The 288,358-nt window shown below is 44.1% G+C and overlaps 1 protein-coding gene and 1 pseudogene across 1 annotated transcript; both read left to right on the top strand.

Annotated features, from left to right (window-relative positions):
• Positions 1-76,346: 76,346 nt before the first annotated feature.
• On the top strand, positions 76,347-196,452 carry LOC147683350 (uncharacterized). Its single transcript, XM_086944825.1, has 3 exons — positions 76,347-76,592; positions 156,413-156,560; positions 194,792-196,452. The coding sequence occupies exons 2-3, from the start codon at positions 156,418-156,420 to the stop codon at positions 195,108-195,110; spliced, it is 462 nt and encodes a 153-aa protein (XP_086800951.1). The 5' UTR covers positions 76,347-76,592; positions 156,413-156,417; the 3' UTR covers positions 195,111-196,452.
• LOC147683351 (DBIRD complex subunit ZNF326 pseudogene) lies at positions 147,169-148,214 on the top strand (annotated as a pseudogene).
• Positions 196,453-288,358: the final 91,906 nt, after the last annotated feature.

Below are 288,358 nucleotides of genomic sequence, written 5' to 3'. Positions count from 1 at the left end.
ATTGGCCAAGCTGAGAGATCTAAACATGACCTGGTTCCTTTCATTCAGACCTATATGGCAGAACTGTATCTTACCGGTACTTCGATGTATGCTATGCGGAGATGAGTGCGTGTTGGACATCTGTCTTTCACTTCCATCAGCAGTACCAATGGACGTCGATACTTTGCTTAGTCCGATAACGGCTCACGCATTGTGTTGTCCCCAGCGGCTACCAATCCTGATGACGGCATTCGTTGAGACTCCTGTACTATGACTAGGTGGTAACAGTGGAGCGAGTGACAAAAGCAGCATCACCCAGGTACGACCTTCTGTGAGCATTGCTGATCCCGACTATGATGACAGCAATCATTCTCACACCTGCCAAGTTACAGGAATATCGAATTTGGTTGAACTGTCACCTGATTTTGTAGACCAATTCTTTGAGAGCCTGTCTGATATGATGTTCTCACCCGAACAGAAACAATAACTTTGAAGAAACATTCCGACACACAGCGTTCCCATGAACTCTGAATTCGGCCTTCAGTTTTGAACAACAAAAACTGCTAAAAGCGTTGGAACTCTATTTCCCCGTTCAAGCATTAATTCTTTTGAATTGGACATTTTTGAATATTGACCCTTTTTTGGCACGAACAATTCTTTGCTTCAGGTAAAAACTATTCTTATAGAACAGAAGCTTCACACTTCTAATTTCTAAACACATCTAGAGACATAACAACCTTACATCAGCCTCTAGCACATTTATTGCAATGCATTTATATGTGATGATTTATCTCGCCCTTCTTCTGTTTCAGAGATATTTCATGTGTAATTCTTTTTGCATAATCGTTCATTGATTTCATATGCAATAATTTTTGAATGATTTCTATGCTTCAAAAAAAGTACAGTACCTAAATTTCACGTATTACAATATACGCCTATTTCGAATGCATTTATGTATTTTGGGGTGGGCAATGTTACACATGCATCCTATTGCTCTAGTTTTAGTAATTTGATGGACATGAACCCGTGGAGTGGATGTTGCGTGTTTATCTAGGTTCCTGATCGATACTGTGACCTTATGCCCCTATTCGGCTATAAATCCATTTATTCCCTATATTGGCATAACCGTTCAAGTGCGATATTCAGAAAGTCATCTCTGGCCTCACACGAACAGAGCCACATTCCAGAATAGTTCTCTGCCACTTCCTTTGCAACCAATTAGTGCAATGACAGAGCAGAAGTCACTATCTGATATTCCTAGATTAACACTCCGAGATCTTCAACAAGATAAAAACTCAGCAAACCTGGAAATCCCCGCTTGCTGTGTTTTGATTAGTAATGGAACTCTAATGAGCAACTGATAGCTATCACTTCCTAGTGACATCTTTAATTGACGTCTTATGTCCAGCAAACTTATGTCAAACCAGGCACCTGTCAGGTATAAATATTACCAGCGTTGCCTTAAACAATTGCTGGTGTCCCATTGCTGTTGAATGCTGTATGCAGTATGCAGTACGCTGATGCTGCTGCTGCCCCGTTGCTGTTGGTGAAGCTACTGATACCATTATCGCTGCTTAAGCGCAAACGATGGTGTGGTGAGCTTAGGAGCTGAACAGCCGTCCCTCTGCGAAGAGCCCAGCAGATGCCAAGCTGCCCGCGGACGCTGTCCCCCCTCCTCCTCCTCCTCGACGCGCTGAAGAGAGACGCTGCCTTTCTCCTGCAGAGAAATCCAGCTCCAGCGTTTCTAGTCTGCCCTCGCGGGTGACTGGGATACCGTGTTTCCCCTGAAGGAGATACCAGGCCTCCATCATTCTATTCAGAGGTATGGTGTTGACTAAACCCTTAGTGGGAATTCTTGAAGCAAACCTTGGCAAAACCAACTTAAACTGAAGCTACTTACTTACTCCCCTCCCAAGTATTAGGCTTAGGTCAGGTACACTGGGGTAGGCGTAGTTAGAAGCACCAGTTGAGTATTTTAGCCTAATGTATATATGACTGTATATACGTTTTATTACTTTTAAACCATTGTATGGCTAAGAAACCATATCAATGCTTTTACAGTATTATCTTGCAATACTTATCTTACTGTACGTACTTTTTATAATAACAAGTCTTGCAATTGTGGCAATACATTTCTCTTGTACGAGAAGAAAGACTGTTCAATAAATGTTAACCCTTTATTGACAAACGCCCGTCTCTCTATTCTCTACATATCGTGAAAGTAAACTGCACTAACCTGACTGAGTCAAATAACTGTCTATTGTTTCACACGACCCTAGAGATTGACTCTTAATCTGAGGAGCAAAGTTGTCATGTTGCACGGTTGTTGGAAAGCTGAATCCCTTCTTGTCTGTGCCAGGGAAGCTGATCACTTCCTATGCAGAGAAGAAAGTTTCCAGTGACCTCTGAGCTAGTTGGTAACAAACCCAATTAAGTTTAGCATAGTCAGTAGAGGCCTGGAAGATCCGCACTTCTACGTCGATACTACTGTTTATGTTATTCCAATGCGCAGGGCCTAGTGGGAAACTAGGAACTACACTACAAACTTTTGGCAAGAAAGAAGGGTGGGTCCTTAAACCACCTTGTCCAGATGAACAGAAAGGAAAGGAGGTTTAGAAGAATAATCTTGGAGCACACACACTTTTCTGGCAGAGGTGATAGCAACCAGGAAAGCAGCCTTTAAGGTGAGAAAACTTGAAGGACATTTGTGCAGCGGCTTAAAGGCAGCGCACATCAGATAAGTCAACACAAGATTCAAGTCACACTGAAGCATTTTAAAGGGGACCCGAGGGAACGTGTGTATATTGCCCTTCAAAAAACGACTAACAACAGGAGACTTGAAAAGAGAAGGCTGATCTGGAAGCCGTAAAAAGGCGGAAATGGCCGAGAGATAGCCTTTGATAGTGGCCAGAGCAGAGCCCTGCTGGGCCAGAGAAAAGAGGGACAGAAGAACTTCAGAAAGAGGGGCAGAAAGGGGATACACAGCCTCCGCTGTGCACCATGCCACAAATTTGTTCCACCTGCAGGTGTATACCGTTTTAGTGGAGGAACGCCTGGCTGCCAAAATGACATCACAGACTTCGGGAGGAAGATCGAAAGCCGTCAACTGTCGTCGCTCAATCTCCACGCATGGAGGTGGAGGCTGGACAGTTTTGGGTGTATGACTGTCCCCCGCGGCTGCAACAGTAGATCCTCCCAAGAGGCAGTCGGATCGGGGGATCGGTCGACATGCTGAGTAGCTCAGGATAGCAGTATCTTTGTGCCCAATCTTCAGCCACACGGATGACTTGGGCCCGGTTGCATTGAATCTTCTTCAGCACTCTGGGCAGAAGTGGTATAGGCGAAAAGGCGTACAATAGACTGCAACTCCATTCGTGATGAAAGCATCGCCTAGTGAGTGCCGCCTTGGAAATTCAAACGCACAGAACTGAAGACATTGTGCGTTCTCTTCGGTGGCGAATAGATCTAACCAAGTGTCTCCCCACTGCTGAAAGAGACCTTGTGCCACGTCTGAGTTCAAATGCCATTCGTGATCCATCAAGCACCGGCGGCTGAGTTTGTCCGCCCTGGCATTCAGAGAACCTGCCAGGTGTTGAACCACCAAGGTAATGCCTTGATGTTCCAGCCACATGCAGAGATGCTGAGTCTCCTGGCATAGGGTCCAGGATCCCACCCTGTCCTGTTTGTTGCAATACCTCATAGAGGTGGTGTTGTCCGTGAACACCTGTACCACACTTTCACGGACAGAGGTAAAGAATGTCTTCAGTGCAAGTCGGATCGCCCGCAGCTCCAAAAGGTTGATATGGAGCCGGGACTACGCCAGAGAACAGAGGCCTCTGATCTCTGCCTCTCCCAAGTGGCCTCCCCTTCCCTGGAGGGACGCATCTGTCACCACTGTGTGCTCCGGTTGGGGAAGGGAGAGGGACCTGCTATTGACCCAATCGCGATTTGTGAGCCACCACTGCAAGTGCCGTGCAGTGCCCTCCGAGATCTGGACATGATCGGACAGGTTGCACTGATGCTGCACCACTGGGACTTCAGGTCCCACTGCAGAGCCCGAATATGCCATCTGGCATGTTGCACTAACAGGATGCAGGAGGCCATCAGGCCCAGGAGCCGGAGGGTCATCCTGACTGAAACCCGGGATAGAGGCAGAAAGATCAGAATCATAGCCTGAATATCCCGGACTCGCAGCTCGGGAGGATAGACCCGAAACTGCATCGAATCCAGAACCGCTCCGATGAAGGGGAGCTACTGAGAGGGACTCAGGTGCGACTTCAGCATTTTGATGGAGAACCCCAGCAAATGCAGGAGGTCGGCCGTAGTCTGAAGGTGGGTGACAACTGCTTGGGGCGAGCGCGCCTTCAACAACCAGTTGTCGAGGTAGGGGAAGTCTGACACCCCTGACCTGCGCAGGTGAGCTGCGATCACCGCCATCACTTTCGTGAACACCCGAAGGGTGCTGGTAAGGCCGAAGGGGAGGACGGCAAACTGAAAATGCTCCTGGCATACCGTGAACTGCAGGTAACGCCGGTGGGTCGGCAGGACGGGGATGTGAAAATATGCGTCCTGCAAGTCCAATGCTACCATCCAGTCTCCAGGGTCAAGGGCAGCCAAGACCTGAGCCAGAGTCAACATCTTGAACTTCTCCTTCTGGAGGAAGCAATTGATGTTCTTGAGGTCTAAGATGGGGCGAAAGCCTCCTTTGTCCTACTTGGGGACCAGAAAGTAGTGGGAATAACAACCACGTCCGGAACGTGCTTGATGGCCCCCTTGGCCAAGAGAACCATAACTTTCTGTTCGAGAAGCTCAAAGTGATCCCCTGACATGTGGTGGAACTGAGGTGGCATGGCTGGAGACTCGAAGGGGAGGGAGTAACCCCTCCAGACGAGTTGCAGCACCAATCTGTCGGAAATGGCAGAACGCCAATGGGGAACGTGATGCCGAATCCTGCCACCCACTGGCGTGGGGAGTGCCTCGAAGCTCAGACTAGGAAGGCTTTGAGGCGGACGTCGCGGGAGCGGAGGTGGACTGACCCTCACTCCAGTCCCCGAAGCCACCTCGGCAGCCTCCACGGCCACACCGAGTTTGGTTCTGCACAGGCTTTTGACTGAACGAGCAGGCAGCGGCGCCCCTTCCATGGCCACAAAAGGAATGAAAAGTAGATGTGGCCAGGCGTGAGGCGGAAAGGCCCAAGGTCTTGGCCATAGCGCCAGAGTCCTTAAAACGCTCAAGCGCACTGTCGGCCTTATCAGCAAACAGGCGAGTGCCATCAAAGGGCATGTCCATGAGTGAGCTCTGGACGTCCAGGGAGAACCCGGTAGACCTCAACCAGCCCTACCGAGGGAGTCCGCGGTGTCTAAGCCGCAATGAATGGCAAACTGAGCCGCGTCCTTACCTCGGCCACAGCCTGGGACAACACAGCCTGGACCTCCTCCCGGCATTGAGGTAACACCTGAGTAACGGTATCCCACACTGCGTGGGAGTAGCGGCCCAACAGACATGTGGTGTTTACCGACCGCAGCCCCAGGCAGGCCGAAGACTCTCAGATGTGGGGTGAGTGGTAAGAAAGGCAGGGTCACCCGGCGCCGGGCGGTGACGCCTGGCAACGTTCTTATCCACAGGTGCCCCAGTAGCTGGCTGCGACCAAGTGCCAAACAAGACATCAGTGAGGGCGTCATTAAAAGGCCGTAGTGGCTCCGATGAAGTGGACGCAGAATGGAGCACCTCAGTGAGGAGATTAGTCTTGAGGGTCACCGTGGGGAGATCAAGGTTAAGAACCTCAGCTGCCCGACGGAGCACCACCGTGTACAAGGCACCTTCCTCCATAGTGGGCGGGGGAGAGGCAATCCCCGGATCAGGGGAGATGTCAAGACCACCAGCCTCCTTCAAGTCAACCACCCAGTCCTGTTCAGAGTCACACTGACGAGCAAGAGGGTCTTCGGACCCATCCCAGTCACCCTCCACCTCCGCTGTGTGTGGCACAGACGCGGCGGCAGGGCAGGGATCGGGAAAGGAACAAGCAGAGCCAGGAACAAAACAGGCAATGGCGTCGGCCGGGGCCGAAATGGTGCCGTGTCCCAGTTTGGATCCCAGGCGGGGACAAAACCGTCCAGGAACCGGGGCATAGACGGAACCAACGGCATCCACTGCAGTGCCGCAGGCGGAGCCAAGGGTGGTGCTGGGGCCGGAGCCGGCTGCTTGGGACCTCGTGGTGCCGTGGGCGGAGCCAGCGGCGCAGGATCTTGTGCGGCGCCGGGGCCGGTGCCGCTGATGGTGCCTGAGCTTTTTCCGTCTGAGCAGTCAATGGACCAGTAGGATCTTGATATGGGACCGCGTGTCCCAAAGGCGCACCGGGGGGAGTCCAAGGCCTGAACAGGTGGTCCATGGCAGCTAGGAAACTCTTGCACCTGTGCAGGAGTCGCCAACGGACCCGGGTGAGGCCGGTAGCCGCAGGACTCCCAGGCTCCAATGGAGCTGCAGTGGCGGAACCCCTGTCCCCCTCGTCCGCATTCAAGGACTGACGGGAGGACGTCAGAGAGCGACAACACTTCTTCGACTTCTTTTTGTGTCGTCGCTTACCCCAATCCAAAGGTGAAGACTTGGAGCCCGAGGAGCGGTGATGGTGGCCCCTCGAGCGCTCCAGAGAATGGCCCCTGGACCTCGAACGGCGCTGGGACGAATGCAGAACTTCAAGCAGCTTTCGGCACCCCTCCCTCAAGGCCTTTTGGGGCCATGGCCCAACAGTCCAGACAGGACCAGGAGTCGTGGTCGCGCTTCAGGCAGTAGAGGCAGACGTCGTGGGGGTCCGCCACCGACATATTGCGACGGTAGTCCCCGCAGGACTTAAAACCAGGCATCCCTACTCGCACCAGAGAAGACAAACAAGAGACAAAAGGTCCCAAAAGGATAGTCAAAAAATGACTAAGGTAGGTGCTCTAACCGGATCTGCGCTTACTGGCGCGAAAAAGAAAGAACTAACGTCAGCGCGCATGGGTGGCGCCTAAATAGTCTCCGTGATGTCATCTCAGCGCTTACGACGCCAGTGATGGACGCGGAGCCGTATGAAGCCACCTACTGACGCACAGAGGTACTGCTAGCAAAACTTTCCGGATCCAGTCTGACGCCTGGGGATATTCTAAGATGAGGAATCTATCACTAACGTGTCTCTTTCAGATCTTATTTTTGCATGCATTCAACTGAGGCAATTAACTGTCATCCGGTAGGTAATTGTTTTCATCCCAGATGAAAAGCCTACCTTAGCTTTGGCCAGGTCTTCATTAAAGAAGATTATTAGCTGTGTCTCGTCAGAATAAAATATTATCTCAAATTCATAGGCTTTAATGATGTTTGCAAGGGGAGTCACGTAGATGATAAAAATAAAAAGTGTGAGGCTAAAACAGGAGCCACATGGCACCCCTTTGCGGAGTAACATGTAAGAAAACCCTCAAACCATTGTAACACTAAGCTGGATTCCAGTCTCCTGAAGCCTTTGTATCAGCTTGGGATGAGACACAGTATCAAATGCTGAGGATAAATCCAGCAGCACAAGAATGAATGGAATGGTGGCATCAAGGGAGCATCTAATGTTGTCAGTATAGGCCAGCAAGGCTGTCTCTGTGCTGTGGAAAGGCCTAATCCCCAATAGTGACGGGTCCGGAATCTTGTTGACCTCAAGATCATCTTTAAGTTTCTTATTTATTAGACCTTCCAACAGCGTGCCCAGTAAACGAAACAGTGAAATCAGTTGATAGTTAGTTAAATTAATAGATGACAGGTTCACTTTCTTTTGGATTGGCCTAACCTGAGCCGCTTCCCAAACTGAAGGGATCTTCCCTGTATTGGTAGATAGATTGAATAAAGAGCGTATGGGAGGGAGAAGCTGATGAGACAGGATATCAGAGATCCTGGGAAGACACATTTCCAAAGGAGATCCTGATTTAGCTGTGGCAAGTGATTTCTGGATTAACTCAGGTGAGAAATTGCTAAACTTGCCTAGTTTGTAGTACAATTAGAGGGAGGTAAATTGAGATGAATCTCCTCGCAGGCCTGGTTGGAAGAGCCAGGGAAGTTGTGTTAAATTGCTTCGTTTGTATCTTCAAAGTTTTTAGAAAGGGAATCGCATATTACTTGTGACTGCCAGCGCTGCCCCGTCATAGTGCTTTTTTTCATATGCCTGGCAACACAGACAATAGGAGGGTTGGAGGTGGGAGGGAAGAAGCAACATGGACAACGGAAGGGTGAAAGGTTAGAAGGAACACAGACAATGAAAGCTATGACAGGGCCACACTGGCCGCACGTAATAGCGTTTCTTTTCTTAAGGTGGTTACGAGGAAGCAGGGGCGGCCTTAGGCATGTGCAAGCTGTGCACCTGCACAGGGCCACCAAACCCCAGGGGCGATCACGCAAATATATATCCTTAATATAATAATCCTCTGAGGATGGATACATATTTGCGTGGCGGCCCCTGGCAGGGATTTGGCGTCCTCCGGCTCTGTTCCACTTCCAAACACCCTGAACCCCCCCCCCCCCCCCCCCCCCTTCACTGGCCTCCGCGCTCCGCCCCGCCCGGACCCCCTCTTCCAGGGCCCCATACCTATGCTCCCTGCCCAGGGCCGCCATGAGCCTAGAGCCGCCCCTGGGTGAAGCACAGACAATGGAAGTGTGAAAGGTGGGACAGAAGAAGCAAAATGACAAAGGGATGGTAAAAGGTGGGAGGGAAGAAGAAACACTGACAAGGGGGGTTGGGCTAGAATAAGCAACACAGACGTAAAGGGGGTAATAGAACACTCATCCATCTCTACTAGCAGATGTCTCATTGGATGGCAGGTGCCGGAGGCACTGATTACAGTATTCTCTCTAGTAGGTCTAATATAAGTCATAGCTGCAGGCGGGGGGATTTGTTGGAACTCTGACAGCACAAACAGGTTTATATAGCCTCCTCATCAAAGGGAAATCAACACACTAGAGAGGCCACAGGCTTAAGATTTAATGACGTGCCAGAGTTGTTCAGTTTTATATCAAGTGCCAAACCTGGACTTGCTTAGTACCTAGTGAGCGTAAGGCCTACACAAATAAACTTGTGATGTTGTTAAGGTAAATCATTACACAGTCCTGTGAGTTTTTGTGATCTCTCATGAAAAACAAGTGGGACATTATCTGCTAATTGGTGCTACCTTCTACCGTGCATCATGGGGCATTCATGATGGTACTACTGTCACAACAAGTCTTTTGTGATATAATTGCGTGAACCCTCTAGTAGAACTAACTATATTTCATATTAGAACATTAGAATGTTGGGAGCTCCATTGCAGACAATGGAGTGCTCCCTGCTTCTACGGGCCGGTAAAGGCCCGCAGAGCAACATTCCAATGTTCTTCAAAGGCTTCTCGTAGCTCTAGGGGATTTATATCCCCTCAAGCTTCGAGAACCCTTTGTTTAATTTGTTAGAACATTCTGCCCTCTAGTGGCAGAATGTTCTAATAGCCTTATAGCCCTTCGTAGCAGGGCTATACGGCTATTAAAGTCCTGCTGTCTCATTAAACTTGGACTGCCGTCAGCAACGGGTCTCGTTACCCCCCTTCAGTTCAGAGGAGCGGAGAGTGGGACAAGGAGTACCTCAGGGCTCGGCCATCAGCCCTATACTCTTTAATGTCTACCTCCGCCCCCTAGTCCAGCTCATCAAAACCTTCGGTATCTCCGCATTTAATTATGCGGATGATACCCAGCTGGTCTTTTCTCTGGAGGGACAGGATGCAGTCTCACTGGAGACTTTTCACCGGTGCATGCAGGCGACAGCGGAATGGCTCCGGTTGAACTCGCTACAGTTCAACGGAACAAAGACGGAGGTCTTATACTGTTCCGCGGATCGGGTTCCTCGCGATCTTCCAGTGGACTTTTGGCCTCCGTCCTTCTCAGAGACAGTGTCTGCGGCACAATCAGCGCGCAATTTGGGCGTCACTTTTGGGCCCAACCTGCAGCTGGATCTACATGTGAATAAGATCTCCTCAACATGTATGATGTTGATCCGCATGTTGCGTAAGGTCCTTCCTCTCCTCCCTGTGCAAGCCAGACCAGAAGTAGTGCGTTGTACCATCCTAAGTCGACTTGACTATTGTAACGCACTACTTCTGGAGGCCCCGGTAACACTTCTGGGCAAGTTGCAAAGGGTGCAAAATATTGCTGCTAAACTCGCCCTTTCTCGCCCCTACCACAGCTCTTCGACGGCAGCATTGCGAGAACTCCACTGGCTGCCAGTTCATCTACGAGTGCGCTACAAAGCAGCGTGTATTGTGTTTAGGGCTGTTCATGATTTGGGCCCCATTCCTTTGCGGCGAATGTTTGCCTGGTATTGTCCAGCTAGAGCTTTACGCTCCTCGTCATCCAGGCTACTGGTAGTCCCGCGATTCCAGAGAGCGAGGATGGGGGGCCGCTCCTTTAGAGTAGCGGCATCCAAACTCTGGAACTATCTGCCTATATCCTTGAGAAGCCTTGGAGATCTCTTATCCTTCAGAAAGGCTCTAAAAACTTATTTTTTTCCCAGGATAGGCTGAGCTACTGCTTTCTCTCTGAGTACGGGTCAAAGCGCCAGGATGCCCTTTGTGGTGACAGGTTGCGCTATACAAGTATGCCACAATACAATTAAAGTCCCTCACCTTCGGCTCGGGCCTTTAACCATTCAGCGGGCCTTTAATAGCCGGTATAGCCCGCTACAGCGGGCTATAAGGCTATATTAGAACATTGGAATGTTGGGAGCTCCATTGCAGACAATGGAGTGCTCCCTGCTTCTACTGGCCGATAAAGGCCCGCAGAGCAAATGCCAATGTTCTACAAAGGCTTCTCGAAGCTCGAGGGGATTTATATCCCCTCGAACTTCGAGAACCCTTTGTTTAATTTGTTAGAACATTCTGCCCTCTAGTGGCAGAATGTTCTAATAGCCTTATAGCCCTTCGTAGCAGGGCTATACCGGCTATTAAAGTCCCGCTGTCTCGTTAAAGTCCCTCGCCTTCGGCTCGGGCCTTTAACGATTCAGCGGGCCTTTAATAGCCGGTATAACCGCTACGGCGGGCTATAAGGCTATATTAGAACATTGGAATGTTGAGAGCTCTATTGAAAACAATGGAGTGCTCCGGGCTTATAATGGCTGGTATAAGCCTGAAGCTATAACATTCCAATGTTTCTTTATTCACAGCTCTGGCTGTGAACAAAGGCTTCAGGGAGCCTGAGGGGATTCCAATACCCTCACGCTCCCATAAGGCTTTGTTCTTTTTTGTTAGAATATTCTGCCCTCTAGTGGCAGAATATTCTAAAAGCCTTATAGCCCTTCGTAGCTGGGCTATACTGGCTATTAAAGTCCCTCTGCCCTGTTAAAGGCCCAAGCCGAGGGCCTTTAATATAGCCTTAGAGAGCTATACCGGCTATTAAAGGCCCTCACTAGCGTTAACAGCCCAGAGCACTCCATTGTTTTCAATGGAGCTCCCAACATTCCAATGTTCTAATAGCCGGTATAGCCCTCTACAGCAGGCTATAAGGCTATATTAGAGTACTGAAATGTTGAGAGTTCCATTGAAGACAATGGAGTGGCTCAATAATTGTCAGTATAAGCCTTCTGATCTAAAATTCCAATGTTTGTTTTCTGTTTCTCCATTTTTAATTTAGAAAATTCTACTAGTGGTGGGACAAATGTTCCTAACGACTTCTAGCTTGTTATTAAAGGCCCTCTCCATTGTTATGGACCCTCTGCTGTGGCTCGAGCCTACAACTTGGTTTTAGGGCCTTTAACAACTTGTATAGCCCTCTTCAGGCTGTAAAGCTGTAATAAATTAACTTTAGGGCCCTGTTATACCACCAGTCAACTGTATCCCTAATTCACAAAACACTTCATCAAGAAAACAATGATTCCCACATTATAGGCAGTCTGTATTGGGGTGCTATGTTGAATTCGTCCTGGTGTGGATACATACCTTCCTATATTTTAACTTGTTGCAGTGTTCCATCGGCCTTGGAACATACCCCTAAATTGGCAGGGTATGCCCAGACACGGGTCCCTTGCTCACTTTGCCACTGGATTCAAGCTAGCCTGGCTGATGAGGGGTGTTACCCCAGAACCGGTCCCAGAAAGCTTGTTTCCACTCCAGGGTAGACCTGGCTTGGCAGTTTGGGCTGGACTATTCCCATGAAGAATAGGATCAAGACTGATTTGCATATGGGTAGGTCTGAACTGAGATGGCTAAGTGAGCTAAAGAATGATGATGGATTTAACCCAGATCTGTGACTGGGGGTGAGTGTCTGAAAAGTTTCAGTGTCCGTTCATCATCTCCTTGTGTTTGTTTTGTTTGCCTGAAGTTGGCAGGGTATACCCAGACGTGGGTCCTAGCTAACCTTGCCACTAGATTCAAGCTAGCCTGGCTGATGAGGAGTGTTAGCCCGAAACTGCTCCCAGGATGCTTCTTTCCGGTCCAGGGAAGACCTAGCTTGGCAGTTAAGGCTGGACCATTCATATGAGGAATAGGGTCAAGACTGATTTGCATATGGCTGGGTCTGAACTGAGGTGGTGAAGTGAGCTAAAGAACAATGATGGATTCAACCCAGATCTGTGACTGGGGGTGGGTGTCTGAAAAGTTTCAGCATTCCGTCCATCATCTCCTTGTGTAAACTAGGAACATACCATCAGACCACCATGACCAATGATGGTGACATACAACATTTCTGTGGTTTCTTCTGTCATCCAGACTCTGAGTTCACATGGCAGCTTAAAAGGAGATCCAATACAAGCAGACGTTCAAGGTTCTTCCAACAGTGGAGTGGGCACCAATACTCAACCAGAGAGCACCATACCAGAGGCTGAATTTAAGGAGTCCAGACACTTCTTTACATATTTCTTACATAATGCAGCTTCCAAGAAATTCATAATGAAACAAATGCCCAACACTACTTTGAGCAATCCTTATAGGCTTCCTCTAGGAAATCAAATAATTTCTGTTGTGACGATTTCACTTGAAATATATTCTGATGTGTGTTCTGCTACCTATCCTTCATCTCTCACACAGAGTTGTGCAGCTGCAAGAGCAAGGATTATACTGTAGAAAAGCAAGCGTGGTTTTTAATCTGATATCATGTGTTGTATACTAATTAGTGCATGGGCCTCTTGAGATATGTATTGCTGCGGGTCACATTTTGTCATAACCAACACTTTTTTTAGACACTTTGGGACTTATTTATAAGCCTGTAGTGCCGCCGGTGCGTCACTTTTTGTGACGCTCTGGTGGCGCAGGAGCCTGCTCCATATTTACCAGGCAGCAGTAAGCCAGTCAGCCAGTCAAATACTTTATTCGATAAATAAATATCATAAAAAGACATAGTACAATACCACAAATAATTACACAGAAAAAACAACATAGACAGAAACTTCATTATGGGAGTGTAAATATTATACAATATAAATATGTCTAAAAATATGATAAAAAGATACAAGGGCTTTTGTCCTATAATAAAATCATGGAATAAAAATTCATAGGATATCGACAGGGATAGGTGTGACCTTGGCAATCTTCTTCCTTATCCGGGTAGCAGCAACTAGAAAACTAGCAACATGAAACATTATTCGTGGGGAGTTTAATTGTTGTAAATACAGAAGGGCTGGCCTAACCTGTATAAAACCCACCTCCCTCAGAATTGGGAACAAGAATTTCTATCTTATTTCGCGATAGTATTCGCAGAACATAATAAAATGTAGGGTGTCCTGGTTCGAGAAATCATCACATTGACAAGGATCAGCCCGCTCTGGGTGACACCAATTTTTAAAACAACCGAGAGAAAAATGAATCAGATTAACACAAAATCTTGTTAGAAGGTGCTGATGAAAGGGGGGATTAACTATGGTGAGGTAAGGTTCAGGGCCTGGGGAGCTAATTAGGGCATAATTAGTTCTGACGGTTGGTTTCAACAACTCTGCCTCCTCCCGCTCTAGAGAGAGTAAGTCCATCATAGCGTTTTTGGTCAATCGATGTCCTTCCTCACTATAGAATCTGGAGACGAAAAGAGTTCAGGACATCCCAACTTGTGAAAACCCGATTTTATATAGGTCAACCAAGCCACTTTTTTGCCGTAATGTTGCCTTGTAAACATCACTCCCTTAAATGCAGTTTTCTGCATTAAAGGGGCGTGCAATGTGTATTACTGGGGGCATTCCTAGCAACATTCATGGCTTTTTGACACTGCCCCAGATTACATAAAATTCTAACTCTGCGGCAATGCCAAAAATGTACGCCTCCCCAGTGGAGGCGTAAGGGAGGAACAACAAGGAGAAATATCTTTATTTCTCCTTGTTTTTCCTTTTTTCTATATGTGCTGCATTCCTACTTTTTATTTTGCCGTAGGGCAGTGCAGCAGGAAGGCCTGCGGTGCTGCCCTACAGCAAAAAGTCATTAATGAGGCCATTTATTTTTCGCTTGTTGAAGGAAATCCAGGGTAATTACAACATCAAATTGTAACAAGTTAGATGTACCATCAAATAAATAAATTTATACCAGCGCATTAAATAAGACATAATGATTAAAAACATGATTCAACATATTGTACACACTTATCATCAAGCTCAAATCAGCAGTGATATCGATCCCTTCGTCTGTTGTGCCATTCGAGGACGAAAGTCCTTCCAGTTGAGCACGAGCTGGACATCTGGCATGATGGTCACAGGAATCAATCGGGTGCGGTCTCTTTTAACTTAAGTTTTAAATAGTAGCCAAATTCAGTCAAACCTATCATTAAGTAGCTCCAGCAGAAGTTCTGTTGCATAACCAATTCACTTTTTAACAGTGTGATAGTCGCATGGATGTCATTTAGGGGTTGCCAGGGGTCACAGCTGCACTGGTACTCATGCCCTATGCTACCTCTAGCACTGCCTTTGTGACCTCCGGCCTCAGAGGTGCCAATTTCGGTTCCAGTAACACAGGAGCTTCACTCTCTCTGTTTTCTGTCAACTTTTATCACATTATAGTGAATAAATCAAATATATTATTCCTCAATAGTGTAAATAAAAGTATAATAAGCTGGAATATGCCCTTCCATGGCAGCTGCGATAAGTAAAAAATTATTTTAAATGTATGCAGTGTGCATGTTTGCAGGTGAGAGTGTGCTTATGTACGAGAGAGTGTACATGTGTGATTGTGTATGTGTGTGTGTGTGTGTGTGTGTAAGTATCAGGTGGCGGCTCCACAGCAATGGCGGAGGAGCACAGGCAGTGGGGTCACTGTCTGTCTCAGAGCCAGCAAATGCAAAATAAAAAGATGGCCAAGGCATGGGAGGGGGAGGAGGAGTACTACGTGCACTCCATTCCCTAAGCGCTCATGTGTGTTTGGCCAGCTGTCTCAGGCTGACCAAAATACACATGGGCACGTACGTTTCTCCAGGAGAAATTTAAACAACTCCATGGCCTGAGCAGAGTGTCTTTCTAGACCGCTTAGGCCAATCCCAGAGCTGCTCTGCGCACAGAGATTGGATCGGAGTCTGTCCCAGGGGCTGCTGAGACCCAGGAAGAGGAGAGGTGGCGCAACGCAGTGCTGATTGGCCCCCTACAGAATATGGTGAGGGCCCCTAAGGCTCCCAGATATTTATGGACTTTTGGTGAGTGGGGTCCCTAAAGGGCATACCCCCTGCTAAAGCCCTCACAAGACTCGCATATCCTGGGTGACCATGCAGGGCCATTTTACCTGAAGAGGACGATAGACTCAACTGTGCAAATCCTATATCTAAAAATATTGTTGTATTTAACGCCTTTGGCATGATGGAAAGAGGGCGATTGGGGGATGAAGATATGTCTTTTAATTCCCATGAATTAACTGCTAGCTCGTCAGAAAGTTGTAGGGGACTGTGTGCGTCATACCAAAATATAAAAAACTGATGGACTCATTTACAGCGAAATGATGCAGCATGACTCCACAAGCCATTTTGCTGCACCAAGCTGCGTCATTTCAAAAGCACAGGGATGCGTCACATTTAGAACTATATAGAAAAATAGGACTCATCCCTGTACTTTCCCCAGTGCTGAAGCGCAATTAGCTGCCATGCGCCAGCACCTATGCACTATGGTGCAAGGGTGCCTGTGTTGAAGGAATGATTGTTTTTATGCAGGAAGGGACTCCTTTGTGTAGAAAAACAAACATTGATGGTGTTTTCCTCTTTCTGTGTGTGCTGCGGAATGCACCACGCATAGAAAAAGGAAAAAACGAGGAGATATAAAAGTATTTCTCCTAGTTGCGCCTCCTTACGCCTCCCCTTGGGAGGGGGAGGATTCTGAAACATTCACAGGTTTACGAAATATTGCAGATCTGGGATTGCGGTAGAATCCATGGGTGTTCCACAGCAGCACCCAGGGCCAGGGCCGGCTTTAATACTGGTGCCGCCTGGTGCAATGCCACAATCTTTGTTGGTGCTCCCAACAAGGTTTTGTATGTTGAATTTATGCAGGTAAACAATGGCCTGATGTCGTGTTTATAATGAATTTTCGGATTTGTGCCACTCTGGGCATATACTTTGATTTAAAACGTAGCATTTCAATCATTAAAAGAAGAAAAGTATTTGGACAAGAGGCAGGCAGCTTACAGGTGTGGCAAGAGTTGCAGACAGTGCAGGAGAGGCAATAGATGAACACTGCTGAATCCAGGAGGCGCACACAGATGCAAGGCACGGTGTGACTCACACACACACACACACACACAGACACCCAGGTACGTGCTGCTTGAACAAATTGTTGCTTCAGAAGGCTCAAAAAGACAGAAAGTAGAAGAAGGCCCCTATGAATCGACCCATTTCCCCCTAGACACTGAAGGGGTAAAAAAATGTGGCACATTACGCCCTGATAGCACTGAATCAATCTAGATTTGGAAGCATGGAATAACACTGAAAAGTGTTGCCTATTGTTCTGCCACTAGTTCGCATACAAAAGAACATGCTTAAGTGACCCCCAAATAAATTATGGGAAATCACATGTCATGTTGTTTGCAGCAGTGAAAATACCGATGTTCGGATGGGCACGAGAATAGCAAATAGAAGGACATAACTCATGTCCTCAAGGTGCCACTATTTTCTTGACAGGTTAGGGGAATCATAATTAAAAAACACACACCCAAAATACGTTGTTGAGCTCCCTGTGCAGATAAAGGTAAAGCTATTCCATGTCAATTCTGATGAGCTTTTAATGACCTGGATTGCTTTGTGAAGGGCAATAGCAAAACTTCCTTCCAAGTTCTGAATTATTCTGAAGTAGCACGCCCACTAAAAACCAGGGCTATTGAAGGGTCTCCTTCCAGTAGGCTGACAGAGAAGAAGCAGCCAACGTGCTTATATATTTGTAAAGAGGCACAAAACAAAAGCCAGCCCCCCTTCCTTCCCTGCTCCAAACCATCCACGCTGACCTTTTGGGTGACCGCGAGTTCCGGGAAGAGAAGAGAAGACTGGACTGGCCGTTGCGGGCACCGGGCATACAACGGTGCGCCGCACGGGTGGGGGGGGCCGGTTTTGGGCCCCTGGGGGTCGTTTTTGTAACAAAATCGGCTGAAAACCAGCCCTGGCAAAGAGCTCGGTCGCACCCCCCACCCCCCCCCGGCCCAAGGGGAGGGGCGGGGGGGGGGTGGACGAGCTCTTTGCCAGGGCCGGTTTTGGTTCCCAGTCCGGCCCTGGCAAAGGGCATGCCTGGGCGCTTCTACGGATTAGTGGGTGTCTGGCTGCTAAGAGGAAATCTGGAGGAGTGGCGGGCTGGCTCATGAGGTCGAAGGGCGCTTTCTGCACACGATGTGGCAGCAGTACTGCAGGCTGCACGTTCTGCAGCTGAATTTGGCCTCGGTAGGTCACACCTCTTGGCAGAGTCCAACCATTCGTTACCATGTGAGCACCGCTGCTCGTTTTTTATTTTTTTATTTCCATAACAACGTGGATGTGAGACAGTCAGTGGTGCTCATTTGGGGCATAGCGCTAATGCGCTCCCCTCAGTTTGGCACCCGTGAAGTGGGACCGGTTGCATTGCATTGCTCTAAAGCCGGCCCTCCTCATGGCCTGGCTCTTCCATGGAAAGTGATGCGTGAAAAGGGGCCGTATTTACAAAGCCATGAAAAGCCACGCAGGGTTGCTTTGCTTGGCCTTATAAATATGGGTCAGCACACTGTGCCGCTGTTGTGTCAAAAAAGTGATGCACCGGCAGCGCAAGGGGCTTGCAAACAGGGCCCTCTTAATCCTAAAGGCTCTTTGCTGCAGGGCTCCTACACTGGGTACAAGGTATGGCAGAAAGACATACCATGTGGTCAATGCCCAACAAGCTGAGTCTGGTAAACTAGGTTTAAACATGCTGAAATGGGCAAAACAAACAAATGCAAAAACATTGTTTATCACAATGTTCTCTCTTACCCGCTTACCCGTGGCGCGAATTCCGCTGCGGTTCAGTGGTTTGAAAGAGTGGGCGGGGCCGCGTCGGCCAACAGACGTGCACAGCAGTACCGAGGTAGTGCTTGCGACGGCCAAAACTCTTCTGATACTAGTGAGAAGTGTTATAATAATAATTAAAAATCAGGCCTTGATATTATTATTAAATTCTTTTATATGCTTCTAAATAGTAGGAAAAGTATTCGAAGCGGGAGCAGATACAATATGAATCTTAAGGGAAGGGAAATTTTCATTGAGCTGTAGAGTTCAGTACTTGAAGTGTCAATTGTATAAAGTTAGATGCAAAAAGTAAAAGGAATTGAATATGTTAACAAAGGGTTTGCTTTACAAAATGGACATTTTTACATACTTCTACATAAACTTGAACATGTTAATCCAAACGTACAGAGGAACATGGGTACTCCATTAAATGGCAATAATGATTCTTCCTACAGCAACTTCCATAAAAGACTACCCCATCCACTAATTGTAATAATATTAGAGATCACATGAAGGCCATAATAAGCAGTTCTTTAATCTTGTACGAAATTGTATAATAGATGAAAATGAAAAGTGCAGCAATGTCGCAGTGCTCAATGTAGTGAAAAGGTGCTGTACAAAAAAAGCTGGAATAATTCAGCATTCTGACTACTCAGATATTTTTTTACTTCAGTTGAACTTAGTGAGTTTTCTTGCTTTTTCGACATGTTCTCATACACAATATCTGCACTATTGTTGGATTATGTACCATCATTATTTACTTTTATCTTTCAATGATCTCGGATGCTTCTAATGTGTTTCATGGTTCTAAGGATGAGTCTTGGTCAAACTTCAACATTTTTATCGGTCGGTTTCATGGAGGCCCCATTTGCAGTGCCTATTTCGAGCCAGTGGTTGCCAGTGGGGGACATCAGCACTCATTTTTTCGGGACCAACACTTTCCTTTTCTCATCTAACATTTCCCTGAACCAAGAGAGGGAAAAACAAACAAAGTGGAAAGAAGGAGGGAGAGAAGGACTGAGAAAGCACCTTAAAGGGAGAAAGCAGTAAGATGCAAAAGTGAGATAAAAGGTCAGGGAGTGCCTAGCTGTGGATTAAAAAGTCTTGAAGTGGACTCAATCTTGGACTTAAGCATGCTGACATTTAGTTGTGCTGGCCGCGAGCTTCTGAGCCGAACTTTAGGCCCCGGCACTCATTATTTTACAAATCAAGTACTGCCAGTTTGAAACTACAGTGTTTTTCACCGATTAGGATTTCCGGTCTGGCCACCAGGACTCTGGGGGCATATTTACAAGGAGCTGGTACCACCGCTGCACCACTATTTTGACATAGCAGTGCACTTCTTGCTCCATATTTACAAAGTGATGCATTAGGCATACTACGTCGTTTTCTCTGTCCTGTATCGTTTTTCTCCTTCGCTACAACCTGTTGCATCAGGTTCCATTATTTATATGCAGGGTAGGCGTTCCCCAGTAAAATCCCACATAGAAAAAACACATCCATATTTACACGTTTTTGGCAAAATGACGCATCGTTGGAAATTGATGTGCTGAGTCCAAAATGCAACAAAATCCTTGCACATCAGCAGCACAGGCGTAAAAAATATGCAGCAGCATTGATACATAAGCAGAACACACCCAGAGCACTTTGCTAAGCTCCACTATGCCATGGAGCCACTCATCCTACAGCTAGGAGCAGAGAGAAGATGATGACGACCCACACCCCCACCTCCACCACTACCACAGAGGCAGCATAGGAGAAGGGAGCAGACATACTGGCAGAGGAATACCCTTATTGACCTTAGGGAGGAGGAGGTCATCGCCTATTAGAGGCTCATGAGGCAGTCCATTGTCCAGCATCTGCACCAAAGTGCACCAACGCTCCAGACAACACCCCAGAGGTGCACCAACATCCTTCTGCAGGCCAAGCCAGTGTCAGTACTCCACATGCTGGTGTCTGGCTCATTCCAAACCACCACAACCAGAGTGGCGAGAATATCTCAGCCATCCTTTTATGCATTCCTCCCCTCCATCCTCGATGCCATGATAAGCTTCACACCCCAGTACTTCCTGTTCCCCAACACACAGCAGAACAGCAGAAACAACGGGAAAACAAGCAGGGCTTCTATGCTATTGCTGGATTTCCACATTTGTCGGGGGCAATGGACTGTACTCATGTGCAACTGGTGATTTCTGCTGCTACATCCCACCTGTACCGCAATTGGAAGCACACATATTCAATCAACATGCATGGAATAGTAGACCATGTGGGAATGTTCGTCAATGTGCTGGCAAAGTACCCTGGGAGTACTCGAGTACTCATGATGCATAAATCTTTAGACATCATCAAGTGCTTCCAGAATGGGACATAAGGGAATGGCTTACTGGTTGATAAGTACATTGGAAGCACATGACTGACCTCATGACAGTTAAAAATGTAGGATAAAATTTGGGTTGGGTTAATGAGACAGTGGATACATAGCAGGTGTGGGCCTCATACTTACACCACACTACATGGCACATGTGCTACCCAAACCTGCAAGTCACACATGTGAAGACCTGGTAAGCGACTGTGGGTCCCATTCACAAGAGTCCTGCACTGCTGGAACTCCAAGTTCCATGATGCTCTGGTGGCGCAGGTCTCCCTGTCATATCCATGAGGCAAAGCAAAGTCACCCTGCATGCCTTTGCATGGTCTCATAGATATGGAGTAAGGCAAGGCAGTGGAACGTGCTGTGTTGCCTTACTCTACATCAAGGATGTGTTCCATGGGTCTTGCAGTACCTTTTCTCACCCAACACCAATGAGTTTTGACACAAATTCCCATATTTTCAGGGATATGTAAACCTGGGAATGTGTCAAAACTTTGTGCCTCCCCATGGGGTGCGTAATGAGGAGAAATATTTTTATCCCTCATGGTTATTACCTGTTTCTAAGTGTGCTACATTCTGCAGAACACATAGAAATTTGAAAAAGCCTCCAATGATTGATTTTGGTGCAGGAAGGTGACCCTTGCTGCATAAAAACCATTGAGGCAACAACACAATTTGTGATTCATGCCAATAGCAAACATACATCTTCTTGGAATAAATTAGACTTAATTTGGCTACCCAAGCTGGCCTTGTGATCACCAAAATAAAGACAAAGATTTGATGAGTGCGTTCCACGACATGATATGGTGGTTGGAGGTTATCAGTCTATCAAACCTGTTGGTTTGCACACATCAACATGCGTCGTATATGTCTTGCCACATCCATTGCACATCTAGACAGTCAATGTGTCCGCCTGGATGCCACATACACTGCAGACTGGCTGGACCAGCCAGCATATGTCAATCCATGAGTGGGTAATGTATCCATCACATATCCTAGGATAGGATTGGAGCTAGATATGGGCCCATGTGCCACAGGCTGGTGTCGCTAGTGGCTCACTACTTGGGGATCTCAGGAGGCGGAAGCTTCTAAACCATATCTATGAGGCCTCAAGCCCTGTGTGGCTTATCATGGCCTCATAGCTATGGAGTAAATCAAGGCACCTCAATAGGCTTGGCTGGTGAACTCTGTGCCATTAGGACATTACTGGGGTATTGCGTGGGGTGGTCGTCACTCACTGCACCCGCATGCAAAAGGAAACTCTAATGACTTTAAATTACAGGCGGGTTGCCGCATACACAGTGAAACATGGAGCGGCTTTAAAGCAACTGCTCTGTTTCACACGTGCATGCACTGCCCCAGGCCATTGCAAGTTGCGGGTTGCCCTGGTGGCAGCACATTCAATGTAATATGGCACACTTTCTCTTTTAGCGCACATTGCACACTCTAAGTTGCGCCGTGGTGCAAATGGGGATAGTTCACACTATGTGTAAAGGGTCCTAGTAATGCAACAAGTAACACATATGTGCACTGTCAATATACATATGCAATACATCCCAGGTTTACAAGCATGTCAGCCAAGAAAATATTATCAAGAAAAGGGACCACTGGGAGTGTTTACCTTCATTGCACCTATCAATACACTTTACCACATACGATGGGCTAGTTGCATCAATGAAAAAAGTACACATTGGTCCAAAGCGTGATGGATTGCACCCAGACCCTCTTTCATAAGTCAGCCCTCAAAGTCAAAGCCTCAGTACCAATGCATTTTGCATTGCCATGTGTCGTGGTCAACTTGCCCATTGGCTGCTTCCCTAGCAATGTGTCTGCAATCAACAAATCTTTATTAGGAAACATAGCGCTATAGTAGTCAATGTGACACAATAGTAGTAAACATGACACAATAGCAGTCAACGTGACACTAAGTTAGTAAATCTGACACTATAGTAGTCAACGTAACACTATAGTAGTAAGTGTGACTCTATAGTAGTCAACGTGACTCTAGAGTAGTAAACGTGACACTATGGTAGTCAACATGACACTATAGTAGCAAACGTGACTCTTGAGTAGGAAAGGTGACACTCTGGTAGGAAAGGTGATGCATTTGTAGGAAACGTGACACATTTGCGGAAAAAGTCCTGCTTTACCTGAAAATGTGATGTTTGAGTAGGAAAGGTGACACTCTGGTAGGAAAAGTGACGCATTTGTAGGAAAGGTAACTTTTTGTGGGAAAAGTCCCGCTATACCAGAAAACGTGACACTTGAGTAGGAAAGGAGAGAATCAGATAGGAAAGGTGACCCATTTGTAGGAAACATAACGCTATTGTAGGAAAAGTCCAGTTACCCGAAAACACTGCTCTGGGCATTATGATGTGTTGTATGTAACTTGCGCTTTGGCTACTTCCCGAATTATGTGTTAGAAAGAAATAACACTTTAGTAGGAAACATGAAGCATAGGTCAGAAACATGATGCATCCACCCAGAAAATTATGCAATGGCTCAACGATGCTGCAAACCAGGAAGTATGAAATTCCTTTCACTTTGACTTACAGTCGTTTTATTTGTGCTGGCTGGTGAAGGAGTTTGTTGTTTGCTGGAGAGTTTGGTGCTCTTTCTTGGTCTTGTTTGTGTCTGTGCTGTCCCTGTTGTGTCCCCAAACTGTAATTTTTGTTTTATCATTGTAATTTGTGTTGTTTTGTGTAGTGTATTTGTTGGGTGTTTGTCCAAATAGGGGTTTATAGTTATAGGGGTATTCGGGAAGGGATAGTCTTTTTGTTTTGGGTTTAGGGTGGTGTGACGGGGTGGGCTCTTCCCGGGGCACAGCTTCCTCCAATCAGCACTGGTGGTCCGTCACCCCGCTTTCACCTATCCCCTTCTCTCAGCAGCCTGAAACCCGTCCTCAAGAGCGTGGGAAGTAGAAGACCCGGACTCGTGCTGGTGGAGCAAAGACTGGACGGACCCCTTTAAGTGGGAGTATCCAACTACTGATGACACACCCTCCGTATGCGGCACGACGTCAAAAGAACGTCAGACCCAGGAAGGGACGGACAGCGTTTCCCAGGAGGAGGAGGTCGGAGTATGCTACAAGGAGACCAAAGACATCGCGCAGCAGACTAGAAGGGACTCGGCGAAGCCAGGAGGCCAACGTTCCTACGAGCCGCCCCACCACGTTCCCACGGGAGGAGTGTGGCTCCATCAGGTACGGGGCAAAGTGGTGGGCTGGGTTGGGCGTATGCGAAAGCCTAACGAGTGACCTGCACAGTGACAGCTGCGCGTTAAGAGAACTCCCTGTACCTATCATGAGCACTCCTCATGTCAGTTAGCTAGTACACTGTGCACCAAGGTTTCCCCCACTCCGCTGCCCTTTTTCCTAGCCCCAAAAGCCATATTCTAATATCGTCCTTTCTCTGTTCTTTTTCTTGGACTGTCCCGGATCGGCGTGAGACCCGGCCGGCTGAGCCTGAACGCTGGACTCCTCGAGAAAATCACCCCTCGACCCAGCAGCTTCTACTAGAGAAAGACTTGCCAGCAGAAGGCGTAAATCCTATATAAAAATAAAACCTTCACTTAAAACTTTCCTAAGAGTTTCTGACTCCATATCTTCTACTCCGTCCCCTCCACCCTCTCCCAACCTAGGACAAGTGGTGTCAGAAGTGGGATTATCATCACAATCCCTCTGCGAAAAAGAGATGGAGACCCTGATTCAGCACATGATCAAAAGTCAGGAAAAGCTCGAGTGGGCGGTGGAACAACAGATGACTTCGTCTCACGAAGACAGAGAAATGTTTAAAACCACAATTGCGGCCCACATTGAAAGTATGAAGCACGTGCCGCCTCCCCCAAGGTTTGTCACCGGAGAAACTCGCACCCATATTCCACACCCTTCGGGTATTGCGTTGCAAAAGTATGTAAGGGGTGAGGATCCCGATGCCTTTATGATGAACTTCGAGAAAGCCGCTAGAGCCTTGGGCTGGCCCGAAGAAAAATGGCCATTTTTTCTTGCACCCCTCCACACGGGAGAAGCCCAAGCGGCTTATCAAGCGGCCAATCCTTTAGGGAACGCCCCATATGCAACTATCAAAGACGTTATTTTGGTCCATTTAGGATTGGATCAGGAGGCCTATAGAGTGCGCTTCCGGAAAGAGAGAGGGACCCCCGGGGAGAACCCCAAACTCTCTTCTTTCGTCTGAAAATGATGGCAGATAAATGGTTAAAGCCAGAGGCATGTACCAAGGAGGAGATCTTGAATAAAATATACCTGGAACAGTTCATGGACTCCCTCCCCTATGCTTCCCAGAGGTAGCTACGGCAGCATTCCGGGTTAGATATTGGACAGGCCATTGAGATGGCCGCTACATTTGCCAGGGCCCAACCCAGGAATCCCTCCTGGGACAGTGAAAAAAACAGCAAACCGACACCGCTTCTGAAAGGGGAGAAGAAGGCTAAACAGAGTGGGGAAAATCCGCATCCAAAAGCCCCCGGAGGCTTCTCTCTGCTGGGAAGAGCACCGCAATGCTTTGAGTGTGGGGACTGGGGCCACAGCGCGCGGATGTGCCCCCGCAAACGTCCCCCGGAGGAGCCTATGGAAGTGTGGTATCTACCCAAAACAGTGCTATACTCATCTGAAATGGGTGCATCATTTTATGTAAGTATGGGGATGAATGGCAATAAGATAAAAGCTCTCCTAGATTCCGGGTGCAAACAATCTGTAGTACAGGAACGTTTGGTTCTCCCTAGTCAGTTTCTTCCCCAAACCAATGTGCACATACGGTGCGTCCATGGGGACGTCAAGCCTTACCCCTTAGCCTCGATCACCCTGCATATCCCCGACAAAGGGTCGAGTACAGTCAGAGTAGGAGTAGTAGCTACTCTCCCTGAAGATATGATCCTGGGGGTAGATAACCCGGAGTTTTTGTCCTTGTTTAGGGATAAATTGAGGCAGCCCCATCAAGCAGAGAAGGGAGCCATTCCGGCATACATATCCCCTGAACGAAGGATCGTAGTTTCAAGTTCGCCCAAAGCGAGGACAGGTCCTTGTACAGTGCTTGGGAGATGGCCCATAGAACCCAGGGAGACACCACCCCTACTTATCCTCGATTTCTTATCAAACGGGATTTGCTATACAGGGTAGCACAAGAAGGAAGTGAACCCCAACTACTAGTACCCACCCCTTTTAGGGAGCAGGTGCTTTTCTTTGCACACACGCACCTCACGGCAGGACACGCAGGGAAGGAAAAAACCACCAAAAGCATCTTAAGGCATTTCTTCTGGCCTGAAATTTATAAGGAGGTGCAAGAATACTGTGCACGATGCGATATATGTCAAAGACGAAACACTCACAGTCCTATGGGAGCCCCATAACACCCAATGCCCATTATAGGTACTCCCTTTGAACGGGTGGGTATGGATCTAATAGGACCCCTGCCGAAATCATCCAGAGGAAATCTATACGCTCTTGTAATTGGAGACTATGCGACCAGGTTCATTGAAGCCTTCCCTTTGAGAGCCCCCACCACTACCGCCATAGCAGGGAAATTTGTTGAACGGTTTTCAAGAGTCGGATTTCCTAAAGAAGTTCTAACTGATCAAGGGACCCCATTTACTTCCAGATTGATGAGAGAGGTATGCAAGTCTCTGGGCGTTAAACACCTGAAAACATCCGTGTACCACCCCCAAACGGATGGGTTGGTGGAAAGGTACAATCAGACTCTAAAGACCACCTTGAAAAAAATGTTGACCTCAGAGGGACAGGATTGGGATCGACTACTTCCATTGGCCCTCCATGTGTTGAGAACACAGAAACAGAGTAGTCTCGGTTGCTCGTCCTTCGAGCTCCTGTATGGGCGTCTACCAAGATCTCTCATGGAGATGACTAAGGACCTGTGGGAAAACGAAGAAACAGAAGAACAGAAGTCCGTACTGGAATACACCATGCAACTACGGACAAAATTGGGTAAACTGAGGGATCTGGCTTACTCTAACTTAGAAGGCAGCGAAAACCGACAAAAGAAAAACTATGACAAAGATAAGAGACTACGACGTCTCAGTGTGGGCAAGTGGGCTCTTGTGCTTCTACCGAATCTAGGAGGGAAACGGAAGACCGAGTGGCAAGGACCATTCCAGGTGGTGGAAACCATAGGCGACACTACTTACCGACTACGCCTATCCCCCACGAAGACACAATGTTACCATATTAATCTCTTAAAAGAGTGGATAGGTCCTCCACCTAAAGGAACCCATTTGGCAGTCCCCTCAGCTGGTGAGGTCCCTTCCACGGTGGAACAATTAGTGGTAAACCCCAACCTGACAGAACAACGTAAGCAAGACCTGGAGAAGTTAGTACATTCCTTTGCAGCCGTCTTTTTGGACCTACCCGGGAAGACGGACTTAATCGAGCATCACATAGAGACTCCCCCAGGCCAAGTGGTTAAACAAAGACCATACCGTATCCCTGCGGCTAGGAGAGCAGCCGTAAAAAAGGAAGTGCAAGATATGATGTCCCTGGGAGTCATCAGACCCTCGAAAAGTAACTGGTCTTCACCAATTGTTATGATTCCAAAACCTGATGGTTCCAAACGCTTTTGTATGGATTTTAGGGCATTAAATGCCATATCTACGTTTGACACATACCCTATACCGCGGGTTGATGAACTAATAGAGAAGATAGGGGATGCCCAGTTCATCACGACCATAGACCTCACAAAAGGATACTAGCAGGTGCCCCTAAGGGAGGAGGACAGAAAGAAAACGGCCTTTGTGACAGATGACAGACTCTACGAATTTACTGTACTTCCCTTCGGACTCCACGGGGCGCATGCTACGTTCCAAAGATTTATGAACCTGATTCTACAACCCTATCTGGCTTTTATTTCAGCCTATCTGGACGAAATTGTAATATACAGTCGCACTTGGGAAGAACATCTACATCATATTAGACTCATTCTATCAGCTCTCCGTACAGCAGGGCTGCACATCAACTAAAAAAAATCTAGAGCTGCCTTTACCTGTGTAAACTATCCGGGATATGTGTTGGGGAATGGCACTATTGCTCCTCAAAGCGAAAAGGTGAAAGCTATAGCAGAAGTTCGATTTCCGGAAAACAAAAGAGACCTACATGCATTCTTAGGTCTCATTGGATACTACAGATGTTTTATCCCCAGATTCGCGGAAGAAGCCGCACCCCTGACAGATCTACTGCGGAAAGACGTGAAACCCAGAGATCTCCATCAGCCCTCTTCTGATGCGATAAAAGCCTTCAATTCCCTAAAAAACCACATGACAACTGCCCCTGTTTTGATGTCCCCAGATTTTGAGAAACCTTTCATACTGGCCACAGATGCCTCCACTGTCGGCATAGGCGCAGCCTTGTCCCAGACAGGCCCAGATGGACTAGAACATCCAGTGCTATATTGAAGTCGAAAGCTCTTCCCTAGAGAGGTCAGGTATTCCACGATAGAGAGGGAGGGGTTAGCTATTAAATGGGCCATAGAAAAACTAAACTATTATCTTGAGGGGAGGCCATTCATCCTTCATACCGATCATGCCCCATTGAAGTGGATGCAACAGAATAGCAGTAAGAATCCCAGGGTTCTTCGGTGGCTCCTGGCCCTCCAACCATACGCCTTTACGGTATGCCACAAAAAGGGGTCTGAGAATGGGAATGCAGACTTTCTATCCAGAGTATTCCCTCTCCCCGAATGGGGGAACCCAGGGGGGAGGTGTGTGACGGGGTGGGCTCTTCCCGGGGCACAGCTTCCTCCGATCAGCACTGGTGGTCCGTCACCCCGCTTTCACCTATCCCCTTCTCTCAGCAGCCTGAAACCCGTCCTCAAGATGCGTGGGAAGTAGAAGACCCGGACTCGTGCTGGCCGAGCAAAGACTGGACGGACCCCTTTAAGTGGGAGTATCCAACTACTGATGACACACCCTCCGTATGTGGCACGACGTCAAAAGAACGTCAGACCCAGGAAGGGACGGACAGCGTTTCCCAGGAGGAGGAGGTCGGAGTATGCTACACGGAGACCGAAGACATCGCGCAGCAGACTAGAAGGGACTCGAGGCCAACGTTCCTACGAGCCCCCCCGCCACGTTCCCACGGGAGGAGCGTGGCTCCATCAGGTACGGGGCAAAGTGGCGGGCTGAGTTGGGCGTATGCGAAAGCCTAACGAGTGACCTGCACGGTGACAGCTGCGCGTTAAGAGAACTCTCTGTACCTATCACGAGCACTCCTCACGTCAGTTAGCTAGTACACTGTGCACCAAGGTTTCCCTCACTCCCGGCCCTTTTTCCTAGCCCCAAAAGCCGTATTCTAATATCGTCCTTTCTCTGTTCTTTTTCTTAGACTGTCCCGGATCGGCGAGAGACCCGGCCGGCTGAGCCTGAACGCTGGACTCCTCGAGAAGATCACCCCTCGACCCAGCAGCTTCTACCAGAGAAAGACTTGCCAGCAGAAGGCGTAAATCCTATATAAAAATACAACCTTCACTTAAAACTTTCCTAAGAGTTTCTGACTCCATATCTTCTACTCCGTCCCCTCCACCCTCTCCCAGCCTAGGACAGGTGGCTTTTGGGGTTACGGATATGTTGGGCAGGGGCAGGGCCAAGAGCCTGACAGAGGAAGAGTTTGGGGGCCTGCTCTGGCTGATATACAGGTACCTGCCCAACATGATTGTCTGTGGAAGCCGGGTCAACCAGGTATACCCAACCTCAGAGAGGCATCAGCATTGAGAGAAGGTGCGCTTTCAGCTATTGCACCTCTTCAATGTCCAGCGAAACGTTCATTAACTCAAGCACAGGTGGGCTGATGTCATCAGCCAGGAGCAAGATCTTCTGGACCACCTGGGGATTGAAGTTGGTGGGGATACCGGTAAGTCCCTATATAAGATGAACTTGTAGTTGTGTGGCTTTTGCACAATACTTTGGGCCTCATTTACAAAGAATTGGTGTAGGGCCGCGCCGCAAGTCATTTTGCTGCACTGCCCTACGCCAATTCGAAAGGGCAGGAATGCGCAATATTTAAGAGACATGGTACATTCCTGTCCTTTCAGCCAGCGCTGATGCGCAATTTGTAGCTGCTCAACAACGCAGACACCCTTACATCATGGTGCAAGGATGTATGTTTTGTTGACATTCTTGTTATTGTGCAGGAAGGGGCAACTTCCTGCACCTAAACAATCACGAGAGGCATTTTTCTTGTTCCATGTGTCCTGGAAAGTGGAAAAAACAAGGAGAAATGTTTGCATTACATGTTCTGGGGAGATGTACATTTTTGGCGCTGCCCCAGGTGTATATGATGTTGTAAATTTGGGGCAGTCTCAACTTCCATAGGTGATGAATGGGAACACCAACAGCAACACCCATGAACACCTCCTTGACGTAGAGTAAAGCAAGGCCACGCTTTGCACTGTCTTGCCTTACTCCATATCTATTAGGAGATGCAAAGCAATGCAGGGTGGCTTTGCGTTGCTTCATCAATATGATTGAGAGGCCTACGCCACCAAATCATCAGAAAAAGTAATGCTCTGGTGGCGCAGGCTTCTTGTAAATGAGGGCCTTCGAATGGCTTTCATTCCAGAAGGCCTAGATATGTATATAGGTTACTATGGTATGATACTGGATAACTTCAGTACATACACTGACCGTGCCACAGGGGTCTGTTCACAGAGGCATCACATTAGCCAAACCCTACCATACAGTGCAGGGGAGGCCCATTGGTGATGTCCATCCAGCACTGTTAAGGGAGTATTGTCACATGGCCTGGTAGGTCATTACTGACTGTGGAGAACACCCGCCATGTATGTTGCAAGGGATCACACTCACTAGTCATCAAGCAAAGGTTGGACAGGGTGTTTGGTTCCACCCCCAAATGGTCAGACATATGTCTATGTGTAAAAAAATTGAAATCATTCATTTCTGAGCCTGTATGGGCCTTGATTGATCATTCTTAATTTACAGTGCACTGGTCACATGTAAGGAGCCAAGTGAAGTAGACAAACCAGAATTGGTACTGTGCGATGTGTGTACCAATGTAAAGAACACCTATTGACCTGAGAAGGTCCCAGCATTGTTATACTATGCAGAGTGTGGTCCCTCAAATAGGAGTGTTCACGTAGCCATTAATGCCTGGCACCCTTGCACCATGTTGCAAGCTAGGCTGGTCTTGTACCTTTTCTGCACTCTGTGCACCTCATATGTGATGTGCTTGCTATCATCTGAATACTCTGCAACATGACTTACATATCTCCATCGTGAGGGTGTTTCAACTGTGCCTCGTGCTACAAGTCCAATGTACAGAGAATACTAGGCATTTGTGATGTCAATGTACAGTGCTTCATATGTACACAGTGTACATGTTCAGCATTCACAGATCAATGTACCATGTTTTTGTCTTGGGAGTGGACCAGACCCATACACCCGGTGTGAGGTGGTGACCTTCCAAGATCCCATGCTACTAGTAAGTGTCACCTGATTTTTTCTGTGCTATGTAAGAAGTGTGTGTGTTTGCTTAAATGGTTTGCAGTGAGATGCGCAAGAGTTTTTATCCATATGTGGACAAAGCTGTAGCTCACATGTGGATTCACAACAGAAGTAGGACAAAGTTGTATGTGTAATTGACCATACCAAATTGCTATGTGGAATCATTTCCAATGTATGCAGGCCCACATGATGGATGCATCTTAATATTCTGAGCAACTGTTGTTGCAGCTATGGTGTGGATGCTCTGGCACATGGACCATCACCTGCCCCAAAACCAACTGATGGTCATTGGTTCTAATGTCTTTCACCCATACTATGGACAGAAAGTGCCAACATGTTAGCTGAAATATGTGACACAAATGTTCCATGGAATAGGCTTTGATTTCCTGGACACAGCATGTTTGCCCAAGTCCAAATTTGAGTAGGACAAAGGTGTAGTTGGGGTGTAACACATATCTCAAACCATAATTCAAAATGTAAACAGCACATTGATTGCTGACATGTGCACAGTGGACATTTTACCAACATATGTGTCCTCCTATTGTGTGTTCACATCTTACCATGCACATGCCAGCAGAGTACCGGCCTCCACCCTACCAACAATGCTACAATCTAAATGAGTGAAGGCATGTCAGACAGTTATGTCACTCAAACAGCAAATTGTTTTGTGATCCATACATGTACCTGTAGTACAGGGTCTACCCAAAGTTTGGACCCCAATAGGCTTGGCCAACCATATGAGCAGGCTCAGCATACCAAAACATGATTCCATCCTAGTACAGAGGCTGCATATGTATTTGTGAGGTGGCATAGTTAACATGTCTCATTCATGATAGCATAACCAGTGGGCAAGTTATGTAGCACCATTTGCTGCAGTGAGTCCATAAGTCTATTGTCCATGACAATGACTATCTTGGGTTCACCCCTAAGCCCACCTTGGTCATGATATGTGGCAACAGTCATCAATAGGCTGCACAAGTGGCATGTCCATCCAAATATGTGACATCTATGGAATAAATCATTACCAAACGTCACAAGAAGCATGTACTGTTCCTAAAGCTACAATACTAAAGTACTCAGGCCTTGGCCTTGTAGGCATATGAAATGGCAGTGTCTGGACTAATAAAGGTTGACCAATGTGCATATTAAGACAGATTCTACACAATTATATTGAGTACACGTGGAACAGTACTAATAGTCCATCTAGGTAATCCCTTTGGGATAGTAATGTAGCACACAAGAGGATATAATCTATGGCCTATCACCTTTGTGCAATTAGAAATGTGTGGCATGGACACATATTGTGCCTCAGCAATGCTTCACTATTATGGCACATGCACAGGATCACACACATTGCAGTATAGATTGGCACTGTGCCAGGTAGTTGAGACATAGAGTGTGGCTACCTCCCTCCAAATCAACAGATCTGTTTGACACTTCTCCAGGGGGCCACATGGACATACCTGGAGCACTTTACCCTAGACCACTTAATGGAAACCTACCTATGGCACGTGGCCATTCACATATCCAAGATTGTGCCCATAAATGTCCTGCAAAAATTGTTACCTAGATGCACATCAACTATTACTTAATCCATGTGATGAGTGTAATGTATGTGTCTTGTAAAGCGCACTTCTGCCCTGAGGCGTCGCGGCGCTGTAGACCGCTGGGGAACCCGTCCCGGCTATCCCTGTGAGATGGTCCCAACTGGGTATCTCCAAGGTGAAACCAGGCATCCTCGGCGAATGTGGGGGGGCCGTTGTAGAGATGAGGCAAGCTAATGCCCAGAGTTGCCGAGTGTGATCCCTGGTTAGAGTAGGCACCGAGGCGAGAATTATCGAGTCCGCTGACCCTGGTCCACGACCCTGCCGCGTCGGGAAATGAACCCTGGTCCCAGGCTGTTCTCTGCTTCCGAGGTACTGCCACATCAGGCACGTGGCCAAGGGCTTCCAGATGATTGGGAGGCAGTACATGAAAGCAAGGGGAGCAGAGACCCGGAAGTCACCCCCTCGGGCCCAGACAGCACAGGACAGGACAAGCACCAGCCCTGAATGCCCATCTCACATGCATCTGATCCTAGTGTGGTAGCAGGACCCTCCACAGCCCCGCAAGCAGTGGCACCACAGGTGACCCCTACTTCGGCTCAGCCTACGGAGTTTGAGAGGCAAGACCTAAGGACAATGCAGACATAAACTTGAGGCTGATAGAGCTTAAACTTCAGATGGTATTACTGTTGCAGATGGTGAAAAAATGCAGCAATTAGTGGACAAAATTGCTGAGCAAATTTAGGTTCTTCCTCCAACATTCTGCCCCTACCAAGTTATTTTTTTATAACTCATAGTGTATGTAGTTATAACATAGGTTAGGATAGGTTTTAGATTAGTGATAGGGTAGGGATGTTTTGGTGTTTTTATAGATTTTTATACTTATGTGTTGTTAGGTGGGGATATGGGTGGGTGGGTTACTAAGTGAATGAGGGTTAATGTTTAGTATGTGTATTAAACAAATATATATAAAAAATACTTTTTTAGGTTTTAATCTTTAGGTAGTTTGTGTATAGGTGTAGTTTTTGTTTTTCTCATTTGCAAATGTGTATTAAGGGGGTGAGGATTCATGTTTAACCTGTCTGTTGTGGTATAAGTGTATAGAAGTATACGTTAAGTTTAGGTAGGTTGGGTTAGTATTAAGTTAGGATAGTGTAGTTGATTTAGCATAGGTTATTGCAGGCATAGTTTAGGTAGGAATAGTTAGTGCAGTTTAGTTAGTTTAGAATATTACTTTTTAATGGTGATTTAAGTAAAAAATCGTTGCCACTTTCACACCTGCTTGCTCATTCACTCACTGGCAGTTGTCATATATGCTTTCTTTGGGCAGAGCACACGCTGTAGGATTGCTTGGCCGTATTTGTATACATGTGTAACTAGGTGAGCACCAAAGGAGTGGATCCTGACAAGTTTTCAATAGAGTCACTTATGGGATCTACAAACATAGATGAGCAATGTAAGTGGCCATCTTACTGTGAATAGATAGAAAGGTCAAGCCAGGTAATTGCCTACTGTACTGTTGCACTTTGTGTCAATCATACAACATAGATGTGAGGGATGGCAACCATTGTCATTCATCATGGATTATTTGGCTGTGAGGATTTACCTACCAGGGAGTCCTCGCCTGCCAATTCACTGCCTGGACATTCTGCTGCTGGAGTTCCTTGCCTCTGCAGGACCTGGTAAAAGAAAGAAAGAAAGAAATTTGAAACAGACTGACACTGTAATAAAAGGGGCCTGTCTCTTTAAACAGGATTACTGAGCCAACCAATGGGAAGAGGTTGGCCCAAAGAAGAATGAAACATCAAAATCGGAAGAGGAGAGAAAGGATGTGGACACAAAACTCTCATAGGATGAAACTGAGTTAGAGAAGGGAAGAAATGCCAGTAACACCCTTGATGAGTGGACAGCGTGCCAAACCCATAGGAGGATCGTATCGGAAGCCACCGAGCCAGAGGCTGTGTCAGACATGGTCGAGAGGATGCCTAGTCAGGTCCTGAGGAATGGTGGATATCCCCGAAGGATGTTGACTAGCCACTGCAACTCTGGAGCGTTGCAGCAGAGCGGGCAAGTGCCTGGGGCCAAAGTCTTTTAGAGCGGGGAGGGATTGCCAGTTAGATATGGGGCACGATTGGTGAAGGGCATATGCACAGTTCACCTTGTTTCTAAATGAAAGCATTAATTAAAATAAACTGCACCGCATGCATATAAATGCCAGCAAAATATCTAACCATAAACGACTACAAGTCCCATAAGACTTTAAGGCAGACTAAACACAAGGGATATTATTATGAAAACCACCCTGAATAGAACTTCTCTTAATAGTCCCAAAACAAGGGGCATATATTATTTCCTTTTCTTTTTTTCGCTCCCTTTATTTTCCTTTGGGACACTCTTTGTTTCAATTACAGGGAAAATATACAGAGACATAACTAACCTTGTACTTACTGAGTAACAAAGACAACACCAATAATCTTTGGTTGTCGTCACTGAAACCCTGCCTCTTTTCCTATCTAATCACCAGAGGTGTGGCTGACGGAGACTTCTAGGCATTATTATTGTACCCATTACTTACTGAAGAGAACGGAAAGTTCCGTTGGAAAAGATATTGTTTTCAAATGCATCAATTCCAAAACTACAAAAGAGCAACGGAATTACCGAACATAAGCACCTCACTTGATACCGTTGGCCTACTAATAGCCAGGTTTGTGCACACATCTCAGCACCCATTGCTCTTGTGCCACTCTTCACAGATTCCAAAAGTATACTTTTCAAAGAGCAGTGCACGTGAACAGAAAACCTTTGAGTCTTTTTACAGTTTCTTTTAATCCTTTAGTATCATTTCAAGTTATGCATTTCTCTAAAAAAAAGCAGCCAAAGCGGTTCGTTCCAATTGGCAAACGGCCACAAGAAATTCTTCAGGACTGCAGATAAAGTAACACAAAACATATATATATATAAGACATACAGAACCATAACATTTTGACAGACTACATATATACACTTTATTACAATGTAATACACAACACCAAAAAACAACATAATTGCAAAAACGTATTAATACATGAAAATTATCACAAACAAAACTTAGTAATATCACACACAAATCACATATTTAAGATTATTTGCATATAGGCTACTAGACAATTGGGGTCTGGGGGAGCATTAAAAACAAACATTATGTCACCTTTTGGTTATATTCCCTGTCTCCGATATCACATTTATAGTTATTACCTCATTATTATAAATTAAATCTTTGTGGTATAGTGTCTAATCTCTGCGCACACAGCATGATTATTTAAACATGACAGAGCACAGACCAAAGATTTAATGGACCATACAATGGAGCAACAAAAGGAGGATACAGGAAAAGGACAGACAATTAAAGTCTTCATCTTTTGAATTTGCTTAAATTATAATTGCAATGGTTGCTTACAATCCTGTTTTGATAATGTCAATGTTTATCAAAAGAGGCAAGGTCTAAAACAATTAATATAATACCATAATTTAATATACATTTGATAAAATTCATACGCCTAACATGCAAAAAAAGTATTTTTTTTATATAGATGAGAGCGAATTAATTTAAACATATCACATTATCATTCATTAGCCAACCTACCCTTAGAGATAGATAAAGGGGGCTTTAATCAGACATCTCTGGTATAGGCCATAATGAATCCCAAAAAATAAATAATAATAATAATAATAGGCTTTACTTAACATAAATTCCATAAGTCAACTCCGCTTTAAATAATGGTGAGCGGCACTCGATTGAACAACTCATATTAATTTCATTAACCACCAAAATTGTTATATTCAGCGAGGGGAACTAAACTTTTAATACACCACTCGGATTAAGTCTTAGAATAAGCTTACCAAATACCATGATCCATTTGGTATAATAGGAGAATCAGCCACACCAAAGTCATATCAGTGGGATGGTACCCCTAATCGTTATTGAATCACGTTGAATGCGCACCGCCTACAAAAAAAACACAAAGTGAACCCATGGGTCACACAAGTCTCATTTCACAATGGTATAGTATAAAATGTAGGGAGACACCCTTTATTGAGAAAAGGGAATGGGTTAGTAATCAACAGATAACAAGAGTTCCCTTTTCCTAGTTGTAAATGACAGATTAGACCAATTACATAGTCTTTCTGTTCAGTCGTATTTTAGGCTAGCCTACAGAGTATAATCAAGTTGGGGTCCCACACCACAAAGTAACAAATTTACAAGGATATCGTCAGTATAGATAATTAGCTTTTCCCACAGGGATATTGATAATTTTGAACAATTTCTAATCTACATCAATAGTGAACAAAACATATTAAAAAAAGATTATGCAGTTTTTGTATATGTATGAGGTTTATTGAAGAAAAAAACTCGTTTTTACATTCATTAGCATTCCATAAAAATAATTTATCACATACAATTTATAAAATCATGATATTAAATTTTCTTCATTTAAAAATAATTTATTTAAGAAAAAGCACAAAACTGTCAACGTGGCGTTTCGGTGAAAGAGTTGATCACCTTCTTTAGGACAATGCTTTCAAAGGTTTAAAAACAATTAAATTCAATCAGTTTCTTGTTTCAATTCAATTGTATTGGTCTTAAATTGTAGTCCCGGAACCTTCCTGGGGCACCACCTGTTCAGTGATATTGTTTACCTCTGGGGTCGGACTTTATATATATCCTCTCCTCCTAATATGTTAAACTCCTTTTCTTGTGGATAGTTGTTGATAAATCTAGTCAACTGAATTATAATGAGCTCAGATAGTATAGGTCATTAGTATCTTCTATTCAGCAGCTCACACACATATTCCTTTTTACTTTTCAATGGGTTCTTAAAGGCGCTCAAAATCTTTCCGCCTACAATCTTTTTGAAATCTTTTTGCAAAAACAGTTGTGGTCCAGGGTTAGATTTACTTAGAGTTATATGCTGATGTAGACCTCTTTATTTGTGGCTCAGTTGCAGCCACGACACAGGACAGTTGTGGAAGCGGTGTTCAGAGCCTAACAAAGAATTTCCTGAAAATATAAAATCAGGCTAACCAAAGATGCAGATCAACCACAAATAAAGAGGTCTACATCAGCATATAACTCTAAGTAAATCTAACCCTGGACCACAACTGTTTTTGCAAAAAGATTTCAAAACGAATGTAGGAGGAAAGATTTTGAGCGCCTTTAAGAACCCATTGAAAAGTAAAAAGGAATATGTGTGTGAGCTGCTGAATAGAAGATACTATAAATCTATACTATCTGAGATCATTATAATTCAGTTGACTAGATTTATCAACAACTATCCACAAGAAAAGGAGTTTAACATATTAGGAGGAGAGGATATATATAAAGTCCGACCCCAGAGGTAAACAATATCACTGAACAGGTGGTACCCCAGGAAGGTTCCAGGACTACAATTTAAGACCAATACAATCGAATTGAAACAAGAAACTGATTGAATATAATTGTTTTTAAACCTTAGAAAGCATTGTCCTGAAGAAGGTGATCAACTCTTTCACCGAAACGCCGCGTCAACAGTTTTGTGGTTTTTCTTAAATAAATTATTTTTAAATGAAGAAATTCAATATCATGATTTTATAAATTGTATGTGATAAATTGTTTTTATGGAATGTTAATGAATGTAAACACTAGTTTTTTTCTACAAAAAACTTCACATATATACAAAAATTGCATAATCTTTTTTTAATATGTTTTGTTCACTATTGGTGTAGATTAGAAATTGTTCCAAATTATCAATATCCCTGTGGGGAAAGCTAATTATCTATACTGACGATATCCTTGTAAATGTGTTACTTTGTGGTGTGGGACCCCAGCTTGATTATACTCTGTAGGCTAGCGTAAAATACGACTGGACAGAAAGACTATGTAATTGGTCTAATCTTTCATTTACAACTAGGAAAAGGGAACTCTTGTTATTTGTTCATTTCACAATGGACCATATGTTCAACTTTTACTCACATCAAAAGAGAGGACACATGTACCCGTATTCCTAACTTATAGAGGCAAATCCATTCTCCACTCATACAAAGTATATCACAAGGGATTATTTATGTTTCTCGTAGTTTGTCTGGAAAACCGCCAGATTTCACTCACACAAAAAAGGGAGGACTTATATACTTATACTCCCAACCTGTATGGGCAATTATCGATATCTAAAATACTTTGGATAAAAAGACACCATTGAGAAACCACCTAAGCCTCCTCACATTTACCTCCGGCCCAGCCTCTTAAAAGCACCAAGTTGGGTCACACACTGATGCAGATCTCTTACATACTCACCCTTGCATCGTTTGCTTGTCACAGCGGTGTTGCTAGCTGGCTAGTAGTCATGGATATGCTCACCACCAGTGCTGTGACTTCATTCAACATTAACATTGACTGCATGCTATTTGTTTCACTTTATGCTTGTGACCTTGAGTAACTTCTTGTTAGTCTTTGTACACATAGGGTCAACCAAAAATATTTCCCTCTGCCTGTGTAGCTTTGTGCTTGGCTCAATGGCACACATGTCTCTTTGTATAGTAGTTGGTGTCTTTGGCTCCCAAAATCCACCATGTTGTACTTACTACATCCACAAACATACAACACACATGTTGAACTCAGTGCATTTATTTACATGTGCAAAATTTATTAGGATCTCAGGCACAGTTCTTTAAAAAACAACCTCAACAGCTTGTGTGAGCTATTGGATGTCCAGATAGACTCCATGGGGGTTACACTGCATGGGACAAGTGGAGGAGAGGAGTGTTTAAGTGATGAAGAGGATGATCAAATTGCCAATAGAGAAGAAAGGCCACATGGACAGTCCACAAATGGGTGAGTTCAACAGGTGGAACAGCAAATTGAGGACAGTACCAGTGGGAAGTACTCTGGCATGGTCATTAGCACTAGGCAAAGGAGAAATTGGCAATTTATCACAGAGAAATGCTACCGGGCAGATTTACGTTGGGAAGAGCTGAAGTCCACATCTTCGACTCTGAAGTGTTTAGTGCTTCACATGAGGGGGGTGTTCTAGGTTAAGGAGGCACACCCACATCATGGGGTGAAGATGTGGAGCCCCGGTGCACAGTAGCATAATTTTTCTGTGCCAACACATGAGGGAGCGGTGCCTTGAAAAGGGCCTGCTGGTTTGACTACACAGCACTAATGTCACAGTAGTAGGCACCCATAGTTGCGCTGTGTGTGTCCTGCTTCTGCTCCCTGGACTCCAGAATGTTGAGGATGGCCCCCAGTTGTTTGGTCAGCTCGCTGGTGTCACTTTGGCAGGGCAATTGTTCATGCATTTGCCTTATGACATCATCAATGTCATCCAGGGACTGTTTGAGTTCACAGAGCGGAGGGTAGGTGCCTCTTATAGCAGTAAAGGTGTTCTTATTAGGACTGAGACACCTACGGACTGCCTCTAGGGTGCTGGCCACAATTTCCATCCCCACTCGCACCACATCTACCATCTACCACTGGACTCCTATTACACAACATTGGAATTCATTTTTGGGGTCCTCAGATTCCAGGCCCGGGGGTGGGCTGGTAGGTGGTGACTGTTGTGTGATTGGTGGATCCTCTAGAGACCCTGCAATGGTGTTGGCCCTTCCCACAATCAGAGATGGTGTTTCACAAGTCACTAGATCTACCATTCCTGGACATACAGGAAGAGGTCAGGTCCAGATCTGCCAAGGCGATTTCTAGTCTTTTTCAAGATGAAGATTCTGTTTTAACATAATAACACCTTCTATCTAAACCCCAGGGTGAATGCATTTAGCGTGGCCAGTATTCTGCCCACTGCAGGTGATGTTAGCCTGGTCATGAATTAGTTATGATCCTGCCATCTAACTTTCAAACTCTATACTACGGCACTCTGTCTTGTTGTGCTGTCTTGCATGCACATTGTGCATTCATGTGGGCAATGGTTGATTTTGAAACAGATGCCCAGCACAACTCTACACACTGACCAACCTTGCTACACTGCAGGAATGTATGAGGGCATGCACTTACCATGTGTTTCATATTTGTGAATACTCATTTGGTTTGATTGGATACACATTTGGCTTAATCTTTGTTGACATTGGGCCTGTGTACCAAATCTGAGGTGATGGGTCCTGTCACACTAGGTAGGTTGGTAGCACTGACATTCACCACAGTTGATAATTGCCAGCGTTGGGTATCTGCATAGTATGATACATCCTGTGACTCAGGAATGCTCACGTTTACATGTACATGCCTCCTATGCCACTCCTCATTTTGTGCCAGTGTCTCTACTTAATGCCACATAGTATTGTAAACCAGATCATACATTGACTCTCATGTGCCTACAATCCTATCAATATTTGTGACCATTTCCAATGGACTGACATGGCTGGCTATTTCTGAGGGATGTGGGTCAAGTTGTACTCCACATGGCGGTAGTGCTGGAATTCGTGACACTTATCTACCCAGGTTTGCAACATAACTGGGCACATCCAGACAAGGGTCCAGTTAATGTTGGTTAGGTGAGTGTAACCTTCCCTAAGGCATGAGTCAGACCATTTCTGTATATGCTTGGGAGTGTATTCCTGGGTGAGTTTGTAGATTCTAAAGGCTTAGCGGTCCTGAGTTTCAAGAATGGCTAGTTTCTTTAGGATTCTATGGATCTGTGAGATCTAAAAGAATTGTTTGTGATTGATCGCTTATTGGGGTTTAGGAAGTTATAAAATTCCTGATTTGTTCGATCAAACGTTGTTTGTATAAGGGAAAAAGGGATGGGATTGGTTCTATCAATTACATCTTTGATGTACAAGACATTGAGTGATGACCAGGATTGCCAGTGAATGGTTTTACTGTCAATTTTATTAGTGGATTGTGCCCGAGTGATGGGTAGTAAGAATGTTTGAGTTTAACCATGAACTTGTTATCTACATGCTTTACTAATAGTATTGTGCCTTTTTTATGTATATTTGCAGTGTAGGGGCTTGAAATTCAAATAGTGGCTAGTTGGGCGAAAGGGAGAAAGAGAATTCTCTCAATGCCTTCCCATATGGGCAGGGGAGCAGTGGGTTAGGTTGAAATCAATGTATGGCCTGTTTGAAAATAACAGTCATTTGAAGATTGCTGAAGTTCGGAAGACATTCTCTGCTTTTCTCTTTGTCTAGTCATAAGAACTTACTTCAGATTCAGGGTTTTCTGCTATTCCAGATGAACTTGATAATGTTTTTGTTGAGAAGTTTAAAGAAGGTGTCAGTGAGTTGCAGAGAGAACATGCTGATTATGAAATTTACCTGTGGAGCTATTAGCATTCTGGTGCTTTCTTATCTACCCAGCAAGTCATGTGCTTAGATGACCATGTCTCAATGAGTTCTTGTATTTTTTTTGAGGATCGTGTTTTCGATGTGTGTATGTGACTCGGAGAATTACTTACCTAGATGAAGGCCCAGGTATTTAAGGTGATAGTTTTGCTATTTAAGGTTGCTGTCTCCAAGAATTGCAGGGGTGCATAAATGATTGAGAGGGAAAACCTCTGTATAGTCTTTATTTAATGAGTAGCCCGATACTTGAGGAAAGGTGCTAATCAGGTTAAGGATTTCAAGGATGGCTGATTCTGCCTCCTCAGAGATGATGAGGACATTGTCCGCATATGCTCCTACCTTTTGGTTTGAGAGGCTAAATGGGATATATTTGATGATGGAGTTATGTCTTAGTTCGGAGTGGAGGGGTTCTATAGCTAAGAAAAAGAATAATGGGGAAAGGGTAAAAGGGCCATATTTGCCTTGTACCTCAGGACAGTTTGAATTTATCAGTGATGGAAACATTTACTCTAATTCTGGCAGAACGGTTGTTGTATAATACGAAAACTATCTGAAGGAGGGGCGTAGGTTGACATTGCAGATTACTACTCTTAGAAAGGGCCTGGACACCTTGTCAAATGCCTTTTCAGCATCTAAGGCCATGGCCATTGCAGGAGAAGTCTTTTCTAGGACATGCTCAAATAGCCTGATGTTGTCAGTGGCTGGTCTTCACTTTAGGAAGCCAGTTTGGGAGGGAAGTATTATTGATGGGACTAGTTGTTCCAACCTGTTGGCTAACGTCTTTGCATATAATTAACAATCTACTTTGAATAGTGATATAGGTCTGTAGTTTTTTGTGTCCAAAGGGTCTTTACTGTCTTTGTGGATGACTGTTATTATTGCTTCTGTGAAATTTGGACGACAGTTGTGCCTTTGGAGGCATAAGAATCAAAAATTCTATTTAGGTGGGGCAAGAGTAGAGGTCAAACCCTTTTGTAGAAGAGGCTTATGAAGCCATCCGCAAAAACAACAGTTGATGGACAGAATGCAGAACAATGTCATGCATTCAACCCAGTACAGAGATCTGGGCCTAAATCCATCGTTTTTTTGCTCACCATGCGATTCCAGTTTGAACCCAGCCATATGCAAATCTGTCTTGACTCTGTGCCCTCTGGGAACAGTCCAGCCCGAACTGCCAAGCCAGGTCCTCCCTGGACTGGAAACAAGCATCCTAGGACCGGGCAGCCCTCATCAGGTTAAAAGAAAAACCACTGACTGGACAACATTTCTTGAGTATTGTTGTGCGTGCCAGCAAGTTAAGATTGATGGCCCACACCACCCCCTGGAGTTTTAGACTGCTCTGCTTCACGACCCTGAGAGAGTTAAGTGATGCAAAGGGGTTCTTAGTTCCCAGTAAAGAAACAGTTGTGGACCTATTTTTTGGGAATGGCTTACAACCTTTACAACTAATAAGCCAATTTCTTACATCTGTCTATTTATGCAAAACTATCTATTTATACAACCCTCTCTGTCGGTCTTTGTAAGCCTCACTATTTATCAATCTCTTCAGCGCTCCCTATCTAGATGTAATCAAGATTTACAAAAATATTACAAAAAAAGCACTAGCAAAGGCAAGAGGTTGGCAGGCTAACTAAGGAACTAATGGATTTTTTTAGGTCTTGTATTAGCCAAGACTTTTTGATTTTACTAAAATTATATGTATAAAATAGTTACTTTTAGAAGATTTCAGCCAGACATTATCCATTAGTCTGTTCTTGTGTCATTCCCATTTTTCTTCCCCCTTCTCCAGTAGGCATCACAGGGCAATGCTTCATCCACATCAACCATTGGCTTGGTTCTCTGTAAGTTGCTGCATGCTGCCTTTTCACAAGGAGCACACTCCCAGTCAGAGCAGTTCCCTTAAGTGCCAGAGACTACTATGGTAATGTGGTTTTTTTTAAGATTGATGAGGGCCTGGTAACCTCTGCAACAATAAAGTTTTGCGAAAACCATGACAAAACAAAACTAGAATTGAAAAAACTAAATGGATGGCAGCCAGCAGCAGATCTTTTGGCTTTGCTATTTCTTGTTTATTATTGTTATTTCTATAAGTATCGTTATTATTTCCTGTTTTTAACAATGTTATTGAACCAGCAATCATTAGGTCTCGCCTAGGCAGCGCACATGCGCTGCCTCTCTGAGACATCAAAATCTGTATGTTATGTGAAACCACGCCTATTGCTCGGTAATTTCTCCTGCCGTTTGCCATTTGTTTAACGTTGGCATGGCTCCTGTTATCTGGCTTTTTACTGGCTATTGATCCAATGCTGACTTTCGTTTAGTCCGGAAGCAGCAGTGCCTAACTACTGTTTTTGTCCACTTTTCCTTTATTATTTGTGTTTGAGGGGAACTTTCTTTTACATACTTACCTCGATAGATAATGAGCACGGAGCTTGTCAAGAGCGCCGCGCTGTTTATCATACATATTCAGCACGGCCCTCGTCATGAGCGCCGCGCTGTTAATTGTTTATTTGTTTGTTTTCTCCACCCCTACGCCAGGCTGAAATAGCTCCTTGTTTTTGTTCCAACATTTGACTTTTAGCAATCCCTCTTTACCTTGTTGATTTCCTACCCTTTAGCCGTCTCCACTTCCTGCCTCTCACCTGCTTCGTTCCATGCTGTCTCACTTACCCGGTCACCTCTTCTTTCCATTATCCTGCTCACTAAAGGTCTAATATTATGCACTGTTAACTACAGCGCCGCTTGGAAAAAGACAGCTTGCCCCCCCCCCCACTGTCTGTCCACTGACCCAGAAACCGCACACACCAATTTCAAGAGATCAAGAGATCTTTCAACTACCTCTGATAAAAACATGTTCCATTTCAGAAACCAAAAGCGGTCCTTTCCCAGAGCTGGGCCTGGTGCTGCGGCTGTTATATAAACCTCAGCGACTAAAAACAAACTTGTCTGGGGTCGGGTTATTTTTCGCTGTGCTGCTTGACTGCCCTCCACCCAAACCGGCACGATCTTGCCAGACGCCATTGAGATAAAATCCAGCCGCAAACTCAATTTTTAATCATGAACGTACGAGTGGCTGCCAGAACTGAAATGTTCGGTCCTATGCAAGAGAGTTGTGGGAAAGAGCCCTGCGTAGTGATGGAAAGCTTTCTCGCTCTGTTTATTTATTCAAAGAGCAAGTACTTGCTATCCATCTTAAATATATTATTTTATAAAGATGGATGGAGTCGTTGGAAAAGCCGAAGTTTTAGTTCTGAAAAAAAAAAGGTTGTTTTGGATAAAGCTCATATTTTTTTACATCACCACCCCAATACAGTTGCTTGCTTAACACAACAAAAATTAGTGCTAAGCTCAAATGCTTTTAAAATGGTAAGTACATTGATGATGTATTTTGCGCTGAGCCCGCACAACATTTTAGTAAATGAAAACCTCGGTTTCATCCTCATATTCCACGAACCCTAAATAAATCCGCCTCCCCTGTTGACTGGAATCTGACGCCCTTCCAATTTCCTCAACATTTACAGTGTTCAGCCTTATACATGTTCGATGAATAATCGCCTTCTGTCAATTTCAAATGTACCCGTTTTCTCCTAGCAATGTGCTGGGCCACTGGGGAGCCTTATGCACTTGGACCAGGGTTGCCTATATTAACTCCGTTTCCATGATCATTTTTTACCATCATACTATTTATCTCCTGCCTAGTTTTCCTGCTGCACATGAAACCTCTCCCATTACACCTTGCATTAATATTTTTCAAAAGGACGGTGGCACAGTCCAGTCTTGCTAGTCAATGCTGGAGAGGTTGCTTATATGCCTGCTCTCTTCTATGGCTGTTCATGTATCGGCTCATTAATTTTCATCCTTTCTGACTGTCTTCCTGGCTGTATTTGTTGGACGGGAGGAGCTCTTGTTATAAAGTAACCAGGTACAGTGCTGTCATATGGTTACTACGTTTCTATATATTGTGTTAAGTTAGCATGTGCTTATTAAATGTTTAAACGCCATATTTTCTTTCTGCTTCGGTTTGCACACGACACCTAATTGTTATGGTAGCTTTCAACCTAGACGAAAGATGTGATTTATTTGAGAATAATATGTTATTGCCCTGGTATCAGTCGTGCTTGGTACACTTGGTACAACTGTCTGCACACCGAGAACTGCACACTCTAAGAATAACCTAACACAAGGTTGCTGAAGGCCTGATCCTCGCACCACGTTAGTCATAACACAAATAATGTTGCTGCCAACATTGGGCTCTACGTGGGTTTAAGATAGAGTTACAGGGAATGAAACGACACACTTGATGCTTGGCATGCAGAGAGCAGGTAGCTGTTGATGTGATCTCCTCCTACTGAGAACTAGAGGTATGGGGCCGCCCTGCTAAGAACCCAAACGAGACCTTCTTAGATATAAAATAATATGCTAATTAGGGTGCGCGAAATATAGGTGATACAGAATTCTATAGATCTTTGCATCATAACATGCTATCACCTTTTGCTTATTATGGATTAGTGACTATGCTGCTAACTCTGATTTTTATAATATGTATGTTGATATTATACAAGATACTGCGTTTGAGAATGCTGCATTGAAAAATAAGCATTTCAAACTTGCACGTGTGTTCTTTGCCTCCCAGTTTCGGTTTGTAATGATTATATAACGAAAGAGTGTTCATGTGTTCCACGATACCTGAGGTATTCTAAGTTCATGTTCTGGATTGTCTAAGTCATTGGGAAGTTATTACTACCGATGAGACACTGTAGCTAGCTTGGTAAGGGGATTTCTGAAACACAGGTGAGTTTTGGGTCACCCTAACTCACCCAGGTTCTAGATCTCTGTGCACAGTTCTGTGGGAGAACGGAAACCCTGCTACATGGCGCCCATACGTTGATTGGCCTTATTTCATGACACTCGAGTAGTATATCATTCAAATCTTAACGCCTTCATTCCCGTTTCCGGAAAACGGCAGTGTCGGGAAACCTACCTATTTTTGAAATAGGTCTTTTCAAGCTTGAATCTATCTGTAAACGGTTTCTTTGAATTACTACCCAGTTGTGCTACAAAGTAATCTTTGTGTTTTCACTTTCCTGTGCTGACATGGCACAAGCCGTGGACATCCCGCAGCATAGTCGCATTGCGGTGCGTGACCATTTGCGGATGTATGATGTTCCAGTGGAAGGCTTGGCTGTCTTTCTGGTGGTGAGTGCGGAACATGCTTACCCGTACGAACTGTTTTATTCGTGGGTGACATTTCCGCCAATGGACGCTAATTCTGGTGTGTTCCACTCCTACACTGCTTCGGCTGTACCGGTTGCGTATGCTGTGTACAGAGCACTGGAGGTACCTATTGACGCTTGGCAGCATGGAGTTTAGTTTGGTGGCGCCCTACCACACGCTTTAACCGCTCCGAGGTTAGGTCCTTTGTCCATTACGGGCACACCTTGGCCCGCTTTGGCTGGATTTACTCCTCACCCTCAATGCGCCACTTTAACGTGGCTGATCTGCGGCGGCTTCATGAAGTCGCGGTGGAAGTGATTAGAGCGCGTGTTCATTACACTAGCCGTAATGTTCAGGACGCGGCCCCTAGGGGCGCACAGCTTCGTGCAGAACATGCTGGTCTGAAAATCAATCCGGTCATGGTAAACTCCGTGATGGGTAAAAAGCCCCAGGAAAAGGAAGATTTTCCGTTCTGGCTTGCTGAGAAATTCGGCCAGCTGGAAGCTGTGTTTCCCAATACGAGTCCGGGTGATAAACACCGGATTCTTACACTAAGTTTGCCGAAAGATTTTGCTCCTGAACTTGTTGACTGTGAGACCTGGGGCAAGACTTTTGCAGCGGTCTATTCGAGGTGCTATGGCTCCCCGTCTGTGACCAATCTGGGTGGGGTCCTTAAACGTGTTCAAGACGAACACGGACCAGAGTCGGCTGTTGAATTGGGTATGCGCCTGTGTGGCTCCTTTGATGTGGTTTGCGATCTGATCCTTGCGAATGTCAAGGGGGATGCAGTGAACTTTCAGGTTGCTAACGCTTTGGCGTTGGTTCCCGAGGCCGAACGACCCCGACGGTTGGCAAGGATTATTGTGGCTGCTTACAAAATGGTTGGCCGCAATGCGAAGGGGCTTAAGGCTTTTCCTGATAAAGAGAAGAAGCAGCCCCAGGGTCAGACATCGGAAACTAGTGGTCAACAAAAGTCCAAGAAACAAAATTGGCCTAAAAAGCAGAATCAGGGTAAGCAACAACAACAACAAACACAGGTTTCTGCTCCTGCGTCTCCGTTGCCTGCGCAGTCGGATCGTGTTTATGATTTGCGCGACCGCGCGATGATTAAATCGCCTGAGAGGTTTCAGGCTTCTGATTAACGCTCTCCTCGTTCCTTTCAGGACTCATCGGCTCCGTCAACCGGTGGTGGAGGGGGCGGCAGGGGCCGGGGTGGCCAGCAAGGATGTGGTCAACCCCGCCCACGTACTGGTGGAGATCAGCAGGAAGGCTCTACGCCCAAGAGACCACAGTTTGCTACGAAGAAAGTCGCCGCCCTGACAGCGCATCGTTATGCCCCAGATAGTGAGAACGCGGCTTCGGAATCTGACGTGGGCTCTGACCTTGCTGGACAGCGCAGCAGAGATTACCATAGTGAGAGAGGCCCTCCGTCCACTGTTGAAGGTGACAGCGACTGAAACTTATGTTGTGATTGAAACTGCTGATACGCATGTTGCTCCCCCTGAACGTCTTTTTGAAATTGTCCTGTTAATTGAAGGTGACATGCAGCGAACTGTAAAAGGGGTATTTTGGGAAAATCTCTCGTCTACGTATGACATTTTGTTTTCGGAGGCTGACTGGCCCCCACCTTTTGTTCTCGCAGCTCCGCGAGGGGAGGAGGTAATCCTACCCAGTTTCGCGCACACTGTACCGAGAGTGGAAGCGCTGCATTTTGCAGAAGAGTGGGCTCTGGCGCTTGCGCCGGCTGTGTACCGCAATCAGTGTGGCTGGGATAAATTGTCACCGAGTCACGAGATTCCTTTGCGGTCTCAGCCACAGCCTCAGCCACAATACCCTATACGGCGTGAAGCCAAAGCTTTGGTCGCTGCTATCCTTGAACAATTGGAATATCAAGGTGTAATTGAAACGTGTGTGTCACCGATGAATAACCCCCTTTTTACTGTAAACAAGCCGGACGGTTCATATCGTTTGGTTTTGGATTATAGGCATTTAAACTCGCATTGCCGTAACTGTGCAGTACAGAATACTCATGGCTCTGCTTTAGTGAATAGTCTTGAGCGTAAACGGTTCAAAACCACGCTTGACATTTCCAATGGTTTTTATGCTCATAGATTAGACGGTCTAAGTTCCCAATGGACCAGTTTTACATGCGGCGGTGTGCAAAAAATGTTTAAACGACTCCCAATGGGCTACAAGAACAGTCCTGGAGTATTCTCCGCCCGCATTGTGTCTCTTCTGGAGAGCTTCGACCCAGTTGCTTGTTCGTATGTGGATGACATTTATCTCACAGACGACGTTCTTTGGGAGCATCTGTGTCGAGTAAATAGCATAATTTGTAACTTTGCTGACATAGGTTACAAGTTTAACTTTGCAAAGTCGCACATTGCAGAGTACACAGTGTTGTTTCTAGGTTACGAGCTTAACAACGAAGGGAAGGGTTTAGCACCCCACTTCCTGGAGAAATGCGCACAATTGCGCTCTCCGACAACACTGAAAAAATTACAATCTCTTCTGGGCTTTCTGAATTTCGGAAGGACATACATTCCGGAATATGCCCAGCGTATCAAGCCTTTGTATGCTTTGATACAACCATCTTTTTCCAAATCATGCTGGCTGCCTGAGCATTCGGCCATTCTGCAGTCTTTGCAGGCTGATTTGCTCGCTTCTGAATACTTACAGACTCGTGATAACCGGACCAACCTGGTGATAAGGATTATCCCTGGGGCGGTGGGTTTCACATACCTGACTTTTAATGAAGGAGATACAGTACCTATTGCTTACAAGTCACACTTGTACACTTCGGCTGAACTGCGATTTTCCACTGTAGAAAAAATTTTAACGGCTGTACAGATGGCGATTCTTAAGGAACGTGCCCTGTCACAAGGAAAACGCATGTTGGTTGTTACCCCGTGTCCTGCCTTAGAGGCGGTCATGAAAGCCAGTGTACCTAATTCCAAAGCTTTGCACCCTCGGTGGATTCAATGGGCAGCATCCTTGACGTCCCAGGATGTCACGTTTATTTTTTACGCCACTTTGCGGTCGCAGGAGTATTTACAGTATGAATTTGTTCATCCTGCTCCATTAGCAATGCGGCCGTTGGAGGATTTCCATTGCATCATTTACACTGATGGTTCGGCGCAGGTTGAGCATGGCTCTAAACATGCCTACGTTTCCGCTTGCGCCATTGTGGTCGGTGCCATGGTGAACGATGAGTTCAGGTCCAGTGTCGTGCACACGCAGACACTTGGGGACAGCACCGCACAATTAGCAGAGCTTCGTGTTCTGATGCTTGCATTAGAGTACGCAGATCCTAGTGTGACGACTTTGATCGTAAGTGACTCTTACTACTGTGTCCAGTCTTACAATGAAAACTTGTTCTTTTGGATTCAGAATGAATTTCGTGACTCCAAAGGTAGCACAATAAAACACAAGACGATCTGGGTTCGAGTGGCGGAACTTAAAGAGAAGCTGCCACTTGTCTTTGTGATTCATACTCTCGGTCATCAGTGCGTGGGGGTCCACGCTGTTGGCAATTCGCTTGCTGATGAAGCAGCGAAGTCAGCAGTATCGAAATACTTAGTTGCAGCAGTCACGAGGTCCAAAAGCAAAATAGATGATGACATCTTGGCAGCTGTTGCTGCCACAGAGAAGGGAAGTAAATATCCTGCGGGGTTCCCTTCTAAATACACATACCACTTAAGTCCTGATAAGGTTCCTTATGTGAAAATCCCTGAAGTTGGCGAACGTCTAGTTCCCAACTCGGATCGCAGGGCTGCTTTGATTACAGCGGCTCATGAAGGTGTGGCGTCTGCGCATGCGGGCGTCTCGGCCACTGTAACTCAGCTACAACAGAGGTTCTGGTGGCGGGGACTGTACAAACAGACTCGCGACTATGTTCTTCAATGTGACATTTGCCAGCAGATTAAACCTTCAACTGCTGCGCGTCCGCCTCAGACACAGTTGTATATCTCGAATAAACCACTTGGATGCGTTTATTTGGATCACTGCGGTCCATTTTCTTCTGATACTGCGTATAAGTACATCTTAGTAGCAGTTGATTCATGCACACGCTTTGTGTGGGTATGGCCACATCGGAGCGCTGATTCACGTACTGTCATTAAGGATTTGCGAGTCTTTGTGGGGATTTTTGCCTGTGGTACTTTCCATTCGGATCAGGGTCCGGCTTTCGCCTCTAAGGCGTATAAGGATGCTATGGTTTCGATGGGGGTCCAAGTCAAGTTTTCGAGCCCCTACAGACCCGAGGGTAATAGTGTAGTTGAACGAATGAACCGCGACTTAAAGGAATCTTTGACAGCTCGAGTTATAGGCACTGGCAGAAACTGGTTAGCCCACCTCATGGGCGTGCAGCGTGCGCTTAATAATCTCCCTAGAAGGTCTCTGGGTGGGCGGACCCCATACGAAATGCTCTTTGGTATCAAGATGTATGTACCTGACCTCGATGGGCTAGACAGCAAGGCCCAGGCCACGGCCTTTGACGTAGATGAACATTGCAATGTTTTACAGAATCTACAAAAGACCAGAGACAGTCTTGCAAAGGAACATTTGCCCTCCACATCGGATGATGCGCTGCAGTTCCCGGTAGTTGGCTGGCTACCCCAAGTTGGAGAACTGGTTCGAGAGAAGATCGATAACAAGAAAGAGTTTGGTCCCTCATATCGAACACCGGTTCGAGTTCTTGGAGTGAAGGGCACAAGAACAGTAATTTTACCACCACTTCCAGGTCGTAAGGAAAACAGATTTATTTCTATTGACAATGTCAAGACACACAGGGTGGCCGATTCTTCATAGCATGACACCGGCTGTATCCTGTCCTTCCATGGTGAGGCACTCTGTGCTAGCAATAACATCTGGCGCAGAACCGGAGGTGTCCCTCGAGATGCCTGCCATATCCAGTCCTTTATTAAATACTATTCCTGTTACTGACCTTGATGAGCTGAACTACACTTATCCTGATTTATCGATGCCTGATTTACAGACCCGTTTGGCCGACCAGTCCAGATTCTCTTTTGACTCTGTTTCGGAACCATCAAAGAAACCCTCAAACATTGCAAGATATGCCACGTTGTTTAAAAAACATTTTTTAATTCCCCCTTGGACATACATTTGGTTGATCCTATTTTCATTTTATCTTTTTATGTCAATTGGTTTTGTGTTTTATTTTTTTCGCCTGATTGATGGTCACTACGTTAAAGAAAGAACAGGAATTCGGTACCTTAATGGAACATTGGCCCCTCTTTCCTCTTCACATTCAGCGCACAGACTGAAACGAAACTTAAATACAGTTAACATTACTGCTTGGCCTGTCCTTGATGGGATTGTGTGGGATGCGGTTAGGTTTCAGATACATGGGCCTACTGAAGTGATTAATGTTCCAAATGTGCTTAGAGTAAACATGGGAGATGTAATTAAACAGAATATACGTTCTGATGATTGGGATATTCAGGCCGTAGAAGCATTATTCTCTTTTTTTTTTTTTAGTTCAAAGAAAAATTTATTAAGATAACTGAATAATGGCAACATAATATACAAAGAGAAAACAACAGGAATAGCATGAATATTAACTGAGAGCATTGTAAAAAGTGTGATGAAATAAAATGAGGGGAGGGATAAAAAAGAAAGGGAGGATAGGGAAGAGAAAAAAGAAAGGGAGATAGCAGTGAGGCTAAAACTTTAAAAAGTACAATCATTAAAACTACGTAACATTAGAGGCAATGCACAGATATGCAGATAAATAATCATTAATGAATAAGAAGGAACAAAAGGTTATTCAAGGGGGTTTCGAAACTTCTTGTTGAACTGGGGATAGGTGAAAGGAGCGCTTGGCACATGCATCTAGGTAAAGGGTAACGGGGAGCCATAATGCAAGCCTTTTCGGAGCCAGGGAAGTGGGATAAACAAATGCAGTATCTAGTCTGTGGTTGTAACATACATTAAACCACCAAGCTTTAAAAGTAATGCCCTTTGAATCTTTCCAATTAACAGTAATTTGCTGGAACGCAACAGCCAATAATAAATCAACAATATGAACATTTGCATCAGCATCAATCCAAGAAGAGGAAAGTGAACCAAGGAAAATGTCAGTGATAGAAAAGGGGATGGAGGTATGGAAGATAGAATTGATTTGATTCCAGACTTTAGTCCAGAAAGCATGCGTAGGAGGACATGTGAAAAGCATGTGAAAGAGTGTGGCATTGGGGTTAGAGCAAGACCAACAAAGGTCTGAGGTCAGGGGAAAACGTTTGTGGAGGAGAGATGGCGTGTAAAGAAGGCGGTTGTAGAGGAAAAAAAGGGTTTGCGTGAGAGAGGCTGCCCTGGAAGATTTGCGAAGTTTGGTCCATATTTTGTCCCACAGGGATGTGGGCCACGAGACACCGAGATCAGATTCCCATTGCTCCTCAACTTTGGATTTAGGCCTAGGTGATGGAGGATCGTAAAAGGAATGGTATATGGAGGAAGCTGATGGGTTAGAGCGTAGTTGAGTGTGCAGCGAAGAGACGGGAGTGATAGAGGGCGTAGTCGAATTAGAGGTAGAGAGAGAGTCATAGGCAGACATAACTGCATTTTTGAGTAGGGTGTATTTATGAACAAAGGAGGCAGGGAGAGAGAAGAGTTGACGAAGAGTTGGAAAAGGGGTGAAGGTAGATCCAGTGAAAAGTTGGGAGACCCAGATTAAACCACGCTGCCGCCAAGTTTTCCAGTAAAAGGGTTTCAATTTAATAAGAATGCTATTATTATACCAAATCGTGGTGGCGAGAAGTTCTGTAGTTGAAGACGGAGGAGCCGGAGTAAGGGCTAAAAAGAAGCATTATTCTCTGATTTGAAGTATTATGCTGCCTTCGATGCTGAGGATCTGTATACAGATTCTATTAATTATTGTGATTTGTTTTGTTTTCAACACTATGGTAATCATTTTTTACATAAGACAAATTCCAGGAGGGTTGCTGTAAATTATACACAATGGGAACATTGCCCTGCTCCATTCGGTGGCAGTTCCAATACGTTTCTGAAAAAATACACCTATTTTACAGACTTTAATCAATCTAATCCCGAGTCATTTTATTTTAAATTGACACAAAATTCCATGTCCAAAGTTAAACTTACCGATACAAAATTGCTGTATTCGAAGTCCTTTCTAGACAACTTGGCTGTAGATGGCTACGAGTTTTGGAAAGGAACCATTGACCTTAAATCGGTTTGGGGTACCAAAGAATGGCAGGTACAAGGCACTGAGGCTCTGCACCGTGCATGTCTCATCCCGAATCACATGTTATTTTTAAATTCAACCATTTTCCAAACAACATGCTTTGGATTGGCTACTTCTAAAAAATTAAATACACCGACCATCCCAGATTTAAAGGAATATACAGGTTGGGGTAATTTTACTGATTTGTCCATTCATGAGTTGCAAACTCTTTTACACAATTCGTCCTTTAACATTTCCAGTTTGGATTCCAAGGGTTGGCTGATGTGGCATAGGAGTGCTGATTCTTGCCAACGCCGTTTTCTGGGTTTGGCTGAGGGGTTCACTGAAGTCAGACTCGATCCCCGTTTTGAAGAAGACTATACTGTCACGACTTATTCTGTAGGGAAGCTGTGTCAGAATTGGTTACAACATTCCACATTGGCTGCAGTTAAACTACATCTGTCTCTATTAAATGATAATGTGGATTTGAACGATTTTATAAAAGGCCCAGCTAAAGGTAGATCTAAACGATGGCTGTATGCGATTTACAATGACATTTGGAAAGTTACCCAGGTTGAGGCTGCTAAACGCTTGAGAGCTATTGATCAAGCAAATTTAGAAAAGGTGCTTGCAGTCGTTGATAACAGTATTAACACGCTTTCTTCCCGAATTTACACGTTGAACAATATTGTGTCTTCTATTGTTGACATTGTACATGATGAAGTGTCCGTGTTATATCATGGTCAAAATCAATTACGTTCTGTGATGCAGTTTGCTTGGACACTTCAGACTCTTAAGTCTGGTCGAGTGCCTTGGAATTTTATGAACATCTCATCACTATTTGCCCCATTTAATCTGACTGAAAAACAGCGCATGCTATCAATGAGAGATGCAACATTTTCTATGTTACACATTGAAAAATTAGAATCCTTGCCATTTTCTGTGGCTGAGGTGACCGCTGCTACATGGCTTATCCATGGTGTTATTACCTTACCCTTTGCTTTGTATAAATTTACAAATTGTATGAAATATATAGCCATTGGGCGATATGAACCATTAGGCAGTGCTTTCCTCCATGAGACATGGTCTTTACCATACACTTACAGATGCCTAAAAGAGGGAAATGAAGTGAATCTGAATGGTGAAGAATGTACACAGTCGCCTGACCGCTCACTAATATGCAGACACATCCAGTTGCATGGTTCTTGTAATCAGGACAAACCTAATTTGGCCTGTGTTTTGAAAGGGACACCAGTTCCTGCAATAGTTCCCACGTTCACTTTGTTGTCCAACGGAAGTTATTTACTTTTAAATAACGAATTTTGTTGTGGGTTAGAGGCTGGTATCGCTTATGTGGTTACCGTGTCAGAAAGGGTGGTTTGCTGCAAGAATGTGTTATATCCACCCACGCATGGGAATTCAGATGTTTTAATTTGGCCAAGAATACCAACCTTGAGAGCTGAGTTCAATGGTTTAGGCCGTATAAGAGCCCTATTGTCTCAAAAGCAGGTGGCCCTGAGCTCTGCCCGCGAAACTTATGTCCTTCACATAGCAAACACACGCACAGAAGTACAGGCACTTTTAAGTACTGATTTGCCGTTTCATTTTTGCGAGCTGGTTCATCAAATCTTCAATGCCTCCTCCACAACGAGCCTGGCTCATTTTTTTTAAATGGTTAGCAGTGGTCTCGTGACTACATTTGAAAAAGTATTTGGTATTATCCCTGCGTTCTTTCATTCTATATTCGCTAGCCTGTTTGGCGGATTTCCTGTTTTGCTGGCTTTGGCTGCAGGCGTTCTGGTGATATTTTACTTTATAAAACATGGATGCCCATCCTGCGCAAGGAAACGCTCAGCCTCTACTGATGCAGTTTCGCAACCGGATGCTTGAATACTATGGCTCCTTGCCGCTTGCGACTTTAAGCACGGCTTTTGGATTATCCTTCAGATTTTCCTATTTCACATGTGTCCAGCCCGTGTTTCATTGCCTGAGCTGTGATTTCGACTGGGCCATTGATTTGTGTCTCTGTTTACCGACTTCTCCTGACGTCAACTTTGATCAGCTGATGAACCCCGTAGTGGCTCACGAGCTGGTCTGTTCTGGCGAAAGGGTTATGGCTGTGGCAGCGATGCATGGACTAATGGGTCAGTGGGACATATTTGCAGCGGCGCATGACTTTCTGGCACAGAGCGTTCTCGAGAACCCACTGAGTTGTCCTCTGATGTTGCTAGAGGAATCGGTGTTGGAGGAGCACGTATGTTCTTTCCCATTGCTTAATTGGATGGCTGAACTGTTTTCGGATGATGACAGTGATTTCATGTTGGAGGCTGTAGCCACCTATTTTGCATATTCATTCAACCATGAGTGACTTTGAAGACTTCCATTATTATGGCACGTGACTTTTTAGTAATTCTGAATGGTGCCAAATTTCAATACGAACATTCGCTTTTTTCATATGTTCTGGGCCTATTAACTAAGAGTAGGCCTTAAGTTCGACTTTTTATATTTTGTGTGGCCACTATAGGCATTCATACATAAATTTTGTTTTTAAATTTTACATACATTTGCATACATTTAGCTTGGCTCAATATCATTGAACTCTGCTTTCATGTCTTGCCTCTCATAGAGTATTGGCTTATATTTTTCTTTTTAACCGTCCTCGGATCATTGGGGGGGTGTCATATGGTTACTACGTTTCTATATATTGTGTTAAGTTAGCATGTGCTTATTAAATGTTTAAACGCCATATTTTCTTTCTGCTTCGGTTTGCACACGACACCTAATTGTTATGGTAGCTTTCAACCTAGACGAAAGATGTGATTTATTTGAGAATAATATGTTATTGCCCTGGTATCAGTCGTGCTTGGTACACTTGGTACAACTGTCTGCACACCGAGAACTGCACACTCTAAGAATAACCTAACACAAGGTTGCTGAAGGCCTGATCCTCGCACCACGTTAGTCATAACACAAATAATGTTGCTGCCAACATTGGGCTCTACGTGGGTTTAAGATAGAGTTACAGGGAATGAAACGACACACTTGATGCTTGGCATGCAGAGAGCTGGTAGCTGTTGATGTGATCTCTTCCTACTGAGAACTAGAGGTATGGGGCCGCCCTGCTAAGAACCCAAACGAGACCTTCTTAGATATAAAATAATATGCTAATTAGGGTGCGCGAAATATAGGTGATACAGAATTCTATAGATCTTTGCATCATAACATGCTATCACCTTTTGCTTATTATGGATTAGTGACTATGCTGCTAACTCTGATTTTTATAATATGTATGTTGATATTATACAAGATACTGCGTTTGAGAATGCTGCATTGAAAAATAAACATTTCAAACTTGCACGTGTGTTCTTTGCCTCCCAGTTTCGGTTTGTAATGATTATATAACGAAAGAGTGTTCATGAGTTCCACGATACCTGAGGTATTCTAAGTTCATGTTCTGGATTGTCTTAGTCATTGGGAAGTTATTACTACCGATGAGACACTGTAGCTAGCTTGGTAAGGGGATTTCTGAAACACAGGTGAGTTTTGGGTCACCCTAACTCACCCAGGTTCTAGATCTCTGTGCACAGTTCTGTGGGAGAACGGAAACCCTGCTACAGTGCAAGGAATTACATTGCTCCAGCAAAATAGATTTTTGTTCCAGCTCATGTGCTACCCCTGCACCAAAAACACATTTTTAAAACGTTTTTTCAGTAATGTGACTGCATGTGGCGACCCTGAAACGAATTACTCTTTGTTGAGGGTGAGTCAAAGTTAATAAGGAACAGAATGAGTGAAGTTGACAGGAAAAGGTAAAGTGAGAGACAATGAGTGAATGAATGAAAAGTGAGAAAGAGAAGCTGTGTATAAAGGCTTAGCACTAAATATGGATTGCCACTTTTTTCCACTAATAGAAATATGCAAACTTCACAGCTTCACAACTTTGTGAAGTTGGAAAATTCATACATTTTGCGCAACTTAGTCATAGGAATATTTCCTCTAAAACGAAGTTTTAGATGAAGAATTTCCCTGTTCCCTAATTAATAACGACTCCAAAATATATTCAAAATTGTTAGCAAGTAGATTGGCACCCATAATCCATAAAATTATTTCCGTTAGGCAGCATGGGTTAGTCCCAGGGAGATCAACCACGGACCATGTCCAGCGGGTGATCACTGTCTTCGACATGGCAGATGTAGCAGGAGACCCTATGGGCTTAATATTGCTGGATGCAGAAAAAGCATTTGATAGGGTCTCCTGGCAGTATCTATGGTCGGCCATGTCGAGGAGCGGGATTGGGGACCAATTCATTCAAGCTGTTCGGAAAATGTACGCTACACCCGAAGCAGTGGTTATGGTAAATGGGGACACCTCTGATACCATTAAAGTGACGAGAGGTACAAGGCAGGGATGTCCCTGCTCTCCCCTACTCTTCGCCATATTTATTGATCCATTTATCGCAAAGCTGGAAATGAACCAAACAATACAACCCATCAAGACATCCAATGGCAAAACTAAAACCCTAGCTTTCGCAGATGACATTGCGATTGTTACGGCTGATCCCAATTTAACAATCAAGGAAATGAAGGAAGAAGCGAAGAGGTTCGGGGAGATCTCTGGGTATAAACTGAACCAAACAAAAACCCAGATTGTAATCAATAACAAGATTAACTTTGCCGATGGAAGAGTTGTGGACAATGCATCATATCTTGGTGTAAATATCACCTCCGACCTAAATAAGTTAGTGACCCTGAATTTGGACCCACTAGTGAAACAAACAAAAAAAGATTTAACTAGGTTACATAATCTACACTTAACAATCATTGGAAGGTGTAACCTAATTAAAATGGTTTTCTTCCCCAAATTTTTGTACTTCTTCCGTGCAATTTGTCTCAATTTTGATTCCTCGCTTTTCAAGGAAATAAACAACGTTTTTTCTCGCTTTATATGGGGATACGGGAAAACACGAAGAGCCCATAGATTTATTACACATTCAAGGGAAAGAGGTGGTTTTGCCCTGCCTAACTTCAAACTGTATTGGTGGGCTACAACTATTAAATACAGTCGTCTACTTCTAACACCAAGGAAAGATTCTAATTCCATTTGTTCAGTACCAACTCCACAGGAACTTATTCTCGGCAATAAGGCCAATAACCATCTATGGAAATTACCATACGATTGCCATCTCAAAAAAGAGCGTTTTAAAACACTCAAGGGTATTTATACTGTTTGGAACCAGGTTCGAAAACTTTTGGGGATTGGTAGGTTTTCCTATTATACAACGTTAGAGAATAACACTAATCTTCCAGGAATTTTTACGGATTTAGTTATGAGGCGATGGGTTCGATGCGGAATTTCACAGTTCAGCTCATTATATGATTCTATGGGTTTTTGTTCCTTTGAATCCCTAAAAACCAAATATGGGTTAGACTCCCACGACTTTTTCAAATATCTGCAGATCAGGGATTTCATCTTAAAAAAGGGGGGTGGCAGCGGTTGTTTTAAGAAAACTCTAGTAATCGATACTGTGGTTAGATCAGAAATGGTTAAAATTGGAGATATCTATAAAGACTTAACTGCAGCTTTACCAGATGATGTGGATAAACATGCATGTAAATGGCAAAACAAAATAGCTATTACAGAGGAACTTGCTCGTAAAGCATTAGAATTGTCCAGCTCTATATTAATGTCCACCAAGCTACAAGCCCAATTCTACAAAACCTTTTTCCAACTCTATTACACCCCTAAAAAGATATCCAAATGGTGCGAGGGTAAAAGTACACTTTGCCCTAGATGTGCTATGCCCAAGGCTGATTTGATACATATGCTGGCCACATGTCACACATTAGATACGATTAAACGAGAAATCTCTATTCTCCTATCTGGAATTTTTAGAGACTAATATAGAGATTACTACAGCAGAAATAGTAATAGGGGTGGATAGGGCTACTAGACCTAGCGCCATACAGGGACTCATATTTATCTCGATGGCCGTACTAAGAATTTGTTTGACATCAGCCTGGTTGGATCAATATCCACCTACATTTCAACAATGGCGGACGCGCTTTTTAGCTGCATACAACCTCGAAATAGCTATTTATAGTCGGAAGGGCTTTAAGAAGAAAAAAAAGGGATTAGAAATCTGGGAGCCGGTCAGACTATGGGCAGGGAGACCAGACTAGCAATGAAACCTCGAATTAGTAATGACTGTAATTACTAAAATGGAGAAGTCCTTTGATCTTCTTGTTTCTTCTGCGGTTCTTTTTTTTGTTGGTTTTTTTTTTGTTGTTTTTTCTTTTTCTTCTCTCTTCTTATTTTTCGGTTTTGTGTAGCCTTATTCGATATTATCTTATTTGTGACAATACCAAGATGTTGCTTTTGCAATTGTAGAAAGTTGCCTGTATCGGGGGGGGGACTCAGGGGTGGGGAGGGTGGGACAATATAACCTCTGTAAAAACTCAATAAAGAGAATAAAAAAAAAAAAGAAAAGTGAGAAAGAGAAGCTGTGTATAAAGGCTTAGCACTAAATATGGATTGCCACTTTTTTCCACTAATAGAATTATGCAAACTTCACAGCTTCACAACTTTGTGAAGTTGGAAAATTCATACATTTTGCGCAACTTAGTCATAGGAATATTTCCTCTAAAACAAAGTTTTAGATGAAGAATTTCCCTGTTATTTTTTATTGCAAATTTTCTTCGAAAAGATTTGTGGGGGTTTCTCCTGAACATTTTGTTGAATATTAAAAAAAAAAAATTTAAACCACCAAGTTCACAATGTTTAATGAAAGATTTCACAAAGTGGCTGAAAGCAAAGTTACTCATCTTTGAATACCCCAGCATTAAACCATTGTGCAAGAACAAAACTTACTGCATAGCTGATACAACAAACACAAGCAAGTGTTCACCTTTTTAGGTCTCATCTAGGCAGTGCGCATGCGCTGTCTCTTCGAGACATCAAGTAATGAGTAGTGAGCTATTGACATTGCAAATAACAATGCCTTTTATTTTTGTTTTTAAAACAAAAATAAAACGCATTGTCATTTAAAATGGCAATAGCTTAAACTTGCAAAAATGTGAGACCTATCACATTGCAAATGCTTGTTTTTAATTTCCATTCACTACTGAACAGTATTGTTTCTGTCATGCGGCTCTGCTTGCAGCAGCGCTTCCAGCCCCGCCGCAGCCTCCTGCGCACGCCCCACTTGCTGACTCTTGGCGGCTGGCGAAGGTGGCGCTTGAGGTCTTTAAAAAGGGGGTTCCGCAAGGGGAACCACTTCGCGGTCCGCCATGAACCCCTGCTAAGCCTCCCTCGCTACCCCCTTTGCCCTCTCTTACCTGTATTTTCTTGTTCCCGTTGGAGAGCAGGGACAGTCTTGCAGTCTCCTCCCATCGTCCTCCGAATCAGTGCTTCCGGGTCACTGCTCCTCTTCCGGGGATTGGTTGCTGTATCAGTGCCTTCCTCCCGGACAGCCCTGTAATTTTTCAGCGGGTTGCCTTTCCTACCTGAAAATAAATGTAATTAAATTACATTAAATTGGGTATTTATAAAGCGCGCAGATACTCACAGAGAGTGTCCAGCGCTAAATTCCAAAAAAACAGGAAACAGAAAAAGGCCCTCCCCGAAACCAGGTGTTATTGTTGGAACAGCCCCATTTTAGCCTGTTTCCTAAAAGACAGCAGGTCCCCTGAGCCAGTCTAAGGTATGGGGGTAATTCATTCAATAGACGAGCAGCTTGTACCTGAAATGACCTTCCTCCTATCTGAGATCTAGTGATCTTGGGAATCACCATGAGGGATTGTTTAGAGGATCTAAGGACCCATTGAGGCTGGTAACCTTGGATCCTATTTCTCAGGTAAACCGCACCCGTATCATGGAAGGCACGATAAGCGAGCACTAGGGCCTTAAACTGGACCCTCTTTCTCACCAGGAGCCAGTGCAACGCCTTCAGGTGAGGTGACATACGTGTTCTGGGGTTTACCATAAGGATAGCTCTGGCTGCAGCGTTCTGTACAACCTGCAGCCGGTTGAGCAAATACTCTGGAAGCCCCAGATACAAGATGTTTACGTAATCCAATCTAGATGTAATTAAGGCTTGCGCTACGATCTTATGGGCTTCCACCGGGAGGAGGGAAAGAAAGATTTTTACCATTCTTATCAAGCCGAAGCAAGTACCAGTGACCGCTTGAATTTGGGCCTTCATCGCTAGACTAGAGTCTAACTTGACTCCCAAGTTTTTAACCGTGCTGACTGAAGCGTAAGGAGGGGACATGTCGCCGGGCCACCATGAATTCCAATCCGCACAAGGGGTGCAGCCGAAAAAATTTTGGGGGATTTTTCTGGATTACACTTAAGCTGGTTATATTGCATCCAAGCAAAAACCAGTGTTAAGCATTTATTGATCTCCCTTCCACAAAAACTCGAACCTTTGTCGCACGTGAATAAGAGTTGAGTATTGTCGGCGTAGGAAATAATCTTTGCCCCATGCAGTTCTGCCAGACGAGCAAGAGGGGCCATATAAATATTAAAGAGAGTGGGGCTCAAAATAGAGCCTTGCGGGACCCCCACTTGCATTGAAGGGATGGCAGCTGTAAATGGCGGAGACCAAATTTCCTGTTGCCGCTCCATTAGGAAGGAAGCAAACTAATTGTACATCATTCCCCTGACACCACACTCTGCTAACCTGAGCAAAAGCCGGTCATGGGGCACGGTGTCAAAAGCTGCGGATAGATCCAGCAGTATTAAGACGGCACTGACCCCTTTATCCATCTGAGCTATAATGGTTTCTGAAACCTTCAATAGGGCCGTTTCTGTGCTTAGAGTAATTCTAAAGTCCGGCTGGCTGTCGTGAAGCACATGGTTTCCTTCTATATAGGCTGTTAACACAGAGTTAAAGTACTTCTCCAGGACCTTAGAAAAGAAGGGTAGCAGGGAGATGGGCCTATAGTTGAATGTGACCGCAGGATCCGCTGTAGGTTTTTTCAGGAGGGGGATGATTTTTGCCTTTTTCCAGCAGCTAGGTACCGTTCCATGTCCAAAAGACAAGTTAAGAACTGAATTGACTGCAGGGTTTAAAGGTTCCGCAATCTTTTTCAGGATACTTGGTGGGCAGGGGTCAGAAGGGGAGCCCGACTTCAGAGTTACCATGATTTTGCTAGGGAAATAGGGGGAAATTGGGAAAGTGCGCAACTAGCCCCCAAGGACAGGGCACTCCATGTCTCATCAGTTTTGGTTATGCCCGTAAGGGCAAATGACTGTTAAATCAGATTGATTTTGTCGTTGAAGAAACCGGCCATCTGATGAACCCAACTGGAGGTGGACGTGAAAGCCTTGCTTACAGCACTGGGAGTTGAGAAATCTTTAACAATTTTAAATATTTCTTTGTTTTTGTTAGCGGCCCCTTTTATTTTTATGGTAAAAAAAATTTATTTTCAACCCGCACATCGTTAAAATAAGTTTTCAAAGCTTGTGTCAAGACTGGCAGTAGCGCAAGAACATAAACGCCACTAACCTTCTTTCTTGGCCCAGCGGAGACGATGTCAGATGCTAGATCCTTTACTCCCCTCTCACACGGCCCCCAACAGAGAAATGATATACCTCTGTCTGACTTCGTGCAAAGAAGGGAAAAAAGGAGAGAAGAAGCGTAGGAGGAGAACGTGGATGTGGTTTTTCTTATCTTCGTTACTCTCTGAGAGGGACTGGGTCTAAGGGACAGTTCTGTAACACCTTCACTGGTATCTGAAAGGTGAACAAACACACAATTACCCTTCAGGTCTATAAAATGCTTCACTCTACTATCAATTGGGATTATGACTTCACTCACCACAATTTCTCTAATACAGGACTTCAATAGAAGGTTAACACGAGATCCCTTCCTCTTCAAAGTGTCCTTTAACAAATAGGATTTAGTCCCAAAGTTTTAGACGTTCAACTCCTCTGACGATTTAACTTAACGGAACTTAAACAAAAAAGATAAACAAAATATACTGCGGATCTCTTCTCTCCTATGGTTGTTATGTGCACAACTTGGACTTCATTTCCCATAAGGCAGTTCAATAGTAAAGGACTATCCGACTTGGAACTTGAATACTGCTTCAAACACACTCGGACTCTAATCAGGAATCTACCTTGCGCAGCCGCGCCTGATCCCTAGTCCTCTGCAAACTATCAGCCTGTAAGTTGCACGCGTAACTATATAGACGCGCACAAAAACAAAGACTGTATTACTCACGTGTCCTTTTAACGCAGAAACGCGCTAAACGAAACTCCGCGGCTACACTAACAGGCACCACGCCTTCAAGTGTCCCGGCAAACAAATCTGGAAAGAAAAGGAGGCGAGCCCGCACTTATTCTTGGCAAAACAAAAGTCAGTTTGGAGATCTCCGTTTCTCCACTAGGCGCAAAACTAAGGTTCTCTCCTACACGCTGATTCTTCTCGCTGGAATCCGGCGGGGAACACCATCCGCCACTCCTCTGACTCGAACTGCAGGAACAATTGACAAGCACCTTTCTCAGGGACAGGAGGGGCTTAGTACAAACGAGTCTCCCCCATGGCAGTCTGGGAGTTGTAGTTGTTTGTAACATACCCGTTTTTCTCACATAGCTGGAAGGCAACCCCTTCATCCTCGTGATCGCCACAGAACCCCCTCTCGAGGACAGCCGTCCCGGCGGTCGACCAGGCTTACCAGGATACAGGTCGTGAAAACGAGCAACCAACTCAGGGCAATGGAGATTACCCACAGGCTCCCAGGTCCGCTCCTCAGGGCCATACCCTTTCCACTCAACCAAGTATTGAATCCGCCCCCGCACCATACGGGAGTCGAGGATAGACTGAACCTCATACTCCTCCTGTCCATCCACATCAACTGGAAGGGGTCTATCCGACAACCTAGTACTCGCAGGACAAGGCTGGAGCAGAGAAACATGAAAGACGGGATGAATCCTCCATGAATCAGGGAGCGTCAACCGTACAACCACAGGGTTAATGATTCTCTCAATGCTATAAGGCCCCACATATCTAGGCTTCAACTTGTTCTCCCCTTTCAGACGTAGGTGTTTTGTGGAAAGCCACACCCTATCCCCCACTGCATACACGGGAGCAGAAGACCGTCTACTATCAGCATAACGCTTCTGAGAAGTCTGAGCGTCAACCAAACTGTGTCGCGCCTCAACTAACACTGCCCTAAGATGTGCATGGTGTTCGTGTATGCTGGGCACCGGGGAGTGAACAGGAACCTCAAAAGGTAGTGCATTAGGGTGATAGCCAAAAAGACAAAAAAAAGGTGAACAGCCCAACGTGGAATGAATGGCATTGTTGTAAGCAAATTCAGCCATCCATATCAAAGTAGTCCACTCAGTATTGTTTTGCAAGGCAAAGCAGCGAAGGTATTGCTCCAACGTCTGATTCAGGCGTTCCGTTTTGCCGTCAGTCTGGGGGTGATAGGACGAAGAGAGTCGAGCATCAACATCCATGGTCTTACAGAGGGCCTTCCAGAAGCGAGAGGTAAATTGAGTACCTCTATCGGTGATGAGTACACAAGGTATCCCATGGGCACGAACGATGTGTTGCAAGAACACTTGCGCCAATTCCACAGATGTAGGCAGGCCTTTCAGAGGAATGAAGTGTCCCATCTTCGTTAAATGGTCTACGACCACTAAGATCACGGTTTTCTCCTCACAGGGTGGCATTTCAACAATGAAGTCCATTGACACGGTATGCCAAGGTTTTGGCGGAATAGGGAGAGGTCTAAGAAGGCCAACAGGTTTGACATGAATGGCCTTCCCTTGAATGCAAACAGCACAATTCATTATATAGTGTCTCACGGTTTCTCTCAATTTTGGCCACCAAAAGTTACGTTCCACACCTGCAATAGTCTTGTAGATTCCCAAATGACCACCCAATGGCGAATCATGGATCCAGTATAACACCTTCCGTTGCAAGGCTTCGGTAGGGACATAGATGGCTAATCCCTGATAGACAAGATCATCCTTTTCCGTTCGATGGTCAGGATCCTCTTGCAACCATTCCTGTACATCCATATCAGCAAGAGCCACTCGAACATCATCCAGGAATTCTGGTGTAGACACCAAGGCGATCAAAGGGGATGGATGGTTGGATTCTCGGAGGATAAGTGGAGGTTCGTCTTCATTCTCGGTACTCTGCTCTGCCGTTTCCCCAATCCGAGAGAGGGCATCAGCTTTACCATTTTGAGGCCCCGGTTTATACTTAATAACAAAATCAAAGTCCAAAAAGAACAGAGTCCACCTCAATTGCCTGGGAGTAAGGGCCTTGGCTGTTTTCAGAAACAACAGGTTTCGGTGATCGGTGTAGATTTCAACCGTGTGCATGGCTCCCAGCAGATAATGACGCCATTCCTCACAGGCCCTTTTGATTGCAAGGAGTTCCTTATCCGTGACAGAATAATTTATCTCGCAAGGTGTAAGTTTTCTTGAGTAATAGGCCACGGGATGCAACTGTCCTGTTTCAGGGTGGCGTTGAGATAGTATTCCACCAATAGCATACAGGGAGGCATCAGTTTCCAAGACAAAAGGTATCTATGGATCAGGGTGGCGTAGGATAGGAGCCTGTGTAAACTGTTCTTTGAGATATTGAAATGACCTTTCTGCTGCAGGGGTCCAACCAAACACAGTGTTCTTTCTCAGCAGACTTGATATGGGCTGAATGATCTTGGAGAAGTCCTTTATGAACCGGCGGTAATAGTTGGCAAAACCAAGGAAACTCTGCACTGCCTTAACGTTCTTGGGTGTACTCCATCCTATAATAGCCTCCACTTTACTGGAATCCATTTGGAAACCTTGGGCCGAGATGATATAACCAAGGAAGGATACTTCCTTCACGTGAAAAAGACATTTCTCAAGTTTGGCATACAAGGAATGCTGACGTAATCTTTGAAGCACTGTTTTCACATGATCCACATGTTCATGGAGCGTAGATGAATAGATTAAAATGTCATCTATGTACACGATGCAGAATGTCTCCAGACACCCACGTAGTACCTCATCCATGAAGTACTGGAAGGCGGCAGGGGCGTTACAGAGCCCGAACGGCATCACAAGGTACTCGAACAATCCAAATTTTGTTCTAAACGCGGTTTTCCACTCATCCCCGCTCTGTACTCGAACCAGATGGTACGCCCCTCTGAGATCGAGTTTAGTGAAGAATCGGGCTCCTTTCAGTTGATCCAAAAGTACAGGTATAAGAGGTAGTGGGTAACGATTTTTTACCGTCATTCTATTAATGGCCCTGTAATCGATGCAGGGCCTCAATTCCTCGCAATCCTTCTTGGGAATAAAAAACATCGGCGAGGAAGCAGGCGATGTAGAATGACGGATGAACCCCGTAGCCAGATTTTCATCGAGGTAATTCCGCAAATACACTGTTTCTTTTTCAGTGAGGGCGTAGACTCGGCTACAAGGAATATCAGCACCTGGAATGAGGTCGATCCTACAATCGTATACACGATGTGGAGGCAGATCGGTGGCCTTTTGTTTATCAAACAAGGAACTGAACTCCTGGTATTCGTCAGGGAGAGCGGTGGCACAACAGTATGGTCCGATAGAACATCCAGAAGCCAGGCAGACTGAAGGCGTAGCTTGTTGTTCTTCAGTATTAGACAAATCCTGTCTACAATTGGCCTTACAAAACGCAGAAGATAAGGTAATCGTACGTGCTGCCCAACTGACTTGAGGATCGTGAAGTGTCAACCACGGCATCCCCAATATGAGACTGAACTGGGGCGCATCTATCAAGTCAAATTGTATCATCTCCTGGTGGTTTCAATTCGTCTGCATCAACAATGCTTGAGTGTGATAAGATACTGGGCCAGATGACAAGACTGTTCCATCCACTGCTTTGACCAGCTCCGGTTTATCCTTTTTCTCACATATTATCCCAATTTTCAGGGCGTATTCCTGGTCAATGTAGTTACCCGTGGCTCCTGAATCTAGCAGAGCATCTATTTCCATGGCGTCGCAGGAATTGACCCATAAAGTTACCTTTAGATTCATGTGGGCCACTGCAGGATGCAAATCTGTCAAGACTGGCAGTAGCGCAAGAACATAAACGCCACTAACCTTCTTTCTTGGCCCAGCGGAGACGATGTCAGATGCTAGATCCTTTACTCCCCTCTCACACGGCCCCCAACAGAGAAATGATATACCTCTGTCTGACTTCGTGCAAAGAAGGGAAAAAGGAGAGAAGAAGCGTAGGAGGAGAACTTGGATGTGGTTTTTCTTATCTTCGTTACTCTCTGAGAGGGACTGGGTCTAAGGGACAGTTCTGTAACACCTTCACTGGTATCTGAAAGGTGAACAAACACACAATTACCCTTCAGGTCTATGAAATGCTTCACTCTACTATCAATTGGGATTATGACTTCACTCACCACAATTTCTCTAATACAGGACTTCAATGGAAGGTTAACACGAGATCCCTTCCTCTTCAAAGTGTCCTTTAACAAATAGGATTTAGTCCCAAAGTCTTAGACGTTCAACTCCTCTGACGATTTAACTTAACGGAACTTAAACAAAAAAGATAAACAAAATATACTGCGGATCTCTTCTCTCCTATGGTTGTTATGTGCACAACTTGGACTTCATTTCCCATAAGGCAGTTCAATAGTAAAGGACTATCCGACTTGGAACTTGAATACTGCTTCAAACACACTCGGACTCTAATCAGGAATCTACCTTGCGCAGCCGCGCCTGATCCCTAGTCCTCTGCAAACTATCAGCCTGTAAGTTGCACGCGTAACTATATAGACGCGCACAAAAACAAAGACTGTATTACTCACGTGTCCTTTTAACGCAGAAACGCGGTAAACGAAACTCCGCGGCTACACTAACAGGCACCACGCCTTCAAGTGTCCCGGCAAACAAATCTGAAAAGAAAAGGAGGCGAGCCCGCACTCCTTCTTGGCAAAACAAAAGTCAGTTTGGAGATCTCCGTTTCTCCACCAGGCGCAAAACTAAGGTTCTCTCCTACACGCTGATTCTTCTCGCTGGAATCCGGCGGGGAACACTATCCGCCACTCCTCTGACTCGAACTGCAGGAACAATTGACAAGCACCTTTCTCAGGGACAGGAGGGGCTTAGTACAAACGAGTCTCCCCCATGGCAGTCTGGGAGTTGTAGTTGTTTGTAACATACCCGTTTTTCTCACATAGCTGGAAGGCAACCCCTTCATCCTCGTAATCGCCACAGCTTGCTTATATATGGCTTTATCATTAGAGTCGAACTTGGTTCGCCAGACTCTCTCTAAGGGTTTGCAGGCACTCCTGCTTTAGCTGAGAGTCTTTGTAAACCACGGCCAGAGGCGCGGTCACTTGTGGCTTTATACGTTGAAAAGGGCGCCAACATCACAACCTGTTCTATAAGCCATTGCTCAAGACCAGGGGCATCAATTTCTGGGTTTCAACTGAAGGGTATCGGGTGCTTACCCAAAGCTCTCTCCAGGCTATCAGAGGTAACTTGATTAAAGGGTCTAAAGGTAACAGAACGGAGCTTATCTCTAGGTTGAGCTTGGGATAAGGACCTAGGGATTTAAAAACTCAAGAGAAAGTGATCCAACCATACCAGTGGTTGAGGAGCATCAGTTTCCATACTGATGCTGGAAAATAATTGATCCAATGTGTGGCCCTTTTCATTTGTGGGAAGGTGAATGTAAGGTGACAATCTGAAGATCGCTAAAGATTCCAGCAGCCGGATTGCCTCGGGGTCACAGGAATTATCCAAATGGATATTAAAATCTCCTAACAAAAGACAGTGCCTGTATTTAACTGAAATGGGGGAAATGGCTTGAGTGAGTGAGTGACTCAATAAACTTGCCTTCCTGACCTGGCGGCCTATAAACCAAAATGCCCAAAATAGGTTGATGATCCGAGATAGTGATCAAAAAAATGAGGCTTTCTGCCTTGACAATATCCTGAGCAGGGAGAAGAGAGCAGTACAGTGAGGATTTAAAAATTATGCCAACTCCACCGCCTCTTCCTCCAGGCCGATCCTTCCTTAAGATCTGGTAACTCGGTGGGATAGCCCCTGCTATCGTAGGGTTTGAGCCGTCATTCAGCCAGGTTTCAGTTGCAAACATAACATCAGGGTCGGACTCAGATAATACGTCGTGCAATTGGACTTCATGTTTTTTATAGAGCGGGTGTTCAGAAGAAAAAATGTCAGTGGGTTATTATTAGGGCTCCCGGTTTTTCATTTTTACGGATTTTTACATATAAATACAGACGGAAACCTATATTTCCTTTGTCTGTATTTATATTTAGAAACAGAAAAATACTAGAAAATGTTGCCACACTGCCCTGCTCAAATCCAGCTACGCCCCCTTCCTGCTTCTGGAAATTCCTTCCCGGGCGCGCACCAGAGTACTTCACAGGTCTTTTGAAAGACCATTTACTTGTTAACGAGGCTTTATTGTTGTTTCACCCCATGCCGTATCCTCCCCCAACGACCCTGACTCCTCCTGTCCCAGGCCCCATACAGTGCACCTTGTAAGCACTTCAATTCACAGTGCTGCAGCAGAAGAAGAATGAATAAGCAAAGATCAAAACTTGTGATTAATCAAGCCCCCCGTCAGGCTGGCCGCCCCACAGGCTTTCCTTGTGTGCACTTCAGCATATGAAAGAAAACAACATGATCCGGCGATCAGTATCCAAACAGGGTACTGGCTGCAGCACGTGGACACATGTGCATGCATGCAACACATATGAGCCTCCGTGCACACGCAGTGCACACACGCAGACACCCATAACCCCCACCCCTCCCCCACTTCAACACCTCTTGTCCCCTCCCCCGCATCCTTTGCTAGGACATTTTCCCAGCCACCGTGGCGTTGTAATTACAGTCTGCACTGCTCAATCGTCCCTCCCCACTCCCCCTAAGTGCGGCCCTCTCCACGAGAACCCAGGGACCGCAGCAACCCGACCCCCCAAACCAGATCCGGTGACACAAGAACCTGAAAGGGAAAGGGGCGGCGCCGTAAAACACCAATCACGATAATTAAGGGGTGGAGGTGGGTGTGGGGGGGAGAAGAAAGGCGCTGAGCCCCCGCAAGGACCGGCGGGGTGGGTGGGCTCAGAGGTGGGAGGAAACTGCCAAGCCACAACAAATCGCTAGTGTAAGTGAGCGCATGTGTGCATTGTCAATTTAAATAAATGTGGAAAAATACTAGTTGTAGGGTCGTCTTCTACTTGTGGCAAAAATAAATGTGGATAAATACAGAAAAAATGCTCCAAAAATAAATATGGATAAATACAGACGGAAATGGCAATAAAAAAATACCATAAAACAGGGAGCCCTAGTTATTATCCCATAAGCCAGAGTCAGGAACTGAACCCTTGCTCGCCTTGATAGCGCTTCCATCCCTCTGTTTGCTGACAAGAGGGTCCGCTACCCAGTTGCGCACATTGCATATCAGTGGGGTCTCAGTCATACTATTGATACCTTTATAACAGCATTTTTGTGCCTGATCCCCGATATCAAGGATCTCTGATTTGCTGTAAACAACAGAATTCCCCAGTAGAGGCAGGTAACTGGCAGCATTTCCGGCTCCGGACTCCTCCGGGATACTGACGGGCACCGACGGGCTTGCCATAGGCGCGCCCGCTGCGCACGTATGCTGCGTGCATGCTGCGCGCTCGCGCAGCGTCTCGTTTTCTATTGGGAAACATATGCGACACCACACCAGACAGACTAGTGGATTCTACTCCTTTCCCCTTTCCTTGTTTTGTTTCCCCCTCTTCCCCACCTTCCCCTCTTTGGCTTTGACTTTGTTGGGCGAAAGAGGTGGGTGAGGGAAGCTGGGCCCCAGCATCTGTTCCTTACACTTTGCCCCTGGGGAAAAATCAGGTGGGCCTCACAGTTTCGGGATTATTGAAGTGCTGACATATAATGTATACATCTTCTCAGCGGCACATCTCAGCCTCTCACATCTTAGATGAGCCAAGGTTCCCTTCCTAGAAGCACACACCACAATGCGAGGCCTGCAGCCATAGTTGCCCATACTTTTTACATTTAACAAAAACTGTTCCCCTACTTCTTGTTAAAAGATAACTGTCTAGGAACAGGTAATTCTGACAGTTGAGATGCCTCATTGGAAGGGTAAGGGAGGAAGTCTCCTGGGTTGTGAAGTCGAGGGAGGGGCAGATTACTAGACAAGAAACCATCCTTCTTGCCAGGGTGTCTGCTGCCTGAAAGAAATTTAAATGTGTGTATTTGGATAATCTGAAAATGTAAAGGCTGCTTTGACGCCGGTATTGGCTTTAATTGATCACGGTTCACTTGAAGCTTCCTGTTGACAAACATGTCTTCTTTTTTAGAGATATTGTAAGGCTGTTATCAGCTAATCTGTGGAGTGTGTCTTTTATGGAAGCCATACAAATGGTTGCACTAGGTACAGGCTGCCCAATATTGACATCTGTTTACTTTTTTATCTTATACCTAAATCTTTTCATGTAGTGTGTTGCAGCCTATCTTAAACTGTGCGCAATGAAGTTAAAAATAATGACTTACAGTGCTTCTTGTCACAGGTCGAGACCTTGTAGGACCAAAAATAATTATTGATTCAGTGGGGAATTCCCCACTGAACCAATAATTATTTAATTTGGTGGCTCTTTGGTTACACATACAGACATTTGCAGTGATCACTAACATAAAGTAAACTTTCCAACTGATTAGTTTAAGTTTTATTTATTTTTTAAATAAAAATATTTTTATATGATTTGGTAAAATCGTAAAAGGGTGAAACATACCACTATGTGGTAAACAACAACATATAGAATAAAACATGCCCCCGTGTGCAGGGCAGCATTGCACAAATGTACATGATGAGTGAAAACAGGGAGAGTGCTTTTAAATATGCAAGAAGAATATAAACAGGAGTAGCACTTTATAAGGCAATGGCCCTCATTAGAAGATTGGGGTCAGTAAATGACTGTTATAACAAGGATGCAGCACGCGTTAGGACTTGTGTTTGATTAAAAGTGTCTGTCCCCCCGCCTCAAATAAAATGCTTGCAGTATCTTAGAATAAAAGGGAAGAGAGAGGAGAGTAGGCTGTAAAGTGCATCAAGGAAGATCTGGGTCTGGCTGCAAAGTGTCCATATGTCCCAGTTCCTGTTTTGCTGTTGCCTTTTTTCGAGCTCTTGAGCTACAAATGTAAGTAATGTTACAGTTATCAGAAAAGTTGTATCGAAGACCCACTGTAGCATGTTATCACAGCCGCCCTGCAGGTCCTGACTTGTGTTTCTCTTAGAGTTGGCCTCAGGAAGATCTTCCTTAGATTGTGTAAGGCCGGGCAAATACATAATAGGTGTAATAGCGACTCTTCTCCCTTGTCACTGAGGTGACTATCCAGAGATGGCCAAGTCCGTAACCACTTTGGGGTAAGGTCTTTGATCGGAAACCACCCCAATTGCAGTTAGCCTAGTTTCCGCTTATAGTGATCCCTGAAGCATTCTTGTAAATAGGATTGTTGTTTCAGTTGTTTAAATGCTGGCATCGCAATCCACAAGCGGTACAAAAGGGGGTGGTGATGGACGGAGCATTTGAATCAATCAAACTCTCACACCCAGTCAAAAGATCTGGGTTTAATCCATCACAGTTCTTTAGCCCACTCTGCCACCCCAGTTCAGACATGGCTATATGCAAATCAGTCTGACCCTGTGCCTTCTGGGAACAGTCCAGCCCGAACTGCCAAGCCATGTCTTCCCTGGACCGAAAACAAGCTTCCGAGGACCGGTTTCTGGCATTCCAGCCGTCTTCAGCCCGGCTTGCTTGAATCCAGTGGCAAAGTGAGCAAGGGACTCACGTCTGAGTATACCCTGCCACACTTATGGCGGCCAAAAGCGGTACAAAAGGGGGTGGTGATGGACGGAGCATTTGAATCAATCAAACTCTCACACCCAGTCAAAAGATCTGGGTTTAATCCATCACCGTTCTTTAGCTGTCTTCAGCCCGGCTTGCTTGAATCCAGTGGCAAAGTGAGCAATCTAGGCATGACTTTTGCCAGCCACTAATGTTTTGTCTATTTGCAACGATGCTTGTTTGATGGCTTTGTTAGTAATTTGTTTAAAAGCAAAGTATGACATTGGTGAATGCCAAGCTTCTTCCAGGTTTAGCGATAGAAGCACTTGTCTAAGAGTCTTACATGTGGAATTGGTTTGCCTAGCCTGTTTTTCGACCTCTTCCCAACAGTGATGGGCTAGCGTGTTGTCTTCAGCATTCGCCAGTAATATTTGTCCAGGACCCCTTGTCTGGCCTGTATCTGGTTTGTTAATCCATATTTCAGGCGTATTTGTGCTTGGGAAATATGGCGCGGAATTAAGAACAGTTTTTTACACAATCTCGATTGGGCAAGATTTAGCATTTTAGAGTCCTTGGTGTCCATCATTTCCAAGCGATATGTGATAGAGGGCAGAAATGTTGCTGCTACAACCTTTAGTAAGTGACTGGTTGAGCTTCCACTTCGTTTTTTTGTATAGTTTTGAAAGCGAATTGTAGTTGTTTTGAATTTGTTTTCCTGAGGTCTAAATTACGTTTATAGTTTAATTGGCGATCTAGTAGGACGCCCGAGTTTTTATATTCATCCACCTGGTTTAGAGTACAAGAATGTATCCTCCAAACAAATTTTGTGTATTATTTAATTTAAGGTGTGCATTATTTTTTATACAATTACCTGAGAGTGAAAGACCAACAAAATAGCGACAGAATCTTTTTTTCTTTTTAGGATTACCTATGACCATGCCCTCACGTTCAATGGCCCCACCCTCTCCCCAACCCACTCAGGATCAAAGTTTCCAATCGCTTTATTAATGCCTTCGAACACTGCCAGCAACACAGTATGTTTGGTGGTCAGGTCTGGTGACTCAGTAGACTAATGCATCCACTGCAGGGGCCTGTTTGACCTCATGGTCACAGATTCAAATACCAGTAGGTCCATTCAGCCTTTCATCCATCTGTCGTCGATAAAATGAGAACCATCGAATTGGGTAACAATAAACATCTGTTATTCAGCGCTAAGATACCTACGGGTGAACGTGCGTTTTACAAATACACGTTATGTTTATTTGCGACATGTCACACGGGGTTCTTTCTCCCAGCACTAAGAATGCTGGGAGCAGTAAGCCCATACTGATACTTTGAAAATAAAACAACAGATCCCAGTATGAATAGGGCTATTGGCTGAAAAGAAAGGACTGCCTGAACGTTTCCCTTGTGACGCAGATCCACTTACAGCTATTGTCCAGTTTGTGTAGTGGGCTGTGGGTATTTTTCAGTCTTATGGAAATGGTTTACTGTAAGGTGGGGCATGCAATGCATGATGTCACACTTAACCAGTCCTGGCTTTTCAATTGCCACGTCTTTTCATTCTGGAACTTGAGTTTTCCCCATTACAAAAAGTGCCATAACAACACAACTTTTAAAGTGCACTTTTAAAGTATCCACTAAAAGTAAGTAAAGATTGAGCTTTTTTAGTTAAGGAGTTTGTTTTTTAATTTTTTAATTACATTGCAGGCCCTTCTTTAGTGGGCAGGCTCAGGATATATAATTTAACAATCAAGGAGACTTTACACGATATGTCGGCAGTGTTGCAGTACACGAAGGTAGGAAACCATGATAGCACATTTCTATCGCCATGAAACAAAGCAAACTGCTTGCCAAACACCGGTTGGCTCCTTCAAATTATGGTGGAGTTTGTCTGCGAAATAATTTAATCCGGAAATTCATAAGAAATCAGCAAATGAGCGCGCTGCCCCCGCTCCGGCCTTCCCATACAACGGAAGCCAGCCCAGGAGTCAATCAGGCAGCATTAGCCGGCATTATTAAATATGGAATCTGGAGCCAGGAGGCTAACGCGGTTACCGAGGTCCGGGGGACAGTTGGGTTGAGACTGAGCAGAACACCGGCCAAACGATGATTGATAAAACGCCGCACCGCAAAAGGGCGTTATTAGGGTGCGTGTCCGCCATGCTTGTTGCTGCCCGGACACATTCCACCTTCCAGCCGGGGCGCGAGCTTTGTCTTCGGTTTCTGCTTCCTACGCGGTTATCTATTCGGTAAGTCGACAAAGCATGCTTTAATACTCTTTAGGTTCACGTTTTCTTGACAGGCAGGGCGGCATTTAAGGCAAAACAAATAGTTTGTCCACGACACACCAGTATGGGTGCACCAAATTGTTTGCAACAGGGGCAAGATCCAGTTCAAGGTTGTTTCTTACCAATCCAATGCCTTCTGGGAGATGTAGTCGTAGAATATTCCAGGAGGTCTAACGTTTTAGTACTTGTAGATTATTTTGGGTGGTAGAAGGTAAAATTCAAAAAGAAAATCGTGATTGAAAATGGACTGTGGTTTTCTGAGACATCTCGAATGGTAACTTTACCCAGGCTTAAGTACAAACCACCTTGCACAGTTCATGCTTCGAGCTACTATGAATGATGAAGTCCCACAACTTATTTAAAAAAAATATCTGATAGACCCTCTTCAAACTCTTTTTTTATTTTCAATAATCCTTCCACATTATTTTCTCTTTTTAACGCAACCCTTACGCTTTACATTATAATTACTTGCCACTTTGGCATTTTGTTTTTATTTCCCGAATTTTTGGAATAATTGTTTTTCCTCAGAAGATTATGAATATGGACACCGATTTACAAAAGTTTTCGGGTTAGCGTTACTTTCGCAACACTAACCCAACGCTAAACCTTTTTTGGAATTAACAAAACAACACTAATTGGTATTTGCGTTGGTTTGTATGGAAAAGTAACACAAACCAGTGCGAAATGCTGCTTTGCATTACTTTGCTCTCAAGGGGGCATTATTGTACAAGGGCGTTCCCATGCAACCACCCATGCTTTTTGACACTACACAAACCAGTGCGAAATGCTGCTTTGCATTACTTTGCTCTCAAGGGGGCATTATTGTACAAGGGCGTTCCCATGCTTTTTGACACTAAACCCTATCTACTAACATTAGTAGACTGGGGTTAGCGCCAAAATTAACACAGCTGAAAGCAGGTGCTTAAAGGAGACATGTTTTTCATTTCTCCTTGCTTTTCTGTATTTGAATGTGTGCTGCACTGTAGAGCACAGATACAAAGTAGGAAAACGTTTTAAATTTGTCTAGCCATATTATTTTGTACAGGAAGGGTACCCTTCCTGCGCACAACCTATGGTAGACTCAGACATGCATCCTGGTACTATGGCACTAAGGTGTGTGCCTGGCCCACGGCTCCTGAAATCAGCGCCGGCGCTAGGGAGAGTGGAGGAAAGTGCTGTTGTAATTAACAAAGTGCCATATCTCTGTAGCTATAACGCTCTCCTGCTCCCTCCCCGTCACGCAACGCAGCACAGCATTTTTGGCTGCTGCGTTTCATGACTCCTTTGAGAATATAGGCCTAGTTGTTTAGAGGAGAAAGGCCTTGCTCAAAAGACTACAGGAGTTCCTGAAAAAAGTTTTTGGTATCACAGTGTGGGGTTATCTCGTTTCTTTGGCCGGTGGAGGAGTCCTAGCAGGGTCGGACTGGCATATAGAGTAATCTTCCAGGGCCAGAAGGGCTAGTCTGATAGAGCAGTGTGTGGGCCTGATTTTTAGCTGTTTGGTGGCTTGTTTTATGGTTCAGTCACGGTTGATTTTACTGTTTATTTCCCCAATATTATAATAAGCATGGCATGAAGAAAGCACAAAGACTGCAGTCCCATGTCTTGCAAAACACCTGTGTCTTTACAAGTTTAAAACTGCTCCGTTTTGCAATCATAGGCCGCTTTTTTTTATCTATCTAATTTGCTAATCTTTAATTTTGGGGCCTTGAAATATTTTCTGTCTCAGTCTAACCCAGAGTCCTAGCCAACTAATGGCACTGCAGGAACCAAGGTAAAACAGGAGTATTCGTGAACTTTCAGAATTCAACTACTAACGCAGCAGTTTCCTGCAAACAATGTTCTCTGCTGCCTGCCATTCACGTAAGACAGGGCAAGCCCCTCAAAATCTCCCTATCAACCCATCAGGCTGCTATTGTTTATCAGCTTATGAGAGAGACGGTCTAAAATTCCTGTATAAAACCTTTTCTGATTTCCTTGTTACAGGCAACTTGTGACATCTCTAGTCACCTGTAAGAAAGAAGTGACATAGCTGCTCAAAGGTAATAACTTATTACAGGTGAGTTCTGACACCTGAGAGCCAGCTGCTGAGGGGAAAGGCAGGTCACAGAGCATAATTAAAGCTGCAGTTTCAAAAACTAAACATGGCGTTTCCTACTTCTGCTCTTCGTTTTCAGGTGAGCAGAGGTAAGCAGAAAAGACATATTTATGGCATCATGTTTTGTCTTTCATCTACTGAATTATAGGAAAGATAGAATCTATCTGCATGGCTCTACAGGTCATAAACTACAGAATTTTGTTTAATCTTACATATATTAAACTGATTCTAATATCTTTTTACAATAAATATCTAAGTGGTTTTTGGTTAGTTTAATTGTGTACTAAAGTTTATAAATGTATTCTTCATGTTTATAGACATTCCATCTCTTTCATATGAAAGATCACCTCATCAAGTATTTAAACTGTTTGTGGGAAGAGTAATGGGGTGAGACTGTATTTTAAGGAATAAACTACCCCCGCCATAAACTACCCCCGCCATACATTATCAGCTCACCTATATGGTCACAAAACTTCTCAGGTGACTTGCAAAATCCTCATAATGTATAACAAGGGATACTTTCAATCTCTGTATACAATTCAGGCTCCTAATTACGTGTTACAGTTGAGCTGTAACATCTCTAGTTACCTGTAATAACAAAATAACTTAGCGAACGGTAATAATCTGTTTCAGTTGAGTTGTGATGACGTAATGCCTCTTAAAGATCTAGCAGTGAGGTGAATGGAAGGTCACAGAGCCTCATTACAGCTCCAGTTTAAACAACTTGAAAACTAGCTTCTCTTTTTTCTAATATGCTTTTTCTAGAAAGGAAAAGTGATCAGCAGAAATTAGATCTTTATATCAAGATATTAGGGATAAAGTACCCCTTGATGTACATTATAAGGATATTACAAGCCACCGAGGAGTTCCATAACCTTATAGAAAAACTCGGTTGTTGTAAGGTTATGGAAATCTGAGGTGGCTTACAAGTTTCTTATCGTGTATGCCAGGGGGTTCTTTATTCCATTATAAATACATGGTAACACCTTCACTTTTCCCGCAAACCACTTAAAACCTTGATGCGTAGCCCTTCCATAAGGAAGAGTGAGCATGTTTGCAAACATGAAGAATACAAATGAAACCTCTAGTGAAAAATTAGACACATCATTGCAACAGATATGAGAAACAGTTCATTACAAGTAAGTGAAAAAAGCTGCAGTAGCTCGGAATGTGTAGAAATGTGCAGAAAGATTCTATTCTAGCTTTTCTCTATCTGAGGAGTACAAAAATAAACATTGTCTCTCTGCTTGTCATTGTAAGCTATTAAAATAGAGCAAAAGAAAGAAAAGCGACGTTCCGTTTTCTTGTTGCTTTAAACCGCTGCTTCAATTATACTCCCTGACCTGACCTGTTTTACACCTCGGCTGCTGCCTCTGGCAACATGCATTGCGACATCTGAACTCGCCTGCAATAACTTATTACAGTTGAGTTCTGGCGTCTTTTCTTTATAATCGTCGACTGCGTGCGTCACAAGTTGCCGATTTATAAAGAAATTAGAGGCCTGAGTTTATACAGGGATTGCAGATTCCCATGTATTATGTTTAATGTTTGCATGCTTTGGGTTATATCAGGATCTCGCTGCATGTTTCTACACATTTTGAGCTACATCAATTCTTTAATCTAACAATAAAGGGATTCTAATATCTTTCTAAAAAGTTGCATACTGTTTTGGGTCTGTTTAATTTTGCTTTACACATTTTGCTTTCATCCTTCATTTCTGCAACCATGCTGTCTATGTCATAGGACAGAACAACACACAAAGGATTTCAGAGGTTTGTTAGAAGGCTGAATGGTGTAACGGTTGAGGTATGAAAGAATAAAATATCCTCTGCCATGTATTAAAAGAATATTGCATATCTCAATGGAGTTCCATGACCTTAAAATCGCAACTCTGTCTTTGGCCACATTACTCCATATGGTCACAGATAGAAATAAGAGAGTAGGTTAAATAGACTTTTTAATCTATACATCTGGACCTACAATCCTGCGTTACATTTATCAGAACAAGTGCATTTTTAACAACACTAATAAATTCATGGAAGTATAATTTAAGCTCTGAAAGGCAGGTGATTCCACAATTGTGGTGCAAACATTGAGAAACCTACTTCTTTTCTCCTTACACATATGTCAATTGGAGCTTCCTGAGCACAATGTAAGAAGGGTATTATGTTAATCAGTATTCATATTAGGTCATGTACTACCCCCTGATATGTTTACAGACGCCAGTTGTCATGCGCGTAAATATGGATACAGCTGATACCTCTGGCTTGCCATTTGGTATCTCCACCACAGCCCTTGCTTCATCTTGGTTGAAGGTCATGATGACAGCCGCAGGACTCAAAGAGCCATGTTTATGTTCCGTGGTTTCCACTCCTTGCCATCCACTAAGCCTTCATCAGGATGTAGACCGCTTCTGAGGGCTAAGAGCCAGTCAAAGGATCAACATTCCAGGGGGAAGTAGCACCAGCCAGATAGGCCATTGTCCTTCTCAAAACTTCATGTGTGATTGTCTGAGGCCTACCCCCCTCTGCACCCGCACAGCAAGTCCTCCTTAAGGATGGCTGCACAAGGTGGGGTAGGCGTGTGCGCGGCGAAAGACACAAAATACATGGTAAAGACAATATTACTAAGTTGCAAGACAGCTGTTCAGATGTTAAAATTACCACTTTGTTCTGATAATAGTTGCAATTGTATCTTTTCTAGTTAGTTTGCTGGGGTATTTCTGGCAGCTATTCTGTTGTTCTCTTTTATAGGATGGGGTTAAGAGATTGTATTGGTGGAAGTCATGCATGCCGAGGATCTTTAAGGTAGCGTTAACCCTCAATGGCAGCCCAGCGTTAAGAAGAAATCCCTTATTTAAGAGCAGTATACAATTAAACTGCATCCATCCTAAAACCTTCATCCCAATGCAAGAACAAGCTGTTGTCGTCTCCCTATTTAAATGCATTTGTTTTGTTGTCTAAGAAGGCTGAACTGCCGATGTGGGCCACAGAGATGCTTACCTTAAGAGATCTGTGCAGCATAGTGTAGTGTAGTTCCTATATTCCCAATAGGCTCTGCGCATTGGAATAATATATCCTATAGATGTCACGACCTCAACATCATCTCCTACGTCGACGACACCCAGCTCATCCTCTCCCTCACCAAGGACCCACACACCGCCAAAACAAACCTCCACAAGGGAATGAAGGCTATTGCCAACTGGATGAGGAGCAGCCGTCTGAAACTGAACTCGGACAAGATGGAGGTCTTCATCCTCTGACCCACCCCCTCAGCCTGGGAAGGCCCCTGGTGGCCGACCACACTGGGGCCAGCACCGACACCCACCGACCATGCACGCAACCTAGGATTCATCCTCAACTCTTCCCTCTCTGTCTAAGCAGGTCAATGCTGTCTCCTCCTCCTGCTACAACACCCTCCGCACGCTCCGCAGGATCTACAAGTGGATCCCGACCGAAACAAGAAGAACAGCGACACAGGCCCTCGTCAGCAGCAGACTGGACTACGGCAACACGCTCTATGCAGGAATCCCAGCCAAACACCTACGACGACTACAATGCATATAAAATGCCTCCGCCCGACTAATCGTCAATGTCCCCCCGCCGCAGTCACATCACCCCCCACCTGAGAGACCTACATTGGCTCCCCGTCGACTAGAGGATCACCTTCAAGCTCCTCACCCACGCACACAAAGCACTCCACAAAGCCGGACCAGCCTACCTGAACAGCAGACTCAGCTTCTACACCCTCACCCGCCAGCTCCGCACCGCCAGCCTCGCCCTCGCCGCTGTCCCCCGCATCCAATGAACGACCTCCGGCGGCAGATCCTTCTCCTATCTCGCCGCCAAGACCTGGAGCACCCTCCCCACCCACCTACGGCAAACCCAATCCCTACTCGCCTTCAGAAGACTCCTTAAGACCTGGCTCTTCGAGCAGTAGCGGCACCCCCCTCGCCTCAGTGCCTTGAGACCCTCAAGGGTGAGTAGCACGCTTTACAAGTACTTTGATTGATTGATGTGACGTAGGACTTATGTCTACTAGGTCTCTATCCAATATATTAGACTTAATTGTGAGTGCCAGCTAGCTCAGAGGTCACTAGAAACTTTCTCAAATTCACAAGAAGGAATTAGTTTCTGACAACCGCATAAACATGACAACTTTGTTTCCCCAAGATAAAACTTATCTTCAGAGTCGTGGAAACAATAGATAGATATTTTACTCAGTCATTCGTGCATGCTTCGTTTCACCAGAGGTGCAGAGAAATAGAGAGACGGACGTTTTTCAATAAAAGGCATTTATTGAGCAGTCTTCTTTCTCATGCAAAAGAAACTGCTACAATCGTAATACTGGTAGCAAAGTATAATCCGTGCAGTAAGAAGAGTATTATGAAATACTGTAAAAGCATTGTATGGCTCCTAGACCATAGATAAATACATACATAAATAACAAAGACTAAAAAGTACTCTACTGGTGCTTCTAAAATATGCCTACCCCGATGTCCCTAACCTAAGTCTAGTACGAGGGAAGAAGTAAGTGTGGTGTAGCATAAGTTTAGTATTATTTTTGCCAAGAATCTAACCAAGATCTCTCTTCGGCTATAATCAGCTCCGTACCTTGGTTTTAGAATGAAGGAGGTCGGTCTCAGGACTCAATTTCCCAACACCCCGCAAGGGGAGCTTGGAAACACTGGAGCTGGATTTCTCAGCAAGAGAAAAGACAGCGTCTCTCTCAGTGCGTCCTTCGGCACTTGCTGTAGCAGGATGCGTCGGGCAAGTAGATGGTCGAACTGCTCCAAACCACTGTGTGTTTGCTATGGCAAGTGTGGACATATTTATACCTTGAAGGTGCCAAGTTTGACGTGAAGGTGGACATAATAACGTCATCAAAGAGTCTCAGTTTTTTGAAAATTCCATGAGTTCTTGGATAAATCAATATTCAAGCAAGGGGAAGTCCCTAAGTGCTGACGCAGAGTTTTCCAAGAAATCGTTGTGGATTTTCGGAACTAGTGGAAGTAGCCATGCCGTATTTGGACTGCATGGGCTATGTCTAAATATGGGTATGATTTCTATGCCTATATAAGAACATGGTGATTTATACCTATATAAGGGCATGAATCAGGAAAATTACTCTAGGTTCCTAAAATGCTATACAACACCCACTCCACTTTATTATGTTTGACATTACTTAATTTAAGCACTAAAACATATCTAAAGCATGTGTTTACAATCCCACCCAAAAATACATGAAAATGCCTTTTAAATGGTTGCACACGAAAATGAGCATTAATACTGTATGCAGATAAAAGCAATGATTTCATTGTAAGCATAAAATATGATATTGGCAATGCTAACTGAATGAATCATAAATAATTACATTCATAAAATGTCTCTAAATACAGAAGAAAACGGTCGAGACCATCCCATAGCAGAATATATAAGCTGTTTTGGTTTGTAGATGAGGTAAATATTGTTTCTAGGAAGTATTCAAAGAATTCTTGTTCTTTATGAAGAGTTCTATTTTAAGCAGATTGCTTTGTGCCAAAGTTCATTTTTGGAAAAAAGTCAAATCAAATTGTAGAAAAATAGAGTTCCAAAGCTAGAAGTTTTTGTTTTGAAAAACGAAGGTCGAATTCAAAGCTGATATAAAGCTGTGTGCTAATTTCCAAAGTTATTTTTGGTGTCAGGAGAAAACATTAAATCGTCTGAGCTGGCAAAGAAATAGTCTACCACAGTAGGTGAAAGTTGAACCACTTCATTAAGTAGATCAATCGTACACAGATGGGACGCTTCGCCGTCCGCGTCAGTCGCATTAGCAATGTTCGCAGTAGATGGTACCTGTGGGCCTGTTGGTCTACGTATCTCACCCTCCACTGGAATTGCTGGTGAGACCTTAATGAATGCCGTCATCAGGATTGGTAGCCGTTGGGGGCAACACAATGCACGAGCTGTTACCAAACCAAGCAAAGTGTCAACATCCGTTGGCTGAGCTGATGGAAGTGTTAGACAGATATCCAACACGCATTCCTCTCCACATAGCAGGCATCGTAAAAAAGGTAAGATGCAATCTTGCCAGATTGATCTGAACGATAGGAACCACGTGGTATTCAGATCTCTCAAATGAGCCGAGCCCAGCCAAGAATCTGTGTTATGCGTTCACGATACTGCCTTGCCAGTAGAGTGTTCTCCATGGTAATCTGGGTATCGCTGGTGACTGGACTTGCCATAACGGAGCAGAAGGAACAAAAATAGTATCCCTGCTACGAGTCCCAAAATGAGGCAGGCTGCTGAACACAGAGTGCACGAAGTTAGGAAAAATGTCTAGGACTGCTTCAAAGGGTGCTAACAATCCCGAAAAAATCATCTTAAATACATGTACAAGACAACTGGTATAAGACATGTTTAAGATACGACCTAACATTTCTGAGAAATGTATGGGGCAGTTTGTTGATAATAGGGCATGTATCTCTGCAGAGGACCTTGCAACTTGCAGATCATACGTCTCTCTGGACAAGGTCAGTGGCACCGTTTTTTGTAAAAGAATGACTTTCATTCTGCTTAAAGTATCAATTCACATAGAAGAGGTGTTCAGTGAAGGCCATAGTGGCGACTCCCCGTCTATCTTAGTTTTCGGAAATGATGCTTTCATACAGCAAGTGACCCTAGCTGACACACTAACAAGATAGGCTATTCCTGACATCATTCCACAACAGCTGTGATCATTCAACATTATGTAGCTCCCATTGGAAAGCTGCCTAAAAATCGGATCTATCACTGCTGCCGGCACACCCTGCAGGTGGCATGATAAGTTGTTTGAAGAACCATCGCAGGCTCCATGCAAATTAAGGCCCTGACAGAAGTGTACCGCTCAGTGTGGTTTTGCAATTTTTACCACTAAGAAATACCTCCTTTTTCTCCACTCCAACATTTGTGTGTGTATGGTAAATCCCAGGTCGACTTTATGTACTCTGTACCCAACCTTTCATACAGGCCTGCTGGTATGTGTTTTAAGTAATATGAAACTGGAAAATCATTACTGGTATCGTGATGGTGCCATGTATTATCCATTCAATGGCTGGTTTCTCAGAAACAGTTCATGGTAACCTTTCCAGTTTTTCTATGCTCAGCACGGTATAGTCTGCTCCCCTCTTTGCCAAAGAGATTTGTTTATCTGTAAGGTTAAATCCAGTAAACAATGACATGGTGTTGATTAGACTCCAAGGCGCATAGCCTGAACGAAGGTTTTGTAACGTCCAGCCTAGCAGCATTATAGAACGCAATTGAGACTGTCCATGTTGTAACATGAGCAAGTCTTGTTCCGTTATGTCTATGGTAGATGATACAATGCTGTCCAAAGAATAAATTCTGGATGACAGAGTTGTTAACCCCTTGTCAACTACAGAGAGTGCTTTCTCTAAATTAATACGATCAATTTCTCGTATTCGTTCTGCAGTTTCCATTTGCGTGACTTTCCATGCTTCATTATAAGCAACGTATATACCGGCGTACATGAAATGTTTGACGTTGTTTGCGAGGTCCTAGTAAGAATTCTCTCAAATCAATGCCATCTTTAAGTAAAGTGAAGTGTTATTTTATATCTGGGAGTGCGGATTTTTGTAGCCACTCAAGGCACAGTTTTCCTACACTGTAAGTTGTTACTGTCCCTGGATGTTGTCTCTGGACATATCTTGGATCTGGCCTAGTTACTGTAAACCCTTGTGTCTTGTTCAGTAATCTATCTTGACAGTTATTCGTGTCTGTGGGCCAGATTAACCATTTTTTCCAATCCGGATTACTTCTGTTTTGTTGTAAAATGTAGTTTACGTCTACCTCCTCATCTGAAGTTCTATTACTATCAGGTGCGGGTTTAGGTATGGACGGTTTGTTGAAGTCTTTTATCTTAGCCAGGCCAAGACAAGATGTCTGTTGAACAGTTTCATTTAAAAACAGAATTTGTTCTCGGATGATGCAGGCTCTAAATAAGGCTTCTAAACCTTGCACCTGCCAGTCTTTTGTGCCCCAGACAGTTTTTGTCTCAATGTTTTCCTTCCAAAAGTCAAAATCTAATGTGGACAATTGAGCATAAAAGGCCGCAGAATAAATTTGCTTAGTATTAGTCAACATACTTTTCATGCCTTTAATATTTTTGAAGTAAAATGTTTCTGGATTTGTGACATTAAAGCCTGAGAAGTATGGACATTTTTCATAAAATGTTTTAGAGCTACCTTTTGGTGGTGTTGGACAATGTTCCCATTGATTATAAGTTGAAACATTTCTAGGGTTTGTAGATTTGTGCAAAAAATGATGACCAAAATGATTAAAACAAAACATTTCTTCATAATTTGATGAACCTTTTAAGTATTCATGTTTTGCAAATTTTGCTGACATATCAAATCTGTCATCATGTTATTAACAGTCTCAAAGTCCCAATCATCAGAAAATGTACTGGGTGAAACAAAATCACTCAAGGGAACCTTAAATTGGCGTAGAATCTTCAGCAGCTCAACAGGGCCATAAATGTCATAATCAGTTCTGTCCCATGCTATACCACCAGGTAGAGGAACAGCTATGATGTTTACTGATGACAGATCTTTGTTCACAATGAGATGGTTTGTGTGGCTTCAGGTGCAAGTTGATGATCTTTTTTGCTGTGTCCGTTTTACTATATTTTCCATCTATCAGCTTTCCCAAACTTAAAACCAGAATGAGCCATAGTAGGAGAAAAAGTACACCTAACACAATCCAAAATTTAACCCATGGTGAAACCAGATATGTATTTTCAAGCTGGTGAAAAAGTTCTTTTACTTGTTCCTTGAAAGTTTTATTTGCTGGCGTTGTTTCGGGCTCACTAGGATCCTCGGAAAACGTATCCAAGTTGATGAAATAGCCAGAGGCAGTTCTGTCAATTGTTGGTATTGCATCCGGATTATTTGAAATCGTTGGAGCTGCTTATTCCTTTGACATATTAGTATAGTCAGATGCTACATCATTGTAGACAGGAGTGTCTTGACGAACTGTTATTTGGGTTTCAAGAGGCACAATTTCCATGGCTTTGTTGCACAGTCCTTCTTTTCGCACTGCAGAATCTTCAAAGGTGATGAGTCTTTCAGTTTGAACCTCTTGGATAGTAGCAAGATTTGGTTGTCTGCTACTTCTTTGGAGTGCACTGGGCCTACTACTTATTATCGGCCACATGGTGTGGTTTTACCAGGTCAATTGATACAGACTGGTTCTCCTTTCTTCTAGCAAGGGGCGGCAGTAACACTGTTCTTGATCTGTGGACTGCTAGTACAGGTACTGGTTTTCTGTAAGAAGGCCCAAATTCCTTCTTATCCGCTATTTTCTCTCTGACCAGATCCCCAATCTTTGGAATCCAGACAGGTCTTTCTTCAGTGGTCGTTGGCTTCTGTATGGAGTTGCTTAAACTTATTCTTGTTTCATTTAAGTCCTGTAAAACAGCAAAGGGTTTTTGTTCTCCCACTGAAGTATGACGATCAAGGTCTTCGGCCATCATTCTAGTACTAAAAATGATTTCATATGGAGTGATTCCACCCAGAGGATTTCTTGGCAGATTGTTAAAACTACGTTGGACACTTATTAGATGTTTGACCCACCCGTCACCCGAGCCTAATACCCTAGCTGTTATAGATTGCTTTGTCAAATTTTTTTCTTTCCACTACAGAATTTCCCTCTGGATGGAATGGACTCGAAAACCGCAATGCAACGCCCAAGCTGGCCATGGCCTTCTTGTAAGCTCGAGAGCTAAACACAGGACCCTGGTCAGAATGTAGTGTGCCGATTGCGTATGTGCAGATAAAGACTAGCAAATCTTTTATAACAGTTCGAGCATCAGCCGAGCGCTGAGGCCACATCCAACTGTCCTAATAGTCGTGGGACCGATTTTGTCCATAGGAACGTCTGAGCGTGGATAGTCTAATGCTATCTAACAATGGTGTCTGTACTGGGCTGGCTACACTGTAGTCAGGAATCTGGCGGCGCTCTAAGCTGTGATCTCTGTAGCAGACACCGCAGTTAAATCCTAATTCGTAAATGTGGGTGCTCATCCCTGGCCACCAGTACATCTCTTTTAATTCTAGTAGAGATTTTGAGATCCCTTGATGTGTCAGACCCTCTCCCATATGTGCTTCTTGAATCAAAGCACCTCTCTGAATTCTGTTTGGAATTACCCTATCCCCTACTCCAGGGATTCGAGCAAAAGGAACGGAGTTGGCATCAATTATGTATGTATATTCGAGTGGATAGTTTAGAGGTAACTCTGCACCGCTACCTTTGCTCGTGGCATTGAAAGCTAGCAATGTTTTGCCGTCTTTCTGTTTTTGAACGAGTGATTGCTGCTACGGAAGCCGTTTACGCAGCTGCCTTCGCAGCTTCATCAGCCAATGAATTCCCTGCAACGTGAACGCCATCACGCTGATGACTCAGTATATGGATCACATGAGTATTTTGTAGTTCTTTCTGTAATAGAACTACTTGCTCCCAAAACAATTTATGCTAGATTAAGCCACCTTTTGCGTCTTTGAAACCGTTTTGAACTCAGTTCTGCAAGTATTCATTGTAGGACTGGACGCAGTAATACGAATCGCACACTATGAGTGTGGGGAATTCGCAATCAGTATTTTAAGCTCCATCTTGAAAGCCTGTAGTTCAGCTCGCTGAGCTGTACAGTCTCAGAGATTGAGTTTTTGTGACCATAGGTCTGAATTTACCATTGCTCCAGCAACCTCTAACAATCGTGCACGCAGCACTATAAGCTTGTTTACCCCCAATTGTGGGCTGTGCTGATCCATCTGTATAAATTATACATCCGTAATGTTCTAGAGGCAGAATTTCAGTGGGCAGATGACATTCTTGTTCGTATTGGAGAAATTCTTGTGTCTTCAAGTAAGGGTCAAAAACGTATTCAACGTCTGTTCCAGCAAAAGAATTAACCCATTGTGTCCATCTTGGATGTAAAGCTCTTGCATTCGGAATGCTCACTTTTGTCACTGCCTCGAAGGCAGGTACAGGAGAAACGACCTTTGTGTTTACCCAGTGTGAGGGCTCTTTTGCTACTGCAGTTTGAACCGCTGTCCGAAATTTTTTCTGTTGAAGTGAATTTCATTTCAGCTTGTGTGTACAAGTGTGATTTATAAGCTATTGGTACCTAATAACCTTCATTAAAGGTTAGGTATGTGAATCCGCATCTCCCTGGGATGATTCGGATTACAAGGTTGCTTTCGTTTACGCGTGTCTGTAAATGTGTTGTTGCTAACATGTCTGTTTGCACTGAACGTAAAATTTCTGGTTGTTTTTGAGTCCAATTTCTTTGTTTGAAATCAGGTTTGATTAATTCGTAGAGGTTTAACCCTTTCTGCGTAGTTTAGTATGTAAATTCTTCCAAAATTCAGGAATCCTAGAATTGACTGCAAGTTTTTCAGCATTTTTGGATGTTGGAGCAGCGCACACTTTTCTAAAAAGTTGGCTGCCAGGCTCTTGCCTTCACTTGAAAGTTCGTATCCTAAAAATAGGACATTGAGGTGGGCAATTCTTGATTTCTTAAAATTGAATTTGTACCCTTCAGAGGCGAAGCCAAGTATTATGGTATTCACCCTGTTCAAGTGCCTGTCCAAATCATCGTCTGTAAGATAGATGTCATCGACGTAAGATAATGCCTGGTCATCAAACGTTTGTAGTAACCCTGTTACTCTGGCTGAAAATAACCCTGGAGTGTTCTTGAATCCCTGTGGGAGACGACAGAAGTGACGCTGTTGAGAAATCGGTCAAGTACCTGATTTCAGGTGCAATATTTTGACAGAAGAAACAGTTTGAAATATCTAATGTTGTTTTACATTTTTTGCGCGCAATGTTATTCATCAATGCTGCACTGTATGCATTTTGTACTGCAAAGGTTTTGCAACAATAATTTAAATGTCTGTAGTCTAAAACTAGACAATATGTATTGTCTGGTTTGGAGACAGGAAACAAAGGATTGTTCATGAACGAGGTGCATGTTTCAATCGCCCCTTGGTATTCAAGTTGATCTAGGATCTCCCTGACCTGTTTTTTAGCTTCTTGCTTAACTGGATACTGCCTCTGAGCAGTAGGTGTATTTTTTTTAACTGAATTATATGGTGAAGAGAATCCTCATCCCATCCCACATGATTTTTATATAAAGCTGGAGCCTGTGCTACAGCCCATTATCTGGCATAGGTGTATTTTTTATGAATAGGAATATGATTTGAGAAGGCTGGCATAATAATGTCTTCGCCATGTGGGCACTCCCTGACAAAGTCAGGTGGCCAGTCCTTATTCAGCTAGAAGAATGGCATAACCCTTTGATAGCTTCTCCCAAAAGAGTGCTTTTATTTTTCTAGTTATGTCCCCCTCTATCTGGAGTGTTACTTCATATAACTTATGGGGTACACTAACCCTGGTATCGGCAGTTTCAACCCGAATATATTTATTCAGGTCCACTGTCTCCAGATGATCCTTCCGGATCTTGCGAGCTAGGGTAACATCTGCTGTGCTGTCCAGCATTGTCTGGGCCCACTCCCCGTTCTTGAGTTGTTCTCAAGATCCTCGGCATGTCTGATTTTTAGACTTGCTACCTATCTTTTTGGTGAATTGAGTTTTCTTATTTTTTGGAACGTGTTGATCGTCTCTGGACTTCACGCGTTCTTCCTTGTGTTCTGATCATCCTTTTCTTTCGGATTTGTGCGAGGAAGTCTGAAAGTTACAAGAGGAACATGTATCAGTATCTTGATATCTATCAGGTTTTCTCAAATTATCCCTGCTTCTGATGTTATACCTCTTTTCAGAGGGCTCCTACTGAGATCTTCCTCTTGATTGAGAACACTTCTCTTCAGGAAGTGTCTGTCTAGTATTTTCCCACTTCTTTTTAGGAGTAGTGAGTGTGTTTTTAATAAAAACTTTTTCAGGATTTTCTGTCATTTCTGGCTTTCCTGGTTTCCCTCTCAAACTATCTCTACCTAGTTCTTCATAGGATTTTTCTATTATTCTGGCTAGTTCATATGGTTGCTCGGTTACATGAAGTTCTTTTAGTTTTTGGCGGATTGCCACGGATGCTGCTTCACCTTTAATATTAGCTAATATTATAGCTGAGACCTGTTTGAAATCATTCAGTAACTTTATACTGAGATTTAAAGCAGGTTCTGCCACATATTCATTTTGGATTGTATAATTAGATTTTAAGTAATTTTTTATTACAATTTGGATACAAATGCACATTTGGTTATTTTATTGTTGTGTTTTTTCCATAATTTGCATATTTTTCTTTTATTGTACCATCTATGTGTAGTTCAATAATGTTGATTGCCTAGGATTGTTACTTTTTATACATTTATTTCCCTGTCCTAGGAATCATTTTATTCATGGTTCAGGGGGTCCTTGTTTTTTTCAATTGATTGTTTTGAAACATCATCACAGGGACAGGGGAGTAGATCGCAAGACGATTCATTAATCTCGGGGAAGGTAACTAGTCTAAATACTATACCCAATCGAAACTGGGTTACCAGCATACGGTCAAAGCGTCCCCTTAGTTGGAATAGGTGGAGCTCAATACCCGGGCCTGTTTGCATCAGATAGTTAGCCATAACAGATTGTTTCCCTCTCTCTGTAGACCATCTTTTGTCTTCCAGGTATATCATATATTCCTTTTTTAGTTGTTTCCTGGAGACTGAATTCAGGCTTTAACGGTCTTCCTTTGATGTCCAATCCCACTGGCGACAGCCCTGATATGGCTCAGCCAAGGGATGCGCGCAGCCCTCTCCATTTTCATGCAATCCATGATGACAGTACGATTTAAATATCGCCTCGTCTGTCACCCAGAGCTTATGCCACAAAAAAAGTGGATAAGTCCTTATAATATCCTCTATATAGGACAGACCCAGCTCACAAAGGCAGAAATAATTGGCTATAGAGCTAGGTATTGCCAGTAGGCATTTTAAGAAGGCGTTCTCGCATTGCGGTAAGCTTTTAACATTGGCTACACCTCAAATGCCGGCCCCATATACTGCTGTGGAGATGCATTTAGCTTTATGAATGGATAACAGCTCTGGAATTGGCTTATTGCCTTGTTTGCCAGCAAAACTAGCTCCCCCCAGTTGGTCTCAACATCATTTGCTTTCTGGGCTGTATTGCAGTCCCTCATCTACCTGTGCTCGCAAAAACTATTCCCAAATATGAGAAGCTGTTCACACACTCTATTTTCTATTTATTAATACAAACCCTGCATTTTTTTTTAAAAGACTCCTTCCCTCATGTCGTACTGAAAGTTTTTTAATATTCGCCCTAAGACCCCTTTCCTGCATATATTCGACGAACTAAGTAGTAGATCTATTGTGCTTATTTTCTTTTTAAAACCTGTCTGGAGATTTGATAGCATTTCATTATCATTTTCACCCTTGGAGATTATCAAGTAGGCAGGAGGCAAAAGTGTTTCTAACAGGCTGATATGCTCTAGTTACCCTGATCAATCCTCTGGTTTTATATAAGCATAGGAATTATTTCTGCCTCCTCCTAGGTATGTGTTATTTCAGCTTCAGTCAAACTAGCATTAGATTGGGTATTAATGTATGGAGCCCATTTATACAGTTCCCTAAGAAAATATTCTCCTGGTACTTTACCTGGGCCTGGCACCTGCCTTAGAAGCATAATTGCTTGAACAGTGTCCCTTAATTGAATACTAAGTGGCTCCTCATTAGGCCTCGGAGTTCACAGAGCTTAACTCTGTGAAACTCGCCAAAGTGCCGGAAAAACACTGCCGCGATCTGTGGAGTTCCCCCAGTGGCAGAGCCTGTTAAGCCGCGCTGCTTGCACTGATTTTTAGAACCAGGAGTTTATCCTGTGCTGTAAAATCAGTGTGAACTGAACTACGCTTCGGGCCAGAGGGCGCTGCTGCTTTCGACTGCTCGAGTAAACATTCCAATCGAGAGGCAACTTCCTCAACGCGAGCAGCAAGGTCGCAACCTGCCGCAACTTCCAGCATTGAGAAACTCACCGGAAGGAGTCTAGCGCACAATTTTTTCCTGTTAGCGCTCACCAAGTTAAAGTTGGTGAACAGCTTGAGAGAAAAAGCTCTGCTCTGCATCACTTCACGGAGTTTTCCGAATTCCAAAGTCTGTGCGGAGTGGGCTAACCCTGCTAGCGGAGTGGAATTCTTCACCCACCCCTACTCCTCAGCTCCAGAGTGTACTATGTTGAGTAAACCAATAATAATGTTAGTCATGGTTATTCGAGTATAGTTTGGTAAAATGGTCTATCTGGAGTTGAGACTGTATAAAAAGCTACATTTGTACACTTTGACAACTGCTGTGTGCTACAATATGCAGTAACCTTTTGCAGTCATTACCTATTGCTGCTTTCAACAGCTCCTGCAAATTTTGAACTTCCCACTGATTTTTAGGTGTGTCTTGAATTTGTATATACCATATCTCCATCTAACATTATCTCTATTCTTAGAGTTGATTGCTGATAAGAGTGAGCCATTAACTTCCTTACACCTTTTGTTAAACCAAGGTTTTTTTTGTTTATACAGTTGGCAGTTATCCATTCACTATAAATAATATTTCAGATAGCAAAGACGTTGGCATGTATAAGCTTGATTGCTTAGTACTAACATGTGCCATTTGCTCAAGTTTGAGCTAACATCTATGGCGGGTGCTCACTGAAATCCACTTTACAGCTTGTTTTTTATTTATTAAAGCCTGCTCCCTCCTAGCCGTATTAGTCATGGGGGATCTACATGTGTTATAATGCCATTCATAATTAAACGAAGGGCATTATGATCCCTACCTGTACGATCGACAACCGTCACCTCAATTGGATCTTTCCACAACCGTAAGACTAACATTATATAGTCAATCCGACTAGCTTGATTAGGTCTATTAAAAGTTGTATCGGAGTGAGTATGGCGACCACGTTAGTGCATTCAAATGTTTTGCAGAAGATCAATTTTTGATAGGCTAGAGACCAAGTTTAGGAATGTTCCAAAGCTCATCATTTGTCGCTCAAAATGAAACCTCAGCAGTGATAAGGGGTTCATACGTTCTGTTGAAATCCCCTACTGCAATCAAAGATCAATTTATATTCAAAGATTCCATATGGGTCTCAAAATGGTGCAGTGTTTTAGATACTCTATTTCCACCTAGTAGTGCGATTATGTGTGTTATAGATATCGTATAACTGACCCATCAATAAAATCATGGTTATGCCTAGGATGTTAGTCAAGTGAATCATTACTTCTCTGCTTACTCTTACAATTTAAGGTTGTTTTGACCCATGCAGACGTCCCATTTCCTTAGCAGATGCACATTACATTGTAATTTGTGAACCCAGATCGAAAAACAGGTGTGATAGACCGGGTCTCCCGGAACATACTGATGTCAAACTGCTCTACATTGTCACACAATTCTGGGTCAGCCCATTCGGTAAAGTTCCATGATAACATATTTAACGCCTTTTCCGAATTTACCACTGATCAGGCATCATTGCACCTGGGTATTACTAATTAATGTAGAGTCATTGACATATCTAGTTTTCACTGGTCAGTTGACCTCCTCAAAAATAGCTTAATTATTTACTTCTAGATTTGCAACCCTATTTAGAGATCTATTTAGATTTACAGATGAACCTTTCTCCTTTCCATCGTCCAGTCAGTCTGTCTCAACATGGTAAGTGAGAACTTTGTCCGCTTTCAGAGGCTGATTAAAACAGATAGTTTTCAGTGACATTTCTTGAAACCTTCCCTGAGTACAACTATATTTAAATTGGAAAAAGAAGGACGAAAAATCATTGCCTTTGAAATTTTTTAACAAATCACCAATTAGCAGTGACAAACACTTCTGGATTGATTTGTTAATCTCCATCTTCTTTGGTGGTTTGAGGAAGTTTGGCAGTGTCAATTACGAACATGGTCAAGCGCTTGGCATTGGAAGTATAAGAACATCTGTGTGCTATCCTCATGACAGTGGAACCTGGTGTTCATTGAGGACTAATCCCATCTGCGGTTCTTCACCCAGTCCAAGATGGGCTTACATCATTAAATATAGTCCTAGGGTTTCACAAGGGTGCATATTGACTGTGCCGCTCAGCTTTCCAAGGGAATTGAGGCTCCCATGTGACTTAGTAGTCAACAGCTTGGTTCTCGTAATCATGACATGGGGTGTGTCATTCGCATTCACACTTTTGCCCTTCCCCCTTATGCCTTCTGGTTCGATCTGTTTGAAGTGCACATTGAAATTATTTTTCTTAGGGACGGGACAAGCATGCCTGGCAGGGTTTGCGAATACTAATGTTAAAGCCATCTGCATCCTTTGTTTGCACTGTTAAATTATCAACGTAAGAAAACAAAATATTTGAGTACCTTAGGGCTAGATGTACGAAGATGGTATTTTTGCATTTAAATCGCTATTTAGAAAATGCTAAATGATATGTACTAAATTTGCGATTTCCTAATAGCGATTCCTACAAAGTAGGAATCGCTATTAGGGAATCGTAAAAATGAAATGCCATTGCATTCCTACCTATGGGTAAAATAGGAAATAGTTAGCATTTCTTAAATTGCAATTTCCTATGGAAATCCAAACCAAAGGGTGCTTCTGGTCTTTAGGCCCTCCTGGAGGCACCCTGAAATGCATTGTGCACATGTAAGTACACATATGCTCAAAGGGCATATGTGCCCTTCATGTCATATTAAAAAACGCATTTCTTTTCAGTTTTATTGTTTTATTGCAAGGAAATACAGCAATACATGATAGACAAAATAACACAATGTGTTCAGAAAAATACATAACAGATTTTAACAATTAAAGAAAGAAGAATGAGTCATACAGTAAAATAAATTAAATTATATCCACTCGGCAATTGGTGCCCAAACTTTATCCCCCATGGCTCTTTTTTTAACCCCCTTTAACTTATATATAGCAGATTCAATGTTGTACATAAATAATAATTTTTCCCGCCACATAAAAAACGTGGGGGGATCCGGACTAATCCATTCCTTAGTGATACAAGATCTAGCTGCAGCCATACAGAGAAAAAGAAAGTAGGAAATTTGGTCTTGGCCTAACAACAGTATGATCTATACCAAGTAATAACAATTCAGGAGTTATCTTAATCTCGCATTTCAAAATAATGGATAAAAAAGTTTCAATATGTTGGTACAGCATTGAAAGTTTAGGACAAAAATAAAACATGTGCAATTCATCAGCTGCGTATAGCCCACACCGACTGCAGGTCGTACCTGCCGTCGTGCTCCACTTAACAATTTTGCTTGGAGAGTAATAAAGATTATGGATACACATAAAATGTTGGGATTTCATCATCCCGGTTATAAGACAATCTGCAGCCATTTTAATCGACAATAAAGTATCAACATCAGGTATACCTAAACTGTTAGCCCATTTCAACTGACATTGACCTAATTCATCCCCGTATTCCTGCATTAAACTTAAATAAATAATTCCTATACGGGGTTTTTTTTGCAAGAGCTCTAACAATGGAGTTTTAACTGGAGGAATTAAAGGATGGTTCTGCAGGAAGCTACGGAGTTGAAGAAATTTAAAAAAATCATTTCTTCCCACAGAAAAATTATTCATTAGATCCTGAAATGAAACAATTTGATCATTATAGAATAGATCACCCAGATACTTTATTCCTTTCTGCTGCCATCTATACATGGTTAAATCGTGGAAAATATCTGGTAATAGAGCCTTTGAAATAAGGGGAGTGTAAAAATTTAATTTCCTTAGTTTTATATGTTTTCGAACTTTTTGCCAGACTCCAAAAGCTGACTTCAGTATCTTAAATTTAGTTTTCTTGTAATAACTGGGCTCAACCATCCTCAAAAAGCTGCCCTTAACTTCCTCACCCATGATCATTTGATAAATTGATGGAGTCTGGCAATCAAGCAGTTCCACTCTATCTCCCATAATTAGGGGGCCAATATATTGCAAAGCGGCAGCAAAATAATAGAAAAGAAAATAAGGAACATTCCAACCACCACATTCATTACTAAGTATCATTTTCTTAGCAGCTTTTCTATGGCGTTTATAGCCCCATAGAAATCGAAAAATAGTGCTCTCTAAATTTCTAAAGAAAAGCATTTGAAAATCTAATGGTATTGTGCGAAACAAATATAATACTTTTGGCAAAATCAGCATTTTTAAAATGTTAAGTCTGCCAAAAAGAGATAAGTGTAGGTGATCCAAGCGCTGCAGTGAAGTATTAATTTGAGTTACTATGGGGTTTAAGTTACGTTCTGGTATCTTCTCTATTGGTAATGACATTTTGATTCCTAAGTATGTAACTTCTGGAGTAATAGAAATGTTTACAGGTGGAATTTCTCCTGAGCAAAAAATTTGTGTTTTTTCCAGATTGAGTTTATAGCCGGAAAAAAACCCAAACTGTTTGGCTATCTCATCAATAGTAGGTAGAGCCGTTTGGACGTCCGTAGTGGTAATCACTATATCATCGGTGTACGCTAAAACTCGGTAATTAATATTAGCTAAGTGTATGGGTTTAATATTTGGTTCCAAAAAAAAGCGATTAATTAGAGGGTCAATATAAAAAGCAAAAAGTAACGGAGAACAGGGGATCCCTGTCGGGTGCCCCTAGTAATTAATAAAGGTGAGGATATTTGCCCATTAATACGAATATACGCTCTCGGGGAAATATACAAAGTTTTTAGAGCTTTTATAATGCCTTGGCCTAGTCCCTTCCTGGACAAGATTTCCCAAAGGTAGCCCCAAGCAACCCGGTCAAAAGCTTTCTCAGCATCTAGAAATACAAGTCCAATATTAGACCGAGTTGCTTGAGACCAATCCAAGAAAGAAATCACACGCCGAATGTGATCGGCAGTGTCTCTAGCGGGAATAAAGCCATGTTGGTAAATGGAGACTAGAGGGGAAATAATATTGGATAGTCGTAACGCTAAAATTTTAAAAAAGATTTTGCTATCTGAATTTATGAGTGATATAGGGCGGAGAGATGAGGGTAATAACGGAGGCTTGCCTTTTTTGAGAAACACCGTGATTATGGAATCATGCCATGATTGAGGGGCGTTACCTTGCTGAGCATTCAGAAATAGATCCAATAATTCTAATTTTAGAACATTCCTAAAGTATTTGTAAAATTCTAAAGGAATGGCATCAGGACCTGCAGCTTTTCCTGAAGCTAGCGACATTAAAGAGAGTTCAATTTCCTCCCACGTAAATGGTGAGTCTAGTTTCTCCTTCTCTTCATTAGATAAGGTCGTATTCAAAACTGAGTCAACAAATTGAGTAATCTGATCTGAGCAATCAGGACGATCATCGTCAGCATACAACTTGGAATAAAAATCACTAAATACTTTAAGAATATCTTCTAATTTGCTAACAGTAGTTCCTGTCTGATTATTTATTTTATTAATACTAGCAAAAGCCGCTTTTTGTCTCGCCCTCTTTGCCAGGAGTTTACCAGAATTTTCTCCAACTTCGTAAACCTCTGTCCTGAAGGCAGAGACTTGTTGAGCAAACTTTGTGGCAAATCGTTGATGTATCTTGACTTTCAGAGTTGTTAACTTCTTTATAATACTTTCAGTAGGTAATCCTTGGTTTCATGCTTGCATAAGTTGAACCTCTAAAGATCTAAGATTTTTAATTTCAGAGCTTTCTTGCAGTCTAGCTTCCTTTTGTTTACTTATTGAGTAGCTCAATGTTTCACCCCGGACCCCACATTTTAAAGCATCCCAGACTATTTCAGGGGAAGCAGTACCTTTATTGTTTGAAAAAAAAATCTGGAATCCAAGTGTTCATATGATCAATGTAAGATAAGTCAAACAATAGTTTACGGTCAAAAGACCATGGTCGAGGGGTATTAGAAGTATTCAATTCAAACTTGAACATTAAAGGATTATGATCTGAGATAATTTTTGGAAGAACCCCATATTCCACTTGAGCTAAGTCATTATATAAACCCTTAAATACAAAAAAGTAATCTAATCTAAAAAATCTTTGATGCGGAGCAGAAAAAAAAGTTTATCCAGACATCCCTGCCCTTTTCTCATGCCCTACATCAGAAAGTCTATATTCTTGGATGATCCCTTTAAGTGCTGCAAATACCTTCTTCTTCCTACCCTTATATGGGATACTGCTATAAATGTCGAATGTTTCTTCCAAATGTAGATTAAAATCTCTGCATAATATAATATTGGATGACCATTGAGCTAATTCTACACTTAGATGATTAAGAGTGGTAGGATCATCCATTATAGATGCATATAGTAAAAATCAATCCTCCATATTTAAGTTCAGCAATCACCCAAACTCCAGATGAATCTTCTTTAACTTTTTTTATTTCCCCCATTCCATGTCTCTTAAGAATTGCAACCCCTTTTATTGTAGAGTTCTGCCGAGAGCACCCTACCACTTCCAATCCGAGATCCCTTAGCCACCCACTGTTGGACCAGGAGATGTGAGTCTCCTGTATACAGACTAGATCCACCCGCATAGTTTTTAGCACCTGAGCCGTTATGCCCCTTTTTTCTTTTATCATTTAAACCAAACATTAATGGAACATATCGACAATATAGCCATTGTGTATTTTTTTTAAAGTAAGCTCGCCTAATCAAGAGTACATTAACAAAAATTCCCAAAATTCGGCACCTGCCGTAAGTGGATCTTGAACACAAAATACACACATCTTCCAGCTGTATGTCCTTGCACCCCAAAAGAAAGAATTCTTCCCACCCACAACCCACCCCACTCTTCCCCCCCACCCCTCCCTTTCCCCAACACCCCCCCACCAGAAGCGTAAGAGCTAGTGCCCTCATTGATGGTAAGTGAGTATGGGCTGTAGGTTCCGCCAGGGCCAGTCCAACCTGAAAAAAAAGAATTGAATGCGTCTGGCAGAAAAAAAAGAAATAGTAACATCAAACACTGCTAGGGGGACGGCCCACTAAATCTAAATACAATTGTTAACCTTAGCATTAATCCTATAAAGCATTATTGCATTATTATTACATGATTTCTAGGAATTGTTGAGCTTTGATGTCTGAAACAAAGAATAAAGTTCTTCCCTTATGCACAACTTTAAGCTTAGCTGGGTTTAATAAGAAGGTTTGCCCCCCCTTAGCTTGCATTGGTGCCATTAGCTGTTTAGGTCTCCAGCGTTGTTGAACTGTTGCAGAACAGAAATCTGGTCTAACAAAAAATTCATGCCCCAGACCTTTTCTAGTTTTGGATGGCCTAGCCAGATCATATAGAATCTCCCGGAGAAGATAATTCTGCAAACATATAAGAATAGCTCTTGGATTTTTATTCCTCCCCTCCTGATCAAGTTTTTGGTTAAAAGGAAAGCGTTGAGCTCTTATAATTTCTTTATCCCAGTCCCATCCTTTAAGATCCTGAAAGGCATCTGAAAACATCTCTACGTCAAACCGTCGAACATCCTTCCCTTCTGATTTTTCCGCAACTCCCAAAACACGTAAGTTGTTACGACGTGCACGATTTTCTAAATCAGTTAATTTCCAGTCGACATCTTGTCTAGTACTATCCAAGTCTTTGATTGAGTTTTTTTGTAGAGTTAGCTCATCCTCTACCGCAGATATGCGCGTTTCAGTCTCTTGTACTCTCAGATTGGTATCCGTACTAGACTTCGCCAAACGCCGAACAACATTCTGGAGCTTACGTACGGCCCCTTGAGTCCGAAGGCCCTCAGCTTTAGTTTCCTCTCTATGCGTCATAATCATACGATACATTGACGTCTGTAGCTTATATATGGATTTTAGTGTAACCTCCTCAGCTTCGTCTAGTAACTCAGAAGATTCAGGATCGATTTCAATATTCGCACCAGCCCCTTCCCATTGAGGTCGACTCATGGCATCTAAATTTTCATTAGTTTTAGCCTCTATGACCTTGCGAACAGTATTTGGGACTCCTTCATTTGTTAGGAAATCAGATCCAAGCATATCTTCTTCTGACATTTGGTTACAATCATCCGCCCAGTCTTTTTCAAGAAGATGCCCCTCGCTTAAAAGCTCTTCATCAAGGTCTCCTTCCGATGCTATTGATACATCAGACATTGAAAAAAATTGGCCCCCTGACTCTATAGACTCTGCATCTTGTTGTTCATTCAACCTGGGCGAGACTCTAACTCCCTCTACAGCAAGGCAAAGTTCAGATAATGCATCATCATTCGCTCCCCCTCTTACTCCAACTCCTTCCTCATCTAGAGCTAAAACATCAGGAGATTTGGCTAATTGATTTGCATCAGTTTTTTTAGAATTAGCACGCGGTAAAACCTTAGAGGGGGTTAGATCATTTATGATACTTTTGTTAGAATTATTTGTAGTCTTTTTTTTTTAAATAGATCAGGTATAGTGGGCTCTTTAGTAATACCATTTGGTTGAGAATTGCGATTTTCTGGATCTGTTACTATTGCTGTTGATGTTTTCTCAGCAACTCCTGAGGTGGTATTTGGAACATTAGCCAAATTAGTAGTGTTTTTTTTTTGTTACTCTGCCTTTAGGAGCCATAGTTGAATTCTCAGTTAATATTGTGCTTTCAATTCTGTCTAATCAGTTATTACCTGCTGCTGAAAAGTTAGCACACCACAATGTAGCAAGTCTGGAAAAAATATGTCCGCTCACCACTCGATTTTTCTGCAACTCCGAGCGGGGCAGAGACTCAGGAAACTGCTACAATGTTGCAGCAATATCTTCAAAGAGCTTTCCAATTCAGCTCCCTGGTCTTAGCCTCGCGGTTCCTGCCGCTTTCTCCAACCAGGACGCTTTGAATCGCGCCCTCACACTCCACTCAGTGACTGGTCCAAACACCGTAGAAACACCACAGAAACACGAGTGAGACCCAGCTGGGACGCCGTGGTCTTAGCCTCGCAGCCCCCGCCGCCTTCTCCGGCCTTCTTCAGCAAAGACGCCTTAACTCGCGTCCTCATGCTCGTCAAAACAAACGTTCCCTGAACTGCGGAAAGTCAGCAAAACTGCAACACTGTTGCAGCAATACCCATAACAGTAACTTTTGAAAAGCTTCCCGCTGCAGTGCAGTACAGTATAGTTAGTTTCTCCAACAAGGACGCCTTGAATCGCGGTCCACGCACCACGGAGGCACAGATTGAGTGCAGCTGAAAACACCGCCGCGATCCCGCCTAAGTCAGAGCAGGAGAAAGCGGGCAGCCGTGGTGAATTTCCAACAGCGGGTCTGATAAAAGCCGGTCTCTTTCTCGCAAGCACCACAGCTCAGAGCTCGGAAAGTCTTACAAGTCACAAACGTCGATGCAGCGATCAGAATATCCTGCGGTTTACTCCACCACAACAGCGCCGGACAAACCAGGTCGGTTCGGCTAACGGACGGAAACAACGCAGCACCTCACACGGCTGCAGTAGCGGCCGCCATCTTGCTTCAGTCAGCAAAAAACGCATTTTTAAATGTATTTTTAAATTTTGCACATGGTAATAGCATTGCCTAAATGCCAATTTGCGCTTTTATTTTCATCAGATTTTTTGCTGGAAAAGAACATTTTTTATGTTTTCTTTAGAGGCATAAGTTGTTCCTGAATGTAAGTGATTATGGGGTATATTTATTAAATGTTCACACAATACAATGCAGGAAGCCACCTTGCTGCTCTGCGTGAAAGGGAGAGGGCAGTAATGCACGCATTGAACATTATTCAGCACATTCCTGCTTTCTCCCTGCACTGGCACACAGACTGCTGCCTAGCACCAATGCAGGCACCTTTGGACTATGGTGCAAAGGTACTTGTGTTGTAGGCAGGATTGTTTGTGTGCAGGACGGGACTCCTTCATGCACAGACACAATCCTCAGAAGCATTTTCCTCTTTCCATGTATGCTGCAGAAAGCAGCACACGTAGAAATAGGAAAAGCAAAGTTATGTCTCCTCATTATGCCTCCCCTGGGGAGAGGTAGCATTTTGTCACATTTCCAGAAATGATAAATCTGGGAATCTGTAAAAATGCATGGGTGGATCCACTGAAACACCCACGATCCACCCATGTAACGCCTCCCTTGGGCAGAGTAATGCAAGGCAGCGACCCAGCCATGTACAAATCAGTCTTGATCCTGCTCAATTTGGAATAGTCCAACTCAAACTGCCAGGCCATGCCCTCCCTGAACCGAAACACAAGCAACTCAAAACTGTTTTTGCCCAAGTTAGGACTCCTCATTCAAGTATAGCTTGGTTCTAGTGGAAAGATGAGCACTGGTCCCACTTATGGGATACCCATTGCACTTCGGACTGCAACAGAAACTGTCCAGTCCTGCCTTGATTAGGGCTTAACAGTTGGGTATACCTTGGTTCCAGCGACACAGTGAGCATGGGAACCACATCTGGGAATAGCTGTCATACTTACAGCATTAGCTGCTGGGCAAAATCAGGGCAAAACCTGTCCTAGTTTGCTTGTGTTCCAATTTAGTAAAGACCTGGCCTGGCAGTTCCGGCTGAACTGTTTCTATTGGAGCAAGATCAAGACTGATTTGCATGTGGCTGGGTCCCAACTGAGGTGGCATGGTGAGCAGAAATGATGGGCTGGAGTGCAGCCTAAGAGTTTACCAGAGGCTGAGATTAATTCAAGCATCTGATCCATCCCCTTGTTGCAGTTGCTGCCCTAAATGCGACAGTATGGGCGAATGTGGGTCCCATGCTCACTGTGCCACTGGAGTCAAACACCCAACTGAAGAGCCCTAATCGGCACAAAACCAGTCTTGGGTTGCTTGTGTTCCAGTCAGGGTGGACCTGGATTGGCCGTTTGTGCTGGACTATTGCTACTGGAGCACGATCAAGACTGATCTGCATACGGTTGGGTCCATACTAAGCTGGCAAGGTGGGCGAAAAGGGATGGACTGGAGTTCGGCTCTGAATCATTGCCAGAGGCTGAGATTATTTTAAGCATTCCTTCCATCACCGTGTTGCAGTTTTTTAATTTTTTGAGGCACCTGTAATTTTAAAGACCTTGTGTTTTAAGTTATGTTGATATTTTTATTTTGAAAATTCACAGAATATATACTAGCCTCTGTGCTCTTTTTCCTTTTTTATTTAAAAAGAGTTTGTAAAAGTGTGTATTCTCTCACAGAATTTTTTCTTTGTATCGTGTATTACTCTTGAATGTTCAGGTAGTAATCAGTAGCTAGCTTAAAGAAAAAGTATCTTTGATTATTTTATTTGTATAAAGTCAACGTGTTTATTATATTTTAAATGCAATTATGTGTGCTTACCCTTTTCAGTGTGTCGGTGGCACTGTGGTGCAGAAACAACTTGGGTTGATTAATCACAGTAGTCTCATCATGACTGTTTGTAGCTTTCCTCATTGTCGAATTGCAGTGGTGGCTGGAATGTAAGGAGGCTGGTTTGGTGGGGGGCCCAAATACAACGAAGTAAAAAAAAAATCATCCCACTTACCTTCCTTGCTCAGATATTCTCTCCAGATAGGCAGACAGGCTCCAAGAAACTGCAGTAATCAAACTGGCAATGCTCTCATGCTGCATGAGAGCCACGCCAGGGTTGGAGGGAATGGCCTCTCCCACTTCTCCCAAGGGCACTGGAGCCCTATGCTGTCTCTAACGTAGCTGTCTTAGAGGTTTAAAATACAAATGTCTGTCTGGCCTTCACAAGATGTCCAGCCAAAAAGACATGCATGCTTTAAACTTATAGTGCCTTGCCTATCCCTGCTTTCTGCTGCTGCCTGACGGGCAATAAAATGGTAATTATATTTTATTATCATTTTATTTTTCCATCTCTGGGGCAATTTTTTTAGTGGGGCGACACACCTCCGCCTTAACAGAGGAGCTGCCCCTGTCGAATTGCTTGATATTGATCAAGTGGTAGATATCTATTGACTTTAAAATATTAGACGCAGGCAAAACTGAGGTCCTGTTGATATTCCCTAGTTCTGCTCTGTGGGAGACAATCATTTGGCCCTCTCTGTGGGCAAATGTCTCTCACTTATAAAATCTGTCCAAACTGAGAAATATACATTGATCACAACCTGAAACATACGGTGCAAAAGTATCTAGCACATGCTTTTTTCAATAAAGTGCTCAGAAGACATCTTCCCTTCATTAGGCTTCCTTTGCACATCTCCGTGGATAATGCTCTCATCCATGGGCATCTGGACTCTGTGAATTCCATTTATCTGGCTGCACCAGAAAAGTGATTTCATCATCATCATCAACATCAAAAGACTATATTCGATTATAATTCTGATAATCAAATATATACATACAGAAACACAGACAATAAAATTGTACAAAAACACATGGGCCCAGATGTACGAAACCATTTAGCATTTCTTAACGGGCCAAATCTTTATTTTGGGACGTTAAAAGAAATGCTAAATGGTCTTTTCAGTCGTCTAAATGGCCAAAAACGGTCGTAATTTGTGATTTCTACCCAGTAGAAATCGCAAATGGTGACCACGATTTAGGAATCGCAAATAAGGATTACCTATCTGGACATGTACAAAGCATTTCCTGAATGCGAATTGGGCATTTAGGAAATGCAATTACCATTGACGTCAAGTCAATGGTAACCATGTGCAAAATAAAAGATTGCATTAAAAATGCATTTTTTTTAATTGAAACCTGAAGCGCACATTTGCCCCTAGGGCATATGTGCACTAGGAAATTCGGGGGGGTGTACAGGGGGGCCATAAGGCTTGGGTATGCATTTCTTAAAGTGCGATTTCCTATTAGGAAATCGCAATTTAGGAAATGCTAACCACAACCTACATCTCCCATAGGCGGGAATGCAATGGCATTTCCTAGTTGCGATTCCGTAATAGCAATTTCTAATCTGTGGGAATTACTATTAGGGATTCGCAAAAACGTTGTACATATACTTTGCGTTTCTTAAATGGAGATTCCTACAGAGCCGCTATTTAGGAAATGCAAACGGGAATCTCAGTACATCTGGTCCCTTGTTACATATAGACTATTAATGCATAGCTACGGCACTGCACAAAACGTTTTAAAACGGAGCCTACTGACGAATAGCCCTCATCATCGCTCAATAAGTGTAAAAAAACGAAAAGCTGACATACAACTTCTAAAATGTCAAAATGAAGCATAGAATACATAGAATCCACAAAAAATGTAAAATTCAGCAATGTCTGTTCTGAAACACCTTCACACGGCAGTTAAGAATATTGTCTGGTGCATATTGGCCCAAAGGGAAGCCCAACAAGGTTCGAATTTTGCATGGTCGGAACCAAAATATAGAGCACGCTCTCAGTAACCAAATATTGCGCAAGAGATAAAGCTCAGTATATAGTGGGGTCTTTAGCCCAAAATATCACCTGCAGCTGGTCTTGCTGAGTTCATTGTGGTCACGGTCAGAACATTTTAAAGCTAGAAAAGTTCTCTTGGCCCAAGTTTTGTCCTTCTTGTGTATGGAGGTGGGGTGGTCAAAGAAGTCCTTTAAGGATGCAGGGCTACTTTACATAAGATAACCAAGGGATGTTGGACCAATGATTACTTTTCAAACAATCTCTGATAACTTTGTGGTTAAATGAGGGCCGAGCGTTGGACCAAATAGATAGCCTAAGCAACAATGGGGTTAACATGACAAAGACCCCAATATATCAAAATCCCTGCTCCTCATGGCACATATAATTAGAGATACTGGGTAGAATGGAGAGTAGGCCTCAATAAAATCAGTTTGTAGTGCCATGAGGCCAGATGTAGGAACCCCGTTACCGGTCGGTAACGGACGAAATTACTGAATTTCGGCCGTTACCGACCGCTATTAGGCATTTGGGATGTAGGTGGCTACATTTCAGATTCGGTAATTTACCGAATCGGTATTTAAGAATTCAGTAAAGTACCAAATTCTTGAATACCGATTCGGTAAATTACCGAATCTGAAATGTAGGAAGCACTCAAGTGAGTGCTTTTCACCTGTAAGGATTCGTTATTTACCACCAACTACAAGTTGGTGGTAAATAACGAAAACCGTAAAAAAAAAAGCAATTTTTTGCTTTTTATTCAGTGCCATGTGGCAGACATACATGCCCTTAGGGCATGTATGTGTGCCACATGTGCACCCATGCACTATTCAGGGGTGCAACAGGGTGTCAATGTCACACCCTGCCACCCTTGAAAGGGTTCCCCCTATTACCGATTCGGTATTTACCGAATCGGTAATTCCCATTCATTCCTATAGGCCTCTAGGCCCATAGGAATGAATGGGAATTACTGAATCGGTATTTACAGATTCGGTAAATACCGATTTCTTAATTACCGAATCTTACAGATTCGGTAATTTTTACCGAAAAATTATCTACATCCCATTTACCTATTCTTAAATACTGAATCAGTAAAAATTGGTATTTAAAATAGGAAAATTGAGATTACCTACATCTGGCCCCATATTCCTACACCATAGGTGGCAATGGGCTGGCATGTGTTTTGTAGATGTTAAAGAAGGGCATCAAGAGTTTCCCTCCCAGTGACAGAATAAGATAAAATAGCACCCCTACAGATTGTGATAGTTTTTTACACCAAATTAATAATGTGCCAACGTTGGGCAAAATCGAAAGTAATTCCTAAGTAGGGGCAGCTACATACCACCATTATCTTGTTCTTCCCATTTAAGATGGGGTTCATGGGAGTGTTTTTTCCCGCGTGCTATAATCTGTGGCTTGGGATAATTAATGACCCGGTCCAGATTGGAAATGAAAGAATCAAATGCAGATACCAGTTTCCCTACACTAGTGGGGTGCATGCCCATAGGACAGCATCATCAATGTACCACAGCGTAGAGATAGCAAGGGAATTAATAATTCGTACGCCGAGACCCTGCCCCACTAATACTATGCTTGTGATGTTCATCTATAAAATGTACAGTAAAACTGCCAGGATACAACCCTGGCAAACTCCACGTTATAAACTAAAGTAGTTGGTACATTCGTCAAAGGGTCTGCAAATTTATAAGCATTCCCAGGAGTTTGTCTTGAAAGCTGCAGCAAGTGTGGGTTTGTAGGCATACTTCTCAGATGTTCACGTGGCTCTCCCATGTGGATCCTATTCCTCCTGTTAAGAGCAATCCATAGCATAGAGCTAAACTCCAGAAGGATCCCTTGTGCAAAGACACATTTGTTTTCTCTACAGGAAATATATTTTTGCCTATATAATAACCACTTCACATACACCCTCATTAAATATGGGGGGTGGTCGTTCTCTTTCTCACCCTGGAATGGGCTTTATGCCGGCTGGCTCCAGTAAAAAGCCTTCTGTTTCTAGTATCTAGGATCAAAAGGGAGGTATTTTGGAATGCCCACAAACATAAATGTGAAGGTTTTCCCAAATTTGCAAGAACAGCCACACGTTGGAATACCCATTTTTCCACAACTTTAAGTGAGATTTGTGGTTGCAGAGAAATTAAAATTGTCACAGATCTTTGCACACTCTTTGTTTGCCAAGAATCTCTTTGTGAATTTCTTGGCAGTCATAAGTAAGGTAAATTTGGTCATAAATTTTAATGTATCTTTCTGGATATGACATTTAATTTCTGGTAGAAGAGAAGTTCATTTTTTTTAAGTTAAGCTGTGGAATGCACTAAAACCTTTAGAATACCATTTGACTCTATAGTTAGATTTTTTATGTTTAAAATATTTTACTGAATAAGAATTACAAGTGGTCCATTTTGAACATTTAATATAAATTGGATGCAACAAGAATTATAATGTTACTTCAATCATAGAAAATAAATGAAAACAAGATGCCAATATCCATAAGAAGCAGAAAATTATGTATGTATTCGAAGGTGACTGCCAACAGAATAAACAGGCTTTGGCAATAATTTAAAATGTGGTGTGAGACCAATTAGCCAATATACAATGTTTAATTAGTGCACCTAAAAAACAGCTATAGAGTCTGGTAGTTTTCTTTGTCAGAAGCATAAGAAAAACTAAATCAGTTGCATAAAGGTCGGCTTGCATGGTATGAACACATCTGGGGGTAAGTAAAGCTAAATTCCCTTTAGGGAAATAGATCTATCTTTAACCAACAATCAATCTGGCTGCCACACACAAATCACGTATTACTCCCACCACACTCAATTGTCCACCATATAAACGATTGGACCATATAAAACAAGGAATAAAACAGGTCAAATAAAAATAAATGCATTCATTTATTCGTCATTTAAAAAAAAGATTGAGTTTCAGCGTAAAACACCTCCCATATACAATACATCTTATTGATACTAAAGCAAGAAAAATTGAACATCAATCAATAATACATCATAAAGGGAAGAGAGGAAAAACAAATTAGACAAATACACTATGTCTTCAATTCTTCCACATCCGTCATGTAACCATATTTGGGGCACAGAATCAGTGGTTCAATAATTAGTACTCTAAAACATGCCTTTTTGCTGACGGATTGCGTATTTATGTTTAAGCGTCAACGCGTTTCGATGTTCGAAATTATACTTCCATCTGTATCAAGACAATATTGTATACTCTCTATAATAATTTAAAATGATTTGTAGAGGCACCTTTAAATCCAAGGAGGGACACCTTCCATTTTGTAGTTTTTAAATGGTGCCAATTGTCTGGTTAAAATACATTTAAAGCCCAGAACATTCCCAATATGATTAATTTAAGCAGGTTTTCTATCTCAGATACTTGTTAGTTTCCCCGTAAACAGGAGCACCGCTGGTTAAATGCTATTAGGCCTGCTTGATTCCTGCCAGTTTCACACGTCCATTCTGTTAAATCGGAGGTTGTGTACTTTTATCCTCCCACATACTTTTAGGGGTAGAACTATTCCGAAATGCTGTGCAGTCACACGTGGGTCTTGTCTGATTAAATCCAGCGTCTCATCTGAGGGTGACATGAGAGCAAAAAAATTAAAGAGGGCAAAAGGGATAGTGGAAGTGGACCTACATGGTTTTGTAATATAATGCACTGCTAAATAATAAAGATAAAAAGAGTACAATATTAAAGCAATTAAATGTTTTTCTCAATAAATAATTTAAATATCTTGTTCGAGATATAGATAGATAGATATATATATATATAGATATAGATATAGATATAGATATAGATATAGATAGATATAGATATAGATATATATATATATATATATATATATATATATATATATATATATATATACATATATATATATATATATATATATATATATATATATATATTACCTACTGGCTGTCGCCAGTAGGTATATATAGTTAGGATTATTTCTCTATGGAACTTTTGAAAATTCTATGTCTAATAACTTTGGCGTTTGTGGACGGAATTGGCTGAAATTTTCAGGAAAATGGCACATTTTGTTTCTGAGCAGCCCCTGAAAATTTGGGGGGGGGTCGTCAAGGGGGGGCCGAGAAAAAAGGGGGGTCCCAAAACACGTTTTTCCCATTCATTTTTCCATAGGGCGGTTGGCCTCACTTTTAGCTCGAACGGCTGAATGGATTTGCACGAAACTTGGCAAAATTGTAGGGACTGTTAGCCCGATGTGCCTTTGCTAGGTCTCAATATATGTGCTCCAGTGGATTTTGAGAAATTAACGTTCAAAACAAGATATATATCTGTAACAGCGCTCCGGGCTGCGCTCCGGTCCGCTTACTTTTCGCGAAACGGAACTTTGCGATGCGAAGCTGATTGGCTTTCCGGTGTCTGTCAACATTCTAAACAGTCCGGAGCGGCCGCCATCTTATCTCTCGGTAGGATCGAGAGAGAAGAAAAGGTGAAAAATGAAGGGGGAATTTAATGAAAGGGGGCAAGGTATACCCCTCTTGACCCCCTAGGAATGATGTTGGGGTTATTAAAGGGTCCCGTGGGGAAAATAAAAAAAATTGATTTTTCACGGTAGAAGCGCTTCCCGGGCCGCGAATTGGGCCGCAAACTGGTAGCGAAACGGAAATTCGCCATTTTGTGTTTCGTTTTAATTAAATTACTAGGTATAAGGGGGTGCGGGAGACGTATCCTAATCCCTTATGTTTTCTGAGGGTGGCTGAGGAGGCTCATATATGTTGATATATGTCTTCCAGCGGCTGTGCGTGCGCCATCTTATCTCCCGGTAGGATCGAGAGAGAAGAAGAGGTGGAAAACGAAGGGGGAATTTAATGAAAGGGGGCAAGGTAGACCCCTCTTGACCCCCTAGGAATGATGTTGGGGTTATTAAAGGGTCCCGTGGGGGGAAAAAAAAAATTTGATTTTTCACGGTAGAAGCGCTTCCCGGGCCGCGAACTGGGCCGCAAACTGGTAGCGAAACGGGAATTCGCCATTTTGTGTTTCGTTTTAATTAAATTACTAGGTATAAGGGGGTGCGGGAGACGTATCCTGATCCCTTATGTTTTCTGAGGGTGGCTGAGGAGGCTCATATATGTTGATACATGTCTTCTAGCGGCTGTGCGTGAGCTTTTTTTTTTTTTTTTGCTGCGTGACGTCTGTTAACGTTCGATTCGATGGAAATCAGGAAGTGTTGACCGCCAATTTGTCAGTGCGATAAAATATTTTGTTATAAATGAATCCTTATTGATAAACATTGTCTGCGCCATCTTGCCTTTTTTCCAATGCCACAATTTTGTCGTGCACGGCAGCCATTTTAGATGCCTTGACCAGACCCACTCTCTGCACGCCGTCGATTCTCAGCACGGCTCCCCACCCTCGCAAGCATCTCCCCCACGCACTGGTCACCCCCGCTCTCTCTCTCTCATGCATGGGCCATAAACTTCCCCCATCTGCGCTGCTCTTCCCTGAGAATCGCACCCTGTGCCCGCCCGACACCTCCCTTTCACCCTATTCACTACCGCACCCTCCGACACTCCTCTTCCTCTGTGTCCGATTGTCCAGGCCGGTCCCAGGCTATCACCTAGCCCTGCGGATGTAGTTTATGGCCCCAGCTGTAGAGAATCCAGACATGCCAACCCTCCTGATTCAGGCGTGAGACTACCGATTTCAGTGCTAGTCTCCCGCCTCCCGATTCCTGCAAGCAAAAACCCGATTCCTCGGGGGTTTCAGCTGACAGGGCTTGGTATTGTGTTACGTGCTAATTCTTCCAGGAAACGTCAGAGGGCCGATGCAGGGGCTCTAGAAGGGGTGATAAACCATTTAAGCCTCATTAACAAGCGCATGGTCTTTTAAAGATCTGTGAAGTACTCGGGGCGGCGGTGTGTGTGTGCCCTCTTTCAGGAGCGGGTGGGGGGGGGGGGCACTGCCAGCAACTTGCCAGGCCAGGCAGTGTTCAACACTTGCATCACCCTTTCTCTGCCTGCTATTGCGCTCCATGCTTCGGAAAGGTAAGAAAAAGAACGTGCATTTGAGTTTGAAATGTCCGATCCTGTAGCAGTACACTTGCAAAGTCCACACATGACAATAACCCGATTCAAGGCCCCATTCACCCGATTTTTTAAAAATATATAGCACTCCAACAAAGTAGGATTATAAAACTTTATTAACTTATAAATATATCGAACGCAACAAAAACTGTAAATACATTTAAACATTTTTTGGCAAAAAGAAGCAACAATGGTCAGTAGCTGTCTTTTGTGCGAATAGTCCCAAGGCAGCACAACGTGCTGAGTTCTGGACGGCACCCAGGTGATGTCACCTGGGTGCCGCACTGGTTTTTGGTTTCCTACAATGCAGCTCAGAAAAACAGCGTGGGGCGTCCCGGGTGGTGCGGGGGGAGGCCTCCTCAGTAGCGGTCTGTTGTGCGAATAGTCCCAAGGCAGCAGAACGCGCTGAGATGTGGATGGCACCCAGGTGATGTCCAGTAAACTGCCGCACTGGTTTTGGTATCCTACAATGCTGCTCCGAAAAACGGCGTGGGGCGCCCCGGGGGGGCGTGGGGGAGGCGGCGTGAACGGGCCTCCCCAGGTGGCGGCCATCCAGCTGAGTTGCGCCCGCTCTTGCGGCTACAGCGTCTCGCTCACCATGTAGTTGAGTTGCGCCCACTCTTGCAGTGCAGCGATAGGCGGCTGCCACAGGACTCTTAAAATGGCGGACGGCTCTTCGGATTTGGGCCTGGTCCACTAAAATGGCGCTGGGACACCTTGGAACTCGGACGCTTGCCTGCTAGGGCTTGGGCTCCATTCTCGAAAGCGTCCCCTCAGCCCTGAAGAATCTACAAAAGTCTTGGGGGCCCTCGACTCCTGCAGGCTTCCGGTGGGGAGCGGCTGCCATGATTGCTCGCGGAATGACCACGACGGAGCCACGAGATGGTGGTGCTCTCATGCTGACGCCAGCTTCAGTCTGAATCATCCAGAAACAAGGTGGGGCTTTCATCGTTTGGGGAAAAAAAAATGTTCTAAACCAATGAAAAGTGTTATTTTTAGGTCATATGACCAAGCCTTCCATCATTAGGAAACCAAAAGTAAAATGAACCAATGAAAAGTTTTATAAACAAGTCACATGACCTGTTATGCGGCATAGGGCTACAAAAAGCGTAGAAAATCCGTTGGCATGTGAGGCGGCGTCAGTAGCGGACCGATGTGCGAATAGGCCGAAGGCAGCACAACGCGCCGAGATCCGGATGGCACCGAGTTGGTGTCCAGCAAGTTGCTGCACTGGTGTGGCTATCCTACAATGCTGCGCCGAAAGTCGGCGTGGGGCGCCCCGTTGGCCTGTAAGGTCGCGTCAGTCAGTGGGGGCTGTGCGTCTCCCCCAAGATGGAGGCTCCTCGGCTGCAGTGGGGCGCCCCTTAGCGTTTCACTCGCCGTCCAACTGAGTTGCGTCCGCACTTGCGGCTACAGTAGGCCGAAGGCAGCACAACGCGCCGAGATCCGGATGGCACCGAGGTGGTGTCCAGCAAGTTGCCGCACTGGTGTGGCCATCCTACAATGCTGCGCCGAAAGACGGCGTGTCCAGCTGAGTTGCGGTCACTCTTGCGGTACAGTGACTCGAACGCGCCGAGATCCGGATGGCACCGAGGTGGTGTCCAGCAAATTGCCGCACTGGTGTGGCCATCCTACAATGCTGCGCCGAAAGTCGGCGTGGGGTGCCCCGTTGGCTTATGAGGTGATGTCAGTAGTGGACCGATGTGTGAATAGGTGGGAACCAGCACAAGGCGCCAAGATCCGGATGGCAAGTCCTGGATGTTGAGTGCCATAGTTGAGAGTTCTGAGCAGTGTTTGTAACACTGTCTGAAGCTTATTTGCACCTGCTGCAGCTTCATTATTGCCCTGGTGTGGCCAAAGATCGCCCATGACATAGGCGGCCGGCTCCCGAGGTCCGGCGGAACTTTTTTCCTTTTCTTTTCTGCATCTTGTCCCATAATCCGTTTGACCTGAAGACACGACCAGGTCCCTGAATGTGTGCAGGGGGACGTTATTGATTGAATCAAAATGGCGGCTTCACACAAAGCTGACTCAAGCGTTGCTGTTGATGCTATACAGACAAAAATTGGTTTTCAGTTTGTACATTCTTCAGGATTTTTTTTTCCATCCAAGGCTGATTGAGAGTTTGTAGAACAATGGCTTCAGATTTTCAACATACTACTCTTCAACATTCTTCCTAAATGTAACAATGTGAGACTCACTAGGAGAACGGCTGTTTATCTTTCCTTTCAAAATGCTGCCAACAATATTTTCTGAATGGAAGACACCATCTTGTAGCATAAAGGGCCGAAAGGGGTTCTGGTCTGGCCGATGGTTGGTGGAGACATTTTGACTATATCTTGCACCTGCCCGGCCTCGCCCAAAATGGCGCCGGTATAAATGGGACTCGTAACTCCTTGTTGTGTACTGGTTGAACAACCTTGATATCACGAGATATGAATGCAGTTTTGATACTCATGGCGGGTGGGGACGAGAATTGATTGAATATTTCGACATCCCTATTGATATTAAGTTCTGATGTGTTATTGATTACTGTACTATTGAAAGTTCGAATTAACGTCACCCATGGTACTTGCCCGCAAATGTATATCTAGATAATTTTATTGAAAGTGGCCCTGTCGTATTTTAATTACAAAATGTTCGTCCACCGATTCCGCAACTGTTAGACACCTTAGTTCTTGCAACCTAATGGCCCGCTCGTTACGTTCCTCTACAGTGTAAATGTCTCCTCATCATATACGATTTCAGTTTGCTCCGTGGCCGGCCCACGTGGTTATAGGCCCGTATTTGTATACTGACATTTTGACAATAAAGGTTTTTAAAACAAAACATGGTAGTAGTATTTACATTGGTAAAGTTTTTACTTTTAGTCACTGTTTTCGAATCAGTAAAAGGCAAGTGAAATAAAGCAGTCCAATTACATGACGGATAAAAGGTATAATACGTAGGAACGCAGTAAAGATAAATGGTCAAGGGCAGTTGTATTTTCCACTCCTGCAACATAAAGTGATCGATAAGAATCTGATAATCAGGCGTATCGGCGACTAAGACAGCAGGCCGAGCCTCTTTTACTCAACGGCTCCGTCATGGGACGAAGAAACGCCCTTTTTCTCGAAAAAGGAATATATTTTACTTGCAGGACAGTTGTAAATTTTCCGGGAAAGTACATTAGCCTGGAACATTATAACATATATGTTTAAAAAAAAATAATGTTCGAAACCAATAAAAAGCGTAATTTTTAGGTCATATGACCAAGCTTTTCATCATTAAAATAACAAAAGTAAAATGAACCAATGAAAAGTTTTATTAACAAGTCACATGACCGGTTATGCTTACGTTACGCGCTGCGCGCCGCGCCCCGGATCACTTCCGGGTGCGCTAACGCGGCGTGTCATATAACGCATTACGCGACAACGTAGGTCAAGAATATAGTCAAAATGTCTCCACCAACCAGCGTTCGGAACACAACCCCTTTCAGCAGTCCAAAAAGTTCTGTTAAATGACAATAGAGGGGACAGGCAACAAGAACCATCAGTCAAAGAGGGGAGGGCAAGTTCTTCTCTACCGGGTCATGTTGGGGCGCTACCGGAACTGATCGAATTGGTAGTCTACAGTGTTTCTGGATGTTTCAGACTGAAGCTGGCGTCAGCATGAGACCACTACCATCTCGTAGCTCCGTCGTGGCCATTCCACGAGCAATCATGGCAGCCGCTCCCCACCAGAAGCCTGCGGGAGTCAGGGGCCCCCAAGACTTTTGTAGAATCTTCACGGCTGAGGGGACGCTTTCGAGAATGGGACTCAAGCCCTATCAGGGAAGCGTCCGGGTTCCAAGGTGTCCCAGGGCCATTTTAGTGGACCACGCTCAAATCTGAAGAGCCGGCCGCCATTTTGAGAGTCCTGTGGCAGTCGCCTATCGTTGCATCGCAAGAGCGGGAGCAACTCAACTACATGGTGAGCGAGACGCTGTAGTCGCAAGAGCGGGCGGTAAACAGCTGAATGGCGGAAGAGGCACAGTGTAGCAAAAGCGGGCGGAATGGCAACTAAAACGGTAAAGGGGCGCCCCACTACAGCGTGTCTTCAGGTCAAACGGATTGTGGGACAAGGTCCAGAATAGAAGAGTCATCAAAAGGCAAAAAGTTCCGCCGGACCCCGGGAGCCGGCCGCCTATGTCGGGGGCGATCTCAGGCTACACCAGTGCTATAAGACTTGGGGAGGGGGTCGGAGCCAAGCGTCTTCTCCGAGTCCGTGCCATCACACCGCCCCTCGGGGGCCTCCGTCAAGCGGTTTAGGGAGGTACCATATCACATTGTTTTCAAATGCAGTCAGGTCCACAAACGACCCTCACTTACTTTGAGAATAGTGAAGCTGCAGTAGGTGCAAATAAGCTTCAGACAGTGTTACAAGCGCTGCTCAGAACTCTGAACTATGACACCCAACATCCAGAACTTATGCCATTTGAGAATGGCAGTGACATCGAAGCAACTCAGGGACCAAAACCATTAACGTACTTTCACGTATGAAAATCTTACTTGGGGAGGGGGCAGGAGCCAAGCGCCCCCTCCCAGTCCGCGCCAACTCACCGTATGTTTAAAATCTGAAGCCATCGTTCTACAAACTCAACCAACCTTGGATGGAAAAATCTAGAAGAATGTACAAACTGAAAACCAGTTTTGGTCTGCATAGCATCAGCAGCAACGCTTGCTATCAGAGTGCATGAGTTTCATGCTCGATCGATTGAGCTAGCCGGATCGGGCAACAAAAAGTATAAAATAGTTATGTAAATAGTTATATAATAAAATGTTTTACCCTGTTACTTTGCTGGTGTGTTGTATATATTTATAATATTTGCATAGAATTTATCGTTATTTTGGGCGGGGTGGGTGGCGGAGCCGAGCTGTCTTGCAGCCATCATGGTGTCGAGCTCAGTTCATCTCACTATTTTCGTATTTCTCATGAAGGGTTGTTCCTAATGTTTCTATTTTAGCAAGGTCAAAAAGAGATCCAATTAGTGGCCTACTGATTTTGCTTGATTCCTTTTGTTTTTTTAAACAATTTTTTACTATCTGCAAAAACTAAACAGAGTATTGCAACTCTGTGCTTGTTTGTAAATAGAGAATGAACCAAAGAGAACCAATTCCAAAACAATAAATGCTTGGATAACAATCAATCAAATGTAGAGGGAAGCAGGCACGACGGATTACAACGGGGGCAAAGGCCTGTGTTACCTACTCTTCACTATTTGCAAAGAGAGAATACTCCTAAAAGAAAAGAGGAGGGGGGGGGGCAGCGTTAAAAGCACATCAGCGTGCATAAATAAGAAAATGTTTTTACCTACCACGTACTTGACATTTGACAGCTTTTGATATTTGCTATTAAAAAACCAATGAAATTCACTGAAAAAACCATAGGTTATAGACCATATATAGTTAGGAATTTGCATTTAAAAAACCTTATTTTACTCACACAAAACCATTGAAATTCCATATATAGTTAGTTGCACTAACTATATATCGCGCTCCCGCAATCCACTGCTGATGATGTCACATATTACATCATTCATGACATGGTCAGTGACATCACTGATGACATCACTGATGACAACATCCAGTGACTGTATGTTTCTGTAAAGTTAAAATATGTCTTACATATTGAAGAATGAGTGGATGTATAAGTGTCTGGATGAAGGATTTAGTAGGTGCATGACTGACTGTATGAGTGAGTGATTAAATGTGTCTCACTGAGTGCATGGGTTAGTGACTAAACTGTCTGAATTTGTGCATCATTATGTCTGTTGTTCTGTAAACTGTTGCATGTGTTGATAAGTAGCTATATGAGTAACTATATGGGTTATTGATTGGTTGCCCAAGTATTTGTATGGGAGACTGAGTGTGTGTGTGGGTGGCTGGGAGGTGTATGACTCTGTGCATAGATGTGTGAGCAGTTGATTCACTAGATGTATGGTTTCCAAAGTGCATGTGGAAACAGCTGTATGGGCGGTTGACTGTGTGCAGGAGTGTATTGGTGAGTGAATGGATATCTCAGTGCTACATGTCAAAGTAAGTACATATGTAAAACACAGTACATGTGAGAGTTGACATATATAAATAACTGTGCATAAGAGCCAGGGAATGTGTGAGTGGCTGTATGGATCATTGTGAACTTGTATCAGGGATTGTATAAGAGAGTAAATATGTGTTAGTATATGTTTGAATAAGTAAAGTTTGTATAACTGTATAGTTGAGGAAATGGAGGTGTGATTGATTCTTTGCATGACTGACTAGGTGTGTGAGTAACTCCATGGATGAGTGACAGTCTGTGAGTGTCTGTTTACACTGATTGTATCTAAGGTTATATTAGAGTCTGAAGAGGTTCATCGTATTATCACATGAATGATATCATCAGTGATGTGATCAGTAATGTCAAATGAGATGTCATCAGTGATGTCATCAGTGATGTCATTTGAGATGTCATCAGTGATGTCATCAGTGATGTCACTGACCATGTCATGAATGATGTAATATGTGACATCATCAGCAGTGGATTGCGGGTGCGCGATATATAGTTAGTGCAACTAACTATATATGGAATTTCAATGGTTTTGTGTGAGTAAAATAAGGTTTTTTAAATGCAAATTCCTAACTATATATGGTCTATAACCTATGGTTTTTTCAGTGAATATATATATCTATCTATCTATATATATATATATATATATATATATATATATATATATATGTATATATATATGTATATATTTTTTTTTTTTTTTGCATGTTACAAGATGGCGCCCAAAATACTGTGGTAGAAATGTCCCTCTTCTATGTCAATAGAGTGTGTAATTAACCAATGGCTTTAAAATGGTGATTTTAACGAGACACTAACGTTACACTGACGAAGCCTGTGAAGGCGAAACGCGTCTGTAAGGGGTGAGGGGGGTTTTGGTGATAAAATTCTTGAAAGCGGATACCAGTGTGCCAGCCTTTCTTTTTTCTGAAAACTACATGGATGCAGAAAACGTGCAGCAATAATAAAGCGTCTCATCAGCGCTGGCGTCTTTGGCACCCGGGGAGCAGTGGAGCGACGGCGGTGATCCAAAACCGTGCCTCAAACTAATATGACCGTTGGCCCCGAGGAGAAATAAGCGGAGAATTGTAAACACATCGGAACGAAGTGCAGCGGCTTACAGGCTGAACTTCACACGCAAGCGGGAACAAACGGGTTTGCCGATCGAAGACGGGGACGCGCCAGCGGCTGCTGACGATTACCAAGAACGAGCGGCGAGCCTGGTGAGTGAACGCCGATCTGAATGTCTGACATATTCGCTTAGCCTCATCCCAGAAGGCTCCGTAAAACAGTCCACCAAACCCCGAACTGCAGTGACTCAGTCACCACCCCTTTGTAAAAAAACATATTCTAACAGTATAACAGTGCGAGTGCAATATGTCCAACGAAGATGGTATCTCAGGAGAAAGGGAGTCAGCTGCAAATTTCATGTTTAGAAGCGCCGCCACTAGGCAAACACAGCCAAGCAAAACAACTACAACTGCTCCAGGAAGTGCGCCGAAAATGCTATTCTCGAAACTAGAAAAAATACAAGAAAGAGAAATTTGAAAGTGGTGGGAAGCCACCTCACTGGAGAGATATATTGACTGTGGGAGGATACCTAGAGGACTGCGAATTTACACCGTTCCATCGTATGAAAATCCTGACCCTGCACTACTCAAAGACTGGGCAGAGTACATGGCGGAGTCAGCAAAAGGAATGGTGAGGATATTAATAAAATATGCATGGAGCGACAGAGACAAATGTCTCAAAGATATAACAGATATTGAAGAACAAATATCAAAAGAGAAAGACTCCAAAGAAAAAGAAGAACTGAGAGATACCATGAACAAAAGGATTAAGAACTACGAACTGACCATCCGAAAACGCAAACAATCTAAATTCCTTAGAGACGAGCAAGACTACCTCACAGGGAGAATCTTAACATTCGCCAAGAAATTTGATGCCACAAGAAAGCGCATGGCACAGACGAATGTGAAACCAACTGAGGATGAAACTGAGGAGTCTGAAGTCTCAGAGGGTGAACAATTGGAAAGCAACACAGAGAGAAATGTGGCGACTGAAGATCCTTTTTTCGACGAGTTTGAGGTAATCAAAGAGACCCGTCTCTGCCCCCAACAGAGAAACCATCCACCGGCACCTCAACAAAAACAAAGAGGAGGACGCGGAGGGGCAAGAGGAGCAAAAGGTGGGGGCCAACAAGCGACAGCATCCCCAAGGGTCACCAGGAGTGGGCTGAATCGCAGAAGGTAATGGACGAGCAAGACAATAACGTCATAAACCTTTCAAAAAGAGCACTAACGGATGACAAGACCACCATCCTAAAGAAGGGTTTAAGCTTCTGCCCGGCCAGCGACTATGATCCTGTAAAAACACGGATTGACCTATTTAAATATACTAGGAAACTTAAATTTAAGAAAATCTTTCTCCAAAAGTCAGACAACGAGAACACAATACATAACCTTGCAGTTTCCACTGAAGATTTAAATGAAACTCTAACAGGTGAAGAACTAGCGGTTGTTATGCTGACACCAACCCAAGAACTAATGTCGAATCTCATCACTGGGGAGACCCAATCACAAAGTAACATCGAACAAAAACGTGATCCAAGTCAATGGAAAAATAAATCAAAAAAACTACCTATTTCCAGTTTTGACGCAATAGATCTCTTCAATGAAGCAGTCCTGGAAGATTTAGACAAAATTGCATCTGGTACAAAAAATAAGATAAATCTAAAGTCATCAAATATAACAAAGAGAGAGTGGCAAGCCATTAGATCGCTAAAGAAGGACACTACAATTGAAATCAAACCTTCTGATAAAGGAGGGAACATTGTCATCTTTGACCGGGAACATTACCTAGCGGAGGCCCACAGACAGCTTAAAGACAGAGAATGTTACACTCCAATACAAAGAACTGAGTATAACAGAAGCATTTTGGCTTTTCATAACATGTTGGACAATTGGCAAAAAGAGGGCATGTTAACAATGGATAAATACCTCTTTTTGAAATGTGAAGCACCAGTACTACCAACGTTTTACCACCTACCAAAGGTGCATAAACATGCAACCAAGCCTCCGGGACGCCCAATAGTGTCCTCTATAGCGATCCTCCTCGAGAACACTTCCAGATTTGTCGACTCTTACCTGGCCCCATTTGTCAAAAACCTTCCATCGTATCTAAAGGATACTCAAGACTTTCTTAACATCATGGACAATGTTACGTGGGACTCGGAAATGCTATTAATTACCTAAGAAGTGGTAAATTTATACACTTGCATAAACCACGAGCAAGGTTTATATGCTGTAAAATGGTTCTTGGACCAAAAACCACAACATTTCAGAAGTCATAATGCCATGATTTTGTCCATGATTAGATTTTGTTTGTTCAACAACATTTTTTTATTTGATGGGATTTTATACTTCGATGGGCTCGTGCTTCTCCCCCAGCTACGCGAATTTATTCGTGGGCTGGTGGGAGAAGCACGAGGCATGGAGTGACTCCAATCAGAAATGGACTGAAAAAATACTCATGTGGACTAGGTACATTGACGACCTATTTATAATCTGGCAAGGTGATCGTCAATCAGCAGAAGAGTACATTCCCACACTAAACAACAACATGCTCAATCTAAAATTTACCAGCACTATAAGCACCAGCAGTATTAACTACTTAGACCTAGAAATATTTGTGTATAATAACATCCTTCACACTCGCCTGTATAGAAAACCCACAGCAGGTAATGCGGTCTTGCATGCCAAGTCCTATCATCCCAAGAGTCTTGTTAAAAATGTACCCTGCGGCGAATTTTTACGCCTAAAGAGAAATTGTTCTCTTGAACAAGACTATAAGCATGCAGCAATGGAAGCAAATGTTAGATTCGAGCGCAGGGGTTATAATGTCAACACCCTTAAACAGGCCAGTGCCAAAGCCTCTAAAACAAACAGGAGGGATCTCCTGGTTCCGAAACCTAAAATAGAGGCCCCTGATGAAGTCTGTATGATTACAGAATTCAGTACCAAATCAGGTGAAATAGTTAACATCTTTCAAAAACACTGGCACATACTCACTGCTGATAAAGTCCTCAAAAAGGATCTGCCAAGAAAACCACTAATAACTTATAAAAGATGCCCCTCTCTGGCAGATCATTTGGTCCACAGCCATTTTAAATCTCTGGCAAAACCCATCAAAATATCACAGTCAGTAGGTTTCTTTCCTTGTCTTAAATGTAAGGCATGTAAATTCAGCCACAAAATATCAGAATACCCAAATCGCACAGGCGATAACAAACCCAATGTAAAAATTAAGCAGTTGCTTAATTGTAACTCGGAGTACACTGTGTATTGTCTCACCTGTCCTTGCAAGCTGCGATACATCGGCAGCACCATCAAACCTGTTAAACTTAGAATTCTCGAACATATGCGGGCTATTACCAATAACGATAAATCATATCCAGTAGCCCGCCACTTTGCACAAGAACATCAGAGCAAGTGGGAGAAACTAAGTTTCTATTCTATAGATCAGGCCCCTAAACTAGAACGAGGAGGGGACAGAGACAAGTCTCTACGGATTCTAGAGTCCAAGCACATTATTGGCCTTAAAACCATTACTCCTTGGGGGTTAAATAACAACGAAGAACTCTGGGTTCATTTGTAAATAGCTGAACAATCGGGGAACTACAGTAGACCATGAAACTGAACATTAGAACATCTCTACTTCCCCAATTATCAATCATGCCTGTCATGTCTTTTCTGTCTTGCACTGCGTACAATTTGCCCATTCAGGGCTAAATAACCATGAACTAGAAATGAGTTCATGTAAATACCTCATTTGTTCACTTATTCTTTCATACTGTGAATATGTAGATGATCAAAAATATGAAATGTGTAATAACGTTATCTGTTTTTAATGAGCACAATGCACTTTCACGATATCACCTTTATATAGCCGTTGTACTAATGGTATTTGCATGTTACAAGATGGCGCCCAAAATACTGTGGTAGAAATGTCCCTCTTCTATGTCAATAGAGTGTGTAATTAACCAATGGCTTTAAAATGGTGATTTTAACGAGACACTAACGTTACACTGACGAAGCCTGTGAAGGCGAAACGCGTCTGTAAGGGGTGAGGGGGGTTTTGGTGATTAAATTCTTGAAAGCGGATACCAGTGTGCCAGCCTTTTTTTTTTTTTCTGAAAACTACATGGATGCAGAAAACGTGCAGCAATATATATATATTCACTGAAAAAACCATAGGTTATAGACCATATATAGTTAGGAATTAGCATTTACAAAACCTTATTTTACTCACACAAAACCATTGAAATTTCATATATAGTTAGTTGCACTAACTATATATCGCGCACCCGCAATCCACTGCTGATCATGTCACATATTACATCATTCATGACATGGTCAGTGACATCACTGATGACATCACTGATGACATCTCAAATGACATCACTGATGACATCACTGATGACAACATCCAGTGACTGTATGTTTCTGAAAAATCAAAATATGCTTTACATATTGAAGAATGAGTGGATGTATAAGTGTCTGGATGAAGGATTTAGTAGGTGCATGACTGACTGTATGAGTGAGTGATTAAATGTGTCTCACTGAGTGCATGGGTTAGTGACTAAACTGTCTTAATTTGTGCATCATTATATCTGTTGTTCTGTAAACTGCTGCTTATGTTGATCAGTAGCTTTATGATTAAGTATATTGGTTAATGATAGGTTGCCCAAGTATTTGTATGAGAGAGTGAGTGTGTGTGTGGGTGGCTGTGAGGTGTGTGACTCTGTGCATAGATGTGTGAGCAGTTGATCCACTAGATGTATGGGTTCAAAAGTGCATGTGGAAACATCTGTATGGGCAGTTGACTGTGTGCATGAGTGTATTGGTGAGTGAATGGATATCTCAGTGCTACATGTCAAAGTAAGTACATATGTAAAACACAGTATATGTGAGAGTTGACATATATAAATAACTGTGCATAAGAGCCAGTGAATGTGTGAGTGGCTGTATGGATCATTGAAAACTTGTATCAGGGATTGTATAAGAGAGTAAATATGTGTTAGTATATGTTTGAATAAGTAAGGTGTGTATAACTGTATAGTTGAGGGAATGGAGGTGTAATTGATTCTTTGCATGACTGACTAGGTGTATGCGTAACTCCATAGATGAGTGACAGTCTGTGAGCGTCTATTTACGCTGAGTGTATCTAAGATTATATTACAGTCTGAAGAAGTTCACCGTATTATCACATGAATGATGTTATCAATGATGTGATCAGTAATGGCAAATGAGATGTCATCAGTGATGTCATCAGTAAGCATGGGCGAATTTTGCGATTCTCGCGTTCGCGAATTTTGCGGATTTGCGAACTCGCAATCCGCAAAATCTGCGAATTCTCGCGGATTTTTTTTTTGTGTTCGCACGGGTTTCTGCCAGTTCGCGAGGGTTTTGTACAATTTCGCAAACGCAAACTTACCTGTCGGGTCGCAAGTTTTGCGAACTTGTTGTTTCTACGTGTCCAGCCTGTTTGGGACACTCTTCTTCATCACTGCCACTCTCTGTCACCACTGCCACTCTCTGACTACTCATGCCACCCTCTGGCCCACCCATGCCACCCTCTGTTTCATCACAGCACCCTCTGGTTGTCCAGTCAGTGTACATTATTGTGGCAAAGCAAAGCACACCTTCCCTGCCTCAAGTGACCTGAATTAATTTGGGGCTGATTAATGTGTCACAGAATATTTTTTTAGCTGGCACCTGCTTCCTTAGTGCTTCCTGATTAGTGATCTTTTGCACTTGCTAAGTGCTTTCATTGTTGTTAAATTAGTTACAACACCTGCCCTGCCCCAACTGACAATAATGAATTAGGGGCTGATTAATGGATTTGAACTTCCAGCCTGGCTCCTGCTTGTCTCCCTTAGCTGTAATTCAGGACCTTTGTGGCATATGTGTAACTATTCTGAGGTTCAGAGCAGGGTCACATAATAGTTGCAACTGGCAACTGAACTCTGGAGGGGCCCCTCAGGAAGCACTACAGGAAATGGCTACTAATGATGAGCCTGAACTTTTGAACCTGGTAAGTAGTTTCAGTTTTGCTAAGATCGTATTTCTGCAATTTAGCGCTTATTCGCGGGGCGCGAAGTTGTACTGGGAAGCCGCGAACTCACGCGAACAGTGCGAGCAAGCCATAAAATCCACTGCTCGCGGATTTGCGGATTTTGCGGGAGATTCGCGAATCTCGCGGATTGCGAATTTACCGAAAATCCGCGAGCGAAACGGATTTTCCGCCCATGCTTAGTCATCAGTGATGTCACTGACCATGTCATGAATGATGTAATATGTGACATGATCAGCAGTGGATTGCGGGTGCGCGATATATAGTTAGTGCAACTAACTATATATGAAATTTCAATGGTTTTGTGTGAGTGAAATAAGGTTTTGTAAATGCTAATTCCTAACTATATATGGTCTATAACCTATGGTTTTTTCAGTGAATATATATATATATATATATATATATATATATATATATATATATATATATATATATATATATATATCGGTCGCCAGTAGGTAGGTATTTTTAGGATCTAGTTTACAAAGGAAGAGCGTTTTTTCCATTTGCCAATAACTTTGGCGTCGTTTGACAAAGCCTTGCAATATTTTAAAAACTAATTTGCCACTTACTTTATCTGTCATCTTGAAAGTTTTAGGGTGATCCCTCAAGTGAGGGCTGAGAAAAGGGAGCGGGGTAAAAACAAATGTGGCAGACAATTAGTTGTTGGTCCAGCGAAGTGTCTTTTTGTAATTTGGTGTAAATCCTTTCAGTAGTTGCAGAGTTATTAAAAGGAATTGTCATTGTATATGTAGGGATGCTGAGGATCTGCGACCCCTTCTGATCTCATTCTGAGATCTGATTGGCTGCCAGCACTTCAAACCAGAAAGTGTTGACAGCCATCTTTGGAGTCGTCTTGAGCCGAGTCAGAGGAAAAAAAGTTTAAAAGAAAGAAAAGTGGGCAGGGTAGGAATACCCTGACCCCCTAAGCCTCTTGGGGGTAGCGCACAGGGACCCAGCAGGACCAAATAAAGTTTTTCGGCAGGAGTCATGCTTGGTCTGCTGCTCCTGCCAAAGTTCTTTTAAAAACAGAAGCACAGTACCTAGCACTTCTGTAATCCTGAGGCCCCGGTGGCCTGGTCCCGGGAAATGATGAGGTATTAAAAAGAAGTGGGGGTGCTCAGGCCACCTCCTCTGGCCTTTGAAAGCTCTCCCTGGGACCCCTCCCTGAGGCACTGTTTTTAATTTATGTGGGGGTTGCCCATGCGGCAACCCCCTACACCCAGGAGACCACCACATCCCCAGGCCAAATCTGAAATGAATATGGGGCATTAAAAATAAATTGTACGCGGGTGAGCCCGCTGGACCCTTGCACCCTGGGGATCACTACCTCCCAAGTTCTAAATATAACATTAATGCGGGGACCATCACCTCCCCAGGGCTAGATCGATGTAATATGTGAGGTCATAAACAGGGCATTGTGGGGCCGCAAGTTATAGTTAGCTTAGGTAACTATAACTGCTGAATTTCCATGGCATTGTACGAGCAGGGCCGGCTCTAGGGCGGTGTGATTGGTGCCACCGCACCGGGTGCTGGCTTGGGGTGGGAGTGCCCTGTTTGCAAGTATATTTTCATTTTAAAAGCATCTGCTGCCGGCGTTCCTTGCTTCCAGCAATTTTCAGCCATCAATAAAAACATCAAGATAACTCCAGTGATTAATGTTCTTGCTGGAGAGAGATCGTAGGTTTGTCTAGTGGAAGTTTTAACTCATCGTAAGGTACTGCAGTGGGTTAATATGCCTATTGCAAAGAAAGGGTACTATGCAGATCACAAAGTACATATGATGTAAACAGGTCAGTAAGTTACTGCTTGTGCCCCAGGGATCCTTTATTACTTGCAGTTTATAAGTTAGAATCCTAATATTGCACAGTGAGCTATTAACTGTCATCAAAGAGCTCATGCACACTACAAGATTTGTATTAGCGCTAGATGTCTTTTAGCCCTGTGTTCATTATCCTAAACTTGCAAAAAGGGTTCATTTGGAGAGAAGAAATCAATGTTTATTATTAAAAAAAACCCTAGCAATGATGTTATAAATTCTGAATTTGTGCTTTTCCAGACCAAGGACTCTTAAAGACTACCAGTATACCTACCAGTATAGATGACATGGGACTCCTACACCTTGTAGTCCTCTGTCATATGTAACATTTCCTATACACAGATTTTCACACATATGATTGTCTCTGTGTCAATGTGTGTGAGGTTTAAAGTGCTCCGACACCCTACACTAGGATGAGTGGCGCTTTAAAACTAAGTGTTTCTGAGAGAGAGTGGTTATAGAGACTTGAAGAGCACTGTTAAATGGTGGTAGAGAGGGAATCTGTGGTAAATGTGGTCATTGGCGGGCGCCAACAAATATTGTCACACAGGGTGCCTCCAGTGCCCTGTGTACAAGTGAAATCTGAACTTAACTATAACTTTCCTGTAACCTTTGGCTTTGTCAATATGATATATATATATTAGATCACTGCATTTCTATGGTTTTGTGTGGGTAAAAAGTGAACCTAACTATAGCGTCCTTGTAACCTTTGTTTTTTCAGTGAATTTGTATGGGTTTTTTTACGTAAACTAATATATAATTATATTTGCTGGTACCGGTACTCGTGAATCCACATCCCTTGATCTAAAGTTCTATTCTTTAATAACTACAAAACTACTGAACACGTTAAAACTAAATTACAAAAAGGGTTCTTTCTGGACCAAGACCTAGCTTTCTTCCAAAATTTGATGTTAATCTGTTCAGCAGTTCGACCTGTGGCCATGTGTAAAAACTGAAAATTCCCATAGACATTGCATAGGGAAAAATTGTTTGGGACACCTCTTTTTCTTGACCCCCCTTGAGAAATCACCAGAAACTTCCTGTGCCAAACTAGGCAAAGTAGGGCACTTTTTGGGGAAAATTTTGTGTAGATTTATCAACAGCGCCAAAGTTATTAGCAAAAAAAAGCTTAATCTATAGGAAAGGTTGGTCCTAAGTATAACTATTTACTGGCATATATATTCACTGAAAAAAATAAAGGTTAAAGTAACGTTATATTACGGTGAATATGTCAGTGACAACATTAACTTTAATTAAAACACACTAACTAAAAAACACACAGAAGTCTACCAGTTATAGTTAGCTCTCTGCTAACTAAACTATAACCTGCGCCCCTGCCAGCGAATTAGCCAAAAGGAAATAAAGCTCCCTGGCCCAATCAGAATGTTCTCATTTTGAATTGGCGTTCCCGCAAGTCTCTTGAGCCTCTTGCACGCCCAACCATCCAGAAATACAAATATTTTTTACCCTAAATTTCTAAACCACTATTGAACGGATTGACACCAAATCAAAAAAGCACAATCTGCAGACTAAAATGTAGCTTCCTGCCAAATTTGTTGTAATTCTGTTCAGCAGTTTTTCCTGTAGCCCTGCCTAAAGAAGTCTATGGAAAACGCATTAGGGTTTTGCATTTTGGGACACATTTTAACCTCTTAGGTGCTGCGCCTATTCCAACGGCCGACGGCACCACTACCTCAGGAGTGCTGCCGTCGGCCATTGGACGTTCGAACCTCACCTGCGCAATGGAACGTTCAGCACTAGAGCTGGACGTTCCATAGCTGCTAAGAGGCTAATTAAATGTAATAGTGTCTTGAATGGTGTTGGAAAACCATGTTCCAAAATATTTATTTTTTGTACTATTCCAAACTAAATTATAGTCTTTAGACACATTTTTAAAACAATACTTTTGTAGGGGAAGTACTTCAGACTTAGTAATATACAATTTGTACCCTGATACTCTAGTACTCAGAGCATCTTCCTCAAAGAAAACATGTAACAATAAGGAAGGTTACTAATATATATGAAAATGTCTTCTGTATTTGTAGACTATTTTATTTCAGGAAATCCAAACTGAAATCCTTTAATATTTGGGTTTTTCTGAAATTTAGCCAAGATCTGCATTTAAGTTTAAGGAATGCTAAATAGAAGGCGAGCGAAAAGATGGTCTTGAATAGCAGCCCTTATATTATCAAAGTAAGGTGTTTCAATGCTTGAAATGGAGCCTTGAGGGATATACATGATCTAGATAAAACATTTAGACATTTTGGTCCAATATATGCCATTTTAAGGCCTTTTGTTTAAAACTTCAATCTAAGTAATCAAATGATGTCTCAGCACTTACAGCAAGTTCTGAACATTGTTAGATGACAATCCAATCTTAGTAAACTCTGACTGTTAATTTCTAACTAACTTCAAGATAGAAGATTCCAGTCTCGTAGCCTGAATATTTGCAAATATCTTACAGCTGTTAGTGACTTAGGGATTAAAAAAATCATTGCTTTTAAAAATTAGATTCAGGCCAAACCCATTTTCTGAAATTGATCATAAAATTCACATAAATTAGGTGCTGTAGTGCTCGAGAAATGAGAATAGAAGTCAGAAGAACTTGAAAGACCTAAGTGCTTTACCTTTTTTACATAATGCTATTGCAATAAGAGCAATTTCCAATAAAGGAGAGACCAAGGGATTGATCAAACTTTCAGGAAAGATATTTGAAATATTTTATAATGTCCTCAGTTGTATGAATTAACTCTACATTATATAAATCTTTGGAGAATCATAAACCATTTGCAATATCAGAATGAACAACTATGACTTTGCAATATTCATTGAGTATTGATTGAATAAATTATCTTACTTTCTTTATCTTCGGATCATTGGCTTCAATTTTACCCATTATATTTCTTCTTCTAACATACGTAGCTTAACCTTTAAACATAAATTCACAGGCTTTCTCATTAGTATGTTTATTAAAGTCTATATTGGCCTTTCTTATCGAGATGCTGGATTTTCACTTGCTGCCTTTCCTAGAAGGAACTAGGTCAAAATCGGATATCATTTGTGCATAACTGAAACAAAAATGACACCAATGTCAGAATGCAATACAGTTAATGTTTCTTGATTGAGATTCCTGCACTGGAGGATTTAAATAAAAATTTGAATTGGTCTGGATTGTAAACCTTCCACTATCAGAGAGAATTCTTTGAGTAACTGAGTTTTCAATCACGTTTGCACCTTATTGGGATGCATTTATGTATAGACCTATTATCCAAAAAGGGGATAAATATCTGATTGCAATCCCCACAACTATCCAGCTGTCATGTGATTATTGTAATAAGCAGTGGCGGCTTGCACAGGTAACACAGTGGGGTGGGGTGTGGGGTAGTGGGGTGGTGGGGTTCGACATACTACGGGAAAGATTAAAGTAAAAAAATAAATAAAACCACATACCTTGCGCTTGCCGCATCACCGAGTCTGCAATGCGCCAAGCGCAAGGTAAGTGGTTTGATTAATTTATTTCTTTACTGATACCCTTTCCACCATATGTCAAACTCCACTACCCCTCCTGGCCCGCACTGCCCTGCCCCGCCTCACCGTCCCACAGCGTTACCTGTGTGAGAGGCCACTAGTAGAATGTTATCGCTAATATCATCATAATAATCTTTATTTCGGCTTAAAGCCATAAAAGAACAAATAAACATACATACAGAATAAAAAAACATAACATTTAAATTGGACAATTGGCATTGAAGGGGTCACTGATATAATTCCGGTAAGCTAAATTAGAGTTTTTTTGGGCCATAAAAATAGATAAAGGAATCTCATTTACTTTTGATTTTACAAAATACAATCTTCCTTCTGGATCAATACCTTGGAAAATACCATAAACTTTTAAATACTTTTGTAATAGAATAACAATAGCATTTTTATTACTTAGAGAATGAGAAGCAAAAACCTCCCCAACCAAATGTTCTTAATTTACTAGAATCAGAGCATGAATGCTGTATTTATGCCGAACACAAACATTCATAAATTGAAAACACAACAAAAGAGAAATCCCAAACGAATTTAGAAATAGTTAACCAAACCAACAAAAATCCACTCGGTATAACCAGAATTAGGATTTTTTTTAAACTTTAAGATCAATTCCACTTAAAAAATCAAAGCAAACACAAGGAAATGATGGACGTAGTTCTAAAACTTTTCAGACACTCTTCCCCCAGTCACAGATCTGGGTTGAATCCATGATCATTCTTTAGCTCACATTGCCACCTCAGTTCAGACCCAGCTATATGCAAATCAATCTTGACCCTGTGCTTCATGGGAACAGTCCAGCCCGAGCTGCCAAGCCAAGTCTTCCCTGAACCAGAAACAAGCCTCCTGGGGCCAATTTCTGGGTAACACCCTTCATCAGCCAGGCTAGCTTGAGTCCAGTGGCAAAGTGAGCAAGGCACCCAAGTCTGGGCATACCCTGATAACTTAGTGCGAACAAAGCAAACACAAGGAGATGATGGACGGAGCGCTGAACCTTAAAAAATCAAAGCACCAATGGCAGACATCTAGCTGCGGGAGACTGGGACGCAGTCAAAATGTATGGTCAACCACGATGGAGAACGGTTTGGATACACAAAGTGGATTGGGTCCGGTCTCAGTTTACCATCGGACATAAAAGAAATTAAAAGAAAAACTGCCTGAGATGATAAAGTTCAGCCGGGCAAGGCAGCTGGTGGAGTCTGCTGTGAAGATTCCTTAATTTGGACTTAAGGCCATATTTATCATTTTTTCATGCAATGCTGTAAGTAATCTCATCTAGGTTTTGCGATGCCCTTGCATTACATTGCATGGTGCAAAGGCGATGCAAAACTTTGATAAATGCCCCTTAGTCTTTAGAAGTCAAATCTCTAGTGGGATGAAGCTGCGGGTTGTAGCCAATGAGGGTGCCAAGAGGCTGGATAACCTTTCTGCGAGGAGCCACTGAACAGGTTGAACTTCTGAGGAAAAGAATATAGTGGGAGCTGCTACAAAGTCAGGCCATCCAGTAATGTACCTTGGGCTGATCAACAAGCAGGTAGATCCCGGTCTCTTCCCTGTTCTCGGACCACTTTTGGGCCAAAAAAGTCTAAATCTCAAGTTTTGGATGTGGGTTGTCTTGTCACCATTTATACCACTTCCAAATGTCCAGGGGAGTGAAGAAGCACCACTTGGAGGGCCAGAACTCACTCTGGTAGGGTCCAAGAGTGAGTTCAAGATGGTTGGAACCTTTTCCATCCCTGAGGCTTTGATTAGGAGGCCAGCCAACTAGCCCTTGGGGAAACGCAAGAAGTCCTGGGTTCAATGAGAAGTACAGGGCATAAGGAGACCTCGGGCCGACCTCAGGGGGCTTAGGGCATTCTTCAGACATCCTTCTCGATTCAGCATAGAAGTCTCCTGAAGTACACAGCACGCCATAGTAACATACAGTCCTCTCAGCGTCCTTCCCTAGGTTCGGAAAGTGACCTGAAGAGTGGGTCTGAGAGTCACCTTTTTATACCAGGTGCTTACTTTGAAGTGTGTGAAACGTCTGGAGGTTTTCTCCCACAAAAGTGATAGTAATTTCCTGCCACCATACACTGGCTCCAGCCTGGCTAAAGGCTCAAACAGCTGGTGTGAAGTCCTTTGTGTGAGAGCGGGGCACAGCCTATTGAGGTGCAAGTGGGGCTGTGTACAACTCCGCCTACTCATCCTGCCTGAGATGGCCCATACAGGCACACCTAATACCCTTATTGTGTGTCTGTTTGGGAGGAATATACAAAGGCCAACTGCCACTCACACCAAGTCAAGTGACCCAGGAACAGGCTGTGGGCACCAAATGGTTAGGTTGCAAAAAATGCCAACCTTCTAAAAGAAAGGATGAATGCAACCGTCTTGCACTCAGTAAACTCAATAATCATACATTGAACCATTAAACAATTTAAAGGTAAAGAGAGCAGTTGCCTGCATCGGGAAAGAGGCTCTGCTAGCCTTTGTCAATACAAGTGAGGAATATGCCAGATAATTTCCTGGCAAGCCCAGTGCACTGCTTCAAGTCACTCAAGATGAGTGTACTACATAAGTTATTCAATTCAATTCTGTTATTAGTGCATTTATAGTCCTTTATAGTCCTGATACAAGTTTAAACAAACATGAATCTTCAAAAGACACAAAAACTGGAGAGTTTCAAGTTGAGTTTCTTTATGTTCAATTCAACAAAAACTGGATAACTGTTGCATTTCACATAGTCCAGATTTCATGTTCCAAAACAATTCACTGAATGTACAGCTTTAACAATACCAATGCATTTCGGGCAGAAAACAGTCGCCCTTCATCAGGGGATCTAGGAAAATGACACAGTATATACATAGTGTAAATTAATATGAGCAGGAGCAGCAGACATATGAATGAGTGAATGAATGAATGAATGTTGGATTTATAGAGCGCGTGGTTACCCGGAGGCGTCCCAGCGCTGTACCACTGGGGAACCCGTCCTGGCTTTTCCCTGTGAGATGGTCCCTTTACTGGGCATCCCCGAGGTGAAGCCAGGCTTCCCCGGCGGTGATGGGGCCGGAGTGGAGATTAAGCAAGCTATTGCCCAGAGTTGCAGCGTGGGACCCCATGGTTAGAGAGGCACTGAGGCGAGATTTATCGAGCCCGCTGACATTGGTCCTGCACCCCGCCGCGTCGGGAATTGAACTCTGGTCCCGGGCCGACTTCTGCCTCCGGGTCTGCCGCCTCTAACCGTTAAGCCACACTTCTCCACTGACATATGGTCACAATTTTCGCTAGCTAAAGAGATTTAGTCGATCTAAGGCCATGCTCATGAACAGAATAAGAAAAAGAATGAAATGAAAATGTCCAACCTGCATTAGCTGCATAAACTTGGAGGTTAATTTAAAAGAGGAACTAAATCAATAAGTGTGAAAAGGAGTGAAAGAAGACTAGAAGAGTGATGGAACGCTTCACGTCGTGTCATGCAGGTGAACGTGCTATAATTCTTAGTGAGTGATTTGTGACAAAGCTGTGCGTGTAACTACATTTTCAGTGCCTCATACCGTTTGGAGCGATGGCGTTCAGTTACAGTAATACGAGCGAAGGTTTCACGAAGACAACTGCTAGGAGAATAAAAAGTGCTGTTAACAATGCTCTGTACTGAGTTTAATAGATTGGTGAAAGTCGTAGTAACCGACGTGTGGACTTACCAACAGCTGTCAGTATAAGAACGTGTTCATTATCAGCGCGGAGTGGTCTAAAAAAAATGCAAAACAAGGAATCCGCAGCAGCACAAAATCAGAAAGAAAAAATCGCGGGGGGTGAAAAACAAATGGGGAGGTGAACAGACTTACCGATGTAGCGTGATCAAAGGTGCTCTCAATAATGGAAACCAGTAGTGTGCCGTACCGGTGCGGTAAGATCATAAAAACTTCTAAAAGAGCCATTTTGAAAAAGGAGACTTAAAATCCGACTTTACCATCAAACAGTGTTTTCAATTACAATTCCTCAGGTACCAAACATTATTTCCTACCTACTCTAGTCAACAGTTCACACTTATTAAATGTGTTAAGTGTGCACAAGCACTTTAGCACTAGTTAGTACTGGTAAAGTGCACGGAGTGCTATGGCCAGCAAAAATGAATTTCATAAAAGTAGCCGGGTTGAAGGCAAAACATTTGAGGGAAGCCCACCCTAAGGCTGACCAGTCTAACAATATTTATTTGTACATGTACACATAGATATAGGTGTACATTGTAAAATATGACTTTACCATTAAACCGTGCTTTAAATACCAATACGTCCGGTACCAAGCATGAGTTTCCTACATAATCACCATTCAAAAGTTAGCACTTTTACTGTAATAAGGTAATCCAATGTTATCTTATGTTATCTTACGGGAGAGAGAGGAAGGCCTCACAGTAATGAGAAATGTATGAGTTTTCACTACCAGGACAAGTAAAACTTACAATTGCAAGTTGAAACTGTTTAAATACAGTGCACCCTGCTCTATGGGCTGTTTAGGGCCTACCTTAAGGGTGCCTTATATGTAGGCTTGCTAATAGCATTTAATTTGAAGGCCCTGGTTTTACAGTATACCATTTTACTGGTGACTCATAAGTAAATTAGATATGTCGATCAGGTGTGAACCAATTTTACCATGTTCTAGGAAGTGAACACAAGCACTTTGACACTGGTTAGCAATAGTAAATGCACAGAGTCAGAAGGCTATCAAAAACGAATTCAGAAAAATAGGAGGGGTGAAAGCAAAAGGATGGAGGGAGACCACCATAGGGCTTACAGGTTGATCACGTGCCCCCCGTCCAGCTGAAAGTGGGGAGACCTATCCAACCTCCATGGAGTTTTCATCATTATTGTTGAAGAACCTGGTCAAACCATCAGTAATGGTGTTCTGAACACGGACAGGTGTGGGGAGATGAATCTCCTCAACTATTTGAGATTTTGACCCCTCATTTGCATGAGCATTTGAGGAACCTGTGGTCCATCTGAACCCAGAAGTGAGTCCCAAACCGGGACTCAGCTTCGTCAGTGCCCAGACCACTGCAAAGGAGTTTTTTTCAATATTGATTGATTGTTAACCGTTCGTTTTTTTAATGTATTTTTTAAAATCATTACAGTAAAAAGCTAAAATTGGAACCCAATCCCCCTTACTCATCCACCCATTCCACCCCCCTTCCGGTGCCTCCTGTGAGATTAAAACCCCTGTTCCGATAGGCAATCTTGTGTTACAGGGACCTTTCAGCTTTTAATCCGGGAAGTTAATTTTAATGCAGCAATGTTCCAGTCAGAGCACTTAAAGTAGCGGGCGAGGTCTTCTTTGCCCATTGGTGTTACGGAAACACCTTGTTGGCATGTTGATCTGACAATCTGGTAAATAAATGTTGTCGCTCTTGCAAGGTGGTGTGTTTTTATTTCCGAGAAGCACCTGTCTGATGCCTCCTTGCAAGTTCTGATGCCAAGGGTTTTTAGAATGGGACAAAGCAGCCTTTGTTGTTCGCTGGTAAGTTTTGGGCAACAGCATAGTAAATGAAGCCAAGATTCCCATTGGTATTTGCATAGACGACATAAAACGGCTCTGTCTGTTCATGACCATGCTGGATTGAAGTCCCCAATTCTGAGGGCCGTTAGCCTCATTAAAAAAGATTTTCTTACGTGCCTGACCCCTAGTGCGTCCCTTAGGTATAGTTGGGCTTTCCCCAAAGTATAAGATTCGTCCAATGCCTTCGTGTAGGTGTTATGTCGGAGTGCGGTTAGATCTTTTTCATAAGAAATGGAGTGGACCTGCCGTCTCATGATGTTCGACCACGCCTTGTGCGGGATATTTGTTAGGGACAGACTGTTTCGATCTATGCTTAGGGTCTCTATAGCTTTGCCCAGCTTAGAGTGCCGGGGAGACCACTTCTCTGAAAATTGTTACCAGATGATGTTTGAGAGAGTTGTGCAGTGCTTTAAGGACGCCAATATAATACTTTATTAGATCTCCCTGGCGGGCCAGTTTCGGTCTGCCGAGCCCTAATTCCAGCCATAATCTCATGCTCTTAGCGTTCCTGGGTACTTGCAATACTATCTTGTGGGCTTTGACCTGTGCTGCTGCTATAAGTTTGTCTAAAGCTCCTGGAAATGCCAAGTGACCGTAGTTAATGGCCGTAATTAGTTTTGCCCTAATGACCTTCAGCATGGGGTCTGCTGTGGGGTTAGTCAATTGACTTAGGCGTCTCATTGATAAAATTACTGTGTTGATTTTAGCAGTTAGATGTTTTGTATGAGCTGCCGATGTTGCCCTCTTGTTTAGCCAAACTCCAAGATAATTATAGGCTGCGGTGTGCCCAATTCGGTGGTCTCCCAACTTCCAGACTGCTTGTTTTTTATGTGGGTGTCTGCCAAATATAATTATCTTCGTTTTGCCTTGATTAACTGTCGGGTGATTTTACTTGTTGTACTTCCCCAACTCTTGAAGGGCTCTTTGGAGGCCCACCCTTGTGTGGTCCATCACTACGGTGCCATTCTCGCCGTGCCCAGACTCGGTGGAACTAGACTTGCCTCTTTCAGGGCTCCCCCCCCCCCCATGTCTGCTGTGTAGAGATTAAATAGTAGGGGGCCAGGACGCAACCCTGCTTCAGTCCGTTGTTGGTTTCAACTTTTGCTGATAGAGCGGTGGGGCTTATCTATACTTGTACACATGTCCCCTCATGAAGGGATGACAGTTTTCCCCAGAGTTTGCCCCTATCTACTTTATCAAAAGCTGTGCTTTAATCAATGAAACGGTACAAAAGTGGGTGGTGACACCCAGTCAACAGATCTAGGTTTAATCCATCACCGTTCTTTAGCTCACTCTGCCACCCCAGTTCAGACATGGCCAGGCTTGCTTGAATCCAGTGGCAAAGTGAGCAAGGGACTCACTTCTGAGCATACCCTGCTAACTTATGGCGAACAATCAGTTGACTGGGTGTGAGTGTTTGATTGGTTCAGATGCTCCGTCCAACAACACCCCCTTTTGTACCGCTTTGTTCGCCATAAGTTGGTACGGTATGCTCAGACGTGAGTCCCTTGCTCACTTTGCCACTGGATTCAAGCAATCCTGGCTGAAGACCCTTGTAATGCCAGAAACCGGTCCTAGGAAGCTTGTTTCCGGTCCAGGGAAGGCATGGCTTGGCCATTCGGGCTGGACTGTTCCCATGAGGCACAGGGTCAGACTGATTTGCATATGGCCATGTCTTAACTGGGGTGGCAGAGTGGGCTAAAGAACGGTGATGGATTAAACCCAGATCTGTTGAATGGGTGTGAGTGTTAGATTGGTTCAGATGCTCCGTCCATCACCACCCCCTTTTGTACCGCTGTAATCAATAAAACAGCAGAACAGCGGCAGGTGCCTGACTTTCACATCACGTTTTGAGGGCCATGATGTTATCTGTTGTTGCACTATTTATCCTGAAGCCGGTCTGGTAGAATGGTAGTATTTCGTTGTTATTAGCCCAATCTTCTAGATCTCTCAGTAGTAGTCTGGCAAAAGCTTTGGCTTCTACATCCAGCAGGGCCACTAGCCTATAGTTTGCGGGGTTGGAGTGGTCGCCTTTCTTGTGAATAGGGAAGAGGATAGATCCTTTCCATGAGTGTGGAATTACTGCAGTTTCATATGAAAAATTGTATAGGGGGGGTGGGGACTGTGGAAAAGAATGTTTGAACTGTTTTAAAAGCCATGGCTGGAATGCCATTTGGGCCTGGCGCCCACTCATTCCTCATTTTCATAATCTCCATCGTTATTTCAGCTTCCATAAATCCATTGCCCTCAAGCTTTGTTTTCCTGCTTTGTCTGTGTGCTTGGGGAGAGTGGCTGTGTAGGTGCCTGTTCCCCAGTTGTTCTTCCGAGGGGCTTACTCTGTAGCTGGTGTACCTCTGACATATAATTCCCTTACAAACACTTCCCACTCGTTGCTTGCAATGTTGTTCTCCTTGCTCCTAGGTTAAGAGCACAGGCGGTTGATAAACCTCCATAATTTAGCGTTGTTCTTTTCCTTTAGCAGGGCAAATACCATGTGCCATATTTGTTCCATCTCTTTCTTCTTCTGCTCACCTACTTTCGTCCTGAAGGTGGCTCTCAGTGCAACAATAAAGGCCCCTTCTGCTGATGTCCCTCCTGTCTTCCTTCTTCTAAGTGCCTTCATTAGCGCTCCTTTACATTGTCTCAGGCTGTTCGGTGTCTGTGGGTTCTTTAAAGAATTGGCCTTGTGACAGAGTTTTTTTATGGTGATTTTTGCCCAGCTTCCGCCACAGGTCTTCTGTCAGTTCTTCCCAGAGACAGATCACCTATGAGTCGGTCTCCTGTGGTCCACGAGCCTGCCGGGTTAATGCCCACTCCTGCATTTTCCCTTCGAGAGAGGTTGTCTATTTTATTCTTTTAATGGCTCTGAAACCGTTGTCCCCTGTGGTTTCTCCCATCCTTTTCTGCTTTCATTCCTAAGTAAAATCTTGCGCATAGAAGCCTATGGTCACTTTCCCCTCTATCATCACCTGGAATTCTTCCAACCTATCAGCTGTTTTCTCGTTGATGAAGATATAGTCTATACTGGATATATTCCGAAACAATGGTTTGGAGCACCACAAGGGTGATGATAGTTTCATAAGGAAGTGGGTTGAGTAGAGTTTAACATTTTTAAGAAGACAGAGCAATGGGCCTGCCTTGCACCCTTTATTTTGTTTTCCTGGGGCACTTTCCAAACCTCTCAAGTTAAAGTCTCCTGTGAGGATTACATTGTAGTACTCCTATTTTATTAATTTATCTTCCAGCGTGTTGGTAAGAGTTTCCATACTGGCAGTAGTCGGTGTTGGGATGATGTAACAGTTTATGAGCATCAGATTAAACGGCAGGTGGCCCTCCCTTAACCCAGCGATTGTTATTGCTTGCAGGTGAGGGGAGTTTACTCTTATTTCTGTGACCTTGAGTTTTCTCGCATGGCTTATGAAGATAGAAAGACACCCCCCCCCCGCCCAATGGACGTCCGAAGATGTTTTTTGTTGTTGTTGCATTAATCCGATGTTCATGAAAGCCCACTATGGGTGTTGATGTCATTGACCAAGTTTCTTGACAGCAAATAATGTCCCCTTTTGCAAAGTAGTCCTGTACTTCCTTGGTCCTTGCTTTTTTGTTTAACCCTGCGATGTTACATGATTTGACGGTTAATTCTTGGGGGAGGTCCGAGTTTTAGCGTTGGTATTGATCGTCCCACACCAATGTTGCCCTTCCTCCTCTAGCGGGGACTTAGTTTCGGCTAGGGGTGCTGTTGCCAGCTGTCACCTCTTGTAGCCTGTTTCGTTTGATCCATTAGCGCTCTTCACAGGTTGTCTCTTTGAAAGATAGAAACGTTTATTGGTGTTTTGGAGCGATCATTAATGTATTCTCCTCGTTTCCTGTTGTTGGTGGTGCCTTTCAGGTTTGATGTAGGCCCCGGCCCCTCTATTTGAGGTATGAGGACAAAGGGATAATTAGGTTGAGTGGGTTCTGTTACTTCTATGCCCCAACTTGCGAATTGTTGGGCTTCACCAAGGAATGCCCGTTGGAGGGCACACTCCCAAAAGCCCAAGACCGTTGAATCACCGTGGGTGTCTCCTTTTGAACTTTACCCACTCTATATTTTCCAATGTGATCTGAGACAGTGATTTGACATGGCCAAAGAGTCGGAGGTTATTAGTTCTGTTTAAGATGTCGTGAGGCCCTTCCATGTGGTACTTGGGGGTAAGCGCTACCTCGTATAATGTATATGGTTCCTCAAGATTTATTGTTTGTGCAACCCCCCTCCCATTGCACTTGCTGCTTGATCTCAAACTGGGGGGGGTTGAACAAGGTTCGCCAATGTTGTTCATCTTTCGCCCTGTTATTTCCCAGCGTGCTAGCTATATGCTTTTGCTCCATCAGTGGGGATGTAGTGTGCTCCATGGGGCCTTTGTGATCCTCCAGTTCCAATAGGTCAAAGAGCCTTATTTGTGTGGCAGCATCCTCCTTACCCATGCTGACCCTGTTTGTTATCGCCTGGACGGCAGTTGATGCTAACACTGCTAGGTGTGATAGGTCAGCCTGGTTTTCTTGAACCCTGCCTTGTTGTATTACATCATCCCTTTCTCTTTCTTTGGCCTATTCTATGTCTGCCAGCGGGCGCTGGCCCTTGATCTTTTGTTTGGGATTAAAAATCGGGTAGAGTGGAAGTGAGATGGTTTTTCTCCTCAGGTCTATGGCTGTTCAGCATTGCCGGCAGGATGGATTTTCTTTTCATTTTTGATCACTTCAGCTGTTTCTTCAGCTTTTTCTTCGTCCTCCTTATTATGGGTCCTTCTGTTCTGGCTTCTGTTTCCCCCTCCATGGTCATTTTCTACTCATCGTCTTCCTTTTGTAAGAGATCTTGCCAGAGCTTCCTCTGTGTCACTCTTTGTCAGGGGTGCCAGAGTTTCTTGACTGTTCTTCTCCTTATCTCAGGCTTTTATTTCCATTTCCCTTGTTCGGCCATGTTCGCCCTTAAAGGCCACTTTGAGATTGCCCTTTTCCAGTGATTCAATTGTTCGTGGTATTTTTAACGAATCGCCACTGCTCTTGGTTAGTGCCACTATGTCCCCCAATATTTCTGGCAATTCGGCCTTCTTTTCTATTATGTCGGCACTTGAGCTTGTCTGAGCTATCATTGCCTGATTATATTTGATTGTTACCTCCATTTCATTCAAATTGCGGCCCAGCTTCTATAGGCACTGGGCTATTGATTGTAAAAGGTCAACTTGGATCTCTATTTTGGTTGTTTGCCATATCAGGGCCTTAGCTATTGACTTCTGTGCTTCTGTGATCGTTGTCAGAAGGGAGGTGTTTTCTTGCTCATCTCGATCCTTCTGGTCTGTCGATACGGACATCCCCGCTAGATAATTGCCCTGATTTTCTGCCACGTCCCCTCTCCCAATAAGGAGGGTATCTGCTCTAACTTTAGTAAAAAGGAGTTGGTGAAATCTCCTATCTCTGGTGAGTCAAGGTGTTGGTGTCCAGCAGATAAAACCATTGAACATAATCGTGAGATGTCTCACGGACTGGTATGCATTGGATCTTTGCCCTCCATGACTTTCGGCTTGTCTTCCTCCTGGGGCCGATTGATCAAGGCTTTGATTGGTGAAAGGCTGTGTATCAAATCAATGGGCTTCATTCCAATCCCAGCGACTGTTGTGAGCCTCCCGGGGTCTAAGTCACCAGTCCTTCCTTTATATATTGTACTATTTTCCTCTGCGTCTTGTGCTTTGCACCCACTAGTCCAGGCGAGTTTCGATCTCCCTGTGCCAATGTATCCCATCTCTGGACCTGGTCGTATTCCTGGCTCCCTTAGTTGGGCAGGAGATGGCCTCCTCCCCAGATGTTTTTGTTTTTTTTTTAATATATTGAGCTGCTTGATGAGTGCCTGGCCTGGTCGAGATGCTTGGGGGTTACTCGCTGTGAACTCAATCGGCTCTTCAGCCCCCCCATCCCCCCCGCAGACATACCAGTGGGTGGCAAGCTGCCCAGGATCTGAAAATAATGGGTGATGAGCCCATGTTGAAAGGATTGTAAAAGGAGGCTCCTGGTGTGTGACTCTTGTCTAAATTTCTGAGCCGTACTCCTTGTGACCCTAGTTGTTTGTCCCTTGTGGGCTTCTTTATCAGAGTCAGCGTCCATCCTCTTTGGTTTAATCAGTGTTCCCTTAAGCATTCTCCTTCCCACACCAGGAGAAGGTATTTGCAGGGGTTTGGTGTTACGTAAAAATCCCTCCCTTCGTTTTTTGGACATTTTTTTTCTTTTTTGTTCTGTTTCCTGTGATCACTCTTCTACATGCGCTGCCTAGGCCGCTCTCCTCGCCACGTAGTTTATCTAAGCCAAAAGTGGAATGTCTTGACTCCGGCGGCCTTCTCCGCTGTTGCACTGCCTTTGTCCCTTTGTGCATGCGGGCACTCCCACTTGCTCTCTTGCCACGCTGCTCACTCCAAACCCCCAACCGATAGCCACCACCACTAGCCAGGTGTCCTGTGCTCCTTGTGAGAGTCTCTCCCCTTCCTCTTTTCTTCTGCGAAGTTTGGTGGGGCTGAGCAAGGTCCGGGCTATGTGGGGGATATGAGGGGGATGTGAGGAATGTGTGGGTGGGGTGGTGAGCGTTCAGGCTTTTCACTTTTTCTCACTCGCCCACTAACCTCACCCGGTGCTTTGTGCTGTAGCCCCCTTGCTGCTCGCTGATGCTGCGCCGCTGTACCGCTATGCTGGGCCGGGCTGGGTATTGCTCTGTCACATCTCAGGTCTCCGTTCTCAGTAATTTCCAGCTCCAAAGCCCGCTCATCTCTCAGCATGGCGCAGCTCTCTCACAGCTCCCTGCGGCTCCACGCCACTCTTCACGGGTCCTGATGTGGCTTGCAGCACCTGGTTCCCCCGCGGCTTCCACAAGGCTCCCCGCGGTTTCCTGCGGCTCCTGACACGGTCCCCTCTTCTCCACTCTGCTGCCGCTACTGCTGTGAGAGCGCTGGAGAGCAACAGCAAAGTCTCTCGCAAGACTGGGACTGGCGTATCTAAACTTTTTAATAGAATACCACCTTTGTTCCCTGAGAAGTAACCTCTTACTGATGAAGGCTGCAGGTTGCTCTAGACCCTCCTCATTCAACTGTGATAACAACACTGGATGCTATGCTCTGGTTCATCAGTTTGTACAAGACATTCCTTGGGTACATTTTCTTTCTGGCAAACCCCTGTTCTGATCACCCTCTTGGAATGCTTCTTAGAAGTCAACTGAGTTAAAGGGGCAACAATTGTGCCATTTACCTTAACAAACCTCATGTAATATTCAGTGAGGCCAAGGAAGGCCCTCGCTTCCGTTTGGGTTTTGGAAGCTCCTAGGTCAGGATAGTTTCTAATTTGGCCTGGAGGGTTCACCTGGCCTTGATCTACTGACTGGCCTCTCGGAAGCATTTTTCCAAACTTTTTGAATCTGGTTCTCGAAGGCTAGCATGTAGCTAACCACATTCATGGATGATTTCTTGGGAGCTTCCTCCCACCCCTCCTTAACCAGACTGAGAAGTCCCCTAATAGAGTGACCATAGAGAAGCTCAAATTGGTTCAACCCAATCCCCTTCTGTGGTGCAATCCTGTAGGCAAGAGCAGGCATGGTAGAAGGGCATCCCACTTCTGCCTCATGGGCTCAGGTAAGTACCTAATCATGCTTTTCAGGGTATTGTTGAACCTTTCAACAAGCCCATTGATTTGAGGATGATAGGACCAGCATCCATTACTTCAGAGCCAGCCACTTTTCCTCCAGAGCCAGCTTCTCCTACATTTGAAGCTTGGCTAACTGCAACCTGAACTCTTTTACCCTATTGTCTGATAAATCTTCGAGGGACAGGCTGTGGGTGGACACATCAGTTTTGCTCCCCCCTGTAGGAGAGTAGGGTATGCTTCTTATGGTTACCCCCACTTTTTGCTGTGTTTCACTGGTTTTTCGACTTTAGTCTGGTTGACCACAGCCTAGCTGTTCTCACTCTAAATTGATTGAATGTACTTTAGGTACATACCAGATTAGTTACTGAGTTACCTTTTGAGCCCCTAGGAAATGGGACCTTAGGTGCCAAGTGCATAGGTACCCCAGAGGCCTACCAGGGGCTGAAGCATGTATTATACCACCCCTGGGAAGCCTTCCAAAAAGGCACCACAGGTCTGCACTTGCAGCCTGGGTAAGGTGGTGTAAGCACCCTTTACTTAGATATAGTATACCTATATCTACATATACATGACACATATTAACCTATAAGTCACTCCTAAGGCAGGGCTTGACAATCCTGAAGGCGGAGTGCTTGGTTTTGTGTGGGAGGGTGCCCTAGCATGAGCTGAGCCCCTCTGCAGCTTTCGGAATCCCTTCCTTATAGCTGTTCTATGATATAGCCATACCATATACTCTTAAGTGCATTAAAATCCTCGCGGTTAATGCTAACTTTGGTTTGGCTTTATCAAAACAGGTCGGGTTTGGTGTCAAACACTTTGGAATCCTACCCCCCACCAGTTCTGGCGGCGGGGGTAGAATTCCACCCTTCTTGAGGGCTTCCAAACATCTCCGAGGCTGACACGAGTCCCCAGCAAAGCTGAGACCTGTAGCTATCATGAGAGACTTGGGACCGGAGCTCCTGGACATCCTGCAAGTTTGCAAGTGCACCTACTTCCCGTAGTTTCCCGAAGTTATGCATTGGGGTATTTGAAGCCCCTGCCCTGAGCACCTTCTGCATCAAAGTTGAGAGGCCTACACGCCAGGAGTGTTCCGTGGGCCCGTTTTCTTCACCGCAGCTTGAGGCTCCTTTGCAATCTCTAGTCCGTGGGCTAGTGGGTCCCCAGGAATGACAATCCTTTGTTTCTTGAGCTTGCCTGATTGCTCCAGACGTGCTCTGACTCCCCTTCAAAGGGTGAGTCCCTCAGACTTTGCTGGTCTGCACTGAAGCCAAACTTTGTCATCTTGCATGGGTTGCTGTTGCCAAGGCTTGTTGGGACCAATCCGGATTCTGACGCTGCAGCACTCGACATCCTTCGTGGGACAGCTTGAATCCAGCTCCTGGTCCTCGTGGCTGAAGAGTTAAGCTTCACCTACCTCACCTTAAAGCACTCGACATCGGCTGGAATCTTCCTGTCGACATCCTGGTCACTGGCTAGTGACCCAGATACTGTCCCCTCTGCTTTCAGGTTCTTCAGATCTCCGATCCACCCTTGGATCCACCCGGACACTTTTCCTCTGGTCGCCTGCAGCACTTCTTCGCACTCTCCATTGGAATCGATGACGAAACCTGACACGAAAAGACACCTATGCACCCAGCTTCCCTGGGTGAGGTAACACAAGTACTTAGGTGCTCCCGTGGGTCTTGACTCTCGAAGTGTCTAAGTCTAAAGGGGTTTCTCCGCAGTCCACTCCTAAATGTCCTTAAACTTTAAAACTCTTAACTTAAACTTTCTCCATAGAAGTCAATGGTGATTCTTGGCTGTGTTTAGACAATGAACGCTTCCCCGTGGGTCTCCTGTGTCCCTACCTTGGGTGGTTCCTGGTTTCCCTAGCGGTTCTACAGGCCCTAGGGCTCACTTCTATCACTCGCGTGGTTCTTAAACCACTTTTTTAGTATATGGTTTGTGAGGCCCCTAGGGCAAAAGGTATGCTGTGCTAGTTTACTGTGTGCTATTGAAGCACTTGTATTGTACTTTTACCTCTAGCCTCTTAAAGAGACTAGAGGGTTTGTGTTTAGAATAAATACATATATATTTGAGATATACCTGGTGTGGTGTTCTTTCATTTGATCATTCAAGAGATTATAGACTGGTAAAACTAGCTGATTTACATTCCTTCAAGACTTAGCCTGACGGCTGCTCTCCACAGCTACCACTAGGATAGCTTTTCATAAAGGTTGTCTTGAACCTACCATCAATAAGGGATGTTTGGACTGGTGCAAGGTACCCACTAGAATAATGGACATCATATGCCAGGCCACCTTCTCCTCTCCCCCTCCCCCCCCCCCCCCCTCGCCCATGAAGCTTGCCCCTGCAGGCTCCCATTGGAGTGGTATACCTTCTTACCCTGAAGGTGCATTTGGAAGCAGAAGCGGTGAGGCTTTAGGAGGATCGTCAGCAGGGGAGGATTTTGGCAGTATGCAGAGACCTGGAATTGTTGGAGACTACCTGAACAAGTCTGGTGTTGGTGGGCCTGTTTGAAGGGGAATGAAAATACTGATGATGCAACCACTTAGTAAACCAGTTGGAGGGTTGTTTTTTGGTAAAACACCTAAATTGACCAAACCTGGACCAAATGGAACCCTGGTCCAGAAAGAAGAGAAAAATTGCGAGGAAGAAGAGAATTGCAGAATTGAAGCCAGACGAGAGAAGCAAAGACAGAGACTGGAGAAAAACTGTGAAAAATATGGATATAGATACAGGATTGTGTTTAAATGTTACATTTGCAAATTTTGGGCATCTGAAGAAAAGGACATTGAAGCTCACCTTGAAAATGCTCACCAGGAAACCTTAGATCATATACATTAACAAACCAAATGCAACAAAGTTGTAATGTCCTTTTTGCATGAATGCATGGTCAATAAGTTTAAGAAGACCTTTCTACTTAAAGCGCAGACTAACCAGACTGCGGCAGAAAAAACGGTAGAAAAGATCTACTGGAAGGTGTTTCTGCTGATGATCACATGATGAAAGTGGAGACTGTACATTGCAGTGCCTGCAGTGTCTATTTTCCTGCTTTACACAGTTCTGTACAGCAAGATATAAAATCATCTGATCACGCAAAAAGCAAGTTGGCTTCCAAGGAAAAAATAAAAAGGGAAAGTGTACTCACTGCTACAAGTATCCTAAATAACCCAATAGTCAAGTCAAACTACGAACTGTATGCAAAGGATGAGAATACCTTTGAAATCGTTTAAGAAACTGGAGAATCAGTTGGGGAAACCACTGAAGCGAATGAGAAAGGCAATGAGCAAAATGAAAAGGGAATTGATGGTGAAAACAATGAAAATGCGGAGGCGGATAATGTGGATGCTACAGAGGATGCGGATGCTGCTGCCCCAAATTATTACGCTGGGGACTTAACAACCACTGATGAAAACTAGTGGAGAAACTGCCCTGAAAGGTAAAAAACTTTAGCACACTGCATTGGTGGACTTAAAAGACGTTTTGCGCAAAGTTGAGCAGTTTGTTCGCTCTGCATGTATTCCACTTCTGTTTTAATTGCCTAAAGGCAAAGCTGGTTTAAGTTTTATTTTTTTACCAAACTAAAGCTTGTATTAAACAAAGCAAATGCTTCAATATTCTTCCAGTGCATAGTGATTTGTTCATGGTTATGTTTTGGGCAATTTTGAGCAGTTGGGGTTCTAAACGTTACAATGAGATTTTTGCAGCTGTTTTTAGCGCCCAATGCATTGTTGTATATAATTTGAGCTGTTGTAGCAATAAAACCCTGTTTATGTCCTGCAGTAGTAAAGGTGTACAACCCTTCATCCTGGAGCTGTTGAAAACGATTTACTGCTGCGTAAAATAACTTAGCGGGAGCTGCTGCAAAGTTAGGCCGACCAGTGATGCACCTTGAGTGGTTCGGAAAGCTGGTAGGGCCCAGTCTCCTCTCAGTTCTCAGAGCACTTTTGGGCCAGGTTTTGGGTTTGGCCTATCTGGACACCTTTAGCACCACTTCCAAGGTTCCAGAACTGGAGAGGTGCCACTTGAAGGGTCAGGACTCATTCAGGAAGAGTCCATGTGTGGGTTCAAGAAGGTTGGAGCCTTTTCTGTTCCTGCGGCTTTGATTAGGATGCCAGCCAACATGCCCTTAGAGTCACTCTGGAAGTTCTGGGTTTAAGGATAAGTGCAGTGCTCAAGCAGCAGGGCAGTCCTCTGGGGATGCAAGGCAGGCAGCAGAGCAGTTCTTGAGGCAGTAAAGCACTCTTCTGAAGTACATATCAGGCTACTGAAGCAAGTGGTCCTCCTAGAGTTCTTCCACAGGTCCAGAAAGAGAACTGAAGAGTGGGTATGAGGGTCACCTTTGTATACCTGTTGCCTACTTTGAAGTTGGAGATATTTCTGGAGCACCCCCCCCCCTCCCCACAGAAGTGTTTGGAATGTCTTGCCTCCTTGTCCTGGCTCTAGCCTGGTTACAGGCATAAATGGCTAGTATGAAGTGATTTGTGTGAGAGCAAGGCACAGCCTATTGAAGAGCACGTGGGGATGCGAACAGCTTGCCCCCCCTGCCTGAGATGGCCCATCCTGGCACACCTCATCTCTCTATTATGTGGCTGTCTGGGAGGGATTGTCAGAGGCCAACTACCACTCGCACCTAGTCATGTGACCCAGAAACAGGCTGCAGGCACCAATTGGTTAGGGCACAAAAATTCCAACTTTTTAAATGTGCCAGCTTCAAAATTGTGACTTAAAAACTGACTTTGCCATTTCAGCAGGGTTATAAACTACATTCCTTAGGTACCAAACATGAGTCCCCCCCTCACTCCCAATCGAACGTTGACACTTATTAAATGTAATAAGGTAACCCAATGTAATCCTATGCGAGAGGTAGGCCGCACAGTAATGACAAAAACATGTGTGAGTTTATCACTACCAGGAAATGTAAAACTTAAAAGTACATGTCCTACCGTTTAAATACAATGCACCCTGCACTATAATCTATTTAGGGCCTACCTTAGGGTTGACTTAAATGTGCTAAAAACGGAGTTTTAGGCTGGCAAATAGTTTTACAATTGCTGGCAGGCTGCAATGGCAGGCCTGAGACATGTTTTAAAGGGCTATGTAAGTGGGTGGCACAATACGTTCTAAAGGCCAAATAGTAGCATTTAATTTACAGGCCCTGGGTATGTGGTATCCCACTTTACTAGAGACTTATAAGTAAACTAAATATGCCATTCAAGTTGAGTCAATTTTACCATGTTTTAGGGAGTGATCACACAAACGTTATCACTTTTTAGTAGTGGTAAAGTGCCCTGAGTCCTAAAGCCAACAAAAACTAATTCAGGAAAGTAGCAGGGGTGAAGGTAAAATGTTTGAGGGAAGACCACCCTAAGGCTGAAAGGTCTAGCCATATATATTTCTGCATGTACTCGTAGATATAGGTGTACATGTTTATGTATTTGCTTTACTGATAAATATACTTGAGTCATACACTGTTTTTCCAGCGGTACCCATTGTATGAGGCCTTCAATGTTTGCAACAATAACATAAGCCATATAAATATTATAAAGCAAAGTACTCTAGCTATAAACGGTTGTTTCTCAAGTAGTCCATTGCATTTGAAAATGTGACCTTTTTTAATCCACCAGATGGCAGCCTTGTCAAGTGATCAAAATCCCTTTCTTTGTCTGCAAACTGAGAATACATGTTTGTTCTGAAATAGTGAAATCATCACAGTGCGAGCTTCTGACTGACAGATATATAAATAGCGCAGATTCCAAATGGTGCTGAGAAAAACCGGAGACAACAAACCAACGATTTACTTTCAGACTGAAAAATGCATATCGTTCATATCAGCTGATGGTTCAATGCCTTTTTTTTTACTAGCTGAAATGTAGTATCTCAGTAAAATGACGGCAGTTTCCTCTATTACAAGGGGGATAATCAAGCTGTAGCTATCCACAAAGGTCTCGAGCGATTCCTTTCATAGTTTGTATTTATATCGTAATTTTATGTAGTATGAAAAAGATGCATAAACGAGCAATTATTCCCCTCATTACACAGTGTCAAAACAGTCCGTGACTGCCATCTAGTGAACGCGTAACTAGTGTGCAAGTGATATTTCTATTTGAAAAAATCCCTATTTTAAACAAGCACTGGCGTTGCCAATAGGTTTCGCATTTGGAAAGTTGGAGCTATTGGTTTTTGTAAATGACATTTTATATTTATATATCGTTATTGGCATTGTCAATAACAATATATAAATATAAAATATCATTTACAAAACCAATAGCTCCAACTTTCCAAATGGGAAACCTATTGGCAACGCCAGTGCTTGTTGTATGTGTGAGTAAGTTTGTGTTGGTCAGAGGGGGGTGGGGCAGATAGATATTTGAGGTTGTGGGAGAACACATTTGGCTACTTTATGGCTCCTCATACAGGTTCTCAAGCTGGCACTGCCTCCATCTTTATTTATTTTACATTTTGTTAATTTGTTAAGTGCCACATGTCACCTTCTTGTTACTACGGAGTACTGATCTTTGAGCCTGTCTGTTGAACCTTCTTACTTCGCTATTGTCTCTTGTTATGGTAGGTGGCTGTGCACGTACTTATAGGTCTGTTGTGTGTAATGCCAATGCTGGATAGAGTTTTGGTTATTAGGAAGAGCTGTAACCCTTCTGAAGGCCATTGTCGGGTTTTCACGTTCCTCGGGGCATTAGTGGCAGCTTCCGAAGGTTTTGGTTGTGTTTTTCCTTTTTTGGAGGGTTGAGGTAGAGCACAGCTTAATTTGTGCCCGTGCTCGCTCATGGCATTGTCAGTCTTTCTTTAAAAAAGCGCATGAGCAAATTGTTTATCAATTCAATACACTATTACGAAAACAGTAATATGAAGGTGGTCAGGCGACTCTTACAATTTTGGGTCACCTAGTGTTGTCAGAATTGTTACATTTGTACAACTGTAATGGTAAGCAGGTATTTTTTTTTTACCTTCCTTCTAACCGCCTTTCACAAATGTAAGATGACTTAGCTACAGATTTTCATGACGCTGACGAACAATGTAGAGAAGAGTGGTGGGCGAGAGACAGACGACTGTAATGCAGGCATGGGGGTTGTGAGACACGGAGGCAGCGTGAGACCACATACCATGTATGTTACACACATATTCCCGTAGGTCTGTATTACACAGACAGGGGGGGATGGTCTGTGAGAGAGAGCCTGTGTTAGGCGTGGGAGAATGAGTTAGACAGAGTGGTAGGAAAGGAGGTGGGAGGTGCACGGCCGTGCTAATTACAACACACGGCGAGAGCAAATGGAAGAGACACAGGACAGAATAAGGAAGGAAGGGAGACAGCGGAGCGTGAGAGGGCAATAAATTGACTAGGAAGATAAAAAGACGGAGAGAGGGATGGGGTATGTAGCGACATAAAGAAGGAATAAAAAAGTGGTAGTGAAGGAGGATAAAGGGAAAAGAATTAACAGTTGGCAATAAAGAGGGGAAAGAAGCACGAAGAAAGGGTGCCGGGGCAGACAAAGAAGAAAGAGGCAGGCAAAAGCAGAAAAAAGTTGCTGGCATATAAGCATTTCAGAACCACAAATTTCTTTAAGGGTTCTTCCTCAGGACCGGGACTAGGCCAAGCACTGTGATACACATAAGAAATACAAAATGAGTGATTAGATAGCTGTCCCTAGTATTAAAATTAGCTCTACTTATCGTTATAAGCATAACAAGGTTGTCCTTACCCTTCACGCTTGTAAAATAAACAGCAATATGAAACCCATGAGGGAACATATGTCCTCTTTAAATGCAGGTTTCTGAAAATAGTAAAGAACAAAATACGGGCTTAGTAGAGCTGTACAAAAACGACCATTAGTATGAGTAGAGTAGACTTTACTGAAACGGCACATTGTTTGTGGAGTAAATGTCCATGAAAAGTAGAACTTCTGAACGTAGTTTAAAACGCGATCTCAGCTACCTTTTACCCGTGTAACTGTTGTCAATTAAAGGTGGACCTAAAGCGTGGTCACACTTCTTTGACTAGTTGCGTGGGTATATTGTTGCCATAAAAATGAATCAAAACTGCTACAACTTGCCCCTGAACCATGGGCTCTGTGGTGGATTGCAGTTGTCATAGAGAGAAGTTTGAGAAGGGTTTCACATTGCGGTGACCCTGTGTAAAGTAATTTAATATACGAGTGTAATCAAGAAAGCAGCTTACTCAGTAATTACACTTTTAAGCGAACTGATATAGACTGAACGACCGGCACCAATATTGAACAGCAATTGTACTCTGGTGCTGGAAGAGAGCCATGCGGAGAATGCACAGCATTCGCTCTAAGTCTGTGCTCGGACAGAGTGCAAAGTGGTTGCTGGGTGACGGCTAGGAAGGGGCTCCTGGAGCACAGGGGGCCCCCGCACCGCGGGAGCTGATTGAATTCACTTCATTCATGAAGGCATCAACGGCAGACTCTTAGCATGTCGGTAAATTCCTGGATGGATTCAAACAAGATGTGAGCGTGTGCGTGAATGCAGAGTGCGCTCTCTCTAGCACGGTCGAACAGATCCTCATAACTTGCCTGTTTCCAGAAGCTTGAGCAAGTCAAATTTCAGTCCGGCGTGCACGATTCACTGCGTCTCAGAAATGCGGAAGTTTAACAAAGCTTGCATCGGACCTAACTTGTAGATTCAGATAATGTGAGGGGGGCATTGCATCATGGTACTAGTAGTCTAACAACTGGCCAGAAGGATTGAAATTAAGGAAACAAGCTATGGCATCATACCGAGAGTCAAACATGGAATTCTAAGCTCCTGACACCAACAAACTTACCACGATTAAACTGCGGGTAGGGAGACAAGGGAAGCCGGATAGGTGCGGGAGAGCCTGGTGGGGGGGCAGGAATGCGTGCGAGGGAAGAAGTGTGGCAGGCAGATGCGCGGAGGGAAGCCGGATGGGGGCGGGAGAGCCTGGTGGGGGGGCGGGAATGCGTGCGAGGGAAGAAGTGTGGCAGGCAGATGCGCGGAGGGAAGCCGGATGGGGGCGGGAGAGCCTGGTGGGGGCAGGCGGATTAGGGAGATGCTTGTGTAAATATTTGTAAGCAAACATTTTAACAAACACAATGAAGCAGACAATGCATCCATAAAAAAAATAGATGGGTGAGGGAGGGGAAAGGACGAAGCGTCCAAGTAGATTTCTTTAATTAGGAATGCACCCGCTTTGTGAGCGTCCCTGCTGTAGGTGAGAGAGGAGGGTGAGGAGGGGGAATGGAGATGAGCATATTTAAAAGTTACAGCGCGATGGGGAATGGAGATGAGCATATTTAAAAGTTACAGCGCAATGGTAAACAAGAAGTGGCAAAGACAACAAGCTGCGGGCGGCAGGACTTAATGGTTGAAGAAAGTAAACACCGGGAAAGCAACAACGAGCAAGGGTGAGGAATAGAGGAAGCCGGATGGGGGTGGGAGAGCCTGGTGGGGGGGCGGGAATGCGTGCGAGGGGAGAAGTGTGGCAGGCAGATACGCGGAGGGAAGCCGGATGGGGGCGGGAGAGCCTGGTGGGGGCAGGCGGATTAGAGAGATGCTCGTGCTTGTGTGGTCACGTGACCCGCTTTTGTGGTCACGTGACCTCACATGCACTGTGAAGAAACTGCAGTGAAACCGTAGTGGTTTCACTAGTCGATCAAGCCCTTGAATTTTCGCCTATTCCATTCGCAAGCGAATGGTAATAGGCGAAACCTAAAAATGGTATTACTGATACTGAGCCACTACATATTCGATAATTAAGGATTCACAATTAAGGACTCGCAAAAGCCTATGCATGTAGGAATCGCTATAAAAATAGCGATTCCTACACATTCCTTATTCGCGAGTAACAAATTGCGATTTGCAAATAACCCCTTCACTGCGTTTGTCGGCCAAAGGCTGTCGCAAGCACTACCTCTGTAGTGGTGCGAATGTCAGTTGGCCCACGCGGCCCCGCCCACTCCGCTTAACCGCAGCAGAATTGCCGCCGCGGTTAAGTGTTTAAGGAAAGGCTTCCAATAGGCCCATAGGAATTGAATGGGAAATTGCATGCGCAATTTGCCAGTACCAATTGGTACTCGCAAATTGCCCATGCAATTTCAAGGGTGCAAGGGTGTCAAAAGGACACAGTGTTGCACCCCTGAAATTGATCTGTGCACAAATGTTGTGCGCACACATGTCCCAAGGACGTGTGTGTGTAACCTACAACTTTGAAAAATGCACTTTAGTGCATTTTTCACATTTTTTACAAATGACCATGAAGTTCAACTTCATGGTAATTTGCGACCCCTAGTAGCGAAATCGCTACTTAAAAGTGGTTCTTCCATTGCATTTAAGGAATCGCAAAATGTGATAACTTAAATGCGAGTTCTCAAATTGCAATTGCAATTAATTGCGAATTCTCAAATTGCGAGGGCCTTGACCCGTAATGCATTGCAAAAGCTCATTTTGCGATTGCAAACGGACAATTTTTGCGAATCGCGCGGTTTGCAATCGCAAAAAGCTTTGATGCATGTGCCAGTGTGTTTGGCACTGTTAGCGAATCGCAGTGGCTCGCAAATGGACCTTCCTCATCAATATTCATGAGGCAGGTCGCAATTTGCGACCCATTGTGAATGACTACAATCACAGGGATTATGGCCTGTTGGAATTCATTGCACAAAGTCTGTAAATAGTTCCATTATCCAGAAAGAGAAGCTTCTGATGCAAAAATGGCCATCAAAAGAAATTAGGGAAATTTTATTTTTTAAATGAAGATAGACAAACCAGCATCACAGAAAGATAGTAGTCTCCTTGACTCCAAGAAATATAAGACCGCATACTATGGCTAGAACCAAAAGCAATATTGCTGGCTTGGACCGCATGTTGACTGGAGCAAAAACCTTTTAAAATATCAAATAAAGCATAATCTGATTTTTAATTAGCAAATATTTTCTTTCGAAAAGTTTTTCAAAACGTCAGCATTTTCAGAGACTGGATGGTTTTAATAGACGTGCAGAAAGAAAATTACACAATTATGCTTTGTGTGGGGAAAATCCAAGACCAATTCATTTACTAGAATTGTTTTTGTCTTATTTTCCTATATTTTTTTTATTTTTTTTAAGTTTGTGGAAAAATGCTTTGCTGGGAATTTGCACATGCAGGCAAAGTTTGACGAAGTTGACAACCTTTGCACTCTTCGCTAAATGTGGATTTCATAAACCTTTTAAGCAAAAAGTACATTTCACACAAACCTATAAGCTATGAAAATAAACAATCAAGTGAAGTGAACATTTAGCCAGGATCTTAATGCGACTTTACTAGTCCGATTACAATCTTTAGACAGATAAGCATTTTTTTACAGACTAAATCAACCTCCTGGATGTGAGGGAGAGCAGGCATTTATGGAAACTGCAGCACACCCTCACAGGTTCTTAGAAAATGGAAATTGATAGGATATGAACAACATTGTTGAATGTTCTACTCACAATCATTGCCCTTTCCTCACCAGTCTATGCAGGTTCTTTCTATTAACACACACTGCTGAAATAGTTTGTCTGTGAAAGCGCACTGTCGCAAAGCCAACTGAGGCCGAGAACAAACTTTGACTGAATTTGATTTTTCTTCTTGTGATGTTTGGTAGTTGATATGAGCCTGCAGAAAAAGATTTCAAGAGGAGGAAGTGTGGTAGAAGGTGTGGTGGAACCTAGAGCTTCCAAGAAGAAAAGAGAGCACCTGAAGAAGCGCCTGACATCACTGAGTCTCTTCTGTGCGCCTTTGAGGCGTAAAAGGTAAGTCCTCTTGATTTATAGAGGATACTAGCCGCTCTGGTATGTTTGAATCTGCACTGACTCCAAGTGATGTCAGTGGTGTGGGAACAATTCTATGAGTAAACACTGGGATGGCCATTGATGTAAATTCACAAAAGCCATGGGGGTTGTAAAAAAGCTAACTGCCACCTAAAGAGTGAGTGTACTAAATGTCCACAGATCTTAGAGAAAATGGTGGCACAGTGGAGTATCTAGTTGTACCTGTTTAACTGCAATACACCAATATTTGGTTAAATATGGTGCGATAGGGTATTGACATTGACGGCATTTAATGATCTGCTTGTGCAACTCAGTCAGCAGAAACAGCCACTGGGCTGGCAACTCAATTTTGAATTCAAAAGTGCAAGGCTTTCAATGCATTCAAAGCTTAGGGTGGTATTTATTTTAAAGACAGGCCTGGGGAACCACAGGATCTCAACTAGAGCAGCCACTGTGTCATGGTATTTCCATCTCCAAGTGAATAGTTTCCATTCCAACCACCACCAGTCATTGATCTATGTAAAGATATGGAAAGAGTCATAGTCTCAGCTGGATTCTCATAAAAAATTGTTCAGTTGGAAGCACTAATTAGTTTTGTTTTTGTAGCACCTGTAAGTGTGCAGAGTTTGCTTAGCACTATACTCCTGATTGCACCAAAGATAGTCTAACCCTAGAATTGAAGGGACAGGAGCTGACTTTTAAACTAGCAGCTGAGGGTAGTGTAGTTCAGTGGTTTAAAGCAATTGCTGTATCTGACATACAATTACTCAAAAAAGGAAAATGCAAATAACATAGGTCAGTCAGTCACAAAATCCATGTGTCATAAAATCACAATATATAATATTTCCTGAGGCACAGCCGGGAGCCACAAGCTAGATTGTATTTCTTGCGCTTTTAAACCTATAAAATCTGCAATTTTAAATAGATTGTGCACTCACTTTGTTTCACCACTGCTCCTACTGGCACCCCTTTTTGGAGCAAAAACGAGCGCTTGGAAGGGCGAAATCGCTGAGCTTTCCATCGCCATTCACCCACGCCCTGACCGGGACACGCCCACTCAGAGGCCACGCCCCCCGCCCGTGTCAATAAAGGCGCGCTGAACTACGAGCGCGCTGATTAGACTCTGACTATCTCCTGAGGCACAGCCGGGAGCCACAAGCTAGATTGTATTTCTTGTGCTTTTAAACCTATAAAATCTGCAATTTTAAATAGATTGTGCACTCACTTTGTTTCACCACTGCTGCTACTGGCACCCCTTTTTGGAGCAAAAACGAGCGCTTGGAAGGGCAAAATCGCCGAGCTTTCCATCGCCATTCACCCACGCCCTGACCGGGACACGCCCACTCAGAGGCCACGCCCCCCGCCCGTGTCAATAAAGGCGCGCTGAACTACAAGCGCGCTGATTAGACTCTGACTATCTCCTGAGGCACAGCCGGGAGCCACAAGCTAGATTGTATTTCTTGCGCTTTTAAACCTATAAAATCTGCAATTTTAAATAGATTGTGCACTCACTTTGTTTCACCACTGCTGCTACTGGCACCCCTTTTTGGAGCAAAAACGAGTGCTTGGAAGGGCGAAATCGCTGAGCTTTCCATCGCCATTTACCCACGCCCTGACCGGGACACACCCACTCAGAGGCCACGCCCCCCCCTTCGCCCTCCCACATTAAAAATGTGCTTGGACCGGAAGCGCAGCGGGCGCGACGATTGCGTGCCAAAGGCGCGCATGAGGCAAGCTCGTCTGCGCTCGTCCGCGATCAGGACGCGACCGGGGCCGGTCTTCATGCCCGACCCACCAGCCACAACATCGCACCTTATACCCGGACCGATCTGCTGTCTCTTAGACCCCCCCGCTGCAGGACTCACTCTGGCTTTCTCTTGGACGCCCAAAGCCGAGACTTTGTCTGCAGAACTTGTCATTTCTCCTTGTCACCTGCTGGCTTAACATCCCGCCCAATCCACGCCCCCACCTCAGCTTCTATTTCTAGCGATCACCCCCCGTTGACCCTTAGATCTGCACTTATTAACTGCAGATCTTTGACCAAACATGCCTTTGACATCTGGCAGTCCCTCCGAGATAACAAGTGGGATCTGCTTTTCCTAACGGAAACATGGCTCAATGACACTACGAACCCCGCCATTTCCCTTGCCTTACCGGAGGGTTACAGTATCAGCTGTGCCAATAGATCTAATGGCAAACCAGGAGGTGGTATTGCCCTAATTCATAAATCCACCTGGACAGCCACCTTTCCCCCATTTGACCACATCGACTGTATAGAAGGTCTGCCTTTTAGCATCCAAACCTCACCGTCCTCCTCCTGTTCGGGAATACTTATTTATCGTCCTCCTCATTCCAATCTATCGCACCTACCGGCTTTGACGGACTATATCATCCAGCTCAGTACACGATACTCCAACTTTACTGCATTAGGAGACTCCAACCTCCATGTCGACAATGAATCATGTCCGCACAGTAGTCAATTTATCTCCATGCTAGCGGCCTGTAACCTAGTCCAATTAATAACTTTACCCACGCATAATGCGGGTCACACACACTGGACTTAATCTGCTCCAACCTCTCTTCCATCCGGGTGGCCCCCCCCCATCCCGGTCATCTGGTCCGACCATTTCTTTATTTCCTTTGAGATTGACATTCCCCGCCCCTGCAGATCTTTTATCACGCCTAAATCTTCAGGAAGAAACTGGAGTCGCATCACTTTGGACGCGCTCCAGAAACATCTCAACAACTCCCAACCCTGCTTGTCAACCGACCCTGACCAAGCTATTAACGAACTAGACACATGGATCAGTCAGGCCTTAGACGCACTGGCCCCCATAAAACCTGTCAAATCTTTCAGGACGGCATCTTCAGCCCCCTGGTACTCCAATGAACTTCGGCAGATAAAGACCTTTTGTAAATCTCTTGAACGCCGCTGGAGACAGAACTACTCCCCGGACAGTAAAGTCATCTATAAAACTGCCCTCAAAGACTATCGGAGAATGATAGAGGAGCACAAACGGGACTTCCTGGCCTCTAGAATAAAACTCGCCAGCAATGGAGCCAGGGAGATCTTCAACATTGTTAGATCCTTCACAGACACCGCTGCGTTGACTAGATCCCAGCCCGCCTCCCAGGCATTATGCAACAAGCTTTCTCAATTTTTTGAGGACAAAATTGAGAACATCCAAACATCCTTTCCCCCTTCTAATACAGAAGGAGACGACGAGCGATCCACTCCTCTCATACCATCGCCACTCTCTCTGACTGAATTCGCGGTAATATCGGAAGCAGATTCTATGATTGAGCTCCTTAAATATAAATCAGGCTCCCCTAACGACCCTTGGCCAGCCAGGGAATACAAAAAACTGGCACCCCTACTTAACCCCTATTTAAATCACATCTGGAATGACTCACTCCGTACAGGATGCTTCCCTACCAAATGGAAGCATGCCTCCCTAGTCCCCATTCTGAAGAAACCCAATTTAGATCCTGACCTCCCCTGTAATTACAGGCCCATTTCCCTCCTGCCTGCCCCAGCCAAGGTCTTGGAAAAGCTGGTTCATTCCCAATTGGCTAGTTTCATCGAATCCAATGGGCTCCTTCATGCCTCCCAGCATGGCTTCAGGTCGGGCCATAGCACGGAGTCGGCCCTCATTGAAATGGCCGACTCTGTGAGATGGACGCTTGACCGAGGGTCGAGGGCGGTGTTAGTGCTGCTGGATCTTTCAGCAGCATTTGACACCGTCCCTCATAAGATCTTGCTGAGAAGGCTGGAGGACTTAGGGCTAGGCGGCTCTGTTCTGAAGTGGCTGTCATCGTACCTGTCTAATCGCACCCAGCAAGTCTTTACCCCTCCCTTCACTTCCTCTGCCAGGCCACTTAAATGGGGAGTCCCACAGGGTTCTTCCCTTAGCCTGCTTTTGTTTAATGTTTATTTCACCCCTTTGGCTAAGCTGATCTCCCAGACTGGGATCAAATCTACATCTTATGCTGATGACATCCAGCTACTTTTCACGTTCAATACCCCTTCTGCATCTGCTTTCGACCCACTGAAATCCTGCCTAAGAGACATTTCCAACTGGATGGATGCTAATTCCCTCCGTCTCAACGCAGGTAAAACGGAGATTCTGTTTTTCAACTTTCCTTCTCCCTTGGATGCCAGCCTGTGGTGGCCTGAAGACTTGTGCCAGGCCCCCACGCCTAAAAACTCGGTGAAAAACCTAGGAGTACGCTAGGATACCCATCTCAGCTTCGATACCCAGGTACAAACAGTCGCAGCCTCATGCTTTGCCAAAATCAGAACAATCAAACGGCTTATTAACTATCTGCCGGAGGAATGCCGCAAGACTGTGATCCAGGCATTAATCATATCCCATCTTGATTATGCCAATGCCCTTTATCTTGGTATCACAGCAGGCCTGTGTTACAAATTGCAGACGGTTCAAAACGCCGCGGCCCGGCTGGTGGAGAGAATTCCTGCCAGACATCATATCTCCCCTCACCTTCGTAAACTGCATTGGCTACCCATTGCGAAAAGATGCGTATTTAAAGCAATGACGCTGGCATTTCGTGCATCTAAAGGCAATGGGTCGGCCCATCTGAAAAATACTCTTCGCCCTTATGCCAAATCCAGGGCACTACGCTCCAACTCCTTATTTTTCCTTGAAACTCCCTGATTTAAGCGTTCCTGTGCTGGTGGAAAAACCTTTGAGGTCTGTGCTACCAAGCACTGGAATAAGCTTCCGTTAGCTCTTCGCACATGCCAGACAGAACCAGTATTTCGTAAATCCCTTAAAACCCTTCTTTTTTCCTCCTAGTTTGGTACCTCCGACCTGTCCCCCTAGTTCTCAGAGTCTCCCAGCGCCGGGATGCCCCGTTGGGGCCGCTGCGCGCTTTACAAAACACACTAATAATAATAATAATACATTAAATAATGAGTATTGTCCAAGATCACAGTTATAAAATGAAAAACAATGGTGCTCGTTTTGGTAGCAGTGCTAAAACATGAGGTGGGAACTGATGCCAGAAATACCATTTTCTGTGCCTAATCTCTGAATTCAGCATTTTATTTCAGAAAAAAAACTTAGCATTTTACCTCCATACTTACCATTAGTATTTGCACGTGGTAGAAGGCGACAGTTTACACATGCTGTGATGAATTTTTTTTTATCACTAACGTGGTAATATATAATAATGATGTTTTTCTTCTAAACCTAAAATGTGTTAAAATTATAATATGTGTATATGTTAGGTCTCCGTGCATATTGTGCTGCACTTAAAAAATGCCGTTGAATATAATGAATGATAAATACCATGGTGTGCCAATAATATACTAGATGCGCCTGTTATATAAAAAAGAGTGACTTATGGATTTAACAAACACTTGGTAACCCAGGAAAAAAGGGGGGCGCTCTGCAAGTTTATGGTAATTAAGATTCCCAATATACGTCTCGGTGCTCAAAGGAAGGGCGTGGTCACCAACACCCCACACAACCTAAAAAAGGTTTACTAAACAATTTGATTCTCCTGAGCACTCGCAATCTATACAAGCACAATTCGTAACAGTGTCCTCAATATATCCACAGCAGTCCCAGGTGGGCAATCCAAATAACGTATCAAAAAGGGTCCTTCAGATCATGAGGCTTTTATTGTCCTTCAGATATAGCTTCTCCACATTCCATGTACAGGTATCATAGGATATATTCAGCCAACACGTGTTTCGTCTCGTATAATATTTACACAACGACTTCCTCAGGGCTGAAATCATAATACAAATACAAATCAACAACTCCATAATTAATACTCTATAATACTATACAATTCTACCTTAGTTTCAAGAATCCCGTGACAAACAGAGAAAAAGAACCCGGTAGGAAATACCTAGAAGTTCATACACCCGATACGTGCACACTCTCAAAGAAAACCACCACCATATTATGTACAAGGGTTCATGTCATCTATCCAACATCGTGTAATGTAAGTCTTTATTACACTCAAAGGCTTAAAAATAACTTTCGCCACGTTCAGGAATAACTATCCAATGTCCCTCTATTGTCAATGTCGGACTGCCCAGTAAAGGGTGGTATCCGTTATAATAAGCAACTATTTACATAATGACATCTCATATAAGAGCCAGTGTTTCAAACCCATGTTCACCGCATGCTATCCAACATGACTCAGTGTTTAGTGCAATCAACTAGCATATTTACCATAATCTCAGTGTTCTTGACAGTTCATAAATTGAGATAATCTTCCTACTTCGTACTCCAAATAATAATTTGTAAGACCCTGTGAAAAGTAAGTCCAGGGAACTCAATAGTAAAATTGTCTAAGTTCCAAAGTACTAATAGTCCATATTATCACAGTAGTTTGATCCACTTACCCTGTTCTTATTAACGAAATATTCACAAATACAGGAGTCTTCCTGTCTTTTTACAATATATTCGGTTTAACAGCGATCTGAAATAGAGATCGGGTGGGTGTAAATATATTCCCTCATTCCAATATCCGTTTTTTACTATCTAATACTTATTCCAGATTCAGTTGTGCCTACCTTGGTTAAGCTCCGTGTTCGTCTTATCCACGAACGCGTTCCGATCGGCGTTCCGCGTCCGCGCCATATTGGAATGACTATTTGTACTCTTAAGTATTCAGCGCCATCTTGTAATAGGCAAATAGGTCCAGAAATGATTTATCTAATCATTATTAAGGAACTTACACAACCCGAAAGTTTATCCGAGTTGATGTAACAGCATAAGTTGACCGCTCGATATCTCAAATTGGTCTATATATAGTTTACCCCGTATTACTGTCTATTCTAAACCGGACGTCCACACGGGCATCTCAGGTCCTCGTTTTTATAAATGAAGGAAAATACTATCCTTCAAAAAACTCAGTGTATCTATCGCTCCATTTCCTACACGGTGCACATTTTCGGTACTTTTAACTCTGTTTGATGTCGGTAATAAGACAAAGATGCCAGCACCTTCTTGTAATGGTGAAACTACATCGGTATATTAATCTATCTGGTTAATCAATATCCATCCAAAGTCCTTAGTATTAATTCCTCTCAGCATTTAATTCAAGCTTAAAAGTAAATGGGGGTAAATATTACATCTATTCATACAGTGTATTTACTTCATGTTAGAGTTTAATCTCAAATATATGGGTGCCATCTTGTAGTGGCAAATAGATCGGAAAAAGGACCTATTTATCTAATCAAGACTCCTGCTAATTCTTAGCTTTTGACACAAGTCCCATCGATTTGATATAATTCCATATTATAAATGGTCTCTAACCCTCCAAGATATTGTATTGGATAGAGACAGAAAGTTTACACGCATCCTAGTAATGCTAGTGTCCCTGGTCTATGAGAATCACAGAGTCTCTAACCTTCCAAGATATAGTAGTAGATAGAGACAGAGAGTCAGAGTTTAGGTGACAGAGTCTGACTTCAACAATTCTCACTAAACATTTGATACAAACCATCCTCATATATAATATACTCAGTACATACATGTCACATAGAACAAATATTATTGGAGCGTCCCATAACAGGCTCCATCCCTCATCTGAATACAAATGGATAGGTGAAAAGGAGATTCTTACATATATAAATTGCTGCAAACATATATGCACGGACCAATCACTCCATACATATATTATTTACAATTGTTGATACTCTCCCAATACCCATATAACTGGTCATATCATATCTTCCTTAAATCCTATATCCTAAACAGGATTCAGTATTGCATAAAATTATCCTCAATAGCCAACATTCAGTCAGAGACAAATTCATAGTACTCAACATATCACTCTTCTCCCAAATAATATTGGAGCTCGTGGTCATTATTCAAGCCTAGTTCCACAGCTTTAAGTCTCATCAACCATATGACCTCAGTTCGTCTTAACTTGAGTTGCCTGTTACCCCCTCTCGGATGTGGGCTGATGTGTTCAATACCATGATAACTGAAGTTATGTCCCTGCCTGTCATCACAATTCTGTACTGCATGTGCAGCGATAGGATATCGGGTGTCCCCGTTCTTCCACGCTCTCACATGTTCTGTTATCCTGTCACGTAGTCTCCGAATCGTGCTGCCCACATAGATCTTCCCACATGAGCAGACTATCACATACACTGCATATGTAGTGTCACAATTTATGAAACTCATTATCTCATAATTAGCTGAACAGTTGTAGCTAAAGTTCAATACCTTCTTCATTCTTGAAGAAGGGCTTGGGTTTTTGTCCAACTATGGTACCAGATTGGTACATGACCAAAATTGATTTATATAAATTTGTGAGGTTACTGAAATTAAAGAAATTCTTTGCAAATGCACCTGAGAAAACGAAATGTCAGGGTGAAAATAAAATATTGAGTGATCTGACGATTGAAGGAGTGAATGCTACCAGACTCTTACTATCTATTACTGAAAATGAGGAGGACCCGATAACTGTGGGTAGACTTTTGGATGACCTAGAGGTCAATAGGTACATGAGTGAGAGCTCGGGTCTTAAACTTAAATCCAAATGGACGCCTCAACTGACATCAGGGAATGTTTTGGATGTTTTTCACAAATCATGTAATTTGGAAATAGATAAATTGATTGATAAAAGTAAAGTGATCAAACCATATATTAAGAATGATAATTTGTCTGTGGGGGAAAGACGGGCACTAAATGTATTAATGAATGACAAAAGTGTGGTTATCCGCATGGCAGACAAATGCGGGAATGTTGTTATCCAGGACACCAAATGCTATAATGATGAGGTTCTATCACAACTTAATAATGATACCTACTATGAGTGTCTGAGCAGAAATCCCCTTACAGATGTGACGACTAAGATCAATGGTTATTTGAAAATATGGTATGATCAAATGTTACTTGATTTTGATGAATACAGTTATCTGGTAGTCAGAACTCCCCGCTCACCGTGTTTATACACGCTTTCAAAAGTACATAAAAATAGAGAGAGACCACCGGGAAGACCAATCATTTCCGGAATTGGGGGCCCAACTGAGAGGTTATCGGAATATATTGATACTTTCTTAAGGCCGTATGTACATAACCTACCTTCGTATATTCAGGATACAAAGCACGTACTGAATATCATGAATGATCTGGTTTGGGAACAAGATATGTACTTGGTTACCCTGGACGTGGTATCATTATACTTAAATATTCACCACCATTTAGGGCTGTGTGCAATAGAGTCATTCTTAAACAAAAGGTCTGCTGAGCTCTTCGAACATACTTCCATGATTCTGAAAATGACAGAATTGGTTCTGGAAAATAATATTTTTCTCTTTGACAGCAAATGGTATAGGCAACGCCTTGGTACCCCGATGGGCTCCAGGTTTGCTCCGTCTTTTGCCAACCTTTTTATGGGATGGTTTGAGGCGGAGTGGATCTGGGGTCAGCGTGGGAAAGAGTGGATACAGTACATTCACTACTGGGGTCGTTTTATAGACGACTGTCTTATGGTTTGGACCGGTACTGAAGTCAAACTTAAGGAATTTTTTGAGTACCTCAATGAAAATGATAAAAATTTGAGGTTTACTACACAATACAGTAAGGAAAGTATTGCCTTTCTTGATATCAAATTGTACATAAAAGAAAATAGACTGTGTAGCAAGCTATATAGAAAGGAGACTAGTTGTAATGCAGTTTTGCATGCAGGTAGCTGTCACCCTAAGAGTCAGATAGACAAGATACCTTTCGGTGAAATGGTCCGTGCTAGGAGAAACTGTTCAGAAGAAGAGGACTTTGAACATAATCTGATCGACATATCGAACAGATTCAAAGCGAGAGGTTATGAACATGGCAAAGTGGACAAAGCGAGAAGGAGAGCTATGAATCTGGATAGGAAATCAACATTATTGGCAAAAGATAGAGATACAGGATCGAATGATCTAGTGAGGATGATTACGAACTACAATATGGATAGTCATAAGATATTTGCCATATTGAATCGATATTGGCATTTACTGAGAACGGACAGGGATCTGCTACCCTATATAGGGGAGAGACCGAATATCACTTATAGGAAAGGAAGGACTTAGGCCAACTCAGTCAGCCCGAGTTATCCTATAGCAAAACCTAGTGATTGGCTAACGAACAAGACTAGAGGCTTCCATAAATGTGGACGCTGTAGTTCTTGCAGGTGGGCAATGAAGAAGGTATTGAACTTTAGCTACAACGGTTCAGCTAATTATGAGATAATGAGTTTCATAAATTGTGACACTACATATGTAGTGTATGTGATAGTCTGCTCATGTGGGAAGATCTATGTGGGCAGCACGATTCAGAGACTACCTGACAGGATAACAGAACATGTGAGAGCGTGGAAGAACGGGGACACCCGATATCCTATCGCTGCACATGCAGTACAGAATTGTGATGACAGGCAGGGACATAACTTCAGTTATCATGGTATTGAACACATCAGCCCACATCCGAGAGGGGGTAACAGGCAACTCAAGTTAAGACGAACTGAGGTCATATGGTTGATGAGACTTAAAGCTGTGGAACTAGGCTTGAATAATGACCACGAGCTCCAATATTATTTGGGAGAAGAGTGATATGTTGAGTACTATGAATTTGTCTCTGACTGAATGTTGGCTATTGAGGATAATTTTATGCAATACTGAATCCTGTTTAGGATATAGGATTTAAGGAAGATATGATATGACCAGTTATATGGGTATTGGGAGAGTATCAACAATTGTAAATAATATATGTATGGAGTGATTGGTCCGTGCATATATGTTTGCAGCAATTTATATATGTAAGAATCTCCTTTTCACCTATCCGTTTGTATTCAGATGAGGGATGGAGCCTGTTATGGGACGCTCCAATAATATTTGTTCTATGTGACATGTATGTACTGAGTATATTATATATGAGGATGGTTTGTATCAAATGTTTAGTGAGAATTGTTGAAGTCAGACTCTGTCACCTAAACTCTGACTCTCTGTCTCTATCTACTACTATATCTTGGAAGGTTAGAGACTCTGTGATTCTCATAGACCAGGGACACTAGCATTACTAGGATGCGTGTAAACTTTCTGTCTCTATCCAATACAATATCTTGGAGGGTTAGAGACCATTTATAATATGGAATTATATCAAATCGATGGGACTTGTGTCAAAAGCTAAGAATTAGCAGGAGTCTTGATTAGATAAATAGGTCCTTTTTCCGATCTATTTGCCACTACAAGATGGCACCCATATATTTGAGATTAAACTCTAACATGAAGTAAATACACTGTATGAATAGATGTAATATTTACCCCCATTTACTTTTAAGCTTGAATTAAATGCTGAGAGGAATTAATACTAAGGACTTTGGATGGATATTGATTAACCAGATAGATTAATATGCCGATGTAGTTTCACCATTACAAGATGGCGCTGGCATCTTTGTCTTATTACCGACATCAAACAGAGAGTTAAAAGTACCGAAAATGTGCACCGTGTAGGAAATGGAGCGATAGATACACTGAGTTTTTTGAAGGATAGTATTTTCCTTCATTTATAAAAACGAGGACCTGAGATGCCCGTGTGGACGTCCGGTTTAGAATAGACAGTAATACGGGGTAAACTATATATAGACCGATTTGAGATATCGAGCGGTCAACTTATGCTGTTACATCAACTCGGATAAACTTTCGGGTTGTGTAAGTTCCTTAATAATGATTAGATAAATCATTTCTGGACCTATTTGCCTATTACAAGATGGCGCTGAATACTTAAGAGTACAAATAGTCATTCCAATATGGCGCGGACGCGGAACGCCGATCGGAACGCGTTCGTGGATAAGACGAACACTGAGCTTAACCAAGGTAGGCACAACTGAATCTGGAATAAGTATTAGATAGTAAAAAACGGATATTGGAATGAGGGAATATATTTACACCCACTCGATCTCTATTTCAGATCGGTGGTAAACCGAATATATTGTAAAAAGAAAGGAAGACTCCTGTATTTGTGAATATTTCGTTAATAAGAACAGGGTAAGTGGATCAAACTACTGTGATAATATGGACTATTAGTACTTTGGAACTTAGACAATTTTACTATTGAGTTCCCTGGACTTACTTTTCACAGGGTCTTACAAATTATTATTTGGAGTACGAAGTAGGAAGATTATCTCAATTTATGAACTGTCAAGAACACTGAGATTATGGTAAATATGCTAGTTGATTGCACTAAACACTGAGTCATGTTGGATAGCATGCGGTGAACATGGGTTTGAAACACTGGCTCTTATATGAGATGTCATTATGTAAATAGTTGCTTATTATAACGGATACCACCCTTTACTGGGCAGTCCGACATTGACAATAGAGGGACATTGGATAGTTATTCCTGAACGTGGCGAAAGTTATTTTTAAGCCTTTGAGTGTAATAAAGACTTACATTACACGATGTTGGATAGATGACATGAACCCTTGTACATAATATGGTGGTGGTTTTCTTTGAGAGTGTGCACGTATCGGGTGTATGAACTTCTAGGTATTTCCTACCGGGTTCTTTTTCTCTGTTTGTCACGGGATTCTTGAAACTAAGGTAGAATTGTATAGTATTATAGAGTATTAATTATGGAGTTGTTGATTTGTATTTGTATTATGATTTCAGCCCTGAGGAAGTCGTTGTGTAAATATTATACGAGACGAAACACGTGTTGGCTGAATATATCCTATGATACCTGTACATGGAATGTGGAGAAGCTATATCTAAAGGACAATAAAAGCCTCATGATCTGAAGGACCCTTTTTGATACGTTATTTGGATTGCCCACCTGGGACTGCTGTGGATATATTGAGGACACTGTTACGAATTGTGCTTGTATAGATTGCGAGTGCTCAGGAGAATCAAATTGACTTATGGATTTACTATAGTTTAATTTTTACATTAAAACAGAGACCTAAGTCTGAGAGTTGTACCATTTCAATATTTTTCACAAAGTAAGCTTAATTGTTTATTGTTCATTATTTTGACCTTTTATGGTGCATTTGGACCTCAATTGTGTTTGGGGGCTTTACAATGAATCAATCGAAAGTAACTGAGGTTCTTCAAGATGTGACTTAATGTGTCTTGGTTTGTGTTGATTCTGTAAAAATGTGTGCCCCCACCCCCCTTAACGGTGGGGTAACCATTTAGGGGGGTTTCAAAATAGTCAAAAGGCTCCCCCTTTATTCACTATAATTAAGGCTGACTTTTTACTTAGTAAGCAGAAAAAGAAATCCCAAAACCCAGCACAATTGCTTTTACGAACACTGTGAGGAGCCAGGAAAAATTTATTAAGGTAAATATGTTACCCAGGACCCCGACAGTACTCTTCAAAGCAACCACTCCAGCATGGAAGTGTGTTTGCAGTGCCTGCCTGCAATGTACGTGCGGCACTCTAGCAGGCAATCCATGTGCTTTGCCCAGGTACGGCCAGTACAGGTAAGAGTGTGGGGAGGGGGGGGTGGACTGGGGGAGGGCGGGGGGGGAGGGGGAGTTGACTGATGATGAGATAGGGAAAATAATACAAATAAATAAAACCACTCTTTTTGCACTAACCGCATTACCAATGCGGCGAGAGCAAGGTAAGTGGTTTTATTTCTTTATTTTCCCTATCCCGTCATCAGTCGACTTACCCTCCCGCCCTGCCCCACCCCACTGCTCTTACCTGTACCAGCTGTGCCTGGCTTTGCATCATTCTATCAGTACTCCCCCACTTCTAATCCTGGGCAGGCAGATGTGAAGCCATTAGAAATGGGTGACATTCAGTTACCTAAAAAAACAGGAATATGCCTGCCCATTTTGAGGACAGAGGAGCACAAAAATAAAATATTCATACAAATGCACCTGTGAGTTTACTTCCTCGATTAAGTGCAGATTTACAATTTTTCTTGTTTGGGTACTGAACATTGTGTTGGAAATCTGTTTGCCCTAATATCGTTGACAAAATATAGAGGACAAAAATATGGGCAGGTAAGTATGTCTAGATTTTAGAATCCCTAACTCCACGTATATTTACCTTCATGACACACACATATTCAAGACATGGTGTTAAGAATAGTAAATGTATGCTTACCTATATGCGTTTACCTTGCGATATCTAGGTCCTCGATATTTTGGCTGCGATATTAAGGTATCATGATATTCCTGTAATCGATATTTTAGACCAACTCAAATTTATGAAATTCCCAATGATTTTAAGAGTACTTCTGAATACCTTCCATAGTCTCAGGTAGCGATGAGTATTCCTGGAAAAGGCTAATGAATTTCCAATTAGATGCCTGGAAAGGTAGTTAGTTCCACATGTGTAACTGTACATATTGTATGTGAGAAAGTGGATTGTTAGTCGGGGTGGTCGTGAGACCTCACAAAGAAATAATGGCACAATTCCATATCGGGTACAGATATATATATTTTTTTAAATCAAAGCGTAGCCAAGTCTTGGTTGGGTAGATGTGGCACAGAGCAGTCTGGTTTAACTCGAAGGATAGCAAGAGTAAAGCATTTCAGTATCAAAACAGTCAATAAGTAGGAAACATGACACAACGAAAACCCTATTCTAATTTCTAAAAATAGTATATATTTTATCATTAAATAGACACCAAAATGACAAAAATCTGCTGAAAGGAACTAGAGTTATGAGTTTCAGAGGTTTCTCATACATTACTGCAATTTACACCAAGACTGGTAACTGGTCAGCTGGGCACTGTGTAGGTGCAGGGCTTCTTTATTTGTTGTGTCCCTGAAACTTACCAGGAGGCTAGTCAACTAGCACTTGGAGTCCACTAGGTAGTCCATGGCACAAATGGGAGCAGATCTAGCCCCTTGGGTCTTTCACCACAGGTTCAACAGCAGGAGTAGCCCTTCTTTTTCTGAAGTCTTGTTTTGGTTCAGGAGGTGCAGTCTTTCTTGGTGCTACCTGTCTTTCAAAGATCCACAGTTCCAACATGCGCAGTCTCTCATCTGTTCTTTCCAAGTCTAACATTGTTCTGAGGTTCAACTTTGTGGGTGGGGAGAACTCCCTGATCAACGGGCCATAATTCTCAAGGGACAACGCTAACCACTCTTACTTCACTGCCTGTATGGTTGGCACTAAACAGACCCCACATTGCATCTATCCGCTCTAATCCATGATGTCAGGACCCTTTGTCCCTGGGTCAGAGCTGTGGGCATACCCTTAAGGTGTATCCAGTATAATGAGCTACCCCTCCTGGCAAACCAGTTCTGCTGTAGGTTTTCCCCCCTCTGGAAGTGAATCCAGCCTGTCTACCTAAACAAAGGAGCGGGCAAGCTAAGGTGTGATTTATGTCTTCCATCTGTGGCCACAGCCCACTGGCTATTTGTTAGGAAGAGGTCACGTCTCCTCCCACCAGCCGGCCATTTATTCCCCTTTCCTGCCTGAGAGCCATTCACGCCTCCTGGCAGGAAGACAGAAAGCTGTCTTCGGCAACAACTGCTGTAGTAAATGAGAAACGGCTACTAAAACTTAGGGGCAAGAATCGGTGACTTTTTAAAGACCCCTTAATATTTAAAGCTACTTAAGCATTGTTGATTTTAATGTAGCAGTTAGTTTAATACCCCGAAGTACTATATTTGGTGGTCCCAAATGGAAGTAAGCACTTCGTGGTTGGACTAGTGTAATCCCATGTTAGCCAGCGGGACTACCAGCCTTGCTACTGTGAAAACGACAATTTTGAGTTTTCACTGTCAGGACATTTAAAACATAAAAGAACCATGTCCTTATTTTTAATATTTAGCACCCTGCCATATGGGCTAATAAGGCCTTCCCTAAAATATTAAAAAGGATATTTTCGATTATGTAAAAGTGTATAGATTGTCGAGTCAGGTGGCAATTTAAAAGCTGCTGGACTAGGCTGAGGTGGCAGATCTAAACACATGTTTTCACTTAATCACTGCAGTGATGGCACAAGAATTGCCGCAGTCCACTAGTGACTTTGAACTTACTAGCCCTGGGTACACATTGTATCATGCACTAGGGATGTTTAGATACGTTAAATATGGTAGCCAGGTACTAGATAATTCCACATTCACTTAGGAAGAGTTAGAGCACATTCACTGGGGCCAGGTCAGCAGGGAAGAGTGCGCTTCAGAGTCGAAAAACAAGCTGCCTCAGTCCAGATATTTGGGAAGGGGGGAGTGATCATGCTTGAGAAACTTCTTTTGCATTACAACAATGCCACTCTTGAATTTATTTTCACTTTTCTCTGTGCGTTGAAAATATTTGTCCCCCTGTTCTCCAAAGTTGGCCCTGGAGGGCCAGATCTGTGCCACATTTGTAGCATTTCCCCATTTAGGGATAAATGTAGTTATCTTAAAAATCCGTCATGGATCCGGCCCTCCAGGATCGACTTCGGAGAACACCTTCAGTAGAGAAACAATTTCACCTACACTTCCAACAACTGTGGGGATGTTTTTTTCCATTTTCTCCCAGGAAATGGATACATTTTTGCATTCGTCAGGGGTATATCTCTGAATTTTTCTAGGGTAAGAACTGTACATGGAGAAGTTTGTCAATACCAACAACTTTGGTGTATTGTGTATGCACCCCCTACCCAGAACGCCCACTCACTGGCACGCAAATATAAACAATTTATTTCACTGTGATGCTCTATTGCATCAGTAAGTTTATTTACAAGTGCAAATTTGTTTTTTGTGAATTTCAAAATTTAATCTGCACTCACAAGGCAAGCCATTTGTGCATTTAAGTTAAAATTACAAATGCAAATATCTTTGAATCGGACCTAAAGAGTTAGTGTTGAATCGTGTACTTTAAACATTCCATGTACTTCTTAATATTCTAGAAATATTTAATTTGTCAAGGTAACAAATTATTTATGTATGAGTGTTGGAACTTCTTGATATACTGAAGCCTTCTCCTTTCACACAATACCACACCTTGTGGCTAGGTTCATATTAGAAAATTCCTATCTTAGTAATCAAAGAAAATAAAATAAAACACAGATGTAAGTTCAAATAATTAGCAACAGTGGCAGCTCCTCCGTAAAGGCGGAGGAGCGTCGCCCCATTGCTTTTAAGCAGTGTGATGAAAGGAAAAATAAAACGAAAATATCGTATTGTCATTTTATTGTTTCAAGCTGCTTTGTGGGCAGTCGGGCTGCTCTGCTCTCAGAGCAAAGCAGTAGAGGAGTGGTTTGCCCACTTCAAGTGCACATGAATGCTTGACCGGCCCTCTGGGGCCGACCAAACAGTCATGCACACTTTGCATGTTCTCCACGCAGGATGCTTTATAGCCTGCATGGAAAATATGCAGAGCCCCCAGTCTCTCTCTAAGTGGCAAACAAAGGCACTCAGACCAATCACAACGCTGCATTGCAGAATTGTGATTGATCAGGGTAGCCTGGGTGATTACCAATCGCAATGCTACCCAAATAAAAACACTTTAAGGTCTTCTTTATTGTTCATTCTCCATTTTAGCTTTGTCGTGGTTATCGGGGAGTGCTACAACGCCCCCAAAATCCTAGTTCCAGCACCACTTCTGGTCAGTCAATCAATGAAGGGTTTGTAAGCGTGCTACTCACCCGTGAGGGTCTTATGGCGCTAGGGGTGGGGGGGGGGCAGCTTCGGTTCAGTCGAAGAGCCTGGTATTTAGGCTCTTCCTGAAGGTGTGCAGGGTCAGGGAGTGCCTGATGTTGACTGGGAGCTCATTCCAGGTCTTGGCTGCGATGTCGGAGAAGGATCACCCGCCTGCTCTGGTTCTGCGGATGCATGGGGTCTCTGCCAGGACAAGATCAGCGGAGTGGAGGTTTCTTTTGGGTATATGGAAGTAGACTCTATCGTTGAGATACTTGGGGCTGATGTTGTGGAGGGATTTGTAGGTGTGGGTGAGAAGTTTGAAGGTCACTCTCTTCTCGACGGGGAGCCAGTGGAGGTCTCATAGGTGTTGGGTCATGTGTTCGTGCTGTGGTGTCCTGAGGATGAGTCTGGCAGTGGCGTTCTGGATTGTTTGGAGCTTGTGTAGGAGGGTTCTGTTGACTCCGGCATAGAGGGCGTTGCTGTAGTCCAGTCTGATGGTTATGAGTGCGTGGGTGATGGTCTTTCTGCATTTGGAGGGTATCCATTTGAAGATCTTTCGGAGGATGCGAAGGCAGTTGAAACTTGTGGAGGCGGCGGTGCCTCCCGCCGCCTGACTCCTTTTCCACCTCGGGGTCTGGCCGCCGAGTGGAGCGTGGGTGAGGCCTAAAAGACCACAGGACCCAGCATCCTTAGTGGCATACTCCGCGACATTTGTGCACCAGGAGGCGCTCAAATACAGCATCACCCCCGTCTCGCGGGACGCCGGGCGAAGCCCGGGCCAAGGGCGGGCCCGTTTAAGCCCGTTCAAGACCGGGTAAGACTGGACTGGGCCACCCTATTGACATTTGTAATATATCACCCTCTTTGCGTTATATTAACCATCGTTGCTTTGTTGTGTTCCGGAGCTACCCATTATTCTCTTTACTCTGTGCAGTCTCACTGTAAGCATGTCGCCCAGAAATACTAGAAGTAGTAAGCCATCACATGCTGCTCAGACCATCGGTCCAATTGACCAATTCATCTCTAGGGCTAATGACGCTATCAATCAAGGTGTCCTCCTGTTGGAAAGGAGGGTCTCTCGATCTAGCTATAGCCAAGCGTTCCTCATTAGGACTATTGGCTGCAGCTAGAACTCCACAGCACCATTTAGAATCTGGCGCACCATTGGACTCCCACACTGTGCCAGGTACCGTGGATCTGTCGGTTTCCATCGATCTATCAGCCACTCAGTTGTCCCAGTCTCCCTTACCCCAATCCCCCCTATCATTGGAGAGAACTCCGACTCTCTTCACAATTCCGAGCGGGGAGGACTCCTACACCACCAACAACAGGGGTCTGAGGGAGGGAGCAATACCGAACAAAAGAAAAGGGAAAAAAGGGAAAAAGAACACGCCCCAAAAAACCAACTCTCGAGTCCATCCACAATCCCCGACTCAACCCAGTTTACAAACTTCATCCTCTAAACAAAGTATCATCCAATCTGCGTTACCCCAGCAAGAGGCTAATTTCATAGCACCAGATATTATTAATCTTTCATCCAACATGCCTAACCTCAGTCCTAGCAGTAACGTGGGAAGAGGGCGTGACCCTTGCACCTTAGACATCCATTTACTAGATAGACTAGAGGCACTAATTAAGTTGTATGTGCAACCCATTGAGCTTTCCCTGGCCAAAGTTGAAAAGATGTTAGAAACGCTAACTCTAGAACTTAAATCCAAGAAGAGTTCAGTTCCTACTCTTCCTGTGGCCCAAAAACCCAACCCTAAACCTACCAAAATAGGGGCAACAATGACACATCAAGCACCCAAACTTGCGACTACTACCGCAGTTGTTCACCAAAAACCATCAACCTCAGCCGTGCAACAAATGACATTATCCACTGCTGCGAAAAAGGGCCCTGCTACACCATCAGTCCCAGCTCCAGCCCCTACTCATACTCATACTCAGGCTCCCACTCTAGCAAAAACTCCAGGAATCCAAAATGCCGCTTACAATACGAGACGGAAAGGTGGTCGCTCTTTCCACCTTCCCCCAGAAGCTACCCCGTTCGTTGTCCTCATGACGGGGGTCCCCGAGTTAAACCCAAACTCAGAGGAACCAGGCTGGTCCCTAAAAAATAAAGTGTTACACTGGCTATCTGCCAATAGGCCCCTCCCTCCTTACTCTAATAATAGAGTTACAATGGTCCGTAGGGTCCCTTGGGTAGGTAAAGAGCCAACAACAATTCACGAGGACTGGGTTATCATTAACTTCGAAGATCCCCATACAGTTGAACATATTTGCTCCTGGGGTTCCCAACTCACACCAGACGGAATAGGCACCAAAAGACTGTCATATTTCTATCCTCCTGTTAATCACTATGCCTCAGGTCCAGAATGGAACTGGACCCAGGTAGGAAATTGGAACAGAAGACCTGTTTGGCTAGACTGGGCGGGTCAAGGGGGCAGAGATCCCGCGCCAACTTTTGGCTGGAGGGGCGTTCCTTTGTTTAACAGATATGATTGCCTGGAGATGGTGGATTGGCCACCATCTGTTAACACCCAGGATAACATGAATCCCCTTTCCCCAGGGTTAAAACCATCTATTTCACCTAAACCTCCATTACCTCCAAATTCACCTCCCAGTTCCTTGCTACCACTCCACATTGATGACACCCTTGCACCAGTAGTAATACCCCCTCATTTATGCTTAGAGGCACAACTCGCCTCTGTCACTGAAAACAACCACACTACCTCCCATATTCCACTTCAATTAGGAAGCCCAGCCGTTAACACCTTAACTCCTCTTACTCTGTCATTATCTGTATTATACTGGAACGTAGCAGGTCTTCGTTCAAAGATCATTCTTAAATCATGGTTGGACTTTGTATACACCCACCAGATAATTTGTCTACAGGAGACCTGGGCAATAGACCCAATACATTTACAGGGTTATGAAACATACCTAGGCTTTCCTGTTTTCAGTTTCTATTTTTGGTAAATTCTGGTGGTGTTTTTTCAGTGTTTTCCAGTGATTTCCATACCTTAAAAAAACAGTGCTTTTCAGTGTTTATTCATTTTCGCGCCATAAAAAACAACTGAAACAGTGTTTTGCCAGTGTTTATGGAACGCTTCGCTTTTATGATTGCTTTTTTAATTTTTCTTCAGAAATTGTATACTGCTCTACATTTCAGAAGCTTAATAAAGTCATGAAATACTTTCCATTGTCCTTTGATTCTGCAGCTCAGATTTAACAAGCATTTGCAATGCAATAGGTCTCGCATTTATGCGAGTTTAAGCTATTGGCATTGTAAATGACAAAGCCTTTTATTTATGTTTTAAAAACGAAAGCAAAAATAAAAGGCATCAGTATGATGGGGAGGAAGAGGCAGTGTATTACCATATTAGTTTACAGTTAATGCAGAGATGCATGCAGAACATGTAGATGTTTGTAGGATTTTGAACTGTGTGTAATTCCTCATAGATTGTTAATTCTACAGCAATACAATGAAAGCGGATGGATTTTCAAAATTCTCGTGGAATTAGTTTTGGCACCTGCTGCCCATTTGAACACCCTCACCAATTTTGTCTACCTCCGCACACCTCTTCGCCCTAAGACTCGAAATACTCGTTTTAGAGGGTGAGCACACTGAAATCATGGAGGATGGACTAATTTATGTAATGTGCGGAAGGTTACCAGGTCAGGTGAGGTCAATGAAATTGATGGGCGTCATTTTGCTCGTTTTGGATGGCGAAGATGAATCCAAGAAGGGGGATTCCCTCCAAAAGAGGGTGGGAGTTGCTTAGTATTTTCTACAGTTCAGCATAGAAGTGTAATTACCACAGACATGCTGCGTCGCAGACTCTGAAAAGCTGCACAGCCACTACACAAATAAAAAAACACTTATCCAAGACAGTAAACCCTAAAAACGGTCAAAGGTAAAACCAATTTTCTCCAAAGAAGCTACTTTTCACATGCATTCTCCTAAAACAATATTAACCAAAAAGGACTATATGTGTGTGCACAAAACACACTGAGTTGTCTTCTTGCCCTTTATAAATAACATTACTCGACGCAATAGTTAGGTTGGCCCTACAGCAATACATACCTCTTTGTCACCACGTTTCTCTGGAAGCGGCGCTCAACCTGCTGAGGTGCTCAAGAATGCACCTGTTGTTCCTGTGAATTGGTATCAATAGTAAAGCTCTGAACTCTGACCCCGCGAGGTATCTCCGCATTAGTTTCAAAGGAAAGACGCTACAGCCTAGTCCTCTATAACTGGCCTAAGGCTGTGCTCCCCTCGCCTTGTACTTTCTGTCCACGGTACAAGCCACACTCCCCTGCCCACAGGTCACTGTTTGCACAGGGTTAGAGTGTGGCTCGTGAGACATCTGTATTTTTTCAGGGGGTTTGTGTAAATGTGTATGCCCGGAATGTACAGTGCAGGATGATGTCAGATAGCTGTTTATAGTCACCAAGCTGAACAGCCCAGGTATTGTTTCAACCACCGAGCTAGGAACGTGACTGTTTAAATTATGTGAACACTACACTATAAATAAACACGGCCAAAATCGCGCAAGCAAATGGTTTTATGACTCGAGGTCAGCCTGTCAATGGGAGAAGAGAAATCAATTGCACTGAGGAAAAAAACGCTGTGATTACATAACTGCGGGGAATGTGTTGCATATATAGAGTGTCTCCTGAAACAAATATATGCATATCAAAATCTAACAAAAAGAACAAGGGAAATAAATTTTGCTCCTTTGATTTTAAGAAAAGTTTACAAATAAGGCCGTTTTAATGATAGCGAAAAAAATAACTTGCCATGACGTTTTAGATTCCAGCAACAACTATACTACCCGTTTATTACTGCATAGCAGCAGAAGGCGCGCAACACCCATTGGGCTCACGGGGCTTAACCCCCCCATGCCCCCCCCCCCACACCCCTCCCCACCACACCCCCGTCGTGTGTGTCAGCCCGGGGAGGAGACAGCTTCGCGGGCTGGCAAGCATCAAATTGCAGCCGCACCCGAGTACTGAACAGGTCTTTCAAAGACCATTTACGTGTAAATGAGGCTGATTTACTTGTAAATGAGGCTTCTTACAGCCACTCTGTCCGTGGTGGAAGAATCAGCCACCCCCCCAATACTTTCAAGCCCCCCCCCCCCCCCACCCCGAAATTTGGCTCTAGTTGCCAGCCTGAGCAGCAGTGCCGGTAGCAGGTAGAATTAAGTAGGAAGGGTCAGTAAACAAAGTTCATTGTTTCCTCGCACAAATCAGACAATCGTTGTCAGTGCCTGTAGAACCCTAGAGTTTGTTTTTTATTTCTCCTAAGCACCTACGCATGTGCATCAGTTAACTGGCTGCTCAGATGCATCTTTGGTTGTGGTCCGAGCTGTAAACCATTAATAAAAACGGACCAGATGTTATTTTTTTAAATTGCATGTACTTTTCAGTTTCGGTATTTGTTTTAAATGTTTTACCTAGAAGTGAAAGGGTAACAAAATAGCTGTGGAATATTTAGTTTTGTCCTTTTCTGCTTGGATGCGGACGCTGACTTTCCCCTGAAAATGTGTCATTTAACAGGCTGAGTTTTGCGTCTGATAATGTTTATGAAGCGCTGACTCGACCTAAAAGTATTGGAGTGCCACCAGTTACATTGCACAAGGCCACACACATTTTTATGGTTTTTAGGCACAGGGAAATTAACTCATTTGCCTGGAATCACAGTATGTTGAGTGGGCGCCGAGATTCAAACCCGATTTCCTGCTACAACGAATGAAGTTCTGGCCGTTACACCACACATCCTCTCTCATTCCTGCTGTGGAACGCTGGTTGTTTTCTTAGAGTGAGGCCGCTCGTCCTCAGAGGGAATATCCGAATTTCAAAGTGGGATCTCTGCAATTTAGAGAGACCTGCTCCTGCTTTGCCTTCATCGGATCGCTTTCTAAAGTGTATCTGCTTACCACCTGGTGTTGCTCTCGCCCTTGGGACATTCACACCTCGGCTCCCCGGGTGCAGAAGCAGTGAAGCAGTGTTTTCCCCTGACACCTCCGTGCCAGGCGACCACAGGCAGGCCAATGCTTGTAATGCTTTGGCGCCATCAAGTGGCCAAGTGGCCAACAACTAGGAAAATCGGTGACACTCGGTTTCAAACGAGTCAGCTGATTTTCCTCCGGTAGTGTACTGTCAGTTACATTCAGTTTAAACCGAATTCCGGACAGCCTAAACATACCATACCCCAGCCAGCACTACCACCCATGGCAGATCTAAGGGAGGTCTAGCCGTGTACATCTCAAATAATTTGGCAGTAAAGAAAATCACTGTTCTCCATACCACTTTGAATTTTCAAATTATAATGGTTATTTTTAACAATTGTACGTCATACTGTTTTATTAATTTTGATAATAACCTATCCCTTGTAGACTGTGTGAAAATTGTATCTGATATTTCCCATCTCACAAACGAGCAACGATTCAGGCAACCATCACCTGCCTATAATGTAATATGGGGTGGGGGGGGTTTTAACGCTCCATTGTGCGTTAATTATAAGAAAGGTATCTGTGGGTTTCTAGATGACGAGGGTTGTCCATTGAACCATTTTTCGCACTCCCATTTAGGCGATTCCCTCAATGACAGTCTCATCTCATTAGAATTGATGTACGCAAATGATCTTGTAGACCCCCCTGTAGATTTCAGACCCACATTCCACGGTAGGGGCTTGTCAAGCACCATAGACTTTATTTTATGTTCTTATATTTTAAAGGGCAAACTCCTTAAGTTCACTACAGGCTCAGACATCTCAAGCGACCACTTCCCAAACAGTATCACCCTTTCGATTACCATGGATGACTTTCATCCTAATAGGATGAATTTACTGACTCAGAAATCTTTGGCCATGGATAGAACCAATGGTTATTCTGTGAAATGGTCCAAGATTGATCCCACAATAATTACCAGTAAGGTCATATCCAAGGCTTTTCCTTGGATAAATACCGGTTTGGCGGATGAATCCCCACCTGAGTTGATTTTATCTAGCTTCCAGGAGATTCTAAAAATTACGAAGGCCGAACTATTTCGTCACCACAAACCCGGTAAACAGACTTTTCCAAGATGGTTTAACTCGGCCTGTCGTAAAGCACTATCCGCCTTAAAAAAGGCATTACATAATCCAGTTAGAGACAAAACTGAAATAGCCAAACTTAGAATAGAGTATAAAAAGGCCCAAAATAATTGTAAAAAGGATCAAAAGAAAAAACTATGGGCCCAACTACACGCGAGTTGCCGAAGTAAGGACAGCTCTCAGTTTTGGCGTGTAGTCAAATCTCCCTTCCTGGCTGATGTAAATTCACACCAGCACTTGGATGTGGCTGTGACTGCAGACGAGTGGGTGACCCATTTTTCAAAGATCTTCGGTGGTTCCCCCGTGGGCTGCACAACACAGGCCAAGCTGACAGCTGACCCTTCTAAGACGCAGGTATACCCAATAGACCTTCACTTCAGCCTAAGTGAGATCATACAAGCTCTATCGTCCTCAAAAACTGGAAAGGCCCCCGGCCCTGACGGAGTCCCTCTTGACATCTTCGTCACCAACATAGATCTGTGGTCCCCCGTCGTCACCCAGGTGATGGCGGCGGTCTCAAAAGCTGGTCTATTAGACTCCTGGTCCTCTTCTATACTCCTCCCGATTTTTAAAAAGGGTGATCGAAACAACCCAGCCTGTTACAGGCCCATCTCCCTCCTGGACTCCATGGGGAAGGTCGCGGGACGTCTGATCCTGGAACGTCTCCAGGACTGGGCGTCGGAGAACAACATTGTGACCGGCCTCCAGTATGGTTTCCAGGAGGGGCTTGGTACTGTTGAACAGGCTTTAAACTTAACCCTCCTAATAGGCAAGTACGTGGGGGCAAAAGAGGGTAACCTGTACCTGGTTTATGTCGACCTTAGTGCAGCGTTCGACTGCGTGATACACGCCAGGTTGTGGTCCATTCTAGAAGAATTGGGTGTTGATCCTTCACTCATCAAGTTTTTACGTGAGCTCTACTCCGATGCCACAGCCTGTGTAAGATACGGGATAGGTGGCGAACTCTCACCCTCATTTCCAATAACAAGAGGAGTTAGGCAGGGTTGTGTCCTGGCTCCCTTCCTGTTTAACCTATACACCAACGGGCTGGAAACAGCCATGTTAGCAAGGAACCAGGACCTACCAACTATTAATCACCGCCCCATCCCTGCATTACTCTATGCGGACGACTCCGTCATATTAGCCAGAACGCTAGTCCAGCTACAAAAACAACTGGATAAATATTGCCAGTTTATGCTCTCTCTGGGGTTAAAAGTGAACAAAAGCAAAACCTTTGTTATGTATACATGACCCAAGGTAAAGAATCCCAAACCTCTCTATATTGAGCAAGTTAGATTAGAACGAGCCAGGGAATATCCATACTTAGGTATTTTAATTGACGGCCAATTATCTTGGAAAAGAGCCACGGCAAGCAGGAAGCTGCTCTATCAGAGAGCAACTTCGGCGCTGGTTTCTTTGTCTAGGAAATTGGGCAAACCTGACCCATCTGAGTTGCTTAAAATTTACCATGCCAAATGCCATAGCATAGCAACATATGGTGCAGGCGTCTGGGGCTATGTACCCATAGACGAGTTGCAAAAGTCCAAAATGGCTTTTTAAAATACCTACTGGCACTTCCACAAAGTGCTCCAATTTACGGTTGCCATATCGAGCTTGGCATTGACTATCTATCAGATAACATCAAATGTCAGCCAATCCTCCTATGGCACCGTATCTGGAACAAGCCACAATGTCACCGAACACGATCTTTGATTTCCGATTGTTTAAATATGGTGTGCTGGAAGAAAATTCCATGGTTAACGTATGTTTCTAATTTTTTAAAGGACCTGAATCGCACATCATACTTCACCGAGCCTTCCTCATTGGTTGATATCCGCAGAGGTGCTTTGAAAAACCTCTGTCTAAATCACCTAAGGGAACTACGTCTCTCTCGTGAAGTAACTAAGCAAACTAATGTGCAAGCATTGATGGTCCAAGTTTCCCCTGGTATCCAGCCCTACCTCACCTTTTACCTCTCCAATCACGAAAAATATTTACTAACTAGGTTTCGTTTTAATTTATTTTTTCGTCTTGTCACTTTCCCCACTGTGTCAAACTGGTCCCATGACTTGAATAAATGTCCGTGTGACAGAGTCTCTCCCCAATCGACCATCCATCTTATTTTGTTCTGTCGATACTATGAGCAAGCGCGCAAGCGTTGGATTATTCCACTTTTACGCCAAATGGGGTTGAGGACCTGCCGACCAGCATTCTTGGCACTCCAGCTGTTAGATTCACAATACGTGACAAAAAATGTAGCTCTTTTCCTAAAATCATGTTTGACGACTCGTAGCAAAATGGGGCTACCGTCTCACTGACCTTATGTTTATCTGAATCAACTTGTATATAGATTTTATGTAAAGTCTTTTTAAATGCCACTTTGTAACGTAATAATGTGTTTTTATGCAACTGTATTTAAATTGTATGATGTACTTTTCATGATTATCCAAGTGTTAATTGAATAAAAGTTTTTGAACTGAACTGAACATTGACGATGTCAAACTACACAGAGTGGCCGATTTTTCTTAGTATGACACCTGTGGTCTCTTGTCCAGCTATGCTACGAAACTCTGTTTTGGTTCCGACACCTGCTGCTGGACCTGATGTTGCCATCGAGATGACTACAGTTACAAATCCTTTATTGAATCCTCCGGCTGCTAATCCTCTTGATGACACAGAGTACACATATACCACAGATTTATCCATGCCTCATTTAGAAACTGTGTGGCTAATCAATCATGTTTTTCATTTGACATTAACTCTACCACATCAAAGTCTCTTTTCAAAAGTTTCGATTTTTGCTGTTTGGTTTAAAAAACATTTTTTAATTCCCCCATGGACTTACATTTGGCTGGTGCTTTTTTACGTCTTGTAAATGGACACTATGTTAAAGAAATAATCACAATTAGACTAATTGATGGAACTTTGGCACCTCAGTCCTCATCACACAGAATGAAGAGGGACCAGACTTTCGTGAATATCACTGCTTGGCCTGTTTAAATGGGATTTTATGGGATGCTGTCAAATTTCAAACACACGGACCCAAAGAGGTTATTAATTTTCCTAATGTACTCTGTGTTTCAATGGGGGATGTGGATTAACAGAATATACGCTCTGATGATTGGGACATCCAAGCTGTAGAGGCTCTGTTTTCTGATTTGAAAAATTATGCTGCCTTTGATGCTGAAGATTTGTACTTGGATTCTGCAAATTATGACTATTTGTTTTGTTACCAACATTATGGCAATCACTCTCTGCATAAGGCAAACACATTTAGAAATGTGGTTAACTACACACAATGGGAACATTGCCCCGCTCCTATTGAGGGCAGCTCCAAGACTCTTTTGAAAAAGTTTTCTTAATTTACTAATTTTAATCAGTCAAATCCTGATGCATTTTACTTTAAGATGACAGAAGTCCTCTACCAAGGTTAGATTCACATGCACAAAACTATTGTATTCGAAGTCCTTTAGAGAACAATTGGCAGTAGGGGGCTATGAGCTGTGGAAAGATACTATTGATCTTAAATCTGTTTGGAGTTCTAAAAAATGACAAGTACAAGGCACTGAGGTTTTGCATGGTGCATGTCTCATCCCGAACCACATGTTGTTTCTTAATTTGACTATTTCACAAACCACCTGCTTTGGATAGACTAAGTCTAAAAAGTTAAATGCTCCCTCTATTCCTGATTTGGGAGAGTATTCCCATTGGAATAATCATACCAGTAGGTCCCTTAGTGATTTACAAACTCTGTTACAAAATTCATCCTTTAACATTTCCAGTTTTGATCACCAAGGCTGGCTATTATGGCAAAAAAGTGCAGATTCATGCCAGCATCGTTTTTAGGGTTTGGCCACTGGCTATACACAAGTTAGGGTGGATCCTCGTTTTGAGAGTGATCACTCTGTCACAACCTATTCAGTAGGCAAGTTATGTCAGAGTTGGTTCAAACACTCCACTTTAGCGTCAGTTAAGCTCCATTTGTCTAAATTGACTGACAATGTTGACTTGAATGATTTTGTGAAAGGTCCTGCAGCAGGCCGGTCCAAAAGATGGATTTATGCTCTTTACAACGAAGTTTGGAAACTGTCCCAAATTGAAGCACCCTCTAGGGTAAGAGCTATTGATCAAGCTAATTTAGAAAAGGTGCTTGCAGTTGTAGATAATAGCATTAACACACTTTGTTCCCGAATTTACACGTTAGATAATATTGTTTCTTCTGTTGTTGATATTGCACGAGATGAAGTCTGTTTTGTACCAGGGTCAACATCAATTGCATCCTATTATGCAGTTTGCATGGACTTTACAAACGTTAAAGGCTGGGAAAGTGCCTTCGGACTATATGAACACTTCTTCACTGTTTTTACCATTTAATCTGACTGTTAAACAAAAATTTATGTCAATGAAAGAGGCTACATTTTCACTTTTTCATATTGAAAAGTTAGAACCCGTACCATTTTCTGTGGCTGAGTCGAATTCTGCAGTTTAGCTTATTCATTGGTTAATAACGCTCCCTTTCCCGCTGTTTAAATTTGAAGCATGCATGAAACACTATGCCATAGGCGTACCTCCATGAGGTTTGGTCTCTTCCTTTCACTTATAGGTGTCTGAGGGAGGGAAAAGAAGTTTATTTGAAAGGTGAAGATTGCGCTTTCACACCCGATCACTCATTGGTCTGTAGGAATATACAATTACACAGCTTCTGTAACCTAGAAGCACCGAATTTGGTCTGCATTTTAAAAGGTACACCAACCCCGGTTATTACACCTACTTTCACGTTGTCAGTAGGTATTTAATATTAAATAATGAAGATTGCTGTGGTATGCTGGCAGGGATACCATACAAACTGACTGTTTCCCAACGTGTAGTCTGTTGTAAGAATGTACCGTTTCCTCTTCCGCATGGGAAGCTTGATGTATTCTTCTGGCCTTCCATTCCGACCTCGAAAGCAGACTTCAATAAGATGAGTCAAATAAGGATATAAAGGAGGAGTGTGGCTCAATGGTTAGAGCGGCAGACCCTGATGCAGAGTTCTGGCCCGGGACCAGAGTTCAATTCCTGCTGCTCTTGGGCTCCATTTCCTCAGACCTGATAATTCTCGCCTCGGTGCCTATTCTAATCATGGGCCCCACGCTGCAACTCTGGGCAATAGCCTGCTTAACCTCCACACTGGCCCCAACATCGCTAGGTTGCCTGGCTTCACCCTGGTGGTGCCCAGGAGTGGAAACTTCACAGGGAAAGCCAGGAAGGGTTCCACAGCGGTATGGGTAATGGCGCCAGGAAACCGCTTGGTGACAGTGCGCTCTACAAATACCTTGACATTCACATTCACATTGACTCTTTTGTCTCAAAAAGAAGTCGCCCTTACATCTGCGTGTGAAACATTTGTCTGTCACGTGGCTAATACTGAGGTACATGCCTTACTAAACACAGATCTCCCCCTGCATTTTGGGGCTTTGATTCACACTATCGTTAATGCCTCTTCAACCACAGGCTTGGCACACTTTTTTAAAGTGGTACGTTCTGGCCTTGTGACTTCATTCCAAACTATATTTGGTGTGAGACCAGCATTTTTTCATTCTATTTTTTCCAGCGTCTTTGGCGGTTTACCGGTTTACCGTTAATTCTCGCCTTGGCTGCTGGTGTACTGCTGGTGTACTGCTGGTGTACTGCTGTTAATTTGCTTGCTGCAAAATGGTATCACATTCTGTGCCTCAAGATGGTATGCCCCAGCTGCTCCAATTTTGTAACCGGGTGCTTGAATACTATGGATCACTACCTCTGGCTACTTTGAGTGTGGCGTATGGTTTATCTTTCCGGTTCTCCTACTTTACATGCGTGAAGCCGGTTTTCCACTGCCTGGAATGCGATTTTGAGTGGGCTCTGGATTTGTGACTGTGCAACACGGTGTCTCCTAACCCAGATTATGATCTACTAATGAGTTTCTTAGTTGCTCATGAACTAGACTGTTCTGGAGTCGGGATTATGGCCTGCGCAGCAGCTCATGGAGTCCTGGGAAATTGGAATATATGGACTGCAGTCCATGACTTTCTGGCTCGCAGTTATCTCGAACACCTGAGTTGTCCTCTGATGGTGCTAGAGGATCCGGCTGTTGAAGAACATGTGTGTTCTTTTCTATTATTGAATTGGATGGCTGAAATGTTCACTGACAATAACAACGACTTCCTATTGGAGGCGGTTGCAACATACTTTGCCTATACGCTGTTGGATTGAAGTTACAATTTTTTTTGCTTCATAGACACGTAATGGACTGATGACATTTTCTTTTCCCCTTCATTTTTTTTCTCACTTTACAAGTTATGTTTGTTTTGACACTGTACATCTCTGTTGGGCTTTGAAAAATAGTTCTTTTGGTCACTAATTCGGATTTTACTCCCAATTATCCCGTTTGGCGAAATTTTGAACTTGATTCTGTTTCATTCGAACTAGAACTCTGCGTTCTTAAATTTCGCCCGCTATTGTGCATTCTCCGATCAAGGTAGGGTGTAGTAAGGGCTGGGCCTTGTTGCGTACATTGTTAAGTTAGCACAGGCTTATTAGAAGTTTAAACGCCATTTTACCTTTTTGCCGCTTTGCACACAACACTGCATATAAACTGTTGTTGGAAGTTAGGCTGCGTGAAATGCTTCACATGACAATGATTTGTTTTCAGCATCCCTTGACTTTCATCGTGACTCTAGTCTGCACACTGATTGCTAAAGCCTCCAAGGTTATCATAACAAGGTAGCTGTTATTCGGGCTGATCGGCTCACGTTTTAGCCATAACATACTTGCAGCTGCAGCCAACATGATTCTGGCGCCTTTAATATGGCACTGTAAGCATGATTTCAGGCACTTGGAAGAAGCCTGCTTTTTTCAGAGAGAGAGAGAGCTTTTGCAGATCCTGATGTGATACACTTTTGCTGATTCTAGAGGTATGGGGTCCCAAGCACAAGCCTTCTATATTTTATAAAACATGGTTCCTAAATAGGGAGGGTGATTTACAAGGCGCTGTAGGACCTATTTTCACCATCATTGTAATATAATTTCTCCTTTTGTGTTTTATGGAATTGTAACAATGCTGACCATATTATTTCTAATCCTATGTCTGCTTATGTTAGCAAAAATACTACATCTTAGAGCACATCGTTAAAATAAATATTTTAACTTTTCCTGTGTCTCTTTTACTCCTGTTGGGAACTGGTATGAGAGTATAACGAAAGAGTGTTTTTGCTTCCCACCATTCCTGAGTATAACCTAAGTTGCATGTTCTGGGTTGTCTAATCATTGGTTCCTTTGCTATTGGACAAAGAACTAATGTGACACTGATGCTAGCTGGTTAGGGTTTCTAGGCACTTAGGTGAGTTTTTTGGTACACCACAATTCACTGAGTTCCTGGGTCTCTGTGCACAGTTCTGTGTAGGAACAGAATCCCTGCTACAAGGCCCAGTGGGGACATTGGATTCCTGGGTGACGGCAGCAACCAAGATGGTGGCCCTGCTGGCATAGCGAGGGCCACAAAACTATTAGACACAACCCGAGTTGGGAAGCCACTCAGGAGTACAGTTTATCATGTGGCCATGGTCCCGTATCATTATGGTTTCTTGTGTGTGGGGCTCCCCGGGGATCATCTTGCTACCCCTTCCGCACACGGGGCAGGGCTATTTTTACAGCCCCAGAGGCCTTCCCTATAAACTGGTCATAATACAGGGGACCACCGCAATATTTGTAATCCGCTGTTGAGGGACGCCTGCCGAGGCCCCAGGAAAGTGGGATCGCTGCAGCCTCCCATCGAGCAGACTGTGTTTTCCAGGCCAATAGGACACTCTTGCTGCTACTGGCGGCTATGGCCTCACCCCTGAAACAACCAGAGTCAACTTCTCATCTCCATGCTGTTGGAGATATAAATGACCTTAGGCTACCATGCCCTGTGGTGCCTGCAAGCTTTGGGCCTAGTGGTGATGGTGATAGGGATGCTATTGTCCCTTAGAGCCTTGGAATCCTGGCTGGTGCCCATTTATGCAGTTACCTGGGGTTCTTTCTGACTGCTATTGGGACACCACAGGTGGCCTATGCTACAATAGGGCCCCTGTTGGGAGATGTTGCCGGACATGTCTTTCTCCTTGTGCACTGAGAAGGCACTCCCTCCTCTATTAATGGGACTGCCATGGGGCGCACCCAGCAGACAAAGGAAGATGCCTCTACGAGTGCCTCCCAGGAGGAGCTCACTAGGGCGCCACTGGTGGTGGCATGTCCTATATTGACAGTAAAGTTGTGAAACTCCTTCCCGTATTGATGCTTCTGGGGAGAGACTTGAGGGTAAGATTGACTCCATTGCAGTGGAGCGTGGCCTTGTCCAAGAGGTCTCCTGGAAAGTGTCTGAGAAGGTCAATGCTCTGGAGGGCACTATGCAGTCCTTGGCACCAGCTGTTCAGTCAGCTGATCACTGGCTTACAGTATTGGAGGCCCAAACGCAGCAAATGGCTGCACAGCCAGATGATCAGGAGGGGTGGGCCCACCGGAATAATGTCCAAATTGTTGGACTTCTGGAATGAATTGAAGGTGACTCCATGTTGGCTTTCTTGGAAGACTGGCTACAGGAGGTGGTAGCCCTACAGGGCTTAACCATATTCTATGCTTGGGAGCGGGCTCCTTGGGTACTGGTGCAGCTGCCTTGCTCTGGGGCCTCACCTTGCCCACTGGTTCCTAGCCTCCTGCACTTTCATGGCAGGGATCATCTGTTGCAGCAGGCCCGGGTTTATGGCTCATTTGCAGTGGACAATGCCAATATGTCTTTATATCCCTACGTTATCCTCCTAGTTCAGACCAAGGGGCATTGTTCTTGCAGTGAAGAAGAATGTGCACAAACTGGGTTTACTCTGCTCTTTTCTCTTCCTGCCCAGTTGAGAGTCCAAATGGAGGGTGAGGTGCACTTCTTCACGGACCAGGTTGCAACATGGGACAAGCTTAAGTTATATGACAAGGTCACTGTACAATTAGAACTGCAGGAACAACAGATGCTACCGCAGCAAAGATCTTGGTGTAGGGGGCATATATGCCAACTAAGTCCCAGGTGGCACTGGGGCACATGAGTGTGGTGGAGACCTCTGCCTCCCTCAGAACTGGTGAGGGCTTTCTGCAGTGAACCACCCTGGCCCATTGCACCTCTACTTCTGACTCTGAGGACTCTGTTGTGCCCGGTCTGGAGAACATACTTTAAGAGGTTACCCGGGCATGGCTGATGACCTTGTGTGATGAGTGACTGGATAAGGAAATCACTGTAGTCTTGATTGTGCGGTGGTCCCATTTCCTTTGTGTGGGCTGGGGGAGATAATCGGGGGCTTGCCCAGTGTGTCCCACTGTGTTGGACTGCTTTACTGTTTGCCCTTTCTACTCCTCTGGCTGGCGGTTCCAGTCCCCCGATCATGTCTGCCCATTATAGAACTAATCTGGCCCCCTTTGGACTCTAGTTGGCTCCTTGTTGGGCCCTGTTTTTTGTTGTTTGGAAAGGATGTTTTTATGTCAGACTTTGGGGGTGTTGGGGATGTGTTTAGTTCTGTTTTCTGTATTGCTTTCTTTCAGTGGGGGAATATGAATGTAGATGTTCCAATTTGTGAGTGATAAGTGGGGGAATATGAATGTAGATGTTCCAATTTGTGAGGGTACTGTTATATGCTAATACTTACTCTGCTTTTTCAAAGGGCACTCTCATTTGGATTAGGCCCAGGGTGCCCTTTCATTTGCATAGGTCATGAATTGACCCAGATGGTTGTTATGTATTGGTACTTGGTCGCTTGGACGGTAGTGATGTTACCCTACTGAATGTATACGCACCAAATGTGGACAGGTCTGCATTTATGACAAGCTTGGTCCCTCTACTCCGTTAATGATTGCATTTTTTAGGCTAGTTGGGGGGGTCTTGAATTGTGCAGTGGGCTTAGGCTTGGATAGATACCACCTGTCCTTACATACCGCACCTGTGTGTAGGTTAGCAGATGTTACCCGTGCTTGCGCTGCACAGTTGGGTCAGGTTGATTGCTGCAGAGTTCGAAACCCGGTGGACCGGGTGTTCCTATTGCTCTGGATTGCATATCTTGGAAGGCCAGCTCAAGAGAATTTATAGCTGCAAGATAATGTATAGTAAGGTGCTTGGTGCAGAGTTCTTGGCAACAATATACTCTGATCATGTTTCTGTGTTGTGTTCCTTCCAGTGGTCCACATGTACGCTGAACCTTCCTGCTTAGCACTTGGACCTCATGACGCTTGAGGACCAGGCTTTCAGGTTTTGTTGGGTGAACATGTTGAGCAATTTTGGCTTGAACACGCAGGCTCAGCCTTGTCAGTTTAGATTTAAGGGGAGACTATGAAAGTGGTAATTCAGGGTTATTGCATTTCTAACAAAGTAAGCGTGCACACCCAGTTGAAATCTGACATTCAGAGGCAAGACGCAATGCTTGATGGCATTCCCCGCAAGCTGAAGAGTAACTCCGGAAAGCAGGGAGAACACCCTGGATGAGAGAGAGAAACTGTTCGAACTGGTTGAACGTTTGCAGCAATTTGATTATAGAGCCTATGTGGCCAGGATTCATGCCGAGAGGGACAAATCAGGCAGAATGCTTGTGTTGCTCTTACAGAATGAGGATTGGGGGCATGCCGTTCTCCCGGTGTTGGACGCTTCAGGACGTGATGCAGAGTTTTATATAGCGCAAACTTGACCCGAATCGGGTATCAAAGCGCTTTACATAGCACCAGTTACGTTACATGAGGACACACATTCATTTTTGTTAGGCACAGGGAGATTAAGTGATTTGCCCAGAATCACAGGAAGTTCAGCGTCATTGCCAAGACTCAAACCCAGTTCCCCAGATTCGAGGTTGACCACCCTAGCTGTTAGGCCAACTCCTCTCCCCTGTCCCCAGGAGGAGATTAATACATAATTCCTCCATCATTATTGGGATTTGTATTCTGTGAGGACTGGGGCAGTGAGGTGGATATATTAAACTACATCCCAGATTCCTCCCCAGTAACTTTAGATTCTGCAATAGTGGGTCAATTGGCTGCAGGTATTACTGAACAGGAAGTGCAGGGTGCGAATAAGGATAAGGTGAGGGGTAATGTCCCAGGGTTAGATGGTCTGTACATAGAATTCGGTGCTTTGGAAGCTGTGGGCCTGGTCCCTAGGTTGTGGCCCTCTTTAATGATAACTTGAGGCGAGGAGTCCTTTCTCCCTCCCTACATTAGGCAACTATTGTGTCCCTACCTAAGAAGGATAAGGACCCACTTCTCAGTTTGGATCATTCCTCTCTAAATTTTCAACACTAACTACAAGATTCTGAGCAAAGACCTCGCGACCAGACTACTCCTCCACATGTAATCCTTGGTCCACCCCGACCAAACCAGTTTTATTCCCACGCAAAGCACCATGCCCAACGTTTGTCTGTTGCTTTTGGCTTTGCACCAGCAGGAGTGTCTACCGTTGAATGCTTTGGTCCTCTCTGTGGATATCTCTGTGGATATCTAGAAGGCATTTGACTCACTCTGCTGGGAGTTCTTATATGCCATTTTGTTTGGCATGGGTTTTGGGTTCCCTTCATCAAATGGACAAATTGTCTATACACTTGTCTTACATTGAGCCTATGCTTCTGGAGAGATGATGCCAGTTACTTGGTGGTTTGTAAACTAACACATGATTTACATGTCAGGGTTTCTTTAAATCATATGCAATTCCCACTATAACAACTGTGACCCGGGATATGAGTTGCAGGGTGCGGGCGTGATCCATCATTGATAGAGGCAGACTGTAACTACTAGGAGGTGTCTAATTTTCATCCTGGCTGCCATTGGTTGTGTTGATGTTACGTGTGTAAGGTGGTTGTTTTCAGAAAAATCAATAGGACCCACCTACTGTGCACATACATATGGATGTCAAAGATAACTGCATAACTAGACTGTACATCTTCAGCCGAACTGGGATTTTGACTCTGCCAGCTCTAGTGGAGTACAGGTCGCCACTATAAGCACTCTGTAACTTACTGTTTTGGACCAACATTTGGAAATGGTCTTTGCAATACAATATTAATCTAGATTGAAAATGAACACCCACTTTGTCAAAAATTATAAATCCAAGTTATTGTAAAAGATTGCCCATCATCTCTGTTGAGCCAAATGGAAAAGTTAATGGAACAGACTGAATTTGTACAGTTTCATCTGCCAAAACCAGCCAAAATCCTGCCATTGCATGAGATCATGGGAGTAGAGCTACACGGTAGGAATCATTTAGAGTTGGGTGATAATTGGGCATCTGCGTAAAAACAGTGAATGTCCAATCCCCGAAAGTCTTGGTCCACCTGCCTCACGTGAAGCTATGGGACCTCCTTTGTTTCTAATGATGAATCAGCAACTCCTCCTTTTGAAACGCCCTCAAATCATGGCCGCTCTTGCATTCCTTGGCTAACATGCATCAGAAGGCCGGCCCTTATTGGGGTGGGACTTATGACCGTGTCTGCCTTTTTTTCCTGCCCTGTACTGCCATGCACATCATGGGGTCCCAGGCAGGTAAAATTATCAATGTTCCCATGCACTAGGAGAGAACTTCCAGGTTGTAAGTCAGGTTGTTTTTTTAAAATCCATTGAGGGTTGATCATGAAAAGTGGAAAAAACAACTGCTGATTCATCCATCACAAGTCCAGTTTCACTTAAAATGCTTCTGCCATATTAGCAAAAACACCTTTGGTGACCACTTCCAGCCAAATCACTTTCCTTAAAATTACTTTGACCTTTGCGCTAAGGGGTCTTGGTCCTTCATCGAAACACCCTGTCCTGATAATGGTCTCATAGAGTCATCTTGGTCAAGACCGAAACCGCAATGCTCTAACCCATTTCCTTTTAGTCTCTGTTAAGAATCAAATCTGGGAGATTTTTGTTCCTATGCCTAGGACTTTCTTCAAATTATATAGTTTTAGGAATGAGCTACACATGGATGACCGGAATAATCTGTCTAGAGTTTCTATTCTGTTATCAATGTTGTCGAAGTATCTGCTTATGTGCGAACCTCTAATGAAACCACTTTTTATGATTGAAAAATACAACGATATAATAGATACACCCAGTTGAACTGATTTATTTCTTAGCTTAAGAATTCAAGATTATTGGCTTTGGATTTGTTTACGTACGTCATGACCAGACGTTTACAAAATAAATAAAGATTCTATTAGAATATTTTTTCAAATATATCCCTTGTAGGCCTCTTTACCAGACTCTTAATGAGGCACTGTGTTGGTGACAGGTGGATGGCTACTGGTGGTTTGTTTTCTGGTGCAGTAAAAACAGTGAGGTAAATTTGACAAAAAAGGGTATCTGTGCTTCAAAGCACTGATATCAGCAGTCCAGCATGTGCAGGTTTTAAAACTGCAAGGAGACAAGATCAAATCAACTATAAACCACCACTGGCAAAGCTGCCTAAGTTTAGCTCCTAGTCAACATAAAATTAAAAAGGAACCCACAACTAACCATTATTTTGTCTTCTTTATCTTTTTTTGTAGCCCTCAAGGGGGGAGCCAGGTTTGCGAAGACAAGAAAAAAGTCCCAACCAAGGACTTTGTGAAGGAGGTCAAACCCGCCAGAGAAGAGGTGTGTTCTTTGAGGCAACCCCGTTCAAGAAAGATGTGTCCTAAATGTGAGATTGTGATCTGCCGGAAGTGTGACACCCTACATGCAAACAGTAGCTTTGTGGCCCACAGTTTGCTGGATCATTATGACCGGGGTGGGCCATTACCGCGCAATTTGAAGGAGTCTATGCCAAGGTGCTGTGACCAAGAACAGCATTTTGTTGTGAGATCCAAACTCCAGAAGAGCTTCTGAATCCCAGTCACTACTATAATGGGAAAGCTGGAAATTTATAACATTGAAGAGCACTGCGGATTTTATTATTTGCGAATATTAAATTTTTTAAGCCAGTTTTAAAGCATTAAAGCTGCTATCCTAGTCAGTTAAAAAACTAAATGGCAGGTATAAAGTAAGATAGGAAAGACAACTTATTTTACTTTTATAAATGAATGATTAATTCCAGAGTGGGAGCTTTCCTGACCACAAGGTCATCCAATCAAATAAAATGCAAGGTTCGAGGATTGCGTGCCTCAGCCTGGATATGTGGGTGTGATATGTATGTTCTTTGCTACAGTATCACCACAATCCAGTGTTTTAAAAAAAAATAGGATTTGATTTGGACTTAAATTGTAATGGAAAATTCTATGAAGTCTACTGTTTTATATGTACCCACGAATCCTGCAGTATAATTTCACCACTCTAGAGATAGTACAGTGGAGGGATTCCCACAATTGAATTCTCCTCTGGATTTAGCACTTCCCCCAGAAATCAGGGCAGTTTCCATAAGCACCCAACTCCATCTCATGCCCTTAATATTGGTTAGATCTACATTGTTTCTCCATCACAGCTAAAAGGACTTTTCTATGAGGCTCTAACTTCCTACCACCTCTGACATCACAGATTTTGTTTGTCTGAAAAGCTATTGCATACATTTTAAACATACCCTAGAATCCGAGTGGGAAAGATGACTGTGGTCAGCATGGCTCACTATCACTTTTATTGAGTGTCTGTAAAATCCCCACTCGTGTCTGCCTTAACTTTTGGAAGGCGGTTCAGTCTCTCTCACGTCTACCTACTACTTCTCCTTTCTTATCCTCCTGCTCTTAAAGCTTCAGTTTGAGTGCCCTGGTACTTCCGATTGTAGGTACATGCCCTATTGGGTTTACCAGTTCTGTAGTAACTCCGCTGCTTAGAAGTTTTCAGTTAGACCCTATGGCTGTTGGAAGCAGCAGGAATCCCCTGATGAAGTTCTGGAAAGAAATGAGGAATTACCAGGGAAAATAGGGGCATCATTCTAGATTCCCTTATTTCTGAGTGTATATACAATGCGCGCACTTCATAATACCCTGTCATTCCCCTCTGCCATGGTTACTGGGGGCCTTGGTAACAATAACTCACAGGGGAAGGGGAGGAGAACAGCGGGCACACTACATGGGCACTCATAATGTGGCTTTTAAAGTTTTACCCTAAATGATGATTTAATGAGCATCTATGTAGATTTGCAATATTAGACGATATTAAAAATAGTGTTGCGTGTTTGGATATGTGCCACATGTTTTTGAATGTATTTTATTGCCAACAAATAAAAAAAGGAGAATTTTTAATAAATTGCGGCTTTAAAACGTGTTCATTGATTATAGGTGGTGACCTTGAGTGTTGGGGTTTTACAAATTGTATTAAAAGTGCTTTAACATCGCCAAGACCATCTGCCATTCTTAGAATATGTAGGTTGTGTATAACTGGTCAATGCATAAAGGGTGTCCAAACTGTGGTATTTTTGTAACGAGTGGTGTGGGTGGTCATAGCTCTGTATCCCCCTTCAATGTGCTGTTTTAAGGAGAAATGCTACTATACACAGTAACGGAGGTCTAACTTTCTCATCTAAGCTAGGAGCAGAGACCATGTTCTCTCGACACAAAGTGATCCTTATGTGTCATGTAACTGAATCCCACGGGATGTACACTTGCATGTGCGTGGGTTAACCATACCTTGTATTCCCATTTTTTCGCATATAGTGTGTACCATTTACCATTCCTCCAGCCTGTCTTGATATAATGGTACAGGATGGACAGTAGAATTCCTGATTGTCATTTATTATTCGTCGCCATTCTGGGCAGGTAATACCATCTACACCTTGGAGTGACCATTGTTAGGATTATTTTACAGGGCACAACACTGTATGTATTCTGCTAATATTACTCCTTGTTCAGAAGAAAAGGAAGCACGTCTGAGATTCAATAGTTTCAAAAGTAGTGAAGATACATTTGAATTCATTTATATTATTCTGATCTGTAGCATAACAGGGACTGTAGAGAATGACAATCTAGTAAACCCAGAGGGAGAGGTCAAGCTATATAACTTCTTTCATATGGTTCACTTGTGCAGTGTAACTCTTTGTAAATATGATGGTGCATCTATCTGGGTTATTATACATTGGCGACAGTTTTTTCAATAAGGGTTTTTACTCAAAAATTTAGACTGGGTAGGTTTAAATTGTAAAATGATCAGTTTTACGCTTGGGCTCATAAAAAGGCCAGTTACCTGCATCCACTCCACAATAACAGTGGGTGAAACCTGAACAACATCATCAAAATCCATTTTTCATAAACAGAGAGGGATATGTGCAAGGAGGTGGAGGAGAAAGGAGTTAGCCTTCCTGGCTTAACGCCTCTCTCCTCCACTTCTGAAACGCAAGGCTGCACCATATTTACAAGAATTGAAGAGACAATGCTCAGAGTCTCTGTGATCCTGTAACCTCACTACACTCCTTAGTCATGTACCCAAATTCTTTCTAAGGTACAAAATAAATTGAAAATCTTGAAAAGGAATCTAAAGAGGTAGCAGCTCACCAAATCTGATGTTTTAAATGTGCACCTTTGGCTTCAGTATGGCATCATTCCCCATACTGGCAATTACTTAATTACTTTTCAACAGACCTTACAATTTTGGTTTTATATAAATGATAGTTCTACTGCAGCTGCCAGCAGGTTATAGCATCAATGAAGATTCTCATGATGAAGAAATACCACAAGGTAACGTTTGTTCTCTATCATGGGATGAACAATGATAGCCATCATATCCCAGCCAAAGCTAGCCAGAGACACTGAACAGATCAGCAACCATATAAAACATTGGCACAGTATTAATATTTAAAGATGCCTGGTAGCTGCTACACAGCCACAGGCGAGGTAGATAAGATGCAAAGTGTCTAATCCTACTAGGAGCTTGATGTTACTCGCTAGGTCCCCATGCCCCATGTCCTGACATACCCAAAAATCCTGAGATTAAACTACATGCTATTCCTGTGAGAATCGTGACATGACAAAGCACAAAGAAAAGAGAGCAGAATAAAACTCAGAATCTGACAAACACAAGTCCCAACATATTTTCATTATTTTAACAAACAAAAGAATGTTGCTGTCAGGACTGAGCATGTCACACCACAATACCTGCATGCAATCCTAGAAAACACACAAACCGTTCACACACAACAACCACCTAACTTCCGACAGGCAGTTGCACCATGAATAAGACTTAACACTGTTGCTCTAACATGTAAGCTAGACCCAAGTCGAACGAAACTCAATCAGCCACTACATAGCTTCCCTCGGATCTGGAAACAAAGCCATCCTTCCCTCTTAAGCCACTAATCCTACCACCCAGCAAGCAATCCCAGGTTTGAGACTGCACCCAATCACACACAACTTTACCTTCCAGGTAAAGCAGTAGAACATGAACACACAGTGAAATACCCACCAAATCAGTCCGTCAAATCCTTAATCAAATAAATATCAACCACTAATGAAAACACTCTCCAATGGATAAAAAGCACACACACTCTTATTCCATATCCAATTCCACAACTTCAAGCCTAACACTCCAGATGCTGTCTAAAGCAAAAGGCATCAAGAAAACACAGACACTTGTATACCTACCCTCACAACAACAATCAAACAAAAAACAAACAATACTGAACAAGGTACATAAAGTAACAAGAACAAGCTGAAATATATAGCGGAATAGCAACCCTGCACAGAGAACTACAAGCAATGCACTATACAACTCCATCACAAACAATCAACAGGCAAGAGTGCAATTGCATCTCACTAACTGTAAATGCGCAACTATTTGGACACAATAATATTACTCGCCAATTTGCAGAGAAAACTCTTCCATGCCAACTGTTGGACTTGGCCCTTTTTGCTAGGTTAACCCCAAACTTTCTTCCTTCTTCCGCTTATTTTACGGACCTTTTTGTTGGCTTTAGGACTCTGGGCACTTTACCACTGCTAATCAGTGCTAAAGTGTATATGTGGTAAAGTGCATATGCGCTCTCTCCTCCAAACCTCAGGCCTGCCACCGCTGGGCCTGTGTGCAGATACTGTCGCTTTAACTTGGCATTTAAAACTGCTTGCCAAGCCTTAAACTTCTCTTTTATTACACATAGGTACCCCTGAGGTAGGTGCTAGGTAGCCCTATTGGCAGGGTGCTGTGTAATTGAAAAGTAGGACATGTGCCTGTATGTGTGGCATGTCCTTGTAGTGACAAACCAACTATTTTGTTTTTCACTGCTGTGATTTCTAATCCTCTCATAGGCAAGCATTGGGAATTCCCCTATATAATTTTAAGTGGTAATGCCTGATCAGAAGGGAGCGGTGCTGCCATGTTTGGTGTGTTTAGAATAGTTGTGTTAAATCCTACTTACTGGTGTTGTTGGATTTTACATCACTATCTAGAAATGCCACTGCTAAAAAGTGGCCATTTTTTCTGTGCTTATGAGTCTTTGTGCTTTGCGGCCTGACTCTAATACTTTTTTTACATCAATTATGTGCCCAATTGCTCCTCCTACTTACTTTTTGCTTGCTAATGCACTCATTTCAGTCAGGCCCATAGAGGTTACCTTAACCCGGCTAGTAGAAGTACAGGTGTTCCTATGCCTATGTTTGCCTACTGTCATTGATGTGCTTTTCTGTTGAATTACATGCTCTAAGTATTTACTGATGAATGTCGTTTTTGCTTTGCATTGTCCAGGATAACGAGTACTATCTGAGTAACTGCATAGTGTACACAGTATTTGTGATTCATGTCATTTTGGTCTAGTTTTATGCACACTATAGTATATATTTTTATATAATCCTGTGTGGAGTCTCTTTTGTGGTGTATTCATTATGTTGCTGTGTGAGTGTGCTGTGCAAACGCCATACACATTGCCTCTGATAAGCCTGCCTGCTCTGCGCCAAGTACGATAATGTGAACAGAGGTTATTTTTGGTGTGTAACTGACTTGCCCTGACTAGAGTGATGGGTTCTGTATGGCTTAGGTGCATACCCTAGCCAACCAGAAACCCGAATTCTAACACTAACCCAAACAGAAAATCAACATCATTAAACAGGGATGAACTACACATTTATAAACACAGTACAATTGTGCATCATTTAATATCAAACATCCATTTTTGTGAAAGGTTCCCTTTAAAGCCTTGTATCACCCTGGATAGAACCCAAGAAATATTGAAAAATTGATCTGTACAGAAAAAAGCCCATTCGCCTGAAAGGCAACCTAGCATCTTCTCTTTTTCATCGGTTTTCTGCATTCCTTTGAAGCCCTTTACTCAAAAACAAAACTCAGTTTTCTCTTTCATCTTTACACTTTATTGAAGAGTTCTCGTCTATGGAACCTGTCCATATTCAGACAGAACACAGGGCATGTGCACCAGGGGAAGATTCAACCTTGTCCAGCGGAAGACACTTCCTTTGACAGTGCAGGTACAGGGGTGAGAGCGAGCCCGATGATGAAGCATGCCACCTGACTGGGTTAGGATTTGATATCCTTTTACTCAAGTAACCTCTGTGTATTCTGCAGAGATAAAGATACCAAATGTAATGGTAGGAACTTGTTGAGTGTCTTTTTTTAATCTAAAACATTCTATTAAAATGTTTTAATAGATTAGTAAGAGCACAACTTCAATACACCGCACATATAATTATGTTACAAATTGAAGAACCACAATTCACATCAAATGAAATAAAATCAGGAACATTTATTTAGTGCACAAATCACCCGAAAGTCTCATGGCGCTGTAGGAAGGCTCAAAGTTGTCAGCATAAAAGAGACGAAGCTAATGGTCGAACAGCCATGTTTTTAAATTCTGTCGAAAGTGGTTATGGTCAAAGGTGATCCGTAGGTGTAAAGGCAGTTTGTTCCATAGGGTGGGGGCAAGAAAGGAAAAAGCAAGACCCCCGTTTTTGACAGTACGTACTCTGAGCGGAGTAAGGAAAGATTTGTTACAGGATCTTAAGGGCCTGTTTGGCGGGTACCAACTGAGTTTTTTGGCCCAGTAGCCTGGACCGCTGCCATACATGTTTTTACGTGTTAGGCATAAGATCTTAAAACGGGTTCTAATCTTCACTGGCAACCAGTGAAGATGTCTAAGGCTGGGCGCTGAGGGGGATCTAGATGGAAAATTCAGCACTATCCTAGCTGCTGTATTTTGCAGGACCCGAAGCCTGGAAAGGAGGTTTACATTTATTTCCGTCAGCAGAGCATTACCGTAATCCATATGCTGATAATCCGTACCTGTACTAATGGTTTCCTGGCTTCTAGCGGGATTCACTTAAAGACTTTGTGCAGATTGCGCATAATGCCAAAACAGGAGACAATCATGTGGTTGACCTGTTTTTTCATTGATAATTGATTATGAATTTTAATTCCTAGATTCCTCACTGTCTGCTTTGGGGGTGGGCAGGGACCGAGATTTTAGGGCCACCAGTCATCAGACCAGGACTCATGAGCCTTAACAAAGAGTACTATCTCGGTCTTGCTTCTGTTTAATTGTAGGTGGTTGATGTTCATCCATCTTTTTATGTGAACCATACAATTCTTAAAACGTGATTTTGTGTCTATAGGGTCAGGACCAAGGGTGATCAGAATCTGAGTGTCATCGGCATATGACACTACGTCAAAGCTGTATGATCTGATCACCGTGGCCAGAGGGGTCATATAAAGATTAAACCGCGTAGAGCTCAAAATTGAGCCCTGTGGCACTCCCGTCTTAACAGGCCTACAGCATGAAACTAGATCACCTATCTGTACTGCAGTGACTCGATCTGTTAGATATATTTTAAGCCTCTCTAGGGCCATCCCCCTGACACCAATCTCCCAGAACCGTTCAAGAATGCTATGGGACATGGTGTCAAAAGCTGCTGATAGATCCAGCAGGATGAGCATAGAGGACTGCCCTCTATCCAATGCTAGTCAGATGTTGTCCGTTACTTCTACCAGCGCCATTTCAGTACTATTGGTGGCCCTGAAACTGGACTGTGAAGGATCGAGTAATCCATGATTCTTGAGATGGTCTACGAGCTGCCGGTTAACCAGCGACTCTAGTACCTTCCCAAACTAAGGGAGCAGCGAGATTTGGCGATAGTTAAGTTTTGGGTCTGCTGTAGATTTTTTAGAATTGGCCTGACTCTGGCTTCTTTCCATATCTTTAGGACCACTGATTTTGACAGTGACCTATTAAACAGATTTGTGAGGCTGTCAAGAAGCACTGGAACAATTTTAGACAAAAACGTGGTGACATAGGATCGACTGGTGAGCACGATTTAATGTTTTCCATGGACTTGGTCACTTCCTCAGGGTTGTATTGGGAAAATTCCTCTAAGAGGGGGGAAAGGCCAGCAGTGGAAATTTGGTCTTTTTCCTGGGTGTTTAAGTATTCATGTGGAGGAAAGGCACTATGGATTGTGATCATTTTTTAGGTCTCGGCTAAACGCGCGGAAGCGCGTCTCGCCGAGATCTTTTGTTAGCGAGTGTGCTTCCCAGGAGACAGTTTCGGCCGCGCGCATCCTTGGAGCCAATTTGAAACGGGAATGCGCCCTGTGGCCAGGCGCTGCCTCCTGGGAAGCTCAAGCACCACACACGCATGCGCATACACACACACACAAGCGCCCATGCACGCACGCACATACATACATACAGACACCCCCCCCTGACACATACACACACACGCGCACACACACAAGTGCACCGAGGCCCCCCCTCCCTCCCCCGCCGTCACCGTCGCACACATACATACATACACACACGAGCATACACGCACACACACAAGTGCACCAAGCCCCCCAGCCTTTTGGAACTTACCTGGCCAATGTCGGGGACTCTGCTCTCAGCACGCGGCGCCCAACCTCCTGCTGGCGCTGCCCCGGGGCTCCACACCGCTCACAGGAGCCCCGGGCGCGAGACGCATTTGACTCCGCCTGCCTCCTCTTCCGGTCTGGACGTGGCCCCGCCCCCGTCACAGGCGACCGTGCCTGACTTCCGGGGCACAGTGTTCATTATTACAAATGTTTACATGCTGGCTTATGTGTTTAATCAAACGGAGAAGAGACGATAAAAGCACAGTGCTAGTGCAATGAGTGAAACAAAACTGCTATATATGTCTAAGTATGGGCGAATTTTGCGAATCTCGCGTTCGCGAATTTTGCGGATTTGCGAACTCGCAATCCGCAAAATCCGCGAATTCTTGCGAATTTGCGGATTTTTTTTTTTGTGTTCGCAAGGATTTCTGCCAGTTCGCGAGAGTTTCGTACCAGTTCGCAATTGCGAACTTACATTTCGGCGCGCAACGGTCGCGAATTATGTTGTTTCTACGTCTGGTTCATCATCACAGGTTCCCAGCACCCTCTGTTTCACCACTGCAACCCTCTGTTACATCAATGCCACCCTCTGGTTCATCATTACTGTAGATTATGGGGGGGGGGGAAGCAAGCACACCAGCCCTGCTTCAACTGAGATGAATTAATTTGGGGTTAGTTTATTAATGTGCCACTGTTTTAAAATTCCAGTCTGGCACCTGCTTCCTTATCTGTAATTTTGCTTTCTGTTGCAGTGCATTTTTTTTCCCCAGGACCTTTGTGGCCTACTTGTAGCTATTCTATGAGCCTGCTGTGAGGGTCAGAGCAGGGTCATACAATTGTTGCAACTAGCAACTGAATTCTGGAGGGGCCCCAGTCAGGAAGCACTACCGGGAATTGTTACTAATGATGAGTTTGAACTCTTGCCCCTGCCGAGTGCTTTCAGTTTTGAAAACCTCGTTTTTCTGCAATTTCGCGGTGTTCGCGGGGCGCGAACACACGCAAGATCGGATTCGGAAGCCGCAAATTCGTGCGAATATGCAATTTGTTTTTTTTGCGGCGTGTTAGTTGGCAAGGTTTTGTGTGTTTTTGCGAGCCGCTCGTAGCGCAAGGCGCGAAGTTACCCTCGCGGTCATTCAAGGGCGCAGCCATCTTGTTTGCCTGACTTATTTCCGTTTCCGGGCGCGAAGTGTAATCTCGCAAAGTCTGCGGCTTGCCAGTACAGTTTCGCTCGTGTTCGCAAGGAAAATCTCACGCGAACTTACCCGCGCGGTCGTGAACGGGCGCGGCCATCTTGTTTCTCATTCATTGCTATGGTTCTGGGCATGGTCTTTGTATCCTCTGTCAATCTCTGCCATCCTTTGCTTGTTTGAAGTTTTTTTTTATTTATTTTACTTATTATCTATCCCTCTATTTTTCTAGCCCTATATTTTTGTGTTTACTGCTACTTTTGGTTAATTTTAAACTACTTCTGTAAACTCTTTTCTTTTCTTCTCTTCCCTATTCTATTGTCTTTATTCCTTTCCGCCCAGACCATGGTGAAGGGAGCCATGAAGCATCCCGAGAAGGGGAAGGGTCCCGCACCCCGTGTCCGGCTCCCGTGCGGGCGTTTGAGGGGGGAGCTAGTGATGCCACGGGAGATCTTTACCCCGGAGGAGGTGGGCCAACTCGTTTTTTATGTTCAGCGCCGCCTCCCCAGGACCATCATGGGAGGCGGCAAGATCAGTGCCGGGTACGGGGCCCGGGAGCGCCGGAAGCGGTGGGAGAAGGTGTGCCAGGCCATTTACCACCACTCTTGGGTCTGGCGCACCTACAACCAGGCCACCCACCGCTGGACGGATGTCCTGACCCGTGAGCGAGATCTGCTCGACCTCCTTGGCCTTGAGATCCCCGGGCTTGGTGAGTAGTAGTAGCTATGTCTTTACTACTATGTTTTCTCCTGCTGTGTTATTATATTGCAAATTTTTGTTTTTTTCCAAGAGCAATAATGCTGCTCATTACATTGTAGGTAAATTATATTTCAAAATCTTCTGTGCATTTCAGGTTCACTGCTCTCCTTCTTCTCAGTAGTGTTGCTACTATGCTTATTTGTTTTAGATTTTGTGTTCATTTCATTGGCCTGTGAAATTATGTATGAGTGTAGTTGAAAGAACTGCGTAATGCTACACACTAAGGTTCAGATTTTTAATTACCAGCGCATCCCTGCAAAGTAGCAGGGATGCGCCAGTAATTGTGCGTCACGCCACCATCACCCATGGTGCGCCGTATTTACAATGTGGCGCACCATGGGCCCAAAACGTCACCAAAGCGTTACGCATCTGTGCCGTAAAGGCGGCGCATTGCTGGAGTTGCGTCGCAACGATGGTGCAGCTCCATCAATGCTCTGGGGTGCCCTATCTCCCCAATGCTGCGTCAAGCCGTACGTGTGCTTCAAGCAGGCGCAGGGTTTGAGTCACGCATCATTGTCCTCAAAGTGACTGATTGAAATCTTGTAGATTTCCCTCAGCCACTTTTAGGATGCGTTCCTGCACAGGAACGCCCTCCCTTGCGCCGGAACGCCCCCTATTGGCGCAGGGCTTTACAACGTGATGCATCTCCCATATGCGTCACGTTGTTAATATACGCCGCACCATTGCGCCTCTTTTGTGCTGTCGCTGCGTCACAAAAGTCACGCAACAATGGAGCAAAAGAGCCGCAAGGGCCTTCTAAATCAGCCCCTACAGACTCAAGTCCAGTCCTTCCTTTGTACACATGGCGATAAGAAGAAATAGTAGTGGTGGATTAATAGTTTGAGTATTTTAATGACTGGTTAATGTAGTAGGAAACTTTAGTGTTGTCGCTGATCTTCAATCACGATGGACTTTGGCTGTCACTTTGCGTGCTGCGGACTGCTGCCTGCCAATCCTAGGCAAACCTTTTTAGTACTTTGTTTAGTGAGTTACATAGGGTAGTTTCCAATTCGACGGTCCGCAAATCAAGCAATACTAAAGTAATGACGTAGTCGACCACATGAGATTGGTCAATAATATATCCCGTGGAGTCGTTCCCTATTTGCTATTTCGCAAAAATATTTTGTTACTTTGTTAGTTCTTTTGAAATGTTTGATTTGGTTGAGAAATATCATCCATGTTTTCTGTTTTTCTTTCTTTCATGTTGTACATCAGCTTCCCCCAGGGGCAAGAGGAGGAGACAGGAGGAGGAGGAGGAGGGTGCTGTTGACGATGCAGGCCAGGACCGGGTAGGCGAGGGCTCCTTTGCTGGCCCCAGTAAGTTTTAATTTTAATATAGAGTACTTATTTTTTCCTAGCGTTCCTCATTCGACTTTTTCTAAATCGTCTTTGATCTTCTTGTAGACAGGATCTAAATTCTTATCCTGCCTCGACTATGACTCTGTGTGGTATTACTAGATTATTCTTATTAGTCTGTCTGTGTAGCTAACTAAGATTGCACATTTGGCATTTCCATTGGACTCCCATTCTAGTCAGCAATAGCTCTATGCACTGAGTGCAGTCCTCTGGGATTGTCCATAATGTCTTTTTAAGTATTCTAAATGTTTATGCTTTGACCATTGCCAACAATAAAAAGGTGAATGACCACCAAGAAAGAATAAGATACTACTTTACTTTTGGTTTGGATAGGAGGACAATCCATTCTACTACTGTTGCAGGGACAAATCTGCACAAACAGAACTATGGACACTAAATAATGCATCGCTTAGCTTATCAATTATAATAGGTGCTGTAACTGTTAGACTTTCCACATACCTCAGTGATAACAGACTTTGTAGTTGAACCCCCAATCTCCTTACTGAGTAGATAGTGTGGCAGAGTCATTTAGCTCCCAATGTCACCGATGGCAGAGGCACGGACTCATGCTTGCAAAAATTCGAAAACCTTTAGCTCATCCACTCTAGTCTGGAGGACCAAAAACCACAGAGTCTAAGTTTAAAAGCTTTATTAAAAGTAAACACATTTATTAAATTCAAGTTTGTCATAAAAGTGAACGTGTAACTGAAAATGGAAAAGTGCTTAGTGCTGACGATTAATTGGACACATTTCTTGTGGTCGAGCCGAGCTCTCACCTGGTTTGAACTTGATCCTGCTCGTGTTCTTAGAAGTCAAGGTTCTGTCTGTTAGGAGAAAAAGTGGTGCGTGTTAAAAAGTAAAAAGCAAACATTCATCAGTTGTGCCAAAAAGTGCAGCAAGACAACAGCCTTCCCTGGAAAAAGGGACATTTTTACTCTAGAGTACACAGTCATAAATTATTAAATTGTATACTGTTTTTTTCACATTTCTTTCTTCCTCCTAGACCAAATATTATATAGTAGTGAGTGGTGTATTCTAACATTATTAAATGTACTTTGTAGGTGGAACATCTGGAGACGGGGCCAGCGCGGAGATGGTGGTGGCATTGGACGAGGAGGACAACTCTGGGGAGGAGGCGGTGCAAGTGCCGGACAAGGACATGCCTGTGAGGGTTCACACGGTGGTGGCGGGCAGAGGTAAGCTATACATTCCTTAGTCATTGAGATTGAAGACTGCAGAGTGTGCTTTCTGCACGGGTGTATTATAAAAAAAGCAGGTAGTAGCCTCCTCTAAATTTACTTCGACTTAGCTGTGAAGTTTTTGGCGAGAAGAATCCCAATCAGATCTGAGGTGAACTTGATGGATGGGATGAACGAAAAGCAAAAGAAGGGTGTAAGTAAGTGTGGAAGCACGAGAAATGTAATGATGACTGGCAAAGAAGAATGATATGTGTTTGCTTGGTCCCCGAGGTGGCTGGGAAGGTAAGAAAATGGTATGGTGCATGGCTGGGTGAATGATGAAGCAAGGATGGGTGGAAGGAGAACAGCCTGGGTGGGTGAGACAGAAACTGTATGTGTGCAATATACTTTGAATGGATGGATGCCTGGATCATTCATGGTACTATCTGACTCTTAGATAGCATATGTGTATCTAGAGAGAGTAGACGGTCGCTGGATGAACTAAGTGTTACTTTGAAGAGCATGTAACACCGCACCCGCACGTCCGTTCCAGTGTAGGAAAGGCAAGGAAAAGAAGTTGTAACGTTGTCCAAATACTACCATGAATAGTAGCAGTAGTTTGTATTGCAACTGCAAGCACAGCATATATCCGGTTATTACGGTGGACACTCCCTACCTCTCTTAATAAGTTTAGTTTAGTAGTAGTACGTCATTCATGTGTGGGGGTATCACTGTTCACTCCATAATAAGCAAAGCACCTAAAGTCATCCCATATGTCATCAAATACATCCCATGTGAAGTGCTAGATAAGCAGATAATTTAGCTTCTTCATTTTCCTTTTCTAATACTCATTTGCACTGTAGGGTGAAAGCTAAATTAATTAAGCAGTAGCCCTTTTAACAGAGTATTCTCAGTGCCACCCGTAATAGAAAAGTAAGAGCTTCACCACCTGCATGTACTGGACCGGTACAGTAACGCAAGTCTGTCTCACTCACCATGGTGTGCGTCTGTTTTTCTCGGGTGCAAGTTCACTGCGCTGGCATTATGCCGGCTTGCATAAGATAACGTACCAATTTTCCTAAACAAGAGAGAAGAAGAAGAAGAAGAGTGGTGTACTGTCATAGTCGACTGTAATGGAAGTCCATAGTGCTCGTAGAATTTGTTCCTGAAACTCCCACTAATGTTAGAGCAAGGATGAAGAAGTCTGAGGTTACATAGATACTGTCCTCAATAGTTATGTACTGTGCTTTCAATTTGCTACTTGTACTGTGACATCTTTCTGCTCAATCATTTTGTGTTAATCTTAAGGAGCATTGGTTACAGACTATGTCTTTCTTTTTTCATGTAGTTGCTCCTTCCAAATCCAAGACACCATCAAGGAGGAAGGAGCTGGCTCGAATGGCCCGGCAACGGAGGCTGGATGCTACTGTCGCTGAATATCGGCGGCTGGTGGCCCTGGAGGAGGAAGAGACGCAGTCTGGTACAACAACAACGTCCACTGGGACAGCTGCATCCTCCTCCGTGCGGGCTGCCAGCCAGCGCAGTGCTCCAGCGGTACGGAGCCGGGCTACCAAAGCCAAACGCCACCGCCCAGCAGCAAAGAAAGCAGCTGCCCCTCACAGGATTTGCAAGGCACACCGGCGCCGCTTATCCCTCAGACTGTCCTACCTGGAGCAGGAGGTCCATAACTATAAGAACGTGGTGGAGGGCCTCCGCTTCGAACTTGCCACCCTCCGCAAGGAGCATGATGCCCTGGCTGCTAATTCCAACAGCACCCTGCCATAGTGTCCCTTGCCCATTTTTTAGAGACTTTTGGGGGGAGGGAATTGGGAGTTGGGATTTTTGGGGACTTTTGAAGGACAATCGTTGGGGTTAGGGAGGGTCTTGCGGGAGATTCTTTTGTTAGGGCTTTAAAAATATACTTTTTGAAACTTTATCTGACCATACCTGTTTTTTACTGCTTTTGAGTCTGGTGGGTGGGGGTTTAACAGTAAGTTTGTTTTCCTGAATAGTCCTAGGACTTTAGTAGTACTACCGTCAATCCAATCTCTCCTCTCTCCTAATACTCCATTATACTACCTCCAACCAAACGCCTATCTTACCTGTAATTTCTGTTTGCAAGTAGGGCTAGGCCCAGGGCTGGCTCCACGGGAAACAGCGAATAAGGTTGGCAATCCTGGGCGGCTAAAATTTCCTCATAGCGGTGGTACTAGTGGTGTGACACAGTGGCAGTTGCATGCCTATGAAGAAAAAGAAAATGAAATCTGGTTTGTCCTCCTGAGCAATACAACGGTACAATAGAGAATATAGCAGGTGACAGAAGTACACTAGAACAGTGCCACATTGTAGCCTAACAAATGTTAAAGTATAACTAATTTGGTTGAAGTTCTTTGACATTAGCCATGGGTCTTTGTCAATCGGAGTAAGAATATATCCTCGGATTTCTTCACCAGCCTGTTGCTATCACCTTATCCTCCCCAGCAAGTGTGTGGATTTATTGCTGTAATTTAGTCACACATCAATGAAAACCACACAGCCCGGGGGAAGAGGGTTAGGGTTTGAAAAATGGATGGGTACGGGGGTTTTTGGGAAAGGTTTTGGGAGACAAGAAAAAATAGCACAGCATGGACAAACAATTGTGAACATAAACAAATCTTTGGGTACAAACCTATCCATCAATCTTTGAAAGTGCATGCACTACTGGATGCATGTCAGTGAAAAGTAAGTAGTACTTTCGACAACTGTGGAAGAAAGAATGCAACAGTACAGGGCGTGTGTGGAATTATTGATAACTATATTCAACATAAGGTCTCTGTTGCCAGATACCTGAGAGCCTTGCTGGTCACTATAAATCCATTCACAACACTCAATGGGGTTGGTCTGGAAGGTATAGTAGATAGAAAAGGAGAAATTGTTCTTTTTCTAGGTGTCCCCTCACTCACCAGGGTTGCCCCTTGGTGACATGCTTCATCATTGGGGCCATCCCAGTCCTCTACGGGCTGGGGCGTGCTGCGACTTGCGAATTACGTAGGAGCACTTACAAATGACTATGTGTGCTGCATATGTGATAGTGGAGTGGACTAAGTGATGTGTTAAGGGATCAATTTAGAAGCAGAGAGAGATCCAAGAAATGCAGTCACAGTCAGAGAAAAAGACAAAGGATACTGTATCTGTATGTTGTTGTAGTTGTCCTGTTGAATTTGGTAAGTAAGTTGCCTGCAGAAAAAAAATCCTCTTATTAGCGGGACTCCTCCATTGCAGCCGACGCTTCGTCCATCGATGTTGGTCACCACCAGAAGACACCCTGTAAAAAAAGCACAGCATGGACAAACAATTGAACATAAACAAATCTTTGGGTACAAACCTATCCATCAATCTTTGAAAGTGCATGCACTACTGGATGCATGTCAGTGAAAAGTAAGTAGTACTTTCGACAACTGTGGAAGAAAGAATGCGACAGTACAGGGCGTGTGTGGAATTATTGATAACTATATTCAACATAAGGTCTCTGTTGCCAGATACCTGAGAGCCTTGCTGGTCACTATAAATCCATTCACAACACTCAATGGGGTTGGTCTGGGAGGTATAGTAGATAGAAAAGGAGAAATTGCTCTTTTTCTAGGTGTCCCCTCACTCACCAGGGTTGCCCCTTGGTGACATGCTTCATCATTGGGGCCATCCCAGTCCTCTACGGGCTGGGGCTTGCTGCGACTTGCGAATTACGTAGGAGCACTTACAAATGACTATGTGTGGTGCAGATGTGATAGTGGGGTGGACTAAGTGATGTGTTAAGGGATCAATTTAGAAGCAGAGAGAGATCCAAGAAATGCAGTCACAGTCAGTGAAAAAGACAAAGGATACTGTATCTGTATGTTGTTGTAGTTGTCCTGTTGAATTTGGTAAGTAAGTTGCCTGCAGAAAAAAAATCCTCTTATTAGCGGCACTCCTCCATTGCAGCTGACGCTTCGTCCATCGATGTTGGTGACCAGAAGACACCCTGTCCACTGCCTGCCTGATGCTGAATTGTGGCTCGCTAATGTGAAGCCTGACTCCATCCTTTTTTCCCCATTGCACAGACTGAAACCCGGCCTGTAATTATTCAACGAAAAACAGGAAGTGATCTAATATTGCAACACCACTGATAAATAAATATAAGGTATGTAGGCTGTGGAGTGCAAAAAGTCACACTTTGATTTTCCTAGTAGACAGTACTATATTTTTGAAAGTGCGTACTCTGTCAGAGTCACCTTTTGAAGGATGAATAAGTATGGGCAAATTAATGTAGCGGATCTTTCCCCTCAAGCTAGGTGTCCTGTAAACTGTGTTTTAGAACAAAATTAGATCTTCCCAGCAGTGCTCCCACCCAGACCCTTACTAAAGCCAGTCGCAAAAATGTAGAAGACCCCCCAATCAAATCTCAAAAAACTAGGCCTAGCAGAAAACTGGTGACAAAACGTACTTTGAAAGTAAAAGTAGGCTCAAGTACCCCCTTACCCACCGTGGATTGCATTCAAACCACTTGCAAGCAACCAAGCAAAAGTATCCATAGCCAGCATCGCTCCAAGACTCGAAAACCCCCCCACCCAAACACATGCAATAGAAATACTGCTAACCCTAACGAACTCTAAGTTAAGAATAGTGGCAAAGGCTTTCTTTAACTATGCCAAATCCCCCCTTTCCCACCATGGATTTTCTTCAAATGACTTGCAACCAAAATTACACATTCTCACAAGTGCTCTAAGACCCCAGAACTCAGTTGCAAAAATCTAGAACACCCCGAAACACATGCAATCCTGCTGCTAGGGCTAACCCTAACGAACCCTAAGTTACAAAAAGAGCCAAAAGGCTTTTCCGTGAGGATTTTGTCCCAACCACTTCTACCCAGTATTAGACCTTCCCAGGAATGCCCCAAGACCCGCCAACCCACCCGCCAAGAAGCATAACACCCCCAAACAGGCCAAAAGCAAAATCTCATACTTGCAATATTTCTCGGCCTTCGGTCCAAACGCGCTGCGTAGCTAGGCCATAAGTGGGGTTGCCACCACGGATTTCCTGAAAAGCAAATGCAATCAGGATTAGAGTGTCCCAGCAGTGCTCCCAGACCCCGAAACTCACCCACAAACACCAGGAAGCCCCCCAAACAGGCCCCCGAAATCGCTACATTGAGCAAAATGTCAGAAATAGCAACAAAAAAAATCGGCCTGGATTTTGTCCCAACCACTTCTACCCGGTATTAGACCTTCCCAGGAATGCACCAAGACCCGCCAACCCACCCGCCAAGAAGCATAACACCCCCAAACAGGCCAAAAGCAAAATCTCATACTTGCAAGATTTCTCGGCCTTCGGTCCAAACGCGCTGCGTAGCTAGGCCATAAGTCGGGGTTGCCACCACGGATTTCCTGAAAAGCAAATGCAATCAAGATTAGAGTGTCCCAGCAGTGCTCCCAGACCCCGAAACTCACCCACAAACACCAGGAAGCCCCCCAAACAGGCCCCCGAAAACGCTACATTGAGCAAAATGTCAGAAATAGCAAAAAAAATATCGGCCTGGATTTTGTCCCAACCACTTCTACCCGGTATTAGACCTTCCCAGGAATGCCCCAAGACCCGCCAACCCACCCGCCAAGAAGCATAACACAACCAAACAGGCCAAAAGCAAAATCTCATACTTGCAATATTTCTCGGCCTTCTGTCCAAACGCGCTGCGTAGCTAGGCCATAAGTCGGGGTTGCCACCACGGATTTCCTGAAAAGCAAATGCAATCAAGATTAGAGTGTCCCAGCAGTGCTCCCAGACCCCGAAACTCACCCACAAACACCAGGAAGCCCCCCTAGGAGCACCTCAAAGGCAAGCAAGTCAGCAAAAACACTAAAAAATTTGCGCCTCGGATTTGGTCCAAAACACTTTTATCCGGTATTAGAGCTTCCCAACAATGGTCCCAGAGCCGTCAACTCACCTGCAAAGAGGTAGAACAACACCTCCACAAGTGCTGAGTCTTTCTTCATTGGGCGTAAACCAGCCCTCTGGTTTGATGGAAATAGGAGTCTGAAGGAGGAGGATAGAGGAGCATGTTCTTCTGAACTTGTGAACCTGAGGAATGCAGACTGCTGCAACTTCAAATCAATTAGCAAACCAGTGAAGACAGTTCTGCTGATGGGCTTGTTTTTGTGATTATCTGATTAAAGTTTGAAATATATTAACTGTGCACAACAAAGAAAGACAGACACACAGGAATAAAAGTGAATATGGACGAAAAAGAAAGTTATTGATTCGTTGTCTCATTTTCAGGGCTCAGTATCACGGTCCAGGAATGAGAATAAGGCTTTGTCATCATACTCTGCGAATTCAGGCAGGGCGAGCTCAGTGTCACCTGACAGAGTAGAAATTCCCTCATCTATGTTGCTGGCCACCTCGTCTTCACCCGGCGCGATTTCTCGTACTCTGAAATCTGGTGGTATGAGGTGCTGATTCATCTTGATCATTGTTAACCTCTCCACATTTTTGGGCGAGAGGCGGCTCCGTTTGGGAGTTACAATGCCACCATCAGCACTGAAAACACGTTCAGAAGACACGCTTGCGAGTGGGCAAGACAAGTAGTTTAAAGCCAGGTTGGTGAGCTGTGGCCACAATTCTTTTTTCCCATGCCAATACGCCAATGGGTCAGAATTAACATAGACCTCTGTTGAGTCATTCAGATAGTCCTTCACCATCGACTCAAGGTCCTCATCCAAGGTTCCTCCACTTTGCTTAGCTCTTGCTGTGCCTCTGACCTTTTGAGAACCAAACCCACGCAGAGCTAGCCAATCCTCTTCAGCCTCCAATGTTTCTGTTGTTTCTGGTGCAGATGATCCGGTTGCCGGTGTCTTTAGCGGCTGAGAGGTCACTTGTGCCACAGCCACAGGTGCAGAAGTGGATTGTTTTGACTGGGGATGGCCTGCTGATGTACTGCCATTTCCTTCAATTTTCAGCCGTTCTCTTTCAAACCTCTTGGCTGACAAGGCTAGCCAATGTTTGTACTTTGGAACATGTTCATCATCAAAAGGAAAGAATGCTTGGCCTGCCAGCGCCTTTTTGTAGCGTGGATCCAGAATAGTAGCACAAATGTAATGCTCTTCTGAGTGGATCGTTTTAAGACGTTCATCACCTTGTAGGAGCTCTAATAATTTCTCAGCCAGAAGAAAAGAGTCTTGGTTTTTTACATCTTTTTCAAACACAGAACACACCTCCTTCAGTTGGTCCTCCAGCATGTACAACAATGGGATAGCTTTTCCCAAATTACAGTCCTCCTTGCTGACTGCACGCGTGAAGAACTCAAAAGGACGAAGCATGCGTGTCAGGCTTTGAACTATGTTCCATTGCGCCGCACCCATCCTCAGGTCCTCTGTACCCTCTGTCAAGAAATATTGATCGAGTACCGTATACTGCTCATACAGACGCTCAAGCATGTAGAAGGTTGAGTTCCAACGTGTTACCACCTCCTGGATGAGTGCTTTCACTGGCATTTGACGTTGATATAGCAGGCTCCTCATCTGCTTCCGGGCCTTAAAAGAATGGCTGAAATGGTTGCACATTTTTCGGCAGGTGTCCAATACTCTGTACGCTGCACTGCCTTTATTACCCAAGAATTTTTGGACAACCAGGTTTATACAGTGCGCCAAACACGGCACTCTAAAATAGTCACCCTTCCTCATGGCCTTAACTATATTGGCGCCATTGTCCGTGGAAACATAACCAACCTGGCGTTTTAGTGGGGACAGCCAGTTAAGGACCTTTGTGTTAAAGACATCCAAAATGTTTTCTGCTGTGTGACGTTTCTCCAAAGTAAAACAAAGAGTTTTCCCTATGGGAAGTATTATTTCCTGCTCCTAGATCAGGACTCAAACTGACAGACACAAATCACACCATTCGTTTTGTGGAACTGGAGAACACTTACCAAAAAGGAACACGCCCAATCTAATTTTACTTAAAAAAGTGTACAATTTATTATAAAAAAATACAAAGATATCAATGAATTAACAATTAAAAACATGTTAATCACAAATAAAATACACAGTTAAAAACCACCTAATGTGGACGTGGAGAAATTAATCAAAGGAGACACTAATATCTGTCTTTGTCATATCATTTCGGGCCCTCGTTTGTCAACAATAGGAGGAATATTATTCCTTTAGACCAGATTGATTGTTGGCAACGCCGAATATGACTTAGGGATTGGCGTCGACGCGTTTCGCAATCATCAAATGATAATGGCTTCCTTCCTCAGGACAGTTTGTATATGTATTCTCCACAGGTTAAGTGTCAAACCGTAATGGTTATATTTCCAGTGGTAATCTACCAAATGTGTAGTATTCCTCTGGTGTTCGCCTGTAGTAGTATCAAGCTTCTACAATCCTATCTCGATGTATAAGGAGGCGCTTTTATTCCAAAACCAGTCTGTTTGAAAGTTAATCCAAGACGGACTTTGCACAATCCTTATTTATTGCACAAACGGGCGTGATTAATTTGGTGCCTCCCATTTATTCTTAGCGCTGTGTTTTGCTAGAGTAGTGGGTCAGATTTCCGAAATGGGGTTTCTGTTTTGCAGCCGGGTAGTATCATACACGTGGCTAATGTGTGCACACGGCTAGTTTTCCCGGTGCTGCTCTGCGTGGCGTCTCTTCAATCACCGCTTCGTTTACTGATATGTCCCAAAGCGGTGATTGAAGAGACGCCACGCAGAGCAGCACCGGGAAAACTAGCCGTGTGCACACAGCCACGTGTATGATACTACCCGGCTGCAAAACAGAAACCCCATTTCGGAAATCTGACCCACTACTCTAGCAAAACACAGCGCTAAGAATAAATGGGAGGCACCAAATTAATCACGCCCGTTTGTGCAATAAATAAGGATTGTGCAAAGTCCGTCTTGGATTAACTTTCAAACAGACTGGTTTTGGAATAAAAGCGCCTCCTTATACATCGAGATAGGATTGTAGAAGCTTGATACTACTACAGGCGAACACCAGAGGAATACTACACATTTGGTAGATTACCACTGGAAATATAACCATTACGGTTTGACACTTAACCTGTGGAGAATACATATACAAACTGTCCTGAGGAAGGAAGCCATTATCATTTGATGATTGCGAAACGCGTCGACGCCAATCCCTAAGTCATATTCGGCGTTGCCAACAATCAATCTGGTCTAAAGGAATAATATTCCTCCTATTGTTGACAAACGAGGGCCCGAAATGATATGACAAAGACAGATATTAGTGTCTCCTTTGATTAATTTCTCCACGTCCACATTAGGTGGTTTTTAACTGTGTATTTTATTTGTGATTAACATGTTTTTAATTGTTAATTCATTGATATCTTTGTATTTTTTATAATAAATTGTACACTTTTTTAAGTAAAATTAGATTGGGCGTGTTCCTTTTTGGTAAGTGTTCTCCAGTTCCACAAAACGAATGGTGTGATTTGTGTCTGTCAGTTTGAGTCCTGATCTAGGAGCAGGAAATAATACTTCCCATAGGGAAAACTCTTTGTTTTACTTTTCAGTATATTGGCGCTCCATTTCCCTATGGGTTATTAAGAGCCCCTCTCTTCCCTTTATACCTACTGACGTTTCTCCAAACCAAACATGGCTAGTGTTGCATGTTTCCGAGCAGCTTTAAAAACAATGTCCGTGTCAACACCTGTGTTTAGCTTTGCTTTAGCCCCTGAAAAAGATACCCTGTGTGCAGTGATGCACATGTAATCAGCGCCTGCGCCACTGGTCCAAATGTCTGTTGTCAGATGTATAGTGTGAACAGCACTCTTCTGCAAAGCTGCCCCAATCACCTTCAGAACATCTTCATGTAGTGCTGGAACCGCAACTCGGGCAAAATAGAACCGGCTAGGAACCTTCCATTTAGGGCAGAGCTCTGCCACTAATTCTAGAAAACCAACCCCTTCTACAAAAGAAAAAGGGAGAAGGTCCAGAGCTAGCATTTTAGCCAGCTTAGTGTTATACAGACGCGTCAGTGGGTGGTTGCGTTCATATTGCGCTTCTGTAAACAACATCTTTTTAATGTTGCCCTGGACCAAGGATTTACGGGATGATGATGATATCTTCGACCCAGTTACGCTCGCTGATGAACTTTTCCGCATTGATGTCTCACTCTCTCCCACACTCTTAGTGTGCCTCACATGGGGTGTGCTGCTGACAGGGGTACTGGGTGTAAGTGAAGTGTTTGAATCGTCTTCTTCCTCCTCATCATCATCAGATGAAAAATCAACGTTTTCATTACGTGCAATTCTGGCTTCCTTGAACGCCTCTAGGTGCGGAAACCATTGGACAGGGTGCGCTCTCCTAAGATGACCTCTCTGGCCTCCGGTACCATAGTTGGTACCAAACTTACCACGACTAACTCGAAGCTTACAAATGCTACAAATGGCTACGTTTTCCATTTTTGGGCAAACACTAAAGAAGTCCCAAACTGGAGACTTGAAATGTCTTTGGGGGTCGGAGGAGGCGGCGATACTGGTGGTGGTGGTCCTGCTGCTAATGCCAGATGAAGTGGAGGATGTGGATTGCCGAACTTCAGTACGTTTTGCACTTTCACCACCACGAATTGAAGTCGAGGTGGGTCCCTTCTTGCGAGGAAGAAATATGGAAGCGGTAGGTGTTGGTGTACTAGTTAACTCCAAATGTAATGATTGTTGTGTTTCCATTTCCATTGCCTCCTCGTCGACATCATCATCACGCTCAGCAGCTTCTCGGGATAGGGTCAAAATGTCTCTTTGCTGCATGCCCGCTGGGCCTGCAGTGACCTTTATGATGACTGGATCGTCGTCGTGAAGGGCTTCATCAGCAGCAGTATGCGTCACTTCTTGTTGAGCCTCATCACACTCCATAGGTATGAGTTTGTCGACGACCTTCCTTTTACGCTTAGGTATCTTTGTCAGATCATGGTGTGCCTCACTCTCAGGCTGCCGTGGTGGTACCCATTCGTCATCCAGATCATCACAAGGCGGTGGGCTTGAAGAAGATGTAGACACCAACCTTGATCTTTTCCTTGCTAGGAATGTGGAAGACAATGAATAATCATCAGGAGAAGTGGCTTCCAATGATACCTCGGCTTGATTGTCGATTTCCTGATGTGCCCCTACTTCGGGAGGGACAACTATTGTGGGAACTTGTTGTGACCCTCCATGCACCTCTACTTGCGCATCTCCTTGTGCTGCCTCTACTTCCACATGTACTTGGGCTTGTACTACTTCCACATGTTGTTGTTGCGGCTGTGGTTGTTCAACACTTGTCAGATGAGTTACAACAACCTGTGTTGATTCAGGGACATTGCTGCTACTTTCTTGCGATGAGCCAACATCACTGGTCGATGGTGATTGGAGAAGTACACTGACTGCCTCTGAAGCACTCAAGGGCTTTGACCTAAGTTGGCGTGGTGGTGGAGGCACTGAACCCAATGGAGCGGGGGTGCTGCTCCCAGCTTGGTCCCCAGCAGATCCTGCTGCTGCAGGCGTACTTTTTTTTTTACTCCCAAAAAACGTGGCGGTTGGCACACCAGCCTCCTTGGTAACTTGCTTCTTCTGCTCCTTACTAGCAACTTTCTTGCTAGAGGAGCTACGGACACCTTTTTTTGGGGCCATCTTCTTCAGAGCAGGTCAGACAGCAGGCCGCAGTTGCACGAATTGTAGAGTTGTCTGAGGCCAGACGTGACGTCGCGTGACGTTATGCTGCACACACACACCGCTGCAGGACTTCTTCCTGGCACTGGTGGTTCTCTTGAGTCTTGTGCACCTAAAAACAATGGAAGACAGAGGAACATCAGTTCAGTTATACACCCCAAAAAAATCGGGAAAAAAACTGAAAAATCAGCACAATCCCAATCCATCCATGCCCTCCATGATGTTTAAATTCAAGACAACCCACAGAAAGACTAGGCCCATGCAAGACTCACTACCCCTGGGCATAAAGGTTGAAAAGTAGGCAAAATGGCTGCAGGCCTAACAAAGCCTGCATTCAAAATGGCCACTTGCCTCCCAGCACATGGCCAGTGCCTGTAGCAGCACTCAAAATGGCCCCCAGCCACATGGCCTGTCCCTCCCCATGAACACCCCCAAAAATCGAAAAACACTGCAAAATCAGCACAATCCCATTCCATCCATGCCCTGCATGATGTTTAAGTTCAAGACAGCCCACAGAAAGACTAGGCCCATGCTAGACTCAAATACCCCTGGTGAAAAGGCCACAAGTACAGCCCCAAAAAACAAAAATCACTGAAAAATCAGCACAATCCCATTCCATCCATGCCCTCCATGATGTTTAAGTTCAAGACACCCCACAGAAAGACTAGGCCCATGCTAGACTCAAATACCCCTGGTGAAAAGGCCACAAGTACAGCCCCAATAAACGAAAATCACTGAAAAATCAGCACAATCCCATTCCATCCATGCCCTGCATGATGTTTAAGTTCAAGACAGCCCACAGAAAGACTAGGCCCATGCTAGACTCAAATACCTCTGGTGAAAAGGCCACAAGTACAGCCCCAAAAAACGAAAATCACTGAAAGTTCAGCACAATCCCATTCCATCCATGCCCTCCATGATGTTTAAGTTCAAGACAGCCCACAGAAAGACTAGGCCCATGCTAGACTCAAATACCCCTGGTGAAAAGGCCACAAGTACAGCCCCAAAAAACGAAAATCACTGAAAAATCAGCACAATCCCATTCCATCCATGCCCTCCATGATGTTTAAATTCAAGACAACACACAGAAAGACTAGGCCCATGCAAGACTCACTACCCCTGGGCATAATGGTTGAAAAGTAGGCAAAATGGTTGCAGGCCTAACAACAATGCCTGCATTCAAAATGGCCACTGGCCTCCCAGCACATGGCCAGGGCCTGTACCAGGGCCTGTAGCAGCACCCAAAATAGCCCCCAACCACATGGCCTGTCCCTCCCCATGAACACCCCCAAAAATCGAAAAACACTGCAAAATCAGCACAATCCCATTCCATCCATGCCCTCCATGATGTTTAAGTTCAAGACAACTCACAGAAAGACTAGGCCCATGCTAGACTCAAATACCCCTGGTGAAAAGGCCACAAGTACAGCCCCAAAAAACGAAAATCACTGAAAAATCAGCACAATCCCATTCCATCCATGCCCTCCATGATGTTTAAGTTCAAGACAGCCCACAGAAAGACTAGGCCCATGCTAGACTCAAATACCCCTGGTGAAAAGGCCACAAGTACAGCCCCAAAAAACGAAAATCACTGAAAAATCAGCACAATCCCAATCCATCCATGCCCTCCATGATGTTTAAATTCAAGACAACCCACAGAAAGACTAGGCCCATGCAAGACTCACTACCCCTGGGCATAAAGGTTGAAAAGTAGGCAAAATGGTTGCAGGCCTAACAACAAAGCCTGCATTCAAAATGGCCACTTGCCTCCCAGCACATGGCCAGTGCCTGTAGCAGCACTCAAAATGGCCCCCAGCCACATGGCCTGTCCCTCCCCATGAACACCCCCAAAAATCGAAAAACACTGCAAAATCAGCACAATCCCATTCCATCCATGCCCTCCATGATGTTTAAGTTCAAGACACCCCACAGAAAGACTAGGCCCATGCTAGACTCAAATACCCCTGGTGAAAAGGCCACAAGTACAGCCCCAAAAAACGAAAATCACTGAAAAATCAGCACAATCCCAATCCATCCATGCCCTCCATGATGTTTAAGTTCAAGACAACCCACAGAAAGACTCAGTCCACCCACCACTGAGTACCCCTGGGCAAAAGGCCCCAAAACAGCCCAAAAATCGAAAATTCCAAAATTTTAGTTGCAGCAACTGTAATGCCCCAAACAAACTTACTTGTACAATTTCTAATCCAACAGTGATCCAAAGAAAGTCAAAAAGGCCTCAAATCCAAATATCCAGCAGCATCCACAAAAAGTAATCCTTCCAGCTCCAGATCCAAATGAAAAGTGACCAGGAGATGGACAAAGCACTGGGAGGAGCCTGCTGGACAGGAACAGGAAGTTGAAGACTGTGGGGCACTTCCTTCCTCCCACCCCCCTCCCCCCCTCCCCAAAATGGACTCCTCGCTAAAAAAGTGCAGGCAAATGTCAACCTAAGGAGTTATTCAGATAAAAATCATCATTTCAAGAAGGTTTATGCTGCTTGCTGGTGGATTTCTTGTGCAGAATTGCAAATTTTATATTTTCGCTTGTGCGAGATTGTTGCTGCTCGCCGCATCTCAAATCTCGCAATTGCGAAGTACCTCGAGACGTGATCTCGCCGTACTCGCGTTGACAAACTCTTGCTGTGCAAGTTGGCAAGCCGCGATGACGTAATCGCGCTCGCCAAATTCCCGCGGGATCACACAGCAAGATCCAAAATGGCGCAGCACTCGCAAAATATCGAGAAAAACAACTCGGCAAACGATGATAAACGCCGCTCGCCGCAAAAATTGTATCACCAACGCCACGCGCCGCAAAAAAAAATCCGCTGCGTGCGAATTTCCCGCAAAATCCGCAAATTCGCACGCAGATTGCGAATTTCCCAAAAATCCGCAAGCGTAACGGATTTTCCGCCCATGCTTATATATTTCCTCCTAGATCCAACATACAGTCTTACATCGTAGGTGCCAAGAAATATATGAGAGTACCTACATACTGCATCCGGCCGTGAAGGGCATTTACACTACGGAAGGGAGAATGCAGAGTAGTGAGTGCTTAGTAGTGAGTAGTGAGTGCTGAGTAGTGAGTAGTGAGTGCAGAGTAGTGAGTAGTGAGTACAGAGTAGTGAGTAGTGAGTTCAGAGTAGTGAGTGCAGAGTAGTGAGTAGTGAGTGCAGAGTAGTGAGTGCAGAGTAGTGAGTGCAGAGTAGTGAGTGCAGAGTAGTGAGTGCAGAGTAGTGAGTGCAGAGTAGTGAGTGCAGAGTAGTGAGTAGTGAGTGCAGTGTAGTGAGTGCAAAGTAGTGAGTAGTGAGTGCAGAGTAGTGAGTAGTGAGTGCAGAGTACTGAGTAGTGAGTGCAGAGTAGTGAGTAGTGAATGCAGAGTAGTGAGTGCAGAGTGCAGAGTAGTGAGTGCAGAGTGCAGAGTAGTGAGTGCAGAGTGCAGAGTAGTGAGTGCAGAGTGCAGAGTAGTGTGTGCAGAGTAGTGTGTGCAGAGTGCAGAGTAGTGTGTGCAGAGTAGTGTGTGCAGAGTAGTGAGTGCAGAGCAGTGAGTGCAGAGCAGTGAGTGCAGAGTAGTGAGTGCAGAGTAGTGAGTAGTGAGTGCAGAGTAGTGAGTAGTGAGTGCAGAGTAGTGAGTAGTGAGTGCAGAGTAGTGAGTAGTGAGTGCAGAGTAGTGAGTGCAGAGTAGTGAGTGCAGAGTAGTGAGTGCAGAGTAGTGAGTAGTGAGTGCAGAGTAGTGAGTAGTGAGTGCAGAGTGCAGAGTAGTGAGTGCAGAGTGCAGAGTAGTGAGTGCAGAGTGCAGAGTAGTGTGTGCAGAGTAGTGTGTGCAGAGTGCAGAGTAGTGTGTGCAGAGTAGTGTGTGCAGAGTAGTGAGTGCAGAGTAGTGAGTGCAGAGTAGTGAGTGCAGAGTAGTGAGTGCAGAGTAGTGAGTGCAGAGCAGTGAGTGCAGAGCAGTGAGTGCAGAGCAGTGAGTGCAGAGTAGTGAGTGCAGAGCAGTGAGTGCAGAGTAGTGAGTGCAGAGTAGTGAGTGCAGAGTAGTGAGTGCAGAGTAGTGAGTAGTGAGTGCAGAGTAGTGAGTAGTGAGTGCAGAGTAGTGAGTAGTGAGTGCAGAGTAGTGAGTAGTGAGTGCAGAGTAGTGAGTAGTGAGTGCAGAGTAGTGAGTGCAGAGTAGTGAGTGCAGAGTAGTGAGTGCAGAGTAGTGAGTGCAGAGTAGTGAGTGCAGAGTAGTGAGTGCAGAGCAGTGAGTGCAGAGTAGTGAGTGCAGAGTAGTGAGTAGTGAGTGCAGAGTAGTGAGTAGTGAGTGCAGAGTAGTGAGTAGTGAGTGCAGAGTAGTGAGTAGTGAGTGCAGAGTAGTGAGTGCAGAGTAGTGAGTGCAGAGTAGTGAGTAGTGAGTGCAGAGTAGTGAGTAGTGAGTGCAGAGTAGTGAGTGCAGAGTAGTGAGTAGTAGTGAGTGCAGAGTAGTGAGTAGTGAGTGCAGAGTAGTGAGTAGTGAGAGTAGTGAGTAGTGAGTGCAGAGTAGTGAGTAGTGAGTGCAGAGTAGTGAGTGCAGAGTAGTGAGTGCAGAGTAGTGAGTGCAGAGCAGTGAGTGCAGAGCAGTGAGTGCAGAGTAGTGAGTGCAGAGTAGTGAGTAGTGGGTGCAGAGTAGTGAGTAGTGAGTGCAGAGTAGTGAGTAGTGAGTGCAGAGTAGTGAGTAGTGAGTGCAGAGTAGTGAGTAGTGAGTGCAGAGTAGTGAGTAGTAGTGAGTGCAGAGTAGTGAGTAGTGAGTGCAGAGTAGTGAGTAGTGAGAGTAGTGAGTAGTGAGTGCAGAGTAGTGAGTAGTGAGTGCAGAGTAGTGAGTGCAGAGTAGTGAGTGCAGAGTAGTGAGTGCAGAGTAGTGAGTAGTGAGTACAGAGTAGTGAGTAGTTAGTGCAGAGTAGTGAGTAGTGAGTGCAGAGTAGTGAGTGCAGAGTCGTGAGTGCAGAGTCGTGAGTGCAGAGTAGTGAGTGCAGAGTCGTGGGTGCAGAGTCGTGGGTGCAGAGTCGTGGGTGCAGAGTCGTAGGTGCAGAGTCGTGGGTGCAGAGTCGTGGGTGCAGAGTCGTGGGTGCAGAGTCGTGGGTGCAGAGTCGTGGGTGCAGAGTCGTGGGTGCAGAGTAGTGGGTGCAGAGTAGTGGGTAGTGGGTGCAGAGTAGTGAGTGCAGAGTAGTGAGTGCAGAGTAGTGAGTGCAGAGTAGTGAGTGCAGAGTAGTGAGTGCAGAGTAGTGAGTAGTGAGTGCAGAGTAGTGAGTGCAGAGTGCAGAGTAGTGTGTGCAGAGTAGTGTGTGCAGAGTAGTGTGTGCAGAGTAGTGTGTGCAGAGTAGTGTGTGCAGAGTAGTGAGTAGTGAGTGCAGAGTAGTGAGTAGTGATTGCAGAGTAGTGATTGCAGAGTAGTGATTGCAGAGTAGTGAGTGCAGAGTAGTGAGTGCAGAGTAGTGAGTGCAGAGTAGTGAGTGCAGAGTAGTGAGTGCAGAGTAGTGAGTAGTGAGTGCAGAGTAGTGAGTAGTGAGTGCAGAGTAGTGAGTAGTGAGTGCAGAGTAGTGAGTGCAGAGTAGTGAGTAGTGAGTGCAGAGTAGTGAGTAGTGAGTGCAGAGTAGTGAGTGCAGAGTAGTGAGTGCAGAGTAGTGAGTGCAGAGTAGTGAGTAGTGAGTGCAGAGTAGTGAGTAGTGAGTGCAGAGTAGTGAGTAGTGAGTGCAGAGTAGTGAGTAGTGAGTGCAGAGTAGTGAGTGCAGAGTAGTGAGTGCAGAGTAGTGAGTGCAAAGTAGTGAGTGCAGAGTAGTGAGTGCAGAGTAGTGAGTAGTGAGTGCAGAGTAGTGAGTGCAGAGTAGTGAGTAGTGAGTGCAGAGTAGTGAGTGCAGAGTGCAGAGTAGTGAGTGCAGAGTGCAGAGTAGTGAGTGCAGAGTGCAGAGTAGTGAGTGCAGAGTGCAGAGTAGTGAGTGCAGAGTGCAGAGTAGTGAGTGCAGAGTGCAGAGTAGTGAGTGCAGAGTAGTGAGTGCAGAGTAGTGAGTGCAGAGTAGTGAGTGCAGAGTAGTGTGTGCAGAGTAGTGTGTGCAGAGTAGTGTGTGCAGAGTAGTGTGTGCAGAGTAGTGAGTAGTGAGTGCAGAGTAGTGAGTAGTGAGTGCAGAGTAGTGAGTGCAGAGTAGTGAGTGCAGAGTAGTGAGTGCAGAGTAGTGAGTGCAGAGTAGTGAGTGCAGAGTAGTGAGTGCAGAGTAGTGAGTGCAGAGTAGCGGGTGCAGAGTAGCGGGTGCAGAGTAGCGGGTGCAGAGTAGCGAGTGCAGAGTAGCGAGTGCAGAGTAGCGAGTGCAGAGTAGCGAGTGCAGAGTAGCGAGTGCAGAGTAGCGAGTGCGCAGAGTAGCGAGTGCAGAGTAGCGAGTGCGCAGAGTAGCGAGTGCGCAGAGTAGCGAGTGCGCAGAGTAGCGAGTGCGCAGAGTAGCGAGTGCGCAGAGTAGCGAGTGCGCAGTAGTGAGTGCGCAGTAGTGAGTGCGCAGTAGTGAGTGCGCAGTAGTGAGTGCAGAGTAGTGAGTGCAGAGTAGTGAGTGCAGAGTAGTGAGTGCAGAGTAGTGAGTGCAGAGTAGTGAGTGCAGAGTAGTGAGTGCAGAGTAGTGAGTGCAGAGTAGTGAGTGAGTGTGCAGAGTGAGTGTGCAGAGCATTGTGTGCTGTTGAGTGCAGAGTGCTGTGTATTGGCAATGTTAATGACAATGCCGATTATTTGTGATTTAAAGTAAAAAAATGTCATGAGCAATGCCAATAGCTCTACCTTTAATGATGCCGAGACCACTGCATTGCAAATGCTTGTCTTCAAAGAATTTGGAAAGCGAGACCGCCCAGTCCTATGAGACAGGACACCTAACTGGGCAGGGGGAATCGTAAATTCCTTTAAGATGTTATAGAGTTCTTTATTGCAATTTGATTTAGGAGGATTTTTTTTTTTTACTTTGTCTGATATTTTCCATATAACTACAATGGACATTTTTATAGCTCTCACAGGCTTTACTTTTCCTCCATTTACATTCTGCAGTCCTACAAGAGATCTTTAGTGGTTTTAGTTGCTCTGTAAACCAAGGGGCAGTTCTAGGTTTTATTTTGATCCTGGAGAGCAGAGCGATCTGGTTCAGCGTGGTTATTATTACTCCCTCGAAGAGGGAGGCTGCCTGATCAATGTTATCCTCTTGACACTGTGGAGGGAGGTTGAAATGAGCTGAGAAGGAGGTGGAAGTGACTTTCCACCATGATATTCTCCATATAATTTTACTCCTAAGCTCATTTCTAATGGTTAGAGTTGGAATTGTGAACTTCAATCGGTCATGATCTGACCATAGTAGAGGAGATGGAGGTTCTACTATGATGTTAGTGGTGTTAGTGAATAATAGATCGAGCATGTGGCCCGCAACATGGGCGGGGCCTAGCACCATTTGAGTTAATCCTAGGGTGCTCATATTGGTGATCAACTGATTTGTGTCTGGATCAGATATCTCTCCATATTAAATAAAATCATCTATTAAGAGGAAATAGTCGGCAGCCAGGGCGTGAGGGGCAATGGCCTCGAGTAATTTATGGACAAAGTAGTTTTTTGGGCCCGGAGGTCTATATACTAGAGCTCCTCTCATAGTGCCTTGTTGAGCTATACCCTTTATTTCAAAAATGCACAGTTCAAGTTTGTCAGTGCCTATAGATTCCAGGGAAATGATTTCATTGCCCACGGTAGTGGCTATGAGTAATCCTCCACCTCTTTTCACCTTCCTATCCACTCTGATTATATTGTATTGCGGTGGAAAGGCGATAACTACATCCGTGGAAGCATGGTCATGTAACCAGGTCTCTGTTATAAAACAGATGTCTGGTGTTTCCATGTCCAAAAGGTTCCATAGCTCCACCTCATGCTTGGGGATTGAGCAGGCATTCAAATAAATCGCCTTTAGCCATTTGGTGGTTATGGTTTTAGGCAAATCACATTTTAGTTTGGGTATGTCTGGTAGTACTGGATTCTTGAGATGTGGTTTTCCTGCAGACCGGTACTAGCTATTTCCCTTAAGTCCACAGCTTGTTTCAGCAGCCGCGGTCGGTAGTAGGAGTTCCGGCAGGGCGGTGACTTGGGGAGGGGCAGGGGTAGGGTGGGGAGTAGTAATGTATGGATTACAGAGTTTAACAGGTAAGTAAACATATAAATAAATAAAACGAATTTCGTTGCGCGCACTGCATCGCATTTTGTGATGCAGTGCACGCAACAAAATTTGTTTTCATTTATTTATATGTTTACTTACCTGTTAAACTCCGTAATCCATACATTACTACCCCCACCCTGCCCCTCCCCCTCCCCACGTCACCGTCCTGCAGGAACTCCTACTACCGACCGCGTCTGTGTTTAGGATAAGGTTTATTTAAGTTTTTGAGCTCCTAACTAGAATAAGATAATCTAGCTATGCTGGGCCACTCACCAATATGTAGCATAGGTGTAGAACCGAAACAGAAAGATAAAGAGGTCCTCAAGACTGGCTCAGATGGGTTTGCCTTTGGTGCGCCGCTGTGCGCGTCTCTGCTCTGCCCTGCCTTAAGAAGGCCTGGGAGATGACAGCATGAAACTAGAGCGCTAATTGCAGTTTCAGTCAGAAAGCCGGGATTTTGAATTAGAGCCCCACATCCCTCCGCTCAATCGGCACATGCAGTGACGGAACGGGTACTACAGGCTGTTGATGCAGGTTTGTAATTTAAAACACATTGCTATCTGTTAAAAACAACACAAACTGAAAGGGTGAAAGATGTGCTTCCAAGATGTGGTGAAATAATAATGTTAATCTAAATTTTATATTTAAGTTTTAAAAACATCGCAAAGGGGGGGCGTGGCCAAGATGGCGACCTGATCGGACGCAGGTCTCTGTGGCTCCCTGCCCCGGCCCTCGCTGAAAGCACTCTAACAGGGCCAATTCAGGCCCCACGACCACAGCACTGACCCTCACCTGCTCGCAGCTGCGGACTGCACCGCCAGCACGGCTTCGGAGCCTGCCTGACCAAGGGGGGATCGACGGCGAAGCAGATCCGAAATCGTAGCGGAGGGAAATGGCGAACGCTACGATATGCCCGCCGGCGCTGCACTAACAGGACGTCGCAGCCCGCGAAGGGAGAGGGCTGGTCGGCTCACCGCCGGCTATCCCCGAAGGTCCTGCACCCTGCAAACTCCAACCAAGAGACCACATCCGAGACCCAGACCTCCGACTCCCCCCGCAGCGGCCCGACCGAGAGGAAGAGAGAGGCCCGCGGAGCCGTGAAACTCGAGGCCCCGGCTCCTGGGCCTACCACAGCGCGGGCCCCGCGGACCCCGGCGGACAGAAACCGGGCCTGTGTGGCGACCGGTACAACCTGCGGAGGCCAGAGGTGTGTGTAGCAGCCCGGATCCCGTCCGGGACGGACCGAATGGCAGAGCGGCCTCGTTGGCGCCATTTGCAGTGACGAGGCGGGAACCAATAGGAGAGGTGTCTGGACGGGACCCCACTGCGAGGCCTGGTGCTGCCGCATTCAGAAGCTTGGAGGTGAGGAGCGATCTTGGGGGGAGTGGCGAACGGGAGACTCGGGGGGCACAATCGAGCCCCCGGTGGTTGACATTGTTGATTCATGGCAACCTAGGCTGCCGGTCACAAGAGGGATTGGCGGAGGCACCCCACGAGCGAAACCCTAGCACCGGCTGGGCGACCACTGCCATGGACTGAGCACCCACGGACCTTCTGCGGCCACCCCTCCAGGAAGAGTAGCCCACCGACCCAGGGGTGCGGGGATTTGAGCTACCGGCAGTAACCGCCGATCACCCCGAGGCGCGGAGATCGCTGCACCACCACAGACATTCCACCTCCACCTACCTGGGCAGTGAGGAGAACAGACCGGAGGGCTCGGCCTCCCATTCTCTGGGGCGGTGAACCGGGACGCGGGGGGCGGTGTCCCAAGGTCAGCGATGGGGCCCACGCCGCGCAGCTGCCAGCGACGAGACCACCAGGGGTTCCTGAGCAGCCCGGAAAGCGGAGAACCCTCAGCCTGAGGCCGTGCTTTGACCATGTCTTTGTCCAACCGCCGCGCTGGACGCACGATCACCGACATGCTGGTGAAGGGTGCAACCAAAGGGGAAAAGAGCCCCGACAAACGGACACAGACGGCTCAACCTAGGGATGGTGACCGAGCGGACGGAGAAGCGCCAGCCACAAAGTCCTTTATGGAAGCGCTCTTCACCTCCCTCAAGGAAGATATTCAGACCCTGAAGCAGGAGATGGCAGGGGGATACAAAGAGCTGAGAAGGGATATGGATGAAATTGGAGAAAGATTAGCAGAAGTGGAAACAGCGGACGTTGCCGGGGGCGAGGAAGTGCATGTCTTGCAACAAGAAATAATTAGACTCCAGGAGCAACAAATGGACCTGCAGGCACACACAGAGGACCTGGAGAACCGCTTAAGACGCAATAACATACGCGTCCGGAACGTGCCCTCAAAGACCGAAGGGGGAGACGTGACGGCCTATCTACAGGGCCTGTTCAGAGACACACTGGGGGAATCGGACGACTTTGAGATCAGGATCGACAGGGCACACAGGGTAGGACTCCCACAACGAGCAACCAACCCCCCACCGGATATCCTCGCCTACCTCCCGGACTTTCCCCTCAAAGAACGCATCTTGAAGGCGGCCTGGCAAAAACAACCCATCATTTATCGTGGCCAAGCGGTGGAACTCTTTCAGGATCTGTCCGCAATCACCCTTCAAAAGCGGCGGGCCTTCAGAACAGTTTCGGCCTTTCTGCGAGAGAATGAGATTTAAATGGAACGGGTCCCTGCAGCAACTCAGATCACTAAACGACACATGTGACCTACTGGGCATCCCACGCGAGGAGAAAGGGTCGGGAGTCGCCTCTAGTGCGCCCCCATCACAGTCGACGCTCCTATCCGGCGATAGAGGGGGCTGGCAGAAAGTGAGACACAAGCTCCCTAAGTAGAAGATTAATAAGCCTGACCCCGAAACGGTGGCCCTGGAACACGCAGCCGCTATCCAAGAGGTGTCAAAAGACACAGCCAGCGCACCATGAGACATAGTGGTTGGGGCTTTGACAAGCATGGCCGCCACGCGGCGAGGGGGCGGGGAGCCGATGGGTTGCCGTTGCCATTGCCTACCCATCATCGTTACACTTTACCACAGGCCCACCTGGACTGTTGACTGGACCTGGGACAATGTTCGCTAATGACTCTTCCACAGTTGGGGTAGGGGTAAGGGAGGGGGGGAGCACGGGAGGTAGAGGTGGGAGTTCGGGTACCAGGGGTGTTGGGGGGGGGTGTGGTAGGGCTCTCCTTGTCCAGGGGCTTTTGACTCCGCAATCCGGCTCCATAGGCTGATCCACATCAGAAAGGGGAAGACCCTCCCACAGACATTTGCGGGCCAGTTGCTGCGCTTAGCTAACCCCATGACCCACTCGCAATGACACATCCCTTGACAGTGCTCACGCTTAACGTGAGGGGCCTTAACAACCCGGTCAAGCGCAAAGCGGTGCTGCCCTTTCTGGAACACTCGAAGGCAGACATCTGCCTCTTACAGGAAACTCATTTAGTACCTAAGGATCACTATAGACTAAAGTCTCGATCCTTCCCCTGGCAGTTTTTCCCGTCTGCCCATAAAAAGGTAGCGGGGTAGCGATACTGGTGGCCAAATCCCTTGGGGGGAGAGTCCTGCAGAAGGAGGCTGAGGTTGGGGGGAGGTTGCCTGTCCATCGCTTCCAGGTAGCGGGTCAAACTTTGCTGGTTGGCACTGTATACGCTCCCAATGATAGTCAAGAGAAATTCTTGCGCACAGCCTTAGAAGCAGCCACTACACACCCACACCTACTGCTCGGAGGTGACCTCAACCTAGGGTTTCAGACAACAGCAGACCGCTCCAGCCAGAGGTTAGGCCAGGTGGGGGCACTCTCGGCGTCGGGGCACTCTCGGCGTCGGGGCACACGCACATTTCAGATTTAGATCTTGTGGATCTGTGGAGACATGCTCACCCACACACAACGGCGTACACGTACTACTCAGCGGCCCACAACGTACGCGCGGCTTGATTATTTTTTGTGTTCTTGCCAACTGACCTCACAAGCGCAGGAGGTGGAGATACTCCCAGCCTCTTTATCTGACCACTCGCCTGTGGTAGCGTCCTTTCGCATCGCAGCCACGCCGGGCCCCCAGAGATACTGGAGACTGCGGGATGGCCTCCTACAGGCCCCAGCCACGCAGGAGCAGCTCAAAACAGCGCCTGCTCAGTTTTTGACGCGTAACGCTAACGAGGACACGTCTAAAGCCACGCAATGAGCAGCCCTTAAAGCGGTCTTCCGCGGTGAATTCATCTCGATAGCTACAGCTAATAATAAGGAACGGGCGCAGAAGAGGGCCGAACTCACTCAACGCGTGGCGGAACTGGAGCAGATGCACCAACGCACCGTGGCGGCACGGGCGTGGCGCCAACTCTGCACTGAAAGGAAAATGCTGGCGGCCCTGGACCAAGACGTGGCGGAATACGCCATCATGCACCTCAAACACGTGTACTACACCGGAGGAGACCGTTGCGGGAAGCTACTGGTGAGCAGATTACGAGAGCAGCGCCAGAGACAACATATACGATCCCTCCAATCTACACAAGGCGCCCTTATCACCGAGGATGCAGCCATCGCTGCGACCTTCGGTGATTATTACGCTGCCCTCTACGATGCTGACCATCTAGACCCACAGGCCAGCCTGGACTACCTGCAAGGCACAGCACTCCCATCCCTAAACGAGCCGCAGGCGGCATTCCTCGATCCCCCATTGGCCTTGAGGAGGTCGTTTCGGCGATTTCCGGCCTTAAATTGGGGAAATCCCCAGGCCCAGATGGCTACACAGCGGCCTTTCATAAGACCTGCCCGCAAGTGGCCCCTTTGTTGCGTGACCTTTTCAACACATTTGATCAGCCCGGCGCCATCCCCCCTGACCTTCTAGAAGCGGCCATCTCAGTAATCCCCAAACCCGGGCGAGACCCAGCTAGCTGCAGCTCATATCGGCCAATCTCCTTGTTGAACATCGACCTGAAGCTTTACACCGGCATCCTGACAAGTCGTCTAGCACCATATATGCAGCAACTGGTGGAGCCTGATCAAGCGGGCTTCATCTCACAAAGACAGACTAGCGACGATACCAGGCGAGTTCTTCATCTCATCGAGGCCGGGTCGCGCACGAGACCGGGCTGTATGCTTCTCACCATCGATGCTGAGAAGGCATTCAATAGGGTGCATTGGCCCTTTCTCGACCTGGTGCTAAAACGCTTCGGAGTAGGAGAGGTCCTCCGTAACCGCATATTTAATTGTTGTCGTCGACCTAATGCAGCAGTGCGGGTCAATGGTCACAACTCCCCGCGGTTTGAAATTGGCAGAGGGAACAGGCAGGGGTGCCCACTTTCTCCCCTCCTGTTCGCGCTCTATATGGAGCCACTGGCGCAGCGGGTGAGGCGACACGACCTCATTTCTGGCATCCCCTTTGGTGGAGACACGCATAAGATCAGTCTCTACGCTGACGATATCTTATTATCGCTAACCAACCCGATGCAGTCCCTACGGGCTCTCTTTGTAGAGCTCCACACTTTCGCGCTGGTGTCGGGTTTCAAGATCAATGTAGCGAAGTCAGAGGCCCTGAATATCTCACTGTCACCGGAGGTCCTGGAGGATGCCAAGGCAGAGTTTGACGTGCAATGGTCCACCATCCCCTACCTGGGAGTCCTTTTGGCGCCAACGGTGCAGGCCACTACAGAGGCCAACTACACTAGCCTCAGCATGAAACTCCGAGACCATCTCAGGAGATGGAAACACCTCACTCTGTCCTGGCTGGGCCGGATTGCAGCCGCCAAGATGACCCTGCTCCCCCAGATTCTTTACATATTCCAGACCCTCCCCTTGCGTCCGCCAGCAGGGTGGCTTCAGAAGACACAATCGGAACTAGCACGCTTTGTGTGGAAAGCCGACGTCCGCGGTTTAAACATACTATTGCCACGCTACCGCCTGAGCACGGTGGAGTAGGCTTGCCAGACCTCACACTATATTTCCAGGCGACGCAACGGCGCACATTGGTGGAGTGGCACCAACTAGAATCAGGCAAACACTGGCTCTTTCAAGATCAGGCTGTGGCGGGCCGCCCACTACAAGGCGTCCCGTTCCTGCCGCGTGGTCATAGACCACCCAACCTATACGCCTCAATGGTCACTAGCACGGTCCTCGGGTGTGGGACAGGGTGGCCATAGCCCGAGGGCTCACCTCTTTCCCCTCACCAATGACTCCAATCTTCGACAATCCGGACTTCACACCGGGACTAGACTCTAAGGCCCATGCAGCCTGGAGGGCGACTCCCTGCAGAGACGTGGGACACATGTTCGACCTCAAGGGCATCCTCCCTTTCCAAAAGGTGAACAATTACGGTATTTCTGAGACAGACCACCTGCCTTACCTGCAGATCCGCCATTGGGTTCTGCACCCTTCGATCCAACCCGGGGCGCAGCGACACCTCACCCCATACGAGAAGTGGCTGCTAACTTGCACATCTGACAAAAAACTAATCTCAGACCTCTACCAGCACTTACTCCTCACCAACATACATACCTATAACGCAGGGAGGGCCAGATGGGAGAAAGACCTGGGGCGTCAACTCACAAGGAAAGAATGGGAGGGAGTGTATTATAGAGCTAGGCACTCGGCGCACCACGCAGGTCTTACCGAAACAATGACCAAAGTTGCCACCTATTGGTACCATACACACGAGAGGCTACATCAATGGGACCCCCGAGTTAGCGACCGCTGCTGGAGGGGATGTGGGGAACTCGGAACACTGGAGCACCTGCTCTGGAGCTGCGACAGACTACAGCCCTATTGGATCCCAGTCCTTGATTTGATAGATTCGCATCTAGACACACAGCTACCTAGATTCCCAACTTATATTCTACTAGGTCTTCCTAACGCCCTGATGTACCCCTTGAAATCCTGGAGAGGGAGGCTTATTGCGCTAGCGCTGGGGGCAGCAGTTCAGAATATTGTGGCTCACTGGAGGGCCGTCCAACCCCCACAACAGTTGGGTTGGACGGCCCTCTGCCACCGCACCCTAGTGCAGCGCCTCAGCAACGTCGGAATCCAGGAGAAGGCGCTGGAATGGATCGTCTCCTTTCTCGACGGAAGAACACAAAGAGTCCGCCTACCACCGTACAAGTCAGAGGCCACCAAAGTCATCTGCGGCGTCCCTCAAGGATCCTCACTGAGCCCGACTCTCTTCAACGTCTACATGAGCCCCCTCGCGGCCATCGCACGCCAACACAACCTCAACATAATCTCCTACGCCGACGACACCCAGCTGATCCTCTCCCTGACCAACGACCCCGCCGCCGCCAGAGCCAACCTGCACGAAGGGATGAGAGAGGTAGCCGAGTGGATGACGATGAGCCGCCTGAAGCTGAACACAGATAAGACGGAGGTCCTCATCCTGGGCTCCTCGCCCTCCGCCTGGGACGACTCCTGGTGGCCCCCCGCCCTGGGCACCGCACCCAAACCGACGGACCACGCACGCAACCTGGGTTTCATCTTGGACTCCTCCCTCTCCATGACCAGGCAAGTCAACGCTGTCTCCTCGTCATGCTTCAACATCCTGCGCATGCTGCGGAAGATCTTCCGGTGGATCCCCACAGAGACCAGGAAGACCGTCACCCAGGCCCTCGTCACCAGCCGACTGGACTACGGCAACGCACTCTACGCCGGAACCACCGCCAAGATCCAGAAGAGGCTCCAGCGCATCCAGAACGCCTCAGCCAGACTCATCCTCGACATCCCACGACACAGCCACATCTCCGGACACCTAAGAGACCTGCACTGGCTCCCGGTCAACAAGAGAATCACCTTCCGCCTCCTTACCCACGCACACAAAGCTCTCCACGACCAAGGCCCGAACTACCTCAACAACCGAATCAACTTCTACGCTCCCAAACGCCACCTCCGATCCGCCAGCCACGCCCTCGCCGCCGTCCCACGCATCCGCAGAGCCACTACAGGAGGAAGATCCTTCTCCTACCTGGCCGCCAAGACCTGGAACTCCCTCCCGGCCGACCTGCGCCTGACCCAAGACCACCTCTCCTTCAGGAAGAAGCTCAAGACCTGGCTGTTCGAGCAGTAGCGGCACCCCCCCCCCCAGCGCCTCGAGACCCTACGGGTAGGTAGCGCGCTCTATAAATGTCTTTGATTGATTGATTGATTGATTGGCTGCATTGGCTTTGGGCGATTCTAGGAATGGAAAAGCTATCTTTGGCCAAGGCAGGGACTGGGCAGACTTTGCAGCACTTTGGCGACCTTTTCTGACCCTGCTGACCGGAGAATTCCGGGAGCTAAGCTGTCCCCGCTACTTGCGACTGCTGCGTCTTGCAGATACCCCACTCCTGGAGCCTAGAACGCAGCCGCGCAAACGCAAACCCCCACCAGGCGCTATACCGGATGACGCACAGTAAGAAAGTGATGGACTATGGTTTCTATTCTCGCTCAATGGACAAGGAGAGGGGTGGTTATGGGAGGAGGGTGGGAATGTAGCGGTTGTTCTGCCTTTTTTTTGTCTTTACTGTTCATTCTCGCTTCAATATCAGCTCCGCTTGCACCTCCATAGCACTTCTTATGACGCGGCCGGCTCGATTGGGTTGTAGGCGGCTTGCTGTGTTACCTGTAGCAGTCAATGCTCCCGATGGTCATGATTACACACTGGCTCTGTCTGTGACCACCTTGTACACGGGCTGGCGCAGATGGCTGTATGAGGTGCAATGCTCCTATTTGTTGCTCAATAAAAAAGATTTAATACTAAAAACATCGCAAAGACAGTGATTTGCTAATAAGCCAATGCTTACCCAAATAGCCGGCACAATTTTTACCCCACTGCTCAGGATATATAGGTATTGCACAACTCGTTATTCAAAACGTGGTCATGATTCTGGTTGGTGTGCCTCCTCCCTCTCGAGTGTTCTGTATCTGATGTTGTTTGCATCGAAAATGGAGTATGTCCTACAAGCAATAAGGAAAACTCCTCTTTTTTGTTGATAGTCTTCTTGCCCAGCAGTTTAGCCGTGGGAGATGAAGATAAGAACACCTTTTTTTGCCACCAACACAAATGGTAACTGTTAGTCCCATAGAAAATATCACAATCTTAAATCTTACAACCTAAACCACCCTACAGGCATTAGGACAGTAGGGCAGAAGACCTAGACTTAACCTTTGGCTTCTGACTTCCATGCATCCCAACCAGCCAGAAACCTCTGGGTCTAGCATAGTGAAAGTGAGGAAAAGCGTGCAAACATTGTCCCAGGAAACTACCTACCTGTACATGACTGGTAAGTATTATGTAAAACCACAATTCCAACCACAGATAGGCATGGGTCAGCAATAAAGACCAACTTCTGAAAGTCGGACGTTCACCTTGGAATATTGGATGAACAACGAGGAAGCATAGTATTTATACCGGATCTTACCAACAAATTAATTGTTGGGAAAGAACCAGATGTTGACAACCTCATGTACTGCTGGCATAGAACACTACCCTAATTACATGGCAAAAATGGCTGATGAGGATTCACAACAAAGCACAGACTCAGTGGTCAATTGTACTGGCACTCCTCCGATGGAAAAACAAGTAATAATACGTGATCAAGGATAGAGCTCCGTGCCTACTCAAACGCATGATAACATTAGAACAGAACTTCCATGAAATAGGACTCAAAATCTTTTCCATAACCTTAACACTGGATTGCCAGCCGACACCAATACAGCCATAAAGAAAAACTCTAGATTCTCCACAACTCATTCTCCAAAAGTAGAGACATTGCAAATGTCATACTAATGGATTTACACTAAATTTAACAAAATGCAATTTCCTCCCTAGAGACGAAAGTGAAGAACTGCAAAGACTGCATACAATGATAATATTAGGTAGTATATGCAAGGGAAGTGCTTTATCCAATCCAGTGAATTCTATTGTTGGGAATGTCTGCATCTCTTAGAAGATAACAAGAGCTATGAAATACTACTACAAAACCCATGAGAGAAATTATAATCACTCTGGCTTCTTAGTTGCAGAATCCAAAACAGCAGGTGTATCACTGAGCAATATCACATGATTGTTGAACACCTGATGATGCCTATTTTTACACTGTGTCAAAATACAGAAGGAGACACAACCCGCCCCCCCCTTGGAAGACCAATTAATTGAGGCATTAGTACAATGTTTGATCGTCTCTTCCAATTCTGTGATCATCTTTGACACCATAATTGTTCAGATGCTCTACTAACTTAAAGGCAACATAGACGTCTTCAACATTGGGAAGGGCCTGCTGATTGATCCGCAGACAGAAATATTGCCTAGTGTCGACCCTCTACAAAAGTTTACTTCAAAATTGCACTGTTAGAGCAATCAAACAAATATTAAGATCTAGCAAATGGTCCGACGTGACACTACTCTCCTTTGTTATGAACTTTGCTAAGACAGTATTACAAATAATTTCTTCAGGTGCTACCGTCAGATACTTCTACATACATTGGGACATAGATGGGCAGTACATTTGCACCGAGCCTGGCAAATCTCTACATTCACCGGCTAGAGATCCAAAGTTTATTTCCCCTACACCCAATGACTTACACCTTAGATAATGGAGGAACTGCTCGAGGTTAGCAGTATAGAGGAAGACCTGAAACACTAACAAATTGGCTGCCAAAAAATATCCCAAGATAAGTCGTTGCCAGTCTACGATCAGAGCACAGAATAACAGCAAATATGCCTTGTTGGACACACACACTAAAGGAAGGTCCACTAGTATTACATGCAGGGGTATCTTGAGGATTTTGGGGGCACTGGGCCAAACATATTTTGGGGCCCTTGTTCGGAACAGTTTGGAATTTATTATCCAGTTTCAGCTCTCTCGTACCCTCTTGGGCCAGGTCATTGACACACTGTCACACTCATCCAAATTCTAAATTTGTTTACATCTAATATTTAGGGATAGCGAGGCGGGTTTTCAATATTGTAACACAGCAAACAACTCACTAATATCACTGCACATCATTTCGGTGGCATATGAATATGTGAGGTCCTGTTTTGATCTAAAAGAAACTTTTTTATGGATGTTGCATTAAACAAATACAACATTTCTCTGTAAAATGTCTGTTATAGACTCACGCATCTCCCACTTTAAAAATAAACGAAAACGTTATTCAAAACAATCTGCTTAAGAATTATTGAAGGTCATCAGGCAAGAGTCTCTGCAGAATTTATTTAATTATCCCTCAGCATCTTCCCTCAAAATCCCCCCACCACTCGGCACTCTGCTGTTACCTGCACGGGCCGCGGCAATAAATAATGCTGATTCATTAAAGCAATTATACAGTCAGGCATGTTGATGAGTATATATGAATAAACGCCTAGGATCCATTTACTTTAGTAACCATAGCATTCAGTACAAACACAGCAGCTGGCAATCAGCTGTCTTTAACAGTTTAGCTACATCCCAGACTGCGTATCAGACCCGCGTCGCACTTTTTACAGGATAAGGAGTCCCATTATGAGTCCCATAATTCAAGTGAAACCATTCAAATGTAAAGCTTTGGCATGCTAGTCTTTCACGCTGGAATTGACAATGCTAGTCACTTCCTATCCACTAGTGGCTAGAGCAGCCACTCCATGTTATACATATGTTTAATGCCACTGCACCTGGGCATCAATATGTCAATTTCCACATTTATGTGCATCACTGCTGTGCCTTCAATCCATCCTGGGATGCGTGAGTGGTGACCATAGGTTGAATACAGCTACCAGCGGAGCCGGAAGCAAGTGGCAACACTGGGGTCAGTGTGTGCTAATGTTTTCTACAAAAGAATACCCTGTTAACCCAATGCTCTACTTTTACCTCTGCAGTTCACATTCTGAAGCGTCGCTAAAGACCATCCTGACCAGTGATGCCACACCCCTAGTCAGGATTTGGTGAGCCCTTGAGATACTGGTCATGTCAGTTCCAAACTTCTGCCCGCTATCTCATCCAGTGAGTGTTTTACATCAAAATCTTTCAACTGTAAGTAGATTACCTGATTTGAGATAGTGTAAATTACAGACAGACCACACATTTAGACACAATAACTTTACACTGTATGTTGAGTTGTGCCACCACCAGGGGAGTTGTTTATAGTGTGCAATTAATAAAGCCACCATCGGACCGAAAGTTGGTTTACATTTTTAGTAACCTCTGTGTCATGTGACAAATTGTCCCTTTTTAGGGAATAAGGATTGAAATAAAATGTCTTTCTCACTTGCTAGCCTTACTGGATGGGGTTGATGGTGCCATTTGAATGTCTTAATAACCATGCATTTTGATTTTCCCAGAGGTTATAGACAAGATCCTATAGAAGCAGTAACACCACTGCCCATCTAAGTAAAACTAGGTAGCCCTTTTAATGAGACTGACAACTCATTTTATACAAATCTACAATTAGGAAAACACCGTAAAAGAAACAACGTTCAGAGACAGGAAGGACCATCACCCCGAAGAATGCCCCAGACCCACTGAGGCTTACAGAAAGTTGAAACCGGTCAACCAAGCAAAACAAGGAGAGCATCTTAAGTGTTCGATTTGCTACACAGAAACACCCAAAAATGTTTTAGTCTATCATGGAGCAATTTTTATGCTTAGTGTCTCATTGGCCTCATAAGTTTAGGTTTTAACATTTTATAATCAAGGTACAATTAAAAAGTCAATACGTACTCCACATCTTGAGGTACTCTGGCACTAGTAGTGGCCCCAGTAAAAGATCCCTATTTGGGAGTAACCCACCACAGTAAAAAAAAACCTTACTATGAAGAAGGAGGGAGTCTTGTGATGAAGCCGGTCACCTGAGTGGGCGAGGGCTCCGCCACGCTTTACTCAAGTAGTGTCTATGATGCAGCCTTCATCACCAAAAAATTACAGATGTCAGATTTGACATCAAGTATCGATTCTTCAGCTTTGTCTACCTTATATTTAATAAAAAAGGATGATCTGCAGGCAATGAAAAAACTCCTCTCCCTACTATTTTTTGATGACAGTAGGTTGTCAAAATGTCGCTATCACTAATATCTACTGACCTAAGCGCAAATAGTAGTGCCACAAGCGGTGAGGTGAGCAATAGAGAAACAAACCTTGAAATGGTGTGACTTACCATGAGACCCAACACTAGTCTACAAGGATACTTCCACAATTGTTCAGGAGGCCCAGTAACTGAAGGAATGGATGTGCTTGTTCAGGGTTGGAGATATCCAGATTTCAACACAAATTCCATTCACCCTTAAGGACTAAAATAGAGCAGTTCAGAAAGAATCTACCGGCATGTGCGTTCTATAATGTTGTGGCTTTATAGATAAAGTAGTAAATCTGTGTCATAGACGTTTGGTTCGCCTTGTGTCTCCTGGGGAAATGTAATAGGCCGGGTTGGGCATTTTCGGCCTCAAAGACTGGATTGATTTGCATGTAAGGACTAGAAGGGAAGTCCAAGTACTGGAGGGTAGCCTTCTGCATGTAGGAGGGTAGTATTCTGCGTTAAACATATATTTTGCACCAATGCTTGACATTAATATTGCATGATGGATTCCAATTTTGTACAGTTTATTACATATTTTCATTACCATTCGTATGCAGTAGCACAGGTGAGGAGCAATTGCTCTTATGATTTCAAATGAGAATATAAATCAAATGTTTAATCCCTTGAGAAGAATGTAATAGATTGTATCAATTGAAGATTGCTTTAAGATACATTCATTATCGAGAAACGTCCAAAATAATGCTGAACTGAAATTCCTGTAGGCGTCCTGGTTCGCGTGCTTGTACCTTTGAATTTTAAACCCATACTGGACCAGTCTGGTTTTTTGGTGTGGCGTTTGTCCACCAGATATTTGCTGTCTCAGTTTCCGATGCTCAAGTGTAATCAGAAATGCATGAAGTTGTGTTTTTGTTTATTGTAACGTTTTTATACATCTCAAACTTTACCCGAAGGTGTCAGAGCGCCTTACAATAGAACTAGTTACATTGCATAAGGACTTCAGAGTACATGGATTACATAAAAGATACGAAACATATAAACTCCAAACGCACATAAGAATGGAAGTAAGCACATTTGTCTACTACAGATACTAGTGCTTAGAGTTAATACAAGTGTGTGTATGTATGTATGTGTGTGTATGTGTGTGTGTGTGTATATATATATATATATATATATATATAATACAAGTAAATATATACAAGTTGCACATTCACTCAAGATTACATTTTAAGAAAAACTGAAGCGATTATGGTTGGACAAAAATATATATGACATATTTACAGAGCAAGAACTTCTTGCTGTTGGGGTTTTTGTGGTGCTCATTTAGCCAGTCCTTCAGTGTGCTGTTGCTCTCACGGGCGGTGATCTAGGGCCTGGAGGGATCCCCGAGCTGGTGATGGCCATACGGGTAGAAGGCCAGGAGTTGGTGGGCGAAGCCTGTGTGCTGGGTAGCAACTATAGGAAGGAGGGTAGCTTGACACTGTAGGGCATGAAGGCTCCATAGCCGGTGTAGGGGAGTTCGTAAATGGAGGAAAGGTAGTCATTGGGTCAGTGCTGCCGGAGAGAGACTGGAGTAGTGGGAGCCGGCCAATCTGCTGTGCGTCCCGAAGTGACCCCCTGAGCGGGGTTGTCTCCCACAAAGTAACTCACCGCTGCAGGTGTAATCAGGGTGGCCCCCGCGATCAAAGGGAGGCTAGCAATTTAGTTGTGGTGCTGGTCCTTTGTTTACCTGTCTCCGGCTCACGAGATATTAAAATGAGATTTCCCTGCTTGCTTCTTTGACAAACGTAACTTATTTGTAATAGTAGTAAACAAACCTGCCTGTTGCCCTCACTAGTGCCATATCTCCTGTCACCCTTATCCAACCCAAAGCAACACCGCTTTAAATTATAGGACCGCCTCCTGTTTGTCAGGTTTTAACTTTGTTTAAAACTGACCTAAAAGGTGTGCTAACACAGTATAATGTAGGGTCCCCAAACTGTATGATCTTTGAATTGAATCCTCTTTCTTTTTCAAAAATTTTATTTATACATTTTTATATTTCTAGTCCTAATGAATGTACTAGGCATAATTTGGATATAATTCAATCTTTTTTGTCAGACTATAGAACTAAAGCAAAAAAAATTGAAATAATTCTTTTAGGCGATTTCAATATCCATCCCTGCAATGAGCCATGCGCCAGTTTCTTAGAAGAGGGGCCACGTCACTCGACAGCAATGCACTTTGAGCATTCTGATAGGGGGGGGAGCACTTGAAAATTACTTGGAAACATGGAACTTATGAGTCAAGCTGTGGGGAGGTTGGAAGTAGAACTTCTACTTTTAATGGAAATGGCGACGGTACTGTAATTTACTATATTTTTATGACGTGTCAAATTTTAGCTAAGGTGGTTAGCTACAGCACTGTGGTCTCAGTATTTAGTGACCACAATCCAGTAGTAGCAGAGGTGCTGTCTACGGTTATTTTAACTCGCAGAGGGATAAGGGTGATTGGAGGTCAAGATGTGGTCGTAAAGGATCAGGGCCGTAGATTGAAATGGTCAAGTGTTGTCCCAGAGGATGTTTCACAGTCTGTCATGGATAGAGCAGAAAGCGATGTGATTACCTGTTTAGAGTTAAGGGCATCAAACCTCCAAGTAGTAACTGCCTTTGACAATATTTGTAAACATATTAACAGTAGCCTTACATCTAGCAAAAAATTGTCTAGGACTACAGGGAGAAAATGGTTTGATCGTGCATGTTCTAAAGCACATGCAGATCTGCTTAAGGCTCTTAAAGCCACCCCAAAAGATCGCCCACTAATATCCATACTAAGATCTATTTATAAGAAAGCCATACTAACCAGGAAAAAGGAGATAAAAGACAATGCTTGGTTGCAACTACTTGACCCTGAGGTTATTAAAAATAGCGTGGAGTTTTGGAAGGTAGTTAATCAGCCATTCTTTTCAAACGAGGATATTTCTTCCCTCGAATACAACATCCCGGATGATGATTGGATTAATCATTTTGAAAAGATATACTCTAGCGCACTCATTGAGGACATGCAAAGTTCATCCCTTTACACTCTGGAGGTCCCCGGTGTAGTTTTTGAGGTCTCTGAAGTTGAGAGGGCAATTGAACAGACACTAAAAAACAAGGCCCCTGGCCCAGATGGAGTCCCAGCCGACTTCTTTAAAAGTGATCCAAAACTGTGGTCTAGGGTTCTGTGCAGGGTCCTCAATGTTCTGAGCCAGAATAGCATCCCTGTCTCCTGGAAGGAGTCTGTAATCATCCCAGTCTTTAAGAAGGGTAGTAGGGTTGACCCAGCATGTTATCGCCTGATATCCCTTATTGATTCATCAGTGAAAATCCTGGGGCGGGTCATTCTCTATAGATTACAGACGTGGCTTGATGATAGAGGGGTTCTATCCAATATGCAATACGGCTTCAGATCTAAGCGTGGTACCTTGGACCAGTGCCTAAACCTGCAGTTACTAGTGTACAATACAGTATAAAGCAGGAATATTGACGGGATAGTATCGACTAGCATAAATATCGAGGTAAGAATATCGATTTGCAAAAATATCGTAGTTGTAAATATCGTTGTGGTAAATATCGTTTTTTTAGAATGACAAAAATATCGTCAAAATAAAATATCGTTGAACAGAATATCGTCAAGGAAAATATTGTTGTATATAATATCGAGAATGTGTGTAAAAGTATGTATTATGTTTAAATAATTAATAGAAAATGTCCATTAGTCTTAATTTTTGTTGAAAAAATTGTTATAAAATAAATAGTAAAAAATCTAGGAGCGGGTTATTGGTATTATAGGGGATAAGGGTGGGTAGTAATTTAAAAATGTAGTATAAATAATTTGTATAGAATAGTAACAATATTGAATTATAATAAATGTTTAAATTTGAAATGCGAAATTGCAAATTTTAAAACGAAATTAAAATTTTAAAATTTAATTTAAAATTTTAAAATTTTTAGTAGTGGGTTGTTGTTGATACAGGGGATAAGGGTGGGTAGTATATTATAATAAGTGAAATGAAAAGCAAAATAAAATTTTAAAAAATCAAATTTAGAAAACTAATTATTTCTGTTGGATTTCATTTTTAGATATGTAATAATTTTCTGATATCGTGTGTGAATAATGTAATATAATGTTCAAAACTAATTAAATATTAAAAAATTGCAAAAATCGAAATTTTTAAATTTACATTGTGAGAAAATAAATTTTAATTCGAAATTTTCACAAATTTTAATATTTAAATAAGTTTTTTGTTTAGTTTTTTTTAATATGTTTTGGTTATAATATATGATCAGAATTAATAAAAAGTATGTAAACAATAGGAAGATAAATTAAATATTCATTTTAATGTAAAAAACCAATTATAATTTCCAAATGTTAAAAAATGATTTTCACAAATATTATTTATTGTTATATAAAAAATAGAATATAGTATAGTAGGAAAGTAATTGTTCATTTTGTACTATCATAGATAATAGTTGTTATTTATATATATTAAAAGTGTTGTTATTTGATTAGAATACCCTAAATGTGTTTTAGTACTGTCCAGCATTTTACAGACTTAAGTTTAATTGGAGTTAGAATACATTATTATTATGGTTTACTGTCCAGCACTTTCTAAGACTAATGTTGGTTTGGAGTTAGAATATTAAATTATTATGGTTTACTATCCAGCACTTTCCCTGAGTAATGTTATATTTGGAGTTAGAATAGTAATATATTATGGTTTACATTTCAGCACTTTCTCAGACTTATGTTGGATTGGAGTTAGAATAGTAAATTATTATGGTTTACTATCCAGCACTTTCCCTGATTTATGTAGGATTGGAGTTAGAATAGTAAATTATTATGATTTACTATCCAGCACTTTCCCTGAGTAATGTTATATTTGGAGTTAGAATAGTTAATTATTATGGTTTACTATCCAGCACTTTTCCTGACTTATGTTGCATTGGAGTTAGAATAGTAAATTATTATGGTTTACTATCCAGCACTTTCCCAGAGTTATGTCATATTTGGAGTTAGAATAGTAAATTGTTATGGTTTACTGTCCAGCACTTTCCCTGAGTAATGTTATATTTGGAGTTAGAATAGTAAATTATTATGGTTTACTCTCCAGCACTTTCTCAGACTTATGTTGGATTGGAGTTAGAATAGTAAAGTATTATGGTTTACTATCCAGCACTTTCCCTGAGTAATGTTATATTTGGAGTTAGAATAGTTAATGATTATGGTTTACTATCCAGCACTTTCCCTGACTTATGTTGCATTGGAGTTAGAATAGTAAATTATTATGGTTTACTATCCAGCACTTTCCCAGAGTTATGTCATATTTGGAGTTAGAATAGTAAATTATTATGGTTTACTATCCAGCACTTTCCCTGATTTATGTAAGATTGGAGTTAGAATAGTAAATTATTATGGTTTACTATCCAGCACTTTCCCTGAGTAATGTTATATTTGGAGTTAGAATAGTAGATTATTATGGTTTGTTCTCCAGCACTTTCTCAGACTTATGTTGGATTGGAGTTAGAATAGTAAATTATTATGGTTTACTATCCAGCATTTTCCCTGACGTATGTTGGATTGGAGTTAGAATAGTAAATTATTATGGTTTACTATCCAGCACTTTCCCTGAGTAATGTTATATTTGGAGTTAGAATAGTTAATTATTATGGTTTACTATCCAGCACTTTCCCTGACTTATGTTGGATTGGAGTTAGAATAGTAAATTATTATGGTTTACTATCCAGCACTTTCCCTGAGTAATGTTATATTTGGAGTTAGAATAGTTAATTATTATGGTTTACTATCCAGCACTTTCCCTGAGTAATGTTATATTTGGAGTTAGAATAGTTATTATAGTTTACTATCCAGCACTTTCCCTGACTTATGTTGCATTGGAGTTAGAATAGTAAATTATTATGGTTTACTATCAAGCACTTTCCCAGAGTTATGTCATATTTGCAGTTAGAATAGTAAATTGTTATGGTTTACTGTCCAGCACTTTCCCTGACTTATGTTGGATTGGAGTTAGAATAGTAAAGTGTTATGGTTTACTGTCCAGCACTTTCCCTGACTTATGTTGGATTGGAGTTAGAATAGTAAATTATTATGGTTTACTATCCAGCACTTTCCCAGAGTTATGTCATATTTGGAGTGAGAATAGTAAATTGTTATGGTTTACTGTCCAGCACTTTTCCTGACTTATGTTGGATTGGAGTTAGAATAGTAAATTATTATGGTTTACTGTCCAGCACTTTCCCTGACTTATGTTGGATTGGAGTTAGAATAGTAAATTATTATGGTTTACTGTCCAGCACTTTCCCTGACTTATGTTGGATTGGAGTTAGAATAGTAAATTATTATGGTTTACTATCCAGCACTTTCCCTGATTTATATAGGATTGGAGTTAGAATAGTAACTTATTATGGTTTACTGTCCATTATATTTATTAAAAAAATATATTTACAAGTTATAATAATAATAATATATGTAATGTTGTAATATTATTTTAAACAATACACAATTATTTTTTTAACATTTTTACATACATATGACAAGTTTCAACATTTATTAAGTAAAATAGTTATTTAGTTCTGTACAATAAATTTTTATTCATACTTTCATTTGTTGATGCAAACATTTATATTATTTGATTACAAAATGAAAAAATTATTTTTTTACAATTTACAATGCAATTTTTGACATATATACATTTTTTTATAAATTAATTAGTATATTAAATGTTAATATTTATTAAAATTTAATATGTTAATTAATTTACATGTAATAGTATTTTCCCAAAATATGTACATAAAATAGTGCATGTTTTTGTACAATAGAAAAAAATATTTAACAATCAGAAACATATTTTAATATACAATAATTAATTAATACATAATTATATTAAAGATATTATTGTATATTTTACATTATTGATATGTTTTTTCACAATAATAAAAAAATTATTAGTAAACATGGAAAAAAATGCTATTTCTTACAATTTTATTTGGGAAAAATGGGTATTTAGTCCTATTTTTGTTTTTATTATGCTGCCATTTTGTTTTTGGAACTTTACTTTTTAGTCTATCGACATCGTTTTTTGGGTCATTTCAGAAAACGGAATCTCGCGGTTGGGAGCTGCTTCGTGTTTGTGAAGGTAAGTTTATTTTACATTAATTTTAACTATATTGTAAGGTAATTGAGAGCTAGTTGTAGTGTGTACGTGTCGATATGTGTAGTGATTTACAGTTTATGTTATAATTACGTGTTATTTCAGGTCGTTATTGATAACGTACTTTGTTAGGTATTTATAATGAAACTAAGGTTTATGTATTGTATTAATGGATTACTTCAGGTGTTTTCCTATGTTTTATATGCTATGTGTAGGCTTTGTGTATTTCGTATGTATTGTGGGTGGGTTTTGCTTGTATTTATTTACAGGTGTTCGTTTTGGTGAGCAGATTGATTTTATCTCGTTTTTTTTTAAATACAGGTAAATGTTTAATTACATTTCCTGACTTATCGGGATTTTGGAGCTTTTTTCTCGTGATTATTTTTCGGGTTTTTAATGGTTCCATTCTCCAGAGGATTGCGACGTGGGACTCTTATAAAACAGTTGTATTTTTGCATTTTGTTGGGATTTTATTAAACTATATGGATTGATTTTTGTTCTTTTCCTGTGGAAACAATCGTCTTGGAATATATTCTACAGCAGCCGAACCGTAAGTTATTATTTTTAATTTTGGGCTGGATTGTGTTATATAGTACAATTTTGTTTAATGTCGTTTTATTATGTCTTGTAATAATATAATATATTTATTTTTTCATGACATAATTTAACTACATTTAAAAAAAATTACAAGTGTTATTTATTATTTGCTACGTTTTTAGGTATTGCTTGTTAAAGGATGGATTTTGCTATTAGGTCTAAGTATTCTAGACCTTCCATACTTGGGTACATTCTGTTTTTTTGCTGTAGGTATTCGTACATATTTAATGTTTGTTTACTTAGTTTAGGGCCGATTTTAGATAGAGATTGCTCTATTCTGAGTTCTTGGTAGCTTTGTTCTTTTTTTATGCTTTGGATTAGTTTATGAAGTGTTGGTTGTGTTCTTCCTAAAGTGGCTTGGAAGGCATTATGCCATCCTTCAACTGCGTTGTTAGTTTTTGCTTTCTGTGCTATTGTACTAGCATACACATTCCACCATGGAATTTGAAATTTAGGTTGTCTGCGGTGGCCTGAACGATGTAATCTTCCCACCCAGGTATCTTCAAAATAGTCTAAGAAGGGAGTTAGTTTTTTCTCATTGGTGCGGTAGAAAGGGCTGTCAAGTAGTAAATTGTAGTAGTTAGCAACTTCTGTTGTTGGCACATATGCCAATGCAATTAACTTTTTAATCTGATAAGCAAAGTTACTGTTTGTTGAATATTCAATGCTTAAAGTAGATTTTTGTAAGTGCCTCCACATACTTTGGTTGTAGTGATAATAACAACCTTGTATTGAGGTGTGGGGATATATTTTAAGGATAGCTTGAATCATCGCAATTTCAAAGTCAATTATTATTCTTTGTGGATAGTAATTATCTGTAAATTCTTTGATAGTAGTTAAAATTTCTACGTAGGTAGCATTTGTTTTATTTGGCAGCAGAGTATAAATTAGAGGGATATTTGTTTCTTGGTATTCACCAAGGATGGTGTAAGGTTGATAGAAAGGTTTGGGACATACTTTAAAAGTTCCGTCCATCATCCAGGTTTCACATGATTTTAGTTTTTGCAAATTGCTATTTGTTGCAAAAAGTAAAATTCTTTTGTCATGACTGTGGTTATCATACATTAAGAATTTATCTTCATTGTGTGTTATAGTATATTCAGGATATATTTTTATGTCTTGAAAAGTTTCTGGGGTTGGTGGAGTTGGATCAGAAGCACGTTTTGTTTTAGCTATTAATCTTTTAAAGTTGGGGATTGAAGGTAACTGTCCTGTTACATGTTCTGGCACTTTGCTTAAAACATTTTTCAAAATAGTAGTGCTTGTTTCTTGTGAGCCTTTACTAGCATCTCTCAATGTCTCTAGTGCTTCTCTAACTTCAACTTCTGTTACATTGGGCGGGTGGTTATGCTCACGTACATTTACAACATTGTTATCAACAGTAGTTGCTCTACCATAGCATGCACTTGAGTAATATTTACTACATTTCCAATGGGTCTTATTCCCTTTGATTCTTTCTTGGGTGTAGGTGTAACCCATGTAGCTCAGCATTATTTTCCCTTTTTGAAAAGTAATAAAAGTAGCTCCAGTTGCCATGTCTAAGGTAGATCTGTGGAAACATATATATGTATTTTAATTATAACTACAAAACTTTTATAGAGATGTGTATATGAGAAGGAAAAAGTGTGAAAACGTACTTACAATGTTGTTTTCCTGCTAATTATATAATTCTTGTTTTTCTTTCTTGAGTTTCTCTTTTTAATGTTCTGTAGTTGTGGTAAAAAATAATAGAAAAAAATGATTTAGTGTTATAGTTTGTTTTTACTTTCTCATTTTTACTACATACAGTCATTATACTTACTTGATGTTGGTAGTGTAGTTGTAGATTGGTAGATGAAGTTTGTATAATCTGTTGATAAAAAATTGTGTTATTTATTGTATTAGGATAATAGTAGTTAATAACATATGAAGTCTATTGCACGTTTACTTTGCAAAATTTTTAAATATTTTACAGCTATCTAAGTAGACATGGATAAGGCAGTTCATAATTTTATTTAATTATTATTTTCTGGTGGTTGTTGATAGGTTTTTGTAGTTGTATTTTCATAAAAAAAGAAGAACAGGTTTTTACATTAGGGAGTTTAGGTAGATTTTAACAGGTTAGAATGATAAATGAAATGGGATTTCACTTACTTGAATTGTAGTATGAAGTTTTGTAGTTGTTGTAGTAGGTGTGTATTCTTTTCTCTTCAGCAAGGTAACCGTTTTTCTCCAAGTATGGGCCAAAAAAGGTAAATTAAGTTAAGTGTGTAATTGTATTTATAGTAGTGAGTTAATTAATGGTAGCTTTGGATTGGTTCAATTATATATATTTCAAAATGATTGGTTGAGAACATTATTTTGAATTTAAAAGCCGTTATTTTTGAAAGAGTTTGTTGCATCAATAATTGTTAGCGAATTTAAATAGTAAAATGTATTATATGTGATTTATTTAAATAGAATGAAAAATTAAAAATGTAGAAAATAGTGAAATGTGCTTTAAAAATATGCAATAGGAGTGTTTGATAGTGTTTGTTAATGTATTTATTAGTAAACAATATTTTATTTTTATATATAAATAAATATTAGGGATAGTAAATACATATATGTGCGAAAAGTATTTTTAAGCATTAAATAATTATAAAAATGTGAATAATATGAAGGTATTGTATATGTTTGGTTGTTAATAATAGGACTATATTATTTGTATATTTATATAAGTAGACAGGTAGTCGATGTTAGTGTAGTCGATATTAATGTAGAAGATAATGTTATTTTAAAGAAAGTCGATAATGTAGTAGTCGATATTTATGTAGTCGATATAAGTGTTAACGATATTAGGGTAGTCGATAAAAAAATATCGATATTTGTGTGAATCCTTGTTTAAGTATATGATGACGATATTTTTGTAAACGATATTTTTGTGACGATATTTTTGTAGGACGATGTTTTTGTAATCGATATTTGATCATGGAACCTACAAATACACCAGGGCCAAAGATGGTTCGATGTACTTGGGGTTTATGGACCTATCTTCGGCCTTCGACCTCGTGAACCATACTAAACTTTGGCACATCCTGGTTGATCTAGGGCTTGACCGTGCTCTTGTGAACCTGTTGGCGGACCTTCACTCAGTCCTTTTGGCTTCTGTTAGGGTTAGTTCAGACGGGCGACGCACCAGCCATTTTAAATCTAAAAGAGGGGTGAGGCAGGGGTGCATTTTGGCCCCTCCTCTATTTACAGTTTACATTAATGTCCTTGAACCAGTGCTTAAGGAAGCGACCCCTGATATACCGCGCAAAGGGGAGACCTGTGTACCGGTCCTCCTGTACGCGGATGACGCTGTGCTTTTGTCACGTACAGGGGTCGGGCTCCAACGATTATTAGACACCTTTTGGTCTATTCATGAATTCTCTAGACCTTAAAATAAACGCTAAAAAATCACAAATAATGATCACGGGAGGTGGCTCACGGTGTAAGAGAGTGAAAACTTTTTATTGTTGTAAGGAAGAACTATGCAGAGTGTCCACATTTCCATACTTGGGGATAATTTTTGAGGATAAAGGAAGCTGGGGTCCACAAATAAAAAGTAGAAACAGCACCCTTGTAAGAACATTGTCGGCCATTTTGGGCTTTAGCAGAAGATTGGGGGCAAGGCCAATCTCAGCCCTCATAAATATTTATAAATCTAAGTGCCTGTCTGTTGCCACCTATGGCTGTTCACTATGGGGCTATGGTCCAACAGACTCTCTTCAAGTGACAGAGAATACATTTTTAGATCAGTTTTGTCTGTACCCCATCCTATGCCATCTTACTCTATCCATTCGGAGTTGGGGGCAGGTTTTATAACAGACACAATCAGAGTGGCTCCTTTAATTATGTGGCTTAAGACTTGGCTGAACGATGAACTGTCCCTTAATCGGTCTATCTTCAAAGATTGTCTTTCACTTGATAATGTACATAAAATTAAGTGGCTGATTTATGTAAAAAATGGGTTCAACGTACTGGGGAGATCTGAGCTCTTTTCCTCACCGGGAATAATTACACATAAAGACATTGCCATAACCAAAAGGGATATGCATACGAGGTTGGCCTCAGTAAGAGAGGAAAAGGAGCTCATAAACCAACTATAAGAGCTAACCTTTTGGTTGCCAATCTCCCTGGTCCTGAATTTTATCTTACCTTGGTTAACCGCCCCTTTCATAGGTTCCTTTTAACTCGCTTCCGTCTAAACATGATGCATCTGATATTAGGTCAATATCCAACATGGTGTAAGCCTGAACAATCATTACCTTGTTCCTGCGATAATTTTTCTTCACAGGACACTATGCATTTCATGATGTTTTGTGGTCATTTTATAGAGGAGAGGAGAAAGTTTCTTGTGCCTGTCCTCAAAAAGGCAGGGTTTTTGCAAGTTAGGCCAGCACTTCTCTACCTGCAGCTACCAAATAACCCTAGTGTCATCTTCCACGTAGCCAGTTATTTGGTGGGTGCTGTGCGTTCAAAGAACAGGCTTATGAGAAACGCGAGATTGACCATATCCTCATGAAGTTTGCATCTTGTTTTACAAAGGATACCGTGTATTGAGAGTAAAGACAACAGAGGAGAGATTAATTTAATATTGTGATAAATGTTGATTTTATGAATCTAGTGATGTATTTTTAAAGTTTATTCCTTCTCTTGTTTTTTTTTTGGAAAACCTTTATTATATCGTTCAACACAGGATACAAAAATAGCCCTGCAACAGCAGGGGCCGGTACCACAGGTATGCAACAGAGATCAGTAATGCCAATAACACAGCTATTCAGCCGACAACCCATGGGTCCGGCAGCGGTAAAGGATAGACGGTGTATCGGAAACAATGCGAATCAAGGATATGAATAAGGTTTCATTTTATATTTAACCCCACCCCCCAAGAATGAGATAAGGAAGAAAACACAGGATATCCGGAGCTACACATTTGGAGGTACAAAAAATGCAGGTAGGTGTTAAGAGCAGTCGTGAATCAAAATAGGTCAACAATATAGATGCAAGCGTCAGTCAGTTCACTAAAAGTAAAGAACAAAGCTACCTATCTATCAACGCAGCCACCCACCCCAGACCCCGCCCACTTATTCAATTCAGGATGAAACCGAAAGTTATTGCTACCGGACCCTGCAAGAAAAGAAAAAGAAAAGGGGCCATAGAACACAACAAAGGCAAAATAACAAACCCCCTCACACCCCCCACCCTGCTGCCCCGCAATGGCTACGGCCTACCCCACAAGCAGCGCGCCTGTCGCCCAGAGGAAACCCGAAAGGTAGAAGAGAGAGAAGAAAAAGGGCCATAGAACAAAACAAGGAAAATTTATAAGCCCCCCACAACCCTGCACCCCTGCAATGTCTACGGCCTAACCCACTAGCAGCGTGCCTGTCGCCCCAAAGCATCCCCAAAAAGGAAAATGGCGGAGGAGGAGAAACAGAAAAACACACTCCCGGACTCCCTTATACCCAGCCAGATGCGACCCCCCGGAAACAAGTTCAAAATAAATGCAGCGAAATACACTGTCAATCCGGGGAAGCACCAAACACACCACCCGACTCCCGCAGTTAACTGGTCACAATCCCAACAGCAGAGTAAATTGATGTCCCGTATCCTAAAAAGCCCCACAAGTCAACCCTAGCCAGTACGAACGTTCACTGGAGCACTTATAGCCCAGGCCATAGCAACAATGAGAGCGATAATGCTTGCAAGAAAATTCAAGTCAATACAAACAAGCCACGTAAAGGATAAAAGTTCACGATCCATCCAAAGCAAGCAAGAAAAAACGTGGCAGACTGATAAAACTCTCCAATAGTCACAGGTGATTTTGTTCAGGCAGTCAAGGTTGTCCATAGCGAAATGCAACGAGATAGGGTTCAAGCAGGGAACGCAGACATTGTTCACAGGCGCGCGAGCCGTTGTATAGGAATCCGCAGCGCCAAAAAAATCCGGCGTCTGCACGGGGACCTCGAAGTCAGATAGACAATGTTCCGCTGGCGCCAACGCTGGCTGCAATGGTGACAAAAAGCCGCCGTCCGGTCTCCGACAAAGATAGTCTACTGTTGCCGACAGTGTCTGGTAGCTGACGGTGAGCTGTGAGTGGAGCGCTCTAATGGCCGCCATTACGGCGTGCAGCGGTGGCGAGTCTTCTGTCCCCTCCATCTCCCCTCGCAAGCCACAGATCAGGGTGCAAACCCCGGAGGCCGGCTTCTCTGGGGTAGCAAGCAAATCTGGAGCGGACACCGGCAGCGGGCGCTCTCACCTCACGACGTTACTCCTTCGCCGCTGATCAGGGCTCCCGTCCTCACTCCCACGACAAGCTTATTGTGTCTCCTGACATAGGATACGGGGCCGCAGCAAACGATGTGGCACGCCGTAGCGTGCGTGTTGCAGGCAGGATATGAAATCACCATCAGAAACTGGAGGATTATATCTCCGTTCGGGAGACCAGACAAAGGCCAGGGTTCGCAGCCGATGTTGTTCAATTCCAACCCTGATGGGTTGGAAATCGAGGCCCCGGCTTCCGCTCTGGAGTAGGCCGAGAATAAAACACGGCGTATCTCTGTCACCCGGTATGATAGAAAGGTCGGGATTGCGCCTTCAGGACCAGGTGCTCTTCACACACACGGGAGCTTGGTGTGCAGTCAGGATAATTCACAGGATATACGAGCTGCTGGCGGAGGTCGGCGGAGCCGGGAGTTTACGCGGCCATCTTGGTTGCTAGCGTAGCTCCTCCCCCACTCTCTTGTTTTTAATATGATTGTCTTTTAAAAAAAAAAAACACTGAAGTATATTTTAAATCGTGAATGATATGTGTTTTGTTTTGTATGAATTATTGATATTGTATATTTATTGTACCGCGCCTTTTTTTATATTGATTTATCGAAATAAAGTATTTTGACTGACTGACTGACAAATGTAACTTATTTGTAATAGTCAAGTCAAGTCAAGTCAAAAAGGCTTTATTTCGACATATAAAATATCTTAAAAAGCGTACATACAAGTAAAATTCATTTCAAGGCATTTAAAGATAAAAACAAGTTTTTTTTAAAAAAAAACCCTTGCATGATCTAGGACTGCAATTTTTACTGTTATTATTTAGGGGAAGAATAATTAAATTACCTAAAATAGGCATGGTTTTGAAGCAGACCATAAAAGTAAAAGCATAATTAAACAATTTGTCTGAGTCTTTTTGACCGAATCCGCCATGCCCACCCAAGATACTTCGAGGTGGCGCATGCATAAAAAGTACGAGTGTCTGAGAGAAGAATCCTTAGTGCCACATTACAGTGTCTAGTTCCCAGTGTGCGACACATGGGTTTTAGCCATTTTGACCGTGGGACTTTATAGGCAGGACACTCGAATAAAAAGTGAGGGACAGATTCATGGCGCTGTGGGCAGAAAGGGCACCACAGAGCAGTCTGGTAGGGAATTTTCCAATGACTAGTAAATTCCATTACGGGGAGAAGACCAATTCTGAATTTGAAATACAGAGATCTTTCCCAAGGGGCTGAGATAATGTCCAAATACAGTTCTCTAATGGGGACATCTTTGGACTCCATAAAATTTCTGGTCGACTTACAAATCGAGGTAGAAGAATTCCTTCTATTTGCCACCCAGTTCCAATAAAGCTGTTTTATCGTTGATTTGGGCGGGGCTGTCTGTTGGTACCATGCTTCTTCCAGCCCCAGATTGGTGAGTAATGCTTTGATATCCGTTAGCCACTTTATTTTCGCCCAACCTGTCGATCTTAATATCTCCCGCAATCCATCCGCATAACTTGAGAGCTCAGGGACTCTCCAGATGCGGGCCCACAGAAGCAAAGGGCGTAGCTTTGCTAGATCTTCAATCGCCCGACAGCCCATGTCCAGTTGCAGAGGCAAGATGGGGACAGAAGGGCCGAGGGACATCAAGCTTCTCAAGAAGGTGTTCTCAGCTCGAGTAAGATCTTTCAAGTTCGACATTCCCCACAGTTCCGCCCCGTACAAAGCGGCACTTACTCCTCTGGCCGAGTAAATGTCCAAAACTGCAGCTATAGGTTTGGTTGAGGCAGCTCTCTGCTCTTTCAGCAGGGTCCCGGTTACTCTTTTCAAATTTAGCAACATTTTGGTCAGATGCTGGTCCCATTTCATGGAATCCACCAGCCGGATACCCAGATAGTCGAAGGTCTTGGTCCTGTCCAGTGCAACTGAGCCCAATGTTGGTGGAGGGCCATGTTTTTGCGGAGGATTCAAGATGAGATACTTTGTTTTGTCTGTGTTTATACAGAGTCCTCTTTGTTTACAAAAATCGTCAAAGCCAGAGAGAAGCTGTTGTAGGCCCATTGGCGATTTTGACAGGAGCAAAGTATCGTCCGCAAAAAGCAGGGTGGGAATTAAACGACCTGCCAGGCGAGGGGCATCTGCTGGTATCCTTGACAAGTGGTCCACCACCCCATTAACATAGAGCGAAAAGAGTGTTGGGGCGAGAACGCACCCTTGCCGCACTCCTCTATTCACATCTATTCTTCGGGTCTTTTGACCGTTCGGACCCCAGCGAATTTGGGCATAGTTGTTTTCGTGGAACTTCATGATCAAATGAAGCAGATAAGGTGGCAGGCCAAGATCACTAAGAACCTTCCATAAGTTGTTTCTAGGGACCAAATCGAAGGCCGTCCGGAGGTCGATAAAGGCAAGATATAAAGTGCCCTTCCCAATCGTGACGACCTTCCAGTGAATCATAAGTAGCCTTAACGATTGTTCAATTGTTCCTGTACCAGTTCGGAACCCTGCCTGGAGATCCGAGAGTATCCTGTTTTCATCTGCCCACTGCTGTATTCTGGTTAGGAGGACCTTGCCTGCTACTTTTTGCGAACAGTCTATCAGGCTAATCGGCCTGTAGTTCGCTGGGTCTTCTCTTGAGCCTTTTTTGTGCAGGGGGACCACTTCGGCGGCCATCCAGGAGGCGGGCAGAGGAGCACCCGCCATGGCAGCGTTCAATACAGATGAAATTAACATACTCCAATCGCCTAGGTCTGCACGGAGCAGGTCACCCGGGAGTCCATCGGGGCCAGCCGCTTTGCGCGGAACAAGAGATTTTATCGCACCTTCCGCTTCTTTCTTGGTAAACAGACTTTCCTCAGGTCTCTCCTCAACTCGAGAGAACTGTGGTAATGCGAAATCCATCGCTTCAGCTGCAGTTGCTGTATACAATTTCGAAAAATGTGAGTACCACAGATCCTCAGTTATGTTGCAGGTGATGACTGTGTCAAGGGGTCTGTTTTTCTTGCGTAATAAGTCCCAGAAACCTTTTGCGTTTTTTCCAACACTGGCGATTCGGAGTTCCTGCCAAAATTCGTCTTCCCAGTCTCTCCTTGCTGTTTTAAGCTCCGCTTTGTAGCTCTTTCGTTTGGTGGCTATTAAGGTTGCATCTCCACTTTTTACAGCCGATATCAGTGCTCTCTTTCTAGCACGACACTCCTTCGAGTACCATCCGGGTTTGCCCTGCCGCTTATCGCGGTTAGTGTTTCCCTTTTTTACTTTAGCCTTGAATAGGTCCCCAATTGACAGCGAGACCTCGCAGAACAACGCTGTAATCCGATTTGGGCTGACAGGCTGGTTTTCTAAAATGGCGCAGGCTGTAGAAGTAACAGCTCTGATACATAACAGTTTCTCTTCATCTATTGCCACTTTGTCCCATTTCAGGCGTCTTAAGCAGTTTGATGGAACCACCCCTCCCAATGGCCCTGTCGCTAGTGTATCATGGTTTCCACAAGCTGGGTGAATCTCCCTCCACCAGTATGATAGAGTCAAGGAGAGAGCGTTATGGTCACTATCCAGGGAAGGTAGGACTATCATATCCTTCATGTGAGCCCACAAAGAAAAGTTTAAAAGGATATAATCAATCCGGGATGAATGACCAACCCTATTATATGTGTGTGCCCCCGCTAAGTCTGAGGGTGTCCTCCCGTTGGCTGCTCTCAGGCCGTGCTCCAGTGTGAGGGAATTTAGCTGGATGATTCTGGGGGTCCAACTGTTTATGATTGGAAGATCAAGTGACGGGACACCTCTCCTTGAATCTTCGTCATATAAGTCCAGGGATTCATCGGGCAACAAGGGCTCGAATGTACAATTAAAGTCCCCCATGACCATAATTAATGAATCGCTACTACACTCACCCAAAACTACCTCCAGGTCCGAGAGCGTTGGTGACAAGGCTCTCCCAGAGGCCCCTCGTGTGTAGATGTTAATAATCTCCAGTTTTTCAGCTCTCCTCGGGCATGTTACGGTGAGGCGCATCAAGTCTGGAGATTTTTGGGGATGATGGTGTACCCTCCATCCCAAGGAAATATCTACCCAAACTAAGAGACCTCCATAGGGGCGACCTCTTCCCGATGATGGGATATCTGCCGGGACAAAGAAGGAGGCATGGCCCACTCGGTGCCTTGGTTCTACGCACCACGTCTCTTGGAATGCACAGACTGAGTGGGGTTCAATGAGCGCCACCCAGTCCGGGACATCTAGCTTGCTGTTTAAGCCTGCCACATTCCAACTAATGGCTTTCAGGGATGCATGATGCAGGGGCTCATCGCATCCGGCATTCCCACCCTGTGGACCGGGGGTTTGAGCTCCATCCACTAACTCAATATTCTCTGACCCGTCGCCTGAGAGAGAGGGCATAATTGAGTTAGGCGGGGATTGGGGCACAACATTATTGGACAAGGGTACCTCCCCAACTATGCGTATTGTATTGACCCTAGGAGGGGAGGCATTAGTTGCCGCTAAATTATCAAGTCACCAACCCCAACCCTGTGGAGGGGCTACTTGAGTAGGTGTCCATGCCCTTGCTCTGGGGTCCAAAGTTGGATAATGAGGGAACCATGCTCCTCTGCCCCCATCTTGAAGGGATTTTTTAGGCCCCATTAGAGGAGGGGGGTGATAGAAGTACCCCAAATCCCTAGTTTGTATGTCGCAGAAATTGTAATGCGACTGCTGGCTACAGATCATACCTGCTGCTCTGGGGTCGTTGAAATTGATCAACACACAGTCCCCGGTAATATCCTTACGTCTGTTACCAATCCAACCCACGCGTCGGACGAAGGCTATTCTACCATCGATATGCCCAGGGAGGGGTCTATTAGCTTTGAGCCAGGAGAGCGTCTTGTGTTTAAGGTCCGAGTATGACTCACAAGAACCCTCTTCAAGCTCAGGGACCCCCGTAAAAATTACCACATAAGGCTTACAGCCAGGGGGAAGGCTAGCATTTGGCGTGTGCCTTCTTGCCCTGTCTTTAGCCGGAGATTTTACCGTGGTTTTTGCTGGAGGTTTGGGCACGGCCTGTTTGGCAGGAGTTGGAGGGGATGGGGTTGTATCACCCTTCGTTGCGATCACTGTGTTTCCAGGTACCTTGGTGTTAGGCACTATAGGCTTGGAATTTACAGCAAAGTTAACCTTAAGTGCTTTGGGAGCCTGGGTACTAGCTTTGTTCCTTGGTCGGGCCAGACTAGACTCAGGAGTAGTAGTTGGTGGTGGGGGTGTGGTTCCGGTGTTGGGTTGCTGCAATTGGGGAGCCTTTCCCAAGGCGGGCGTCTTTTGGCAAGATGTGAGCTCAGGGTGGGCTATAGAAATAGAGGGGACTAAGGGGACAGCACCACTCCTTAGCCCTCCGTTTTCTTCAACCTGGGCCTTAGCGTGAAATTTGACTAATGATTTCACCGCGTAAAAGTTGTCCAGCATTGACTGTTCAAGTGAGGCTAGTTTGCGAGTGAGGCCGTCAATCTTATCTACCAGAGGCATCACCACAGACTTAATTATGCTCTCAACTTGAGGGAAAATGCTAATATCTATAGGAGCCATTTGACCAGGAGTGCCCTCCAGTGAAGAATCTCCAGTGTGGGTCGCGTGTGATTTTGGGTGAGGAACCTGATTCGAACTAGTGCCCCCTTTGGGTACAGTGTTCCTACTTACTTTACTGTGGGGCTTTAGAGAGCCTCCCCTGCGGGGGCTAGCGGGACGCTTTCTCTTCTTTTGTAAGACTGGGCCTAAAGCTAGATTCCCTGCAGGTGTGGTTTGGGGAACTACTACTCTAGGAGTACTGGCTTCGGTGTGTCCTACAGTGGGTGGGGAATTCACCGCTTCCCTAGAAGGCACAGGGGGGCTAGAGACTTCATGGGTTTCAGGATTACAATCCAGAGTTTGTCCCCCTGGCGATGGGATACTTTGGACGGAGGAATTGGAGTGTGTCGGGTCAAGTACAATGCTTGGTGCGGTGGTAGTTACCCTTTCTAAACTAGCCCTAATCCGGCTCACTCTCTCGTCAATTGTTGGGGAATCAATGATCAACAATGGAGTTAGGGAAATATGTCCAGGGCTAGTAATAGTAGTAAACAAACCTGCCTGTTGCCCTCAATAGTGCCATATCTCCTGTCACCCTTATCCAACCCAAAGCAACACCGCTTTAAATTATAGGACCTCCTCCTGTTTGTCAGGTTTTGACACAGGGTGAGAAGCTGGTTGCACATGGCCTGCGTTTTCTGAATGTCTCATGCTCGATCCTGACAGACAGTTGAAAAGAAGTTATTGGGGAAAACAAGTCTTCTGTACAGTCTAGCACTTCAGATTGTCAACGAAACACCAAATCTCATTTGGTATCGGAGTAGAGTGGTGGGTTAAGGCATCAGTTGCAGAGTTCCGTGGGTAACCAAAGCTTTTAGGCTGTACTGTGTTGTGAAGTGTAGGACACACATCCAGTTCTTTATTTTTTTAGGTCTGTTCTTAACCAAGACCTTTTGATTTTATTGAAATTGTAATCATCTCTCTATGTATATATGTGTGGGTGTGTGTGTGTGTGTATGTATTCACTGGAAAAACCACAAAGGTTAAAGTAACATTATAATTGGATGAAATGTTCAGTAACAACTTAAAGGTTTTAAACTCTAAAAAAGATATTCACCAGTTCTAGTTTGCTTATGTAATTATAACTCCTGCTCTAAGGTAACTATAACTTGCTTTCCCAACATGCACAGTTTTCTCATCAATATTTTTACTGCAAATGTTGCAGTGATAATATCAGTGATGTCATAGATAATGTCATGAGTGGTGTAATATGTGGGGTAGTTAGCAGTGCATGGCAAGGGCGTAAGGTATAGTTACCTTAGAGCATGAGTCATAGTTACTTGAAATAACTATAACCAGGGGTGGTCCCTTCTTTAGGGCAAAGGGGCATTGCCCCCTCCCCCTATTGAGCGACACATGCATTACCATAAATAAAACATATCAATTTACAGCAGTGTTGTGTTTCTTACAAATCAGATGTCGAGCGGGAGTGGGCAGTCCTGCTGATTGGCAGACAGCAGGTATTAAGCTAAGTGTGCATGTCAGGTTGGACAGGTCTCTTTCTTAGACCAAACCAGCATGCTCACTTTATGCTTAATAAACCCACACTGCAAAGGAGCCTGGGGGACACAGCACAACTCCCCAGTCTCCTTTGGAGTGCTGGGATCTCCTGCTTCCACCAGTCCTTGCTTTGCTCTCAGGACCTTTACAACTAAAAACAGCTGGGATCAATGCATGGAAAAGTTGTGTTTACAGAGGTTTAGGTTTGCCTGTCTCCATTGACCCATGATCAGAAGGCAGTGCTGGGGTGGGAGTACTATGACCAATCACTGTATGGCTTTATTTTTAAATCATACAGTAATTGGGCAGGTTTCTGTTACTTGAATGCACACGCAGAGCATGAACGGGAGAGATTGAAGAGGGCAGTCAGCTTTTTTGCGCCGGCTCCAGTTCATCATGCGTGCCTCCAGACCCTGGTGAGTGGCCATTTCATTTCAGTGTAGAAATGTTAAGATGAGAATTTGTCGTCACAAGCTTATCTTACTGGAGGAAAATTCTGATTTGATCTCAAAGCACTGAGTTTGCAGATTGAAGAGAAAATAGTTTGAGAAGTTTTTCCTTGACTTTAGGGGAAAGCGTTGCACACTAACATGTTATTTTTATTTCCACTTTGAAACCCGGTAGATATGTTTGATATTGTAGTTCCAGCTGATTTATGGACTAAGTGTAAGATTGCAGTTGATTGGCTGAAAGAGGAATATCCAAGAGATGTTAAAACTGGAACGCCTTCAGAAGAGGTGATGAAGAAATGTAATCAAGTGATTACTTACTTGGAGAGTAAGCTTTCCCTAAAAAAACAGATTGGGTTAAAATTGACAGGACGACACAGGAGTCAAAAGAATCAGTACATGCTTATTATGAGAGACTTTCACAAGTGTTCAAACGGTGTAGTGGTTTTGAAAGTATAACTGACAAAGATATGGGACATTTTGTGTAGAAGTTTGTGTTTCAATTGAAACATGAGATTAGTAATATGATTCAGCAGCATTTGATTTGTTGGCCAAACAAGACAGTGGATCAAATTCTGAGGTACGCAAAGTATTGTAGTGATGATATTGAATATTGTCACGACTAGGCTGTAATAATGTATGCATGTGGAATGAAGGTGGGACTACAACTACCAGAAAACTTATAGTGTATCCTGTCCTACCTCTCTTTCCATTCCTTCCCATCTAAACGCCTCCCTCCCTGCTCTCAGTGGTTTTCACAAGTGGGTTTCAATCTGCCGAAGCTGTATTTCAGAACGTTTCCGCTGTTCATGATTCCTGGATTGTGTATTGCATCCCATCGTGTTTCCAAGCTTCTGAGACTTTGTTTTTGTCGCGTTCGCGCTGGTGCGCAACCGCGTCTCATTGTTCCCGCTTTCATCTGCACTCGGAATCAGAGTACTGCAGTCCTGTCGGAGAGCAGTTAAATCGACCGGTGTGAAGGTTGAAACTGCCGCAGGCAGAAGCCTGCCCTTTTCCGAACCGCGCGGGAGCGCAGACATCCTGTTCTGGGTGCTGCAAGGATATTTTTGTGGCATTTTGTGTAGTGAACGCGCAGGAGCACGATGAGTAAGGGAATTCTTGCTTCTACTAATTATTTGAGCCATTGAGAGGCTCGGAAGTCCTGTTACTCTCACAGGGCATTTAGGGTTTTTGTTCATCGTGAAAGATTACCTGCTAGCAGAAACTTTAGTTATTGCTGGTTTTTGTGGAAACATCTTTACCAGCCTGCAAACCTGAACTACACTAGCTCCAGGACATCTTTCAGGAGATAAGTACAATTACTCTTGACTTATTTTTGAAATACCAAGTTGGCATTGTCATACTATTGCTCTTTGTATCAGGAACTCTGAGAAGCAAAGAAAGTACTCTTTATTTTCTTTACTTTATTTTTACTTTTTGTGCCTTTTTTCTATGGGAGTGATTGTGGCAACATACAAATGTAAGTGTGACTCATAGTTCATTAACATTATATTTGCATCAGGGGGGTCTGGGTACACACTGATGATATGTTGTGTCTTCTCTACAGGAAACACGGGGCGATTGTAGGAGTGAAGGTTACAACTCCAGGGTGCAAGCCAGTGTTCTTGCTGCTGCAACTTTATTGTTTTGTTTGTCCCTTTTTTGCCTTTCCCCCACCGTGGTATAATCTATGGAGGGATTTTATATTTATATATATTTATATATATATATATTTATTTATTTATTTATATATATATATATATATATATATATATATATATATATCCAATTCTTCCTCACTTGCCAAAGAATTCTCCACACTCACTGGGTTGATTTTCCCAAGGTTGCTTTATTTACAACAGACAGACAGAGGCGCTCGCGTTTCGGCACACAGCCTTTCTCGATGTCAGTAGCCACTAGACATCGGCATGTTTTTAAAACATAATCCCCGCAATAAAGGAAGGACTTATGGCTTGCTGACATTCACCAGCGCCATCTTGGAGTGGTACATGTTACCATAGATATAATCAATCCTATGTATGTTATACATTTTCACATACATTTTATCCACTTGTTTATCCAAGTAAACTCAAAACTGTGAAATGTAATTAATTTACCATCATTCCATGCATACAATTTTCAGTATTTGAATGAAATTAAGTTACTTGGTTTTCAAACAAAATTGAGCCATGTATCAGCCATTATCCTCCCTTAGATGGTATTCAGGTCTGTTTTCAAAACAAATCAACCATTAACATATCATTTCATATATATTAACATTTTTATACTTTTTTCATATTTCATTCTTCATTTTTCAATTCATCTTATCAAATTCATATTTACAGTCTTGGAGCCCACCAAGACACATCTCCTAACTTTAAATACAATTTCAAAGTTACAAATTAATCTTGGATCCTAAATGAAAGCGTTATTTCATCCAAATTAGCCTCAAAACAATTTTCCTTATATACATATATACAAATATATATTTATATAAAATAAAGATATCACAGTCACAACCTTTGCAATTTCATCATATGATGTTACTGATTGTTTATGTACCAGTGTGAACCATCAGGTCTTCGCCACTATTCATACCCCAAGGTGTTTTGGTATGGAGGTCAATAATGTACCTCGATTCCAGTCTTCGAAGTTTCTTTAGTCTATCCCCTCCTCTGATATTGTCAGGGACTAAATCAAGTCCAAAACAGAGTAACTGGTTCCTATCACTTTTATGTTTTTCCGCAAAGAGTCTTGCTACCGGATATGCTTGGTTCACCTTGTCTATTGCCCTCATGTGCTCTAATTTCCGCATTTTAAATGGATGCACCGTACTGCCTATGTAACGCAGCCCGCAAGGGCAAACAAGACAATACACCACGTACGGTGTACTGCAAGTAATAAACTTGCTGATTTTTTTGACCATACCAGTGTCTTGAATAGTATATGTAAGCGCTCTTTTGCTGTTACAACACGCTTTACATTTATGACAGGGGAAAAAACCTTTCATGTCCTTCAAGGTGTTAGTTTTGGAAGGTGTTTTTTCTAGGTGACTCCATACCAATTGATCTCGGATGGACCTAGCCTTTTTAAATGTAACAAAAGGAAAGTTAGGGACATCCTCACCTATGACATTATCCGTTTTCAGGATATGCCAATTTTTTCTCAGCATTTGTTTTAGATGATTAGCCTCTGCTGAGTATGGGGTGATCAGTCGGAATTTACCTCCTTCTGTTTTCCTATACCTACTCTGTTTCAGTAAATTATCTCTGGCCATGGCTCTTACTTTGAAAAGTGTTTTGTTCAGGGTACCAGGATTGTAACCTCTTACAATGAATCTGGCTACACTCTCAGATGCTGCTGTCTCAAAGTCACAGTCGTGTGTGCAATTTCTCCTGAGTCTAAGTAACTCCCCATAGGGGATACTTTGCACTAGTTTGGGGGGTGGCTGCTTGTCGCATATAATATTGAATTACCAGCCATGGCTTTCCGATATAAGGAAGTCTCGATCTTGCCCCCAACAATTTGCACTCAGGTCCAAGTAGTCCACTGAAACTGGACTAATTGTCCCTGAGAAGTGCAAGTTGTGATCATTTTCATTCAGGTTAGCGATATAGTGACGTGCAGTCTCTTCTGTTCCTTGCCAGATGATAAATAAATCATCGATATATCGATGCCATTTTATCACCGAGCCACTCAATATATCGTCCCTGTAGGTTCTGGGCACCCGCTCCTCCCACAAGCCAACGATCAAGTTTGCGTAGCTGGGAGCGAAGCAGGTGCCCATCGCCGTACCAGACACCTGTTTGTGATAATCTTCTTCAAAAAGGAAAATTTGTTATTTAAGCAAAAATGCAAAAACTCAATCAACATGCAATTGTGTTGCGCATATCTTAACTGTCTTTGCTTTAGGTAGACAGTCACCGCCTCTATTCATTTTGAGTGTTTAATACAGGTATAAAGACTCGTTATATCAAGTACAACAAGTAGGTAGTCAGATTGCCATTGTACATCCTGGATTTTAGTCAAAAAGTCCTTGGTGTCTTTCACATGGGAAGATAACTTGGTTACCAAGTTTGCCAGAAAATAGTCAAGAAACTTTGAAACATGTTCCGTCAGCCCCTGAACTGAAGAAACAATTGGTCTCCCATGGGGGTGCAGATTGTCCTTATGTATCTTGGGAATGTGGTAAAAAGTGGGGCAGGTAGGATTAGAGCTGCGTAAATACAAATGTTCTTCATTCCCAAGCATTCCTTTATTATACCACTTATTTATGAGTTCATCATATGCCTGGATACTTTGTTGGTATACTTTAGAAGTGGTTTTCTGATAGCATCTCACATCAGATAGTTGTCTCATTGTTCCCTTGTTTGCACCACCCCATTCCCCCATTTGTCCGATATATATATATATATATATATATATATATATACACATACATACATACTCGCAGTTGTTGCCCCATAAGGGGAAAAGGCTACTGAGCATCACTCACCGCTCCTGCTGTATCCGGCGTACAGGTTAGTTAACCCTTCTCTGCTGTGACACATATAGACATAAGAAATTGAGAGAGAAAACAATGTGGGCACAGGTGAAAGCGGCACAGCAGAAGAATGGGAATTTTGTTGATTGTTCTCAAACAGGTTTTCAAATTAAAGGGCAGAATCAGAATTTTCAAAATGGTCAGGTACCTAGCATGAATGTTGTACCGAATGGTTGTGTTCAAGTGCAAGTAATGGAAAAAATTAAAGGTAAAAATAATAAAGAAGAGATGAAAAGGAAATTTCCTTTACAGGCGTGCGGAAGGTTAGGAGATTGGAAGACAGTGTTGATGGAGCAGGGTTTTCGCAAAATAAAACTTGCTCGAATTGAACCCTCAGTAACATTTTCTAACAGTGCGCGGTGAAAACCTATGCGGAAAAATGCCTAACATGAGGGAAAATGCTTCAGCGCAAGCGCGTACTAAAGCATTGGAGGAGGCCACAAATGCTTTTTGACCAATGAAAATAAAAGGAATAATGCTGCTTTTGTGCACTTTATTAACGTTTGCTAGGAAACCAATAATAATTTGGGTTGCGCATGTATAGATGTATCACTGGGTGGGTACGTAATGGAAAGCATTATAAGTGATTAATAATGCCTGTGTTTGTTTTTCATAGAAGCATGGTTTTCTGCTCTGCAGGAAACTTTTGGGTTAAAAGGAAAATGAAAAATAAAGAAATGAAAATAAATCTGTGCGAGAAGAGGAAGTGGAAGACCAGTTTACTTCACGAGTCCTGTTTGCCTGCTAAGAGTTTGCATGAAGAAAACAAATATTTATTGACTGGAGAAACATTTCCTCTCTTTGCGGCCCAAGTGGATAAATGTGATGCAGTATTTGCTACATGACCGGATTGAAGGAAGTGAATACTATGACAGTGGCTTGGATTTGTATTTCTTAGAGTGGAAGTAGATAAACAGAATAAATAAACAATAAGACATTGCGTGAAATGGACATGGCGAGAGTGGTGTGATAGTACACCCCTTCCTTAAACAATCACATGTAGAGAAATCTTCTGTTCTGACACTAATGTGGGTTGGACATCTGGGTTTTAGGGTATAATCGAGGTTCTTGGTGGGAGGGGTTATGTTAGGGAGGGTTTGCTTTCCTATCTGTGTGAGGAGAGGCCTTGTTGCTAACTCCTATTCCTGAGCTGGCTGTTCCTGTCTGCTGATTCCTGAGTTAATCTTTTGTCTCTTCAATTCTTCTTGGGAGGCCTTACTGCTCTCATGGCCAGAGAGTTGATTTCCTATTTCGAATTTGGTTAGTATAGACTGGAAACTGAATTTGCATAATATTTTGCAAATATATATTTGTCTCTGAACTTTTTGTCTCTTCGCCTATCCACTCCTTTATGCGCTGTCATTTGAGATTAGTTTTTGTCATTATTACACTGATATTGTTACCTTGTAATGATGTATGATTTGTACTGTATGTTATTGATGAGCATTTATTTCACAATATTTAGATAATCATTACAAATACACATCCGAGTCGGTCTTTATTATAGGTGTTTTAGTTTATAAGTATTTTAGAACTAAGTATTAGTTTGCTAAACCCTATTTGCCAGCTCTTAGCCGGGACTGTAGGGAGGAGCGGAGCCTAGGTATGGGGGGGGGGGGGGATTAGGGGTGGAAGGAGGAATGCTACGTGCACTCCACTCCCTAAGTGCTCATGTGTTTTTGTCTTGCCGTCTCAGACCGACAAAAATTGACATGTGCACTTAGGTTTTCTCCAGCACAGCTGCATTGAGCATTCGGGCTGGAGAACCCCCACAGACTCCCTGAACTGAGCATGGTGTCTCTTCAGCCTGCTAAGGCTCTGCAGCACAGGGATGGGATAGGAGTCTGACCCAGGGGCTGCTGGGACCCCGGAAGAGGCGAAGCGGCAAACACGACCCTGGAGGTGGCCGCTTAAAGATACGTTTTTAAAATATTTAAATCTGTTATTTCTACCCCCTGCGCACGCGACCCTTGTCCCCCATCCCCCCCCCCATCCCATCCTACCCTGCGCTCCCTCAACCTGCTCTACCAACCTTTATTTTTGATGCGCCCGCCGCTGCACATTATTGCATCTTTGAAGCTGCTTCTGTGCCAAAAGAATTTCTGAAGTGTAAGGTGCCTGCCGACTTTGGAACTGCAGTGATTCTGGGCAAATCACTTCCTCTCGCCTTGCCTAAAATAATAAACGAGGCCTTGTGTAATGGTCCTCATGTAAAGCGCTCCAATCTCTTCGGGTTGAGTTTGCGCTATTTAAAACTGGAAAAAAAGTGATAGGAAATATTTTCACCAATTAAAAAAAACACATTCACCAACAGCAGATCCTGTGTCTCTGAACAAGATTTCTGGAAAGAGCTGTGTAAACAAAAAATACATTTACAACAAACGAGTTTGGGGATTTCATGTTCCATGTTGGGTTTTATTTGCACGTTTGAGAATTAATTTCGTGTTAGGTGCAATAACATCAAGTAATGGTTTAAAGTAACAAATGGTAACATGCTTTGAACTACATTCATTCATAATGCTGCTCTGTTCCGTTTCTTCACTAAAAGAACACATGGCAAGTAAAACAAGCATTGGCAAATGCATTAGGTTTCACCTATGAGCACTTTTTTTAATGCAAAACCGACATGGATCAGATCTGAAGATCTGTAAGAGTATTGAAAAAAAACAGAATTCTCTTCTGCAACAGTGCAAGTGCTCAGTACAAAATTGAAATTTTCAGGTGATTAAAAATGGTAGAGGGAGCTACCAGCCTTGTAGGCCTCCAGTACACCGAACGAGCAAGATTAAGTTCTTGAAGTGAGCATCAGAAAAAGGAAACACAGCAAGTAAACCAATCATTAAGACATCAGGAATAACCGTCAAGAGAACTAAACACTGGTCCCAGATATATGAATCAACCAAAGCAGCAGAGAAGGGCCGGCTCTAGGGCGGTGTGACCGGTGCCACTGCCCCGGATGCTGATTCTTCGAGTAGGCGCCGGGTTTGGAAATATTTTATGGTTTTAAAAAGCACCTGCTGCTGCATTGCTGGCCTCCGGCAATTTTCATACAGCAATGTTTATATGCTTATAAAGAACTCTAATGCCGAGGCGTCTTGGCGCTGAGAAGTGTGGGTGGAAAGGGCTATCGTGAATTGGGCCTATGTGGCTGTAAACAGCCAGGTGTTAAGATTCCTCCTAAAGATCTGAAGATTAGGTTGAAGCTTTAGGGGGATCTGCAGTTTGTTCCAAAGTTTTGCTGCACAGTGCGTGATTTATCTGCCCCCCCCCCCATCTCGCCCGCCTTGCTTTTGTGGTTTTAATGAGGCCTGAACTGGCCAGCCTAAGATTATGAGTAGGGACGTAAGGTGGGAAAAGATTTTGGAGATCCTCGGCGCCAGTGCCATAGAATGCCTTATGCGCCACAGTTAGAGTTTTAAATTCAATGTGCTGCTTGACTGGCAGCCAATGCAGCAGTTTGATGCCGGACGAGGTTGACTGACCTCTGGGAATGCCCAATAAGAGTCTCGCTGCAGTTTTTGCTGCTGATATTGATCGATTCCCAGGAATAGGGCATTGCAATAGTCCAGTTTGGATCAGAAAAGAGCGACCATCACTGCCTTTTGTAGCACTTGTGGAATATAAGGAAAGATTTTTGTCAGAGTTTATAAGAGGAAAAAACACAATGAAATAAGGCTGTTTATCTGAGGGCCAAAATTCAGTTTACTATCGAAAATGACCCCCAGATTTCTGACCTTCTCTACAGGAGAGGGGCAGTCTCCAGCTTCCGAGGGCCACCAGGATCTGTTCCATAGGGGCTGGCCCGACCCGAACTCCATCACCTCTCTCTCTTGTCTGTATTTATATTCAGATGGTTCTGGCTCATCCAGGTCATAATCTTGGTGAGGCAAGTGTGGAACCTGGCTGCTGTGATCGCTGGCCGGTTAAGAATGGAAATGACAAGTTGAGTGTCATTGGCGTGCGAGACCAGAGCAAAGCCATGCCTCCTAACAAGATTAGCCAGAGGGGTAACGTAGAGATTAAACAGAGTCGGGGAGAGTGCGGACCCCTGCGGGACACCACATGGGAGATAGAAATGGTCCGATTTCAAGCCATCCCAGAATAACCTCTGCTCTCTAGCTTCCAGAAAGGAGGACAGGAGAGCCAGAGTGGTCCCCCCCTATCTCTGTCCCCCAGCCGCTGCACCAAAATAGTATGGTCAAACTTGGCTGAGAGATTGAGGAGCACGAAGACCGCCCTCCCTCATCCACCACCCTGAGTATCTTTTCAGTTGCAAGGATTAGGGCAGATTTGGTGGAATGATGTGAACGGAAGCCGTGTTGAGAAATGTCCAGCAAGTTGTTGACGTCAAGGTATTTAGTCAGCGCTGTGTTTAGGTGTTTCTCTTTAGTCACGATTGGTAGACCGGCAATAGGTCGATCATTTTTGGGATCAGTAGGGTCCAAACTGGGTTTCTTTAAAAGGGGTGTGATAGATGCTGCCTTCAAATAGTTGGGTAGCAGCCCGATGTTATAACTTGGTTCAAAAATAAATATGTTAATATTATGACAATAAAAATGTCAAGATAACACAGTGATTAATGTTCTTTCTGGAGAGAGGAGTTTTGGCTAGTGAAAGTTTTAACTCATTTTATGGTAACACAGAGAGTTAATATCCCTGCTACAAATAATGTGTACCATGCAGATCACAAAGTGCATATAGATTAAATAGGTCAGTGCTTTTGTCAGAGAGATCCTTTTGTTACTAGCAGTGTAGATGTTAAAATCGTAATCTTGAACAGTGAACTAATAACGGTCATCAAAGAGCTGCATGCAAACTGCAGGGTATGGATAGAGCATTATGATTTTTTCCTCTGTTTTTCATTATTCTAATGTTTCAAAAAGGGTTCACTCCAGTAAAAACCAAAAATCCTTAGAATTTAAAACATAACCCCATGGTTGGGTGTTACATTTAATATTGAGTCTGTGCTTCTCCAGACCAAGCACTCAAACAATACTGTCTACCAGTTTGGATGACATGTGACTCATCTTGTAGTCTTCTGGCTTATGTAACATTTCCTATACACTGATTTACACACATATGATTTATAGTCTCTGTTTGATGTAAAGTGGCAGAATGTTCTAATAGCCTTATACCCCTTCATAGCTGAGCTATACCGGCTATTAAAGTCCTGCTCCCTTGTTAAAGGCCCTCGCCTCCAGCTCGGGCCTATAATGCTGGAGTGGGCCTTTAATAGCCAGTATAGTCTGCTACTGTGGGCTATAAGGCTATATTAAATACATCTGAGACAGAGTGATTATGGAGACTTGAGGGGGCACTGTTAAAGGGTGGTAGTCAGGAAGTCTGTGGGGGGGCACCAACAAACATTGTCACACAGGGCGCTACCAGCGCTAAAGCTGGCCCTGCAACAGAGTACCTATGAGTGCAGTGCAGTGCAGGCAGCCAGCAACAAGAAAAATCGAACACCTGTCGGACCTACCACTGATGTCCCCAGTTATGGGCAACCTCTGCTTTCAGGGTTTCAGATTACCATAGAAGAAAAGTGTGGCAAGGAGTGCAGTTTTAACTATCACCAGCATAAGCAGCTTCACCGTATACATCTACACCTTACCCTGGTCTAAAGAGCCCTATGGAGGATGCTGAGGTACTAGTTATCGGAATTAATAAATATGCAAGTTAAATATTCATTAATATGCTGTCATAAAGATAGAGTAATGCATACCCCAAGGGGTGAAAAAGAGGGCCACAGCCAGAGCTTCAGGGCATTAAACAACAAGCATTTGCAATGCAATAGGTCTAGAATTTTTTGTAAGTTAGAGCTGTTGGCGTTGAAAATGACAATGTTTTTTACTTTTGTCATTTTATTTACTGTGAAGTTATTATATTTGCATAGCACTATTGCCATAGGTATAAAAAAGCAAAAGTAAAAAACATTGTAATCTTTAACACCAACATCTCTAACTTTAGCAAATAAAAGACCTATTACATTGGAAATGCAATCGGTCTCGTATTTGTTGGAGTTGGCGTTATAGGCATTATAATATCCAATGTTTTTTTACCTAGCCATGTTCCATGGGACCTCTTTTGGCCACATATAGTACTGCACTCTGCAAAGTTGGAGTTATTGGCACTATAAATGGCAATGTTTTTTTACCTAGCCAAGTTGCAGGGTGCAGTACCATATGTGGTCACTTTAGTCACATATGGTACTGCACCCTGCAAAAGATATGGTAAATCCACCTTACCCATAATGCATTGTATGGAAGACAGTTCCACTAGTAGATTCAAATAGCTATGCCCATATATACAATTAGTAGCTTTGAAATGTGACAAAATGATTATTATATTAATTCCAGATTATGTTGTACTCTGTGTGGATCTGATGAAGGGAAATTTATAGGTGGTCTCATGAACGTGAGATGTGCTAGTGAATAAATTAACCACTGCCAGCCTTGCTTAGGACCAAGTGTGTGTCCTGCCTGAAGCCCTTTAAGAAAATAGTGTTCTGAAGCTGTAAATAAAACCTAGGGATTAACAACACATGTAACAGGGGTGTCCTCATAGAAAGTGACAAGAGACAAGGTGGTTCTAAGGAGGGACTACTAAGCCTATTGGTCAATGAAAAGCCACCATTTACAAGGGACAGGAACAGGAGCCAATTACAAAGCTGGGCAGAAAGTGGGCGGAGCTTTATGCCCATATTCTAAATACAGCACGTCTCGAAGAGACAGTGCAAGCACTGCCTAGGCGAGACCTAAAAAGAAGGAAAAAATAGCTCAGTTATTTCAGGGCTGATCAAAAGTGAGGCTGACTTGCTGTATAGAGTTTGTAAGAGCAAATAAAATAAAGAACTTCCTTTTCGGTAAGTTAATTTCATAATCACTGGTGTTTTTTAATATGTTAAACGTTAGTTTAAAGATGATGTATGGGGATATTTTTCATTGCAAGCAACATGGCAAACGCTGAAAAGCCGATCAGTGTTAATAGCCAACTATAAATAAACCAGCAGAGCATATTGTGGCATGTGTGAGCTACATGCTGTGAGAACAGAGGAGAACAAACAATGAACAGGGACTACAAGCACTACAAACACTAGTGTAGAGCAGGACTACTCGGCCTGGTGAAAACTGTGCTGAATATTCAAATGAAAGCTAATTAATGCATAGGTTTCAATAAATAAAATAAATCACATGCTACTATTTTCAAAAAGGAGACCACTACCTCTAGGGAGCCTTTCACAGCAGCAATTACTAAGGACCGATCATAAGTACATAAAACCAGCAAGCTGTACAACATTAGAAGGGCAAATACCATCATTTAAGAGCCAGGCATGAGACCATGAAACCAGCAAATAGCAAAGACCATTAGAGTGTGAAATATCATCCATCCGCGGAAAGAGGAACTAAAAAAAATGATTTAGAAAGAAACTAACAGAGTAACAAAGAGAGAAAATGAAACTACATGCCGCACCGATAAAGCAGGATTCTTACCACGAATGTTGTAGGATAGTCAGAGTCTAGCGAGGTGTCTCGATCCGAAAGCAAGACAACCGAAGGAACGTCAAGCACAAAAGGTTTAAATAAAGGTGACACCTGATACAACACACATGAAGGAATAATGTCTTTACTGCCATATACGTTGGATCCTTACTGGGATATCTTATGCTTGTGGTGCTATGCCATAAACAAACAGAAATGTGATCCAAGGGTATGATAACACACTGAACTGGAGAAAAAACAGAAAGAAAATAGCCTCGCTGGAACAGCCCCGGAGCAGAGGAAAGTGCCCGTAACTGAGGCAGCAGTGAGAAGAGGCAAGAGACCAAGGCATTCTGGTCTCTGTGTTTTCTTTGTTTCTACATAACGTTGTAAAATCAGGAGAATGATGTGTCGAAAAGTCCTGTAACGGGAGGAAAAAGCACTGATAAATGAAGAAAAAAATGCTACAGCCAATATAAATGGAGGAAAAGTAAGTGGCAATCCCAGGAACCAATGAAAAGCAATGAAAGCCAGGGGGTGGGATGCAAGATTCTCTTAATATATATTAAATACAAAAGCTTTCACATCCTAAAAAGCACTAGCCCCAAACCAGCAAGACATTCTGGAAAGAAAATCAAAAAAGCAAGGTAAATATATGGTTAACAAATTTATTTAGCAGATGTGTTGTAAAGTGCGTCACTTGCCCTAGATTTTCTAAAATGCAGAACCTATCTGAGCCCCCTTAAGTGAGCCTTCACATAATTCAGGACAGTTGGTCCTGCACTCGCCACTTACAAAAGTCACCAGCCACCGCAGACTATAACTGGTGATTTTCTGTGGTTTTTAGAGTTTGAAACATTACATAATGGAATATCAGAGTCCATGCACCTCCCCCTCCATCCTCCCTTCATGGTCCGATATGCGTCCACTGCCATCCAGTTAGCTTTATGTCCCTGCCCGTTCCTCCTGTCCTCTATTCCCTGAGTCTATGCCTCTTTCATTGCCCTCCTACATGGCCTTCATGCTCAGCTTGCTGTGCCTACCCTCCTTTGCCCTGCCCTCCGATATCTGTGTGCATGTCCCTGCTCCCTCCCTTCTACAGACAATGTTCCATTGACCTGGCACTGCCCCTCCGGTCTACTCTGGGTATTTTGTTGAGCTGCCACTGCCCCTCCTGCCTGCTAGCATGGTCAGACAGGGGCGGTGGGTGACATTTGAAAGTGGAGGGGCGCAAAATGATTGCATACAGCACCGTAGCGAGCGCAGTGAGCGAGCCTGAACCCCAAAAGGGGGCTTTGGGGGAGTTACCCCCCAAGAAAATTTTGAAAAAAAAGAAGAAAAATCGTGCATTTCCAAGCAAATTTGAGAAAGCAGGAAGGTTAATAAAGCAATTGTGAAAGTGCAGTTATTACATTAATAGATGGCATAACATTAATTATGGCATAACATAGGTAGCTGCTTATTCAGTATAACCACAGAACTTCATACATTCCGTCCTATTACGCTCAGGTGCTGAATTCAGACTATAAGACTTTCATGAAAATCTCAGCTCTAAGAGTAGAAGTGTGTGTGTGGCTCTCTGTGTGTGTGGGGGGCTCTGTTACAGAAATATTGCACATTAACCGATATCTTAGTAAACAATCATGAATGCCATACAATTAGTAGTGTGCAGCACACATTTAGATCAATTTAACCAACGCATGACTTTGGCTAATAACAATGTAAAGACTTATAATTTCTGACACTAAAACCCAATGAATGGTCATCAACCCAAAATCCCAGAAATATTACGTTTACATTAAAAAGACAAAAGGTGCCAAATTAACCAGTAGCATGCAACTCGTTTTGCTCAGGAACAACATTATAAAGTGCAACATGTAGAACAGCTTATCACAGTCACCCGGGGATCACTTAGTCAACCTTATTAACTGGTCAAATTTCCCATCTCCCACTTGACCATGCCCAATCATCCTCATATCATCCTCATAATGAGAGCAGGTTTCAGGTAATCAACACGGTCCCTCATAAGTTAAAAGCATAAAAAAAGAGGATTACAAATAACAACAATAACTTAGCATTATTATTGTTGGTCAGAATTAGGCGTGGTGCTTTAGTTTAAGTATTTTATTGCTTTTGCTACAGTATGTTACTACATTGCCCCTCCCTACACAATCTCTGCAGCTCCACCGGGGGAACATACATCTCAAGAATAAAGGTGTCCACAATACCATGGGGGCAGTTGCATCTGTAATAGCGGCACAAGAAGTGTTTGCCTTTAAATCAGTTTACTTGTGGGGGAGTTCCAGCCTATAGAGGCTTCCTCAGAGCAGTTTTATGCTTATAAACCACAGCACTGCATGCACATTACAGGGCATACCAGTATTTGAAAATCCCTTTAACTTACCAAGAGCAGAGGACTTGGCCTGAAAATATGTCCAACAAGACATGACCCCTTGAGCTACTGGCCAGCCAACATAAATAATACTGTTAAATCCTGCATGCAACCTAAGTGAAATCAGGGATCTGGTGCAGCTGGGCACGAAACATACCCACTACAGAGAAAGTGCTGTGTGAGCCTGATATCAGTCGTAGCTGTTCCCTTAGAGCATGGGTACTCACAAACTTTCTCTCGGGGGCCAAATTTACAGTGTGGTTTGTGTCCGAGGGCCGCACCGGTGGGGGCGGGGTCAGTGGACAAGGGGGCGGGGCTAGAGCAAAGAAAACCTGAGACCATGAGGTTGATCACAGGTCCCTGCAGTGGACACCTTCGTCCACTGAGCCACCAGACCCGGCATACATACATCTCTCTCTCGCTCTCTCCCTCTCTCTCTCTCTCTTTCTCTCTCTACCCCTCTCTTTCTCCCTCTCCCTCCCTCTCTCTCCCTCTCTCTGTCTCTCTCTCATTCACTCGGACTGTCTCACTCCCTCTCTTCCTCTGTCTCATTCACTCTGACTGTCTCACTCCCTCTCTTCCTCTGTCTCACTCACCCTGACTGTCTCATTCTCCCTCTCTCTCTGTCTCCCTCTCTCTGTTTCCCTCTCCCTCACTCTATTTCCCTCTCCCTCACTCTATTTCCCTCTCTCCCCTATCCCTCTCTCTCCTTCCCTCGCTCCCTCTCCCTCGCTCCCTCACTCACTCTCCCTCCCTCGCCCTCCCTCCCTCTCCCTCGCTCTCCCTCCCTCTCTCGCTCTCCCTCGCGCTCCCTCTCCCTCGCTCCCTCACTTGCTCTCCCTCCCTCCCTCTCCCACCCTCCCTTGCTCTCCCTCCCTCGCGCTCCCTCTCCCTCGCTCCCTCACTCGCTCTCCCTCCCTCCCTCGCTCTCCCTCGCTCTCCCTCCCTCTCCCTCGCTCTCCCTCCCTCTCTCGCTTTCCCTCGCTCTCCCTCGCTCCCTCTCTCGCTCTCTCGCTTGCTCTCCCTCCCTCTCTCACTCTCCTTCCCTCGTGCTCTAGCGTCCCAAACCCCAGGCACTGCCCGACCCTATGTCGCTACCCCCCCCCCCCCCACACCAGACCCCTCGTGCAGACACCAGGACGCTCGGAGAGGCTCGGCATCGTGCCTGGAGGCCTTATGGCTCGTCCACCACCTGTCTTCACTACCGGGCTGTACCCCTGAGCTGACGGACTCTTTGAGAGCCACGGCAGCCCGAAACCGGGCGCCGCATCCCTAAAGCCAGTGAAACTCATGCAGAGGGCAGGGCGCTGCGGGAACCTCGGCTCTCTCCCTGGAGCCCTTACAGGCAGACAGGGCTCGTCAACCTATCTCCACTACCCGGACACCTGAGCTGACGGACACTCTGAGAGCAACGTCTTTATCTCTGGCGCTGCAAAACACCGGGCGCTGGGTCCCTAAAGCCAGTGAAACTCACGCAGAGAACAGGGTGCTGCAAGAGCCTCGGCTCTGTCCCTGGAGCACGCAGAGGCGGGCAGCACAGGACACTCCGCAACGCCCCTGGTGTTCCCAGACATTGTTGGACCACGTCAGTCTTGGAAACAGCGTGTCTCCTATGTTGTTCAGCTTCAAAGTGCTGCTGCCCTCCTGCGAAGAAGCTCAGCGATTTGAGAACAGTTCTTTACTGGGCACAGACACACAATCTCCCCACACAGCCGCACCCAAGCACTTCACACGTTTTTAAACGACAATTGGCATGTTAATGAGGTTTTGTTCACCTCTCAGCGCCCCTGCAGCTCCACTCTGACTACAGTGAGAATCGCCCGGCCCCCACAGAGCAGCAGAGTCTGAGTTGCGCTCTGTTTGCAGACACACTTGAAAGAAAAAAAAAAACTCAGTACGATGGCTGGAAGGTCCGCGGGCCGCCAGGTAAGGCTTGCCGGGCCGCCACTGGCCCGCGGGCCGTACTATGAGTACCCCTGCCTTAGAGTGACACTGGCTGCAACTGGGCCTGGTCTGAGGCCTACACAGCACACGTGGTCCACTGCGGCATGTGGTGGACGGCAGAGATCTTTGCTTAGACCCTGGCAGGTGGTCCTCATGAGCAGAAGTAGCCCTGAAGACGATCTGACCTGCTCCTGGCGGCCCCGGAGCCCTGTTGCCGTAGGATGGCAAGGTGAGCAGGCCAGGCATGTGCGGGGCTGCCTGTTGGGATACTGTTGGTGCCTGTGCTATTGCTGCTGAAGCGGTCTGTCCTCCTTTTACCGCACTGTGGCTCTTCAAGGCAAGTAGCAGCAGGTGTATCTCTACAGACTGTCGGCGCCCTGCGATGGGTGTCGGCCAATTGCTGTGGTGCTCTGCGGGATGGGTCCTCTGCTCCCTCTGTATCAGGCCTGGTACTGAATCAGATAATTCACCAGCCTAGTGCCTGGGGGCACCCACTAGCTCTCTCAGTCTTAGGGGAGCATTTGCTGGACACCTGTGGTGAGTGCCTCGCCTGCTCCCGAAGGGGGACCTTGGTTAATTTCATTATTGCCCATGGTCAGTCACGGGACCCCGGGGCAGGGTTTGAGAGCCCGCCCTGTCTTAACTGCAACCTACAGGAAATTGTTTTCCCCCCAGGCCCGACCTATGTTCTATTAGGGTCCATCTGGGCAGGGGCATTGATGAACATGGGGCCTGTTCCCCCTTGCACCAACTCATCTTTCGGAGCCCATCAGTCTGACTCACCTGAGCTTGTCCTGCAAAGTCTCACGTCTTTCCCCTGGGTGCACAGGGAAATGTTTTTTGAATGCAGCCCCGAAATACTGGACTGGACTGTTTATGGCCAAAGGGAAAATAGATGTATTTAAATATGTAGTCCAAAATACACAGTTTCAAATAAGATGTGCTTTGCTTGTGTGAAAAAACAAAAACATTTTAGTTATAGGAATTAGAGCTGGTCGAGGCTACTCTCAGAAAAGCAGAAGAAACAACTGGCTTCTCTGCTATCAGAAATGCAGCTTTCATGAAGGATTAAATAAGACACATGGCTATGCTCATACATTTTAGTAAAACCTGCAATGTTAAATTAACATTGGGCCCTGATTGCCTTTGGAATGTTCACTTGAGTCCATTTAGAATGTTTAGCTTCTGGTTTGCTTTTCTCAACGAGAGTGTCATTTAAACAACGAGCATTGGCTGAACTCAGAAGTGTTGAACGTTTCCCTTGTAATGTTCAGCTGAGGAACACGTGGTTCCCTTGAAATCTGAATGGCCAGTTTTGGTTTACTTTTCATGAAGAAGTTACTAATTAAACAATGGGCTGGAATGAAGCTCTGCAGAGGTTGTCTGTTATGAACGGTGTTATTTCTGCAATGTGTGGTATATATTTTACGAAACCAGTAAAAAGGGCATTCATTCTACAGCATGTGCGAGCACTAAAAGCATGCCAACATGTAACTAAGTATGACAGTTTGAGTAGGGGCAGCTACCACGCGTATGTATGGTTTATAGGCAGGACAACTGAAATTAAGTGATTCTGCGGCAGTTGCCTTTTCCACATAATTCATGATGTGAGTACTTGTGCACTTGCCAGATAAACTACCACCTTTCACCAAAAACACTTGCTCCACAGTTGCCACATATTTCAGGCCGAAGAGATGATACAAGGCTGCAGTAAATCGGAGAGGATGTCGCGACCTCCCCTGCCGGTGGCCCCACCAGGCACGACTAGGGGGTAGATGTTAGTGATAGTGACGTGTGTGGCCTGTGATTTAATTTCTCGTGCAACAGGGCTGTTGACAAACACCCGTATCCTTTCTAGGTGAACTAAGTACCAACCCCTAATTTTGGCAAACGCATGCGCCCAGAGACATCTATTAGATTTAAAAAACATTATTCACTTACGAAAACTAAAAAATGTTCCGCCTTTCACAGTAAACCTATTTTCGGTGGGGTCTCGATGACGTACTGCTTTCACTTTGTGCATACACCTAGAAGCAGCGACTGTGGTAAAGCCATTGTTTCAGAGCCTAACCGTTTTTGACTAGTTTAAGGTTTATATAACAGAAATAGAAATTCGAACGTGATTTGCTATTTTGTCGGAACACCCAACACTTTGGCACTCGGCTCTGTTGGCACACGATACACGGTGAAAGGGAAGGCGGTGGCACAGGTGGACAGGGTAATTCAGCTACATAAACGGGAGACACGGGGAAGCAGGTGCGTGCAGCCATAGGGCAGGGAAGCGTGAGCTTGCAGCCACAGGACAGGGAGTCACACTGAGACAGGGTGGCGCAGCCATAGGACAGGGAGACAGGGCATGCAGCCACAGGACAGGGAGTCACACTCACAGAGACCGGGTGGTGCAGCCACAGGACAGGGAGACAGGGCATGCAGCCACAGGAGGACAGGGAGTCACACTGAGACAGGGTGGCACTGCTGACCACAAACGGACTGCTCTGGAATTACTCTAGGCATTCGAGTCAGGAGAAAGGTAATAACTTACACAGGTAGAGGACGGTGTCCCTCTCATGTGCCTAGTGGGAAGATAGATTTTACAGAGCAACCGCACTGTGATCATGTCAGTGATATTCACTAAAAGAAGTAAGAGATAGACTTACTTTGTTGTACTGTCGGTCGGGTCGGGTCTACTAGTGGTGAATGATGATGACGACGAGGAGACGAGACTCGAGGAAAACTAAGCACAGGCTGCCTGGTGATGATGCGCACACACCACGAGTCGCAGGGCCCCAGTTAGAACTGGATCCACCTCAGCAGCGCCGCCAATCACTGCATGACTACATGAAGTCAGACACGGTGATTGGCCATTGTGCAGTGCTGCTGAGCCACCCACGCACGGCATCCAATTATGGAGAAGTGTGGCTCACTTGTTAGAGCAGGCAGACCCTGAAGCAGAGGTCAGACCCGGGACCAGGGTTCAATTCCCGACGCGGCAGGATCTGGAGCTCAAATGTCCATGGACTCGATAATTCTCGCTTCGGTGCCTTACCTAATCATGGGTTCACACTCTGCAACTCTGGGCATTAAGCTTGCTTAATCTCCACAACGGCCCCCCCGCGGCGGGATGCCTAGCTTTCACCTTGGGGATGCCCTGTAGGGGCTATCTCACAGGGAAAAGCCAGGACGGGTTCCCTAGGCAAGCGCGGAGATACCCCTTCGGGGGTCGAATCTGGCGCTATATAAGAATATAATTATAATAATAATAATGGATTGCCCTGGCCTGCTGTGCGGTGACCAGCCAATCCTGGCGCTGCATGCAGCGCCAGGATTGGCTTGGGGGGCACACAACTGCTCGCCCTGTCACCCATTTTGAACGCTGGGGACTGCCGCCCACCCCCTGGTCACTAGCTGTAATGGGGGAAAGTTCAGGAAACTTTCATGCGCATGCTTGGGCACGTTGCAGTCCCAAGCAGCACTTGCGCATTATAGGTCTGCCACTGCCAGTCAGTAATGTACGTAACGTGGGTGGAGTCAGCACTCGTCCACGTCCTGCTGTCACTCAGACCAGCCCCGCCCGTCCCCCTGTGCAGCGCACTCCCGTTTTGGTCGGGTGCTGCCCAGATTCCTGGCGGCGCTCGGATAGCGTTTACATTACAAAACACAATTATGGTATTTATTTTACTTGCTGCCGCGGGTCCATGGGCTGGTGGGGCTACTCCCCTGCCCCCCAATGGATGCACCGCGGCTGTGGTCAGATGGTTGCTACCTGTCCCTGCCCTTTCTGCCAAGTCTTCCATTGTCCGAGTTCCATGCCCCTGTCCCCTCCCTCCTGTCTTCTGTGGTCCATTGTGCTGCCACTCCCTTCTGCCCTCCATGTTCTGTTGTGCTGCATCTACTGCTCCTGCCCACCCTGTGTGGTAGGTTGTGAAGCCCCTGCCCCCTCTTGTCTGTCTAGCCCTTACCTCTCCCTTCTGCCCTCCATGGTCTTTTATGCATAGCCCTGCCCTCTCCTAGCCCACCTGACTGTTGTGCTGTCACTAACCGTCTCGCTTGTCATGCATGGTCTTTTGTGCTTCCACTGCCCCGTGTGGTCAGCGTGCTGCCGCTGACCTCCCCACCTTCCCTCTGTTGTCTGTATGCCATTATAGTATCCTTGTTGCCCTCTATTGTGTGTTCTGCTTCCTGTGCCTATCCCACCTGCCCTACATGGTCAGCTTTCTGCTCCTGCCCAGTTACCCCCTGCCCTCCATTTTCCATGTGCGGGCCCCTATCCCTCCCTCCTGCCTTCCATGGTTCATTGGAGTGCCCCTGCCCCTCCTTCCTCCCCTTCATGGTCCGTTGTGCTGTAACTACTCCACCTGTATGTCCAGTTTGGTCAGCTTGCTGCCCTTGCCTCTTTCCCCTCTGCTCTTTGTTATCCATATGCATGGCCCTGTCCCCTCCCTATTGCTTTCTATGGTCCGCTATGCTGCACTGCCCTACTGCTTGCCCTGAGTGGGTGTATTGTGTTGCTGCAACTCATGGTGCCTGCCTGGTAGTGCCTGCCTGGTAAGGCCTGTTTGGTGCCCCTACCCACCTTCCTTCTGCTCCCTAATGTCTATGTCCCTAACTCATTCCTCCTACCCTCATTGGTCCCATGGTCTGGGACTACCGGCCACCCCCCTCCTTACTTCACAAAATGCATTACTTAATTCAACAAGTCAAGACATGGGTCTTTGGAAGTCAGGGGGACAGGGCCCCCCTGGCCGTATTTATTAAAATATGAAATAAAATGAAAATTTTAATAAAATAAACATTTTGACAATTATTAAATGCACATTTCAGAACATTAGATTTAACATCCATTTTGACATTGTATGATGGGCTAACCTTAACAAATATCTAGTACAGCGTGTTTCCTAACCTAATCTAAACATCCTGAAAATTAAATGCATTCTAATAATTAAGTCGGACGGCAAGGTCGCTAACCGGTGTCAGATCCTTTACAGCTACGCTCTCACGTTCGAGATGGCGCATGCGCAACCCAGGGCACGTTTCACCCACGTGCGCTCTGAACTCCATTAAACCATAACAGGAGGGCCCACACTTGCGCACCTTGATGACGTCATAGTGTCTGTGAGGGGTGGCTACCAGCCTGAGGAAAGCGTGGACTCCCTCCCCCGCACCCTTCTAAGTAATGGATATCATATCCTGCCCCTGAAGTTCTGGGAGAGACCAATCCCTCCCGACGGGCGGCCCTTTCGTGAATGGGCCCGCCCCCCCCTAAGGACCTTAAAATGCTGCTCACCGATTAGGACCTTACCGCCAAACCCACATAATAAACACGACATTGCTATCTAAGAGGGAAAAAAGGCCTAAGGAGAAAATTAGTTAAAACCACAGCAAAGCACAACACATCTACATATGTACATTTTCCTGTAAACGGGAAAAAAGCCTAAGGAAAGAATTAGTTAAAAAACCACAGCAAAGCACCAAGCATATACATATGCACCTTTCACCTGTAACGGGGAAAAAAGGCCTAAGGCAGCAAGCATTCCTTTCCTATGATCCTGGACATCGCTAGACAGTATACCTACCATTGTCTTTACCCCAATTCCGCTAACCAAGGGGATGGAGGGTGGGGAAAATTAAACAGCCCCACGGTGGGGCGAGGAGCGAGCCTGGGGAACGCGGGCACAAAGAGGCCGCTACCCGCGCTCCCCAGGCTCTTAACCCCTTCGAGGTCGCGGCCCCGCCCCCTTGGCCCGGAAGTGCACAACTACTTCCGGGGCGAGGGGACGGGGGCAAGCCACCACGAAGGGAACGGGATATGGGAGGGGCCGGGCCCCGCCATGCATGCGTGGGGGCCGATTGGCCCCCCCTTTTCTCATGGTCTGGGACTACCGGCCACCCCCCTCCTTACTTCACAAAATGCATTACTTAATTCAACAAGTCAAGACATGGGTCTTTGGAAGTCAGGGGGACAGGGCCCCCCTGGCCGTATTTATTAAAATATGAAATAAAATGAAAATTTTAATAAAATAAACATTTTGACAATTATTAAATGCACATTTCAGAACATTAGATTTAACATCCATTTTGACATTGTATGATGGGCTAACCTTAACAAATATCTAGTACAGCGTGTTTCCTAACCTAATCTAAACATCCTGAAAATTAAATGCATTCTAATAATTAAGTCGGACGGCAAGGTCGCTAACCGGTGTCAGATCCTTTACAGCTACGCTCTCACGTTCGAGATGGCGCATGCGCAACCCAGGGCACGTTTCACCCACATGCGCTCTGAACTCCATTAAACCATAACAGGAGGGCCCACACTTGCGCACCTTGATGACGTCATAGTGTCTGTGAGGGGTGGCTACCAGCCTGAGGAAAGCGTGGACTCCCTCCCCCGCACCCTTCTAAGTAATGGATATCATATCCTGCCCCTGAAGTTCTGGGAGAGACCAATCCCTCCCGACGGGCGGCCCTTTCGTGAATGGGCCCGCCCCCCCCTAAGGACCTTAAAATGCTGCTCACCGATTATGACCTTACCGCCACAGGCCAGCATAGTTGACCGACTATCTGGCCCCCCCCGCACCTACCTATAGAAAGGTCATAACCTACCTCCAAAGACCTCAACCCATGCCAGGATATACCTTATGAAAAGGGGCATTTGCCCGCCTCTGTTAATGGACCCCGTCCCGCAGGTAGAAGTGCTCCCCCCAGATGCACCCACGAGGTATGGTCTGTAAGACCGGAGTTCTGAGTAACTTGTCCAGCTTGTTGTTGACCCTCTTTACCGAGTGATTCAACGCGCTAACTGAGTCCCCCCTTCTCTACTGCATTCTCGGTATCAGCTGTGACCATACAATCACGCTCCCCGGTAACCGCTTTGCCAGCCACCCTGCTGCTGATATAATCTCTAACCCATGCCAAGATATTCCTTATGAAAAGGGAATTTCCCGCCTCTGCTAAATGGACCCCGTCCCGCAGTTAGAAGTGCTCCCCCCAGATGCACCCATGAGGTATGGTCCGTAAGACCGGAGTTCTGAATAACTTGTCCAGCTTGTTGTTGACCCTCTTTACTGAGTGATTCAACGCGCTGAGTCCCCCCCCCTCTCCACTGCATTCTTGGTATCAGCTGTGACCATACAATCACGCTCCCCGGTAACCGCTTTGCCAGCCACCCTGCTGCTGATATAATCTCTTCCAGGAGGACCCTGCTAGCCAGACCTGCCAGATCATTCCCCCCTAGATGAAGGATCACCGCCGAAGGAGGTGCAGTATGTCTTCTTAGTAAATCCGACATATAATCCCTGAACTGACTGAGGCGAAGCCCCCCCCCCCCCTGCTGTGGAAGGAGACCGTGCACCCCCCACTCTCCGCCCTCCGTCTACCCGATCCTGCAAGAAATAGGATTAGCGTGCTTTACTTATGAATGTCCTACTACCCATACTACCAGTGTCTTCTTTATGTCCTCCTGGCAATTCCGTGATGCTGATGAGTTGCTGTGATGATCCATGGGTAGTTTCGTCCTGCGTCGCAGGCCCGAGGAACAAAACAATCAACCCTGTGCTGGCACCTCCTGCGTCCTTGCTCGCTCGGCCACCACACTTGCGTTTATGCTTGCCATCCTCTACCTGACGTACGCATCCCTTGGGCTGTCCACCTGTTGCCGCCGTTGTGGTGTGGAGCACTTCCCGGATGTCCACCATGGGCCCAGCCATACATAAATGGAAAAGATAAACACAAACCATCAGTGTTTCTGGCGATAACTGCCGTACACGTGCTTGTCTTACATTGCCATCATCACATGCTAAGTTTTAGATAAAATTAGCACCCGATGCATCCTCATTAACACTTCCAACTAAGTGTTCCGTGAGGGTGCCCGGTAATCTGACCTTCATGAAAGCCCAGACCTGTAGTCCACCGTAAATGCAATAGCCCATTAATGATTACTTCAGGACAATACACAGTGTGAAATGCCGTGCAATAGCGCTGTACGATGGGTAGGGTTCCTGGCTTCCTAACTACAGCTGCCCCACCAGTGTCTGCATTCATTGTCCTCAGATGCTAAGCCCAAGCTGGCATTAACCCCCTATGTAGTCCCTTCCTTACTCGCCACTTGCGAGTGGTCAGCATAGCATCAGCTTGTGTGACATGTAGCGCATTCAACTAAATGCTACCGTGGTGTGCCCATTAGTATAACCTTGCCTAAGAATAAACCTGTAGCCACAGTGAATGTCATAGCCCTTTCATGACTACTTACCGACGCTACCAAAGCGCACTACCAACAGTGGAGCCCAGGGGTTTAGACACCGATCTCCCACTGCCCAATTGATACTGCAACTGGGCGCCGGGATACCTTTGAAGGTACAATAAAGGGCCAGGGTGTATAAGAGTTCTAAAACTGAGGGTACTAGTGAGATCAAAGCTTAAATAAGTTTACTGCTAGAGTGATGTGTTTAGAACAAATACATATGTTTGTTATACCCCTGTTGCGGTTCTCTTTTCATTTACTCATTCATGAGATTATAGACTGGTAAAACAAGTTGCTCTACATTCCTTCAAGACTTAGCCGACGGCTGCTCCCCACAGCTACCACTAGGATAGCTTTCTAATCTTCCTAATGGCCCCCCCTGTTCTAAAGGCTGCAAGCCTTGTCAGAATGCCAGCCGTGGTCCGTATACCACTTTCTTGATATATGGTCCGGTACGCCCCTAGGGCACAACGTATACTGTGCCAAGTTACTGCGTGTTAAATAAGTTTACTGACTGTAGTTCTTTGCCTCATAGCCTCCTAAAGGGACCAGCGGGATGTGTTTAGAATACATACCTATATTTATATCCACCTGGTGTGGTACAACTTTAATTTCCTCACTTGTGAGATTTTAGACTGGTAAAACAAGCTGCTTTACCTCCCTACCAGCCTTAACCATGACGGCTGGACTCCACAGCTACCACTAGGATAGCTTTCTAATAAGGTTGTCCTTAACCTACCATCGATAAGGGTCGTTTAGACTGGTGCGGTGTGCCCCCCCTAGAATATTGTGCAGCATATGTCAGGCAACCCTCTCGCACTATGCTCACATAATTTGGCTCCCTGATCTGGCTAGATGAATGTTTAATGCCTTCTGGACCACCTACAAATCATCTCAGGGAAAAAGGAGGAACACTACAAACAAAATGTAAGCAATGCAGACAACAAGAGTGGCAACACCTCAGATTCTTACTCAGGTTTCAATCAGAAATCCACTTGAGGACTTTTTTTTTTTTTTTTTTTGGTCCAAGTGGCTAAGCCCTGGAAGTCATCGCCACCTAAGTTTTGTTGCATTCAGTAATGCATGAAGTCCAAAAGAGAAGAGTTGGATGTTCAAGAGATAACCACGGGACGCACCCACCATAGGAATGAGCAATAATTCATATGTCAATACACGAGCCATCCTGAGCTCTGGGCCCGTCCCATCATACTGCTAATTAGGGGGGGGGGCCTGAATGACAGTCCCTAACCCATATATCAACACATCATACTGCTAATTAGGGGGGGGCCTGAATGACAGTCCCTAACCCATAGATCAACACCATAGTATATATCTGCCCTACCTCCTTACACCCGCATGAGGAAGGCGGGGAACTTAACATTTCAATGGTCCTACTTGACTCAGTCTATTATAATCTCGGTGATATCACATACCAAAGCGCTACAGGATTTCAATAGTTAAAGGGAAAGAATCCTGGGAATGTAAGGACACCGATAAAGAAGAGGACATTAAACCTAACACTGCATTTCTCATCAGGGCTATAGGCAGTGCTTTTTAGTCACCCTCTATGCGCATTACGTGGATGCAAGATGTTTAACCCTGGCCTACCGGTTGACACTCTAAAGGCTACACCTAACCATGTTTTACTTTATATAACCCACTGCGGTAGCTGGTGAAGTTGTGCAGCCGCAGAAGACTACATTATGTGTTCTTTGTATACGTTATTGTGCAATATGCGCCGCATCCTGTAACTTTGCGCAGCACATTCTGTGAATTGATCCAAAAGGAATAGCTACGCTCGCGCCTTAAGAGAGCAGAATGAACACACTTGTCGTATGATTTTAAATTGCGTATTTAGTACCGAATCCGGTTTTGTAATTTATACGCACGCATAGGAACACC

Source organism: Lissotriton vulgaris, chromosome 11, assembly GCF_964263255.1.
Source record: "Lissotriton vulgaris chromosome 11, aLisVul1.2, whole genome shotgun sequence".
NCBI classification, from domain to species: Eukaryota; Metazoa; Chordata; class Amphibia; order Caudata; family Salamandridae; genus Lissotriton; species Lissotriton vulgaris.
The sequence above is the reverse complement of the archived record's forward strand: the minus strand, read 5'-3'. Positions and strand labels throughout refer to the sequence as shown.

Bases quoted from the DNA above. Each gene is read 5' to 3' on its own strand.
- LOC147683350 (XM_086944825.1), top strand. From the start codon at position 156,418: ATGAGCCTGCAGAAAAAGATTTCAAGAGGAGGAAGTGTGGTAGAAGGT. The intron at 156,561-194,791 runs GTAAGTCCTCTT...CTTTTTTTGTAG, and splicing joins GCGCCTTTGAGGCGTAAAAG to CCCTCAAGGGGGGAGCCAGG.